Source organism: Balaenoptera musculus, chromosome 10, assembly GCF_009873245.2.
Source record: "Balaenoptera musculus isolate JJ_BM4_2016_0621 chromosome 10, mBalMus1.pri.v3, whole genome shotgun sequence".
Classification (NCBI taxonomy): Eukaryota; Metazoa; Chordata; class Mammalia; order Artiodactyla; family Balaenopteridae; genus Balaenoptera; species Balaenoptera musculus.
In genome coordinates this window covers 11,653,741-11,903,143 of record NC_045794.1, presented here as the reverse complement: position 1 = coordinate 11,903,143, position 249,403 = coordinate 11,653,741, and the positions used below count along the sequence as shown (strand labels likewise).

Sequence of the window (249,403 nt, the reverse complement as noted above, 5' to 3'; positions counted from 1 at the left end):
AGGTCGTGGCATGGAAGTTCTTGGTCATTCATTCATTCAGGAAACGTATTTGACCTTCTCCTTTTATTCCAGGGACCGGGCTTAATGTAGGCGGTAGAGACATACGGTCTCTGCCAAACCTTGAATCTTATAGGAGAGAGAGAAATGGAAAGAGGTAAGTGGGCGTGGGGACCAAGCAGCATCCTTGATACCAGGCAAACTTAGCAACTCTAAGGTCGACCAGAAAATTGTTTTTAATGCTCACAGGGCACTGATGAAAAACTTCTCAGTTGAAGGCTCCAGTGTTTGTATTCTATCATAGACTCTACATGGTTAAATATTTCTTGATCTTTAAACAGATGTGTGGCCTCGGCTTGTCCACTTAACAGTGTGGATGTGTAACACCAGTGATGGCAGTGACTAAGAATGGTACCGGTCAAATTCCTTCTCTGCTCTTTTCTAGCTGTAAATTAATTAATGTCTCCAAGCCTCTGTTTCATTAATAAATCATTAATCATAATATCCACCTCAAGGAGTTGTTAGAATGATTTTTTTTATGAAATTTGTCAAGAACCTAGCACAGTGGTTCATATAGTAGATTTTCAACATATAACCTCTACCTTCACTTTTTCCCCCCCTCTCTCTACTTGCTTAATTAGTCAGAACTAAAGCATTTCAAACACAGGACTTTCATGTGCAATAAGCATACTTAAGGTGATTTTTTTGAAGAATTGATTATAGAATTTTTCAAATGTACACAAAAGTAGAGAGAATAGCTTATGAATCCCCATCGAGTCATCATCAGTTTCAAGAATTACTAATATTTTCCCAATCTTGTTTCATCTATCTTCTACCAACTTTGTTTGTTTTACCAGATTGTTTTAAAAGAACTTCCAAATATCCTGTCTTTCACCTATATATACCTCAATACATCTTTTTTTAAATTTTTTTTTTATTGAAGTATAGTTGATAGAAAATGTTGTGTTTCAGGTATACAGCAAAGTGATTCAGTTTTATATATATATATATATATATATATATATATATATATATATATGTATATGTTTATATATATATATATATATATATATATATATATATATGAACATATACATATATTCTTTTCCAGATCTTTTGCATTATAGGTTATTACAAGATATTAAATATAGTTCCCTGTGCTATAGGTCCTTGTTGTTTATCTATTTTTATATATAGTAGTGTGTATCTGTTAATCCCAAACTCCTAACTTATCCCTCTCCCCCACTTAACCAGTTGACAAACAGTTTATGTAAAGGGCCAGACAGTAAATAGTTCACACTTGGCAGGCAACCCTCTCTCTGTTGCAACTACTCACCTCTGCTGTTGTAGCACGAAAGCCGCCATAGACAGTATGCAAGGCCACGGGCAGGATGTGTTCCAATAAAAGTTTATTTTTATTTGCAGCTATTGTTTGCTTACCCCTGCTCTAGCAGATAAGGATTTTTTAAAAATCATAACTAAAATACCATTATCATAGCAAATGAAATTAATGACAAGTCCTTAATATCAACTAACAACAGGTTCATTTTATTAAAAATCTCCCTAGCTGTTTCAAAAAAATATTTTACATTAGTTTTTTCACGTTGGGATCCATAAAGGTCCATATGTTTACACATGCCTGAAACATCACTCTAGTCTCTTTTAACCTATACCGTTTCACCCATACACACTTTTTTTCTATGACATTTATTTGTGGAAGAAATTGAGTCATTTTTCCTACATAGTTCCTCAATGAATTTAGCTGATTGACTGAATATTCATGGTTATGTTTAATTTGTTCTTATATTTTCCATATTTCCTGGAATTTGGTAGTTAGACCCAGAAGATAATTAGAGTCAGGTGTAATATTTGCCCAAGATAATTTATGTAGCCAGTCTCCCAAAGGAGAATTTAGATGTGGAGAATAATACACTGAGATTCAGCTCCAGTGATCAGTAATGAGACTAGATTATAATGCCACACTTGGCATTAGTTTTAATCACCCACTCCCACCTCAAACCCCCAGAATGACAGAAAATTACTTCTATAAAGATTTGGGAAATAGGAAAGAATATCCTCGGTGAACCAGAAATTATGAGGCAATTCTGAAAGACAGAAAACAGATGGGATCAGACTAAAAGAGAGAATAGTAGCCCAAAGCAATTGTAGAAGAGGACTGATGGAAAAGGTAGGAAGGGTTCTGGGGGAGCTCCAAGCTCAGAAGGAGCAGATAAAGGGGCAAGAGAAAATCTTAGCGTTAATCAACACTAGGGGGGAGGCTACCATTGCCAACGAGAGTACACAGACTTAGGGGGAATGGAGCCAGCTCAAACCCTGGCCTGGCTCTGCCTCTGACCAAGGCTGAGGCAGCCATTGCCAGCACGCACATTCCTGCCCACACTTGGGAGGAGGGGAACTAGCTCCAGGGTGGAGACCACCGAAACCAGCGGGAGCGAAACCAGCTGAGTAGTGTGGCAACAGCCCCCACTGGCCCTGACCCAGCCTCTAACCAAGTCACGCATACCAGGGATAAAGTGAAGCCAGCACAAAAGTGCAGCCCCAAACCCTCAGGCCCTGGCTATGATGCAAACCAAGGTACAGACTACCACCAATCTGGGAGAAACCCAACTCCCTCAGGGCTCCTGCTTCAGCCCCTTGGGTCCCAACTCTGCTCCCGACAGGGTGATAACAGCCATTGAGCATAGGAGAAGCTCCAGCTTGCACCTGGCTCTGGCTCTAGCTGCTCCAGCTCCAGCCCTACCTCCTACCAAGGTGGGGCTGCCAGCACACCTGCGGGAAGACATGCTCATTTCAGATCCAACTCTCCCACCAAAGCCACTGGGTACCAGAGACTGTACAGGATGCTCCATTCAAGGACACCACTTTAAGACCACAATAAGTAACTGTGTCACTAATTTCATGGGGACAGAGAAAGTTAAATTGAGAAGACAAAGGAATTTGTTTAAAATGAAAGAACAAGAAAGAAAATGAAGCAGAGATAAATAATTTACCAGATAAAGAGTTCAAAGCATTAGTAATAAGAACGCTAACTGAACTCGGGAAAAGAATAGATGAACACAGTGGAAATTTTGACAAGGAACTAGAAAATATAAAAAAGAACCAGTCATCACTGAAGAATACAATAACTAAAATGAAAAATATACTAGAAGGAATTAACGGCAGATTAGTTGATACAGAAGAACACATAAGTGACCTGGAAGATAGAATAATGGAAATCACCCAATCAGAATACAATAAGAAAACAAATTTAAAAAATGAGGATACATAAGGATAGCTTAAGGGACTTCTGGGACAACATCAATCATACTAACATTAGCATTATAGTGGTCCCAGAAGGAGAGGAGAGAGAGCAAGGGGTAGAAGGTGTATTTAATGAAATTGTGGCTGAAAACTCTCTGAACCTGAGGAAGGAAATAGATTTCCAGGTACAGGAAGCACAGAGAGTCATCAAGCAAGATGAATCCAAAGAGACCCGTAGGGCTTCCCTGGTGGCGCAGTGGTTGAGAATCTGCCTGCCAATGCAGGGGACACGGGTTCGAGCCCTGGTCTGGGAAGATCCCACATGCCGCGGAGCAACTAGGCCTGTGAGCCACAACTACTGAGCCTGAGCGTCTGGAGCCTGTGCTCCGCAACAAGAGAGGCCGCGATAGTGAGAGGCCCGCGCACCGCGATGAAGAGTGGCCCCTGCTCGCCGCAACTAGAGAAAGCCCTTGCACAGAAACAAAGACCCAACACAGCCAAAAATTAATTAATTAATTAATTTTAAAAAATATTTAAAAGTGTTAGAAGCATATTCACCAGTTACAAAAAACTCACAATTATATGAACTATTAAAAACAAAAACAAAAAACCAAAGAGACCCGTATAAGACATCTCATAATTAAAATGACGAAAGCTAAAGAGAATTTCAAAGGCAGCAAGAGAAAAACAAAGAGTCACATATAAGGTAACCCCCATAAGGCTAACCGTTGATTTTTCTGCAGAAACTTTGCAGGCCAGAAGGGAGTGGCATGACATACTTAAAGTTTTAAAAGGGGAAAACCTACAACTTAAGATACTATACCTTCAAGGTTATCATTCAGAATTGGAGCGATAAAGAACTTCTCAGAAAAGCAAAAACTAAAAGAGTTCATCAGTACTAACCCAACCTTAAAAGAAGTGTTAAAGGGTCTTCTTTAAGTGAAAAAAGAAAAGGCTACAACAAAAAATAAGAAATCATAGGAAAGGAAAAATTCCACTGGTAAAGGCAAATATATAGTAGAGGCTATAGTGGCTTAGGGGCTAGGATTCCAGGCTTTCACAGCCGTGGCCTGCATTCAATCCCTAGTTGGCAAACTGAGATGCCACAAGCCATGTGGCACAGCCAAGAAAAAAAAAATACCCTTAAAAAAAAAAAGACTAGGGCAGGAAAAATACAAAATAAACCTGGAGCACCTTGTGTTGACAGAAGGTAATGAAGTGCTCAAAAACAAACAAAAAAAAGTTGGGGGCATGTCAAAATAACACAGAAGCCAACCTGAAAGAACTCCCAAATGGTTAAAGCTGGAAGAAATTTAGCAATAAAATAAATAATGAAACTTAAAGGATAAAGTAGATATCCATGATTCCATACCAAAATAAATGTGATTAAATATACAAATAAATGATGGAGATGAGATAACACTTCCTTATAGGATAATCCAATTAAGAAGTGTAGAAAAATGCAGGAAAAAGAAAATGGCTATGAGAACACCAGAATAATAATTTTTACAGACAATATCCATCAATTAATGCTAAAATTAGTGGGTGACAGTTTAAGGACAAACAGGATGTTTGTATAGTTTCAAAGTATCTCCCCTCAAATGTTTATTATTATAAAGGGAAAGTAGTCATTTAAAGTGGAAAAGCCTCCGACACCACCTTAACCAGATAATTAAACCTAACTTCACCAGTACCAAGACATATTAACATCCTGTACCCCCTCATACAGTGTCTTGAGAGGGTCTCTTCACCTATGTGATATTTTTCCTTAATATGCATAACCTCAATCTCATCGTGTGAAAACATCAGACAAAATCAAATTGAGGGACATTCTACAAAACACTTGACCAGTTCTAGGAATAAAGTTGGAGGAAATAGTGAGACCCTATGAGAATTAGCTTAGGAGATTCTATCCTAGGTTGAAGGACTAGGAAATGAAAAATGTTTGAAGTTACAGAGATGATCAGTAGAGGTACTGATGGGGATGGAAAAAGATATTCCATGCAAATGGAAATCAAAAGAAAGCTGGAGTAGCAATACTCATATCAGAAAAAATAGACTTTAAAATAAAGACTGTCACAAGAGACAAGGAAGGACACTACATAATTATCAAGGGATCAATCCAAGAAGAAGATATAACAATTGTAAATATTTATGCACCCAACATAGGAGCACCTCAATACATAAGGCAGATGCTAACAGCCATAAAAAGGGAAATCGACAGTAACACAGTAATAGTGGGAGACTTTCACACTCCACTTACACCAATGGATAGATCATCCAGACAGAAAATTAATAAGGAAACACAAGCCTTAAATGACACATTAGACCAGATAGACTTAATTGATATTTATAGGATATTCCATCCAAAAGCATCAGAATACACTTTCTTCTGAAGTACACACAGAACATTCTCCAGGATAGATCACATCTTGGGTCACAAATCAAGCCTCGGTAAATTTAAGAAGATTGAAATTGCACCAAGCATCTTTTCCGACCACAATGCTATGAGATTAGAAATCAATTACAAGAAAAAAAACTGTATAAAACACAAACACATGGAGGCTAAACAATACGCTACTAAAGAACCAAGAGATCACTGAAGAAATCAAAGAGGAAATCAAAAAATACCTAGAAACAAATGACAACAAAAACACAATGACCCAAAACCTATGGGGTGCAGCAAAAGCAGTTCTAAGAGGGAAGTTTATAGCACTAGAGGCGCTGATACCATTGATAATGGAAGGAGGTGGAGAACAAGGTAGAGAGTATTGTAGGTGAGCCAACTCTTCGTTTATCCTAGCAGGAGGTCAGATAATGTCAGATTGATAAAACGAGAAACAATAGTATAGGCATATTGGCTTGATTGATGCTGGCACCTTCAGAAGACCTAAAAACAGAAATAGTAAAAAGGGACAACGTCAGAGACATTGTACTAGAGGAAGAGAAGTGTAGGTCAGGTGATTTGCTTCTCATTATAAACACTGATTATATTCGTATTCTTTAAACTATGTGCATTAATTGCTTAGATTATTTTTAAAAATAAATAACAGGGGGAGGGGCAATATAGGGGTAGGGAATTAAGAGGTACAAATTATTAGGTATAAAATAAGCTACAAGGATATATTGTACAACACAGGGAATATAGCAAATATTTTATAATAGCTATAAATGGAGTAGAACCTTTAAAAATGGTGAATCACTATATTGTATACCTATAACTTATATAATGTTATACATTGACTATAAAAATAAATTTTAAAAAATACAAAAATAAATAACAGATAGTATTCCATAAAAATTGGGACTACTATGTGTTTGAAAGACTCAGGATAAAATTTGTTTAAAATTTAGATGTTCCCCATGCATAGAAAATGAGATTTAATAAAACAAGGAAAAAATAATTCATGCAAATTTTTTTCAGAAACCTACCTATTGCACAAATGAAGTACATGTGTCTTTCTGAGAGCATCTTTTAAATGATCACATAGCCTTTGTTTTTGTAAATGAGAAAAAAACAACAACCGAAATGATGTGGGAAATTGCTCCTTTTGTGCTTGAGTCACATGAATTTTTATTCAGCCAGCAGATGGTAGACCAGATGTTGGATAATATGTTCTGAAAATGACCTTGTTTTATTAAGTGGTGATAAGTTAACCATTATAGAAATAGAAGACTTTCCAGCCTAGAATTCTCATGGAGACTTTGTATTTGCAGCAATAGCACATTGTTTTCATGTTTGCTAAAAATGCCATTATCTTCTTTTCTGTATTTTTATAGAATATAAAACTTTGTGTATGTGCTTACATATACACATATATCATACAATGCAATCCCAGTTAAAACACATCTTATCTAGCACCTTTAAATAATTGCAGTTTAATATTGTGTAGATTATTCCATCAAATTGTTTAATGTATTAACCTGACCGCAGTGTAAATAGAGCTCACAGCAGAGAAACCAGTGACACACTCCTGATTTATGTCCTAATATTTGGGCAGACTCATGACTCAGAACACATTTGTTACAAAAGACATGAGTTATCACTTCCAGTTCCATGTTTCTTTTGAAATAAATAATCAGATCTTGTGGTTTGTGATTAGGGCACATGTTTGGTAAGAGTGGGAATTGCACAAGAACCTTCTGCAGCTTCTAAAGAGATCCTAGATTACTCAGTCACTCATTCAGCTTAGAAACAAACATTCTATAGAGCAGTATTTCTCACTCTGTGATTCTGTGATCAAGGATCTTTTTTCATTTCAAATTGACCAGAGAATGATACTTTTATAAAACACAGAAGCACACGCTTAGATGTTATGGCAATGTCCATCTGCCACTGCAAACCAGGACCGGTCTGCAGAGCCCCTATTAGAGAGGACCATACATTCAGAAATGTAGATTTCAGCCTCAGCTTTGCCGCAAGCTAAACCAAGAGCTTCTGGGCCAGTTGCTTAACCCTCAGGGCTGCTGCAAAGACCAAAGGAGTTTTTATAGGTAAAAGTTTTGTAAAGAGAGGAGAACTATATTCATATTAGTTATTATTCTGAACCTCTCTGGACCTCAATTTCAATCTGACTCAAAGAGAATTGGAGGAGGTGATCTGTATAGTACTTTAAACTTTAATGATTCTGTGTATTGATGCATTTGTTTAAATAAAGCAAGAAGGGTGGACGGTGTGTGGATACAGTGTAGTGCCAAGAGGTTTCTAAGGAACTGGGCATAGAGCAGATAGTGCCTGGCCCGTTCTGTCTCCTCACCCTTGGCTCCCTGTGTTGACTGATAAGAAGACATCCGAACAAAGGCTGCTCTTGGACACTTACAGGCTCCACTTGGAAGAGAACTTTTGTGAATCCTGACCAGCAAGTTGGGCACCGGACTCAGCATTACCGTGGGAGCAAGAAGTCCTACATCCCACCACCCAGCCCCCTCCATGAGGCCTTTTTCTCCAGAGGAACAGTGTCCTGCCTTGATTCTGCCTTGTTGCTTGTAAACTTCTTCCCCAGTGAGAAGGCCCTGTTTCTCAGCTATAGGGAAAAGCGTCTACTCCAGCTAGTTTAAAAGTAAGGAGTTCATCAGTAGCTCCCCCAGTCTCTGGAAGAGCAGGAGAAGCGGACTTAGAGGCCACAAAACCAGGAGCCTGCAAAAATGAAACCTGGATCGTCACAACAGAGAACTGTTTCAGCGAAACACCACAGGACCCTGCTCCCCAGCACTGTTAAGAACTGTAATCCAGAAACCCACTACATTTGCCCCAAAGGACCAGATGCTTCTGCCATATGCATGCTGAAAATACCGTCTCCCCAAACACGGCCACCTCTCTCATTGCTCCAAGTTTTCCAAGATGATCTGCTCCATTTTCATATGGACATGCCGTATGCCACCACCAACCTGTCTCAACCAGTGAGAAGGAAGCCATGTAGTCCTTAAAAAAAAAAAAAAAAAAACCCAAAACTAAAACAAAGCAAAAAAAAACTCAAAGAAAAAAACCTATTCCATAGCATTACATATAGGAGGTAATCAATAATACAGGTTGATGATTTCACTGCTGATATTGATCATGACTTTGCTTATGCTGATTCCACTGCCTAGAAATCTCTCCCACATTCTTCACTTGTGCTTTGAGATTCCTCTCAGGTATCATTTCCTCTTGCAGGACTTCTATGACCGCCCCCATCCCCTCCATGCTCAGTGCCCATCCTCTGTGCCCCCCAAAGCGCCCTGTGCTTACCTCTGTCACAGCACTTATCACACTGTGAAGTGAACTGCTGACCTTCTAGGCCCCTTCAGACCATGAACTCCTCAAAGGCAGGGGCTATGGTTCATTCATCTATAGCCACAGAGCCTAGCACAGTGCCTGGAGTACAGTAGGCACTTCACATGTGCTTATTGAAATGCAACTGTGATTTAAATTGATTTGATTTCTTAACTATCCTTTGGCTGAAGGTCAATTGGGCCTGAGATTTGTCAGGAGCTCGCTAGGCTGGGAGAAAGATCTGAGCTGCTCATCGTCTGTGTAGCTGATTAAAGCAGCAAGCCAACAAAGAGAGCGAGGCCTCTAATCATTTACTGAGATGGTATAAGCAAGAGTCTGAAACCAGAGGAAACACCACCTCCCCCTGTTGCATTTCCCCCCACGGAACAGCACACCTGTTAAGGGTCAGGGGGACCAGCACGGATGGCATCACCTCACTGTTGAGGGAGCCTCCAACCAAAGGCTCTGGCTGTCTTCCTGACTCTGGGGTCAAGAGAGGGCAAGGGAGCAGGGCTAGGAGTGGAAAAGTACTGGGTCCTGGATCAAAATGGGGTAAAGTGTCTTCAAGTTTTCCTCTTCCTCCTCCTGATAAGGAGGTCTCCACAGAAACACCTGGAGGGATTCTCTAGCCAAGGCTTCAGATAAAGAGACCTAGGAATGAAGGCACGGGGCCAGGAATGCAAATGTACAAACAGTACGACTGGCCTGAGGGCCTGAGTCCTTGACTTCACCTCCCTCCAGAGATAGCAGTGCATGACCTGTGCACCAGGCCTGGTGTAGGGCGGGCAACGTTCCCTGTGAGGCCTGCTAGGGAGGGCCTATGGAACTGCCTATGGTCGGGCCTGAAAAAATTCACACGTAAGTTTTTAACTAGGACCCATCCTCCTCAGTATTAAAAAACCAAAACACAGAATCAATAACCTAGACTGTCACAGCTGCCTCCCAGGCTTTCCAGGGATGTGCACACAGTAGTATATCCCTCTAGGGACAAATTCCTGAGAGAGGAGTCCAGACCCCACAGCTCAGCTAAAGTGAAGAAGGAATGCCTGCTCCTGTAATTAGGAGAGGCCAACAAAACTGACCTAGAATTTATCTATACCTTGGAAAAACTGATGCAGTTCTTCTGTTAAAAAAGAGTAATTAAGGGCTTCCCTGGTGGTGCAGTGGTTGAGAGTCTGCCTGCTAATGCGGGGGACACGGGTTCGAGCCCTGGTCTGGGAGGATCCCACATGCCGCGGAGCGGCTGGGCCCGTGAGCCACAACTACTGAGCCTGCGCGTCTGGAGCCTGTGCCCCGCAACGGGAGGGGCCGCGATAGTGAAAGGCCCGCGCACCGCGATGAAGAGCGGTCCCCGCACCGCGATGAAGAGTGGCCCCCACTTGCCGCAACTGGAGAAAGCCCTCGCACGAACTGAGGACCCAGCACAGCCAAAAATAAATAAATAAATAAAAAAAATAAAAAAAAAAAAAAAAAAAAAAAAAAGAAAATAAGAAAAAAAAACCCAAAAGTTAATATGTGAGTTTTTTCTTCTCAACACCAACAGCCAATTCTCTGACACCAACTGGGTGACCAACAATTCAATTCTATTCTGACAGTAGCTACCAACTCAGCACCGACTCCACAGGTTAAGAGCTCGGTCTCACAAGACTGTCTCCACAGCAGGTGCCTGTCACAAGTCCCAGAGGGCCACCCTGAAGCTATAATCCAGAGGTTCCCATGACCCCCTCCTCAGGGTCCATAATTTGCTAGGACAACTCACAGAACTTGAGAAAACACTTTATGTTTACCAGTTTATTACTGTTAAAAAGAAACAGCAGGCCCCAAATGGAGTCATTTGTGCTGAGCCCATGTCACCAAAGTAAGACTTAATACCTAACCTTATATTCCCAACCCCTCAGGAAACTTCAACTAGTCGACCTGGAATTACCTAGTCAGCCCTAAGTGAGGTAATCCTCTTCCATTCCCTTTAGGAGGTGACCTTGCCTGAAGTAATGCATTCTTCGCTAATAATTTTCCCCCTTTCTGCCTTTAAGAATCTTTCCTTTTGTACAGCTTAGCAGAACGCCCTTCTATTTGCTAGATGGGATACTGCCTGAATCATTAATTATTTAATAAAGCCACTTTGATCCTTAAATTTACTTAATTGTATTTTTGTTATTTAATAGTTTGATGGCAGCAGCGGGACTGAGGGAGACTTTCGACAGCTTCAAAGACAAGGAGAAACACAGGAGTGGTACCCTGTGACCTGTTTGAGTTCACTGTCTTTCTCACCGTTTCCAAGGCCCATGGGTAAGTCCCTTCTTGGTTCTTAGCTCTGCCCTCTTCGCGCGGAGCTCCTAATCTAATTGGCTTTTTCCATAGTTACTTATTTGGTTGGAAACCCCAGCCCTTGGTTTTGTCCCCAGATCCCCAGTTCCACATCGGGAACTGAAGGTAATTATTGGCCAGAGTTGGGCTGGGTCTGACTTACAAACCGGACTAATCTGGATTCAGACTAGATCTGATTTAAATGGGACTGGGTTCAGTGTGAGGCCTTGAGTGAATAAAATTTTAAGTAAAGGCTATAGCTAATGGGAATCTCAGAAACAAACAAACAAACAAAAATCAAAAAATTGGTGAGCATGGGAAGAGCATTTAATAGAAGCTGTTAGAATATTCACCACCTAAACCAAAGACTCTGGTGTTAGGACAAGTTGGTCACAAAATGGGTTAGGTCAACACTAGGTCACCTGCCAACCTCAAGAAAATTTCTGTGCTGTGCGGTACCCTGCAAAACGCCACACAATCCCCAACCCAGCAGCACATCCCTTTTATGTATTATTTTGGCTCTGAAAGACCCAAAACTTTCTCTTAAAAAAAAAAAAAAGGGAATCCTTAAAACCCAAAGAGTTAAGCATGCTACCTTCCTACATAACTGCTTAAGAACTATGGTCCAAGAAGCTATAAATATCTACCAAAAATGGTCAAAATCTTGCTAAAGACAATCCAGAATGTTGTGTCCTGAGAACTTGCCTTGATAACCATCAGGTTGGGGGCCCCAAAATATGGCCAGACAGAAATGTGGGTTGCACCCCATCTGTGGCTAGATATGGCTGGGCAGAACACCATTTGGTAAGGGTCCTACCAAACTGCTGCCAGCCCTCAGGGAAATCACAGTGGCTACTATGAGGAATGTTCCAGTTGGATAATATCATTTAAGAAGTGCATTTAAACACAAGGGATACATATTTTAATTGGTATGAAGAAGCCTCCAAAATGTTTCAAAATTCCAAAATAGCCCATTAAAAGATTCATTGCAAAAGGCTAAAATGAAAAAAGTAAGGACATAAAAGGTACCTAAAACAAAAGACTATAGGACTGATGTAATTCCTATTGCTCCGCTCTATCCTTCTTTACTCGAGTACTTATTCTAGCAATCCTCTGTCTGAATTGCCTTTCTATGCTGGAAAGACTATTAAACACTTACCTTTCAAAGTGAGAGCTTGGCCTGACTTTCTGCCTCCCTGGGACATGCAGGCTGTTGGTTCTTTCTTTTGGCTATCTTTGGGAGTGACTCCAGATCTTGAGAAGGCAGTATCTTTTTCACCCTCTTTGAGGATGCCTTTAGGTCTATGAAGTTGTTTAATTTTGCTAGAAATATGTACTGTTTGTCCTGGCTGAAAACTGACAAGACAGTTAAAAGAATTTTTAAGTAGCTCTGTGGTCAAAAGTTGCTCAGAGATTGGAAGCTGATATTCAGATCCTGACAGGAATTTTTTTAAAGCCTTCTCCCCTAAAGAAATTAAAGATAATGCAGTTGGATGAGTAGATCAATCCATAATATCATTTAAGCCTCAACCCAATTTCTTATGGAATTGAGAGCAACTGTCACATCTTTACAAAACTAGGAAGACAGCTCTAGAGGCAATTCAAAAGTTCACTGTTTGTTCCTTTTTATCAATCCCCAAACCTCCCCTGTTTATCTTAAAAGGCTTGTAACTTACATTGTTTCCCTCTGTCTCTGAGATGTAAATGTTGAAGCACAAACTTCGGGATGTAATTCTTATCATAAGAAAAATGAAAGAGGGGAAGATCATTTGAAACTTAGGATCAAGGAAAAAAAAAAACAACCCAACAACTTAGATCCAACTTCTTCAATAACTAGTAAAATGAAAACTATTAGGTCTCTTTGTGTTTGGCTGTGTTTATGTGTTGTAGATGTGTGGCATTTACTACCTCTGGATGGTATTACTAAAATTAATAGTTTGTAAAAGAGCTCTATTTAATTGGCTTAAGTGCTTATATAAATTTAGTATTCATAAAAATTCTTATAAATATAATAGAGACTAACCCAAATGTTTTTCAGGTTCACATGATCTGGGAAAATATTCAGTATTAACGCTAGTTTAAGTTTGCTGGTTTAATTAAAGCAAGCATGTCTTTAGGGTTATCAATGTTAAATGTAAAACTTTTATTCTACCTGGGTTTACTAATCAAATAAGGTCCTATTATCTCTGTTACAAAATTTGTCTGCCAGAAAAATAACTTTGGATGATGGATGACTCTGTCTAATGTCCCATGAAGTTCTTCTGGGTAGCTTAACCTAAATGTTGAGAACAAGTAAATTAAATAGATAAGAGTTTCTAGGTAAACTTTCTAAGCCATTTTTCCAAATCTTTCTGATAACCTAAAACCTTAGAACTTTGCTAAGTTAAATTAAATGAGGGAAATTCATTGAATATTTAGATCATTTCTAAATAAAAGACTGAAATATAAATTACTGACCTAAGTTTATTCACTTTTTGTTTCCTTTTTTATAGAGGAATTAGACATATTTGGATCTATTAGTAAACATGTTTTGTGCCAAGCTGAGAAATTTACTATAAAAAAGCATATCTCCAGAAATTACAAAAAGTATAAATTTGCCAGGCCACAGAATGCTAATATAAAGAACAATTTACAATTGCTTACTTCTTAGCTTTCACTAAAAATTAAGGGCTTCTAAGGATTAAAAATAATTCTAATATATGTGATTGAAGCTACTAAAAATAATAAGGAAAACATTTCCATATACAAGAAAAGATATGTGTTTTTAATAAAATAGGTATAAGGAATGAAAATGCATTTTGTTAAAGGAAAAGAAAGTAATTTTGTCCTGGCTGGGAATAAGGGAAAAAATAGGACAAAAATGAATCCAAAATGTATGTATGCAAAAAGAAAATTTGGAAGTTTGTGGAAAAGGAATATTCAAAAAAGAATTTTAGGTGTAGTCAGGACAGTCTATGAATTAAAATAAATTTAATTAAGTAAATGAGCTTTCATATCAAAATTAAGCTGGTTCAAAATTATAATTTGGTTTTCTCTCTCCTTTTTACAAAGTTTTCTTGGACTTTTGGTCTGCTTTTGATAATAACAGATTGTAAAAGATTTTTCTTTATCTTTTAAGTTACGTACCCAGAAAACAAAGATTTTGTCTTTTATCAAAATAATTTCCTGTGCTTCATGTTATCTTTATCATCAGGTCTTTGATTACTTAAGTAAACCTATCTTCTCAATATTGAAAAGAGATAAATTTTACTCAGAAGTGTATAATTTTCTTTATTTGCCTCTGAAGTCTTTGTCCCTTTGGTTAAGTGGATAACTGAGTATAGTTTCACAGTGACCTATGGTCTTATATTTGACCAAGTGTTTTAAAACCTTTTTTGACATTTTTGACAAACTTTCCAAAATTCAAATTCTAAATAATGTCTTTTTGACCTTGAACTAATTTGGGTTTTTCCAACTTAGAAAAACCCAAGTTAGAACATCTGAAAAGATTCATTCTTTCTCCTTATAGAAAGAGAGATGTTACACTAATTAGACTTATCTGGCATATTAAATTACATGAGAAGCATTGTGAAATAAGTGATGATCAACCTTAGGTTATATTATGTGGGTGAATGTTACTAATATAAGTGTTCTAGACATTGTATAAAATTCCTAAAATTCAGATATGTCCTGCCATAATGTTATCTGTCATAAATCTAGTTATCTTGAAATGTTATGTGTCACAGAAATAACCAAATTTTCTTGTCAATTCCATTATAATGAACTTTCATCAGATCTTTAACAATGGGCATGTTAAGCCTCTTGTCATTTACAGGCAATTATTGTTTACTATAACAATTTTGCAAAAGTGTTCCTACAAAGGTGTTTGAGATTTAGAAAAATTCATAGAAAGTACTCTGACAGGTACTGTAGAATACAGGTTTCTGATCACTTTAAGATCATAAAACTGAACTGGGTAAAAATTTCCAGAATTAATAGAAAAACAATTCAAGCAGAGTAAGAATTAATAACATGGGGCTAATTGAAATGATGAAGATGATTATAATTTTTATGAATTTTGCTCGTTCTTTTATGTTTTGCTTTTCCAGATTTAAGGAAACCTTTCTCTCTTTTCTCTTAAAGCTATCAAGGATTTAGTAAGATATGCCTTTGGAAACAAAGATGAAACATTTACTTTTTCTTCCTACCTAATCCCTCTAGAATTTGGAAACTTGTTAAGTATTCTTTTCATGGCAAAAGAGTTAGTTATTTGCTAAGTTCAGTGAGAATCTGTTCTCCTTGTAACAGAACACAGTTGGAAATATTGACTATATCAACAAGGCTTTGACTGGAGTATCAAATTTGCAAGAGATATGCATAGACTCAGATATGACCAGACAGCTTTAAGGAACTGCTTGAACTTTGGATTGGCTACTTGACCAGGAGAGATTTTTTTAAGAGTTCAATCTATTATTCTTTATAAAAAGTCCTAGCAAGGCAGTCTTTAAAAAGCTTATATGATCAAGCACTAGTCTTGCTGCACTCATGTAAATAATCAGATGAGGTTTAATGCAAATAAATTAGTTTTATTTTGATTATCTTTGATTAAAAATGGGGGCAAGTGTAGGAAAAAAAAATTATTTTTGCGCCTTTTTAGGTATCAGATTTTAGTCTTTAATGGTTTTGTTATCTCCCTGTAAACTGGACTGGATCCTGAATTCTTCTAGTTTCCTCAAACATCTGGCTACAACTTTCCAAACTAATGTTTTCCAACTTTCTCCCACCCTTCTGATTTAGAATCACTAAGAACAGAGGCTACTCTTGAATCTCCTTAGAAGGGACTGTACCAGGTCCTCCTTACTACCCAGATGGCAGCCAGACTCAATCTCCAATCCCTCTCCTCTCCCCAGAGGTGGAGGGGCAAGTCTGAAAGTTCTAACCCTGTAATCCCCTGGTTGGTTTTTCTGGTGACCAGCCCTCATCCTGAAACTATCTAGGGGCCCCCAGCCTTGGATCATCTCATTAGCATACAAAAGATACTCTTACTGCCCAGGAAATTCTCAGGGTTTTAGGAGCTCTGTGCCAGGAACAGGGGACAAAGACCAAATAGTTTTTTTAAATTATATCACTGTCAGGCTTGCTGAGGGTGGACATCTTGGGAATAGAATTAGGAGCTAACTTGCAGCTCCCAGAAACTGCTATCTTAAATATGATGCTCAACAAATGGAAGATAGTAGTAGCAGTAGTACGTATGCTCATTATTTATGATTAATGTTGACTGGATACTGCATTGATTCCTAGGGTTGCTTGTAACAAAACCATAAACTTGGCGGCTTAAAACAACAGAAATTTATTCTCTCACAGTTCTAGATACTGGAGTCTGAAATTAAGGTGTCTGGGGGTTGTGCTTCCTCTGAAGTCTCTGAGGGAGACAGTTCCTCATCTCTTCTAGCTTCTGGTGGAGTAACCTCTGCCTCTGTTTTTACATGGCCTTCTCCTCTTCTCTCCAAGTCTACCCTCGTTGTCTCTTGTCTCTTAAAAGGACACTTGTCATTGAATTTAGGGCCCATCCACATAGTTCAGAATGATCTCCTCTCAAGATCTTTAATTTAATTACATCTGCAAAGATTCTTTTGCCAAATAAGATCACATTCACAGAACATGGACATATCTTGGGGGCCATGATTTGATCTACTATAGATACATCCTGCCCTACTCATATAATTTCAAAAGGTGGGCACAAGCCTTCCCCTTTTGCTTTACTCATTCTCAAGGCAGAGAAATTTAGACACAAGTCTGGATGAAAGCCAGTGTGGAACCAGAGCATCCCTGCAGGAGACATGAATGCAGATCCTTGTTCTTTTCTTCCTCCTCTTGACTCTCTTGCTCCAGACTTCTGTGACCAGGAAGGCCCAGGGGACAAGGGTAGAATCCATTGAAAAGTACCACAGTGCTGGCTGCTGGAGATAGATAGGAAATGATTAGGCTTTAGGTGAGAAGGGTAAAAGAAATTGAGATTCCTAAGTCCAGCGCCAATCATAAGAATGGCAGATCAGATAGAAATTTGAACGCCTCTCTGGCACTTTATCAACACTATCTCATGAAGCTTCATGGCAATACTGCATTTTGTAACTGAGACTCCAGGGACTTAAAGCAACAACTTGCCACTACTAATTGGTGGAGACAGGGCTTGAAACCAAGGCTGCCTGCCTGCAAAGTCTCTAAATCTGTCAAGCCCAGCAGGGAAATTGAATAGCATTCTGTGAAGAATGGTGATACTCAGCAAAAGTAGCCATCTATGGAGTTGTAAGGGGAAAACCTCCTAACCACAAAATATCTAGAACTGTGGGATAACCATTTCCCTTTTTCCAGAGATCTTACAAAATTAGAAAGGCCTTTTCCGGGACTTCCCTGGTGGCGCAGTGGTTAAGAATCCGCCTGCCAACGCAGGGGACACAGGTTCGATCCCTGCTCTGGGAAGATCCCACATGCCGCGGAGCAACTAAGCCTGTGCACCACAACTACTGAGCCTGCGCTCTAGAGCCCCCGAGCCGCAGCTACTGAGCCCGCATGCCTAGAGCCCCTGCTCCGCAACAAGAGAAGCCACTGCGCCGAAGAGTAGCCCCCACACACCGCAACTAGAGAAAGGAAAGACCCAATGCAGCCAAAAATAAATAAATAAATAAAGATCATTCACTTATTTAAAAAAAAAAAAGAAGAGCTTCCTCACTTTAAAAAAAAAAAGAAGAAAAGAAAGGCCTTTTCCCAACTCATCCATTTCTGTCTGCAACCCCAGCTTTCTTCAGTTTTCCTATGTTCGTTAAACATAGGTACTAGGGATATCCTTTAATTTAATCCACTACAACCTCTTAAGTAACCATTATCCTTGCTTTACAGACTCTGTAGCAATAAAGATGAGCAATTTGCCTAACATTACACAAGTACTGAAAGTACAGGCCAGTATTGGGACATAGGTTGCCCAGATACCAAAGCCAATGACGGAATTGAAACTTTGGGGTTATTATTCGCTCTCTCTTCTCAGTACTACTCATTTGGCACTTGTATTTATTCTTTAGTCATATTGGAGATATATATATGGTCATCATTGATTGGGCTAAAAGTTTCTTGCAGGCAGGACATTTGTCTTACACCTCCTTCACTCTTCTGTCACGAAGATACAGAAGTTTAGAGAGATAAGTTTCTTCTATATTTATCTGGGCTGGATATCTTCTTTCTGTTCTCCAGATCCAATCTGCCTAGTATGGCAGCATTGAGGATGAGAAGTAGTCAGATCCTGGGTGTATTCTGAAGGCAGATCCAGCAGGATTGGCTGACAGTTTAGAAGTGGAGATAAAAGAGTGAAGGTCAGTTGAAGGTCAATCAACTGAAGGTATTTGTCCTGAGGAACCGTAGGAAAGGAGTGGCCCTTTACTAAGCTGAGGAGGACTGAGGGAGGAGCAGTTTGAAGGAATCAGTAGAGGTGATAGCAGTGCTTGAGAGTGAAAAGAAGATGGGGTCAAATCACGGAGGGCCTTGAACTCTACATTCATGGCTTTGGCCTGGTTTTTGTAAAGTAATGGGCGATCAGAGAGGCGAATGACACAAAGGAAGGTAAGTCTACATCAAGGAAGATGCAATAAAATGGCAGAGAACAAAAAGCCTCTTTCATTTTCAGCATCTGTGAGCAGACTATTACCAGAGTCATGTACCTTGTATGAGAGCAAATGAGAATTTGAAAATCCAAAAAGAGAATCGACAGGATTTAGTGACTGATTAGAACTGGGGGATGAGGAAATGGGAAAAGTCAAATGGAACTCCAAGTTTTGGAGCCAATATGACTGGAAGGTATTACGTTCCTGGTGGAACACAGAAGTTCTGTTACCTCAGGAGACGTGACGTTGAGTATGGCTTTTGAGCTTTTGCAGGGTGGTGACCTTGTTTTTTTCACGCAAATACATCCCAAGCACGTGATAGGAAGCCAAAAATATTTGTTAGATACTTTTAAATGATTGAATAAACAAATTAGGAGATGATGGAACAGATTGGAACTTCATGCTAGAATGGAAATGATAACAAGACACTTACTGTAAACTTAGAAAGATATTTGCAAAGTATTAGTTGAGGTCTGTAGTGTAAACCCTGACAGATGTTTCTTTTTTTCTTCTTTGTACTGCAAGTGCCTGACTTACGCTTTGATTGCTGAGGCAACCATTTCAAAGGCAGATATCCCGAATAAACACATGGCCAGCCACATGACTAGATAAGAGCCAGACACCTCCCTGCACTGAAGCTACTTTGTCTTAGAGGTCTTGACTGATTTCAGTAGCTGACCATTGGAACCACTTGTTTTTTCTCTTCCCACACTTTAAATTCCTGCTCTTATGTTTTAAAGTGACTGATAAAGAGTGAGCCTGCAAAGCCCTGGGACCCCTACCCTAGACCCCAGTAAAAACAGGACGCCAGGCCCTCAGCTCTCTTTCTCTACCTGTGACCGCACTGTGCGGCCCCAGGTGTGCTGTGTAATTTCTAGGTCCTGTAAGCAGTGAGCCTTTATTTTTTTTTCAAAGTTTCCTGATGGCTATTGCTGAAGGGCGTCTTGAGATCATAATAAGAACCACAACAATAACATTGGTTATTGATAGGCTGAGACCAGCACACAACAAGGTCACTAAGATAGATGAAACCTCTGTGGAAAATCAAGGACGAGAACAGAAACTTGAGGTCCCCTGCCTATAGAGGCAGGAAGCAGAAGGTCCATGAAAATGAGTGAAAGAAAATAAGAGGTGGCCTCATAAACACCAAAAAAGGAGGATGTTTGAAAATAGAGACCTGTCACTTGAGCCAAACACTGCAGAGGGCAAATAGAATCCAGATTTGAATTTAAAAATCAATGGTATGGCAATTAGGAGTACACTTGTGAACTTCAAGAAGTTTCTGGAGAATGGGCGAAGGGCTCGCTATCAGATCGGAAAAGACTCCTGCCTGCCCTGAGACCTTGGTGTATCCTTAAAATCATCATTTCAATTTTAGCAAATAATTCCTCCTACAGAATGCATGCTGACAAAGAGAATTACAAAAGTTGTGCTGCAATGCTGGGTCTTTGGGACCGTCTGCTGACTTCCTCCCATTTGATCTAGACTTTGTGCCTCAGCGAAACCTCTAATGACTACATGTCATGGATATTTGGGACCTCTCTTTGATCGTTTAAACTATGATTACTGAATCCACAAATGGCAGAGGTCTTCTGTATATCAAAGGAAACCACTCTGGAGCCTCCTGATTAAGACCTAACAAGGGTTGGGTAAAGGCTTTTGCTACATGCCCAACAAATCTACTTAAGTCAGTGGTTCTTTGTCTTTAATTAGATTCCCAAGCCTTACTGTAGAAATTCTGATGTCATAGAGACCAGGACTCTGTATTTTTGATAAGGATCTCAGGTGCTTGTGATGCTGGTGGTTGTTAGAACTGGTATTTGTGATATAATCAGAACTTTCCTAATGTTTATTATTTTTTAGAAAATGATGCCCTGAGAGTTGTGTCTAAGTTTCTGTTTTCTTGCTACAATTTCAATCTTAGACTAGTGATCATTCTTTCCTATGTCCTGTAGAGTTCTCTTTTTTTTTTTTTATACAAGGAACTGGATTGTTTTAACTTGGCTCCAAAGCCAAGGAGAGGATTTTGAAGGAGGACACTGGGTTGCCCTGAGGACAAGGGAAAAATCCTAGGTATGAGCTCAAAGATGCACCTCTCAAGCATGCACACCATCAGCCCAGGGTCTAGCCCTTTCACCCAGCTCCCCTTGACTACCCAGTCGCCTGCCTCATAACCAGGATGAGGATCCTCTGGGCTAACCCCAGGTATGAGGGCCCAGAAGGGCCAGAGCGGGATTTACTCCACTGCCACACAGCCCTTTTCGACTTGGGTTCATCATCTAAACCACAGGATGCAGAAGATTATTTGAGTGACTATTTTCTTAATTCCCCCAAAGATGGTGCATGACTAACTCCATTCTAGACGCATAAGAGAGGTTAACTCATCACATACAAAGGGCGTCTTTGGCCCTTTAGGTCTAGATTTTCTCAAGGAATCCTGTTGAAAAAGTCTGGAAGATATCCGGGATACAACCATACTCACTCACCCTTGTTAGGCTTCTACACTCCTTAGAAGTGAGTCCTAAGAGAACACTTGCCCCGACCCTGGCTCCCGGTGGAAAACTTCAACAGTCACTTAATTGTCATACAACTTCTAATTGAAATCAAACTAACGTCTGTAAATTGGCCCTTATATTAAAATCCTTTTTTTTGTTTTTTGGCCATGCCACATGGCATGCGGGGTCTTAGTTCCCCCACCAGGGATAGCACCTGTGACCCCTGCCGTGGAAGCACGGAGTCTTAACCACTGCACCGCCAGGGAAGTCCCTAAGAGTCATTTTTAATTTGGCAAAGCAATATATACTAGGTTCCATTCCATACATAAATATAAATAATGTAGAAAATGAAATTGATGTGGCCTCCTTTAAATGCCTTAGTACACATTGGAAGCTCCACCCCACAACTTTGCTGAGAGAATCATGCATTATAAAAGGCCGCATCCCACAAGTTGTGAGAAGTAGCATTTTCAGTATCACGGAGTTCTAAGTATTGTCAAAGTTCCCTTATGATTTCTTCTGTCATCCATGAATTATTTAAATGTGTATTTTAAAATTTTTTAAATGTTTGAGGGAGGTTTTTGTTACCTTTGTGTTATTGATTCTGATTTAATTTTATTGTGATCTATTAATTCTTTGTAAGTTGTGGATACTTGCTTGATAGCCTAGAACATGCTCGATTTCCATAAATGACTCTAGTGTGCTCGAAAAATAACGTGTGCATTCTTTATGCAAGATAAATATTTTTGTTGCTGGCTCTGCCAACAGGAGGGGCATTTAAAACTCCTACCAAAACTAGTCGCTTCCTGTTTCTCAGTCCAAACCGAAAAGAAATTCCTTTCTGTGCAGCAGCGTGGCCCTTTCTACAAGCTTTTAAACACACCCCTTTCCACTACCCTTCTTAGTGTTCCCTATGGTCTTAACCTGTTCACATCCAACACCATCCAAGCTGCACAACTATTAGCTGTTCCAGTGAATGTGGGAGACATTCAGTCTTTTTTCTCTCATGCTACTTTTTTCTAACTTTCTATTTCTTTATTGCATGAGTAGCACATTTTTATTCCAGAAAATTTTGAAATCACAGATAAAGCAAAAAGAAAATAAAGAATACCCGTGTTTTCACATAGGTTTCTTTATAGAGGAAAACCACTCCTAATAGTTTATATACACATCCATACTTATGCATCTATGCATCCACACTTAATTATTTTCTGTAAATGGATAATATGCATAATACTCTGAATTTATGTTACTATGCTTTATCTAGCTCTCAAAGGTTCAGAGATATCCCACTTTCACAGCCAATGTGGCACTAATAATTTGGCAGGTATATGTTCCCTTGCTAATTTCTTTCCCCTGATGTCTCAACATGACCTCAGCTTATGATGCTGCCTCAGCAGGTGGTATTTGTGTCTATTCCAAAATGCATTCTGGTTAGATGCTTAACCGCCTAAGACCATACCCTGTTTTCCCGAGATCTCATCTTTCAAATAACCGCAATCATGAGAATTTTTAAATCTAAGAAATCACACAGATTGAGGTTTTGAAGAATCAGAACAGGAAATTGAGTCCATGTTCTGAAACGGGCAGCTGCCCACTCTAGCTAATTCTTTTTGTTCTGACTTCAGGATCTCAAGACAACTGTTTAACCTGCCTATATGGAGCATGTGTACCAGTCACGACAACATGGGTATTTCAGTTTGCACGAATTTCTTATTTCTTATTATAAATGAATGCATTGTAGCTTTTACTTTCATCTCCTCTTTTTATTTTATTTATTTTTTATTTTTTAATTTATTTTTGGCTGCGTTGCGTCTTCACTGCTGCGCACGGGCTTTCTCTAGTTGCGCCAAGTGGGGGCTACTCTTCATTGCGGTGCGCGGGCTTCTCATTGCAGTGGCTTCTCTTGTTGCGGACCCCGGGCTCTAGAGCGCAGGCTCAGTAGTTGTGGCGCACGGGCTTACTTGCTCCGTGGCGTGTGGGATCTTCCCGGACCAGGGATCGAACCGGAGTCCCCTGCATTGGCAGGAGGATTCCTAACCACTGTGCCACCAGGGAAGTCCCTCATCTCCTATTTTTAAATTGAAGCAGTCCTCAAGAGATTGATCATCTCTTATTAGCTGATAATCAACTTCCTGCACCATCAAAGCTGAGGACCATGTGACATCACTTAAGCATTTTAACATTGGTAGTAGCCTATCTGGGCTCCCAGCCAGGATGTTCCTTGAGATACATTGTGTCACTCTGTCTACAGCAATTCCTGCTAAGTTCCACTCCCAATGAAACAAAAGTTTTGCCTCATCCTTGTATTATCACTTAATACCTTATTCTTTACATATCATTTGAATGATAGGCCAATGAATTTCAAATAACTTTTTAGTAGCACAATTTTTTCAATTAAATAAAGCATGGAATTCTCATGCTTTTGAGTTAAACTGTGTGGACAGAGGAACTTCAAAACCTTTCCCCTGTCTGCCTCCTCTTTCTTTCTTCCTTTTTATTTTTATTTTTTACTTTGTTTATTTATTTATTTTTTTTATTGTGGTATAGTTGTTTTACAATGTTGTGTTAGTTTCTACTGCACAGCGAAGTGGAGTTCCCTGTGCTATACAGCAGGTTCTCATTAGTTATCTATTTTATACATATTAGTGTATATATGTTAGTCCCAATCTCCCAGTTCATCCCACCCACTCCCCTCTCCCCCCTCGGTGTCCATACGTTTGTTCTCTATATCTGTGTCTCTATTTCTGCCTTGCAAACCGGTTCATCTGTACCGTTTTTCTAGATTGCACAAATACGCACTAATATACAATACTTGTTTTTCTCTTTCTGACTTACTTCACTCTACATGCCAGTCTCTAGGTCCATCCACATCTCTACAAATGACCCAATTTTGTTCCTTTTTATGGCTGAGTAATATTCCATTGTATGTATGTACCACATCTTTATCCATTCGTCTGTCGATGGACATTTAGGTGTTTCTGTGACCTGGCTATTGTAAATAATGCTGCAGTGAACACTGGGGTGCATGTATCTTTTTGAAATATGGTTTTCTCTGGGTATATGCCCAGTAGTGGGATTGCTGGGTCACATGGTAATTCTACTTTTAGTTTTTTAAGGAACTTCCATACTGCTCTCAATAGTGGCTGAATCCATTTACATTCCCACTAACAGTGCAAGAGGGTTCCCTTTTCTCCACACCCTCTCCAGCACTTATTGTTTGTAGATTTTTTGATGATGGCCATTCTGAGTGGTGGGAGGTGATACCTCATTGTAGTTTTGATTTGCATTTCTCTAATAATTAGTGATGTTGAGCATCTTTTCACGTGCCTTGTGGCCATCTGTTTGTCTTCTTTGGAGGAAAGTCCATTTAGGTCTTCCACCCATTTTTGATTGGGTAGTTTGTTTTTTTGGTATTGAGCTGCATGAGTTGTTTGTATATTTTGGAGATTAATCCTTTGTCAGTTGCTTCATCTGCAAATATTTTCTCCCATTCTGAGGGTTGTCTTTTCATCTTGTTTATGGTATCCTTTGCTGTGCAAAAGCTTTTAAGTTTCACTAGGTCCCATTTGTTTTTGTTTTTATTTCCATTACTCTAGTAGGTGGGTCAAAAAAGATCTTGCTGTGATTTATGTCCAAGAGTGCTCTTCCTATGTTTTCCTCTAAGAGTTTTATAGTGTCTGGTCTTACATTTAGGTCTTTAATCCATTTTGAGTTCATTTTTTGTATGGTGTTAGGGAGTGTTCTAATTTCATTCTTTTACATGTAGCTGTCCAGTTTTCCCAGCACCACTTATTGAAGAGACTGTCTTTTCTACGTTGTATATCCTTGCCTCCTTGCCATGATTAGTCGACCCATAGGTGTGGGGTTTATCTCTGGGCTTTCTATCCTGTTCCATGATTATATTTCTGTTTTTGTGCCAGTACCATACTGTTTTGATTACTGTAGCTTTGTAGTATAGTCTGAAGTCCAGGAGCCTGATTCCTCCAGCTCCGTTTTTCTTTCTCAAGATTGCTTTGGCTATCCGGGGTCTTTTGTGATTCCATACAAATTGTGAAATTTTTTGTTCTAGTTCTGTGAAAAATGCCGTTGGTAGTTTGATAGGGATTGCATTGAATCTGTAGATTGCTTTGGGTAGTATAGTCATTTTCACGATGCTGATTCTTCCAATCCAAGAACCTGGTATATCTCTCCATCTGTTTGTATCATCTCTGATTTCTTTCACCAGTGTCTTATAGTTTTCTGCATACAGGTCTTTTGACTCCTTAGGTAGGTTTATTCCTAGGTATTTTATTCCTTTTGTTGCAATGGTGAATGGGATTGTTTCCTTAATTTCTCTTTCTGATCTTTCGTTGTTAATGTATAGGAATGCAAGAGATTTCTGTGCATTAATTTTGTATCCTGCAACTGTACCAAATTCATTGATGAGCTCTAGTAGTTTTCTGGTAGCATCTTTAGGATTCTCTATGTATAGTATCATGTCATCTGCAAACAGTGACAGTTTTACTTCTTCTTTTCCGATTTGTATTCCTTTTATTTCTCAAATAAACAATCTAACCTTATACCTAAAGGAACTAGAGAAAGAAAGACAAAGACAACCCAAAGTTAGTAGAAGGAAAGAAATCATAAAGATCAGAGCAGATATAAATGAAATAGAAACAAAGAAAACAATAGCAAAGATCAATAAAACTAAAAGCTGGATCTTTGAGAAGATAAACAAAATTGATAAACCGTTAGCCAGACTCATCAAGAAAAAGAGGGAGAAGACTCAAATTAATAAAATTAGAAATGCAAAAGGAGAAGTTACAACAGACACCGCAGAAATACAAAGCATCCTACAAGCAACTATATGCCAATAAAATGGACAACCTCGAAGAAATGGACAAATTCTTAGAAAGGTATAACCTTCCAAGACTGAAACAGGAAGAAATAGAAAATATGAACAGACCAATCACAAGTAATGCAATTGAAACTGTGATTAAAAATCTTCCAACAGGGCTTCCCTGGTGGCGCAGTGGTTGAGAATCTGCCTGCCAATGCAGGGGACACGGGTTCGAGCCCTGGTCTGGGAAGATCCCACATGCCACGGAGCAACTAAGCCCGTGAGCCACAACTACTGAGCCTGCGCGTCTGGAGCCTGTGCTCCGCAACGAGAGAGGCCGCGACAGTGAGAGGCCCGCGCACCGCGATGAAGAGTGGCCCCCGCTCACCGCAACTAGAGAAAGCCCTCGCACAGAAACGAAGACCCAACACAGCCAAAAATAAATAAATAAATAAAATAAAATAAAATAAAAATCAAATCTTCCAACAAACAAAAGTCCAGGACCAGATGGCTTCACAGGTGAATTCTATCAAACATTTAGAGAAGAGCTAACACCCATCCTTCTCAAACTCTTCCAAAAAATTGCAGAGGAAGGAACACTCCCAAACTCATCCTATGAGGCCACCATCACCCTGATACCAAAACCAGACAAAGATACCACAAAAAAAGAAAATTACAGACCAATATCACTGATGAATATAGATGCAAAAATCCTCAACAAAATAACTAGCAAACAGAATCCAACAACACATTAATAGGATCATACACCATGATCAAGTGGTATTTATCCCAGGGATGCAAGGATTCTTCAGTATATGCAAATCAATCAATGTGATACACCATATTAACAAATTGAAGAATAAAAACCACATGATCATCTCAATAGATGCAGAAAAAGCTTCTGACAAAATTCAACACCATTTATGATAAAAACTCTCCAGAAAGTGGGCATAGAGGGAATCTACCTCAACATAATAAAGGCCATATATGACAAACCCATAGCAACCATCATTCTCAATGGTGAAAAATGGGAAGCATTTCCTCTAAGATCAGGAACAGGACAAGGATGTCCACTCTCACCACTATTACTCAACATAGTTTTGGAAGTCCTAGCCACGGCAATTGGAGAAGAAAAAGAAATAAAAGGGAGCCTAGTCTTTCTTCTGCTCAGACCTACTCACTTTAAGAATCAGCTCTAGTTTCACCTCAACCAGGAAGATTTCTTTGATTAACCTCACCCCAAGCTATATACATCCTTCTTTGAAATTCCAAAAGTACCCCGTGTTTATCAGTCACTGAGTTTACCACACTGTATTATAATTATAGGTTTATGCCTTGACTGCTCTGAGACTGTGAGATCATTGAAAGCAGGGATTTTGTCTTATTCTTCTTTGTAATCCCTAAGGTCTAGCAAAGTTCCTGATATATATGTTTCTTTATGAATTAATAAATGAATATCTAAAGCACTAGTCAAACTTGAAGGTCAAAGACAGCTGTATTACTTTATGTTTATTTCCATATTGTATATGTATGCTTTCATATTTAGTTGCACAAACCTGCCCCTCTGATAACATAATTACACTTACAAAAATAATAACAGGTAACATTCATTGGGCATGCTACATGTCCAAGATAACATTTGCAGATCTAATATCCAGTAAAAGTCCTATATCTAAAATATATAAAGTGGGACTTCCCTGGCAGTCCAGTGGTTAAGACTGTGCACTTCCACTGCATGGGGCACGGGTTCGATCCCTTGTCAGGGAACTAAGATCTTGTATGTCATGTGGCACAGCCAAAAGAAAAAAAAAGAATAAGGGAGGTAAGAAGGGTAAGAAGGGAAGCAAAAATAAGTCATTCCCTAGGCCATCAGATCCTAGTGTCAACAAGAGTTGCTTGATGGAAAACATAATGGCTCAAAAGGCAGAGTGTCATTCTCTTAAGAGCTTCAGAATGTAAATACATATGTGAAGCTAGTGAAGCAATGTGGTTGAGAGGAAGAGCCAGGGACCAATCTTGGAGATCAAAGAGCAAGCGCATTGCTTTTACCTAGCTTATTGTTTATTTGGAGAGATTTAGTGGAGTCTCTTTCTTAAAGCCTGGGGCATTTAAAGTCATTACTCCAGTGGAATGATTGCATGACCGTCATCCACACTGTCATGTAATCCACCTAAGCTGGAATTCAATTCCATACAACCCAGGTACCCTACTGTTTTGGGCTACTCTGGGGGAAAACAAAATTCATTTATGACTTTCCCTTGATTTCAAGGTGTTTAAGGAAAGTACAGACACATAAAACACACATGAAACAGAGAATAAGGGCCAAAATTAGTGGTATAAATAAGAAGTGCAACAATAGTTCAGGGAAGGAAAAGGTCAACATGGATGAACGCAGCTTCAGAGTAGAGCTCATTCCTCCCTCTCTGAAACTCATAGAACTCCTACTTGCATGGCACTTAGTATTATTCTGTCTTGCATTGTAGTGATTTGTGTTCTTACCTAAATCCCACTACAAGATAGCGAGTTCTTAATCCAAGACAGTAGCCACAAACTTTCTAACCGGGACTCTTAACAGTATCTAGCATAAACTTACTTTTTACCAGGTGTTCCAAAATGCTTATTTGAAGGTGTCTGATTTGGGCCTAGAGCTGACCCTTAAATGATAGATTGTTTTGGAAAGGAAGAGAGGAAAGGGATAAGCTAGGAGAACAATCTCGTCAAAAATGGAAAGAGGGCTTCCCTGGTGGCGCAGTGGTTGAGAATCTGCCTGCTAATGCAGGGGACACGGGTTCGAGCCCTGGTCTGGGAAGATCCCACATGCTGCGGAGCAACTAGGCCCGTGAGCCACAACTGCTGAGCCTGCGCGTCTGGAGCCTGTGCTCTGCAACAAGAGAGGCCGCGATAATGAGAGGCCCGCGCACCGTGATGAACAGTGGCCCCCACTTGCCGCAACTAGAGAAAGCCCTCACACAGAAACGAAGACCCAACACAGCCATAAATAAATAAATAAATAAATAAAATTTAAAAAAAAAAATGGAAAGAAAGGGCAAGATATTTCAGATCCAGTGGTCAAGCAGGAGGGGGTTCACCCAGGAAAGATACAATGAGATAGAAAGGCATATAGAGTCATATTGCTAAGGCTGAGTTATGAAATTTCAGCTTTCTCATATGGGCTGGTCACTTTCAACAACACAGGCTAGGGGAAGTTCAAGTCTTCTGAGGTTTTTGAAATCCCAGCCCAGAGAAGATCAGGTTGATAGCAGGACATTAAGCAACCATGATTATTCTGAAAATGCTTCCTAGATGATTCATACACCCAACTTTTGCTTCTGGCAATTGAAAGGCTTTGAAGAAAAAGCATAACAACAACTACGAAAATTATATGAATGGAACTGTTAAAGCATTTATTCAAAGTGAAAAGGCTTGATCTGAAATATACTTTATGTTTCAAAGTGTACAATAGCCAATTTAAAACTCCTAATTCTAGTTAGAATCTAGTAAGAGGATTTGTTCAGTCAATACACCTTCAAATATTTTTTAATATAAAATGATATTTCCTATGGATATTGCAAAATTAAAATTTTAAATGAGAAAGTTGCCATATTCTTGTCATTGAATTTTGGGAAAATACTGACAGGTGGGGGGAAAAATCACCCCCAAGCCCACCATACAGAGACATCCATTATAATATGCTCACATAATTTTTTTTATACATCTTTATTGGAGTATAATTACTTCACAATGCTGTGTTAGTTTCTGTTGCACAACAAAGCGAATCAGCCATATGCATACACAGGTCCCCATATCCCCTCCCTCTTCTTTCCTTTGCTTAGCCAGCTTCGCTTCCCCAACCCCATTTAAAAATAATATCCATTTGGGTATATAACAATGTATATATAAATATGCATGCAGTAAAACAAACTTGGTTATGATACAATTGCCAATTGATTCCCTTCCTCCCCCCAGTCACCATTATTCATTTCATTAACCTTGCAAACGGGTGTCTGTGATACTAAACTATTTCATTTTGGGACTCTTTTCATAGCATCACTGTAGGGTTTCCATATATATCCACTTTATCTTAACAGTGTCAATGCCGTTTGGCTCCCCGTGCAATTTTTACTTAGTGGAAGCCATGCTTTCCTTCTCCACTCCATGGCCCATGCTGTCATCCAGCATCAGAACAAAGCTCTAATGGTCCCAAGTATCAAAATCTCCTTGAAATCTGTTTCTTCTGCTCTGCCTGAAACCCCTTTCTCTTTCAAAAGCTGAAACCAGGTTAACAAAGCAGGCAAATTATGGAAGAGACACCATGCTTTTCTCTCCATCCCCTCATCCTTCTCCCCACCTGCTCTGCTTTCCCCCAGGTGCCCACACACAAACCTACTTTTCCAGTGTCCTTCCTCAGTACAACCCGATTCAGGTAGATGGATACATGTGGACTCATGCATTCACCAGACACATCCAAACATGAATCCTACTTTAGCTCAGCCAAAGGACCCACACTACCTAAGCATAATTAAAAATATCGATCATTCCCTAGAAGAAGAACAATAAGAGGATGAGCTTCATGACTGCTGATAGATTGCCCCTGAGTCATTTGCTTTTCATAGCCAATTTTTAAAAACATGATGCACTATTCAAGAGGAGTTGTCAGGATGTAGAAAATCATTGCTCAATTTATTTGGCAATGAAAATGGCCATTATGGTTTTTATGCAACTTTGCTTCTGTTATGTAATTCTTGTTGACATACTGTATCAACCAAATTACTTGGTAGCAAGTGCTGAACAGGAAAGCACCTACAAGTTATCAACCACAGCAAGGACTCAATGTGGGTTGTACTGTGAAGAATGCAGCTTGAGAAATACACCTTGTGTCACTGGGCAAGAAGGGGAAGCAGAAAAAAACACAGTCTTGGCTAAAGGAATCACTGAAAGGCAAGCTGCTGCCTAGGTTGAAGAATCCACCTGAGAATACAGAACCCACTCAATTCCTAAATGGGGAGTGCTGAAGTTATTAAACTGACTGAAAGATTCTTCTCTAAATTTTTACATTATGGCTTCCCTATTCTTCTTAATTTTGACCTGTCATTCAGTCTGTTGGAGTATATCAAAGTAATTCTTTCAAAAATGATTCATAGAAGTTCTATTTTCTGAGTCCTTAAACATTTGTTACCTTAACACATGAACTAAAATTAACTCAGTATAAAATTTCATGGTCACAACCTTTTCTGTCAACAAAGTCTGCAGATGATTCTTCAACGGCCAAGTCAATCTGATTCTTACTATTTTGCAGGTAACATTTTCCATTTTCCCTTCACTGGAACGTTCACAGTTCCTTTTTTTTTCCCCCCTTATGTACCAATTCAGAGACTACTATTTTCTTAATAGTTGGTATGCAGTTACCCCTAGGGAGAGACTTACCTTTGTTGAGCAAAGGTTTTGATAAGCCTAAAACGTAAAGGTTTAACCTCCAGGACCAGGGCCCATAGACTGATGGGTTTAGGCTTGAGAGATGGGGTATATTTGACTGAACATGTCATGTGCCCATGAAGCTAGCCCCAGCCAAATGTGATCCTCATGATTTGATTTAGGTGAAACATTTTTGCCAAGACTACTACGTAGGTGATGTTGTGCACCTCCCATCACATCATATCAGGAAAAAACACTAAGGTTTGTTTATTCAGTTCAGGAAAGTTTTCTTGGTAGTGTTTTGATCAGTGCTTCTATTCTATTCAATATTTAATTTGATTTAATCTTCAGTAAGAATATCATTCTTAGGCTGGACTTTAAATTCTTTTGTATCTCTCACCTTGACATTCCTTTTCCTTTTTATCTTTTCCCTCTAATTTTTGGAGGGCCTCATCAATTTTTCCTTCAAATTACTGACTCAATTTTCAACAGTGTCAATTTCTGCTCTTTACTATTAGCCTCCAATGGAAATATCAATTCTACTATGAAATTTTTAGTTTTCTATCAGCCTTTTCTTATTCTGTCCATCTCCCCTTTCATCTCATGCATTTTCTTCTCAACCTGTTTTTCTTTATAAACTTTCTTCTCTTGGTAAAGAGAGGCTATTTTCTCACATCCTATAGAATATGCTAAATTTTCTTTCCTAAAATTCCTTTGGGTTCCTAAAATTGGTAGCTTTTTCAGGATGATGTTCCTTTCCCCTCAGTCTGCAATATTTTTCAAAGACTCCATGTTGTGCTGGTTCTTGTTTCTGATTTAAATTGAAATCTTTAAATTGAAAGAGCTAGCAGACAGTGTGTGTTTCTCAACAGAGACAGTATTCAAATTTCTCTTGGCAACACTCCTCAGAACTCCCTTCTCAAACTGCAGTTTTCTGAAAGATTGATATGCACAGTTTATAACAAAATTCCCTGTATCCAGGAGACGTTCATCTAATTTACTCAGCTAGACTGAATTAGGATCTTTTCCTAGTAGCATTATCTTGAGTTTTGACCCCGGGTTATATTTACATGTTAATTTGTAGCCACTTTCCAAGAATTAACTGCCTATGATTTGTGTTCTTACTGTTTTCATTTTAAAATTATCAATAGCAAATTCAACTCACCAAGTATTGATCAAGCACTTTTCATTTATTCATTGTTACACACCATTCAGGCTTAAATCCTTCCTCATAACCTGAAAGAAGATCAGGGACATTTAACACAGGAATATTTTGCATCCGTAGTCAAGGTTAAACACCACTAAGAAAGGGTTGTGTTTTGCTAATTGTTTTTATTTGGCATTTGTACTTCTGTCTGTAGAATGAGGAGAAAATGCTAAGATGTTAAGAGTGGGAGAAGAAAAGTAAATTGAGGAACTTGGTAGCAGCTACTCCAGGATATAGCCACTTAATTTAGAAAAGAGGTAGAAAAAGAGAAATTATGAAGAAAAAGAGCTGTCAGGCAAAAAAAGATTACATCCCTTAAACAATGCAGAAAATGTTCTTGGCGCCAAAAGTATTCAGGAGTGCCTTTCTCAGCCTCTTTGGAAGTAAAGATGGAGACCGAGATGCCTATCAGCAGGGTAAAAAGTGTATAGTTGTCATCTGTAGAAAAAATAATAATAATAATAAACTATGTAATTAGTATTCAACTTGTACAGAAACTTCTCTCCTAACCTCTGCTCCTGTTTCAGTCAGCCCATGCTTGATTCACATCTCACCCCTATACCCTTGTCCCAAAGCCAAGACATGCTAGTGGCCTTACAATCACTGACCAATGGCAGCCCCACTTTTCTGTACCCAATTTACAAGACACCTGCAGTCTGGAAATTATAATGGATTGCAGCTTTTATAAAGCACGAGCAAATGAGTCGCAGAGAGAATCGGCAGACAGTACAGAATTGTATTATAAGTCATCAAGGGACTTCCCTGGTGGCGCAGTTGTTAAGAATCCGCCTGCCAATGCAGGGGACATGGGTCTGATCCCTGGTCTGGGAAGATCCCACATGCCGCGGAGCAGCTAAGCCCGTGCACCACAACTACTGAACCTGCACTCTAGAGCCCGCGAGCCACAACTACTGAGCCCACGTGCTACAACTACTGAAGCCCACATGTCTAGATCCCGTGCTCCACAACAAGAGAAGTCACTGCAATGAGAAGCCCACGCACCGCAACGAAGAGTAGCTCCCGCTCACTGCAACTAGAGGGGCCTGCGTGCAGCAAAGAAGACCCAACGCAGCCAAAAATACATTAATTAATTTTTTTTAAAAAGTCATCAAAACAAGCTCCGCAGGCATCAGGCTTGAGCCCAGGATTTCTGAGGAATGTCCATTTTTTCTTTGGTTCTGCAGCAGTTTGAACTCAATATTCTGATCCCCATGTACCAAATGATCAGTTTAACTACGAAAACAACCTACACACAAAAAAATGGAGGAAAAGAATAAAAAAGAAATGGAAAATTAACTACAGAAGTAAATATACAGAAGAGAAGTTGAATAGTAGTCTAAAATATTACCCTACACATTTTTCTTCTGAGAAATTCATGTTTAACTTAGTAAATTTTGCACTACTAGGTTAATTCTAAGAGGCTAAGGCTTATTGCTCAAGGAAGAAGAAAACAAAAAGACCAAAGAGTAAAATTTGTGGTCTTGCGTAGACACAAACCATAATCTTCAAAGCCATTAAAATGTAAGGTTTGTGCACCTGAGAAAGAAAAATGTTTTGAAATATTCAAAAGCTTGGCTTGGACACTTAAAAGACACAGTTGAAATAAAATGCCATAAAGTATATTCAAGAACAATAAATTGGAATAAGGACATATAATAAGGTATTTAGTAGATAATAAATGTTTGTAAGGTAATAATTTATAAGGATGTATAATAACTCTTATCCAAGCAACTAAAAAGTTTGAAGAGTGGTTAAGAGAAATACACAGTAGTTTGATGCAAGGACCAGCACCATCCTTCCTCTAGGGGTTGAGTTGCCTATTTGATGGGTGGGGCAGGATGTGGGAGCATTTGGTAATAGAAACTCCAGACAGGTCTAGAGTTACCAGAGCAGAGGAGGTTATGTTTAAACTTTCCAGAATGTAGCTCATGAACTTGCAAGGAGTTATGTCTCCTACATGACATCTGAGTTGTAGACAAGCAATGACCGAAGGTGGCATCTGGGGAGGCTGACTGACACACACCAAGTCGGAGTATCTTTGACTCCCTACTCCACACACACCCCCACAGGGCTCAGAGGGGTCTGATAATGAGCCAGAGGACCCAGCAGAATCCAAGTCTGGTTGGAGAGGTTGCCAAGAGTACCAAAAACAGCTGGCTGACTTCCCAAAAAATGTGTGTTTTATTTCCGTACTGAGAGGTGACATCCCAGCTGGAGGCTGCATTTCCCAGCCTCTTTAGCATCTAGGTATGGCAATATGTCTAGTTATTGCCAGTGGGATGGGAGCAGCAGTGATTGAGAAGCAGGAGAACTTTCCCATATTCTTTCCCCTTCTCTGGCTGGAAGAAAACATTCCAAGACCCTGAGTGATTGTTCCTGCATACAGTTTGATAACCACAATGAATTCACAAGGGGTACCTAGGATATACTAAATATTCACAGGATATAATATTATCAGTAGGACCTACCACAGTGAACTAAAGGGGGCATTTGAGATATTATAAATCTTTGAGGAAAACATAGTACCATCTGGGACACCGAGTAAATTACTACTTCTCAATTGTTTGGCCCTAACTAATTAATAAAAGAAACTGTTAGATATTTCTTTGGGCCTGCAGCCCCACGAATGTATTATTGAGACTCTCAGGGCACTATGAACAAGGAAAGAATAGAACATCTGCCTTAGAGAATGGTGGAACCACAGGTGAAAGGACACTGGATTCTTACATTTCTACATGAAAGAAAGCCAGCAACTAAGCAACTCCCACATTGGTCTGCAATATGAGTCAGAAATACATTTTGGTTGCATTCATCCCTTGAACTTTGGGAGTTTATTTGTCATTACCTAACTAATACACAGAGCACATAGGAATCCAGACCTGAGGCCAAGAGCTTCAGATGTCAACAGTGGATTCCTGCCACTGTTGTACCACAAGGAGGACAGAACAGATGAACTTCATCTCACTGGAGGCCACCAAGCCAAGAAGATGACTCACAGAATAGATGCCTCCTATTCAATGCCCAGTCAATACATAAGCCCCTGAAATGACGATCAACCTCAGGAAAGGGGGAAAGAATAAGGAGGTGAAGTTTGCTTAGAATTTAGCCCAAATGAGACTGAGTAGCCTTAAGTTTGGTATTCTCAAATTCCTACCATCGATGGATAAGTGTCTGAATGCTAAGTTAATTATACCTTTTGGAAAAAAACCAAATTTACATGATGTACGTTTTATTCTAGAACTGTAAAATTTTGAATCCACCACATATATGTTACAGCAAGGGAAGAAACATAGACAGAGACCACTGTCTCTGTTTCTACAACTGGTCCCCCAGCTCTAGTTATCCGTGACTTCTCTTTTCCTGTTCCCTTTGCTTTGGGCCAGCATCCCAGCTGGATGGCGTCCTTTGCCCATCAGAGTGAGGAGCCTGAGTCACTGGTGGGGCGGCCTAGGCGAGGTGACAGCACTTTAGTTAAGCTTTTCAGGAGGACATGGTGGTACAAGGGACTCTCCTGAGCTCCTTCTGCTGCTCCCTCCTGCTGAGTAGCAGTGCTGCATTCATTCAATTGTCAGGCTCAGTCACTCTGACCAACACTGTAATCCTATTCTTGCCCGTTTCTTTCAGAGGAGCCCAATAAAGGCCAGGCAGAAATTTAAAATCCCAATTCAGTGAAACAGTTATTGTGTCTCTTGGTGGAAACATATCTCCTCCCTTGCTCACTGAAACTTCAAAACCAATAGGGTCCAGATTCATGAAAAGTTGGTAACAGGAAGTGGGTAATGAGTGGTAAGTAGCCCGAACCACACGTGTCTATCTACTACAGAAGTGATAAAAACATTGCACGGTCAACATCTTCTTTGGTCCCCCTCCCCTCAGCTTTGCTGAGTTTAGCTGCTCATCTCCCTCCTGGATATGTAAACTGACAATTTAAAGAAGGCAAGATTTATCATCCTCGAATTCAGTGATTCTCAACTGAGGGCAATTTTGCTCCCTAGGGGAACGTGTGGCAGTGTCTGAAGACGTTTCTGATAGTCCCAACTTAGAGGGAGGTTCCAGTGGATAAAGACCAGAGGATGCATAGGACCACACCCACAACAAAGAATTGCATGGTCCAAAATGTCACGGCACTGAGGCTGATAAACCCTGATCCACTTAATTTGTTTACATGTATAACTTGCTTCCCACACTAGAATGCAAGCTCTGTGAGGGCAGGGACTTTGTCCTGTTTACTGTTCTGTGCCTGGAACGTGGAAGTCAGCAAATATTTGATGACTAAATAATAGATGAATGAGTGTCTCTCGTAGTTCGCATCAGGCATTCTTACACATGATCGTATCCAACCACTTGCTTCTTGGATTGGAAGGGTTATAAGGTGAAGGAGGGTGGTGAAGGGTAGCATGACTGAAATATTTGGGGTGACACAACATCCTTTTTTAAATTTTTTTTATTATCTATTTTATACATATTGGTGTGTATACATGTCAATCCCAATCTCCCAATTCATCCCACCACCACCACCCCGCTTTCCCCCCTTGGTGTCTATACGTTTGTTCTCTACAACTGTGTCTCTATTTCTGCCTTGCAAACTGGTTCATCTGTACCATTTTTCTAGATTCCACATGTATGCGTTAAAATACAATATTTGTTTTTCTCTTTCTGACTTACTTTCTGACTTCCTTGAATGTCCTAATGTAGTTCTCTTCCCGACATGGCACAATCAAAATGTTCATAATTTTCCTTCACTTTTATTTTGTAACTTGAAGAAAAATGGACATTGCAATTTTTAGTGTCCTCAGTTCCTTCATTCATGTTTATTCATTACATGATATTATCATCCAAGTACTGTGATAGGTGTTGTCACCAAACAAAATTATGACTTAGGATTCGTGTTTAACATTTTGCACAGAGATTTGATGTAATTGTTCTGTACCTTTTCTAGCGATTACAAATGTGTTTCCCTTTCTAGGAAATGTGCCTCTTTCCCCCCCTTCCCATTAACACTTCAGTTAAGCTTGGAAGAAAGATGGAGAAGAAGGGGGTGTCTCGGCCCCCAGCTGGGTTCCCTCACCGACCCTTAAGCAGAGCTCTATTGCAGCAATAACGCCAGCTTCCAGTACCTGTTTATTTATACAGTTTTATCCCTGCTTGCCTGTCATAGACATGCTGTTAATGGTCTTTATATCACTGGTACCTGACACAAAAGGTGGGCTCAACAGATGCTTACTGAATAAATAAAATGCCTTTTGCCTACTTCATAATGTCACCTAGGACACCCTCTGCCAACTTCACAATGTTACCCAAGGCATAGTTTTGCCTACTTCACAATGTCACTTTCAACTGATCCTGCACAGAAATGGGGACTTCACAGGGGTTTTGGGGATATATCTGGTTTCAGACCCGTCTGAATCACTCGCCAGTGGTGGATCCAGCCAATGAAGAGAAAAGCAAACGATCCAAAGTCTTGAGCCGCAGCCAATGGATTTAGGTTAAACAGCCTGAGATGGAAGGGCACTAATCCTGGAGTTAGAAGAACCAGTGAAGACCTCTCCAGAATGGCGAAGAATCGGAGCTGCGTGTAGGCAGGGGTATGCATTTCTCCACGGCCCAGGGGGTCTCCTCCCAGCTGCTGCAGACGAGTGGCCGGCCCTAGAGGCTAGCGGTGTGGACATGAACTGATTTGTTCCAGCCCTGGGCCGCCAAACCTCCCGAGGAGTGAGGAGAAAGCAGCACGTAGCCTCGGCAGGTCCCAGAAGTGCAGGAGGGCAACTGTCCCAGCCCTGCCCACAGGGCGCTAGAGGGTCAGAAAGGACCCGCCCTTCCCCGACTGGGGCCCAACAGGGCGAAGGTTGTCCTCAAGGCCACGTGAGGCTTCCTCGCCTCTAAAAGCCCCAAACAGGCCGGGCTCATGAGAGAGGAAAGTTAAGGACGCCCCAAACTCTGCATCGCTGCGCCCCGCTACCGGCCGCAGAACCGCTCTGCCAACAGCCGCCTAGTCCAGCCGAGCGGAGATCGCGGCCGCCGAGCGATGTCCCGCCGCAGCCCGGACGGGAGCCTCGGGCTGCCCTCGCCGCCGGCCCCGCTGCTGCTGCTGCTGCTGCTGGCCGCCGTGGTGCCGCCGGGCCTGGCAGGTGAGCAGCGCGCCCCGCGGGCAGCCCGGGCGGGGGGCGCCGGGAGGGTCCCTGGACGCCCGCGCGCTCCCCGCTGGCCCGCGCCGCTCGGTGAGCTCCAGAGTCCGGTCAAGTTTACTTCCCGCGGGTGTGTCCGTCTGGCTTCTGGGTGGGCGCCAAGGAACGCGCTTCTGCCGGGGTTGCTCCAGCCCTGCTGGAGCTCGGGGATGGCCCCAGATGAGGGCATAGGGTGTGTGCTTCTGCGAACTTAAAAAGTGCTGGCCAGAATTCTTGGCAGACAAATCGGTTCGCTCCTGCACGACTCTTGGCTTTGCTGAGCCTTGGCTGGTCCTAAAAGCGTCAGCCAAAGGACATCTGAATATATTTATTCGCACCGTAGAGAGGTATGATCCCGGAATGCCACTTTCTTTTTTTTTTTTTTTTTTTTTTTTTTGCCTTAATTGACAAAGACTTTGGTTTAAAATGATGAGAAGTGCAGCCTGGTATTGTCAGCTTGCTATGTGCCAGGCAGTGTGCGGAAGGATTTGTGTTCTTTCATATAATGCTCACTACAATCCTAAGTAGGCTTATTATCCCCGTAATACAGATGAGAAAGTTTGAGACTGAGAGATTTCAGTAATTTGCATAAAGATACACAGCCAATGAAGGCAGAGCTGAAATGCAAAAGGCCATTTACTTGACTACTCCCCTCTTAGTAAAACAGGTTTTAAAAAGGTTTTATCCCTACAGGTATTGACACTGACCCTTTGCCTCAAAAAAAAAAAAAAAAGTTTGGGCTTTGTCACTTTCACTCCCAATGAATAAAACCAAGATTAAGTAAAAAAAAAAAAACCTGAAAGACTTGAAAAGTAATATTAAGAGAGGATTCGTTTCATTTTATTTCCTAATCCCTTTTCTGTGCTGACCTTGTGCAAGACTAGGGTGGGGTTCGGGAGAGCGACCCCTTCCTAAAAGCACCTGCTGGTTCTTGTTCCTCCACCTTCCATCAACAAGTGTGTGCAGTCACCAGATTTCAAGGCCTTTGCTTTCGCAACTTACCCACTTATCATTCTTAAATCTTTCCAGTCTTTGAAGCTGCCTGGGCTTCTGAGCTCAGAAGTGACCAATCCCAGGCTCCTGACCCGTGATTTGCCTGCACATTCTGGAGGTGGTGGAGCCCGTGACACCTTTTAGCCCATTGAGACTGCTCATTAGGACACACCTGGGACAGGCTAGGGAGCGCCCTGGAAATGGAAATGGCTTCTGTGTCTGGAGTGCTGGCGGAATCTTCTCTCCCTTTTCTGTTCTTCTTTTGGATTATTGGGATTGTTTTCAATGTTTCTGTAGATGTGAGGGGGCAGCCTGAGGAGTGAGGTGGAGACGTTGTTTTTCTGAAGATGGGGCACTGTTTATTCAAGAAAATATCAGCCTACAAGAAACAGCTTCTTAAACTGAGTTCCCCAAATAAGAAGCTGAAGCCACGCCAGGTGGAGGGAGTCAAGGCAAAGAGTGAGGGCACTTCTGCTGCAACTGATCCTGATGGCACTGTGCCCAGCAATCTAGAAAGATGTCGTATCATGGCATTGAGGAATGGCTGGTGATGCCCACACCAACTGTCTCAAAAGATGCGATCTCTGTTTCCTTTGTTCCACCCATATTAACCTGTTTTTCTAGTGCAGCTTTGGGGTCTTTTGTCTTACCCTCAACTGCTGGACTGCCAACAACTTTTGGGCAGAAAATGGGGCCTTTGCTACCCCTTGCTTTCCATGTTCTCTCTGAAATGCCCAGCTCAGTACTCAGCATTTAACGAGTGCCTAATAAACACTAAAGGGATTGTATTTTCAACCCCCTGGAATGAATTTTATATCTGCTAACATACACCTCTTTATCCAAAACCAACTTCTTTAATTTTTGAAAGTTACGTTGTAGTTTCATTATTCTAGAAATCGGCAAACAACTACCAATTCATCCTAGCCATATATTTCAAAATATTATAGACTTCAGACGTATAATTGCATTGCCTTTATCTTTCCAGACTTTCAAGCCCCACATGTGTTTTTAGGATGTCTTGTATAATTTTTCTTTCTTTTTTTTTTTTTTTTGCCGCATAGCTTGCAGCTCCTACCAGGGATTGAACTCGAGCCCTTGGCAGTGAAAGCTCGGAGTTCTAAACCATTGGACCACCAGGGAATTACCAGTTTTTCTAAGTTGTATGTATAGTGCAAGTCAGGTTGTCACCAGGGAAAGAGATAGGTTGGTTGCCAAGAGACTCGTAAGGTGGCATGTGCCTTGGTAAAACTGTTCCAGATCTGGCCCTGGGACTTGCAGGACTAGACTCCAGAATTCATTCTTTCCAGTTCTCCAGAGCTGAATCAGGATACAAGGAAGCTGATTTGTCCTGATAAACACACGTCTATTCATCAAAATACTAATTGTTGTTCATTTTTATTAGACTGGTTATTTGTGTAGCCTGCTCCAGGCACATCCTCACTGCAATCAAACTACACAGGATAAAAGAATATCAGGGATTCTTAGGCTGGGGGCCTGATTCATCTGCGTCTCACTAGGACTGGACACTTCAGTCAGCCCATGGGTCCTCCTTACCAGACACTGCTTGCCCAAAAACCTGGTCACCAACTCCTTTTCCACTCTCCCATGACTCACCAGTGCCACGTGAAACTAACAGATTGCCTCTCTAAAGAGGCTAATCCCTTTATGTGGCTGTCCCTTTATGAGGAGTTTACAGTCCTGGGAGTTGTTCAGTCTCCTTAACTGATGTAGCAGACCTATGGCTGAGGCCAATCTCAATTGATCCTTTGGCTCTGAGAACTTTCTTATTTCCAGATTCCCTGAGGAAGTTGCTCCATATGTTCACTCTTTCTGTGGCAGGTCTTCATTCTTGGAAGTCAAGTATTAGAGAGATATGATGGAATTCCAAGACAGAAGCCGTAGAGCCAGACTGCCTATGTTTGAATCCTGGCTCCAATACTTACTAACCACATGACCTTCGGTCAATTATCTAACCTCTCCATGCCTCAATTTCCTCATCTGTAAAATGGGTATTATAATAATATCTATATCATAAGTTTGTTGTGAGGAACAGTACCTGGCACATAGTAGGGGCTATGTAATTGACCAGCCATTGGAGTTACTGTTCTCTGAAAAGGCATCATGGATCTCTTGATAAGGCAAAAGGATTGCTGATGATAATACATGTTCTGTGAAGTAATAACTTGGTATAAAAACAGAATTTTTTCTTAATCATGGCCTAACATTTCAGGGAGTTGGGGTCCATACCAGCACATTAAGCAGCTGTTTCAGAAAACACTTTCCTGGGTTATAACTGTCTGAAATCATCTTGACTATTTTTGCCAAAGTGCAAATTTTATTAACCATGGCTGCCTTAGAATTTCCCATCACTTTTCTGTCTTTCTGAGACTCACTAAGTCTTCCTACAGCTCATCCCCATTGTCTTAGTGTTTTAGACCCAAAAGAAGACAGTGCTCTGTGTGAACTCAAACATTTTCTTGTGCTTTTTCTATACTAGCTTTTTTTTTTTAATGTGGTATCTTTTTTTTTGAACTTTTTATTTTATATTGGAGTATAGCCGATTAACAATGTTGTGATAGTTTCAGGTGCACAGCAAAGTGACTCAGCCATACACGTATCCACTCTCCCCCTAACTGCCCCCCCATCCAGGCTGCTACATAACATTGAGCAGAGTTCCCTGTGCTATATGGTAGGTCCTGGCTGGTTACTGGTTTTAAATATAGCTGTGTGTATATGTCAAAACCAAACACCCTTACTATCCCTTCCCTCCACCCTTACCCCCTGGTAACCATAACTTCATTCTCTAAGTTTATGAGTTTGTTTCTGTTCTGTAAATAAGTTCATTTGTATCATTTCTTTTTACATTCTGCATATAAGCAATATCATACAATATTTCTCTTTCTCTGTGTGACTTACTTCACTCAGTATGACAATCTCTAGGTCCATCCATGTTGCTGCAAATGGCATTATTTCATTCTTTTTAATGGGTGAGTAATATTCCACTGTATATATGTACCACATCTTCTTTATCCACTCCTCTGTTGATGGACATTTAGGTTGCTTCCATATCTTGGCTATTGTAAACAGTGCTGCAATGAACATTGGGGTGCATGTATACTTTCGAACCATGTTTTTCTGTGGATATATGCCCAAGAGTGGGATTGCAGGATCATATGGTAGCTCTATTTTTAGTTTTTTAAGAAACCTCCATACTGGTCTCCATAGCGGCTGTACCAATTTACATTCCCACCAACAGTGCAGGAGGGTTCCCTTCTCTCCACACCCTCTCCAGCATTTATTGTTCGTGGACTTTTTGATAATAGCCATTTTGACTGGTGTGAGGTAATATCTCACTGTAGTTTTGACTTGCATTTCTCTAAAAATTCACGATGTTGAACATCTTTTCATGTGCCTCTTGGCCATCTGTATGTCTTCTTTGGAGAAATGTCTATTTAGGTCTTCTGCCCATTTTTTGATTGGGTTGTTTGTTTTGATGATATTAAGCCACGTGAGCTGTTTGTATATTTTGGAGACTAATCCCTTGTCCGTCACATCATTTGCAAACATTTTCTCCCATTCTGTGGGTTGTCTTTTCATTGTGTTTATGGTTTTCTTTGCTGTGCAAAAGCTCTTGAATTTAATTAGGTCTCATTTGTTTATTCTTGTTTTTATTCCCATTACTCTGGGAGATGGATCGAAAAAGATATTGCTGCAATTTATGTCAGAGAGTGTTCTGCCTATGTTTTCCTCTAGAAGTTTTATAGTGTTTGGTCTCACATTTAGGTCTTTAATCCATTTTGAGCTTACTTTTTTGTATGGTGTTAAAGAATGATCTGATTTTATTTTTTTACATGTAGCTGTCCAGTTGTCCCAGCACCATTTGTTGAAGAGACTGTCTTTCCACCACTGTATAGTCTTGCCTCCTTTGTCATAGATTAATTGACCATAGATGCATAGGTTTATTTCTGGGCTTTCTATCCTGCTCCATTGATCTATATGTCTGTTTTTGTGCCAGTACCATATTGTTTTGATGACTGTAGCTTTGTAGTGTAGTCTGAAGTCAGGAAGCCTGATTCCTCCAGCTCCGTTTTTCTTTCTCAAGACTGTTTTGGCTATTCGGGGTCTTTTGAGTCTCCATACAAATTTTAAGATTTTTTGTTCTAGTTCTGTGAAAAATGCCATTGGTAATTTGATAGGGATTGCAATAAATCTGTAGATTGCCTTGGGTAGTATAGTCATCTGGACAATATTGATTCTTCCAATCCAAGAACACGGTATATCTTTCCATCTGTTGGTGTCGTCTTCAATTTCTTGCATCAGCATCTTATAGTTTTCAGAGTACAGGTCTTTAGCCTCCTTAGGTAGGTTTATTCCTAGGTATTTTATTCTTTTTGATGTGATGGTAAATGGGATTGTTTCTTGAATTTGTCTTTCATTGTTAGTGTATAGAAATGCAACAGATTTCTGTGTATTAATTTTGTAACCTACAGCTTTACCAAATTCATTGATGAGCTCTAGTAGTTTTCTGGTAGTGTCTTTAGGATTTTCTATGCATAGTATCATGTCATCTGCAAACAGTGACAGTTTAACGTCTTTTCCAATTTGGATTCCTTTTATTTCTTTTTCTTCTCTGATTGCTGCAGCTAGGACTTCCAAAACTATGTTGAATAAAAGTGGTGAGAGTGGACATCCTTGTCTTGTTCCCGGTCTTAGAGGAAATGCTTTCCGCTTTACACTGTTGAGTATGATGTTAGCTATGGGTTTGTCATATATGGCCTTATTATGTTGAGGTAGGTTCCCTCTATGCCCACTTTCTGGAGAGTTTTTATTGTAAATTGATATTGAATTTTTATCAAAAGCTTTTTCTGCATCTATTAAGATGATCATATGGTTTTTCTTCAATTTGTTAATGTGGTGTATCACACTGATTGATTTGCAGATATTGAAAAATCCTTGCATTCCCTGGGATAAATCTCACTTGATTGTGGTGTATGATCCTTTTAATGTATTGTGCATTCGAATTGCTAGTATTTTGTTGAGGATATTTGCGTCTATGTTCCCTTGATCATTATGTAGTGTCCTTCTTTGTCTCTTGTAATAGTCTTTATTTTAAAGTCTATTTTGTCTGATATGAGAATTGCTACTGCAGCTTTCTTTTGATTTCCATTTGCATGGAATATCTTTTTCCATCCACTCACTTTCAGTCTCTGTGTCCCTAGGTCTGAAGTGGATCTCTTGTAGACAGCATATATATGGGTCTTGTTTTTGTATCCATTCAGCCAGTCTGTGTCTTTTGGTTGGAGCATTTAATCCATTTACATTTAAGGTAATTATCCATATGTACGTTCCTATTACCATTTTCTTAATTGTTTTGGGTTTGTTATTGTAGGTCTTTTCCTTGTCTTGTTTTCCTGCCTAGAGAAGTTCCTTTAGCATTTGTTGTAAAGCTGGTTTGGTGGTGCTGAATTCTCTTAGCTTTTGCTTGTCTGTAAAGGTTTTAACTTCTCTGTTGAATCTGAATGAGATCCTTGCTGGGTAGAGTAATCTTGATTGTAGGTTTTTCCCTTTCATCACTTTAAATATGTCCTGCCACTTCCTTCTGGCTTGCAGAGTTTCTGCTGAAAGATCAGCTGTTAACCTTATGGGGTCTTGCTCTTGTGGGCAGGGATGTGCTCAGTAAAACTTTAGTCCACTTGTCTGTTGATGGATGTGGCTGTGTTCCTTCCCTCTTGGTTGTTTGGCCTGAGGCAACCCAGCACTGGAGCCTACAGGCTGTTTGCTGTGGCTAACGGCAGTCTCCGGGAGGGCTCATGCCAATGAGTATTTCCAAGAAGTGCTGTTGTCAGTGCCAGTGTCCTTGTCCCTGTGATGAGCCACAGCCATCCCACCCCCGCCCCCCCAGGAGACCCTCCAACACTAGCAGGTAGGTCTGGTTCAGTCTCCTATGGGGTCACTGCTCCTTTCTCCTGGGTGCTAATGCACACAGGACTTTATGTGTGCCCTCCAAGAGTGGAGTCTCTGTTTCCCCCAGTCCTGTGAAAGTCCTGCAATCAAATTCTGCTGGCCTTCAAAGTCAGATTCTCTGTATCCCCAGGTTGGGAAGCCTGACATGGGGCTAAGAACCTTCACTCCAGTGGGTGGACTTCTGTGGTATAATTGATCTACAGTTTGTGAGTCGCCCACCCAGTGGTTATGGGATTTGATTTTATCATGATTGCGCCCCTCCTACCATCTCATTGTGGCTTCTCCTTTGTCTCTGGATGTGGGTATCTTTTTTGGTTGGTTCCAGTGACTTCCTGTTGATGTTGTTCAGCAGTTAGTTGTGATTCCGGTGCTCTTGCAAGAAGGGGTGAGTGCATGTCCTTCTACTCCACCATCTTGAACCAATCCAAGCTCTATGCTAGTGTGCTTATAAGAATGTATACAAGATAAGTTCCAGAAACGGGAAGAGCCTCAACTAAAGTGATACATAGGGAAGAAAAGGAAATAGATAAAAGCCTGAGGACTTGGTAAATGGCCAGGAGGGATGACTTCCAGATCAAAGTGGTGGATGATTCTTGCCTTCATCAAGGTGAGAACTAAAGGAAAAGGCACTTATTTGAGGACTGGGAACAGGGTGACTTTAGTTTGGGACACATGGAGTTTGGAATATTTTGAGAAAATTTAGGGAGGTTCTCTCATAAAGACTAACATACAAATATTTTGACTGAACATTTATTATAGACTTTGACAGGGCAGAGACAAGCATAACACCACGTTTATTGATTAGACCTTAGCAAAAAAATTTGTTTTCAAATAGATAAGTTCCAGAAGAATTTCTGGGAGAAGTACTTATGAATCTTTATTATTAAATTTTGTTTCCTGGTCCTGAATCTGATAGCAAAGATCAAAAACTTTCTCTGGAAGAAAATTTAAAAGATCTTCCTTCAGTATTGAAATTGAGGTAGAACATTTTAAGTAACTATTTCATGGTGATTTACTTTCCATAATATATTAACTGTTTATCACGTGAACTTAATCTTGGGTCTTGCTTCTGACATGCAAAATAGAAACTTTAGTTTTCACACTTATTTAGACATTATTTTTACTTTTGTCACCTGTTATGTTTAGTTGGATTCCAAATTTCAAAGCATTAACTATTGAAATAGCAAAAAATGTAGTAGCAACAATAATGGAATGAATCTCAAGGGATTAATTTTGTTTAACATTTTAAGAGTTTTTTTTAAAATGCATTTGTTTCACCTTTTTTTTTTAATAGAGAAGATTCCAGTTGCTCCTACAACTTATATTTCACAATCTTTTGATAATTTGGCTTTAAGATGTGGCTAGAAAATGTATTAATAATGTTATTATGTAGGTTTTTTGTACTACTGTGAAACAGGAATTTACTTAATGTGGTTAAAAAATGAAACTAATAGAGGTAGTGAAATTATGAGGAAACTGGAGTCTAAAATTTGAAACTCTACGTCTGTATAGACAACAGATATGTTATCATCTTCTTGGGGAAAATTGTGAAAGTCTCTTGATTGAGAGAGACAGGCTTGCTCTGAAATTTGTCCTTCAGCTTTTCACATACAGCTACAATTCCAACGTAAGGTAGTGTCGAGTTACTCAAACCAGACCTAAGATATCAAAATTCTAATTTGCAATTAGAAATTAAGAATTAATATACTGTAGATGTGATGTGAATCTGTCTCCGGTGACCTTCCAGCCAGTGTGAAAGTTGGGCATTTAGGTGGCCATTTAATAAAGCATTGTGTTAAGCCCAAAGGAGCCAATACAGTGAGATTTAAGATGCTACCCCTCATTCTTAAGAAGTTTGTAATGAAATTTATTGGACCAAATACACACAAATACATATAACTAAAGAGTGATCTAGATGAGCGGTGAGCTGAGTGCCAAATCAGAATGGGGCAAAGTTGACTTTCTGTTGATAAGACTTTTGGCAAGAACTCTGATTTAAGCCAGCAATGAAGAACAGGTACATTTTTAGGAGATGAAGGAAAAGAGATCATTCCAGAGCCAAGCAAATCTCCAGCATTTTTATGTATTAGTATTTTGTTTCCTTGAAGCTCTTTTTTTTTTTAAACTAATCCCTTTCAACCTGCCTTGTGTATCAGGCACATTATTCATCCCACCTCACATCTTCTCACCTGCCTTTTATTCTAGTTTCTCGGATATAAGCTGAGGCACCTCACCTCAGCCAGACTGCAGGAGACCCTTGCTTTCTACCTCAGAGCTCCTCCGAAATCATAACTGTTTAGCACTGGAGCATGTGCAAACCTGAGAGTGAAGGATTTAACACTTCATTTAACACTCCCTTTGACCTATGTGGGATGGGAGCAGTTGGATAAATGCTCCCTCTTCCATCCCTGCGATGGGATCTTCAGAGGCTTATTCTGCACACCTCCTTGAACCATCTCAAAATGCACTCTCCTGCTTTCCCTCCCTCCCTGTTTCACTCTCCTGGCCCCCTACTCCTGTTCTCTGGGAGCACTTCCCCAAATAATTCTCCTTTCATCAACAATCCCAGGCTCTGATTTCTGGAGGGAGTGAGAGCTAAAATACCTACTTACAGTTTTGCTGCCTAGAGGTTGATTATTCATGAATCAGTTATTTTCTTAGTGACTCTGATGAAGAGACAAAGCAAATCTAAAAACCAGGTATCAATTTACTGAAAGCCCTTTCGAAGAAGGAAAGGTGCAAAGCCAAGGTACACAGAGGGATGCTGAATGACCATGCTCATGGAGCATAAAAGAGAAAAGCAATTCAAGGTTCACAGTCAGTAAATTATTAGCTAAAACCAATCTGGATAGATTAAGTTGCATTTTATTGTTTTTATATTTTTCTCTGACATATTCTGCCTCTGCTCTCTCATGTTTCTTTTTTTCTCTGACTGACTATATCAGGCAAAAATTGTATTGCTCAGGGTTGAAAACTACTTCCTCTTTCATAAATGAGGTGCTAGCAAACTTAGGTTCCAAATATGGGAAAGAATGATTTAGGCCACTTGTGATTATTTTACAAATTCTAAGACAGGGTTAGGAATTTTTTTTCAACTGAAAACAATTAACTCATAGAAAATATTAGAATAAACAGGTAAATAAAAGAAATTCTATTTGGGTGTTTGGGTTTTTAGAGAGAAATAGGAAAATGATGGGACCTCTTTTATCTTTATTTATAGAAGAAAAATACTCTGTTTTTAGAAAGTAATATTCCCATTCATTCAACAAATATTTATCAAGTGCATTGATTCTAAGGATGTTGATGTTAAAAATGTTTAAGTCTGGGACTTCCCTGATGGTGCAGTGGTTAAGAATCCTCCTGCCAATGCAGGGGACACAGGTTTGATCCCTGGTCCGGGAAGATCCCACATGCCACGGAGCAGCTAAGCCCATGAGCCACAACTACTGAGCCTGCACTCTAGAGCCTGTGCTCCACAACAAGAGAAGCCACCACAATAAGAAACCTATGCACCGCAGTGAAGAGTAGCTCCCGCTCGCCACAACTAGAGAAAGCCCGCGCAGAGCAATGAAGGCCCAACGCAGCCAAAAAAAAAAAGTTTAAATCTCATTTTCATTTTCATGACCCTAGAAAAAATATCAACCCATGGCCCTTGCCCCTTGGGCATCTGAACGTCCTCTAGGCTCCTTACCCAAGCTTGAAGACATAATGACTTGAGTTATTTTAGATTAACTTCTGTGAATGTTCAGATAAATTTCACTTTTGGGTCAAGAACACACACAATTAAACTAGATTCATCACAGAAACATTACTGTGCCAGCTACAGCACTCCCAGGATATAGGGTCATAAGCAGAAGTGGCCCCTGCCTTCACAGAGTTTGTATCGAGCTAGATTGAGATTAGAATTATGTGATATTTTTCTACCTTTTTGCTATTACCCTTTCCACACCATTCGCCTCACAACATGGAGATGTTTTTTTAAAAATAGAAAAGCATAAGGCTTAAATTATTCGAGGATTTAAGAAAATCAGAAAAAAGCGTGGAACTGGGCAACCAGGAAGAGTTGATACATGGAGAAAACATTGAGGAACGGAGGACATCAATTAGGGGTAGCAGGAGAAACTCAGATTTTGGCTTAATTCTCAAAGCATTTGCTAAATTGGTCAGTGTGTTAGCAGTAAATTTTTCTCATTGAATTCTCTTGAGGACTGGGTAGAAGTTTTTTTTTCCATGCATGGGGGCACATGAGTGTCAAAAAAGCACAGATTTACAGAAGTTTATTATTTGTGGTCAGGAAAGTAGGTAGTACCAGTAACAGTGAAACAGCCACCCTTTTTCATTTCCTACAAAGCTCACTGGAGGTGAGGGTGGGAGAGAAAGCATGAGAAAAGTTGGGGAGGGGCTGAGGCTGTGGCATTTGTGTCCCAAAATCAGTTTGGAAAACATACTTATTATATTTGGGAGGAGAAGAAAGGACATAACTATGGATGATGCCCACAATTGTCCAACTGTGGTCAATTGACTTAGTAACAATTAGACTCATTCATCACCAGGAGCCTGTTGGCAAGTATTCTGCGCCTGCCTATGTTTATCAATGCCATTACTTCCACTTTACCGTTTTTAAAGAAAGCCCACCAATATGGTCATGACTCAGTTCAGAATAAATTGACTTTCCCACTCAAGATCATTCTTTAAGGGTCATAATCAGCATTAGCTGATTAGCATAGCTTGACCAAGTCCCAGTGTATCACCCTCTTGGGCCAAGGTGCCACAATGCTCTAGTATTAAGTTTCTAATTTTAGTGCTCATTTCATAGACAATCTTTGCATCAAAAAAGATAAAATACTGAGTCAGTTTTGAATGTGGAAAATAGATAACCATATATAAATATTTAATCTGAGCTTTATAGTATCTTAACCACTAAAAACTTAGTGTGTCCAAAACTAAACTCATATTCCCTCCCAGACCTGTTTCCCATCTGCTCCCTCTCTCAGTGATGATACAACAACCATCCACTGAGTTACAGCCTAGAATCTGAGTCATTCTGGCCTCCTCCCACCTCTTTGATGACCTTAATATGTTTGTCTTTAACCTGAGCAGCTGTACAGTGGTTTCTTAGGCAGAGAAATAAATGCACTACATACCATTTCTTTTCTTCATTTCTTCTTTTTTCTTTTCTCTCTCTTCCTAAGTCTTCCTTCCTTTCATAGATGTTTATTGAGCACCTGTTGTGGGTCAGACACCATATCAAGTGCTGAGGAAACCATCTCTGGCCTCGAGTTCATAGGCTAGGAGCAGGGGCAGACATATAAATTACATTACAATGTGATAAAACTGGAAGAAGACCTGCTTTCAAAGTACGTGGAGCTTGTAGAGCAAGTCAGTCCCTACAAAGGGGGTGTTGCTTCCTGAGTCTTAAAAAGCAATTTTGAGATTGCTAGGTATTTAACAAGGGAGAAAATCTCAGACATAGGAAACAGCATATGCAAAGTCAGAGGTGCTGGACCAGCTCATGGCAGGTTGGAGAGCTGTGTGTGCAATGGTTTCGAGATCACAAAGTGCATGGAGTGGTGGATGAAACTAGATAGGCAGGCAGAAACCAGGTCATGAATGCCAAGAGGGTAAGTCAAAGAATTTTAATTCTAGGAAGTAGAAGCCATTGAAGATTTGGGGTAATTAAGTAAACAAATCAGTTTTGCATTTTAGAAAGGTCACTCTGGCAAAGTATGAAGAATGGATTATTATCAGTAGAAGTGAAGTATACCAAACTTATATATTCAGGAGAATGTGAAACTTATACCATTGATTGTTAAAGGGTTTTTAAAGCTTTTTATTACATTTGGTAACAAAATTCTAGGCTTAGTTGTAAAATCCTGGGTTAACTATCATTTGGAAATTTAAATATACATTACAGTAAACATTTAGAAAATGTTTTTCTAAAATGTTCCATCTAGGTCAATAAACTTGTCTGTAGAAGTCTTTTATAAGGATAAAAAAAAAAAAAAAAAAGAATGGATTAAAGGTCAGAGAGACCTGGAAAAAAAGCCTCTTCATAGTTCAGACTAGTTGTGTTACCAAAACTAGCATAGAAATGTAGAGCTAAAGAGGCACTTACTAGTGGTAGAGATATTTACGAGGTTTTTGTTTGTTTGTTTGTTTTTTAATTTATTTTATTTTATTTTTTATTTTTGGCTGTGTTGGGTCTTCGTTGCTGTGTGCAGGCTTTCTTTAGTTGCGGCAAGCAGGGGCTACTCTTCGTTGAGGTGCGCAGGCTTCTCATTGCGGTGGCTTCTCTTGTTGCAGAGCCCGGGCTATAGGCGAACAGGCTTCAGTAGTTGTGGCTCGCGGGCTCTAGAGCGCAAGCTCAGTAGTTGTGGCGCACAGGCTTAGCTGCTCCGCGGCATGTGGGATCTTCCCAGACCGGGGCTCGAACCCGTGTCCCCTGCATTGGCAGGTGGATTCTTAACCATTGCACCACCAGGGAAGCCCAGGAGGTTTTGATTAAACATGAGTTATGCAGGAGAGAGGAGACCTGGATGGACTTGGGTTTCAGGCTGAAAGATCACAGAGCTAGAAAGCAGAGGATGGAGGATGGATTGGGAGAGAATATGAATTTTGTTTTGGATATTTTTAATTTCTAGTGCTGATGGAATCATCCGGAAGGTGTTATCCGTTGTGCTCTTGGGTGTAAAGATAAAGAGGAACCCATGGGAGAAATAGGAAAAGGCAAGCAAAGGAGGAGGTGATTCAGGAGAGATTGTTGTTCCAGAGGCCATGGGAGGAAAGAGCTTTAAGAATAAGTGGGCACCAAGGTCAAATTCTTTCAGAAATTCACGTGGCATTAGGATTCAATGAACAAAATGTATTGTAAGAGGTTTCTATGTATCCTGAGAATAATTGGAACCATGCTTTTTGAAGTTTCTCTCCTCCTTGGAATCACAACTGCATATATTTTTGGCTACCAATTTATCCAAAAAGATGATTACTATTTCTCTTTTGGACTATATGGTGCCTTTTTAGCATCACACCTCCTCATCCAAAGCCTGTTTGCCTTTTGGAGCGCCGAAAAATGAAAAAATCTCTAGAAGCCCCCATTAAGTTGAACAGAACTGTTGCTCTTTGCATTGCTGTATATCAAGAAGATCCAGACTACTTATGGAAATGTTTGCAATCTGTGAAAAGGCTAACCTACCCTGGAATTAAAGTTGTCATGGTCATAGATGGAAACTCAGAAGATGACCTTTACATGATGGACATCTTCAGTGAAGTCATGGGCAGGGACAAATCAGCCACTTATATCTGGAAGAACAACTTCCACACGAAGGGTCCTGGTGAGACAGATGAGTCACATAAAGAAAGCTCACAACATGTCACCCAGTTGGTCTTATCCAACAAGAGTATTTGCATCATGCAAAAATGGGGTGGATAAGAGAAGTCATGTACACGGCTTTCAGAGCACTGGGACGAAGTGTGGATTATGTACAGGTTTGTGATTCAGACACCATGCTTGACCCTGCCTCAACAGTGGAGATGGTAAAAGTTTTAGAAGAAGATCCCATGGTTGGAGATGTCAGGGGAGATGTCCAGATTTTAAACAAGTATGATTCCTGGATCACCTTCCTCAGCAGTGTGAGATACTGGATGGCTTTTAACATAGAAAGGGCCTGTCAGTCTTATTTTGGATGTGTCCAGTGCATTAGTGGACCTCTGGGAATGTACAGAAACTCCTTACTGCATGAATTTGTGGAAGACTGGTACAATCAAAAATTTATGGGCAGGGGACTTCCCTGGTGGTCCAGTGGGTAGGACTCTGTGCTCCCAATGCAGGGGGCCCGGGTTCTGTCTCTGGTTGGGGAACTAGATCCCACATGCATGCTGCAACAAGGATCCCGCATGCCGCAACTAAAGACACGACGTGAGCCAAAAATAAATAATAAACAAATAAATAATTTAAAAAAAAATTTATGGGCAGCCATTGTAGTTTTGGAGATGACAGGCATCTAACAAACTGAGTGCTGAGCCTGGGCTATGCAACAAAATACACAGCTCGATCCAAATGCCTTACTGAAACACCTAAGGGATGTCTCAGATGGTTAAACCAGCAGACCGGTTGGAGCAAGTCCTACTTCCAAGAGTGACTGTACAATGCCATGTGGTTTCATAAACATCACTTGCGGATGACCTATGAAGCAGTCATCCCTGGGTTCTTCCCTTTCTTTCTCATTGCCACAGTAATCCAGCTCTTCTACAGGAGTGAAATTTGGAACATCCTCCATTTCTTGTTAACTGTCCAGTTAGCGGGTCTCATAAAATCATCTTCTGCCAGCTGCCTTAGAGGAAATATCATCATGGTCTTCATGTCCCTCTACTCAATGTTATACATGTCAAGTTCACTTCCCGCCAAGATGTTTGCAGTTGCAACAATAAGCAAAGCTGGGTGGGGCACATCTGGAAGGAAATCCATTGATAATTTCATAGGACTCATTCCAGTATCAGTTTGGTATACAATCCTCCTGGGTGGTGTGATTTTCACCATTTATAAGGAATCTAAAAAGCCATTCTCAGAATCCAAACAAGACAGCTTTAATTGTTGGAACATTGCTCTATGCAAGCTGTTGGGTCATGTTTTTGACACTGTACGTGATTCTCATCAAAAACTGTGGCAGGCGGAAGAAGGGACAACGGTATGACATGGTGCTTAATGTATGATCTTACATGTGATGTTTGCAGTTACAGATGCAGACACACACAGAACCTTAGTTCCTCTAGGGACTGTGCGGTATTGTGGCATCAGATAATGCCACCAAAGGAGACACATCACTGCTGCTGGGACTTGAACAAAGACATTTGTATGGGTTTATTTTAATTCTGCCCAAGTAAAATGATACATGAAGAAGAAGAGCTCACATTTAATCTGATACTCCTATGAAAATGGGAAGAATTCTTTGTTTATGCACTTCTTCCTCATTGTACATCCGCCTCACAGTGTTTTGCCCTATATACCTCACTAGTCATGCTTTATGTGGGTAACCATGGAAGAAGAGGATTTTGGAAACTCAAGGAAAAGTTCTTTCAACATATACAACCTAACTTATGGACTGTGTTGACAGCTAATTTTTTTTTAAGAAAGGGTTTTCTGTTCAACTCTACCAAATGAAATGCCAAAGGACATTTTACAGGCCGTTGTCTGTGCTGTATTTTTATATAATTGTACTGTGTTTTAAAATTTTGTATGCCAATTTTAAAACAAATTTTGTATATTTTATATTCTACTTCTCTGCCAAAATACACCTGTTCTTCCTTTTTTTTTTTAAATAAAATAGGTTCTGAAAAAATTCATACTTAAAAAATTTCTACCCAAAATGTGAAGCTTGGTTGACTGATGTTGTTCATGATAGAGAGAATAAAATGTTTCTCTCTCTCTCTCCCTTTAAAATTGAATAGTTTGTTTCTGTGAAAAACTATTTAAACTTTCAATATTTTAACTTTTTTTCATTTCTTTAGAAAAGGCCAATATACATGTCACACTTCGTGAGTAGAAATTCATACTTATGTGTACAAAAAAGAAGTCACTGAAAATCAAGGCCAAAGAGGTAGAAAAGTACAATTTTTTCATAAGACTGAAAAAAAAGAGGATGCTAGTTCTCAAAAGAAAACACTAGTAATCCAGCAGTGGACAAAATCTGAGTATTAAAGATAGTCTTTGGAGATTCTCACAGTGTTTTCCCAGGCTACGTAAAAAGGAAAGTGGGAAAAATTATCTGTACAATTTGGACAAATACAAAGCAGTTCATCATTTTGTTCTGTGACCTGTGTTCACTGGATCCTGTCTATATATTGAACATACTTTACCTACCTTTTTTTTTTCCAGCTTGTCAGTTCACTTTACATGTTAGTATGAGGTTTATATGGGTGAGTGGGATAAATTATAATAAGGCTAAGGCATACAGATTCAAAACTGGCAGAGTCAAGCTCCACATGTCCTCTTTAACTTTCTAGGGAAGATTTTTTCTGAATTATACAGATAATTGCTTCATCTCTTCTGTTCTGGCCTACATAAATGTGTTTACATAGTAGACATGATATCAAGGTTTAATAGTTATATCAAGAATTGGCACATAAAAAATTGATGGACCAGGTATCCTCAGCCTTGTTAATTTAGTTACTCTGGGGTCTCAGTTATCCAGTTTGACTTTTGACATGACCCATCTTGCCTTGTAGCTGGTGCTGTGTAGACCTGTGTTTAAAAACACAATTGAACACATGAAGAGTTGCATAAAAAGTATTGTGATGAAGCATAAATGTGGAGAAGTATTCAACCATGTGTTTCTTGCCTTTCTGCTTCCTTTTTATGCAGATACCTATATTCCATCCATCCTGCTTAAGAAAAAACTGCACATTCTACCTTCAGAGTACAAAAAGTTACATAATGTTCTACAACTTAGACTCTCACTGATTGGAATGCTTGGGAGAAACAAACAGACCACGCCATTAAATGAGTCTAAAACTTGAGTTTGCCTTTTTGACTATTTATGTTCTAACTTAAGCTTTGATAACATTCAAATGTCAAATTCTCTCATTCTCATAAAACATTGAATTAATTGCCTATATTTATTCTAGCAATTATTCAATGTATTTCCAGTATAGGATGTACAGTATAATTGAATTTTTTTGTAAATAAGATATTTTTGATAAGGAAAAAAAAAAGAATTAAACAGGAGAGATAGGATAGAAAGTGAGAGAATATGGATGCTTTGGCCCAACTATTGAGGGGGATGGAAAGGGTTGCAGACCAGGGATATGAACCCTATTCTTGGTTGAATGACAAGGTGGGTGAGAGCTCCAGCTCCTGCCTTGCCCAGAATCCCGTCTCTAAGGATGAAGCACTTAGATCCACCTCTTTGATGCTCCAACTACGCCCCTACCTTTGACCTGGTTCTTTGTGCTCTAGGCTCATCCCCCGTGGTCAAGGCTCTGGTTTTTTCCCACTTGTAACAAGGACAAACTATAGTGTGGCAGATTTCCCAATTCTGTTGTAATAGAACAGAACTCTTTAAAAGCAAATGTGCTGGAATTGTTGGTTACATAGAAAAAAAAAATGTTTTCAGCAATTCAGTTCAATGACATCCTATCATTATTCCTTTTTCTTTTTTTCCAGGGGTCTACTATGCAACTGCATACTGGATGCCTACTGAGAAGACAATACAAGTCAAAAGTGTCCTAGACAGGAATGGGGATGCCTATGGCTTTTACAATAACTCTGTGAAAACCACAGGCTGGGGCATCCTGGAGATCAGAGCGGGGTACGGTTCTCAATCCCTGAGCAATGAGATCGTCATGTTTGCAGCCGGCTTTTTGGAGGGTTACCTCACTGCCCCGTAAGTACCCAGTCGTGGTGGAGAACTGCCAGGCAACCTCTGTCCCTTTCTTTGCCCAACAGTGGTTTTTTCTTCCTGGCATTGTATGCTAGAATTGAAAAGTTGCCATGGTCTTTCTCATATGATAGAAAGATTATCAGAATTACATTTGAACCTGTAGTCATACCTGCCTAGAAGGAGCAAAGCCCCCAATTGTGACACATTTTTAAATCTTTCCCTCTCATGAAGCTCTTTTAAAAGACTGCTAAGCCATTTCATCTTACTAGTCATTTATTGTCGGGTAGAAAGCAAATGGAGGTGGAGTGGCTCTTTGAGGACCACAAACAGAGAAGATTAATTAAAAATAAAAATAAAATGTAAGAGCATTTATTTTCAACCGTCTTAGAACAATACTTTCAAGTGGGTGAAGATTTTAAATTGAAATTTTAATGTCTAACATGAATGTTCTTTCCAATTCTATTGTTATTTAATTCTTGTGTTCTTCCCTTGTCTTATGGAAATAACAAAAAGTGTACTTATAATAATGCAATCATGACTCATCCTTTTTAGAGAACAGATCTTTGAGGAAAGGAAAGTTGCAACTCATTTAAACAAGCCTCATTCTTCCTTTGATATAAAATGTCTTGAGGACGTGGCTTTCTTCTTTTATGCTCTGTGACCTAGATTGTTGAGTGCAGTTTAACCAAACCTTATTTTGCACTGTTACCATCTTAGTCATAGTAAATGCAGTGCTGATCTTAATCTGTTTCTGAGTACTGGCAATTATATCAAATGTTGAACGACTAATTACTGGACTCTGGCTGTCTTTTTTAAAATTTAAACTAAAAATTCCTGGTTTTGTTTTTATACCAAATTTTTGTTACCTTACCATACAAGTCCCCTTAATAGGGGACTCTCAATTTGGAGATGTAGAAAACTTTATAAACTAAATACGATTTAAAAAACATGTTTAAAACTGTATTCAACATGTAAAAATCTGAACTTTTTCTTTTCCCCTACAAATCTTTATTTCGGGATCCACTGGTTTCTGATTGCATTCTTTAAATTGAGTTGCAAGTTTGGAGAAATAGTTCAGATTGAAGTTGTGTGAACATAAATATATTCAATGAAGTCATGCGTAAGATACATATGAGTTATTAAGGGAAGCTATGTAACTTGAGTGGAGCATCTCTAATCTGTGTTAGAGATGCTAACATAGATTGAATGTTGAGAGCCTAAGCTTGTCTTCCTTGAACTTTGGCATCGCTACTAGAGAGCTCAGGGAGTTTGACCGAGGAGACTTCTGACAAAAGTGACCCTTCTGTTATTCTTATGTCTCAAGAAAACCTAAGTTTTTTTTTTTAAATTTTATTTATTTATTCATTTATGGCTGTGTTGGGTCTTCATTTCTGTGCGAGGGCTTTCTCCAGTTGTGGCAAGTGGGGGCCACTCTTCATCGCAGTGCGCGGGCCTCTCACTATCGCGGCCTCCCTTGTTGCGGAGCACAGGCTCCAGACGCGCAGGCTCAGTCATTGTGGCTCACGGGCCCAGCTACTCCGCGGCATGTGGGATCTTCCCAGACCAGGGCTCGAACCTGTGTCCGCTGCATTGGCAGGCAGATTCTTAACCACTGTGCCACCAGGGAAGCCCAAAACCTAAGTTTTAACATCTCACTTTGGGAAGTAGCTTTATCATTTCTGCCTTATTCATAATATAAAGTACTGACCTATCCTTGAGTTCCTTAATCCATGACCACAAGCTGTGTGGCTAAATAAATAAATAAATGCTACTATGTAAAAAAAAAAAAAAAGAAAGAAATACAACCAAAACCATCTTTAGAAGGGTATTTCCCAGAAGCTCCTTTTCAGAGGCTGTCATTCTGACTGCATTGCTGAAAAGTCCAATACGTAGGGGAATTTCTGAATCAGCATGCATTCAAAGGCTCTGCTCTGTGCTTCACTCAAAGCTCAGAATAGTGGGATGTGACCCGGCAAGCTTAAAACAGGCCCCTGGCAATGGGTTGGGGAAGAGGGAAGAGACAGAGGTGGTTACCAGTTTCCTGCCTTCCTCTTCTGATATGGTCTAGGAGGTGAAGGCTTACTACACATTCTGTTGCCCAAGAGTTTAATTTGGAGGAAGGAGAAATGCCAAAGGGAGTAAAGAATCAGGGCTCACAGAGACAAGAGCTCTGGCAGGGAGATAGGGCAGAGGGGAGGCTGGAAGAATTCACGTGATTGAGACTCTCAGACCCAAGGCGCCACCCAGGAAGGACTGTAGCAATAGGCACCCCGTGCACTGTCTCAACTGAGCAGAGAGGCAGTGGGGCTCCCTCCGAGCAAAGGTATCCAGCATTCTCTGAAGCAAGGCAGAAGAGCTTAAAATGTCAACCCTCTGGAAGTTGTGACTGTAGCCACAAACCAATGGCGGAGAAAGAATACAAGTCATAGGCTAGAGTTCTTTGTTTTCAGCTACACAGGGACAGTTGTATGAGAAGCAATAGCATCTTCATACACAGACATCGTTTTATCAATTTAAAACATATACTGCTGGGGACTGTTTTGCAAAGGACAATTCCACGTACCAAGACACAGCCTTGGAGCCAGGGCAGAGAAGGTGAGTTTGTGCCAGAGGCCAAAAGAAAGAACTGCCTTGTTTTCTCTCATCTTGCAGAGTTGCTCAGGCAGCTGCCAAGAGCAGTGGGAAGTATAGGGCTGCCACGTTTTTCCACATCACCACATTTAAAATGGAGTGGTGTGCCTTACATTCTCCCGCACCTCGGGGGGAGATGTGTGAAAGGACGAACATCGTGGGATGAACGACTGAGATAGGCAGATAAGGACGTTGGTTTGACAGCCTCAGAAAATATAATTTGCTTTTTTCAAACTATGAAATACTCGAGAGACCAAATCAAAACACAAAGAAATACGCTCAAATCCTCCATCACTGCCTTCGAAGCACGCAGCAATTTGTTGCTTCTTTGAGCTTTTACGACACTTTTACGACGCTGTCCCGGGCCCGCCCTCTGTCCTGTATTACGAAGCTCCTGGCCGTGTACGTGCGCGGCTCCTGCAGGGTTGTCTCACCGTGCGCGGCGGAGGCAGATCCACAGGGCCACAGCCTGGGGTAGGCGTTCACTATTTTCGGGAGCTTCTCTCGCTGGCTTGCTCTTCTTCACACTCTCTTCTCCCTCTTCTTCCACCGGCCCACCCCCGGCCCCTGAGGAGCCCCTCACTGCGTGATGCGCCACGCAGACGTGCGTTCCGGAGGGGCCCCTGAGGCTGGCTGTGGTGCCCCCTCAGCCTCCCGCACAGCCCCTTCCTAGCATCTCTTAGAGCTGTGATTCCTGAGAGCCAGATGCTGCCTCTTCCGTCTCCACCTATCAAAATCCTGCTCAACCTCCAAGACCCATCTCAGATGCTCTCTTCTTTTTGTTTTATGCTTTTTGTTTGAAATTACAATATTTTATATTGTGTGCCAATATGATGATACATCATATAGCTGTTAGAAATGACCTTTTTTTTTTTTTAGAGAGAGGACATGCGCATATACGGCAGGGTTTTTGTTTTGTTTGTTTGTTTTAAATTTATTTATCTATTTATTTACTTTTGGCTGTGTTGGGTCTTCGTTTCTGTGCGAGGGCTTTCTCTATTTGCGGCGAGCGGGGACCACTCTTCATCGCGGTGCGCGGGCCTCTCACTGTCGCAGCCTCTCCCGTTGCGGAGCACAGGCTCCAGACGCGCAGGCTCAGTAGTTGTGGCTCACGGGCCTAGCCGCTCCGTGGCATGTGGGATCCTCCCGGACCGGGGCACGAACCCGTGTCCCCTGCATTGGCAGGCAGATTCCTAACCACTGCGCCACCAGGGAAGCTCCCAGAAATGACCTTTTTTTTTATACATCTTTATTGGAGTATAATTGCTTTACGATGTTGTGTTAGTTTCTGCTGTACAACAAAGTGAATCAGTTATATGATGCTCTCTTCTTGATGAAGCTCTTTCTGATTCCATTTCCACTGGATCGGAGCCCCATCTCTCCTCTCCACCACCTGTTAGTGCCTTGAGGACAGGGTCCCCATCTTATTCATCTTTATATACCCCCAGGTGCCTGGCACAGCACTTCTGCCCCCCAGTGGTTACTTAACTACACGCTTATGAAGTTTAATTGAATCCTGTTGTTGTTCCAGTTTTGTGAGAGATGAATCGAAGTGTCAGCTATGTATTTCCATGTAATGCATTGTCTAGCAGCCTTGGCCGAATGGAATTTCTGCCTTCATTTTTTTTTAACTCTACTGGGTGGCTCCCTAAGAGTTGCAAATTAAGGGTCTCTGATGGCTCACGAATGATGTAAAAGCTGATAAACAGTCATTGATTTTTAATAAAATAAGTCAGGAAACCTTTCTGGAAAGAGTGGTGATGGAGGTGTGAGGACCTGGTCTGCCCTAGTTTTTAACAAAGTGGCTGATCTCTTGTGTTGCTGAGGCAGATGCAGAAATGACCTCCTCTGGAATTACCTAGCCAGTTTGGGTGCCACAATTCAATGCGACACGCCCTCGTTATACTACCTTGTGCCGGGCTCTGGGGATAGAGAGACAATGGGGAGTGAGTTCCTGAGTACTCTCTCCACTTGTTTTAAGGTAATGTGTTGACACAACAGTTGCTAAAACTATGATGAAAAGAGGTTCTAGCAAGATTATGGCACAAGTAGAGAGAATAGTCAAAGGTGTAACCTTTTTGGGCGTTTGTGTTACCATCAAGAGATACTTCAAGAATCTCCTCCGTACCCCCAACTTGCTCCTTCTGATATTAGAAACTGAATATGGCTCCAGGTCAAGGCTGTAGCCAAAGCAAAGATAAGTAAGACACAGTCACACCCTCAAAATTATCAGATGACTAGCACTTATATTTTTATATATATATATATATATATACACACACACACACACACATATATATATATAATTTAAAATATGCCAGGCATTGTTCAAAACATTTTATATATGTTAAATTATTTAATCCACAGCCATGCTGTGAGGTATATATTATTACTATCCCCATATTACTGATGAGAAAACTTGGGCACAGAGAAGTAAAGTAAGTAGCTGAAAGTCACAAAGCTAGTAAGCAGCAGCCAGAATTGGAAACCAGCTGTCCAGCTTCGGAGTCCGTGCACATGCACACACATACACACACACATGGATTAATCACAGCGGGAAATACTAAAGGAGCCTGATATGGCCTCAGACCCAGGAAGTAGGAAGTTGAAACAACTAGGAAAGAGTAGGAGAGATCACCTGACAAGCACTAAGTGATATGGTATTAACATAACGCAAAAAGATTCAGGGAAAAGTAGGTGTCCATGTGTCTTTGTGATTGTCACAAAGTGTGTGTGAGAGATGGAAAGATGGGCAAAGTCTCGGCCAACTTAGGAGGAAACTTACTGACTTGACACACCCCAGGAGCTGAAACGAAATCTCACACATCCTTGACATGGAGACTTGGCTCTGTTTGATGAGAATTCGGAAGCATGGAGAAGTTGGGAATCCTGCTTATGGTCGTAGAGCCTACAAGGAGTGGATCAAGCTTTGAGTTCAGAATTCAAAGCCTCTGCTCTTATCTGCTGTCCTGTGTTGCTCCAGCACACCAAAGTATAGGGCCCCAGGCTCAAAGATCAGAGAAGGGCCTCAGCCTTCTCAGGGGACTGTGAGTGGATTATGTTCCTCAGGACCCCTGGGTGGGGCAGGATCAGGTGAAGCCTCCACTTCTGATCTCAACGTGCAGGTTTCTCTTCCCCAGCTCTGAATATCAGAATCAAAAAATTTAGTCCCTGCCCCCCCAAAAAAAGAAAGAAAAAATTTTAATAATTCTAGCCTAGTTACCCTCCTGTATCTACCTCTGTCTTTACTGTTATAGGACCTTCTCAGCAGCCACCCCCACGTCAGGATGAATGGTCCTCTGTTTCAGGGTTTCTCAGCCTCAGCACTTCGGACATTTGGGATTGAATTATCCTTTGTTGTGCATTGTAGGAAGTTTAGCAGTATCCCTGGCCTCTACCCACTAGATGCCAGTTGCACCTTCCCTCCCCCTATTGTGACAACAAAATACGTCTCCAGACATTGCCAAATGCCCCTTGGAGGGAAAAATCACTCTGGTTGAGAAACACAGCCCTATATTGAAATAAGACTGAAAAATTGAGAGGATCTGGAACTCTGGGTGGAGCTGGGCAGGGTGCAGTGATGGAGACTTTAGGTAAGAAGTATGAATTTTTGTTTCTTTACCTGAGTGAGCATTGGTAGGTCAGTAGCCCACAAATTATTTTTTCCAAAAGCAGAGAACTTTATTTCCATTTAAATCATTTTAATTTTAAGAGCCCATTCCTCCTCATGGCAGGAAATGTTACCATAGTCATTTCAATAGGAACAACATATCATTGAAACTGAGTCAATTCAGAATGTTCCACTCCTCTTCCAAACACTTTTTTCCAGAATGGATTAGTGTCACTGAGGCATCTTGGAGGAAGGGGAGATGTTTAAGCAGTGATTGTCCTGTGTCCTTCTCTGGCACATTTACTGAAGTGGAACAGTCTCATTGAGTCTTTAGCTTTGGGTGTTTCCCCACCTGACATCTGATGAGGCTTCCATGGTCTCCCTGGTCTCCAGTTGCAAAATCAATGCCATCGAGGTTGCAGTAGTCACCTCAAGTATAAGTCCTCTGCCCCCAGGAGGTCCATCAACTCCCAATGTCCTCTTATTCCACCCTAGGCCAGACAAGAAAGCCTTTGGCTGCTCCCTGAAACTCATGGAGGGGTGCAGGGGTGCTGCATTTGGCTCATGAGCCCAGACAGTCCTGGCAGCCATCTCTACTTCCCCATGCAACCTCAGAGGGAAAACGGAAAGGCTTTTGCTTCCCTAAGCAACTAAATCAAGTCATCCAACTCACCTGGAGTTTCTGCATTCCATTCACCTGAAATATGAGGCCAGGGCAGAGGGTCCCTTCCCTGTCACCCACATACCTGTCTAGCTTTATTGCTGTTCTCTCCCTCAGTTTTAGAGATGATAGAAAAGGGACCAACTTGATAGAAGAATAGGCATGGCAGCATAAAAGATATATAAACAAAAGTTAAATATGATCATTCAATTTTTAAAAAATATTTACAGATAATTTGAAGGAAAAGCACTCATGAGGTTTGTTGAATTCAAGGACCATAAAATAAAACATTTCAAAGGATTTTAATGTTCTTTGCCTCACTGGCAATAAAATTCTATTCTCATCTTATCAGTTTCAGTTCTGGAAACCATTAGATAAAGATACCTAAAAGTTCCACAGTGCTGACCTCTAGGTCGATTAAAAAGCATCAAATAAAAACCACAACTCAGACTTTAGGTAAACTTCCAGTCCAGAGGGTGCAAGGGGCTCACAATTTGACCCACTTTGCTCCAAACTTAGAGCAAATAGTAGATAAGATGTATAGAAAGAGATCATCATGGTAATATAGCTGCCCCCCCCCCCCAAACAAGATGAAAGATCTCTTGAACCAGAAATGAAGCGGAAAAGCGATGGGGTGTGGCTCTGCTGGGCCCTTGGCATGCAGCAGGTAGAGGCAGCCACTGCTGCTGGTGGGCGAAGGCCTCGGTGATCTGAGGGAGCTGAGCCAAGGCTGGGAAGCAGAAGTAACCCTGCTGCTTTGGACTGTTTGGAAAAATAGGAGGCCACAGAATAACTTCTGCTGATGTGCACTCTGGTGTAGAGATGTATAAGAAACCGTGAGCTTGACGGGAGGCGGGGTGGGCAAAAGAACCAAATCATCCATGTGCTGGTTCCAGGACACATAAACGTGCAGCATTCCATAGGAAAGAAGTCCCCAAAGCCGCTATAAGACCTGGTTCTCAGGGAGTCCGATGGAAGTACCTAGAAGAAAATGAGAGGCAAGAAAGAGGGAGGGAGAAAGGAAGGGGGTGCGGGGGAAGAATTTAAGAATGTAAACAAACACATAACTTAAAATGCCTGAATACCAAGTTCAAAAAAGCACAAAGAAATTGAATGCTAAGAAAAAGTCAGCAAAATCAACAATAAAGTCATTAATACACTCCAGATTAATTTTGTAGATGGGTTTAACAAAGACTTTAAATATGCTTAAGGTACTCTAAGTTTTAAATGAAGGAAAACTTGGAAATTCCCTGGTGGTCCAGTGGTTAGGACTCTGCGCTTTCACTGCCGAGGGCGCAGGTTCAGTCCCTGGTTGGGGAACTAGGATCACTCAAGCTGCAGGTCACAACAACAACAACAAAATATATGTACACACACACACACACACACACACACACACACACACACATATATATGAAGGAAAACTTGAAAAATTTATGGAACAAAAAGGAAGAAATAAGACAGGTAGATATTTTAAAAGAACCTGCTTGAAATATCAAAATGAAAATATCATAAATTAAGGAAAACTTGAAAAATGTAGGGAACAAAAAGGAAGAAATAGGTAGATATTTTAAAAGAACCTGCTTGAAATATCATAAATGAAAATTATGGAAATTAATTTTTAAAAATATCAATAAGTGGGCAAACCCTGGACTAGACAAACTCAGAGAAATAATTTCTGAATCAGACATTAGTACTGAGGGATTTATACAGTACACTACCCAAAGAGAGAAAGGGGTAAAAATAATGAGAGAGCTGTTATTAAATAGAGAAGTTTGATTGAGAAACTCCAACATATGTCTATTAGGAGTCCCAGAAAAAGAAACTGGAGGGAATTGCAGATAAGCAATAGTTGACAGGGTAATAGTTGAGAATTGATTAAAATTGAGAAAGACATGAGTCCTTAGTTGGAAGACACAGCCTATTAAATTGCTACAACACAGAGGATGAAACTACAGAAAGTTGAGGATAAAGGGAATAATTTTAAAAGCTATCAGAAAGAAAAATATTGATTACAAAGGAATCTCAGCTTGACTGATAGCATACCTCTCATTAGCAACAATATACCCAGAAGATATGAGGATGATATTTTTAAAGTACTGAGGAAGAATAACTAACTAGAGTTTTAAAACCGTTTAAATTATCCAAGAGCAAGGGCAAAATAATGATATTTTTAGATACATAAGTTAAAATATTTTACCATGCACAGACTTCTATTAAACTATTATAGGACATACATTAACAAAAATAGCAAGAGGGAACATTTGGGATATAAGGAACAATAGTTAACACAAAAAACAAAGAAGTTAATAAAATTTGATTGTAAAAGTTAAACAATAAAAATTATTTTAATATTTTTTTAAATGAAAAGGTAAAACTAAATCTTCGAACAATAACATGATGGGTGATGTCAATGGGTAGGTAAAGCTTGCTAAAATATGTATGTTTGGAGGAGGAGAGTAATAGAAAATTCATTTAGATTTTATATAAGAATTCCCTGGCAGTCCGGTGGGTAGGATTCCATGCTTCCATTGCATGGGACACGGGTTGATCCCTGGTCGGGGAATTAAGATCCTGCATGCCACGTGGTACTGCCCCCCCCCAAAAAAAGTCATTTATATTTTATAATAAAATGCATAATAATCAATGTTTTCACAATTTTTAATGATGATCACTAATGGAATAGAAATGCAGCTGACCCTTGAACAATGCTGGGGTTAGAGACGCTGAGTCCTCACCCCCAACCCTGCACAGTCAAAAATCCTCATGTAGACTTACGGTCGGCCCTCCATATCCAAAGAGTATGTATTTGCTGAAAAAAATCCATGTATAAGTGGACCCTTGCTGTACAAACTCATGTTGTTCAAGAGTCAATTGTACATTTTATATAAAGCTTCTAAATTAGCAGAAGTAAAAAGAAGGTTAATGAAAATGTTATTTAAACAGGGAAACCATAAAAGAGGGACAAAAAAAGGGATGGTAAATGGAAAACAGAAGGGACTGCAGAAATAAATCCAAGTATATTAAAATCACAACAGATGTAAATGGATTATTTTCATCAATTCAAAAACGTTTAATTGAGGAGATGTTCAAGGATACAGACTTGCAACTAGTAGATAAGTCCTGGAGAGCCAATGCACAGCATTGTGATTATAGTCAACAATACTGTATTATAAACTTCAGAGTTTCTAAGAGATTAGATCTTAATTGTTCTCACCACCAAAAAGGAATTACAATTATGTGACATGGTAGAGGTGTTAGCTGATGCTATGGTGATAATCACATTGCAATATATAAATGTATCAAATCATTATACAATATTGTATGTCAGTTATAGCTCACCAAAAATGTTTACTGTATAGCGTATGAGGGACATTTAACTTTTTAAATAAGTTTTAAAGAATCTCAAATAGCCAATAATGCTGAGGGGAATGGAAATTAAAACAAAGAATCATTTCAGATACAACAGACTGTTGAAAATTTGAAAGTCTGACTGTGCCAAGTGTTGGCAAGGCTAAGGAGCAAGGAGAGATCTACCATGTAGTTGGGAAGAACGTAATTTGGTACAATCACTGTGGAGAACAGTTTGGCAGTATCTAGTAACTATAGAATATTCACCCCAGCAATTCTACTTTTATATGTATATGTATATATACACATACATACTAGAAAAACAAATGTGTAAAAAGAGACATTTACAACAATGTTTGAAGTTGCATTGTAATAGCGAAAAATTAAAAACCAGTTAAATGTCTATCATAGGACTGCATAAATGAATTTTTATATAGTCATAACATGGAATACCATCAACACATGAAAAGAATAAATTTAAGCTGCAGATGATAACAGATAATTCTTTTAAAATATCATGTGGAGAAAAATAAACAAGTTAGGGTGGTAGATAGTATGATCTTATTTGTATTTGTTCTGAAACATGATTAATAATAATATACATTATTTATGATTAAATATATATAGAGAGAGAGATGGTATAAAAATGTGCATGAGAACAATAAATCACTCATTCAAGACTGCAGTTGCCTCTGGGGAGAAGGGAGGACATTTAGTGTCAGCGGTTGAACTCTAGCTTATGTTTTATATCTTTTTTAAAAAATATGAAGCAAATATGGCAAAATATAATGATTTTATATAGTTGGGTAGTGGATACTTGGGTGTTTGTTATAGTCTATGCTTTTCTATATGCTGGGAGTATTTCCCAGTTTTATTTTTTTTTAACTTAATTAATTAATTAATTTGTTTTTGGCTGCGTTGGGTCTTCGTTGCTATGCGCAGGCTTTCTCTAGTTGCGGCAAGCGGGGGCTACTCTTTGCTGCGGTGCGCGGGCTTCTCATTGCGGTGGCTTCTCTTGTTGCAGAGCCCCAGCTCTAGAGCACAGTCTCAGTAGCTGTGGCGCACGGGCTTAGTTGCTCTGCGGCCTGTGGGATCTTCTTGGACCAGGGATCGAACCCGTGTTCCCTGCATTGGCAGGCGGATTCTTAACCATTGCACCACCAGCGAAGTCCCAATATTTCCCATTTTAAATTGTGCATTTGATTTATAAAAGAAGATAGGGAAGGTTTGCCATAGGGAACATCCCAGTTAGCCAAAATACTGGGTAATTTACTGTGATGGGAAAATCCAAGAAGAAAAATGGAAATGTAACAATTTTCATCTCTCCTTTCAGACATATGTATGACCACTTCACAAACCTCTACCCACAGCTGATTAAGAAACATTCCGTGGTGGATAAAGTACAGGAGTTTTTAACGTAAGTATAATAGCTTTCCTCTTCTCATTGCTGTTGAGGCTTCAGGGCTTGAATCTGTCATTTCAAACAGCAATTTCTCCTTCACCAATTTCTTTTCCATCTCTTAGGCAGGACTCTGGAGTAGTTCTTGTAGTTAAGCATAGCACCTTTTGGTAATGGCATGAAAACTGGTTGTGGACAAATGCCTTCTAGTTTGTGCTCTTTCAGAGGTCAGGTTAAATATCCCATTATCAATTGCTGACACAGCTAGAGGAAGACCTCACCAGTGCAAGACAGGCAGAGTCAAACCCCTAGATCCCTTCCACCTGGGGGCTCCTCTCCTTGCAGAAATCCCTCCTCCTCCCTCTGAAAGGTGCTTCCGTTTCATGGACCTGGTGACTCATCCTAGCTGGGGAGTTAGCTCATATCTAAAGTTATAATTCTTAACATCCTCTGAGAATATTTCCATTTTAGTAAAGTTTTCTGAAGACTAATAATTCTCAATATTCAGAAAATTTGTTTTATATTTGTGGGATGACAGACTATGAGACTAATTTGGGGATAAAGGAGCTCTTGGTTTGGCCCTCCAAATTATATGCTAAGCAACCCCTTCGTCAGGTGCTAAGGTCCTACAGAGCATCTGGGCTAGATCCCATGAAGCAGTGACACTGTATTTTTAAATTGATCTAGAGATAGCCTGAACACATCAGAAATAGCTTTTAGTATACAAATTTATATCAACTCATCCTGCATAAAGTGCAGACAACAAAAAGAGGAGAGAGAATGAAAGGACTATTAAAAAAAAAAAAAAAAGACTTTTTCCCAGGACAGAGGCATTGAGGCTGTTATTAGCGACAACTGGAATAGGGCAAACCATAAACTATGAAAATGATCTGAGAGAAATACAAACACATACACACCACCCGGTCCTTAAGAGCTTTTGTTTTTTCCTGTTGTTTATCACTTCTATCTACAAAGTAAAGTTAATCAACTTGTCCTTACCGATTTAGTGAAACATGATTTTGTATAAGATACATTTGAACAGTCTATCCTCGACTTTCTTAGGCCTCAGTATCACAGATAAGTAAATATTACACCTGTGTTTCTAGATAGTTCTAGATAGAGCATGGGGGAAGTTAGAATGGAAGAGTCATAGACCTTGGGAGAGATTAAAAATCATTTAGGATTTGCTCTGATATCCTTTCAAAGTGATTGGAATGTTATAAGATCCAGAATTTAAATTATACTAGCTAGCATAAGTATCTGAATATATAATCTCTAAATACCTGGGTTTAATTTAGCTTTGGATGAACAACCATGGAGACCTCTAGTACAAATCTAATTTGTCTTCCAGGAAGCAAGATCAGTGGGCCCGGGATAACATCAAAAATAACAAGGATGACCCATTTTGGAGACACACAGGCTATGTTATGGCACAAATGGACGGGCTGTATGTAGGGGCAACGAAGAGGGCTATAGTAGAAGGAACAAAGGTAAGATTTTTTAAAAGCTACTCAGGATTTATATGGTATGGCAAGAATATTGAAAATTATCTTTAAAATTATTGATACATTCCAATTAAGGAGAAGATCAAATTAGGACTAGGGAAAAAATTTCTTGCACAGTAGAACTGTCTTATCTATCTCATTGCTAGCACCTGACTCAGTGTCAGGTTAACTCACAAATAAACCAGCTTGTTTCTGTGTTCTTTCAGTCTCATTCATGCTATACTCAGGGGTAGGTTAAAGAGCCCCATATGAATGTACTGGCTATTTAATTAACCTAATAAAGCAAGTGTTTTAGACAATATGTTTGTTAAAGAAAAATGTCTAAGTTTTATAAAATGTACGAGTTCTATGCTTTCATCCTCCACAGCACGCACACACACACACAAACACATGCCCATGCAGCATAATTTTTTTGAAAGGTTTACTGAGTCATTGAGGATTGAAAGGTACCGTGTAATATACTTCCAAAAATTAGGAAGATTTTATTTCCTGGGGGTAATATATATACCATACACACACACACACACACACACACACACACACACACATACACACACACACTCACACTGGACAAAATATATAAAATGACAGTTTATAGAAAATAGATGCAAAAAATGCTCTTAATCATATGAACTTGGCCTTGCTAATAAAATTAGAAATGCAAATTAAAATCATACTGAGAAATACTTTCTCACTTATCAGTTTGGAAAAAATTCCAAACTGTGAGAGCGTACTGTGTTGGCAAGGCAATGGGGGGAAAGATGGGGGGGGGGAAGGTACTTCCCTAGAAGACTGGTGAGAATACAAAATGGTGTATCTGCTATGGACAGGGATTTTGGCACCCAGTACCAAAATCACACACTCATTTACCCTCTGACCCAGTAATCCCATTTCTAGGATTATCACAAAGGTTCACTGGCAACAATGCAAGCCTATTCATCACAGATAATTTATAATAGCGAAAAGACCAAAAACAGCCAAATACATGGAAGACTGGCTGCATAAATGATGTAGCTGTAAACAGGAATAAGGTGGATCTCCATGTACTATTATGGAATGACCTTCAGAATCTGTTATTAAGTGTGAAAATGGGAAGACCGGTGTATATCATGTGCTACCTTTTGCATAAGAAATTGAGATAGATGATAGATAGATAGATAGATAGATAGATAGATAGGTAGATAGATAGGTAATAAATAGATAGATAGATAATAGATAGATTTGCTCATTTTTTCAAGGAGAAACAACAGTGAAAGAATAAGCCAAAAACTAAAAAATAAATGATTACCTATAAAAGAAGGAAGAAAAGAGAGTGGAGGGAACAGAGATGAAAGCTACATTTCTCTGAATGTAACTTGCTTTTTACATTTGACTTTGGAACTATGTAAATGCTGTTCATACTTAAAAAAATTTTTTTAAAGCAAAGCAGTTCCTAAGATCTGAAAACAAATTGACACAAATATACCTAATGGTGTATCAAGTTTGTGGCATAACCATACGGACAGCAGTTATTTCAAGTGACCTTAAAACACAGTTACTGTTGTACATCCTCAGTGGAATAGATGCTACAGACAAGAAGAATCACCAAAACCAAAACCAAAACAAATGACCTTGAATTGTAATCTTACTTTAGTAAAAATATTGATATTGCTATTTTGAAATTTGATAGAGTTCACTTGATATAGTAAGATAAAGCAAATAAGTATGTTAGATAAGATTTTCAGCATAAGAAAAATCAATGAAGTAAAGATCCTGTGTTTTGGTTTTTGTTTTTAAGTTGAAATATAGGTAGCAAATCATTACTTTTAAAAAATACACGTTTCCCAGGAATTCCCTGGTGGTCCAGTGGTTAGGACTCAGCACTTTCACTGCTGTGCCTGGGTTCAATCCCTGGTTGGGGAACTAAGATCCTGCAAACCTCATGGCACGGCCAAAAAAAAAAAAAAAGTACACGTTTCCTTGCTTTGTCCCTTGAAAAAGCCTGGAAGTAATGACAATAGCCTAGACCCAGTATCATTCAGTCTTCACTAGGAGGATGCGACATAGGGTAGGCAACAATGTCTTAAGACACAAAAGCACTAACCATGAAGAAAAAGATTGACAAATTCAGCTAATTAAAATAAGAATTTCTTTTTATCAAAAGACAGTATAGAGAGTGAAAAGATAAGATGTAAACCAGGAGAAGATATTTGCAATACATTTAACTAACAAAGGATTTGTATCTAAAATACATAAAGAACATCGACAAATTGTTAAAAAGAAAATACTCAGTAGAAAAATGGGCAGTGGGCAAAAACATCGAGAGGAATTTCTTGGAAGAGGAAATACATATGGCCAATAAACAGGTGATGAAAGGCTCTATTTCAAGAAAATGCATAGTAAAACCACAGTGAGATCCTATTACACACCAGAACTGGGAAATCCCAAGCACTATTGGAGTAAGTAAACTATTACAGCCACTTTGGAAAAGGATTGGACATTACTTGAAACATTTGAGGATAACACAGTCTACAACCTGGCAGATCCACTCAGATGTTACATAGTTTCTCAAAAATGGGGCGCAAGTACGTAAAAGTTCACAGTACCATTGTTTTGCTGTGAACCGGAAACACCCCAGATATTTATCATACGTATATTGTGACACTATATATTCATGTAATGGGATACCATATAGGAATGAAAATGAATGAACTATTTCCACATGATCAACATTGATAAATGTCAAAAAATAATTTTGAGCAAAAGAATGAACACAGTATGATTCTATTTGTACATATTCAAAACCAGGAAAAGTTTTAAAAATAATTAAGGATTTATACATAGATGATAAAATAATAAAAGCAAGTAATGAACAACATGAAATTTAGTAGAGTGGTTACTACTGGTAGGGAAGGGAAGGGAAATGAGATTGGTGACTTCTAAGGCACAGCTAATATTCTATTTTTTAAACTGTGAGGTGGGTAATAGGAGTTTATTATTTTTCCTTAAACTGTGCATATACATCTTTATTCTTTCATATGTATGATATCATTCTTAATTTTTAAAATAAAGGCAAAATATTTAAAAGCAAATTACAAACTGAAAGATATATTGCAATTCATCTCGGAGACAATGAACTAATCTCTCTAATACTTAAAGAACTCTTAAAAGTAGGTAAACAAGTATAACCTAGTAGAAAAACAGATAAAGCACATTCACAGTTCACAAAAAATAAATCCAAAGATTTTTAAACATATGCTCAGCGGTGCTCATAATAGAAAAAATGCCAGTATAAACTACAATGAGATACTGTTTTTCACCTATCAAACTGGAAATAAACTAATTGTTTAGTATGTTGTTAGGCTGTACTAGTATAATTGAAATAAGCCCTATGAAGACAATTTGGAAACATCCATTAAAATCAAAATCATTTCTAGAGATCTATCCTACACACAGACTCACACACATACAAAATGATGTGTCCAAGTCTGACTATTGTTACATTATTTATATTAGCAAAAGACTAGAAACCACCTGAAAGTCTACCAATAAAATACTGGTTAAAAATATTATAATGCATCCATTCATTGAAATACTGTTTAGAAGCATGAGGAAGATTTTTATATCAAATATGGAAAGGTCCCCAAGATATGAAAAGATATTAAGAGAAAAAAATCAAGGTGAAGAGAAGTATATATAACACACTATCGTTTATGTTAAAAAATGTATTTGTAAGACATTTTTAAAAGTCTAGAGAGATACGCAAGAAACCAATAAAAGTGGTAAGCTGGAGACAGGGTGGGTCTTGAGTGAACAGAGGATAGGAGTGAAGAGAATTTCCACTATAGATCTTATAATTTAAAAAAATATTGAATAATGAATGGATTACTTATTCAAAAACAAAACAAAGAGAATGTTTATATAAATAAATAATCAGGTTTGGGTTTTTTTTCTTGCTTTTGCTTTTGTTAAAATTGTCATGTGTATTTGTCTTCTCACCACCTCTGCCCGAAAACCAATTTGTTTGTAGATGCCTAGCCCTGGGCGACTCTTGGTGGTTTGAATCTTGCTGGAGCAGTGCTCTCTAGTTAACACAGAGTTCATGTTCAAGCCTGATAATTGCTTCAGGTTTAATGCTGTCAAGTCTGTTAGTCCTGTGTTAAACATACGATCAAAATCAAAAGCACCTTAGTTGAATATTTTTGCTGTAAAGCAGTGCTTCTCAGCTGAGGATGACTTCTCACCAGAGGACATTTTGCAATGCCTAGAGACATTTTGGGTTGTCAAAATTGGGAGGGTGCTACTGATATCTAGTGGGTAGAGGCCAGGGATGCTGCTAAACTTCCTACAATGCCCAGCCCCCCTGCCCAACAAGAAAGACTTATTTGGCCCCAAATATCACTAGTGCCAAGACTGAAAAAACCTGCTGTAGAGGAATGCAAGCAAAGTGCTCTGTGTACTTTACTCTCATAGGACCCACTCCCAAAATCTGTGGCTAACAGGCTAAAACGTCTCACAAACTATAAAGTAATAAAAATCACTTTATAAACTACAATAAAATCTAGTGTATCTGTTACATTAGGGAACCTTCACAAAGGAATAATGTAATGGATACCTAACAAGAGGAGCCCTCACAATAGAAAATGACGTCTGATTGTCTGAAATCAATGTTAAGTGCAGTCTCTGTCTTTTCCCAGCCCATAACCCTGTTCCAGATTCAGTTCCTGAATGCTGTTGGAGATCTGCTGGACCTGATTCCCACACTTTCTCCCACAAAAAACTCCGGCCTGGAGGTTTTTAAGAGATGGGACATGGGACATTGCTCTGCTCTCATTAAGGTGAGACATGCGGCAGCCTTTCTGTTTGTCCTTCTTCTGGTCCATATGGACTTTTTCTATATGTCACCCAAGTATGGTAACATCTCACCACTCCCAGCTATAGTTATATATCAGCTCATGGGTTCCTCTGTCATAGCAGTTAAGAACTGGAAGGAACTGATGGAGGGAACTGGATGTACATGATGTTACCCGTTTCTTCCATCATTTTTCCCGTGCTCTATGTACCTGCCACTCCCACCATCCAGAATCTTCCATTTTGGAAGCTAGGACAGACTCTGTCTGTTTTGTGCACATTAAAGGTTAATTTTCCAGTAACAAAAACAGCAATAAACACCTTAATTGACATATCCCTCTACACTTCCTACATTTGTAGTCAGTTATCTGTATACTTCACTATGATTCTGGCTATAGGTTCTTCCTGGATTTGAGAACATCTTTTTTGCTCACTCAAGCTGGTACACGTATGCTGCCATGCTCAGGATATATAAACACTGGGACTTCAACATCATTGATAAAGACACCAGCAGTAGTCGCCTCTCTTTCAGCAGTTACCCAGGTAAATAAATTTAGAGAGAGACATCTGAGTACTTTGAGTACTATTTCAGGATAAAACCTTAGTGATTTAGAGTAACTGGAATGGAAGAAGAAAGGTTTAGTGATTAGCATACATTAATGAAAATTGGTTTTTAGAGTGCTATGAAATATAGCTCTAATACTTGAATTTAATAGAATGTCATAAACTATGTTAATAGGGTTGACAAAAGTTCACTTCAACAAATGCCAGTTGAGTATTTATTAAGCACGAGGCACTTGCCTAGGCTCTGCAGTGGAATCAAAGATGAGCGAGATAGATCCTGATCTCAGCATCTCCTTGAGAGCCTGTCTCCATTTCTCTTTTTTTATGATTTCTTTTTTTTTTTAATTGGAGTATAGTTGATTTATCCATTTCTCTTATTCTTTGCAATATCCACAGCAGTTTACCTAGTATGTGGCACCTAGTACTTAATAAATTTTTGCTGAATGGATGGGTGAATGAATGTACAAGCTTATAGATCTTACATAAACAAGATAAGTACTATACAGATAAGAACAATATTATTACTGGATACTGTATAGGCTACAAAAGAAGTGTAAGAAATGTTGTGAGTATTCAAAATAGGGACAGCTCACTTCTGATTGTTGGGAAAAAGGAAAAAGGTGAACATTTGAGATGAACCATGAACGATGACTAGAATTTGAGCAGGTAGAGATGGATGGGAAGGATGGTCTTTGTAGAGTTGGGATTGCAAACTCCTATACCTAAAGGAGACAGAAGATGATGCAAATGAATAAAGGGGGCTGGTATAAGAAAATAGAAATGGAAACAATTGTAGCAAACACATGGTCCATTGACAGGGAGCCAGTCGGCTCCCACTGACTATTGTCACCCAGCCATGTGGAGATCAGTATTTCCATATCCTCTAGCTTCTCAAGAGAGAAATATGGATTTGAAAAACAAAACCCACCATATGAACCCCAAAACGTGTGTCTGCTAGCTGTAATTGCCCTCAACTGCAGGTTTGCAACCTCTTCAGGAAACATCATGAGCAAAGGCAAGGGGTAAATTCTTACCAAACATCTAAGTGTCCGATGCAGATGTGATGTGGACACTTTTGACCTTTAATTACATATATGCAACTTACAGGGTGGTTATACCAACCACCTGTCATATCTAGCTTTGTAAGAGTATTTGTGTCAGAGTATTATTGTCCCTTCTGGCACTGTTGTTCTTGATAATTTTTTTTTTTTAATCTATTTATTTATTTATTTATTTTTGGCTGTGTTGGGTCTTCGTTTCTGTGCGAGGGCTCTCTCTAGTTGCGGCAAGCGGGGGCCACTCTTCATCGCGGTGCACAGGCCTCTCACTATCGCGGCCTCCCTTGTTGCGGAGCACAGGCTCCAGACGCGCAGGCTCAGTAGTTGTGGCTCACGGGCCCAGTTGCTCCGCGGCATGTGGGATCTTCCCAGACCAGGGCCCGAACCCGTGTCCCCTGCATTGGCAGGCGGATTCTCAACCACTGCACCACCAGGGAAGCCCTGTTCTTGATAATATTAACATCACCCTAGCGGGAATTCTCACCAGGGGAATAAAGTGATGTCTTTCTGTCCTTGTGACCTGATCCTTCCTTTGAGACCACTTTGATTTCATCTTTGTCATAGTTTGCTTAATTGTTTTAGTACTGAGGGGGACTGAGAACTCCCTTCTCCAAGTTAGACTGTGCTTTGATTCTTCTGTGTTCCTTTGGACTGAAATTTAAGGACAGCAAGATACTGAGACAGTCAAATATTCATACTCTTCCTCTTATTTGTGATAAAATGCAAAGTTCAGCTGTTACCTGAAATTTTTGCTTTGAAATCTCTGCAGAATGGTGTTCTTCCATAGTCTTAATAGTCTTGAATCCCAAAGGTAGTGATGGAGAAGGACATGGAGGGATTTCCTATGAAACTTTTGACCTTGCTCATATTTGCATATATAGCTTCCAGAATAGATAGATTTAGAAGTAGATATATAGATAATAGAGATTTGTAGAGCAATTAAACTGAGAGAAAACAAAAGAATTTTTTTTTTTTACTCCAAGATATTTTTACAGGAGCCAGTGGAGCAATGTCATTCATAATTTCTCTAACTGGACTGCTTTGTTTTCAACAGCCAACATGAAAAAACATGTAGAATTTTATTTATATTACAAAGAATTGTTTAGTTACGGGATCAGCCACACAGAATTCATCGCGTAGATATAAAACTAAGCTTTACCATAAACTTTAAGCCATATGTATGTGCTGTTGATCCCAGAAATAAGCTAGGTGACTTGTTGCTTTTCTTTGGTGCAGGAGTACCATGAGAGATTGAGTGGGTTAGGAGCGTGGTGTCAGTTTTGTATTCAAAGGGGCAGGACCTGGAGGCTCTTCCTGATACGGACAAGGATATTAAGAGTTATTGAGTCAGAACTGATAGATCAAGTCATGACATAATTTATTCATCTACAGTTTTCTATTAAAATGTGCTAAGCAGAGTATTTGTGATGAAAAAACAGGGCAAATGCAGCCCCTATTCTAACAAACTTTACATTCTGGTGAAAAATAGACACAAATACAAAAGCAATGATTAAAGTGTGATTTGTGTAATAATAGGGAAGCCTAGTTTGGGGATGATGAGATAGCTTTTAAGAGAAAGTAAAATTTAGGTTGAGACACAAAGGCAAGTGTAAATTCCCCAGGCCAATGGGGATAATGGGGTGATAGAATGTTCCATGTGGAACAAGCAGCACATGTAAAGGCCTATAGGCAAGAGAAAGTGTGGAGAAGGCCAGGGAGAGGGAATGAAGGGCAATGCAAGACCATTAAGATGACAAGTGGAAGTGACATTAATAGATCTACATTTTAGAATTACAAAATGTCTGGCCCACGAGAGGAGGACAAGAGAGGCTTCCAACAGAACATGTAGAAGCCTGAGGCAATAACCCAGGCAACTCAAACCACATAAAGTTTTGCAGATGGTCAGTCAATATACAGATGGAAGATTGATATTCCTCTTCAAGAAGAAAACAAGATGTCAAAAATGACCGCCGAATTCATATAGCAGTAATAGTGTTCCTGTTGTCCTTGCCAGAATCCTTGAGGGATAATTGCCTAATGAGAACTGTTGGAAGGGCACTCCCAAAACTGTACTCTAGCATAGGAGAATAGGAGGAACAATAGTAATCCTTCACAACACATTCATCAATATTGCAAAAGGATGTGCTGACCCCAGCTCACCCAGGCTTATCTAAGCCAATCTCATGCTCTGTGTTCACGGGAGTCCCAGCTGACTCCGTAAAAATACAGGTAGTTATTCAAGGAAATAAATTTATATAATAACCTCCATCTTAATCTAGAAAGGATTTAAGGTGGGGTCCAAGGTGGCAGAGTAGGAAGATTCTGAACTCACCTGCTCTCACAGACACACTAAATCTACAGCTACATTTGGATCATTTCCCTCTGAAAAAGATCTGAAAATGAAATGAACTGATCCCCACAACAGAGAATAAAAGGACCACACTGAGACAGGTAGGAGAGGTAGAGACATGGTCTTGCAAAAGACCCCACTTTATTGTGTGCAGCAACACGCAATAAGGAGGGATCTCATGAGACAGGTGCTTCTCCAGGAGGAGCAAGGGATTGGTGACCCCCACCAGGCACCCCGGCCCCTGGGATCTGCACCAGAATGATGAGCTCCCAAAACGTTTGGCTTAGAAACCCAACAGGGCTGATGTCCAAGGGTACCAAAGTGCTATAGGAAACTGAGATTCCCCTAGTAAAGGATTTGCACGTGGTCTTACTCACCCCAAGACCCAGCAAAATAGCAACAGTTTGGAAAGTGCCATATGTGAGGAAGATTCATTTGCCAACCTAAAGGCTGGAGAGGCAGGGGGCAACTGAAATGGTCCTGAAGGCAGAGGCGCCGGCGGAAACCATTGGTGCATTCTCCACCTAGCATGCCAGCGCAGGTGGGTGAGCTCGGATGCAGCACCCTCCCACTGCCTAGCTGAACAGGCAGGGGGGAGTGGTCGTTGCAGTGTCCTACTTCCTTGCTGAAGTCTGCACATGCAGTGGTTGCAACACTCCCCTGCCCCCTGGCTGGGGCTGAAGAGCTGCCTTTCTGCAGCCAGTGAGCGAGCCCCTCCCCCCCACTCTCCAGCTGCCCTGCTAAAGCCAGTGAGCACATTCAACCCACACAGGGGACACCTCTTGATCCCCCCGCCTTGCTGGCCAGGGGCCCTGGCATTCCTGAGCTCCACAGGACGGTAGCGATCAGAAAGACAGCTCTTGGCAGGCTACCACGCCCAGGGCACTGCACAGACAGCAAGCTGAAATAAAACCCAAGTATGCCTGTGAAAAAGACCTATTTACTTAGCCTGGTGCTTCAGCTTCAGACAGACTTCAGGTTTCCCATGCATCTAGAGGCCAAGGAGACATTGCCAGGGGACATAAGCTGGGAGTCACCATCCTTGTACATCCCCTTGGCCTCACTACAGCTCGGCAACACTTCCCAGGTAAAAAGCTTACACACTTGTCTGGAGCCCCAGTTTTTGCAACTGTCACTAGGCCCTAGGCTGCCAAAGGTCACGCTTACCCTTGGGCTTAAGCGTCTGCTTTCACCTGTGTTCTCACTGCAGTGCTGCTTCCTTTCTACCCAAGGGCAGCAGGGGAGGTGACAAGTGAGCTTTACTCTGTATGCTCCCCCACTGGCCCCTGTGGCAGTCACGGCACCCCCTGCAGCCTCTGCACCACGTGTTCAGCAGTGCTGTGGGGAGGGCTGGCCCTGGCCCCTAAAAGGGCTTTAAAAACCTTGCTTTCTAACACAGCCAGGCCTTTGTAACAGATCTCATGCCTCCAGTTGATGAGGTGACTTCCTACTCTCACGAGTCGTTAACAAGTACAAGTTGGATGGATATTCTGTGGAGCAGTTGAGACCGCTGTTCGGGCTCCTGCCTCAGGCTTCTCACCTCTCCTACCCACAGGCGGGAGTGTATCGAAGGTAGGGGTGTAGGCAGCGTGCATAGAGACCACGTTCTAGGAGAGCACTGATGATAGCATAGGAAGTCTGAGAGAGGACAGGCAAAAGTTGGAAATACGTTGATGTTTGTTTACTCTGTAAAATTCTGAATGTAATTGATGACCAGAAAAAGAATAATCATTCACATTTTTCTTAATACTGTGGGTAAGACTTGCCATTGTGGTCATGATTAACAAAGCACAGTAATGATTTCTGAGAGAGTCATTAGAATTCAGTATTCACAGGTGACATGATAAACGTTGCAGAGTCATTAAGTAAATGGCGTTAAGGAACTGCAGAGGCAAAAAAATCTATGTTGTTTCAGTGCAAACAGGTTACAAAGAGTCATGGCTTTGAGAGTAATAGTATTGCTGCTTTTTTCTCATGAAGGGAGATATAAAATTTTCCAGAAATAATGCATCGGATTATAAAGAATACAAAGAGGTGGTACCTGGACATTACAAAGCATCTTCGCATACACTGATTGGACGATACACAAATACATTAGTATGTTTCTCTACTCATTATTCTAAATCTTCATTAATAAATCACTATACCTCACATGGGCCCTTGAATTTTGTCATATATTTCTTAATCAAATTGTTTATATAGGCAGGGGCCCTGCAAAAATTACTTGCCTGAAGCTCTGGATACTCTAAGAAAGGTGGCCCTGTATTATTGAAGCAAAAAAAGAAGCTTTTGAATAGCCATGGTCTGTTTTACCTAAGAGGTGATAGGGCAAATGAAGGTAAAAGCCCTGGCTAGTCCTCCGCCAGGATACTGTATACAGACAACTCTTGATTTTGGCTATGCAGTCAGGAATCCCATAGGGAATGACGGCATTGAAAAGGTAGGCATTACCACTGCATGAACACTGCAGTGCAGAGATCTACTTATCATCAAAAAGAACACAAATAACAAATGTTGGCAAGGATGTTGAGAAAGGGAACCCTCGTACACTGTTGGTGGGAATGTAAATTGGTGCAGCCACTGTGGAAAACATTATGGAAGTTTCTCAGAAAACTAAAAATACAACTACCATATGACCCAGGAATTCCACTCCTGGGTATATATCCGAAAAAAACAATAACACTAACTTGAAAAGATACATGCACCCCAATGTTCATAGCAGCATTATTTACAATAGCCAAGACATGGAAGCACCCTAAGTGTCCATCAACAGATGAACGGATAAAGAAGATGTGGTATATATACACAATGGAATATTACTCAGCCATAATAAAGAATGAAATCTTGCCATTTGCAGCAACATGGATGGACTTGGAGGGTGTTATGCTAAGTGAATTATTTCACTTATGTCAGACAGAGAAAGACAAATACTATGTGATATCACTTATATGTGGAATCTAAAAAATACAACAAACTAGTGAATATAACAAAAAAGAAGCAGACTCACAGATATAGAGAACAAACTAGTGGTTACCAGTGGGGAGGTGGGGGGGGGGTTTATAGGGTAGGGGGAGTGGAAGGTACAAACTATTGGGTGTAAGATAGGCTACAAGGATGTATTGTACAACACGGGGAATATAGCCAATATTTCGTAATAACTGTAAGTGGAATGTGACCTTTAGAAATTGTATTAAAAAATAAAAATAAATAAAATTTGTTCATGTCAAGAAAAAGATCTACTGATTTCCATTGCATTGAAGGTTTAAGTCAATCAGAGGTAATCAACCTGTCAGTAATACTGAGTCTTCCAACCCACAAATATTGTTTCTCTATTTATTTAGGTCTTCTTTAATTTGAGCAATGTTTTGTAGTTTTTAGTATATGGGTCTTACATACCTTAAATTAATTTGAATCCTAAATGATTTTTGATGCTACTGTAATCAGAATCAATTTTTTATTCCTTTTTCCAATTGTTCATTGCTTGTATATATGCATTAGTTATCTATCGCTACATAACAAATCACCTCCAAAATTAGTGACTTGAAATGACAGTAACCATTTAGTATCTCATAGTCTCTATGGATAAGGAATTTAGATAGGGCCCAGTGAGGAGAGCTTGTCTCTACTTCACTATATCTGGGGCTTTAGCTGAAGACTCAGAGACTGAGGGGCTGAAATCTCTGGTAACTTAACTAAAGCTAAAGGATGTACTTCCAAGGTGACTCACTTCCATGGTCAATAAGATGGTGCTGGGAAATTGATTCCCCTCCATGGGCCTCTTCACAGGACTGCTCAAGTATCCTCAGGACAGGATTCCTGGTTTCCCCCAGACCAAGTGATCTGAAAGAGCACGGCAGAGACAGCAATACCTATTATGACCTAGTCTCAGAAGTCATATACTGTCACTTCCACCACGTTCTATTTATTAGAAGGAAGTTATTATGATCAGCCCACATTCAAGAAAAGGAAATTAGAATCTATCTTTTTTTTTTTTTTTTTATTTTTGGCTGCGTTGGGTCTTCGTTGCTGCACGCAGGCTTTCTCTGGTTGCAGAGAGCGGGGGCTACTCTTCATTGCGGTGTGCGGGCTTCTCATTGCAGTGGCTTCTCTTGTTGCGGAGCACGGGCTCTAGGCGCGCGGGCTTCAGTAGTTGTGGCACACGGGCTCAGTAATTGTGGCTCACGGGCTCTAGAGCGCAGGCTCAGTAGTTGTGGCACACGAGCTTAGTTGCTCCGTGGCATGTGGGATCTTCCCGGACCAGGGCTCGAACCGTGTCCCCTGCATTGGCAGGCGGATTCTTAACCACTGCGCCACCAGGGAAGTCCCTAGAATCTATCTTTTAAAGGGAAAATTGTCAAGGAATTTGTGGAAAGTTAAACACCACCACAATATAGAAATATTATTTTTTTGTATATTTACTTTTTCTCTTGAGAACTTTCTAAGTTCATGTGTCAATCTAATAGCTTTTTTGTGGATTTCTTGGGATTTTTCTAGATACATAATCAGGCCATCTTTGCATAAAGACAGTTTTACTTCTCCCTTACCTTGTATGTCTTTGTTTTCTTTCATGAATGTACTGGATAAGACCTCCAGGACACTGTAGACTAGAAGTGGCATGGAAATCTTTGCCTAGTTCCTGATCTTAAGGGGAAAAGTATTCAGTCATTCACCATTAAGTATGATGTTAATTGTAGGCTTTTTGGATACCCTTTATAAGGTTAAAGAAGATCCCATCTCTTCCTACTTTGCTTAATGTTTTTATCATGAATGAGTGCTGCATTTTGTGCAATTCTCAGCTTCTATCTATGATCATATGATATTCATCCTGTATTAATATGGTGAGTTCCACTGATTAATTTTCAGATATTAAATCAACTTGGCATTCCTGGGATAAACCCCACTTAATCATAATATATTATTCTTTTTTATTTTTTTTTTATTCAACATACTAATATTTTGTTAAGGATTTTTTCATCTAGTATTCATGAAACATATTGGACTGTGGTTTCCTTTTCTTTTAATGGTTTTGGTATTGGGGTAAGCTTGTTCTTATAAACTGAATTTGGAATTATTTTTTCCCTCTATGCTTTCTGAAAGAGTTTGTGTAGGACTGCAATTATTTTTTTCTTTAAATGTTTTAAAGAATTCATTGATTAAGCCATCTAGACATGGAATTTTATCTGTTGGAAAGTTTTAAACTATGAGTTCAATTTCTTTCATTAATATAGGTCTATTCAGGTTTTCTAATTCTTCTTGAGTCAGTTTTGAAAATTTGTGTCTTTCAAGGAATTTGTCCATTGACTCTAATTTATCATGTTTATTGATATAAAGTTATTTATAATATTTTTATTTACCTTTTAATGTCTGTAGGATCTGTAGCTAAGTACCTTTACTCATTCATGATATTATGTCTTTTTTCTTTGTCAGTCTAGCTAGAGGTGTATAAATTTTATTGATATTTTCCAATAACCAGATTTTATTTTCATTGATTTGTTTCCTATTGTCCATTTTTCCTCCTCATTGATTTTCATTCTTATCTTTATGATTTTCTTTTTTTCCTACTTACTTTGTGTTTAATCAGTGTAGTTTAATAGAGAGCCAAGGGGTTTGGCAGGGACTAGCTGAGATTTTAGAGCTAACTCTCTCGTGATTTTCTTGTTTCTAAGGTTTTCTCTAAATTTCCACTTGTTCTTCCAGCTCTGGATTTTGCCCTTTGATAGCTGGAGCAGTCTGAGCTGTATATGAGCTCGGAGGGGAGCACCCTCTGTCAAAGTTGCAGCAGACTTGTATATCTCACCAGTAAGAATTCGGTCTTACAAGGGTAAATCTCTCAATTCTTTCTGGTTTTATCCCAAGCTCTTTGGCATCTCTCACATTCTTGCATAGTTAGTGGTCAGCCAGGAAACTAGGCAGAACTTATGCTCAGATTTTGGATCTCTGCTTTTCTATACTTCTCTCTTGCTTTCAAAATTTCCTCCCTTGGGACTTTCCTGGTTGTCCAGTGGTTAAGACTCCCTGCTTCCACTGCAGGGGGCATGGGTTCGATCCCTGGTCCGGGAACTAGGATCCCGCATGCCACGTGACGCAGCCAAAAAAAAAAAAAAAAAAATTCCCCCTTAAATTCTCAGATATCTACAGCACTGAACTTTGAATACCATCTCAAGTCACTATGGCTGCAGTTTTCCACCACCAGAGCTGGCAGTGGGGGATTAAGGAATGCACTCAAGCAGTGAAGCCACATACTCATATTCTTTTCTTAAAATTTGTTTGTTTGTTTTGCCGCACTGTGCGGCATGCAGGATCTTAGTTCCCCCACCAGGGATTGAACCTGTGCCCCCTGCAGTGGAAGCGCAGAGTCTCAGCCACTGAACAACCAGGGCAGTCCCCATACTCATAGTGCTGCCATTGGAATACTCACCCTTGGTATGAGCATTTTTATTGTCTTTTAATGCGTTTTACCCAAATGTTTTCCATATTAACAAAAGTATCACAAGAGCTCCTCGTTGAAGCCTTCGCTAATTTTCAGGCTGAGTCAGCTACCCCTCCTTTCAGCTTCCTTGGTGCCTTGTGCACAGTTTCTTCAGAGCCCACGTTCTGTATTCATGTCTGCATCCTCAGGGCCAGCAGAGAGCCTTGCACATTGTAATCACTGAACAAATATTTATGCAAGGAAGGAGGAAAGGAGAAAAGGAAGGAAGGAGGAAAAGATAATGGGAAGAAAAAAGAAAGGAAACGGGCAGACAGGTTACAGATAACCCCTTCTGATGTGGACAAATGGAAACTGGAGAAAGAAAGAGGGGGAATGCAGTGAGCGGTGGAGGAGGGGCTGCCTAAGAGGTCATCGTCTATCAATATATCACAAGCTCCTTGTTTTCTCTTCATCCTGCCCTCCCTTTTACACCCTTGATTTGAAAAGAAGAGTCCGAGATGTTCGTGAATTGGTATCAAGGCATCTCAGATGCAAACCTGTATGTTCAGCACAGGGCTTGGACCCTGAAGCTGATCCTTTGGAGCCGCCCTGGTGATGAATGACATGAACAGCACCCAACTAGTTTTGTGGGAATTAGGCAGCACCCAAGTTTTAAGTAAGTTACCTTAAAATCGTTTGTGCTTAACTTGTTATTGAAATAAAAAGAAAAGAAGTAATGTTTGTTTAGCTCCTATTTATGTGCCTGGCATTATAACTGACACTCTGTGTATGCATAAGACACATTTGGTGTGTATTATGTCACTTAATTTTCATAAAAACCTAGCAAGGAGGGTATTGTATCAGCATCTTTCAAATAAAGAAACAGGTTCAGAGAAGTTAAATAGCCAGCTCAAAACCACACTGCTCAGAAGTTGGGCACTGGGGTTCAAACACAACATATCTGACTATAAAATACCCATTTTTTGTTTTCAGAAATGGTTCTGTTTGTATCTAAGTTAAATGGTTAAAACTAAAAGAGCCATGAACTCAAAGGGCCTCCTGGGATGCCAGGTGGGTGGAGCTTTTGTGTGGGAACAAAAGCTGGAACCTATTCAAAGTGTTTTAATTGAGGATTACCGTAAGTAACGATGATCCCTATGAGGCTGAGGCTTCCTGCTTAATTATCTGTAAGTGGAGCTCTCTGGAACACACTTAGTGTGTTTCACCAAGCATGCATGTGTTCCTACTTTGCATTACACCTGGGCATCCCATCACCTCCCACACACATGTACATACCCCTTAAAATTTCCTGTGGAGCTTGCTAAAAATGCAGATTCTAAAGTGCCATGCATAAGAATTCTTACTTAGTTGATCTGGGCTGGTGCACTTGTAACAAGCACCTTAGGTGATTCTAACATATTGGGTCCAAGCCCATCCTTTCAGACTCTGGCAGCCTTTCTGGTCTGGGTAGCCATGACTTTGCTCAGCCTTCTCCTGTTTGAAGTTCAAATACTTGAAAGTAGGTGCACAGGAAGATAAAAGAATGGTGTCAAGGCCCCAAGAAAATGTAGTCAAGTCTCCTTCATAATCCATAATGTTATTACTTTCATGTGTTATTAAATTGCCTCTGTAGTTGTAAACCTTTTTAATGTAATAGTATAATTATTTTTATTAATTTCATGTTACCTCTTTTATCTTAGATCCTTTGATCATAAGGCTGAAATATATACAAACGATCTGTGATTTAACACATGCCAAGATTCATATCTTCTGCCTTTAAAAAGTAGAACCAAAGGAGGAGAAGAAATAAAAGTAGAACTAGGGCACCCATTCCAAAGGACCATAGATAGATTTTGTAGCACTTCATTTCTGCTTTCCTAAGTATCAATACCTTTGTTTTGTATTCCTCTTTGGCACCATCCCAGGATACTGATGACTTCTGCCAGGCCACAGCTGTCTTGAACATCTTTCCCCACCTAGCTAAGGAAGCTTCCTCCCTTCTATCTTTCCAGAAATCCCACCTTATTTTACACACTTTTCTTTTTCTTTTTATTTATTTTTATTTTTGCTGTGTTGGGTCTTCGTTTCTGTGCGAGGGCTTTCTCTAGTTGCGGCGAGCGGGGGCCACTCTTCATCGCAGTGCGCGGGCCTCTCACCGTCGTGGCCTCTCTTGTTGCGGAGCACAGGCTCCAGATGCACAGGCTCAGCAGCTGTGGCTCACGGGCCCAGTTGCCCCGCGGCATGTGGGATCCTCCCAGACCAGGACTCGAACCCATGTCCCCTGCATTGGCAGGCAGATTCTCAACCACTGTGCCACCAGGGAAGCCCTCCACACTTTTCTTGACTGACTGGTCATAAGGTGATTTTCCCCAACTCCACCCTGTCTAAACATGCAACCCCCCATGATTCACTCTCTTCCCAATTGCTTCAAATGTATTTGCTCTATTGTGTATAAGTGTTGTCACTGTTTGCAATGACTACCTATCTGTTTCCCTCACATTTGTCAGGCGTATGTTGTAGTGGAAAAGACATGTGTTGAGGTTCAGTCCTAAATTTATTCCTGACAATGCTGTTTATTAGCTTTAAATAGCTAAATATGTTTTAAATTAGCTCATCTAAGTGCTCTTTTTGTGAAGATCAAATGATGGTATCCATCCTTCTAAAGCAAGGTTTCTGGTGTGTCGTAGGTACACAGTAAATGTTAGTGACCACCATCTTCTCTTTCTTCCTTGGATTTAACAGTTATTTATTGAGCACCTACTATGTGTCAAATCCTTTTCTTGGCGCTGGAGTGAACAAGACAGAAAAAGTTCCTGCCCTGGTGGAACTTACATGCTATGGGATAGATGGAAAAGGAAACAGTAAACAAGCAAATAATATAACCTAAAATAAATAATTTATTATTGAAGAAAATCAATTTTATGTGGATAATAACAGAATATTGGTTAAATGTAAGCCACCTCTTCATAATTACTTTCTGTAATCTTTAAGAGATTATTATTATTATCTTAGAATTAGAATTATACTAATTCTTTTATTCGGACCACTGCAGGATATTCAAACTCCAGAGTATGGCTTCATGTACTTGAATATCTAATAGTATGAATCCTTCATTGGTCACCTTCCTATTGCAGGATTAAGCAGAAATGTGCTAAAAAAAAAAATACACACTTGATAGAAGAATAATTACTGGAAAGTGAAGGGGAAATTGATTGGTTCCAGTTAGGATCTTGGCAGGAAGAGAAGTAAATGAATGCCATTCTGGAAGGTAGGAAGACTGAGTCCATTGCAGAGTAGACAGAATAAACGGCTGGAGGATTTCATGTCCTGGGACAACAAGGAGAGCACAGGCTGCCTTTTCTTAGGCAGGAAGCGGAAGACTTTCCCGCTGTAGACAGTAACCTTACACAGGAGTGCTGGTGGAGACTCAGAGGGGGGCAGGGTGGGCAGAGAGGGCAGTCTGGGCATATGCCTTCTGAAGAAGCTCCTGAGGGAATTCTGATACAGTCTCTGGGCTGAGACCCATTGCACAGCGCTTGAGATACAGTAAGCGTTTAATAAAAATGTAGTGACTATCAGACTGGCTTAGAGAAATCAGACAGCCCAGCATAGCTGGGTGCTTTCCACAGGTCTGAGAAGTGATACTGTTCCTCTTCAGCTGTGGGAAAAAGCGGAGCAGAAAGGCTGAGTATGGTGCCAAGATGTTATTTTGTTTTTTCTCCTTAAAAAAAAAAAGAAAGAAAAGAGTTCCCAAAGTGTCACATCCATCTGTGTTAAAATCAAATGGCAGGGCTTCCCTGGTGGCGCAGTGGTTAAGAATCTGCCTGCCAATGCAGGAGACATGGGTTCGAGCCCTGGTCCGGGAAGATCCCACATGCCGCGGAGCAACTAAGCCCGTGTGCCACAACTACTGAGCCTGCGCTCTAGAGCCCACGAGCCACAACTACTGAAGCCTGCATGCCACAACTACTGAGCCCGCGCACCTAGAGCCCGTGCTCCGCAACAAGAGAAGCCGCCGCAGTGAGAAGACTGTGCACTGCAACGAAGAGTAGCCCCCTGTCTCTGCAACTGGAGGAAGCCCGCGGGCAACACTGAGGACCCAGCGCAGCCAGAAATAAATAAATAAATAAATTTTTTAAAAAAGAGAGAAAAGAATCAAAGTAAAATAAAATTAAAATTTTTAAAAAATCAAATGGCAGTAAGACGTTTCAAAACAAAATATGTGGTATAATTGGATTACTATTATTATATTAGCTACTGCTGAACCTCCAAATTTTGTGCTGGAAGCATGTGATTATTATTGCTTTTGAGTCCACACGTCAGCTAAATGGTTCTTTCTGGTGTCTCCGCTGGGCACACCGTGCATCTGAGGTTGGCTGGGGTTGGGTGGGCAGCTCTGCTGACCTTGGATGAACTCTCTAGCACGTTGGGGGACTGGCCAGCTAGAGGCTGGCCCTCCTGCACGTGGTCTCCCATCCCAGAGACTAAATTAGACTGGGCGACTTTACACGGCTGTAACAGGGTGACAAGAGGTGAGAAGAAGTATGCAAGGTCTCCTGAGGCCTAGACTCAGAACTGGCGCATTTTGTTAGCCGAAGCAAGTTCCGGATCCAGCTCAGATTTAAGAGGTGGGGAAACAGACAATGCCTCTTTCTGGGAGATGTTGCAAAGTCCCATTGCTGAGTATGGATAGAGGGAGGGGTGAGGAAATGCAGCACAGCTAGTTTTACAATCATGACCCACACTCCTGACCCTGAGTTGTATGTCATTTATGTCCTTTGTCAACACTGAATCTACTCTTTTGGAAGGAAGGAATGTGTGTGGTCTTCAGAGGTTTGGAGCAGCTAATGCATGTGATATGCAAATAAGCACATTTTAAATTTTTTATTTTATTTTTTAATGGTATATAACATTATATAAGTTTTTTGTGTACCTAAATATTATATTTCGACTTCTGTATACACTACAGCGTGCTCATTCCCAAAGGTTTAGCTTCCATTCATCACCATGCAGTTGACCCCCTTTATCCATTTTGCCATCCCCCTGCCACCCTTCCCCTCTGGTAACTGCTACTCTGTTCACTGTATCTATGTGTTTGTTTTTGTTTGGTTTGTTCATTTATTTTTCTATTCCACATATGAGTGAAATCGTATGATATTTGTCTTTCTCCATCTGACTTACTTCACTTAGCATAATACATTCAAGGTCCATCCATGCTGTCACAAAGGGCAAGATTTCATCTTTTTATGGCTTAGTAGTATTCCATCATACACACACACACACACCCCACATCTTCTTTATCCATTCATGTGTCTATGGGCACTTAAGTTGTTTCCATATGTTAGCTATTTGCAAAGAATGCTGCAATGAGCATAGGGCCGCATATATCTTTTTCCAGTTAGTGTTTTCATATTCTTTCAATAAATACCCAGAAGTGGAATAGCTGGGTCATACGTTAGTTCTATTCTTAATTTTTTGAGGAACTTCCATATTGTTTTCCACTGTGGCTGCACCACTTTACCTTCCCACCAACAGTGTATGAGGGTTCCCTTTTCTCCACATTCCCTCCATCACTTGTTTTTTCTACCTTTTTGATGATAGCCATTCTAACAGGCATGAGGTGATATCTCATTGTGATTTTGATTTGCATTTCCCTAATAAGAGTGATGTTGAACTTCTTTGTATGTGCCTGTTGGCCATCTGTATGTCTTCTTTGGAAAAATGTCTTTTTAGCTTCTCTGCCCATTTTAAAATTGGGTTGTTTGTTTTTCTGTTGTTAAGTTGTATGAGTTCTTTATATATTTTGGACATTAACCTGTCGTTGGATATATGATTTGCAAATATCTTCCCTCATTTGGTAGGTTGTCTTTTCAATTTGTTAATGGTTTCTTTTTTTTTTTTTTTTTACTTATTTTCAGCTGTGTTGGGTCTTCGTTGCTGTGTGAGGGCTTTCTCTAGTTGCGGCAAGTGGGGGCCACTCTTCATCGCGGTGCGCGGGCCTCTCACTGTCGCGGCCTCTCCCGTTGCGGAGCACAGGCTCCAGACGCGCAGGCTCAGTAGTTGTGGCTCACGGGCTTAGTTGCTCCGCGGCATGTGGGATCTTCCCAGACCAGGGCTCGAACCCGTGTCCCCTGCATTGGCAGGCAGATTCTTAACCACTGCGCCACCAGGGAAGCCCCCTGTTAATGGTTTCTTTTGCTGTGAAGAAGCTTTTTAGTTTGATGAGGTCCCATGTGTTTATTTTTGCTTTTGTTCCCCTTTCCTGAGGAGACATATTCAGAAAGATATTGCTAAAACCAATATCAAAGAGCATCTTGCCTATGTTTTCTTCTAGGAGTTTTATGGTTTCAGATCTTACATTCAAGTCTTTAATCCATTGTGAGTTGATTTTTGTGTATAATGTAAGATAGTGGTCTAGTTTCATTCTTTTGCATGTGGCTGTCCAGTTTTCCCAACACCATTTGTTAAACAGAGTATACTTTCTCCATTGTATGTTCTTTGTTCCTTTGTCATAAATTGATTGTCCATGTATATGTGAGTTTATTTCTGGGCTCTCAATTCTCTTCCATTGATCTCTGTGTTTGTTTTTCTGCCAATATCATGCTGTTTTGATTACTATAGCTGTGTAATGTCATTTGAAATCAAGGAGTGTGACACCTCCAGTTTTGTTCTTTTTTCTCAGGATTGTTTTGGCTATCTGGGGTCTATTGTAGTTCCATATAAATTTTAGGATTTTTGTTCCATTTCTGTGAAAAATGTCATTGGAATTTTGATAAGGAGTGTACTGAATCCATAGATTGCTTTAAATAATATGGACATTTTAACAATGTTAATTCTTTCAGTCAATGGGCACAGAATATCTTTCCATTTGTGTCATCTTCAATTTATTTCAACAATGTCTTATAGTTTGCAGTATACAGGTCTTTCATCTCCATGCTTGAATTTATTCTTAGGGATTTTATTCTTTTTGATGCAATTATAAACGGAATTGATTTCTTAATTTCTCTTTCTGCACAACAGATTTTTGTATACTGATTTAGTACCCTGAAACTTGACTGTATTCATTTATTATTTCTAATAGTTTTTAGGTGATGTCTTTAGGGTTTTCTATACGTAGTATCATGTCATCTGCAAACAGTGACAGTTTTACTTCTTCCTTTCCATTTTGGATGCCTTTTATTTCTTTTTCTTGCTCAATTGATCTGGCTAGGACTTCCAATATTATGTTGAATAAGAGTGGCAAGAGTGGATGCAGAAAAAGCTTTTGACAAAATTCAACATCCATTATGATAAAAACCCTCCAGAAGGTGGGCATAGAGGGAACATACCTCAACATAATAAGGGCCATATATGACAAACCCACAGCTAACATCATATTCAATGGTGAAAAGCTGAAAGCATGTCCTCTAAGATCAGGAACAAGACAAGGATGCCCACTCTCACCCCTTTTATCAGTGGTTTTTGTTTTTTTTTAGTACTATGTTTTTTTCTAGTACTTTTATGTAGATGTCAGAATGGCATCATCAAAAAGAACACAAATGACAAATGTTGGTGAGGATGTGGAGAAAGGGAACCCTTGTATATTGTTGGTGGGAATGTAATTGGTGCAGCCACTGTGGAAAACAGTATGGAGGTTTTTTAAAAACTTAAAAATAGAACTACTATATGACCCAGCAATTCCATTCCTGGGTATATATCAAAAAAAACAAAAACACTAACTTGAAAATATACATGCCCTCCAATGTTCATAGCAGCATTATTTATAATTGTCAAGATACAGAAGCAACCTAAGTGTCCATAAACAGATAAATGGATAAAGAAGAAGATGTGGGACATATATATATATATATCACACACATACACACACACATGCACACATATATGATGGAATGTTACTCAGCCATAAAAAAGAAATATTGCCATTTACAGTATTACTAGAATCTTCCCTCTTGATACTGATTTTGCTTCATCCCATAGATTTTGGTAAGCCATATTTCCAGTTTCATTTGTCTCTAATTTTTTTTCATTTCTCCTTTGATATCTTTGTTGACCCAATAATTGTTCAGTAGCATGTTGCCTAGTTGCCACATATTTGTGATATTTCTGGCTTTCTTCTTGTAGTTGATCTCTAGTTTCACACCATTTTGATTGGAAAAGATGCTTGATATGATTTTAATCTTCCTAAATTTATTGAGACTTGTTCTGTGTCCCAACATATGGTCTATCCCTGAGGATGGATGTTCCATGTGCACTTGAGAATAATGTGTATTTGGCTGCATTTGGATAGAATGTTTTATATATGTCTATCAAATCAATCTGGTCTAAGGTTCATTTAAGACTGCTGTTTCCTTGTTGACTTTCTGTCTGGATGATCTAATACACTGATGTTAAGTGGGGTATTAAAATCACCTACTATTATTTTGTTGTCTCCCTTTAGGTATGTTAATAATTGCTTTATATATTTCGGTGCTCCTATGTTAGGTCAATATATATTAATAATTGTTATGTCTTCTTGACGAATTGTCCTCTTTACCATTACTTAATGTCCATCTTTGTCTCTTGCTACCATTTTTGCCTTGAAGTCTATTTTTTCCCATGTGAGAATGGCTACACCCACTTTCTTTTGGCTGTCACTTGCTTGGAGTATCGACTTCCATTCCTTCACTTTGAGCCTATGTTTCTCTTTAAAGCTGAGATGAGTCTCCTGGAGGCAGCATATAGTTGGGTCTTATTTTCTAATCCATCCAGTTATTCTGTGTCTTTTGATTGGTAAATTCAATCTATTCACATTTAAGGTGATCGTTGATAGATGAGGACTTAGAACTGCCATTTTATCTTTTATTTTCTGGTCGCTCTGTATCTCCATTGTTCCTTTTTTTTTTTTTAACATCTTTATTGGAGTATAATTGCTTTACAATGGTGTGTTAGTTTCTGCTGTATAACAAAGTGAATCAGCTATACATATACATATATCCCCATATCTCCTCCCTCTTGCGTCTCCCTCCCTCCCACCCTCCCTATCCCACCCCTCTAGGTGGTCACAAAGCACCGAGCTGATCTCCCTGTGCTATGCGGCTGCTTCCCTCCATTGTTCCTTTTTCCTTGTGTTTCTGTCTGCCATTTTAGTGTGGTGGTTTTCTATGATGTTTTTCCCAATTTCCTCTTGTTTTTATGTTTCCTCTCTCTGCTCTAGATTTATGTTTTGTGGTTACCATGAGATTTGTATGAAACCTATCATGGATAAAATTGTTCTTTTTCTGCTGATAGTATCTTATCTTCATTTGCCTACATGGGTTTCCTCCTTTTCCTCTTCCCTTTTTACGTTTTTGTTGTCTTAAATTATTCCTTTTTGTGTTGTTCGTTACTAAATTAAAGTAGCTAGAGTTATTTTTACTGCTTTTTCCCCTTTAATCTTTATGCTGTAATTAAGTTTTTAACAACCTATTCTGATATAGAATAAGTTGCAATTTTTTTATTCTGTTTGTCCATTTACCATTTTACTCAAAGTTTTGTGTACAGTACTTTTGCCTTCTCATTTCAGGTAGAAGAGCTTCTTTCAACGTTTCTTTTAAGGCACATCTAATGTTGATGAGCTCAGTCAGCTTTTGTTCGTCTGGGAACGTCTTTATTTCTCCTTCATATGTGAAGGATAACTTTGCTGGATAGAGTATTCTTGGGTGATGGTTTTTATCTTTCAGAATTTCGAGTATGTCATTCCACTCTCTCCTGGCCTGCAGAGTTTCTGCTGAGAAGTCTGCTGATAGACTGATGGGGATTCCTTTGTAGGTTACCATCCTTTTTTCCCTGGCTGCCTTTAGAATATTCTTTTTTTGTCATCGACTTTTGACAGTTTTAATACACTGTGTCTTGAAGAAGGTCTTTTTTGTATTGAGGTAATTAGAAGTTCTCTTGGCTTTGTGGACTTCTCCATCCAGTTCCCTCCCCAGGTTTGGGAAGTCCTCAGCTATTATTTCTTTAAATAAACCCTCTGCGCTCTTCACTCTCCCTTCTCCTTCTGGGATACCCATTACCCTAATGATGCCCTTCCTAAAAGAGTCAGATAGTTCTATAGGGTTTCTTTACTTTTTAGATCTTAATTCACTCTCCTCTTCTCCCTGTATCATTTCTAGATTTCCATCTTTAAGCTCACTAATTCTCTCTTCCATGTGGTCTGCTCTATTTCCAGTGCTTTCTAATGCATTCTTCATCTCATTTATTGAGTTCTTCAGCCCCAGAATTCCTGTTTGGTGCTTTTTTCGAATTTCAATCTCTTTGGTAAAGTATTCCTTCTGTTCATTAATTTCATTCCTGAGCTCATTGAACTGCCTTTCAAAGTTTTCTTGTAGCTGGTTGAGTATCTTCATGACAGCTATTTTGAATTCTCTATCAGATCACAACATTCCATGACTTTAAATTTGGTTTCTGGAGGACTGTCATTTTCTTTTTGTGGTACTGTGTTACCATGGTTCTTCATGGGGCTTGATGAGTGCTCCTCTGCCAGTGCATTTGAAGTGGTGAACATGTCTCTTCTTTAGGTAAAGCTTTTTTTCTCACTTGATTGTAGCTATTCAATAGGTTAGTAATTAGATGCCTTTCTTTTGTTTCCCAGTAGGTGGCGCTATAGCACAAGTTTTTGGTTTCTCCTACCCGCGCTGCCTGGTTATTTTTGAGAGCTGGCACTTTCCACCCTCCACTGTCTGTGTCAGAGGTGTCACCTGGTGCCCCCCCCCCCCCCCCCCGCGTCACTATTTCTGTCTCCAGGGTTGTTGGTTCCTTGCTGCTGCCGGTGTTGCTGACAATGCCACCTGGGGCACGGAGATGGCAGGCACTGTCTTCACCGTCCCTCTGGTTCCGCCTGCTTTATGTGTTCCCGGCCACGCACCCTTAGATGACAGATGTGTGGAACCCTCCAGCATGCTGCTGTGTCGGGCCGAGGAACCTTTGTTGAGTTATGGATGTCTTACTGGTCGTAGATGGAAGGGGAGAGACAAAGGGAGTGTCTCACACCCCCCCATGATGTTGATGTCACTCTTCCAAATGGGCACATTTTAAACACACTTGATAGGATAATAAGGGGAAACTTTTCTGTGTTGTACTAAGCAATAGATCTAAATGGAATCAGAGGAAAGTGGTCATTGTTAATGTTTACGATTCAAGTGGTTACGTATTTTTTAAGTCCTGAAAGATGCTTTATGAACTGTAAGGGTTCTCTTATTTCTTAATTAAATTTAGCAAGAAGCTTACTATGAAATGTTATTTGCTGGCTGGCTTTCATACCGAAGTGTTTCACTTTACCCTGATCTAAAATAGTGTGTCTTCCAAAGCTGCTAGTGACAGATAAGAGCAAGAACACAGCTTTACGTAGTCAAGGAACATTTGTTTCTCTTATAGTGCACTGTTTCAGGACTCTGTCCCCTCTCTGGGCCTTTTCCTTTTTTTAATTTTAAACTCTAAACTATAGAATTAAACTCCTTGACTGAAGTTTTCTGTAAGACAGTTTATCTTCTTTGTTCCAGAACTCTGGGTGGCCTCCATTTTTTTTGTCTTCAACAAACAGTCTTGCTCTTGAATGAAAGACTACTCCTTTCATGTTAGTATTAGTCACGCACACATATTAAAGAATGCCTGTCCTCTTGTTTCCATAGAAGCTGCTACAATAAGGAGTGAATTAGCAAGTTTATCACGCCAGAAATACAGAGTTCTATCCTATATAGGGAGATTTTCTACCAGAGTTTGCTCAAGGCTGCCAAGTATGGTTGTACAGTTCAAACACTGCAGAACAACCTCAGCCCAAGAGCTGAATGAACAGTCATTGAGGGACTTCCCTGGTGGTGCAGTGGTTAAGAATCCGCCTGCCAATGCAGGGGACATGGGTTTGAGCCCTGGCCCAGAAAGATCCCACATGCCGCGGAGCAACGAAGCCTGTGAGCCACAACTACTGAGCCTGCGCTCTAGGGCCCGCGAGCCACAAGTACTGAAGCCCTGGCGCCTACAGCCCTTGCTCCACAACAAGAGAAGCCACCGCAATGAGAAGCTCGCGCACCACAACGAAGAGTAGCCCCCGCTCGCCGCAACTAGAGAAAGCCCGTGCACAGCAACAAAGACCCAACACAGCCAAAAATAAAAACAAACAAATAAATAAATAAATTTATTTTAAAAAAAAGACTTGTGGCTCTGCTGATTTTCCAACATCTGTAAAACACATTGACCCAGAGTGTCAAAACCATGTTCACTTTTATAAATGTAGATACTTTTTCTACTTAAAAAAATTATGTAGACTCATTACATAAAATTTGGAAAATACAGAAAAGGAGAAAGAAAGAAGGCATCCATATTCTTACTATCCAACAATGAATCCTGCTAATATCTCCCCCTAATTAAAAGTTCTCCTGCAAAATCCTAGCAAGTGAGGATCTACTCTGTTCGTCATTTTGGAAACTTGGAATAGTCCCGATTTAATGTATTCTTGCCATCCCAAATCATAAAATCAGAAATTTTCAATGGCAAATCCAGGGATGGAGGTCCACTGGCACCTTTAGAAACGGCAGTTGAGTAACTGCCACAGAGGGGAACCAAAGCTGGGAGAGGATAATAATGGACACTGCAAAATGCATTGTGTACACAAAGCTCTGTGCTAACACTGATGCCTCAATATTTTGCATATGTGTTATGCTGATTTGTATATTCGTGTTTCCTGTAGGGTTTTTGGAGTCTCTGGACGACTTTTACCTTCTCAGCAGTGGTTTGGTATTGCTGCAGACTACAAACAGCGTGTATAATAAAACCCTACTGCAGCACGTGGTACCCCAGTCTCTCCTGGCCTGGCAAAGAGTCCGGGTGGCCAATATGATGGCAAATGGAGGCAGGCAGTGGGCAGAGGTCTTTTCAAAATACAACTCTGGTAAGTGGCCCTGCAGAATAACTTTTAGGCATGCACGTACGTTTAGATCTGGAGTTAACCGGTAAAGCCATACCCATGCCCTGTCTTCATGTCTCCCAATATTTCAGGCACGTATAACAATCAGTACATGGTCCTGGACCTGAAGAAGGTAAATCTGAACTACAGCCTTGATAAAGGCACTCTGTACATTGTGGAGCAAATTCCTACGTATGTAGAATATTCTGAACAAACCGATGTTCTGCGGACAGGTATTTTCTTCTTGCTAGAGGTCTGGAAGTCTGATGTGTGTGTGTGTGTGTGTGTGTGTGTGTGTGTGTGATGGATAATATGTGGTGTGTGAATGTATGTTGGGGGGAGTATATGCTGGGGAAGGAAGGAGGGGAATGCCATTGCTAGTCACACAGGGAAAGAATGACCAGGTTCAGCACAACATGTAAAACCTGCACCTCAGACTCTTACGTGACAGCATAATCTACTCTTATGCGTAGACTGGGACAAAGCCAGGCATTCACAATCTTATGACTACTTATGGTTCCAATATTACCTTCTCTCCTGGGTTCCCAAGTAAAACTTTTAGTTCAGCAGCTATTTATGGGAGTGCTACTCCGGCCCAGGGACTGGAAAAGCATGGATGTAGAATCCCCAACACACAGTCTGATAGGGAAGCAAGGCACCCAAAGAAGCTATTCGAACCCAGAAAGCAAAGAGCAGTGATAAGCTCTGGTGTAGCAAACCTGGTGGTGGAACTAAAGAAGGCACCGTGTCAGTGGGAGGGATGAGAGAAGGCGGTTCTGGAGGGCAAGGTCACAGCCCAGACTTTGGAAGTACTGGTTTCGGAGTCACATTGCCTTGATTTGACTATCTGTTCCTCAAAATCTTATCCACTCTCTCCAAGCCTCGCTTTCTTCATCTGTAAAAACCTGACAGTAATGGTACAGGTCCCTAGTCACTTATTTGTAATTACAAAATCTCAAAACTCTAAAACTAGAAGTTCTTTGTTCCTTTGTCTTTTGTCCTAGCTCGCTTGTGGTAGCAAAATATGACCTGATCTGAACTCACTCGGTAGCAAAAACTAACTTGAACTATTTATAGTCTCTATTTATTTCCTCTCCTCTGGAGAGAATTTATACATCAGGCTACAGAGTTATCAATGTCTTTGATTATGAGGGGCTCCCCACAGAGACTGCAACATCGTCTGTAATTTACACACCATTGCTGTTCTAAAACCTGGAAAACCCTGAATTCTGAAACACATCTGGCCCCCAAGAGTTTTGCGATGTGGGAGTGTGGACCTTTGCAATTTCACAGGGTTGTCATGATAACTAACTGAGATAATTTTTGTCAATTCTTGAGCACGTTGCCGACACGTAGCAAGTCCTGACACCTTGCGTTGAACGTAGTGCTCAGCGCACATAAGAAGTCCTCACTGAACGTTTGGTAATAAATGAAAGAGAAGATGATGTCTGCGTGGAGGTTTACAGGCTAGAAAGGAGCTCAGCAATTTGACAAGGGGACAAGGTCAAACAAATAGAGGCATGGTGACCGCGGTGTGAAGGAGAAACTATTAGCCCAAGACAGCTAGAGAGAAGGCTGTGACACGGAAGATAGGTAGTCAGGGGAAAATACAGCCTTTGGATCCTGCTGAGCAGTCAGTTTAGCCTTTATAGAAAGTCCAGAGATAAACCCACACACCTATGGTCACCTAATCTACGACAAAGGAGGCAAGAATATAAAATGGAGAAAAGACACTCTCTTCGATAAGTGGTGCTGGGAAAACTGGACAGCTACATGTAAAAGAATGAAATTAGAACACTTCCTAACACCATACACAAAAATAAACTCAAAATGGATTAAAGACCTAAATGTAAGCCCAGACACTATGAAACTCTTAGAGGGAAACATAGGCAGAACACTCTGACATAAATCGCAGCAAGATCTTTTTCGGGCCGTCTCCTAGAGAAATGGAAATAAAAACAAAAATAAACAAATGGGATCTAATTAAACTTAAAAGCTTTTGCAAAGCAAAGGAAACCATAAGCAAAACAAGAAAACAACCCTCAGAATGGGAGAAAATATTTGCGAACAAAGCAACTGACAAGGGATTAATTTCCAAAATATACAAACAGCTCATGCAGCTCAATATCAAAAAAACAAATAACCCAATCAAAAAATGGGCAGAAGACCTAAATAGACATTTCTCCAAAGAAGACATACAGATGGCCAAAAAAAGCACATGAAAAGATGCTCAACATCACTAATTATTAGAGAAATGCAAATCAAAGCTACAATGGGGTATCACCTCACACCAGTCAGAATTTCCAACATCAAAAAATCTACAAACAATAAATGCTGGAGAGGGTGTGGAGAAAAGGAAATCCTCCTACACTGTTGGTGGGAATGTAAATTGGTACAGCTACTATGGAGAACAGTGTGGAGGTTCCTTAAAAAACTAAAAATTAGACTTTATCCTTTAGAAAACTGGAGTCTTTGAAAAGGGAGAACAGACAGGTCAGAGAGAAGACAGGAGGAGAATTAGGAAACTGTTGAAATAGATCAGCTGAGAGACGAGTAGGAACAGAACCAAGATAAGGTATGGGTCCTGGGGATCAGGGCTGGTCCTTCATTTCCCAGGTCCTCGAATCCATTTTGTAACGACACCCAGAGGGAACCGCCTCACTCCAGGGTGGCTCCTGCCAGCTAAATGCATATAATGTGCATAAAACAGAATTAACTAAGGTGGAAACTTCAATTGCCAAGAAGATCAGATGCTACCAAGTAGCGGACCTACCTCCTCTTGTTGGAAAATCCACCTGAGAAGTCACATCATTAGGTGGTTACTTGGGTAGCATGGCAGTTCAAAACTGAGAACCTAGCTGTCTGACTTGGTCCTAAGAGCCTGATAATAATAGGAAGCCGCTGATTATATGATGGTAGATTCAGGTTCTTTGCAATCCCATTCCTAGATCCCATGAAGAGGTCTACCCTGGGACTAAAACAAGTTGATGCTGATCTGTCTGTAGTTTTTTTTTTTTTCCCCCCAGAGGCAAGAAGAACACAGAGTTAAATTCATTGAGTGTCTACTATATACTTGACATACCTTTTACTTATATTCTTTTGTTTGACCTTCATAACATATTTCCAGATAAGTAGTATTGTTACCATCTTACTGTAAGGGAAGAAAGGCTCAGAAAGAAACATGTGATTTTTCCTAAATAATTAAGCGATATCACATAGCCATTAAAAAAAAAAAAAAAAGTCCCGCAAACCTCCTAGTATTTGGAAGCAGCTGTGATATGTCGATAGAAGCCCTGGGTGTTTTTAGTCAGAAGGAAGGCATTCGACCTCTCTGAACCTCTGTTTCTTCCTTTAGAAGGAGGGATGTAATATTTATACATCAGCAGGTGGTTGTGATATTATACAAGATACTCTATTTTAAATCCTTTTTTAATCATGAAGCTTTATGAAAATGTGAAGTATAAAGCAGCCATTTTTATTATTCATTTGAGCTATTCACATAGAGAACTATAATTATAAAAGTTAATATTCATCTAGTGCTTACCAAGTACCAGACCCTGTTGTAAGCTACTCCATCTGTTTGAACTCATTTAATGCTCACAATGATCCTTATAAGGTAAGTACTGTCATTGTTCACATTTTATAGATGAAGACACTGAGGCACAGAGAGGTTAAAAAATTCGTGTAAGGTCACATACCTAATAACGGCAGGACCAGGCTTAAGATCCAGGCAGTCTAGCTCCCAAGTTGTATAACCTAGGTATACTGCAATAATAAATGTGACTTTTAGCCTGCGCTTTCAATGTTGTCTTTATCTCACTTCTTCCTGATGCTGGCTCTGTGCCCCAGAATCAGCAACGTTGAATGTCTTGTCATTTGTTTTCTCTTAATAACTTCACCCCCGAGTAGGGGATCCTATAAAACAGTAAGAAGGGAAAAAGGCAGACAAGGGCTAAGAGAATATGGGAGTGGGAATTAATCCCTGAATGGTGAAGGTTGACTGACTGTCCCATAGGCAACACCCTAGGCCACTGTAATCTGAGCTGTTCCTGAAATGTTGATTTTACTAAAGGTGTGTCACATGTTTGATGCCTAGTGACCTTGGCACACCGTGAAGCTTTGAATGAAGCTGAGCCTTTATGAATGTTTGGCGTCAGAGGAGTTAAATGCCTACTGGAACCTTAAAGACCATCTCCATTCCCCTCACATTATGAACTCTTCCTTTCCCTCCTCCTGCTAAAAAAAGGGGTTGGGGGAATGAGGTTAACTGCCTACGGTCTAGTTATTCAACCCTGAGCCTAGAATTCAGATTCTCTTCTGCTTAATAGATTGCTTTAAGAATTTGGGGTGAAAAACCAAAGAATCCTGATGCTCTTCTTCCCCTAATGGAATAATCTAGAGGTATACCGAGTCTGTAAATTTCACAGGATCTGTTTGATTGCCAGGGTTCACAGTCATTATTTTCTATGTAGTATCATTTTGTAATTACACAGCTGTGGCAATTTTCAAAAGAAAGTACCACGAATAACATTTCTTTTGTTCCCTCTCTCTTCTGTCTTCCTCCCCGTCCATCCCACCCTCCCCTCCCTTCCATTCCAAATTAGGATACTGGCCCTCCTACAACATTCCTTTCCATGAAAAAATCTACAACTGGAGCGGCTATCCAGTGTTGGTTAAGAAGCTGGGTTTGGACTACTCTTACGATCTGGCTTCACGAGCCAAAATCTTCCGGCGCGACCAAGGGAAAGTGACCGACATGGAATCCATGAAATATATCATGCGATACAACAGTACGTGGCACGTTTCTCAAGACTCATTCTTCAAAACTCCTTTTCTTCCCCATGGATAAAGAATCCATGTAATTTTATCATCTCTGTACTAGAAGGAATTATAAGAAGTCATTGAATTATTTAGTATTCAACTGATAATCTGCATATTATATACTCAACAAATAGAATTTTGTCCTCTTTTATAAAAATGATAGGGAAGAGGATTCTACATATTTTTTTAACTGAAAAAGTTATATGTAAAACACAGAAGAAAGAACCCATGTAGGGTACTTTTTTTTACCCTACCGTCCCAAACACAGATTTCCTTCCAAGGAGAAAAGCAGCTACTAAAACAACAATTATTCATAAACACTTTATTTTTGATGAACAGTATCGAGTCAGATTTGTATTTATTTTGTTAAAAAAAAAAATGTATGTACATTTGTCCTCTGTTATCTCTCTTCCATCCATTCTTCACTGTGCAAGGTTCTTGAGACCAGGCTGAGCCTGGAGCAGGGGACTTGCGGTTGCCTCTTCCCAGTACACGGCGGAGGTGACTTCTGTATATGGGAGCAGGCTGGGCCGAGGAGGTCTCTGGGCCACACTCTCTGACCGTCTAGGCTTTCACAGGTCCAGTTTACTGTGGATAAGTGGATCTCGGAATGGTCAGTGCTCACTCTTTTCCCCATCACTTGTTTCCTAGATTACAAGAACGATACTTACAGTAAGGGTGATCCCTGCAATACCATCTGCTGCCGTGAGGACCTGAACTCACTTAATCCAAGTCCTGGAGGTTGCTATGACACCAAGGTAACACGCTATTGGTTGTTTTGTTTCGTTTTTTTAACTTTTTGTTTTATACTGGAGTATAGCCAATTAACAATGTTGCGATAGTTTCAGGTGCACGGCCGAGTGACTCAGCCATACATAACATGTATCGATTCTCCCCCCAAACTCCGCTCCCATCCAGTCGCTATTGGTTTTTGAATTTAATTTCCACCAGTACCTAGGCCTTTTCAAAGGCAAAGCTGCAGAGGTTTTTGTGGCATAAAACACAATGATGTCTCTGAACACAAACTCAGTTCAGGAATCAGCTTTTTCAGAGAGTCTGGTGGTAGGTGCTACTGCCTCACTTCCAGTTCCTGCTCTGCCGCTCAGCTGTAAATCACATCGTCTGTTATGCTTCTGTGTCCTCGTCTGAAAAATGGAAATAAGCGTACTTGCCTCAAGGGTTGTTGTGAAGAATCAACATTTACTATCTATAAGATGTTCACAGCAGTACTCAGTGGGTTATTTGTAAATGTGCACAATCATGCCGCTGCTGCTGATGGTGCTGGGGAGGTTTTGTCTTACCAGGACCCGCCCAAAGCCCAGAGAACATACTGAGAGCAGCGTGATTTCACGTTACACAGGAACTGAATGTAGCTGAAGGAACAAGTAATGGACCAGATGCTCAAGCAATGAAGAGTTTTCACTATGCTAGAATTCTTAAGTGCTGTAATGTGTCTCACAATATAGGTAATAAAAAGTTTGCAGTGGGGCTGAAGCCCACTCACATAGGCTTGTGAGAACCAGTTGTTAAAATAGTTGACACCATGTTGATAGCTTGAAGTGGTGGAATATTTACATCATGGAAATCAGCAAACACTACAGATTGGGGTCTTTTTCCCTCAGAGAGCTAGTTAGTTAAAAATTTACCAGCACACTACTGGATTTGGGGTGTCCAAGGTTGTGAGTTAGCCATCTAGTTGGTGGAAGGAATCATTGTACCACATCCTTTTGCACTTTTGGCTTGGGCATGTGTCTTTTCATTTGCATCTCCAGTGCTAAATTCTGGAAGAAATCTCTTACAAGCGGAGTTAACTGTTCTATCTGAAGCTCTCTAATAACTGTAAGAATGCCAACCCCCCCATACATTATTTTTTCTATCAGCTTAATGTCTAAACAGAAGATGCTTTAGAATAGTTTGAGCCAAGCTTTAGCCTTAATGACTCTCAAAATGCTGTGTAAGAAAAATTTAGTGGATGTAGCGAGCCTGGCACACATGAAGCCCCAGTGAATGCTTTTGTATTTATTTCTTTTTAATGGTATTTGCAGACATTCAGTAAAGTGTGTGAAAAGTGTTATGTCCATTCCAGAACACACAAAGAGAATTACTTGAACTGGGGAGAACCCAAGCCAAGCTGCCATCTGCCAAATTCTACTTTTTTTCAGGAGACAAGAGCCTGCCAATTTTTCATCAAAAAAGTCTCTGTTGAAGCATATACTTTAAAAATATCATTTCTCTTGAGCCATTTTGAATATGAGGAAAATCAGAAGTTATGAGACATTTCCTGCTTTCCCCTCTAAGCTTAAGATCTGCTGCTACCCAATGTTCAAGTGTTTTTAAGACACGGACCTCACTTTTTATCGAGTTCCTTCTACTTCAGTACTCGTTAGTGCCCTGATTAATAACAACTTTTACTGAGGAATTAATCTATTCTAGGCACTGCTTCAAGTATTTGCTCTCATTAATCCTTATGACAACTCTTCTATGAAGCAGGGTTATTAGTTTACTTTTACAAATGAGAAAATGGAGTCAAAATACATTTTGGAGCTAGAATTCCAAACATGAGTAACCTGATTCCAGATCTCACACTTTTGGCGGTTAATTTAACACACTTCTACTAGTCAGTGCACATTTGAATGCCAAATGGAAACAGAAGAGCATTATTGTGGAAGCTTGCAAGATTTTATTTTAAGGGGAGCTAATACTGTGACTTTGGACAAACAGCAGGAACAACAGCTACAGCAGGGACGTAGTCTAGCTTTTCCCCAGTGGTTTCCTAAAAGGTCCCCCTCTTCTCTCTTTGCAGGTGGCAGACATCTACCTGGCATCCAAGTACACAGCCTATGCCATCAGTGGGCCCACAGTACAAGGCGGCCTCCCTGTTTTTCACTGGAGCCGTTTCAACAAAACTCTCCATGAGGGCATGCCAGAGGCCTACAACTTTGATTTTATTACCATGAAACCAATTTTGTAACTTGACATAAAAAGGAGGGAGATGAGACACCAAGGGCACTATTTTAACTATGTTTTCCCATTCAGAATTAGTCTTAATAAAATATATTCAATCCAGGCTATCACTTTCATTTTTCACTGCCAATTTTGTCATTTTTAAAACAGGCATTTACTATGGGGTGGAGCGCTGTAGAAGAAAACGTTACATATGATAAATGACAGTACCGTTTCAGCACACAAGCTTATACACAACAAAGTATGGTAGAAACTGCTCCCTTGCTCACGAAAATCCATTCTCTGCTCTTAAGCCTGGCCCCACAGACCACACCTCCCAGGCGCCCTCGGGCAGCTGTGCCACGTGGCAGAGTTCTCGCGAGTGGACTCTTCCCAGGCCTGGCTCCTAACAGCCTGTACTCCTCGTGCTCTGTCCCCTTCTCCCAGCTGGATGTGCTTAACGACAAAGCCCTAGGGGGTGGTGGGACCTCCAACAGGAATACTCCAATAGTGTTCTTTTTCTGGTCATTAAGAAGCAACAGCTGAGTCTTTTTCTGGTGCAGGATAGGCACATAATATAGCAAATTTTAATGTTGTCTCCCATTAGTTAAAAGCAGCGTATCTAATCTGGGAGCAACTCTGCATAACAAACTTTTCTTTCAAAGCTGGAGAACTGTATGTGGTTTGAGTACCGTGGTACTGTCAAGTTAAACGAACCATACTGAACAGTGTAACAGTGACCCTTAACAAGGTGAAAGACTCCCAAAAGAAAAAAAAAAAACCACAAGGGCTGAGAATAATCAGAATGAATCAGAGTACACAGGATGTTAAAAACCCAGTAGTTTATTTCAAAGTATAAATTTCAGGCTTGCTGAACAAAATCCCACTACAGTTAACACTTACACAGACAACACTCTACTGTACATTGAAAAAAAAAACCCCACAAAAACCTTCAAAACCTAATAAAAATAGGGCAACTTGCTATAGCCCAGTTTCTATTAGACATTAGGAAGGTCTTACATTGTCTTATTATTTACACTTTCAACTGCAATAAAGAAAAATCAGGATGCAAGTTTACTACAAAGGAATTATTTTTATATTTAACTTTGAAATGGTTGATAAAACACTAAAGCCAGGATTTCCCAAAAGGTGTTTGATTGCCCAGTTACCTTATTTACAAACAAAATTTTTTTAAAAGATGGCAATTAAGTATAAATGATGGGTATTAACTGACTCTACAAATTAAAAAAAATGAAAAACTTACTTAGCACGATAAAATAATTTGACCAGAAGACAAAGCATGTGTTTGTATCATCCTATTCCTCCCCACTGGCTGGCTCAAGGGGGATAAGTTTCAGGAATTGGATAAACCTGCCGCACTAACAAAACACCTTATAGGAATTGTTCTAATCTTTTTTTTTTTTTTTTTGTCCCAAAATTTTAGAAAAGGGGAGGAGGCATCATTTGCCCAGTAAATAGTAAGGCAGGCAGAATCATACATTGGTTTTAGATAAGAGTTATTTTCAATAATCTAAGACTGGGACATGGTTTTTCTGGAAATTAAAACAGGCCAATGATAAAGCTAAAGTAATGAATAAATCATAGGATACTGAAATAGCCCAAGAAGGAAAGTCCCAGAGAACACTTGGAAGTGTTTGCCGTAACCTACTGTGCTAAGATCACAGTGTATAGAAGTGAGAGAGGAGGATACCAGAGGCATTATTTTGTTAATCTTGTACAGTACTGGAAAATTCGCAGAACAAGACAAAAATGTATGTAGTATTAACACCTTGCTGCATAAATGATCATTTTGAAAACGTAAGCAAAAGAGCAAACAAAAAAAACCTACATTAACACTTAATCCAATAGCGCAAAAGAACAGTATGGTGTGGCCCGCTAAGGAGTTCTGCTGACAGATGGTCCTAAGATTCCAGGCTCCTTGCTTTAGGTCATTTTTTTCAATTAAACCTTTCATTTACTATCTGGCAATGGGGGTCAGGAGAGTGGGGAACACCTCTCTGTGAGGCAAATGGTATCCCAATAAATACTTCTCAAGGAAGAAAGCGCTACTCTTCACTTCTCTCATAAACTTCTACTGTGTTAAACAGCACACAGTTTTCTGCATATTTTAAAAAGTGAGTCCAGAGAAATAGAAGGATATAGTTACCTCATAAAGTTACCTGTTAACAACAGATGTCTTTGTATGTAATTTATAAATTTACTGGCAAGAACGTAATTTTAAAATGTGAGGCTTACACTTAAAACAGGGTGAAGATTACTCTGACAAAGTGCAAAGTAGAGAGTAACAAACATCACAATTACCTTTAAATGTCATATAAACATCCTATATTTCAGGTTGAAGTATCAGAAGTTTCCAGGATTTCCAATAAGGCAATACTTACACAAGTATTGTCAGGCTAAAAAGGTAGCAAACTTGCATTCCCAAAATGGGATTATCAAGCTTGTTTATAACACTCTGTGAAAAGATATTGTGAAATAAAAAAAGGTACCATGGAGTGTGAACTGCTATTAAAAAAATCTGTAACCAGTAGCTATTTCTAGTTGAGTCCTCCATTCTCTGTCCCCAAAGAAGCAAACCAAACAAAAAGAAAGCACTCCTCAACATTAAAACCTGCCCCAAATAAAAGCCTAGAGTTCTAGCCTAGCACCCATCAGTAACTCCAATATAGCTGTTGCCTATAAATCCCATGGCAGGCTAACTGAAGGAGACCATCTTGTAATATCTTTTCCCTCAAATAATCACAATTTCTCTTTGTACCTTCCCTCCACCACCTGTAATAAACAGTTTTATTTTACTGTAGAAAATCTATTTTTAGGGTTACTATTTAAGTATTTTTTTTCTCTGACAGAAATGACACAATATAGGCTAAAATAACATTTTCCTTCTACTGGGCTTTCTTCACCTGATTATATAATGCTATGAAAACTTTAAAAAAAAAAAAAAGGATTAGTGAATATAAATAAACGTTCACCAAGGGAACCTTTCTAGGCTAGGTAAGCAAATTATTATCAAGTGACCACAAAACCGGTCAATAAAGAACAGTTTTGAACGTGGGCTTTCTATTCTGTAGACAGGAATGATCTTGAACACATAACACTGCAACCATTGCAGGTAAAAACATATATACATGCAGATATAAGATAGGTGCTCACACACATCTAGAAGATCATCAATTTCTCCCTTTAAAATTTTTCATTGGCATGACATTGGCAACTTCTTTACCATCATCATTAGTCCTAGAATGAGTAACGTCTACATAGTTGGTTGGCAAATACGATTAGTGGAAACTTTAATTCTCAATGTGGTCTCATTTTCTGAAAGCAAAAGGAAGATTTTGGATTTACTTTTGGCAAATTACAATCTGTAGGCTTTCTTCAGCATCAATCAAACTTCACACCCAACATGACAGTACACTGACTGGTAAAAGTCTCTGAAGAGTTTCTTTACAACAAGAATGCTTCCTTATTACAAGCCATCGAAGTTGCAAACAAAGCAGCATTAATATTGAAGCCATAGCTCCCACTTATAATTCCAGGAAAAATTAATGACTAACTTATTTAAGAAGGTAGGAGTATGAATTCAAATATGATATGGGAAGATGAGTTGAAAATTTGTTTCACAAACTCCACAAATTCCTTTCCAAGTATGGCCAACCACACTCTCACCCCCACCAAATTACACCAGCTCTCCTGTCTTAAGCTATCAACACTCAAACACGTACCTGATACCACGTATAGCTGGCATTCATAATGAAAATCCATGACCTAAGCTGAACTTGATTAAAACTTTGAAAAAGAACAGAGATGCACAGAAGTTATATCTAATTGTTACATTAAATGACTCCAAAGGATATACTCTAAAATCCTATCCAAAGCTGACATACGATAAATCAAGACAAAACTTAGCACCATCAAAACAAAGTTAAAAGATTAAGACAGGAAGAATGATAGGAGAATAAAGAAGAAATGGAGCTTTCCCTTTGATAGTTTACTCACTGTATTTTGTGAATTTTACTATTTACTTCCTTTGAAAGAATACTATGCTTTGGGTGATAAGGTAAACTAGAATTGCTTTCATCATCTCTAAAACCTTGTGCAACATAGATACCAAAATATATTTGAAGGAAAATTTTCTTACACAACGTGGTCCAAAAATAAAAAGTATTTATATTCTTGGAAGAAAAGAGCAAGTCAAATTTTTGGAGTGAAATGTAGTGATGTCACTGATGAGACTATTTATAAAAGGCTTGGTCTAAAATTTACTTGAGGGAGATGTGCTACGTTTGGGGGAGATAAAGGAGAAATGAGGGTGAAAGGCTGTCAGGGAAGAGTAAATAATAATGGACAAATGGCCCTGTTTACTTTTGTCGTTAATCTTTAAGGCACAAAATAAATGGAAAAACCAGATTAGAAAAGAGAGGGCCCATTGCAGATCTTTTTCATCTAACTGACAACCCAGAAGAGACAAAAGAAAAGATGAACAGATCCTTTCCTGTGTTCAAATTAACCTATTTTATACTATTTAACCAATTTGCTTTTTATTTTTTCTTTGGGTTCCATTTAGATTCAGTTTAAATCATTTATCCATGAACCTACAGATCTCTGAGAAGCAGAATCATGCCAGATACATACCTCAAATCCTTTGATCTACTTACTTCACACTGGAAGAGAGGTAAATTTGAGAATGAAAATGGGAGATTCCACTGCAATAAACATATAAATACAGAAAAGCACAAACACCCACACATATACCCCAGCCTCAAAACTAAAGCAAGGTGCACATTTACATTTCAAAACCCTGAAGCTTGAATTGTTCAGGAAAAGATTCTGCTTTATGGGCTGAGTTTATTCTGATTATAAACCAATGTAGTGTATATACACATCTGTCCAAGAAGTCTTGCACAGTGTGGATTTTACAATGGGTATCATGCACAAGATTAAAGCGAGACCCAAAAGTGGAACTTTTGAAAGAGGAAGAGATAAAGGCTCCAAGGTTTAACTGCTCTGGGAAGAAGAGATCACATCCGTTGACTGAGGATCACAGAAAGGTCCAAAACGTCCATAAATATCCTTGGCTCGTACTGCAAAGTAGTATTTGCTGCCAGATACAAACTGGGTGAGAGTGCATGCCATGGGCAAGGGAAGTGCCTTTACTTCTCCAATCTTCTTCCACTGTGAGGGCACAGTGGCACTGGGTTCCTCATGGTAAGCATACAGATGGTAGCTGTCAACGGCGGCACAGCTTCTATCCACCTCAAGGACACTCCAGGACAGCACAATGCCGTTTTGACTCTGCACCCGGGCTAACTTCAAGTGTGGCTTCTGAGGCGGCGATGTGCTGGCAGCCTCCGGGGGCAGGCGCTGCGGCTGCGGGGCTTCTGGTAAGGGCGCCGGGTGCACAGGGCGTGAGGGGGGCTCCTAGAGGAAGAAGAGGCACGCCGGTTTATAATGGCCACAAAGAGGGCCGCTGCTGAGGGCAGAGCACAGCATCCTAGAGACCATTTAGATAGAGGGGCTTCACCTTACACCAAGGACCCTAGGAGACACCAGACCCCATGCCATTTCTGGCAAGTTCTAGTTGATGATTTGTAACCAGTCACACCCCGCACGATGAGAGCTAAGGTTCCTCCCACTCTACGTTCGAGGTCTAAAATACTGTTTTCCTTGGGAAACAAAAGCCCTTGCTGATGGAACATCATCTTGATAAAAACTGAAATAAGCATCTACTTCTAACAAAATAATTTATGATTTGATGATCTACACTACAGATACTTATTTTAATATAACATTTTTAAGTAACATGTGTGGCAGTCTATCATGTAAAATTGAGTATCAACTCTACTTTCATTTTCAAACTGTTTTTCCATATAAAGACAGCAGCGTATTCTTATAAGTAAGCACATTTAACACTGAATGTATATTCTGTTCTTGGTCAGTTCTTGGTCAGCACGAAAAAGGTGACATTTATATTGGACTGTGAAAGACAGAATTTAGAAATGTAGAAATAGTCATGGACCTTTCTGCCAGTAGGTAAAAGCATGAGCAAGGGCATGAGGATAGGCAAGTGAGGGGATTTATGGGCAAAAACAAGTATTAACTTTTATCTAGATATTGGGTATGTGAAGAACACATTTGGAAAGGTAAGTTAAGGCCAGATGACGAAAATGTATGAGGTATGACCTTGGGCTGGTTACTCAACCACTCTGTACATTAGCTGCCATACCTATAATAAAGGTATTAAATAAAAACTGAAGTTAGAACATGAAAAGATACTTTTTTAAATATCCTTTTTAATACTCAAAAGTGCTCTTTTTAATTTAACCATGCGTTTAAAATGGTCTATTTCACTCTGCATGCCCCAGATGTGGGCTCTTTTTATACACTGTCCACCACCACAAGCAAACTCAATAATCCTCAACCATCATTCCCTACAAACATTTGCTCACAATGCTAAGGTCTATTTTCTTCAATAAACTTCTGCTGGAGACACAGAAGACCTGTCATTTCCTTTTGACATAACCAGTTTAAAGAAAAAAGTGCCAACTGCAATGCTACTTGACGGCTGTGCAGGTGAGAACTTTGTGAAACCAGGCGTCCGCGCTTACGGCGTGCACTTGCGGCGGCCGGTGATGCACCGTGAGGTGAGGTCCTGCTGACCCCAGGGTTAATCCATTGTTTACAACGTATGCAGTTGCTTGAGGCACTCGAACTGTAACACCTATAAAAGAAAATTCAGTGACAAGATTAGAATTCTATTCCAAATTTGGTAGAACACTGAATTAAACATTTAAAGTCAGTAAAGTGATGTTTTTAAAATTCAAAAGGGAAAATATTTCTCTTCTTCCTATAAGGCTACACTCAGCTAAAGTATTATTTGAGCGCGAGGATAAAGAAATTCTCACATATGCGAGCTACCAAAATAAAATCCACCTCTGTGAACTTTTCCTCAAGTAGCCACTGGAGGATATATGCTACCCACGTGAGAGAGAAAATCAAGAAAGAGGAAAACAGGAGACACAGTGAACAGGAGATCCAGCACAGGAGAGAAGTAAATGCAGTCCCTACCAAAAGGACTATAACGAAAAATCCTAGAACACTGCAACACTGGAGGTAGACACGTGCAAGGCACACAGGTCAGAAAGGAGCAGTGTGACTCTCAAGACAGAAGACGGGAAGCTATCTTCACAAAGATCTCTGCTGCCTCCAGGACCGGCAAGTTAGCCTTGCCTTGTGTGAATGAGGTTCCTCTTTCTTTCCATGCCCTGCTGATCAGCTGAGGATACTCATTTCATCCAACAGAAAACTCTTCTGGCGTACATCAGGGCAACAAAAGCAGAAGATTTAGAAGCCACCCATGCCTCAACCACATTCCTGCCATATATTCAGTACTGCCATGTACCCTGACTGGGGTGAGCCCAGTTTCCCAGAATTCATTCATGACACTGTTGACTGATTTCCCCAGAGAAAGCTCTTGTAAACTTGAGAAAGCTGAAGCCAGAATGTGAACCAGAGACTCTGCTTAGTTTATTTTCTCCTAGAAGCCATCACCTAATAATGGCATTACTGAAGTTTCTTTAAACAGCTGGATTTGCCCTTGCTATTAAATTTTGCAAAACTAAATATTTTTAGTGATACCTATATAGATTGCAAAACCATACAGAAAAACAGAAAGTAAGTAAGGATGATGGTTACCTCTGATGGAAAGGGAGAGGGATGCAATTAAGGGCGGGCATATAGTAGACTTCTGGATACTGATAAAGCTCTATTTCTTAGGCTGGTGGGGAGTTCATACATGGTTCATTTTGCCATTTTTCTTTAAACTTTAAATACATCTTTTACAGAAACTTGTTTGTATGATATATTTTACTACTAAAAAAAATATATATATATATATTTTCCATTTATATACACATACATATACATATGGAAATTACAAGTTACCTTGAACATTTTCCCATCTTTTATTTCTCAGCCACTTCCCACACCTTTAAGACTCTCTCATTGGAGGCTATCCTTTACCATTATCTCCATCTGGGCTAAGTCACAATTGATCATTCCCACTTTAACTAGGCAAGGTGTCTCTTAATAGAGTATAGACCAACATCAAATAGGGTACTGTGATAGTACAGGCCATAAATAATTAAATTGAAGACAACACCCAGAACACATATCATATAATATACAAGTCCAATTTTTCTGGTTAACTCTCCTAAGGGAAGAAAAATGAATTAATAATAGTTTTAATATGATATTCAGCACTTTTTGCTAAATCTAATGTCAATATAAGCTACTCCAACTAAGTGCTAAAGAACTACATGTAACTTGGAGCCATATACAGGCAAAGAGTCTCTTACTATTTTGGGGATTGACCTGCCGAACAGCAGGAGCCTGCATAACAGTTCCTCGCAGGGGAGCCTGAGCTGGTGGTGCGGGGAGAGTTGTATAAACCACTTGATGGTTTGCAGGAGCTCTTGGTACAGGGAGCCTCGTGGTCACCTGAGTTACTGGACGATGCGTTACATTCACGGTGGTTGGAGCTAATGAAAAGCAGAAAAATGTATTAAAAATGCAGTAAATTCTATGCTAAGTAAACAGTATTAAATGATAATTAACTTTATATAAAATCTGATTTACTATAATAAAGAGAAATAGAGACAAGAGTCTCCTTTTGTAATCGTGAAAGGTAAGAATGATAGGGCCAATGAAAATTAATATTATTACAATCCAAGCTTCAGAAGAAAAGAGTACCTCAACCAGGTCCAATGCCCTTCCTACTCTAGTTTAACTAGATAAATAAGCAAGTGAAGATGAAGAAAGGGTTTAGACCTTGAGAGTATGATCTTATAGGAGTGATTTAAAAGAGTAAATTTTCCCTTCCTCAGTGTTAAATTATTCTTAGCAGAGTGGAACTTTTGGCCCTCCAGGCCTTCTACCGATGGGTATAAATCCAAGAGAGTAACTCCGTGTTCCCACAGTTCCAAAAAACTGGCTATTATAATTGACATTTTCTTCAGATGAGCCAAACCATCTCTTACTCAAAACAATAAAACACCCATTAAAATACAGGCTTCTTCCTAATTAGGCATTCCTCCTAATTTATGTTCCAGAGAGCATTAATGCCTTGAGTAATATTAACACATATTTATCAAAATATGAGTCCTAAATGTTCACTGACAGCATGGAAGTACAGTAATGATTTCAGGAGTTAACAGTTTCTTGTTAATAACTCTCTGAATTAGAATTACATTTTACAAATGACCACATATTAACTATATAATAAAAATCAATAATAAATATACTTTCATATGGAAAAATGTGCTCTATAATAAAATAAATATGGAGGTAAACACTGGATATAATAAAGATAAAGAGACTGCTTGGTCTTTACATATCCTAACTTTCAACGTGAGTCTTTCGAAAGAGGAAAAAAGTAAAGTATACAAGGAGGAATACTTATCTCTTCATCTCCTTATTCTCCATTTTACTATCTATATTGTTCATGAGTTTGCATAATGACATTTCCTTCTAAATTATCTAAATTAGGTGACTGTCATTTTAATTTATTTCACTGGATCAAATTCCATGTGAGCTCAATGTATACCTTAATGAGAAGAGTGCTTATATAAGCATTCTGCAGATAAATCTCTTAAGCAATAGGCTATTTTCTGAAGAAGACAACCTGTCTTGATTGGCTTCCAAACAGATTAGGAGATACAGGCTACATCTTGAAAATGTCTGATTTATAGCTTCTTGAGAGGTAGCAGGTAAAATATTAGTGGTTATCTTCTGACAGTAGTGTTAGGCCAGTTAACACTATTTCAGAGGTGGAGAGAAGGGGTTAGATTCTCGATATATTTTATAGTCAGAGCAGGGAAGATTTGCTGAGTACGGGTGTCAGAGGGAAAGAAGAGAGTCAAGGATGAGGCAGGTCTCTTAAAAAAAAAAAAAACTATTTCTAGTTAAGAATCATGTAAAAATTCTTGTTTGATCAGTCAATTATAACTTCTTGGTTATAATCAGAAAGAATCATTACACTCATCCCTTCCAGAGAAACTATATTCATTTCTGCTGTTTACAGTGGCAGATGACAAAGACATATATAATTGAACTCTTCTTTATAACTATTCTGTATCAGTGCTGCTACTTAAGACTGTCCACGAAATTAAGTCATACTGCATTCAAAAACATACACTGCCTTCAAAATAACAATGAGGACTATTCTTAATTTTCTGTCTAATCTTTTTTTAAAATAGTTTATAGTTTTTATAACTTATTACTAACATAATTAGGGTTAAAATCCAGTTCATCTCAAGGGAATGAGAAGACAAGCCACAGACTGGGACAAAATATCTGCAAAAGACATATTTGATAAAGGACTATTATCCAAAACATACAGAGAACTCCTAAAACTCAACAATAAGAAAATGAACCACCCGATTAAAAAGTGGACAAAGAATCTGAACAGACACCTCACTAAAGAAGATAACAGATGGCAAACAAGCACACGAAAAGATACTCAATATAACATGTCATTGGGGAGATGCAAATCAAATACCAATGAGATTCCACTACACCTATTAGAATGGTGAAAATCTAAAACACTGACAATACCAAATGCTGGATGTGGAGCAAGAGTTCCTCACACTCATTGCTGGCAGAAACGCAAAATGGTACAGCCACTCTGGAAGACACTTTGGCAGTGTCTCTCAAAACCAAACACATTCTTCCCGTACGATCCAGCAATCACGCTCATTGGTATTTACCTAAATGAGCTAATTTTCTGTCTAATCTTTCCACTCAATTTCATAGTCATATTTCACTGCAGGCAAAACTAAAGTTTCAGCTCAGTGATTCAGCACATTTACCTGTAGGTAGTAAGTGTATGGTTGTCTGAGATGGTCCACTTGTTGGCACCCCAGATGGCTGAAGAGGCGGTGCTGGCTGGATGGGTTGCAATGGTCGAGATATAGGCTGAGAAGAGCTCATGGTTGACACAGGAGTGTGATTTATCTTTTTAGGGTCTGTTAATTAAAAGTGAGACAATATGATTATTGATAGAAAAAAATTAGAAATACAAGTTCATCCTTGCCATTCAGTCACATTTACCCCTAAGAGAACAATTACTTTGTATTTTAATTAAGTGCACTTTTGCCAATTTGAAAACCAAGTCAGGATCTTAAACAATTCACTGTTGGCTCTATCACAGATTCTAATTCACATTTAAAGAAAACACAGTTTAACTTTTTTTTTTTTTAAATGCAAGAATCCTACTTCTAACTCAATACAACAAATTTAAGGCTTTAGCAACTGCTACTTTAATACTTGAGTGTTGATGAAGAACAATGCACTTTAGATGGGAGAATTTAAGTAACACTCAGTGGTGGGGCAATGGAGAGAGGCTCCAAGAGGCAGAGGTGATAGAAAGGGAGCTGGCAAGAGCATTGATAACAAACTTTGCTTACTTTACTTTTTTATCTAGAACCAGCCCTACCTGTGTCTTCTCAAAAATAATCTGTATTTATTTTTGTGCTCTAGGAAACTCTTTCCATTAAGATTTCTCTATTAAAAAAAATAGTAAAAGCAATACAGAAAATCTGAAACTTTTAAACAATAATCAGATGGGCATGAATTCAACCCTGACAAATGATGGGGAAAACCTTCCAATTTTACATCAGTTTTATACAAAAAAAAAAATTGACTTTAATGTCACATAATGAATTGTATAGCTACTTAATTTTGTTTTCCTAAAACCAACTTAACTATCTTATTCCCTAAAATGTAATTTTAAAAAATCTTTAGTTTTTAAAAAAATTTAATGTTTTTAAGGTAAAATAATTAGCACCTGATCCTATTAGATTTTCCACATGCATTATATAATTACCACCACAAAGTTTTACAAATATGTTTGTGAACAAAGTTATTCTCAAATAAGTTTGAGAAATACTTTATAGCTTGAATCATTCTTGGAGATTTACACTGTAAATTAGCATAGCAAAGGCTCGGAGAAATCTGTATTAAGGAAAAAATCCATATAATTTTAACACAGCATTTTCCAAGCATATTTAACCATGAACTTTTATTCACAGAACACCTTTAACACTGTGGAAGAATAACTGGGAATATTGGTTAATATCTAACCAATATAATTTCTAAATATTATAACTCAGAATAATATTAAGAATTCTGGGTGTGCATGGTTTTTAACATTACTTTCATTTAACATCTACATTAAAACACACACACACACACACGGAAAAAACATTTAACTTAAAGTCAAAAGACCTGGGTTTAATTTGCACTCTGAATCTATACTCAACTCTAAAATGAGCAATATAGGGTTATTGTAAGGATCAAGTGAAATAACAGATATAAAAGGAGAGGTGTTCCACAAGTCAAATATTCTCCTAGTTGCTGTTTTCCTTTATGCCTTGTTCATATACATTCAAGATTTGATTTCTATTTTTTAATTCTAATCTTAAAAACCCTCTTTCTAAAAAGGACACAAATAATGGGGTAGAGATCTGTGTTCACTGAATATAATGGATTAAGAGAGAAAAATGGTATCAAAGCATTTCTTAGTATGATTACTTATATTTAAGTACCTTGTGAAGCTCCACTCTCTTCATCATCCATTGTCAGATCAATGACCCCACCTGAATCGTTGCCTGTGGCTTTTCCACTCTGAAAAACAAAACATCCGCATTTTGCAAAGGAAACTCTGGCAGACATAATGAAAATAAAATAATACTGAGGGGAAACAAGGATAATGCATAGCCTGGTTCAATTTGGACACCTAAATGGCTTTACCTGAAGAAAGACTGTTTGTCAGATAAATGACCCAAGGATACTCATGAGCTAAATATCTGCCACATAAAAAATAACTCTGAAATCTTTTCACAATAAATTCTTTTTTTTTAAAATTACACTGTCAATTGCATAGAGCTATTAAAGTGATGATCAAGTGTTTTAAGTGATTAAATGTAAACAATTCATTTTCTTTTTTTTTTTTTTACTTTTTCTTTTTTTTTGATGTGGACCATTTTTAAAGTTTTTGCTGAGTCTGTTACAATATTGCCTCTGTTTAATGCCTCGGTTTTTGGCCCCGAGGCATGTGGGATCCCATCTCCCTGACGAGGGATTGAACCCACACCCCCCGCATTGGAAGGCAAAGTCTCAACCACTGGACTGTCAGGGAAGTCCCATACAATCCATTTTCTAACATTTAAATGTTGACCAATCCTACACTAAATTATCAACGTTAATTCACAAAAACACCAAAGGCAACTTTAAAGCCAGAATTAGGTTACATAAAATAATATATTTTTTTCCCTGAAAAATGCTGTCATATGATAGGATATGATGTGCTGTAATCAACTGCCATCTAATTTGACTGAAGTCCACCCACTGTCCAAAATCATTAGAAATGTAATTTTAAAAAATTTTAACTATAAAATAGCAACAAAAAAGGAAAGCAGTACAAAACAGACCTAAAGAGCCAAGATCTTCAAGTCAAAAAGACTGAGTGCATCTTTTAGTTCCAACACATACAAGCTATGTGAATTTATGTTAAAAGGACATTTCCTCAATTTCCAAAATTTGGATATGAAGTCTATTATAAGGATTAATCCAAATATGCATACAAAGAGCTTAACACCAGGCATGATACATGGTAACTGCTTAATAAATGCTAATCATAATTATTTTATGATATATTATATCAACTCCAAATGATTAAGGCTTTCATCTACAAAACTCCAATTTTGCAAAATTAAAGAAAATAATTCTTTGATGTTAGATATTCAGGCCAAATCCAAACACAATGATGTAATTCTAAATCCAAACACAATGATGTAAATCTAAATCTAAATTCTAAATCTAAATTCTAAATCTAAACACTTATAAACCTTTCTTTGATAATGACTTCAGAGAAAATGACTTGTTTACAAACATCACAAATCTGAAAAATTCAAAATGAAAAGTTCTTAACAAACCCTTGAAGAATGTAACAGAATCCACTTGCTACAACAGATCTAAAGGTCCATTTTTCAAAATAAGGTCCACTTTTTTTTTTTTTTTTTTTTTTTTTAATTTTTATTTATTTATTTATTTTTGGCTGTGTTGGGTCTTCGTTTCCGTGCGAGGGCTTTCTCTAGTTGCGGCAAGCGGGGGCCACTCTTCATCGCGGTGCGCGGGCCTCTCACTATCGCGGCCTCTCTTGTTGCGGAGCACAGGCTCCAGACGCGCAGGCTCAGTAATTGTGGCTCACGGGCCTAGTTGCTCCGCGGCATGTGGGATCTTCCCAGACCAGGGCTCGAACCCGCGTCCCCTGCATTGGCAGGCAGATTCTCAACCACTGTGCCACCAGGGAAGCCCAAAATAAGGTCCACTTTTAAAATTAAGCTTTAAATTCATAAAAAATTACTAGACAAACACGCAAACACCAGTAAAGTAGAACCCAACTAAAAACAAAAGATGGTCAATAAAAATAACTCCAAGTGGAGCCAGGTGTTGAATTCAGCAGACTTCAAAGCATCTGTTAAAAATATGCTCAAAGAATTACTAGAACAAATAATCCTAAAATTTATATGGAATCACAAAAAACCCAGAATTGCCAAAGCAATTCTGAGGGAAAAAAACAAAGCTGGAGGCCTAACACTCCCAACTTCAGACAATAAACAAAGCTACAGTAATCAAAACAGCATAGTATTGGCATAAAAACAGACATATGGATCAATGGATCAGAATAGAGAGCCCACAAATAAACCCACACACCTACGATCAATTAATCTTTGACAAAGGAAGCAAGAATGATACAATGGAGAAAAGACAGTCTCTTCAGTAAGTGACGTTGGGAAAGCTGGACGGCCACATGTAAATCAATGAAGATAGAACACTCCCTCACACCATACACAAAAGTAAACTAAAAATAGCTTAAAGACTTAAATATAAGACATGACACCATAAAACTCCTAGACAAGAACATGGGCAAAACATTCTCTGACATAAATCATAGCAATGTTTTCTTAGGTCAGTCTCCCAAGGCAACAGAAATAAAAGCAAAAATAACCAAATAGGATCTAAAGAAACTCATAAGCTTTTGCACAGCAAAGGAAACCATAAACAAAACGAAAAGACAACCTTCGGACTGGGAGAAAATATCTGCAAACGATATGACTGACAAGGGCTTAATTTCCAAATTATACAAACAGCTTATACAACTCAATAAACTAAAAAACCAACAACCCAATCAAATGATGGGTAGAAGACTTAAATAGACATATCTCCAAAGAAGACATACAGATGGCCAATAGGCACATGAAAAGATGCTCAACATCGTTAATTACCAGAGAAATGCAAATCAAAACTACAATGAGGTATCACCTCAAACTGGTAAGAATGGCCATCATTGAAATGTCTACAAACAGTAAATGCTGGAGAGGGTATGGAGAAAAGGGAACTCTCCTGCACTGTTGGTGGGAATGTAAATTGGTGCAACTGCTATGGAGAAAAATAAAGAGGCTCCTTAAAAAACTGAAAACAGAGTTGCCACATGATCCGGCCATCCCGTTCCTGGGCATAGATCTGGAGAAAACTCTAATTCAAAAAGATACATGCACCCCAATGTTCACAGCAGCACTATTTACAATAGCCAAGACACGGAAGCAACCTAAATGCCCACTGACAGATAACTGGATAAAGAAGATGTGGGAGATTTATATATATATATATATATATATACACACATACACACACACTCATATATACATATACATACATACATATAATGGAATACTACTCAGCCATAAAGAAGAGTGAAATATTGCCATTTGCAGCAACTTGGATGGACCTAGAGATTATCATACTAAGGGAAGTAAGTCAGACAGAAAGACAAATATATGATATCACTTACATGTGGAATCTAAAATATGATACAAATTGACTTATTTAAGAAACAGAAAGAGACTCACAGACATAGAAAACAAACTTATGCTTACCAAAGGGGAAAAGGGGGGGAGGGATAAATTAGGAGTTTGGGATTAGCAGATACAAACTACTATATATAAAACAGATAAACAACAAGGTCCTACTGTATAGCACAGGGAACTATATTCAGTATCTTGCAATAACCTATAATAAAAAAGAATATATACATATGTCTAACTGAATCACTTTGCTATACACCAGAATCTAACACAACATTGTAAATCAACTATACTTCCATTTTTAAAAAATGAAAAAAATATATGTCAAAGAATTAAAGGAAAATACGATATTAACAACTGTGCAAATAAGAAATCTCAAAAGTAGAAAATGAAAAATACAGGAAGAAACAGAAAAATTAAGATAGAATATTAAAAAATCAACACAAAATAAAAGTAGGAAAAAAGTACTCAGAAACAAAAAAATAGATGACATATTTTTTAAATTACAGAACAGCAGACCTAAATTCAACCATATCAATGACTATACTATCTAAATGGAATGAAATTTCCTATCAAAATTAGGGATTGTCAGATGAAATAATATATCAAGAAATCATGAAATAACTAGTTTTCTTCTCCTAGATACTCACTTTAAATACAAATACACAAACACTAAAAAAAGCAAGCATAAAAAAACTGTTGTAATCACATTAATGTTAGACAACATATAAAGAGGTAAACCTTATAACGATAAAAGAGTCAATTTGTCTATTTCTTTTATTGTTTTTCACTCATGTTTTGATGCTCTATTATAAGGTGCATATTTTTCTATAATGTATAATCTATAATAGGAAGAGAAGATCTATAATCAATGATCTAATCTACATTATATTTTTATTTACCATAACCTGACTGATAAAATTCATCTATAATCACATACTACAGGTAGTTTCCTGGTTACATTTTCTTCTTGAGAAATAAAACTGAATTATTTCTATAACTATTAACAGCAATTATAAGACAGTCATGATAGCTGGCACTATTCCCGTCAGGCTCTGTGCTAAGTGTTTTATCAGTACATTCATTAACAAATTTAATCTTTACAATAATCCTGAGGTTGAGACCAGCATTAGCCATATTTTATAAGTAAGAAATCAAGGTGTTAGATAACTTATTCAAGGCTTACACATTATTAAGTGACAGGAGCCACTGTCTGACTCTAGAGCTTATTATTTCTATGCCACTAGGTGCAAATTTATATATCTTCACATTTTTTCTGCCATCAATTCTGAGAAAACGTATGTAATCAGAGACATTACATGCCTATATCTGCATTTACACATATTACAGAATTACTCAAGTTGAAACTATTAAAAAAATCTTAGTTCTGTCAAATAAGTTTTAATACTAAGAATCTATTTTATTAAAAAGTTACTTAATCATGTGTCCTTCCCCCAAATGAGACCACTCTCATTAAGTGAACACTAAGAAAATTTCAAGAAAGCAAAGATACTGGCTTTGTAGGTTTTTTGGGTTTTTTTGTTTTTTTTTAACTGAAACAAATAACAAGAACATATTTGAAATGCAATAACTAGAACATATTTGAAAGGCTAGAGTAGGGCACTTCAAAAATTACAAAGGAAGTTATTAATACAGAAGACCTGGTTGTTCACTCCACACACATCTCTCCAAGGGGACCTGGGAGCTACAGTCAGGCTTGGTTGGCTACCAGGAACGTGACCCTTAGAAAGTTTACATTAATAAATGATAATTTTCTTATGTACACCTTAAACAGTGTCATACTGGCTTATCAGGATTGATCTGCACAAACATCAAGTCTGACGATGCACACCTGGTTTCATTGTTGGAGTCCTGAGTTTTGACTGCCATGGCTGGTTACAAAGAAAGACGCAGCTGTATAGTCAGCTCAGACCCTGATACTCAGTCAGGCTTCCTGGGCAAAGACTATTGGCTCATGTCCCTGCACTTAATAACCACAGAGACAGCACATCCTGTGCAGGCTGGATAGGAGAGAATATGGAAGCCTCAGCCTGACTGCACTTAATCCCATTTGATGCATATTTTTTTCCTGCTGTTTTTTGCTCTCTACCTTTTGCTGTGATAAACCATAACCATGAGTATAACCTGTCACAGGTCTTATGAGTCCTTATAGCAAATCAACAAAATTGAGGCTGATCTTGAGTCCCTCAAAAAAGTAATATAAAACTACAGATGCGGCAGAAAAAGATTTCTACACTGTTTTACAACATACGATGATACTTCGAATAAATAATTTTTTTCACCATATGAAATATATTAGTAATGTACTGTATGAAATGAGATCTATGAATAAAATATGTAGTAATAACTCATTATATGGAATGTGATAATAAATACTTATTTGGAGGACATTAGAGAAATCTTCATTCAAGGACTACAAAGAGAATATTTTACACATTTAATTATTTTCAAATTAGCTATGTCTGAACAACAGTCATTTCCATACAAGCCATCCAGATTCCTTCTAATTTATAATAGCCTTAAAGTGTTCAGAAGTACAGCTAAGTAAGATTTGGCAGAGAAAAAAGACATTGGCAGAGTATACTTAGAAAGTTAACACTCTAAAGAATCACAAGCTACCTGTTTCATACCAGATTCTATTTGCTACTAAGTAACATACAGCGGAAAAACCTAACAATAATTTCTTAATATATCTTCAAAAAAACAATAGTGTTACCTTAATCAAGGTATTCAGCACAACAACAAAAATTTTATTTGTAACCCAAAAGAGCCAGTAAAGCATCAATTTATAACTGGTAGCACATATATATTTCCAAAATGGTTCCTTATTATATAATAAAACTTGCATATTATATTTATTATTTAAATCACTGGTACTCATTCAAAGCTGAAAATCTTGCTTTTTTTGACCAGGCATGACTTTGGCAGGTTAGCTCCCTAGTCATGCTACTTGTATGTGTTTTTCATACAATGGTATTGAATTACTCTTCCTGTAAGCCAAATAAAATAACCACTGAGAACTTAATATTTGGTTGCACTGTCTCTTTGCTACCTGATGCAGTCACTTACTATTTCAGGCGTCTTTTGGATCGACTGGTACAAGTTGGTTCATCAAAATGTAAGTTATACAATACAATGTAAAGTAAAACATTTTAGATTCTAAAACCTGTAAAGTGGGGAGTAATACATGATGTTTTAGAATTTCTAGAACATAGTAAGCAGCTGGGTGTGACTGGATTTTATATTATTTTGTTTTGTTGTTTTTCTTTAATTTAAAAAGGATATTTTTAAGTAAAGAATTTTAAAAGTATAGCAAACTTTTATATCAATTTTAATTTCACCTAGATGTTTACAATATTACATACACTTTATTTCAGCAATCCAGTATAACTTTTTGCAATGATGAAAATGTTCTATATCTTTGTTTTCCAATATGGTAGTTACTAGCTATATTTGGCTATTGAGCCTTGAAATGGGGCTACTGTGATATAGGAAGTACATTTTTTATTTAAGGCTAAATTAAATTAAAATTTAATTTAAATGGCCAACATGTGATTAGTGGCTACCACATTAGACAGTACAACTTTAGAAGAATCATCATTTTTAACAAGATAAAAACAGCCATTACAATGTCCATTTTTGTGTCTTGAAACATTACCTAGTGTGTCCAGACAAACAAGAAAAAAAATTACTGAGGGAAATAAAGTTGTTTGTAATTTCTTTGTTTAGTTTTAGGTTTACTTTATAAAGTAAGGCTAGACTTCCTATAAATGTTACATAAAAGTCACTGAAGGGGCTTCCCTGGTGGCGCAGCGGTTAAGAATCTGCCTGCCAATGCAGGGAACACGGGTTCGAGCCCTGGTCTGGGAAGATCCCACATGCCACGGAGCAACTAAGCCCGTGAGCCACAACTACTGAGCCTGCGCGTCTGGAGCCTGTGCTCCACAACAAGAGAGGCCGCGACAGTGAGAGGCCCGCGCACCGCGATGAAGAGTGGCCCCCGCTTGCCGCAACTAGAGAAAGCCCTCGCACAGAAACGAAGACCCAACACAGCCGAAAATTTAAAAAAAAAAAAAAAAAAGTCACTGAATATATCAACATTTCCTATACCATGTGTCTTCCAGAAAGTACTCCATATACTTTTAATTAAAAACATAGCTACTACAAGACATCCTCAGAAGCAATCAAAACTTTGATCTTTAATATCATATAAAAAGACTGCTAAAATTTTTAAGAAATAAAATATTTCTAATAGCTTTCTATAAAGCATGGTGTACACCTATCTTTGGTTAAAAATCCATCATTTTAAAGGAAAACAGCCAAAATTAAAGATCATTATGCCCTTGTTTTAAAATTCATGTAATTTATTCATGCCTGACTTCTTCAAGATTTTTTATTTTTCTAGGAAAAATATATGCATTTCTTGATATGATTAAGAGGAAGGGAAGAAAATAAAGTTAGACTATCAACAACCTAATGACTTCCCTATAAATCTATTACACCTAAAGCAATATAGTAAAAGAAGTATGATGAACATTGTTAATTTAATACAGGAAAAAAGTAGTTACTCCATTCCTGAGTGATTTAAATTTAACATGAAAAAGTACCAGGACTGGCAAAGTGCTAATAAGCTATCAGAAAGATCAAGATTTTCTTTCCATAAAAGCTATCTCTGATCAGCTTTGAAGAAACTAAAATGATGTCTCTGTGTGTGTTGGCAATGGCAGGACAGAGGATGGGGGGGGGAGGTAAACCAGTGAGACCTTCTTAAATAAGATGGGCCAGGAAGAAATTACGCATGGAGACTTAAAACTTCACAATATATGAAGAAAAACAACTAGACTGTCGATTATATATAATCCAAGCAGTTAGTTAATTTAATAAACATATTATTTCTAAGAGAATTACTAAGCAAAAAAACTCAATTCCTGTCAAACAACACAGAGACGCTGTTTGAAAATTTTTGGACAGTTGTAAAAAACAGAATAATTTTCATTTTACCAAAGAATACTGATAGAAATTCATTCTCTTATGGACTGTAATTACAATTTTACTTTGAAACAGTAGGAAAAATCTTACCTGTGATGTGCTATCAGCTGCTTTCTTATTAACAGAAGCATCTATTGTTTTGTTTGTCTGGTTTTCTGAGGAGTCAAAAAACAAAACAAAGCAAAACTCAGAGCTATTCTTAAAGGCACCTACAAAATGTGAAAGGATGGGTTGCTTTACATACAACAATTCATGTTAATTTTCTCCAATTTTTTTTTGTCGTCAACATGTTACATATGTAAATAGATCCTCTCAAAGACCACCACTACAAAGTCTTTCAGAAGGACAAATTCATAATAGAGATCAAAACACTTCACATACTCATTAACCAGAAATTTTAACTCTAACCTAAGGAATATTGCAGGGAAACAATTTAAGACGTGTGTAACTTAAATGCTGTAACATGAATGGTTAAATAAAATATAATCCTTCCATACTATATACCTTTGGAGAAAAAAAATTTAATAACAAAATTTAATAGCAAAATGTATTAAATTAAATGTATTAAATTAATAGCAAAAATGTAAATTCACTAGAGAAACAGTTACAAACAGTGATTCTGATGAAATATACATGGATAATCTCAGTAGGTCAATCACAGATGATTTTTCTTTATTCAGTTTTCAATTAACTTGTGTTGAGTTTGTGGTATATGTATGTGTGTGCATGCAGGTATGTACACACACATGCACACACATACATATGAAAGTTGTATGTATAGAACTACAACTATATAGTTGTAAAAAAGATAGCTGAATGAAAAAACAGCACAGAAAAGAAACCACGTAGGTTTTTCTGCCTCAATTTCTAAAGAGAAGGTATTAAATTTTATCAAATGTCTTGAGCATCTACTGAGGTGATTCATCAGTTTTTTCTCTTTGGTAATGTGGTCAATTATATTAATAGGAATTTTCTAATGTTGAAACATCCCATCCTTGCTTTTTGTCAGAAAAAACGTTGGTCAAAATATGGCACTCCTTTCATCTGTAAATCTTCATAACACACATATAAAGTAAACCATTTATATTAAAAAAACAAAACCAGAAACAGGAGACAGAACCATGTATTTCTACATATAAATCTGTATGTCAAAAAAATCAGGATAAATATCTACCTATTAAAAAAGAGGGTTTTCTAGGCTAGGCAAGTAAAAGGAGGCCCTTACAATTTCTCCCTACCCTATCTGAATTATCTTAGTTCCTTTCGTAGGAAGAATATAGTATATATATATATATATATATATATATATATATATATATATAAAACTCTAACATAAGGAATATCGCAGGGAAATAATTTAAGATGTGTATAACTTAAAAAAGATATATACATATCTTTAATACCTTAAAATTACTTCATTTACAATGAATCAGCTTCTGTTCTGGACTGTGAAGTTCTTGAAATACTACTTAATAAAAAACTACTTCCAGGGTACTGATCCTACATGGTTGAGTATTAAATTACACTTATGACATTACCAAAACATCAGCAATTTACTACCAATTTTTTTAATACATATATACAATGTCAGAATACATTCATTTGGATTTAAAACACATTTTCATTTTCAAATGAAAATAAAAGGTAAATTCAGAAGCAAAGTAGGTGAGGGACCTTCATTTTTATTTTCTGTTGAAATATCCTCATACAATTATCTTCAAGATTCAGAGAAGATTTAGATTGCTTAATAAAATGTTTTACTTCTTTACACACACACAAACACACACACACAAATACTAATAACTATGAGAGTTTTGTTATCCAGAGTGAGTCTTTGACCTAACTGTCTCAGGACAAAGAGTTAATTATTCACAGAGCTATAATAATATTCCTTATTCTAGATTTTCAGTTAACTTCCCCTACCCCTTTATTACAGATTGTTTTCTTGATTCTTAATCATTTTATAGTCTCACTGTATCTTTTGTTTTCTTTTACCATAATATCTACTTTAGATAAATTCTGAAAGTTAAAAGTTACAAATCAATCTATCAAGCAATAAAATTGGCAGGGTGTAAGGTCAAAAATTGTACCTCAAATTCTTTCTGTCATATGGGAAACATCTCTATCTCTTTATTTTGAAAAGATATTGTCACTTTTTACCAACACTGCATTTTTACCAGAATAATAAAAAGGTTTTACAGGAGTGCCAATTAGTAGTATACCCCGGTAGGTGCTGGATAATGGTATGAAAAAGAATGCAATGCAAGACCTTTAAATCATTTTTACCACACCATGTCTCATCCAAATCACTCCAAGAGCCTCCTAACTGGTCTCCCTGTTTTTCCCCCTCTAAACCATTCCCCTCACTGCAGCCAGTGTTCATGGATGTCACACTCCTTCCTCTCTGTAAAAATCCTTTAAAACCCTATTTCCCACCATCTTTCCATTCACTCCATTCTCATACCGTCCCAGATCTCCCATATCCTCTCACAGAAACCTTCATATCTTTACACTCATCACATTGATAATTAATTATTTATTTAATATCCAAGTTCCATATTTGATTATAAGCTTGTTTAGAATAGGGACTATTTTGTACATTTCTGTGTATCTGCAGGATTTTAGAACAATACAGGCATTCGATATTTTATGAATGAATGACATAAGCTATAATTTGGTCTCTAAATTTCCAAGTAGTCCTTAGGACAATTTTTACTTTACATTTTACAAAAAATATTGACTTACTCTACGGAATATATGTATATAAAATACATACAAATGCATGCTGTCTAGTTATACAGTATATGTTCTCAGTAAGTAAATAAAACCTACATAAGCATAGGATTTAAAACTAATTACTTTATCGCATTAGGGATGTATTGAAGTTTGGCTTCAACCTTCATATTTAGCCAAAATTTGCTATTTGGCTTCAGCTTAGGCTTTGGCAAGCCTCAATAGCTAAATGCCTACTTTAATGCCATTTATGGCACCCCTAAAATTATGCATGATCAAAGAACATATCTTCTCATAGGATCTCATTCTAATTAACATTATGAACAACATAAAAACAAAGCTTATCATTAACATTTTTGGTTAATATCTAATAATTTACTTTCAAAAGTAGGTAAGCATTCTAAATAGAACTCAAAATGAAGATCTCCTTAATATAATTTATGTATTAAAGTACATATAAATGTGTTAAATATATGTTAAAATATAAAATTTTACGTATAAGTATAAATGTATATTATCACAAAAGTAGACTGATGTTCTAATTAATAATAATGGGGAAAACTATTAATTTTATATACAAAAATAATCAAGGACAGTCAAGTAATTAAATAAATACAAAACAGACTAACACTCATTACAACTAATAAAGCGCACTAAGCTAGATAACTTTGGGAAAAACATACCTTTTGTGTCAACAGATGTTCATACAATGTTAACAGGATAATGAAATTGAATTACAATTCTGATATTGTAGAAGTATTTAGGGTACTTGCATTCATAACATTAAACAAAATAATCTTTCAAGTTATTTATTTCTTTTCAGGCCTCGGTCTTTCAGGGAAAGTTCTATATTTAAGAATATATCTTATCTTGTGACCATGAATTAAAAACAATGTCAACTAGGCTCAAAATTTCATAAAGAAGAAAAACTCCAGAATCACATAAAAGAATGTCCATGATAATCATCTTCCACCTGACATATTAAAAAACAGTAATGACTGGAAGAAAAATAAATTAGAGAAATATGAAGTAACCCCAAAATCTTGCTCATCACTGACCTCAATTAAAAGTAAGCATCTTTAGCATATAAGGATGTGATAGCAGATAATGCTAAAAAAATATGGTCACTGTACCATGCAAATATTTAATTTTAAATACTAATAATAATTCTATTTGAAATTTCAGATTTACCCTTATATCCCAGATGTTAATTGTATGAAGATGATATTCAGCTTCAGTCCAATATTAATTTTTATCTGCCATTCATTTACTCTCTCAATAACTCTATGAAACACCATCACTATTTTATGAGAAAATATACTCAGAGGACAAGTACACTAGTGAAGACTACATGAGAAATTTAAAAAAACAAGGCTTGTATATCTCACTTGTAAGAGTAATTTTGTACTTTATAATCTGTTTTCTTATATTCATGGTCCACTTACTACAACAGTAAGACAGATACTATTAGGAATTTCATTACATACATGATGCCTAGGCTTCTCTCCTGTCTTTCCAAAAGCAGTGGGGATAAATGTGAAATCAGAAATGACAGAATAAGCAAGTTCAAGAATGCATACAAATGTATTGCTTTTTAAGAACAAGGAAGACATATAGAGTTTTACAGATTTTAAACAGGAACAATCAAGTTCTCATTTTTGCAATACTTCAAGTATATATACATATGCAAACTTAATCATGTAATATGTCATACGGGAAAATATATAAAAGAGAAACAAAAAGCAAACATTCTGTAGTAAATTAAAGAGGGAAAGACCTACTTTTAAACCACTCAAATTTGCAAGATATGAGTGATGAATGCACTGGAGGATTTGGAGGATTTTTTCCAAATGGGTAGGGAAGATATGTGGTTTTTATTTTCTTCTTATTAGCATATATTATGTCAATTAGATACTTTAAAATATACTTGCTCTATTCAGATATATCTGAAAAATGTATTAGAAAAGTAATTCATAATGCTTGCTACAAAGCCTAAATTAAAAATTCGCACAGATTAGGAAAACCAGTAAAAGATAAATTACAAATGCTAACTTCTCACTCAAAATAAACTCTCTCTCAAATCCCACTGTAACAACATCATTTCTCTTAGGTAACAAAAAACTTACTAAAAATAATCTCTGTGAAAATTCTATTTACTCTGTTCTTCCAATAATGCTAGTCACTTACACACACACACACATGTGTTCAATTACCTATAGACTATTAACATGCTTGCATTTCTATTATTAAACCTCCATATTGACTTACCAATTCTTGTGGTGGTAGTGCTGCTCTGTTCTGCAGGAGATGAAGTACTAAAGGCAGAAATTGGAATTTTCATCTGTATAGGGCCTCGATTATTTGATGCACTATAGAGTCCTGATGGGCCTACTGTGGGTAAAGAAGTCCTTGTCGCTTGCACGATAGAGTGCGCTGTTGGAACAGCCTGTACAGCAAGTGTTGTTCCTAGTGGTGCAGCACTGGCAGGAGAATTCCTTTGAATACTAGGACTGGGCACAGAAGGAACGTTGTTTGGTTTAGTGGGGTTTGGCAAGGATGGCAAAGATACTGGATTTTTGGTAAGACCACTCATTGTAGGTGGGCTTTGTACAGAAATGAATTCAACGTTGCCAGATGGTTGATTGGTCACTAAAGTCCCTGGATGGCTCTGCAGGAGCTGAGGTTGGGAGGATACGGCAACAGGTACATGCAAAATCACTGGTAAAGACTGTAAAGAGATTGTAGGTTGGGGATTTCCACTAGGCACCTGAGTAGAAGCAACTACTGTAGCTGTGTTGGGTGCAGGAAGAACTGACGTTGCTGTCAGAGAACCCGAAGTCACTGGAGGCTGCAATTTAGGTTGACTACTGACAACTGTTGGAGGAGTGACAAGATTGGTTGAAGATACTATAAAAAGAAAAAAGAAGTCTCAGTTTAAATAGCTATCTTTATCAGCTAAGATAATATAATACAAATTTGATGTATTGCAGTATATACAGTAAAGTCTCTCATAATTAAATTTTTAATTCAAGATTTAAATCCTTGAATTCTTAGATTATCTGTAGAAGCATTTTTGCATCTGTATTTGGTACATTATGAAAACAGCACATGTTTTATGATTAAGGCAGAGGAGTGCTATCTCTGTATAAAAAGAGTCTCTGAAAATTATTATACTTACTTCAGAGTAACTAGCTGGAAAAACAACTAAAAAACATTGAAAACTAGGTAAAATTGTATAGACAATTTTGAAAGTACATTAAAAATATTATAAATGCCTTAGAACACTGGCAATACATAAACTCAAATAGAAAATCTAGAAAGAGTACCATTAATGAATAACAGGTAAACCTGGTGATGGTATTTTGTCATTTGGACAATGTGAAACCTCTATCTGTGGATCAAAAATTTTACTGGATTCCCTGGGGAGGAACTGGTGAGGAGAGGCTGTCTCTATTAACACTCTATTGACATTATGTGATATGGAAAATAGCACGGTGAAGATGGGAAATGAATTAAGGAGCAGATAACAAAGAGCAGAGAAAATCAAAATGCTTGTCACTGTAGTTTTACAGTCATTTTAGTTCAACCATTTGTGTTTATTCTCACTTGAACAGGTTTAAAATCAATGACCAAGTTTCTTCTCAATGATTTGTAGTCTTTCCAAAATCATAGGCACGCTAGAGCAGCAATTCTCAAGGTGCAGTCCAGGGAGACACCTGGGGATTACTGAGACCCTTCCAGGAAGTTTGAAATGTCCAAACTATTTCCATAACAATAATAAAACATTATTTGACTTTTTCACTGTGCAGATATTTACAATGATGGAGCAAAAGCAATGGTGAGTAAAACTTTTGATGTCTCAGTATAAAAATCAAGGTAGTGGTACCAAACTAACCAAACTATCACTGCATTCTTTAATACCACATGTGCACAGTAAAAACCAAACAAAATCAGTTTCATTTAAGAATGTTCATTATGAAGTAGTAAAAACTACTAATTCTATTAAATCTCAATTCTTGAGTATAGTCCGTCTTAATATTTTATGTGAAGAAATGGGAAGTACACATAAAGCATTACTGCTGCATGCCAAATAAGGATGTCCGGCTCAAGGAAAAGTGCTTGTAAGACTGGCTGAGTTGTAAGCTGAGCTAACAGGCTTTTTTAATGGAAAACCACTTTTACTTGAAAGAATTACAAGCATACTGTGGTTATTCACACTTGGGTACCTGGCAAATATTTTCTTGAAAATAAACCAAATACGGCAGTCACTTCAAAGAAAACGACCAACAGTATTTATTGGCAATAATAAAATTTGAGTTTTAAAAAACAAAAATTAGAACTTTGGAAAATACGTCTACCTGCCACTGAGGGCAGGACAGCTTCCCAAATCTTTAAAGACTTGTCTGAGAAGAACTGACAGTTAAATAAATAAATATGATTTAAAAAAAATATTTATTAATGAAGTGTGTCAACATTTGGAAGACTTAGAAAACTCAGTGAATATTTTCCAAATGATCAATGATATTAGTAAAAGATCCATCCAAGTACAAGACAGACAAATGAATTTTAATGAAAAATTTAGAAAAGTTTATTGGTGTGGTTTCTGATTCCACTTTGCAACTAACCTTTAAGAAACTACTACTTGCTGTATCAAAGAAGAATATCCACAATTCACTAAAAGGGCTAGGCCTTTTCCAACTACATATTTGTATGAGGCTGAATTTTGTTCACATATTTCAACTATAACAACAAATTGCAACAGATTGAATGCAGATGCAGATATGAGAATCCAGGTATCTTCAGCCATCTTAATGTTTTAAGTGAGGTATAAAAGAGATTTAGAAAAATTTAACACAATAACACTCTTTTTCCTAATTTTTTTAAAGCTTGGAAAAGAGCTACTTTTCATCAAAACATGTTACTTATGGTTCATAATATAGGTTTGTAATCATTTTAAAGTGAATAAATAAACATTTAAAAATTTTATGTTTTAATTTTCACCATAGTAAATATCAATTAATACACCCACATGAACAAAGCTCTTTGGATTCTTAATAATTTTTAAGATTATAAGGGGATGTGAAGACCCAAAAGTTTGAGAACCACTACAGTAGAGATCTGAATTTCTGTATTTTCATGCATATCTGCGATCCTGATTTTTAAATAAACTTTGTGCTTAGCACTCAGTTTCACATAACTGTGCTCAGTTTCTTAGTCCATTTCAACCTCAAAAGAACGTAAGAAAAAAGAACCAAAACCTTCAATTCCTAAGAAAATGTATTTCAGTGTTAAGAATATTACCTGTATTCACAGGGGTTTGAAAGGATGGCGGTGTGCTCTCGCTTATATTTCTTTTGGACTCCAACATCTGTCTCACTGTGTTTGCATTTCTATGAAATATATATACACACAAATGGTCACTTGATACGCCATTCTAGGGGATATCTATTTATGTATAGAGAAAGTAGTGGCCCCTTGGAAAAAAGGGTGGCTAGACTTAGATATTAAAGCATTAAACTGAGAGTGAATGCAGTGAAGCAAAGCTGGCACAAAGACTTTGGAATGTTGGGGTCTACAGCATTAGGGGAGAGTCTTCCTTCTATATTCTATGTCCTCAATACTTTAACCTGAGAACCAAATGTAGGTCCGAATATCTGCACACATTAGATTTTATCACCCCTGACGAAAGCATTTCTCAATTAATTAAGATAATACTATTTAACACAAGTGGTTAAAGAAAGCCTTATAATAAATTAGCAAAATCAATATTCATAGGTGAACAATTACAACAAAGCAAAAAGGAAGCAAATATACTTAATCCAGTATACCAAACACTTATCTTTACATAAATACACAGAATCACATTCCAAGATTTTTCTGCAAAGAAAATCAGAACTTTGTTCTCTTAATTAAAAACTTGATAAATAGACTGTTTACAATTCTCACCTGTAGGGCACACTGTTATTGCTGCCGACATCAACTATGGACTTTCCTGGTGATACAGGTGGGTTTGGTGGATTCTGGGGGAGAAAAATACCAAGGTAAAATAAAACCCAATTCACAAGAGATCTTTAAAAATAAGACCTTTAAATGCCTTGTCAATATGTTATCTGTTATTTCTATAATATAGTGGAAAATCTTACTGAGAAAAAAATTTAAATCTTGGCATTGCCACTTGTTAAGCCCCTTACACAAATTACTTAGTCTACTGACACAACTGCTTATCATATGAAAAGTGAATAGAATAATTCTTAAACCTCAGTTTTTGATATGAGTAAATAAAATAGAGAATATGAAAGTAGCTTATATGCTCTAACGGTTCAGTAAACATTAATATGAATCTAAAGAATAATTAGACACTCATTCAATAAATATCTAGTGAATGCCTACTATATATCAGGCAGATCAGGCACGATTACAAGCAGAAACTCAACAAACAAGGTAAGTATTTATTTTTCCCCAGAAGTAACTGATTGCCAATTAAGTGGTATCCTAGGTCACAAATCAAAATTATTTTTACAATTTTTGTTTAAAAAATAAATACTTGCCACTACGTGACTTACAATTTCATTTAAAGATGTCCCAATTCTAAACTTCAGAACAAACTAATTTAACCCTTTTCTGCTCCCCAAAACAGGGAATATAGAAAGAGAGTTCTAATATTTATATGCTAATTACCATTATTTGGGCCTCCATCATTAATGACACTATCATCATTTATTTCTTAAATTGAGAAAAATAAATAACTCTACTCAAGAGTTAATTAAGTATAATAATAATACATATAATATTAAACAAAAGGTGGTAAGTGCTTAGGATCACATCAAGCAGATGCCACTAATCACTCTTCTCAACAACAAATATATCTTGCTGCTTTTTATAGGATAAAAGGATGATTTTAACCAAACAGTATAGTGTTGTACTAGTTACCTGTGTAGAGGAGACAAAAGATAAAAAGAATTAAGATAAACTGTTCTAACCTGGCTGTGGACGCAAAAACATTTGAAATAAATAGAAAAGCAAATGAAAGTAACACTGTAGTATCACTCGAAAAAGTTTAAAATTTTTAGGGGAAAGAAATGCATCTTCTAACAAGTCTTTGAGTAATTAGTACACTCAAAATAGTTAAAATGAAGGTAAACAACATTTCAGGGAAAACAAAAAAACAAAAAAGGAGCAGTATAAGCATAATAAATAAATATAACAGGGCTTAGAGTCATCAGATGGAGGACCTTAAACACTACAGTGTGGTGACATCAGCAAGATGGCAGAATTGGAAATCCTATACCTTCCTTCCCTCATGAAGACAATGATTTAGCAATATAAGAACCAAATTTCACTTGTAAGAAGTCCAGAAACCTGTTGAGAGATTATAGAACCCCAAGTGAAAGCAAGCCCCAAAAGAGATATATGGTAGTGGGTAGGAAAGTCTGCTGCTCTTACCCACCATACCCCATCCCCCTCCTCTCACAGTGTGGTGCAATCAAGAAAAAATTCCCAACAACTGTCCTCTCCTTTGGGAAGGAAAGAGAAGAGTGGAATTTGCATGCAATATTCTGGCTTTTTGGGGTACTGATAAGGCACTGGCTTCAGTCTCACCTGACTTGGATAAAGCAGCACAAGTTGGATGTCTGGGGACTAGATGAGAACAAAGGTGAACCCCTTGGCTTGGTACCAAACCAGAAAAATTGCAGTAACACAGACAGACAACAGGGGTAACTCCAATATCATGGCTTGCTAAAGCAGCAGCAAGACTGCAATATGGAAAGTAGATACCAGGTGAGGGATGGGAAGTTCCCAAGTAGAAATAGATAAACCTCTTCAGATGGGAGATACATGCACAAGCTCCAAGAAAATGCATCTTTAAAAATAGGTTTGCGAGGACACCGGAGTATCTACCCAGACTGACTGGTAAAGGGCTTCATCTGTATAAAGATATTCCAAAAAGATGGGGAGGGTATTTTTTCAAATGCCCTAATTTCAACAAAAGAGAACCAGACATACAAAAAAAACAGGGAAATATGGATCAATCAAAGAAATAAAATTCCAGAAACTGAAGAAACAGATCTATGAACTACCCAACAAAGAATTCAAAATGACTAACATTAAGATGCTCAATGAGATAAAAAAGAACAGACAGAAAATGAAATGAAATCAGGAAAACAATGCAAGAAGAAAAAGAAACTTTATAATAGAACCAATAGAAATTCTGAAGCTGAAGAATACAATAACTGAATTGAAACCTTTACCAGAGGGGATCAAAACCAGACTGTATCAAGTAGAAGAAAGAATCAGCAAACCTGAAGACAAGTCACTTGAAATTACTGAGTTAGAGCACCAAATAGAAAAAAGAATGAAAAAAGTAAAGACAGACTAAGGGATTTATTAGACACCATCAAATGGACCAATATACAAATTTGGGAGACCAAGAATGAGAAGAAAGAAAGTGGGCAGAAAGCCTACTTAAATAATGGCCAGAAACTTCCCAAATTTGAGGGAAAAAACTGACAAATTCAAGAAGGTGAAAAGCTTCCAACTGAAATTAACTCAGAGACCTACACTAAGAAACATTATAGTCAAGCTGTCAAAAGTCACAAAGATTTTAAAAGTAGAAAGAGAAAAACGACCCATCACATTTAAGGCAGCTCCCATAAGATTATCAACGGTTTTCTCAGCAGAAACCTAGCAGGCCACAAGGGAGTGGAATGACATATTCAAAGCGCTGAAAGAAAAAAACTGCCAAGCAAGAATACCATAACCAGCAAAACTATCATTCAAAAATGAAGGCAAAATTAAGATTTTCCCAGTAAATAAAAAGCTGATGGCATTCATCACCACTAAATCCACCATACAAGAAACGCTAAAAGGAGTCCTTCAAGTAGAAATGAAAGGACACTAGACAGCAACTTAAAAGCAAATGAAAATATGAAATTCTCTGGTAAGAGTAAATACACAAACAAATGCAGAATCCTGCATTACTGTAAAGTTGGTGCAAAAATCACATAATTCTGGTACAGAATTTAAGTATAAAATATAATTGTAAGTCTATGTTAAAGTATACACAATACAAAAAGATATAATGTATGATATCAATAACATAAAGTGGTGGGAGGAAAGATGTGACTGAAGTTGTTACTAGTTTAAAATAGGTGTAAACTTAAGATATTTTATGTAATCCCCATGGTAATGACGAGAAAATACCTATAGAAGATACACAAAAAAAATGAGAAATGAATTAAAGCACTGACACTACTAATTAAAAAAATAAACAAAACACACAGGAAGTAAACAAAAAATGAAGACAAACAAAACAGCTCCAAGACAAACAGAAAATATACAACAAAATGGCAATAATAAGTTTGTCCCTACAATAATTACTTTAAATCCAAATGGATTAAATTCTCCATAGAAAGACATACTCTGGCTTAATGGATTCAATAAAACAACAACAACAAAACAAAAACAAAAAAAACCAAGGTCCTGCTATATGCTGTCAACAAGAGGCACACTTTAGGTCTAAAGACACAAACAGGCAGAAAGTAAAAGTAAGGAAAAAGATATTCCATTCAAATGATAAGCAAAACAAAGTAGAGGTGACCATACGTATTTAAGACAAAATGAATTTGAAATCAAAAACTATTACAAGAGACAAAGAAGAACACTATATAATGAAAAGTCAACTGACAAGATATAACATTTATAAATATATATGGACATATCATCTATGCCCCCAAATATAGGATGTAAAAATTGGTTTTTTTTTAACAGAAAACCAGAAACACCATAATAGTAGGAGTCTTCAGTACATCATCTTATATAATGGATAGATGTTCCAGACAGAAAATCAGTAAGGAATCCCTAGAAATGAACAAGACTAAAGATCAAACAGACAAATGTAGAAATTTTCACCCAACACACAGTTTTCTCAAGCACACACAGAACTTTCTCTAGTATAGATCATATATTAGGTCACAAAACGAGCCCGAACACATTTAAAACGATGAAAACTATACCAAATATCTTTGTGAATCACAATGGAATAAAACTTGAAATCAACATCATAAGGAAAATGGAAGAAAGTCACAAATATGTGGAAAACTTTTAAAAATCCAGTGAGTAAAATAAGAAATCACAACGGATACTAGAGGATATCTGAGATATACGTAAACAAAAACACAACATACTAAATTTATGGGAAAATTGATGCAGCAAAAGTAGTACTAAGAGAAAAGTTTGTGGTGGTAAATGCTTACCAAAAAAAAAAACAAACCTCAAATCAATGGCCTAACTTTACACCTCAAGGAACTAGAAAAGAAAAAAACAAGCTAAACTCCAAGTTATAAGAAGGAAGGAAACAATAAAGATTACAGCAGAAATAAATGACATAGAGAATACAAAATCAATAGAAAAAAAATTTTTAATTGGTAAAACCTTATCTAGATTACCTAAGAAAAAAGAAAGAAGGCATAAATAAACAAAATCATATATGAAACAGGAGGCATTATAACTGATGTCATGGAAAGAGAAGGATCATAAGACACTACTGTGGCAACAAATTGGATAATCTAGAAGAAATGGATAAATTCCTAGAAATATGCAACCTACTAAGACTGAATCAAGAAGAAATTAACTTGAACAGACCTAAACAAGTACAGAGATTGAATCAGTAATCAAAAACATCCTAACAACCAAAAAAGTCAAGTACCAGATGGCTTCACTGGAGAATTTACCAGACATTTAAAGAAAATCAACAACAGCCCTTCTCAACTCTTCCAAAAAACTGAAGTGGAGGGAACACTCCCAAACTCAATTTATGAAGCCCGCATCGTCCAGATACCAAAGCCAAAGACACCAAAATAAAAGAAAATTACAGGCTAATATCCCTGATAAACATATATACAAAAATTCTCAACAAAATGCTAGCATATAAAATTCATCAGCACATTAAAAAGAATTATACAACATGGCCAAGTAGGATTTATCCCTGGAATACAAGGATAGCTCAACATATGAAAAACAATCAATGTAATACTCCACATTAAAAGAATACAGGGGAAAAAACCCACATGATCGTCTCAATTGTTGCAGAAAAAGCATTTGACAAAAGTCAACACCTTCTCATGATAAAAACACTCGACAAGTTAGGAAACTACCCAATATTAAAAAGACCATGTGTCAAAAGCCCATAGCTAATATCAAACTCAATGGTGAATAACTGAAAGCTTTCCCTCTAAGATAAGGAAAAAGGTAAGTTTGCCTGCTCTCACCAATTTCTTCAACATGGCACTGGAAGGGCCTCACAAGAGCAATTAAGCAAGAAAAATAAATAAAAGGCAGCCAAATCGAAAGGAGTAAAAGTATCACTGTTCACAGACGACATCTTATATTTAGATAACCCTAAAGAGGCCACACACACATGAAAAAAGTCTGAACTAATAAATGAATTCAGCAGTGCTACAGGATAGAAAATCAACACGAAAAATCACTTACATGTGGAATCTAAAAAATAAGACAAACTAGTGAATATAACAAAAAAGAAACAGACTCATAGATATAGAGAACAAACTAGTGGATACCAGTGAGGACAGGAAAGGGGAGAGGGGCAAGATAGGGATAGGAGATTAAAAGGCACAAACTATTATGTATAAAATAAATAAGCTACAAGGATATATTGTACAGCTCAGGGAATATAGCCAATATTTCATAACAACTATAAAGGGAGTATAACTTTTAAAAATTGTGAATCACTATGTTGTACACCTGAGATTTACATAATATTGTAAATCAACTATACCTCAACAACAAAAAAGAAATCCGATGTACGTCTATATACAAACAATGAGCAATCTGAGAAAGGAATTAAGACAATAATCCCATTACAATATCACTAGAAAGAATAAAATATTTAGGAGCAAACTTAACCAAGACAGTAAAAGACCTTTACACTGAAACCTACAAAACCTTGCTGAAAGAAATAAAAGACACAAATAAGTGGAAAGACATATTCATGGGGATTGAAAGACTTAATATTGTTAAAATGTCCATCCTATCCAAAGCGGTCAAAAGTTTCAATGCAATCCCAACCAAAATCCCTGTCATTTTTTGCAGAAGTAGGAAAAAGCATTCTAAAATTCATATGGAATCTCAAGAAACCCTGAATTGCCAAAACAATCTGAAAAAAGAACAACGCTGAAGGCTTCATACCTCCTGATTTTAAAAGCTACAGTAATCAAAACAGTTTGGTGCTGGAATATAGACAGACACATAGACCTGTGAAACAGAATAGAGATCCCAGAAATAAACTCTTATGTATACACTCAAATGATGTTCTACAAGGGTGCCAAGGCTACACAATGGGGAAATGACAGTCTTTTAACAAATGGTGTGAAAACTGGATATGCAAATGCAAAAGAATGAAGTTAGACCATTAAACCATACACAAGAATTTATTCCAAATGGATTAAACACCTAAATGTAAAACCTAAAACTATGAAATTCCTAAGAGAAAGCATAGGGGGAAGCTTCATGACAGTGGATTTGGCAACGATTTCTTGGATCAAAGCAAAGGCAACAAAAGCATAAAAAGACAAAGGAGATTACATCCAACAAAATTTTCTGCACATGAAAGGAAACAATCAACAGAGTGAAAAGGAAACCTATGGAATGGGAGAAAATAACTACTGCAAATCATGTATCTGGTAAGGCGTTAATATCCAGAACATATAAAGAACTCCTACAACTTAACAACTAAAACACAAGTAACCAGATTTTAAAATGGCCAAAGGCCCTGAATAAACGTATCTCCAAAGAAAATATGCAAAATGACCAACAAGCATATGAAAAGATGCTCAGCATCACTCATAAGGGAAATGCAAATCAAAACCACATTGAGATACAGCCTCACATTCATTAGAGTGGTCACTATCACAGAACAGAAAAAAACAAGTGTTGGCAAGAATATACAGAAATTGGAACCCTTGTGTCCTGCTGATGGGAATGTAAAATGGTGTGGCTGCTAAAGAAAAGTCTGGAGGCTCCTCAAAAAAATAATCACAGAATTACCATATGACCCAGCAATTTCACTTCTGGGTATATATATCCAAGACTTTGATCTCAAAGAGGTCAAAGAGGTCACACCAATGTTCATTGCAGCATTATTCATAAGAGCCAGGAGTTGAAAGCAGCCCAAATATCCATCAATAAATAAATGGATAAAGAAAATGTGGTATATACATACAATGGAGTATTATTCAGCCTTAAAAAAAGGAAATCCTGTCACATGCTGTAACACAGATGAACCATGAGGACATAATGTTTTGTGAAATAAGATAATCACAAAACAACAAATACTGTATGACTGCACTTATGAGATACCTAGAGTAGTCAAAATCATGGAAACAAAGTAGAACAATAGTTTCCAGGGGTTAAAGGGGAGGGGAAATGGGAGTTGTTCTATGGGTACAGTTTCAGTTTTGCAAGATGAAAAATTTCTAGAGATCTGTTACACAACAATGTTAAACACAGGTATCACTACTGAGTTGTAGAGTTAAAAATGGTAAATTTTATGTTAACTATTTCTATCATAATTAAAGTAAAAAGAATTTAAGATATTTTTTAATAAAAAAATTGAAATGTAGGATTTAGATTCAATCTAAAATTTGTTTGAGAATCAATTATAAGTCATTGATTTTCATAGATAAAGGATGAGAAATATCTTGATATTTATTTTACAGTAAAAAACTAGAAAGGATGAAAGTTAAAGGTATCAGTCATAGAGCAGTAAAATAGATTAGATTATACGTGTGGTCTTAATAGCAAACTGCCTATGAGGATTTTCTATTCTTTCAGAAATTAACAGGAAATGTTTTAAGACAAACCTGAATAGTGGGGTTCACTATTAACTGGTTAATATCAGAGGACCAAGGAACAAATCTAAATAGAAGAAAAGCATCTGAAGTGTCATTGTTTGTTTATTTTCGTAAGGGGGATAAAGTTCTAAACATTCTTTCTATATGTCTTATTTTTAAAACATAGCAAGACACAGATGTAAAAGTACAGTGGATACCATAATTAAAGAGAATTAAACATGAAAGAACAAATCTTTGAAATTTCTAGAAATCTCTCTCACAAGAAGAAAACATTAACAAGAATGAGTTAGAAAGATGTCCAAGTTTTGAAATTTAAAATTGGCCTTATTCACAAACTAAAGAAGGAAGGAACAAAATTTGAAAAACTGAATACTACACCTTAACATTTCCTTCAAGTGCCACATATACTAACTGTCCAAATTAATCTTTTCCAATCTTTAGGAATTACACAGTATTTGTCCTTGTTTCCATACCAGTTGTAGCCCTTCAAGACAAACTTTTCAGGGATTGTAATATTTTCATTTTTATTCCTTAAGGTCTCTGCCTATCTTCTTTAACTAAACAAACAAGAATTGGTAAGTAGTTTTGAGAACAAATTTGATATGCACAAACACTGGAAAAGTACACGGTGGGCAGCACTGCTTAGTTCAGACACAGGATGAAAGGAAAAAATGGAAATTCATATTGCACAAAACAATGGAAAAATTTCAAACCTCTATATTTCATTGATGCATAGCAAATAAAGGTTAAACAAAGATTTATACCAATTTTCTAATATAAGAAATAAAGCAGCTTAGTTTTTATACTGTGACAAAAAAACAAAGCTGAGAAAGTGGAGTTTAAAATCAGAGAATTAATTACATCATCGAAGAGGACCATAATTTAAAAATCTTTGGCTGTGGCCGAATGAGGGTTTGATGAGACTAACCTGTGTAAACAAAGATAAAAACTATCAGTTGTTCAAGAAAAGACAGAAATCAGAGCTTAAAAAGTTTAGTTAAAAGAATACAGAGATGCAGAACAGATTAGTAGTTGCCAGGGTACAGGGAGTGAGGGTAGGGTTAAGGCAAGGTTGAAACTGTAAAAGAATAGCATGAGGGAGTCCCTTTATGGTGAGGGAACAGTTCTGTATCTTGACGGTGGTGGCAGGTTATATAAATCTATACATGAGATCAAACTGCACAGAAATACACATACACACACAATTAATTCATGTAAAAACTGGTGGAAACTGGTAAGGTCTACAAAACTATTTAGTAGAATTGTACCAATTTCTTGGTTTTGATATTGTACTACAATTACAGAAGATTTCACCATTGCGGGAAGCTGAGTGAAGGGTTCATAGGAGTCTACGCATTATTGTTACAACTTCGTGTGTATTTATCATTATTTCAAAATAGATTTTGTTTTAAAAAGTCAAGTAAAGAAGATATGAAAATGATTCAAGACAGAAAAATCCTACAGTGATAATGACTACTACTGAAATAATTACTATTGGCAATTACTATGTCCCAGGCAATGGAGCTATCAAGACACAAAGAAATGTAACTTGCTCAAATGATAAAAAAAAAAAAAAAAAAAAAAAAGAGGAGGAAAAGAAAGAAATTCAACTAAAAACAATACTGCAATATACAAGTGCTATACTAAAAATACATATTAATTAGCTTCCCTGGTGGCGCAGTGGTTGAGAGTCCGCCTGCCAGTGCGGGGGACACGGGTTCGAGCCCTGGTCTGGGAAGATTCCACATGCCGCGGAGCAACTAAGCCCGTGTGCCACAACTACTGAGCCTGCGCATCTGGAGCCTGTGCTCCGCAAGGGGAGAGGCCGCGACAGTGAGAGGCCCGCGCACCGTGACGAAGGGTGGCCCCCACTCGCCACAACTGGAGAAAGCCCTCGCACAGAAACGAAGACCCAACACAGCCAAAAATAAATAATAAATAAATAAATAAATAAATTTATTAAAAAATAAATAAATAAATAAAATAAAATAAAAATACATATTACTGAATAACTAAGGAAACAACAAAAGCAAAAGTGTGACTACAGACTACAGTTTGTGTGCTATGCTATGACGCTTGGACTAAACTACATGGGGGAGAAAAGGAAGAGGAGAACCAGGCTACTTGAGGCAGTGTAATACTAAAACATTTTGGAGGAAATAATAGTCTAGACTAGGACACTGGCAAGTACAGGCATACCTTGTTTTATTGCACTTCGCAGATACTGCATTTTTTACAAATTGAAGGTTTGTGGCAACGTGCGTCAAGCAAGTCTATAGGTACCATTTTTCCAACAGTATTTCCTCACTTTGCATCTCTATGTCACATTTTTTGGTAATTCTTGCAATATTTCAATATTTTATATTATTATTATATTGTTATGGTGATCTGTGATCAGTGATCTTTGATGTTACTGTCATTGTTTTTTGTTTTGTATTTCTTAATTAAGGTATGTACATTGTTTTTTTAGACACAATGCCATTGCTCACTTAATAGACTATAGTGTAGCGTAAACATAACTTTTACTTTTTTTTTAACAAAAAAATTTTTTACAAATTTGTGACCCGCTTTATTGCAATAATCGCTTTACTGCAGTGATCTGGAACTGAACCTGCAATATCTCCAAGGCATGCCTGTATGTAAAAAGAGAAACATGGTAAGGCAAATCCCCAAAACACAATTTTAAAGATGGATAGAAAATACAATTTCAAGAATGCTTTATATAAATAGATTAATATGTACTGATGTATGAAAACAGTGAGGATTAGAAATGGTTAATAATTAGTTCTAGAGCAGCAGCTCTGGAAACATGCAGGAAGTGCACAGTATGAAAGCAAATTTCAGACCTGTAATAAAGAAAGAGTTTCCTCCTAAATCAGCACTTCTTAATATTACCACTTAAGGCTAAATATTAATTATGCAAGAATAGAAATTCTTACTTCTTGTCTTTTCTTAAGATCTTCTTTGGCTGCTCCAAAGCGTTTGGTTAACCTGGCTATCTTGGCCTAAAAAGAGCAAAAACGAGACGGAAATCAAATGGCATTATAGTATTAAAAAGGAACCCATGCATACATAACAAGAAACCCACAGGTAATAGGATCCTCAGAAGACAGCTAACAGCAAAGAAAATAAGGCAAGTTGACTGTAAAGCATATATCTGAAAAATACAGAAAATCATAACAAAAACGTAAACACTCTTAATTTTATAAGATTGGCTTTTTCCCTCCTTGAACTGTGGATGTTTGCTCACAAACCAGTGTATTTCTGAACATGTGTGCTTGCGTTTGTTATTTTTTAACACAGTTGTAACCACACTTAATTTTCTCACTGAGAAGTGTACAGTAAGCATATCTATAAATCCCTTACTGATAGTACATATGAGTATATGTATAATATATTGAATCATTAGTTATACAGTCTCTCCTACTGGATGTGTTCAATTGTTTCTTAACTAACTGCTGCAGTCAAATAACATGCAATTAATAATTTTGTTCTTTCAGATTACTTACTTAAGCTACATTCACAGAGGTGGAATTCCTGAGACAGAGTATATTTTTAAGGCTCCTATCTAAATGCTTTTCAGACAGGCTTTGTTAATTTACACTTTCAATAGCAATGTATATAAATGTTCACATGATATTACTCTTTGAAGTATTTAATTTCACATTGTGTTAACCTTTAATAAACTGACAAAAATGTTACCTTCTTAGTGTTAACATTTAATAAACTGACAAAAAAGTTACCTTCTTAGTGTTAACATTTGTCAGTGAGATTATTTTATTAATCATTTGTACTGCTTATTAAACACTGCCTGATCACATATTTTGCCCACATACATATTCATAAAAATTTAATACCAGAGGCAGAAAGGAAAAAAATAGAAAAATTACCCCATCACCACATGAATATTTTCTTTTTATTTATTTCCTTTAAGTCTTTTACTAAGGCATTGCTATGATACTCAATTGTTTTTCTTGTTGCTGCTGCTGTCATTTTATGATAAATATATTTTTAAGAATTTTAAACTTCTGAGTGCGTTCATGAGGCCTGCCTAAGGAAGTGCTCTTCCAGATAATTTCAATTAGCCAATACAATCATATCATAAAAAGAAAATATTATTTACTTTTAAAACCTTCTTTCCCAATATAGTCACTTCTACAAGAGACCCCAAAACTTAAAAGTATTCAAGTCCACCGATATGGGCTAGGCAATCAATTACCTATGACTCCCAGGGTGAAGATTTTCCTCAGGACTGAATTATTTATGCATATTATTAACCCCAAGGACATGTACAGCACAATTTTTAGAATTCTTAATATGGATTTACCTTCCTGTAACTAAAATATTTCAAGTAATTTTTTCAAGAAAGGTATATGAGAAAGTGTTTTCTGTACTCCAACTTATACAAGAATGTCTTTCATTTTTTCTTTTGGCAGGCTATCTGGTAGGTATTCTATAAATTGCAAAATATGTATAGTATTATTATTTGCCCTTAAAAATGAAAGCAAATTTAAAACATTATTTTGTATATGTTATATATGGGGAAAGGTCTAGAAGAATAAACACCGAAGCTAACGGTGGTTACCTCTAGAGGCTATGACTGGCAGACAGTGTAAAGAGAGCTTCAATTTCATGTCATATACATCTATAGTATTCAAATATTTCTTAAAAAATTTTTTTATCACTTCAAAATTTAAACTACTGGCAGAGGAAAAAAATAACAAAATTTAGACACAGACATGTTTTCTTCTGCCATTTAATATTATAAAAAAGAAATCAAAGAGCAGACTTTTTGTGTTGTTTTAATCTAGGGAAACTACAATTTTTTAATTATAATTCAAAATATCTATCATAATATGTCTAAGATTGGGTCTCTTTTTCTGGCAAGTATTCTGTGAGATCTTTTAAAAACTCTATAAACAAGTCATTTTTTTAGTGAAGGAAGGTAATATTCTATTACTATATCTTTGATTACTACTACTATTTCATTTGCTCTTGGTTTCTTAGGCACATCTATCATTTCTTGTATAACGGCACAATGGTACCTGTTTAAATAAAAGTTGCATAAATTGTTGGGATTCAGACACACTGGGGCCTTGTTTAGCAAACTATGCAAACCAAGAATTTCTTTGTTATGTACCAAGGAATATCTCAGGAAATAATTCTGTGTGGAAAAAAAAAAGTAATCGTACATCGTTTGCCTAATAACAAATATTAGCACTCAAAAAAGCTAGTGAATAAACAGACACATGGTATTCATTATTGAACACTGTCTCTTAGATTAGGCAGCCACAGATTTACTCGTTGAGGGAGGCGAGTGGGAGGAGAGACTGAAAGAAAAAACTGAAAAAGCTATTTTCAGTTAAAACTACTTAAAATGGCATTTTATAAATCATAACCAATGGAACATTGGATTCCAGAGTGTGTTGACAGCTTTTCCATAAATAATCCAGTTGAAATTTTGAGTATCCTGAATTTGCATAGTGATTTGAGAGGAATCAAGTCTTCCTATCCAGGAACATGGTATATCACTGTTGACTCATGTTTTCTTTTTCTGTCCATTTTCTTCATAATGGTCTTGAAATTTTGTTTTTCGGTTTATTCTTAAGTATTTTCTTATTTTTAAATGTCTACCATATGTGAAACCTTTTTCTCATTACAATTTCCCACTGGTTGTTGCTGATGTACAGCAAGGCTACTAGAATATGTTTTCCTTTTATCAGTTAGTTGCTAAGCATTACAGTTTATCATTTACCATTATTACTCCTCATTCCTTTTTCCTGTTTTTATTTTATTGCCCTGTCACCAAAGTTCTAAATAGTAGCACAGATAAGGCATCCTTGTCCTATTAACTCTAATGGAAATATTTCCAAAGATCCACTATTAAATATGATATTTATAACAGGTTTCTGATAATCTTTATGAGATTTAAGGTACTTCCCTTCTATTTTTTCCAACAGCTGCTCAGTTTTAGCAAATCCTCCTTGTTTGGTATCTACTGAGATGATCACACAATTTACATCCTTCTTCTGTTAGTACAGTGAAATATAATGGTTAATACTGAACCAGCCTTACATTCATGAGAGAAACCAATGCTGGAAAATAAAACTGGCCTATATTTGTTCTTTTCTTATGCCACAGAATTCCACAGTTGGGTGTGCTTCATGAAATGAGGCCTCATCTTTTCCTATACTCTGGAAGTGTTTATATGAGAAGTGAATTACCTGTTCCTCAAATGTTTGTCAGAATTTTCTGGCAAGGTTTTTGGGGCCTAATGATTTCTTCAGAAACAGATCTTTCACTACAAGTGACTACAATTTTAACAGAGTTTCTCATAATTTTCAGCTTTCTACTTTCTTCTTAGATAAAATGGACTTCATAGGTATAAGGTCATATATAATAATGTTCTCTTACTTAAAGAATCTTCTCTAGATCTTTATTTCTTGCCTTTTTGAATCTTTATACAGTTTATTTGATCAAAAATGTATCTACTTTTAAGGCTTTTCAATAAGCTTTTGTCTTTATTGCTCAATCTTCAAAAAGGGTCAGCTTTTTTGTTATTTCTATTCACTCCTTCCTCCTTCTCTGGGTTTTAGTTTGTTATTGCTATTTTTCCCTAGCAAAGGAGATGCACATATAATGCTTTTTTATTTTTGTTTGTTAGTAATAAATTAAAGTTATAAATTTCCCTTTGAATACTGCATCAGCTTTAACTTACAAGTTTTAATATGTAATGTATTATTATAGTTCTGACCTAAAGAGTTGAGAATGGGACTTCCCTGGTGGTGCAGTGGTTGAGAATCTGCCTGCCAATGCAGGGGACACAGGTTCGAGCCCTGGTCCGGGAAGATCCCACATGCCGCAGAGCAACTAAGCCAGTGCGCCACAACTACTGAGCCTGTGCTCTAGAGCCCGTGAGCCACAACCACTGAGCCCACGTGCCACAACTACTGAAGCCCGCGTGCCTAGAGCCCGTGCTCCACAACAAGAGAAGCCACCGCGTGAGAAGCTCACGCACCGCAACGAAGAGTAGCCCCCGCTCGCCACAACTAGAGAAAGCCCGCACACAGCAACAAAGACCCAACGCAGTTATAAATTAATTAATTAATTAATTAATTTTTTAAAAAAAAGAGTTGAGAATGTCCATTTTAAAATTCCTCTTTGTAATCATCTGGAAGTATGTTTTGGGGGAAGGTGCCATCTGGGAGAGGAGAAAAGCTAAATATCTGTCAATAATTTCTAATTTTATTGCGACGGTGGTTAGCATTTTAAGACGTTCTTAGAAATCACTACATGTCTAATGTGACAATGAATTAAAGATATATAAACCTAAAAATTATATATTTTCCTACTTAAAAAATAATAAAATTCATGGAAATAACTGTTTGGATTTACCTTACAATTTGACATCTCTGAAAAACTGAAAATACATAAAACTTTTTCAAGATTCAGAAAACAACAATCCCTAAACTAACACAGAAAATAATTATATAATGAATTCTCCATATATTCCAATGTTGACAATTTTTTCAGCTCTTATAAAATATGTTTAGTACACAGAAAATAAGCTAATAATTACAAATAGGCTTTATGGACAAAAGTCATAACACACAGCGAACTATTATTTAAAACTTAAAAATGACTTTAATCGAGAACTAGCCCATTGAAAAACTACATAAGAATGACAACTAATTTGAAAATCCATAAAAATCTAACTTCCTTTATCTATAGAGAAATTTATACATTAAAAATTATAGCAGAATAGAGACCTTCATGAGCGTTCCTTCTAGAGGTAAAGTCCACATTACTCAATTCTATCCTCTTACCACAGTTTTTAATGTATGGTAAATTTTTATACTTATGGCAAAGGATCACAAGTCCTTTAAAAGTCTATTTTTTTGTAACTGCAGTGTTAAAAAAAAGAAGAAGCCACTAATACTAAAATTAATAATATTAAATTATGTATTCCTTAAAGCAAAATACCTACTAAGCCACTGGTGATTAATTATTTGCTTTCAATTGTGTTTTGACTTTGAATATTATAAAACTCATACTGGATTCTGCCAAAGGAAGTCAGGTATAATAAACGAATATATATGCATATCAGGAAGATGTACTCATCTACTGCTATGATATGAGATACAGAAGTACTATATACACACTGCAATATTTTCAAATAGTTTATTGTCAGCTCTACCTAAAAAACAGTAAATTATTTAACAAAATACATAATTATTTGCTGAAGCATATGATAAAGTAGGCTTTAAGTTGAAGAACTTGAAAACAATAATTATAAAATACTGAAAGAGTTAAGTGACATCACCAAAAATGCCTGAGTGAGGAACTTCAGGGTTGTCTCTTCCCAAAAGCAATTAATTAGCTTGCAAGCATTGTTAGAATCAACTTTTGGAATCTACTCAAAAACTTACAATAGCTAAGGGAAGACTTAGGGAATAATAAAGCTGCACTTTGCAGTATGACAGCAGTGGGGTCTTTTAAAATTGTCCTTTATGATTCCCCACACCCAGATCAGCAGCAGCTATAAGGATGACAGCTGGGATACCTGGAGTAAGTTATGAGTGCCACAGGAAGCAATATGCACCTTATTTTCTCTAGTAACTCCCTCAAGAACCAGCACAAAGGCTGGCCTTTGATTCACCCAAGTCTGAGTAATTCCCAAGGCTGGGGCAGCATTCCAGACAGATTTTCCCAAAAAGATTTAAAGGTGCTGGTATTGGCACAGCAGCTTGAGGCACAGAACAATTTGGACAAAGAATATAAAGAAAAGCCTGGGATAGAAAAGAGCAGAAAAAAGACACACAGCAAAAGGGGGCTTTAAAAGCTCTCACCCATGTCAGGAAATTGAGAAGAATATCTGAATGTCCAGGGCAGAATGCATGCTCAGAAATGGGCTGAAAAGACCCTAAGCTTTCACTTCTGACTGGCTTTCAGAGTCTGTGCAAGCAGGAAGGGAAGGATAAGGCAATTCTGATAAAGCAGGTTGTAAATGGCCTAGATTAAGTGTGGAAGGAGTGTCCCAACACAGCCAATCTGCAAAGACTTGGGAGAGTAATTTTTTTCCTTCTTTAGGCTCCAGGCATTTAAGGTAACTGTCAAAACACAAGCTGACCACTAAGCTAATAAAACATAGACTTTAGTGGTCACACACAATAATGAATACATACTTTCCAAAAATAGTTGAGAAAACTCACTAAGCAAGCAAACAACAAACCACAACAAGCAGCAACAACAAACCCTGGACAGGAGGGGAAAACCTGATTTTCTGAACTGCCACATTACAATATTCAAAATATCCCGTTTTCAACAATAACAACAAAAAAAATTAGGTGGTATACAAAGAAATAAGTATGGTTTATTCACAGAAAAAAAAGAATTAACAGAAATATAGCTCAGGCATAGGACTTACTAGACAAAGACTTTAAACAGATGGTTTTAAATCTATTCAAAGAGCTAAAGGACACAACAGAAAAAGAACTTTAAAAAAAAAAAGGAAAATAATGTCTCACCAAATAGAGAATATCAATAAGGAGACAGACATTATATAAAGAAAACAAATATAAATTCTGGAGCTGAAAGTACAATAACTGAAATTAAGAAATTCACCAGAGAGGTTCAACAGATTTGAGCAGGACAGGGCTGTAAAGGAACAGTTTTGTATACTATTGAAGATAAGTAGGTATTAATTCAAGATGTTAAGTGTAATCCCCAGAGTAATCACTAAGGAAAAAGCTAAAAAATTTACAGAAAGAGAAAGACAAAGAGAATCAAAATGGTTCACTAGAAAAAAATCAATCACAGACGAAGGCAGTAATGTAGGAATTAAGGGAAAAAAAGGTGGAAGACAAATAAAATGGCAGGAGTAAGTCTTTCCTTATCAGTAACTAATTTAAATGTAAACAGACAAAAACTCTCCAATTAAAAGGCAGAGACTGGCAAAGTGGGTAATAAATCATGACCCAACTCTATGCTGTCTACAAGATTTCATCAAAATTTGAAACTTTTGTGCATTAAAGGACATTATCAAAAAAGGAAAGTGAAAAGAAAACTTACAGAGTGGGTAAGAATATCAATAGCTATAAATCGTGTATTTCTAAGTGTTCAGTATCCAAAATATGTAAAGAACTCTTACAGCTCAACAACAGAAAGACAAAACAAACAAAACAAAAAGAACTTGAATAACTATTTCTCTAAAGAAGACATGCACATGTTCGACAAACACAGGAAAAGATGTTCAACATCATTAGCCATTAGGAAAATGCAAACCAAAACCACAATAAAATACCACTTCACACCCATTAGGATGTTATAATAATAATTTTAAAAATACACAGACAGTAACAAGTGTTGACAAGGATGTGGAGAAATGGAACCCTCACATTGCTGGTGGGGAGTAAAATATAAAATGGAGTAGCTGATCTGGGAAACAGTTGAATGCTCTTCAATAAATTAAACAAAGAATTACCATATGACCCACAATTCCATTCCTAGGTAGATGCCCAAAAGATTTCAAAACAGGTATTCAAACAAATACTTGTATATGAATGTTCATAGCAGCATTATTTACAATATCCAAAAGTTGGAAACAACCCAAATGCCCATCAAATGTTCATCAGCCAAAGAATACATAAACAAAATGTGTGTGTGTGTGTGTGTGTGTATACACACAAGTTAACATCTTGAATTAATTCCTACTTATTTTCAATAGTACAGAAATATAAATATTACTTAGCTATGAAAAGGAATGTAGTATTGATACATGCTACAACATAGATGAACCTTAAAAACATTATGCTAAGAAAAACAGGCCAGATACCAAAAGTCACATATTGTATAATTCTGTTCATATGAAATATGCAGCACAGGTAACTCAGTAGAGACAGAGAGCAGATTCATGCTTCCCGAGGGCTAGGGGGAGGGGGAAATGAGAAGTGACTGTTTAATGGGTACAAGGTTTTTTCTTCTGGATTGATGAAAATGTTTTGGAACCAGATAGAGATGATGATCATACAACAGTGTGTATGTACTAAATGCCACTGAAGTGTAAACTTTAAAATGACTGTTATCTGAATTTTACTTCCATAAACAAAGAAAGAGATGGGAACTAAATTGGGCCGAGTAAAATTTAAATAAATGGCATGGTAAGGGCAGATCATAAATGAATGGGAGAAGCAATATGAAGTCAGAGGCCTGAAATAAAAATACTATGAACATTAATACTCTGTAGGACAGTGAAGCAACTGGTGGGTATTAGGAAAAGTGGATCAAAATCTAGGAGATCCGAATTACAAATCGAAGAATGAATACAGGTTTAAACTGGTACACAGTTGAGCAAACTGGACTATACAGAAGAGAATGAACAAGCAGTATTTTAGAAAGATGAGTACAATGCTTGAGAAGGACCAGCAAAGACTTAAAAAGCAGTACCAAAGTGGTCATGTAAAAGGTTGTTACTATAATCAAGAAATTGGGTAATGATGGCCTTGCAGATAGAAGAAGCAAAAGACAGACTTTTATACGAAACAAAAAAAGTTGTAATTTGGCAACCCACTGTGCATATGTGAAGTGATACAGAGGAATCAGTTTCCAAGAACTAAAAAATTGTGAATAACAGGAACAACGGGAAGATATTCCTTGAAGATTTTTCTAAGAATTCAAGAATTGTGAGTAAGAGGAACAATGTGAAGGGGGACATATTTGTGGAGAAGATGATTGGTTTGATGTTGGAAAGATTCAGATTCTGAGGCTACAAAGAAATATCCAAGTGCAAAGGTTTATTAAATGTTAGATGCACACTTGCACCTTAAGTAAGACTATAAGAGTCAAAATCTCAGGTTCTAGAAACACAAAACCATAGATGCAGCCATGGGAGTGATAACAAACAACGAATGAAATTACTTTCTTAAATCTTCAGATATTTTCAGGTTCTCATTCAAAATTCTTAACAGTACTAGTAAAATAAAGTTTAATGATGAGACAATGCTATCACTATTTAAGGACCTGCTAAAGGTAAGAAACAGGACTAGTGTTGTCCTAAATGACACATTACGAAATTATTAATAATAAAGTCTTTGTAGTAAAGTCTCACTGTAAACAAAACTAACTATGAAACCAAAAAAATAACTTGTAGGCTGCCAAATATAATACCTAAATTCTAGTCACATTTGGTTGCAATTTGCTTTTAACTGTGAAGAAGCGACTTTATTTTCATGGACCACTTCTCCCTCACTTGTAAAACAGGCTCTATAAGTGGTTTGCAAGTCAGCATCTGAGACTATGCTTATATAGAATGAATGTACTGATAAAATTTTCCAGTTTCTTAGTCTTGGAATAAAATGAATTACTGCAGCATGCTACCGTGTGCTCATTTCAACTGATTAGAAGCTCTAGCAGTACATGTTAACATACAGATGTATTTAATAAAAAATTAAAAGTAGTAATTATTAATAAATATAGATTAACAAGCTAATATCTTTAAAAAATACGATTCATGGGAGAAGTAGATTAATATAAAAAGAATCACAGCAAATATTATTTAGTACTCATGACATTTTAGATGATGCCAGCCTTTCTTCACTGAATAAAGAAATATTTAAGATGCACTAAGTTAGATTATTTCTGAAGCTCTGCTATGGGTTGAACTATGTATCTCAAAAGTATATGAAAGTCTGAACCCCAAGTATCTCAGAACATGACCTTATTTGGAAAGAGGGTCATCACAGAGGTAATTACAGCTGACTCTTGAACAACACAGATTTGAACTGTGTGGATCCAATTATACATGGATTTTTTTTCAATCAATATAGTACCTATATTTTCACTTTACAGATCTTTAAATTAAGTGTGGGGAAAAGTTTGTGTTCAATTAGAGATCACCAGATGTGAAATCAAAAGAACTAGGGCTTGAGTTCCGATTCTATCTGAAGTGTTTCAGCTACTGCCTTGGGTGAGTCATTTATCAATTCCTTCATTTTTTGAAGCAGATACCAGTGTACAGATTTTCAACTGCAGCGGGTGGGGACAGCACCTCTAACCTTCACGTTGTTCAAGAGTCAAGTGTAGTTAAGATGAGGTCACACTGGAATAGGGTGGGTCCTAATCCAATATGACTAGTATCCTTGGAAAAAGGGAAAATTTGGAAACAGACAAACATACAGATACAGCACCATGTGAAGATGAAGCCAGAAATCAGGGTGATACTTCTATAAGACAAGGAATGCCAAAGACTGCCAGTAAACCATTTATAGCTAGAGTAGACATAAGGAACAGATTCTTCCTCACAGCCCTTAGAACCAATCCTGACGACAGCTTAATCTTGGACTTTCAGCCTCCAAAACTATGAGACAATACGTTTCTGTTGTTTAAGCCATCCGGTTTATGGTACTTCTTGTTAATTAATGGTAGCCCTAGCAAACTAATAGAGGCTCCTTTTATTTCTAATACTTAAAAGTTAAATATACTTTATTGTCAACTTCAAAAACATATCCCAGAAAGTAAGTTATAAAAATGATGACACACGGATATGCAATTCAAGTCAGTGTACAAACCTGTAGTTCAGTTAAAACTGTTTTATGCCTCTTGTTACACTCAATCTTTTCCACTCGTGTTTTCAATTCTGCCAACGTCTTATCAAATACACCACACTGTAGCGCACACAATTTTTCTTCCAGCAACCACTGTACAACCTAAAAAAATACATATTCCTTTGTTATAGCAAAAAAAGAATTTCAAGCAAGCAGCAAACGGTAAATATTCTGAAGTACTAATAAGATAGTACTAAAATATTAATTAAAAAAACATACTGGCATCCGTAACACAATGCTATCTGCTGAAATCCTCCACTTCTACATATATAATATCTACTATAACACAATAAAATGTACTAAAAATAGAAAATTTCCAGAGGGTGAAATTTTTAAAACAATTTGAAATTGAAGTTTTAATATTTTCTTCCCACACCCTCTACTGTGATTTAAAAGAAACCAGCTGAAGGTAAGGAGCAGGTTTTAAATTTTCTAATCTGTTACAGATGATATTTTTGTGAGACACTAAGAATGTCACTGCACTATGAAATTCCTATAAAACATTTCTAAATGCCTACTCACAATTTCCATATTTATCTCATTATGGACCCATAACAAACAGGACACACAGTGCAGCCGACGGACCATCCCCAAATTACACTGCTCTAGAGGAGTAAACCCTCAGTATATACAGAAGTATATTTCAAAATGCTTTCTCATAGCTATCTTCATATTTCTAATAGCTCTATAAGAAAGACTAAACAAGCATTATTATTACCATACGGTTAAAAGAAAAAAGACACTGGGAGAAAAAAAAGCCACTTTTGTACTGCCTCTCTGTTCCTTTCTCTAACGGGGATATTTATACTTTATCTGAGTAGAAGAATACTGGCCTAGATTATTTATAATTTCACCATTAAATCTATAAGACCTTGAAAAATTTTCACCTGAGTCTTCTATTCTTCTCTTAAAAAGGCATTTGTCATCAGTATTTGTGAACACATCTTGAAAAATATATTAAATACTTTATATTTTCATTATTTCTATCTCTAGTCTAACACATATAGGGGGAAGTTTCCAAAGTCTGTACTTTAAATATTCCCTTTCCCTAGTCATTGGAAAGCCTTGTCCATACCATTTTTAATACTAAGCCTAAGGTACATAACAAAGATTTTAGAACGTAGGGACTTACCGCCATGAAACCAGCTTATGATAAAAATTATAAAAACTAAAATGTTAACATATAAGACTCTAATGTTTCCACTAGAATAAAGTTCAATATAGAAGAAAAAATGAAAGCTGAAAACTGGTATTCAGTTTTGTTACTAAAGCAAATAAGAAAAGAAGCCATAATTTCTCTCCCATTTTGAAAATTACTACCATATCTAAAAAAACAAAACAACAACAAAAAAAACTATTTAGCTTCAAAAGAGTCGTAAGGAATTTTAGAATTAAATTATTAAGGGTAATAAGCTTAACCAATTTCTTCAAGTTCTTTCTATGAAAAAGCTGAATATTTCAGTAAAATACAGAGTAATGTCAAAAATCTAGAAGAATAAAGATGGTGGTGTTTTTTGTTTAATATGCTGTTAACTTATAATCTCTAACACCTTTTGTAGTTTCTGGTTTATATCTCCTTTGGCTGTAATCTTTACTTGAAACTCTGCCTCATATTCTTCTTCCATATATCGACGGCGTTTGGACTGTACATTGTCCATGTCTTCTGACTTAGAACGTTTTCTTCTAAAAAATTCACCTGAGAAGAAAAAGCATAATGACCAGTCAGGTGTTTTTATTATAGATAGACCTTAATGCCTCTTCTCCATCCTCAGGAAAATATTATTTCTAGCTATCAAAATAGCACTCTCAATAAATTATTTTATGAATTGTTCTTGTGATCAGAAAAGTAAATAGATAGCTTTTATCTTAAACTTGAAATGATTTTCAATATGCTAAATAAGAACCTCCAAATGCTAAATAAGTAAACGTACAAACAACATGAACAAAGAACATTTTTTCCTTGAAATCTTCGTATTAAGATGGAAGCCCAACTAACAACATGGGATGAGAAGAAATCATCGCAAATTCATTCCTTTCACTAAATTCTCTAGTGTATATGAATTCTCTGACAAAATACAGTATTCATTCACAAGTCACAGATTTCTCAGTATTTATTCTCACATCACATGCTTCTACTAACTGTGCATAGTTTTAATTATTTAATTCTTCATCCTCAGTAAATTTTCTTCCTCAGTAAGTTTAGGAAAAATTCTTCCTTAATCACCAGCCTTAGGAAAATAGTATTAGTTATTCTTAACATATCCTAATAAATTTCAAATATATAAAAATAATAAAATTAATGTCATTATAAAGGTAAATTTGGTAAAGAATAGACATTCAAAGACCTTCACTTAGAAAATTTCTGTTTCAAATATTGGTAACACTCATGAGATCATAACATATTTTATCTGGTTTCTTTTTCAATATAGAAACAGGAAAATATTAAAATATTAAAATCTCCACACTATCTATGAGCTTATTATTAAAATCCAATTCTATTCTACGATTTCCCTTGTATCATAACTTACGTAGTCACAGAGAGATTAAGTCAAGATGGCAGAGTAGAAGGAGGTAACGCTCATCCCTCCTTACAAGAACACTGGACTCACAACTAACTGCAGAGCAACCATCGACAAAGAAACACTTGAACCTACCAAAAAAAGATACCCTACATCCAAAGACAAAGGGGAAGCCATGGCGAGACGTTAGGAGGGGCACAATCGTGATAGAATCAAGTCCCATACCCACCGGGTGGGCAACCCACACACTGGAGAACAACCATACCACAGTTCTCCCACTGGAGTGAAAGTTCTGAGCCCCATGTCAAGCTTCCCAGCCTGGGGGTCTGGCAACGGGAAGAGGAGGCCCCAGAGGGTCTGGCTTTGAGGGCCAGCGGGATTTAATTGCAGGACCTCCACAGGACTGGGGGAACCAGAAACTCCACTCTTGGAGGGCACACAGAGGGTCTTGTGCACATCAGGACCCAAGAGAAAAGAGCAGTGATCCCATAGGAGACTGGGCCAGACCTGCCTGCTAGCACTGGAGGGTCTCCTGCAGAGGTGGGGAGCAGCAGTGGCTCACTGCAGGGACAAAGACACTGGCAACAGCAGTTTTGGGAAGCACTCATTGGCATGAGCCCTCCCAGAGGCACCATTAGCCCCACCAAACTGCCTGTAGGCTCCAGTGCTGGGTCATCTCAGGCCAATCAACCAACAGGAAAGGAACACAGCCCCACCCATCAGCAGACAAGCAGATTAAAGTTTTACTGAACTCTGTCCACCAGAGAGACACAACCCAGCCCTACCCACCACCAGTCCCTCCCATCAGGAAGCTTGCACAAGCCTCTTAGATAGCCTCACCCACCAGAGGGCAGACAGCAGAAGCAAGAAGAACTACAATCCTGCAGCCTGTGGAATGAAAACCACAATCACAGAAAGGTATACGAAATGAAATGGCAGAGGATTATGTCCCAGATGAAGGAAAAAGATAAAACCCCAGAAAAACAACTAACTGAAGTGGAGATAGGCAACCTTCTGGAAAAAGAATTCAGAATAGTGATAGTGAAGATGATCAAGGACTTCAGGAAGAGAATGGAGGCAAGGATCGAGAAGATGCAAGAAATGTTTAACAAAGACCTATAAGAACTAAAGAAGAAACAAACAGAGATAAACAATACAATAACTGAAATGAAAAATACACTAGAAGGAATCAACAGCAGAATAACTGAGGCAGAAGAACAGACACGTAACCTGGAAGACAGAATGGTGGAAATCACTGCCATGGAACAGAATAAAGAAAAAAGAATAAAGAGATATGAAGACAATCTAAGAGACCTCTAGGACAACATTAAACGCACCAACATTCTCATTATAGGGATTCCAGGAGAAGAAGAGAGACAGAAAGGACCTGAGAAAATGTTTGAAGAGATTATAATTGAAAACTTCCCCTAACATGGTAAACAGTCACCCAAGTCCAAGAAGCACATAGAGTCCAAGGCAGGATAAACCCAAAGAGGAACACACCAAGACACACAGTAATCGAATTGGAAAAAAATTAAAGACAAAGGAAAAATATTAAAAGTAACAAGGGAAAAACAACAAATAACATACAAGGGAACTCCCATAAGGTTATCAGCTGATTTCTCAGCAAACTCTGCAGGCCAGAAGTGAGTGGCACGATATATTTAAAGTGATGAAAGGGAAGAATCTACAATCAAGAACACTCTACCCAGCAAGGCTCTCATTCAGATTTGACAGAGAAATCAAAAGCTTTACAGAAAAGCAAAAGCTAAGAGAACTCCTCTAGGTGGGAAAGAGACCAGCAACATAAATCAACCTTCTACATATATAGACTGCTATATCAAAACCTCATGGGAACAGCAAACCTAAAAACTACAATAGGTACGCACTCAAAAAAGAAAAAGCAACCCAGACACAACACAAAGGATGGTCATCAAACCACAAGAGAACAAAAGAGGAAGGGAATAAAAAAGACCTACAAAAAGAAACCCAAAACAATTAAGAAAATGGTAATAGGAACACACATATTGAGAATTACCTTAAATGTAAATGGATTAAATGATCCAACCAAAAGACACAGACTGGCTGAACGGATACAAAAACAAGACCTGTATATATGCTGTCTACAAGAGACCCACTTCAGACCTAGGGACACATACAGACTGAAAGTAAGAGGATGGAAGAAGGCATTCCATGCAAATGGAAATCAAAAGAAAGCTGGAGTAGCAATACTCATTTCAGGCAAAACAAACTTTAAAACAAAGACTGTTATAAGAGACAAAGAAGGACACTACATAATGATCAAGGGATCAATCTAAGAAGACATACCAATTGTACATATATATGCACCCAACATAGGAGCACCTCAATATATAAGGCAAATACTAACAGCCATAAAGGGAGAAATCAACAGTAGCACAATAATACTGGGGAACTTTAACACCTCAGTTTCATCAATGGACAGATCATCCGGGCAGAAAATCAATAAGGAAACACAGGCCTTACATGACACATTAGACCAGATGGACTTAACTGATATTTATAGAGCTTTCCATCCAAAAGCAGCAGAATACACATTCTTCTCAAGTGCACACAGGGAACATTCTCCAGGATTGACCACACGCTGGGCCACAAAGGGAGCCTCGGTAAATTTAAGAAAATTGAAATCACATCAAGCATCTTTTTTGATGACAATGCTATGAGATTAGAAACAAACTACAAGAAAAAAACTGTAAAAAACACAAACGTGTGGAGGTTAAACAATATGCTACTAAACAACCACTGGATCACTGAAGAAATCAGAGAGTAAATCAAGAAGTACCTAGAGACAAATGAAAATGAAAGCACAACGACCCAAAACCTGTGGAATATGACAAAGGCATTTCTAAGAGGGAAGTTTAAAGAAATACAATCTTACCTCAGGAAACAAGAGAAATCTCAAATAAACAACCTAACCCTACACCTTGCTTTGTAAGAACAAACAAAACCTAAAGTTAGTAGAAGAAAAGAAATCATAATGATCAGAGCAGAAATAAATGAAATAGAGACAAGCAAAGATAAATGAAACTAAAAGCTGGTTCTTTGACAAGATAAACAATATTGATAAACCTTTAGCCAGACTCATTAAGAAAAAAAGAGAGATCACTCAAATTAATAAAATTAGAAATGAAAAAGGAGAAGTTACAACTGACACCACAGGAATACAAAGGATCATAAGAGACTACTACAAGCAACTGTATGCCAATAAAATGGACAACCTGGAAGAAATGGACAAATTCTTAGAAAGGTACAGTCTCCCAAGACTGAACCAGGAAGAAACAGAAAATATGAACAGGCCAATCACAAGCACTGAAACTGAAACTGTGATTTAAAAACTCCCAACAAACAAAAGTCCAGGAACTGATGGCTTCACAGTTGAATTCTATCAAACATTTAGAGAAGAGCTAACTGCTATCCTTCTGAAAATGTTCCAAAAAAATTGCAGAGGAAAGAGAACTCCCAAACTCATTCTATGAGGCCACCATCACCCTGATACCAAAACCAGACAAAGATACCACAAGAAAAGAAAATTACAGGTCAATATCACTGATGAATATAGATGCAAAAATCCTAAACCAAATACTAGCAATCAGAACCCAACAATACATTAAAAGGACCATACATCACGATCAAGTGGGGTTTATCCAAGGATGCAAGGATTTTTCAATATTTGCAAATCAATCAGTGTGATACACCACATCAACAAACTGAAGAATAAAAACCATATGATCATCTCAGTAGACGCAGAAAAAGCTTTTGACAAAATTCAACACCCATTTATGATAAAAACTCTCCAGAAAGTGGGCATAGAGGGAATAAACCTCAACATAATAAAGGCCATATACGACAAACCTACAGCTAACATCTTACCCAACAGTGAAAAGCTAAAAGTATTTCCTCTAAGATCAGGAACAAGACAAGGATGTCCACTCTCACCACTTTTATTCAACATAGTTTTGGAAGTCCTAGCCACAGCAATCAGAGAAGAAGAAGAAATAAAAGGAATCCAAATTGGAAAAGAAGAAGTTAAACTGCCACTGTTTGCAGATGACACTATACATAGAAAATCCCAAAGATGCCACCAGAAAACTATTAGAACTCATCAATGAATTTGGTAAAGTTGCAGGTTACAGAATTGATACACAGAAATATGTTGCATTTCTATACACTAACAACAAAAGATCAGAAAGAGAAATTCAAGAAACAATCCCACTTACCATCACATCAAAAAGAATAAAATATCTAGGAATAAACCTATCAAAGGAGACAAAAGACCTGTACTCCAAAAACTGTAAGACGCTGATGAAAGAAATCGAAGACGACACAAACAGATGGGAAGATATACCATGTTCTTGGATTGGAAGAGTCAATATTGTCAAAACGAGTATAGTACCCAAGGCAATCTAGAGATTCAGTGCAATCCCTATCAAATTACCAATGACATTTTTCACAGAACTAGAACAAAAAAATCTTAAAATTTGTATGGAGACCCAAAAGACCCCAATAGCCAAAGCAATCTTGAGAAAGAAAAACAGAGCTGGAGGAATCAGGCTCCCTGACTTCAGACTACACTACAAAGCTATAGTCATCAAAACAGTATGGTACTGGCACAAAAATAGAAATAGAGATCAATGGAACAGGATAGAAAGCCCAGAAATAAACCCACACACCTATGGTCAATTAATCTATAACAAAGGAGGTAAGACTATACAACAGAGGAAAGACAGTCTCTTCAAGTGCTGGGAAAACTGGACAGCTGCATGTAAAAAAATGAAATCAGAACATTCTTTAACACCATACACAAAAATAAGCTCAAAATGGATTAAAGACCTAAATGTGAGACCAGACACTATAAAACTCCTAGAGGAGAACATAGGCAGAACGCTCTGACATAAATCATAGCAATATCTTTTTCAATCTGTCTCCCAGAGTAATGGAAATAAAACCAAAAATAAACAAATGGGACCTAATTAAACTCAAAAGCTTTTGCACAGCAAAGGAAACCATAAACACAATGAAAAGACAACCCACAGAAGGGGAGAAAATATTTGCAAATGATGTGACTGACATCAAGGGATTAGTCTCCAAAATATACAAACAGCTCATGTGGCTTAATGTCATCAAAACAAACAACCCAATCAAAAAATGGGCAGAAGACCTAAATAGACATTTCTCCAAAGAAGACATACAGATGGCCAAGAAGCACATGAAAAGATGTTCAACATTGCTAATTATTAGAGAAATGTAAATCAAAACTACAATGAGACATCACCTCACACCAGTCAAAATGGCTATCACCAAAAAAATCCACAAACAACAAATGCTGGAGAGGGTGTGGAGAGAAGGGAACTCTGTTACACTGTTGGTGGGAATGTAAACTGGTACAGCCACTATGGAGAACAGTATGAAGGTGCCTTAGAAAACGAAAAATAGGGCTACCATATGATCCTGCAATCCCACTCCTGGGCATATATCTGGAGAAAAACATAGTCCAAAAGGATACATGTACCCCAATGTTCACTGCAGCACTGTTTACAATAGCCAAGATATGGAAGGAACCTAAATTTCCATCGACAGAGGATAATTAAGCTGTGCTACATATATACAATGGAATATTACTCAGCCATTAAAAAGAATGAAATAATGCCGTTTGCAGCAACATGGGTGGACCTAGAGATGGTCATACTGAGTGAAGTAAGTCACACAGAGAAAGAGAAATATCATACGATATCTCTTATATGCATAATCTAAAAAGAAATGACACAAATGAACTTATTTACAAAACAGAAACAGACTCACATTCTTAGAGAATGAACTTATTGTTACTGGGGGGTGGGGGAAGCGTGGAGGAAAGGGATAGTTAGGGAGTATGGGATTGACATGTACACACTGCTATAATTAAAATGGATAGCCAACAGGGACCTAGTGTATAACACAGGGAACTCTGCTCAATATTATGTAACAATCTAAATGGGAAAAAAAATTTGAAAAAGAATTGATACGTGTATATGTATAACTGAATCACTTTGCTGTACACCTGAAACTACCATGACATTGTTAATAAATACTCCAATATAAAATAAAAAGTTAAAAAAAAAGAAGATGTAAAAAATTTAGAACTGTGTCTGGTACATAGGTAAGTGTTATCAACACAGTTGCTTTTATTATTATTAAGTAGTAGTATTATTGAAAGTTTAAAAAAATAATAACTTACATAGTCACAGATGGAGAGCAGTATGACAGGGAGAGTTACAGAACCCAACCTAATGACATTCAGTAACATCGTTTCCCCTTCTCATACAGCTTAAGAACTTTAAGTAGATTGAGACACATACTTCCATTTGCCTATATCATCCCAGACAAAATTCCTATGGTCCAATGCTCTAAAAGCAAATCTAAAACAATTTCTCTCAAGACATTCAGATAGCACCTTACTAAATAGTAAGCTTAAATCTTTCTATGGAGCAATGGAAAGAATAAATAAATAAAACAATAAAGTACATGAAATAATTAATACTTTCAAAGATCCTTGGGTTAGCCATCAACGAAACGATTTAACTGTGGCTTACTTAAACTGAAAAATTTTACAAGCATCTCATGGACAGAAAAGTATTTTCCACAGCCTTAAAAGCAGAAACAATTTTTAAAACTATTTCAGGTTTGTTTGTACATGCTTACTTTTCTCAGAAGGTCTTTCATCTTCATGTATTACTTGCTCTTCTTCCTCAGGTTTGCTGTCCTTTTCATTATTTTCTACTTCTTCTGTAACAAAAATAGAAAAGGAAATTTTCTTCCATCAGAATTTGTAACAGTTCATTATAATTTATACTTTTGGTGTAATTATCCAGTTGATAATATTTTAGGAAATCAGAGCCTCAAAATGTAAAATGTTGGGAATAAAAAGGGAGCATGAACTGGTGGAAATAAGTGGACAAGTCTAGTTTTAAATGTTTCTGCAAGTTCATAATAAACTCTTAACATGGAAAAAAATTAAATAATATAGATTTTAAAACAAAGAATCTTAGTAATTTACTGTCATCAATAGATTAATAAAATGTGAAAACAACTACTATAAAGCATTCAGACTCCTTTACATTCAATTATTAAAACTAAAACAGTGGTTGTGGCAATTACAAAAAAAATTATAAATTGCTGGCGAACTCAGAACACCTAATATTTTGACCAGACAGGTTGAATCATTAGGTTATTTTAACGGTTACGGATAGGGAAAAGCTATCCTAAAGATAATAAAAGTTTTACTTAAAAGTAATAGCTACTTTGATACCAGTGCCAACAACTAACTTAGCTCGGTGCTTGACATATATTAGTTCATATCCCCAAAAAAATCCTACACTATAAACAGTATTTTTGCCATCATATATATAGATGAGGAAAGTAACGTTCAGAAAGGTTAAGTAATTTTCACAAAAAGCACATAAAATCTAACAACTAAAGAGTGCTACCAAAAAATATTGCTAAAAATAGCCATACAATTGCATTGTTACAACAAATAAAATTCCAGAGGCACCAGAAATGGCCTTTGGTCAATCAATCTATAGCTCCTCAACTAACTTAATCATTTAGGGGAGAAGAACAAGTCACTAACATGTTTGGGTTTCTATTTTTCCCCCTTACATCCTTGCAAGTGGCTCCCCTGCAGCTTCAATAAAGCATGCCGTATTTCATCATACTCTACAACCACAATTAAATAAACAGTCATGGGTATATAGAACTATATAAAGATTTTGATATGGCATCTCTGCTCCAAACACCAGGGTTTTAATTTCAACAGCCCTGATGGTAGAAGTCAAGGTTAAAAAAACTTAAAAGAATTTTTAGGTGAAATTGGCAGAGACTAGGATCATTGATGAACCTATTACAATGTTTTTCACACTAAGATAAACAATAAAGCTGTAAAACGTGAACACAGTAATACAAAAGAAGGACATTTACACAGTACATATAAAGATTACTGAGACTATTTTTAAACTTTAACATAAATGAATATTAAAAAATTAACTTTCCAATTACCACCCTATGCTCATTAAGAAATTTTTTTAAGATCTCATCCCTCAACCCCAGTTCAATGAAATGAAAGTTTGTTTTGCTCCCCTGTAGACTGCACACTCATTACATAGCATTTTTTCCTATATATACTTTTCCAAGTTTTCCTGCCTTTAATACTGAGGATGGTGACTCCTATAGTTTCCTAGTTTCCAGAAACACAGAGTAATTGGGTTGCTTAAGATGAAGGTTTACTTAGTCTTTATTTAGCAAACCATCCTTCCACCCAGAGAACAAAATTAGCCCTGGCTCCAATTAGGGTTACTTCAAGCCAGATCAGAAAACAGCAAAGCAAACTGGCCTGGTTTGGTCTGCCTCTTTTATGCATGTTAGCTCCCTCTCCTCCCACAGATATGGCAAGCTTAGCTCGCAATTCCTTCATTTTATTCAAACAACTCCTCTTATCATCAAATTCCCATTTTCCAGGTATGTTTAGAAGATATGACTGGATTCTCAATACTTAAAACACTCATTAGGAGTTTGAAACAGACAAACAGAATTAAAATTTAGGCTCGAGTTTTATATAATAAAGAAGTTGGGATTTAAAAAAATGGTACTAACAGAGTCTACAGAAGGGAGTAAGGCCCTATATTTCTTTAATTTTTTTTGTTGTTGTTCACAAAGCCTGTAGAGAATCTAAGTGAACCTCCATCAACTCAGAGTAATAATCAGAGGCTCATGTACACAGTGTTATGTATAATTTCAAGTAGTTTCTGGGACTCCTAAAACTCATCCAAATACTTGGGTTAAGACTGTCTTTTTTAGAATCTGTCTTCATTCACAGTTTCTGCTATAATTCCTCCCATCTTGAGTATAGCCTCATATATTGGCATACATTCACAAACAGTTCTATCTGTGGTATTCTTTCCTTTCAACCAGCTTAGACAGTAAGCTCCTTAAGAGCATGTACCAAACCTTGTAATTTTGGTAACCCTTAGAACTTTGGGGAAGAGCTGAGACAAAGTAGATATTTAATATATTTCTAATGACTGTTATCTTTAATAAAATTCATTAAATGAAGGTGGAAAAACTGTATTGTAGAGGTTCAGAAGACAGAATTTACATTAGGGGTTAGTTTCCCATTTTCAGAATTACATAGAACTTTATTCCAAGAAAATACGGACGAAACCGTTGCCCTGGATCAGGGGTTGGCAAACATTTTCTGTAAATGGTCAAAACGAAGTATTTTTGATCTTGTGGGCTCTATGGTCGTTGACACAACTACTCGATTCTGTCCTTATGGTGGGAATTGATGATAAACAATATGTAATATGTAAACAAATAGATGTGGCTATGTTCCAACAAACCTTTATTGACCAAAAACCAGTTAAGGCCTATAGGTCACAGTTTGCCAATCCCCTGTCTTAGATTAATGGCTCTCTGAGAATACTTAAAACAAAAAACTCCTACAGACTAACTGAAGACAATATATCCATCAGAAAAAATGGGCAAAGAAGAGGAACAAGCAATTTATAGATAAGGAATACAAATGTAAGATTCTCAGTCTCACAAGAGGAATCAGAAAAATGTGGCATCACTGGCAATGTGACTTTTCCAGAAAATTTTTTAAAGCTTTATTTAACTAATACAAATCTCTAAATAGTATCTTCCACAGTAAGTTTTTGTACTCCCTTTTAAAGCAAAATTGGGGGGTAAGTTACATTTTATTATCTCCAATTCTTCTCCTCCCCTTCTCTCTGAAACTCAATTATCAACTAGGCTTTCAACTGCACTGCCCCCTGTCAAGGTCATAAATGATCTCCGGGTCATTAAATATTTCTCTTCCATCTTAACTGAACAAACAGCTGCATTTGATACACAAATAGAGTTACTCCTTCCTCCTCAAAACATTCTTTACTTGACTTCTTGACAAAATCTCCTAATTTTCTTTCTAGCTGAAGTTTTTTCTTGGTCTCCTTTGCTGGTTCTTCCTCATATCTTCAACCTCTAAATACGGGACTGCCAAAGACCTCAGTTCTCGGATCTCCTCTCACTGAGTTATACTCACTCTGAGGTGATTTCACCTCATCACTCAACTTTGACTAATGTCTATAATGGTATCTACCCCTAATTTTTTCTAGACAGTCCAAGCCTCTGCTCTAAAATCCAGACATATATCTAACTCAGGCAACAATCGTCATTTGAAACTGATCTTCCTCCCACACTCCCCTTTCCAAAACTTGCTTCATCTTTGATCTCCCTCAACTCTGAAAAGAAAAATCTGCAACTTCTACAACAATGTACAGGAATACAAGATTCCATAAAGAAAATCCAAGTATGTAAGACACAGTTGAATATAAATGGGCTGAGATAATAAAGAATTTTAGCTGAACACATTAAATAGTGAAAACAAAATATCAATAAATTTTAATTATCTAAACCATGGCAATTCTACCACTATTAACCTAAAGCAAAATTAGACAGAAACCTTAAATTCTATTCCCATGCAATTATCCTCATTAGCATTTATGTTCATCTAATTTAACTTAAGGATCCAATGAAAAGGGAAAAACAACCAGATATTTTTAAAATCTGAAATAATATTTGGAAGGAAAGTATGTCAGAGCTTAGGGTAAAATCTTATTTACTCTGAAACATTTTTCTCCTCAAAAATATTAAGAAAAAACAATGTTTAAAAAATTTTAAAAGCCAAGTAGAAAAGAGCTCTCCCTCTCATTTCTACATAAGAAACAAAATGAGAAGGGCCAAAGGGAAGAAAATAGAGAATGCAGTAGCCTGAAAGCTAAGGAGAATCTCAAGAGGGAGAAATTGTTATTAACAGGTCATCTAAATATGAGAGAATAAAGACAAATAAAGGATGCCCCTGGATTTAACAACATGAGCATCAATGTCACTCCACTGAGAACAATTAGGGAAGAGGCTGGGAACGTGGAAATCACAATTCAATTAAGTTAAAGAGTAAACAGGAGGAGATGAAACTGTGCTAGCTTTGTTAACATAACTTGAAGAATGGCACTGAAAGAGAGGAAACTTGGAACAGTAGTAGAGGAGAGTATATGGTATGGAGAATACATGGAAGGTATAACTAATACGTGTACCTCCTCTGGTGTTGTTTGAATGTTCCCAAAGAGAAACCTTTATTTTCCTAGACTTCTTAAACAGACTATGATTTTAAACACTTAATGAGTATCAGGTATTATACAGTATTAAGCAACAATATGACAGTGTCCTCAGGCCTACTAAGGAATATCTGCAATAGTTTTTTAGGTCTTTCATCTATCTTTGTAAACCTGAAATAGCTTTTCTATTTGTTTTCAGATATCTTTCATTATTTTTTGCTGCTGCTCATATCCATCATAACTGCTATATTTAAAACAAATTTGCTAAAGTGTCTGAAATAATAGAGGTTTATGTTTTCCTACTAGTACAGCACATAAATGTTAGTACTCAGAGGGAAAAGCCAGACTTATAATCCTGTGTTCTGAAAACATTAAAAATTAGTTAAGAATAAAGAATCTGAAGAAAGTAATACCTCAGCAGATGAACAACAGCAAATATGACATGTAACAGATTCTACTACCATATAAACAGAACAGAGAACAGTTTAAGAACCAATGAAGAAACCATACTTCAACTTACAATACATAAAATCTCCTTTGGGTCAGGGGACAGAAAATGAAAGTTCAGTTACCAGCTAAGAAATTAAATCTATCACTAAACCTACTCTAACAGCATACAATCAAATAAAAGTCTAAAAGTAACCAAAAATAAACCGAACTCTGAATTTTCAAAGTATACAATAGGGATGGCTTAATATTCATCTTTCTGCATTTAACAGCACTGGGTGGGAGGGATGGTCTCCAATCTCCAAGATTCTGACATAAAGGTAAAATGTATAAACTCATTAAATAATTAAGCTTCAATTTGCTATGACTTTCTTATACACACTACCAAAAGATTTTTTTAAGGACTTACCCCAATATTACTCTCTATAGTCTTACTGAAAAATCAGTGAAGTTCTCCTTAAACATTGTTATTTATTACCTTTCCAAAATGTAAATTTCATCGTGTCATTCTTCTCTGCTTGAAATCATTCAATGGTTCCCCGGTGTTAGTATGTTTTAGCATTGTAAGCAAGGTCCTCCGTAACACTCTTCTCTTATATTACCAATTAATTAATTCTACAAACATTTACTGAGCACTAACTGTGACCCAAGCATTATTTTGGCCTGATTATGATGGCTCAAAGCAGGGGTGATAGCAGTGAAGATGGTATGAAGAGACTACATTCTAGATCTATTCTGAAAGTAGCACCAACAGGATTTCCTGACAGATTGGATATGGACTGTGAACGAAAAAAATAAGAATGGCTCCAAGATTTCTGGCCTGAGCAAGTAGTATGGAGCTGCAATTAAAAGGGATTATCTTCATTAAAACCCTATGTTACACAGAGAGTGAAAGGAAAGTGCTTCCCTGAATACATCTATATTCTCATAAAGTTACTCTCCTCTAAACTCCCAGCATACCAATTTAACATTACTACTGTATTCACAACCATGTATTTAATGGCTTGCAATTTAATTCTTGTCAGAATCCTCAGGGCAAGTAATAAACTTTATCTTTAAATCCCCAAGCCAAGAAGAGCTTGGCCTTTCTATATATACAGGTTTAATAAATGAATGAATGCTCCTTGGAAATGAAGTCATTTTTTAATAAGAAAAAGTTTCTATCTCCAAAAGTGGGTCTGATATATTGGGCGGGGGGGGGGGGGCAGGGAATCCTCTGTGTCTTCTAGGCTTTTTTTCTTTGAACAAACTAAAAACCAGATGTTGTGTTTCTTATTACAAGGTCATTCCACTCACAGGGCTCTAAGGCTAAGAGAATGTGACACGATGGGAACATAAAGGTATTCACATCAGTCTGAAAGTAACTGAGAAAGTTTCACATAGGAATGATGTTTGAGTTTGACCATGAAAGCAAAGTAGGATTTTTCTCATTCGCTCTTTTTTCTCTAGTAATAATAAAAGAGATGGAAAAGACAGGCATTGACCAAATCATGAAATTTATATAGCTTTTATATAAGGAGTTTGAAATTACCCTAAAAGTATTGGGTTGGCCAAAAAGTTTGTTCAGTTCTAAGTAAAAATAAAGGACACATTTTTCATTTTCACCAATAATTTTATTGAACAGTGTATTCACTAACCAAACTAACTTTTTGGCCAACCCAATAATAGTGATCTAATGAAAGAGAGGAACACAATCAAAGAAAAGAGATTTAAGTTATTGAGAGATCATTCAGAAAATGAGGGGAATACGTTAGGTAGAATCAAGAAGGCTTAGGAAGCAAATGGATAAAGTCTTTATCAAACATATAATTAGACCTCTAGGTTTTTGGCTTCCAGCAATGGTGGTGCCATTCCTTGGACAAAGAATATTAAAAGAATCAGATTTCAACTGGAAAATTAATTGTAAAATGGAATTTATTACACTTGAAGCAAATAAACTAGTAGGCTTTTAGATTCAAAGTTATTTGGTTGCTAAGCGATAGCATGAACAATTGCTAGGATTTTGATCAATTATGTACTGGAAATTGTTATATCATGGTGTTATACTGGTCCATCTTATCTCTATTCCCAGTCTATAAGTCCCTTACGGGCAAGTGCAAAATTTTCTACTTATTTTATCTCCCTTCTCAGCACTTCACACAATGCTGCTCTCAGAGTGGTTCTCTGTAATTCTAAATTCTGTGAAGTTAAGAACCTATGAAGTTAAGAGATCATTCTAGTCACCATCATTCTCAACTTTCTCTGTAACTAAAAGAAATTTAAACTTTAAGAGAATGTTTTACTAAGCAGTTTATCAAAGCTAATCAAAATCTTTAGAATTTAAATAATATGCTAACCTGGAGAGCATGTCTCATTTTGTGATACAACTTCAGACTCATCCTTTTCACCCGAAATATCCTCTTCATCAGAGAGGACCAAAAAGGCTTCTTTTGGCAAACTCTCACTACTTTCTTGTTTAGATGGTGAACCAAAAGAACCTTCCATCTTTTCTTCCAAATCTGGATTTGTCTCATCAATTGGAAGGAGAGAAGCTTTAGAAAAGCAAGTAAGTTCATCTTCAGCAGGTGCAAGCTTTTCCAAAATAGGAATGATTTCATCTGTCTCCATAGAATCTGTATTTTCTAAGACATTCTCATTTTTGTCATCTTTTATAACATTTTCACTAATGGTTTCTGCAAGGTCTGCAGAATTTTCTTCTTCAGTCTTTTCACTTTGGTCAATCTCAATACTGCTAGATATAGCTTCCTCTCCAAGAGCAGATTCTGTGATAGCATCTTCTTCTACCTTCTTTTCAGGAGACACCTCTGAACAAATAATTGTATCATCTGTTTCTAGAGCTTCTGCATCAACATCAACATTACTATCAGCTTTATTTTTCTCATCAAATGGGAAAATTTGATCTAACTTTTCATCATCTCCATTTTTTTCAAGAAAATCATCACCTTTATTGCTACTAGGCTCTGTACTATCAGTTTCAGGAACTGGTTCACAAACTGGTACAGAACTTGGTTCAACAGTGGGATCAAAGACTGACTCAGAAGTTGGTTCATCAGAAGTTGATTCATCAGAGGCTGGATCACCAGAGGCCGAATCACCAGAAGCTGGATCACCAGAAGGCAGATCACCAGAGCCTGGATCATCAGAGGCTAGTGATTCAAAAGCATGATCACCAGAGGCTGGATCATCAGATGCTGAATCACTGGAGACCAGTTCAGTGGAGACCGATTCACCAGGGACCGGTTCACCAGGGACTGGTTCCTTGGAGACCAGTTCATCAGAGACTGGCTCACTGGAGACCGGTTCACTGGAGACCATTTCACTGGAGACCAGTTCATCAGAGGCAAGATCACCAGAGACAGGATCAACAGAAGCAGGATCACCAGAGGTGGGATCACCAGAGGTTACTGCTTCAGAGGCCAAGTCTCCAGAGGCAGAATCTCCAGATACCAGACCTCTAGCAGCTAGCGCACCAGAGGCTGTATCACCAGAAGATGGTTCAGCAGTCAGTTTAGAGGCTAGTTCATGAGTTATATTATTAGGAGACAAAGGTTCACACTTTAAATCATCATCCTGCTTGTTTTTTACATTAACATTTAAGGTAGAGGGTGTTTCTTTCCATTCTGATTTACTTTTTTCCGGGTCAAAACAAAGCTCTTCAATGCCATTCACCTCTTCCTTGTCATTAATATAATCCATATTTTCCAAAGGTGAGGTTGGGTCCAAGTCTCCATTTTCATGGTTGCCATTTAATAGCTTGACATCAGTTTTCAACAGTTCTTCTTTGACCTTGTACACTGCTTCAAGTTGTTGACGATCACTCACTCGCATTGTTTTTCGAGCCTTAAAGACTTTTTTCTGAGGTTCTTCTATACTATCCATTTTGAATCTTTAAAAAGAGAAAGAGAAAGATAGAGTTTAACAATTGAAACCGAAGCCACCTAATTACAGACTTACTGCAAACTGATCTTCTAAGCAAGCAGACCTTTATGTAATTTTGAAATAATTACATATAGAAAGCATAATGATCTTTGCTGTGTGTTAATTTTCATATTTATTGAATTTATATAATATAAAATTGATAATAGATACAGTTCACAGGAGATCAATTACTAGGCAGTATTAGGAAAAAAGTGACTAATTTCTAGTTTTCATTCTCAGTAAGCTAATGGATTCACAGTGTCTGGAGGAGATAGCATTAAAAAAAATACATGAAATAAAAAAGTAGCTGTCAAAGGAAATATAAAAGTATTAAGAGAATGAAAGCAGTAGGGGAATGGGAGAGAGGTATAGAGATAAGGGGAAAAAAAGAAGGGAGAATTAAGGAACATAAGGAAAGATTACATTTGCAACCATGAATATCTAAATTAACAACTGTAAACACATTAATAAGAGGTTACTATCAAGACAGTGAAAAGACACAACAGAAGGAAATACAGTCAACCCTTGAACAACAGAGGTTTGAACTTCATGGGTCCTCTTAAACTTGGAATTTTTTCAATAAATACGTACTACAGTACTACCTGAACCACAGTTGGTTTAATCTGTGGATGCGAAGGGACAACTATAAAGTTATACGAGGATTTTCAACTGTGCGGATGGTCGGCCCCCCCTTAACCCCCACACTTTTCAAGGGTCAACTGTATTTATTATATATTTGCAAGTAATGTATCTGATAAGAGACTTGCATCTGGAAAATACAGAATATAAAATATTGTTGCAGTTGAAAAATAACAACAAAAAAACCAATTTAAAAATGGGCAAAGGACTTGAACAGACATTTCTCTAAAAGATACACCAATAGCCAATAAGCAAGAAACATGAAAAGATGCTCAACATCATTTAGTCACCAGAGAAATGCAAATCAAAACAAAATGAGATAACAGCTCACACACACCAGGATGGCTATATCAAAGAAAATAATGAATGTTGGCAAGAATGTGGGCAAATTGAAACTCTCCTGCAATGGCAATGGGATTGTAATATGGTGCAACTGCTTTGGGAAAACAGTCTGGCAGTTCCTCAACATGCTAAACATTAATCATTAATTTTTAATCTTTCCCTTTTTTTGTAAGTGTATCCATATAAAGCTATAAATTTCCCTCTAAGCACTGTTTTAGCTGCATCTTACATTTTAATGTGTCATATTTTTCATTGTTGTTCTATTAAAATATTTTCTAATTTCCACTGTGATTTCTTCTTTAATCTGTGAGTTATTTAAAAGTATGTTTCTTTAAAAGGTAATACACTATGACCATGTGAAGCTCATTAAAAAAATACAAGGTCAATTTCATATTAAAAAATCAAGCAATGTAGATTTACGAGTGAGTCACGAAGCATTATAGCTTTATTTTAGGCCCAACCAAGATGTCCACTTGATAAAAATACATTGCAGCCCTAAGCCCTAATTCCTCAAATTGTGACCTTATTTGAATAGGGTCTTTGCAGAGATAATCAAGTTAAAATAAGGTCTTTAGGGTGGGCCCTAATTCTGTATGATCAGTGGCCATATAAAAAGGGGAAAATCTGGACACAGACACACACACACACAAACACACACACACACACAAACACACACACACACACACACACACACACGGGAGAACGCTGCATGAAAAATACAGCTGGGAGAGAGTGTGGAACAGACCCTTCCTTAGCTTCCTCAGTGGGGGCATGGCCCTGTCAACACCTTGATTTCAGACTTCTAACTTCCAGAAATGTAAGACAATACATTTCTGTTATTTAAGAAAAAAAATTTTTTTAAAGCAGTGTGATTTACCACATAAACAGAATAGAGGATGAAAATAAACAACAGATCATCTCAACAGACACAGAACATTCATTCATTTGACAAAATTCAACACTGACTCATAATTAAACTCTCAGAAATCTAACAGAAGGAAACAACTCAAATCTAATAAAGATTATCTACAAAGAAAACTGCAGATATCATACTTAATGGTAAAATAAGATCAGAACTAAGATAAGGATATTCTCTATCATTGTTTCTGTGCTAACATCTGGTCAGTGCAGTAAGGCAAACAAAAGATTTGGTCCTAGAGAAAGACAATGTTGCCAGTCTATAGTGGAATAAAACAAACGTCCTTAAAGGACTAAGATATACGGAATCAAGAATATTAATTTTACATTGGATATTCACTTAACATCACCATTACCAGTAGGAATGATGTTAGGATATAGTTGCTTTGGTTGGAGAAGGGAAAAAAGCAGCCTCTGAAGTCTGGGAACTTACCTAAGGCTCAAAGCTCAGTGTTGTTATAAACTGATTTGATGCTTATAGCTAAATCATGTTGGACATAAAACGACCTCACCATTCAAATTAGACAAGGTCACTGTGCAACCCAGCATCCCGTAAAATACTAAACATCTCCCTCTCTGACTAAATAAGTGATAGCTACACTTTTTTATCAATTGCAGCTTTATCCTCGCTGTAGTTTGTCCTCCCTATAGATAACAGTTACTGAGATACACAAGCATAGAATTGCCCCTGCTTTCTGACAGCACCTAATACAGAGTAAGGCTCTACTGCCTCAAACCACCCCCACCCCCACCAAAACCCAACTATACTATAACTGAATCCTTTACCAGGTTTTTTTCTAACATCCTCCTACTGATATGCCTCGCTGTTTCCCCATGGTGAACATTCTCTCTCACTGCAACAAATAATAAACCCAACTTGTTCAATTACAGGTGTGTTCCCGGTGTTCCACTGTTCCTCTAGCTGAAAGGCATAAAACTATGGCCCAGCCTATTTGCTGGAGGCCAATAAAGCCTGAGAACCAACCATTTTGTCACAGTACTTCTAGACTGTGGTATAAAATCTGCATTCATTCTCTCACTTTAAGCCATTTACTTATAATTCTTGGTCTTTCTAGGTTTTTAATTTAAATTATGGAGCTGAGTGAAACTATTTACAGAAATTACCTTAAAATTGAGAAGAAACGTCAATGCAAAATTATCATAGGCACTATTTTAAGGGTTATTAACTGCAGCTAAAATTTAAACTTCAAAATTTTTCCCACCTACCATCCATTCGAAACTCACACTAACTGAAAAATTTTCTGCAAAGATACAATGCAAATTTTGTAGTCACTTTTCCTTGCTGACTCCAAACATACAAAAGGATTAAATTTACAGTACAAGGCGTATGGTTACCCTTTAAATATTTTCAAACACTGAACTGCAATTCTTTTGGACTTTGACCTCATAACAGCCACATTTCTCAACTACTATGCATAAGTGGCAGTTATTGCCAGTTGCATTAAAAGCAAACATTCCTCTTTTCTAAAAAAAAGTATATTTTCATAATTTTTAGTAATCCCATTAAGAACATGAACTCTGCAAACAGAAACATGGATTTGAATTCTAGCTCTCCGATATACTATGTGACAGAGGGCAAGTTACCTAGCATTTCAATGTTTAGTTTCAGCCACCTTAAAAAGGGAATATCAGTACCTGACCCAGAGGTTGTAATAATGATTAAATGAGATTCTATACATTAAGCACCTAGAAGGTAGTAAGCACTCAATAAATGTTATTATCATAATTGTCCATGTATATTCAGAATGGTTTTAGGCATAAACTAGAGAATCTGAAACAAATTTCTCTTAAATACTTCTGGGATTTTGTATATGAATTAGAAAATGCAACATGCAAACATCACATTCAATGTTAATTGCCACCACCAAGTAACATTTAATAAAAATAAATGTTATCAAAGCAAGCTGGTTTTATCAACAAAACTGCCATTCAATTCTACACTAAAGGACTACCTATACAAAGAATTACAGAATAACTACCATCTATACCCACAAGGGTGCACACTACAGCCATTTACAAGATTTTTTATGGGTTCTAAGTATAATGAATAACAGACAAAGCAATAAGGAAGTAGCATGAACAACCAGTTCAAACTAGTTCAGCCATATCTATGCAAACCAATCAACAGTTAAGTTTTTAAAAATCTATTTTGCATGAGCAATGTATATTTAAGAAAGACACACATTAGAGAAGGGTGTGTTTACCTGAAAACAAGCCTCCATGACTGTATTACCGGGACAAAACATTTCTAAAGATCATTTTAAATACTATCATCTGGAACTGAGACGCCATTCACAAAACTATTTGACAAAAGAAATACTACTTTTTTAGGTGGCAACACTAGAATCATGAAGCTCTCACAAGACTGTAATTTATTTTCACAGGAAAAAGCATTTATATTTTACAGCAGAAAATGTCTGCCATATCTAGCAGTGAATGTGTAAAACGTGATGAACTACTTTCTCCTGAAAACATTTTTTCATGAGGAAGACAGTAAGAAAAAAGTGTTTTTGGGTCCTTACTCTATATATTCAGATTCAAGAACTCTAGGGAAATACTATCACTATAAAAAAAAAAAAATCTTTTTCTACAGCATTAACAAGGATTTCACCTTTACTAAAGGAATTTATATTTAAATAACCAAGAAGGGTGTGTTACCTGCAAATAAGTCTCTATGGCTTGGAATTTTTTTTTGAAATTTGTGTAAATTATTTTTAAGTAAAGCCCAATGAGCCTCTTCTTAAGTGAAACCATTATTTTCTTCTCTGCTTCATCCCCCTCCACCCACTCCTTTACACTCTTCTTTCTAGCAAAGAGATTAAGCTATAAAACAACAAAGGGAAGTATTACCAAAAGCTGCAATGTCTTAGCCTACAATCTGCCTGCTCAAAAAGCTCAAGAATTTAAGTGGCTATTCAAGAGCTGGTCACAAGCTCAGCCAATCAGTAGCCAGCATTCTGATTCCTGCCCAGCAACAGGAGACAGACAATAAGGTCAGAAAAACATAGTTAAAACCTGGATTCACAACACTTCAGTGAGGTTCTTTGTCTGATAAAAGTAATCTAGAACATAATTGCATAAAATTCTAAGTCCATAAATATACATTAAATATACCATATAAATAAATTAAAATAAGATAAAAGGTATAAATCTTATTTATTTTCATTTAAAGAATGTTTCCAGAAATATAAATCCATTCCCTACCTGGGGAATGAGTCAAACATGGACAATGCATAACAAGAACATACTTTTCTACACAATGGGTTAGAATCTGCAAAATTCAAATGTAAATTTCTTTTTAAAATTCCATAGTCCTTAATGTTTATAAAACATTTATACTAAAAATCCAGCAAAACCTTAAATCCAAACAACTAACAAGATTATTTTCATACCCACCTACCTCTATTGTTACAGATTTCCAATTCCAAAAATTAATTGTGTTCTGGATCCAAAGGTTTACTATGGATAGCATTATAAAGTGTTTTGTTGTCTACTGCACTTATTTAGTTTGATTCATCTAATGAAATTAAAATGTGATTCTTGATAACCTGTATTAAGTGTTGTAAGTACAATTACTACATTCTTTTCTCCTTAACTGCCCTTGGCAGCAGGTTACAAAAAGGTTATGAGCTCTTCCCTTTTGAAGAAATAAAGCAAATGTGTGTATTACATAGTAAATACTCATGTAAATTGAAGGGAAATTTTTCCTATATTACATCATTCTACAGTCCTTTAAATGTAAAATTATAAAATAAAAATAGGAAATCTGTCATCAGAATTTTTTTTTCTCAAATTTACTACCTATAAAATTTTCTTAGTAATAAACAAGTTTTTTAAATAAACCTCATTTTTTTCTCCTTCAATTACAGAAAAACCCTGTAATTTTTCAAACACACCCAAGAGGGAGCTTGCTGCAGCCATACTCTCAGTTTATATAATCTCCCCACAGGAAAAATAAATCAGCAGCTGCTTGAATGCTTCAGTCCTGTGAGAGAACTGAAATTCACTGTCTGATTGGCTCAAAGCCGTAGTTGCCTAAACCAATCAGACATCAGCAACACGTACCTTGCCCGGCAACAAGGGAAGCAGATGAGGGCAAGTGCTCTACCAAGAATCCAAACGGTGTGAAATTAAAGGTGAATGATGAAATTGACACATATTCGTAATATACCCCCAGATTCTTTGCTTCAATAACAGGTCTATGGTCGGGTTTTTCAGAGTAAATAAACAAGGATCTATACTACTGCTTTCCAAGAACTGCCTTAACAAAACAATAGTTAAGTACCAGGACTGTTGGGTCAAAACGCGCACACACACATAAAACACTATGTTAATTCAAAGTATGGATACTTGATGAAGTATATTTAAAAATAAAACTTCAGCAAAAATTTGCAAAATGTTAAGCAAAGCTATTTAAGTGGACTTGACACTTCTTTGACACAGTTACTCCAATTAAATTCATGCTGTTAACTGACATTAGTATAACATTATTCTGAATAATGGGATGCTGAAAATAATTTTTATTCAGATCTGAGTTTCTGTTAAATGGCTTAAATAAATATTAGTCAATAGGCTTGACTAATAATGGCTTACTCCTAAATAATCACTTTATGCTGAGGATTCCTAGCCTCTAGAGGCTCTGCTACTGAGTTCTTTAAGAATCCCATTGTCAGTTGAGAACTGTGTGATTTTACTTTGCACTCCTAAATTTTACTTGAGAATTCTGCAATAGTCCTGGAAATAAAACCATAAAGAATAATCAGTGTGTTCCACAGTAAATGTTAATAATCTGCGTACTGTTTACTGCCCATTAATGAAGACTGGTGAAACTGCTAGTGCAGTGATTCATCCTCTTGATACTTATCTGCTCAAATTTAGTATACAGACTTGCTAAATTTTTCTCTTAAATACTGGATATCTTGTCATCTGTCAATAACTATTTTTCTAAAACTGTAGTAAAACAAAATCACTACTTCTGTTAAAATTCCCGCAAAGATTTTCATCTTGTTTCCAAACTTCTCTCTCCCAGCCACTCACAAAGCACTGGCAATATTTACTTGAGGATCCAGAGTCCCTTATAGTTCACAATTCTTCATTTCTACTATGCTATGGTTCTTCTCTCACGTGCATAAAAACACTGTCAATGGCTATTCCTACCACACTTTAAAAAACGTTATTAATTGGTGAAATCTGTTCCTTACCTAATACTCACAAATTCAGTAAAGTATTGAATGTTCATAATATTTGACACAACAAATAACCCCTTCTGCCTGTCATCAAGCTAATGATATAAAAATATGTAATGGAATATCCCCTAGGAAACAGGGAGTTTGCTTTACCAACAATTCCTTGGACAAAGCAGGAGCAAATCAATACTGGTTATGCACATTAAACCAGAATGGTCACTACAGTCTAACTTCTTGTATTCACTGATATTGATCTTTTGAGAAATTCTAAGGTAGTCTACATGAAAAAATGCAAGATACCTTAAAATCACTTCTCCAAGTGCATTCTGGGGATCATTCTGTTATACAGGCAAAGTCAAATTAATTGACCTGATCCAACAAATGCAATTTTAGAACACACTTACCAAATTACACCCCCTTAGATAATTAGCCAGTTATCCATCAGAGCCCTACCCACTAGCTTATCCCACTCACCAAATTCCACCAGCAATGAGTAAAGTTACAGAAGGCCATGTATTTTATTTCCTCAGGAATTTAAGAACCACTTGTCCAAAATTTTTCACACTTTACCTGGGTGAATTAAAACACTCAGAATGATTTAGGACAAGTTGAAAGATGTAAATCCTTCAAATGCCAGGAAACAGCTCTTACTTTTCTTATTGACCCAACCTAAGGAGAAAGAACGGAGAGCTTACTTTCTGTGTCAGTCAGCTTTCACTAGGTGATAATGCAGTATGAAAAAAAAATTTTTATTGGCTAATAACTAAGATTCTTCTTCATTCTAAGTCATAGGCTGAAGGAGCAGCAACTGTTCCCCCACCCCCTGCAATTCCAGGTCTTGTGGCAGAGAAAAAATCCACAATGACAGAACCATACAGTACACAATGGTTTTAAAGCTTTTTCTTAGACATAGTACACACTACTTTCACTCACATTCCATTGGCTAAAGCCAAGTTAGACATTAAGAGGGTAGAGAAGAAAAAAGCTCTCATGGGGAAAGATTTCATGTCACATGGCAAGAGGCAGGGATATATAATCTTACCAGAACAAGAATAACAGTGAACTATATAATCTACCACACCTCAAAAATACATAATTATAAAATCTTAGCACAACAAAGATTTCTAAACTAACAAAACTGAATCTACTCCATGTTCCAGCATTACCATAACAGTTGTCATAGGATAAATCACCGAAACTCTCTAGATTTCACGTCGCTCAACTGTAAAACTGAGGTTAGACCAGATGGTTGCTAAGTTTGATTCTAGCTCAAATTTTGTATTATTTTACTAATGTCTAGCTATACTGATGCTCTTTTATAATTAATTTCTCATTATGAAATACAGTGAACATGCAAGATATAAAGTCTGATATAATGAATGTATGTGTACCCATTATCCAGATAAATTAAAAACAAAGCCCTCTGTATAACACTACCAGATAGCATGCTCCTCCTTCCCCATCCCCAACTCCTTAACACAAAGATAAGCATAATCTTGAATTTGATGTTTATTATTCCCAGGCATACCTTATACTTTTTCTATATTATAAATTCCCCTTTTCATTAATGAAACAACACACCTTAAAGGGATAAAAGGAACTGACATTTATCAAGGGGTAATTATATGTCAGGCCCTAAACCAAGGCATATTCTTTTCCCATTTATTTAAGTGACAGGTTATACAAATTCAACTTTACATCTGAATTAATACATCAATAACCATGCTGCTATCATTCATTCCATTACACAGATAATAATTAACTTAGTAAGGTCAACAGATACCCAATTTCAGCATGGAGTTGTCTTCATTGCATATGAACCTTTCTTATGCATTTCATCCTTTAAATTTTGCAACCAGGGAGTGTTCTAGCATTCAAAATGCTAAGCGATAAACTATACTGTATTTACCACAATTTTCTTCTCTATCTCTTTGAAAATGGAAGAGTCATTTAATATAATTGCTAAGGCCCATCCACACAGTAAATGAGTTCTGACAGTACACACTCAATTTCACCACCCTGCAGACAGGTTCATATATTAGCTCCAACAGTATTACCAAGAGCTTCTTAAACATTCAAGTATCTTTTTAAAAGTAACTTTTCATTAAGTCATCCAAGCAAATAACAACAGAACTCACTCAACAAACCAGAGAGGGTTTCCTCAATCTGATACAGAGCATCTAAGAAAAACCCACAGCTAACATCATACTTGATAGTGAAAGACAGAAAGCTTTCACCCTAAGATCAAAAACAAGACAAAATGTCTGCTCTTAGCACTTCTATTTGGCACTGACTAGAGGTTCTAGCCAGGACAATTAGGCAAGAAAACGAAATAAAGGTCATGCACCTTGAAAACAAAAAAGTGAAACTACCTCAACTTGCAGATGATAAAATCCTGTACATAGAAAATCCTAAGGAATCCACTAAAAATTGTATCAGAACCAGTAAATGAGTCTAGATAGAAGGTTGCAAGACATAAGATCAAGATATTAAAAAAACTGTTGTATTTGTATACACTTGCAATGAACAATTTAAGAATGAAATTAAGAAAACAATTCCATTTACAATAGCATCAAAAATAATAAATTTAATAAAAAGTACAAAACTTAATACTCTAAAAAACTACAAAACATTGAAGAAATTAAAGAAGACCTAAATAAACAGAAAGATACCTTAACCTCTTGAATCAAAAGTCTTAATATTAACATGTCACTACTCTCGAAACTGATCTACTGATTCAAGGCAAAGCCTTGGCTAGGGTTGAGGGTTGGGGTAGAAATGAGGAATGGCTGCTAAAGCGTACAGGATTTCTTTATAATGTAATAAAAATGTTCTAAAATTAATCGTGGTGATGGTGGCACAACTGTGTGAATATTTCAAAAACCACTGAGTTATATACTTTAAACGGGTGAATTGTATGGTATGTGAACTACATCTCAATAAACCTGTTATTTTTTTTAAAATAGCAAAACTAGAGTTGAGTATTTTTTCATTTATTTTTAACCTATGACTTTCACTGAGTCACACTTTCAAGATGGACAAAACAACTATACCAAAAGAACTGAGTACCGGTTCCTACTTTAGGGAATTTACATTTCTAGGCCAACAAGTATATGTGTAATTATACTAGTGATAAAAGGCAATATACAGAAAATAACAGCAATCCTGTTCTCCATGTGTTCATCTTAGATAAGCCAATTACTTTTTTTCCCTTTCCTAAACGGGACATAATTCTAGGATACGTTTATCTCACAGGATGGTAATAATGGGCATGAGATACTCATATAAAAGAACAAAACAAATTGTATCAACAAAAACAGTACTGAGCATGGTGCAAATGAACGCTCCAGGTACATATACGAATAAAGTCTTCTACACACGGAAAAGGCAATTAACCATCTTTACCAAAAGGACTAGGAAGTCTTAAGTGAAGCAGGACCATTCCCTTTTATTATAAACTGGCACTATAACCAAAAGGCCTTACACGTAATTAATGATAATATTTATAAATGAGGTATACTTACTGAACTTTCTGGAGTTACATAAAGCTTTGTCACATTTTATCAATACTGTCTTTATTCAATATGAACTGTCTTGCCACTGTATTTACCAGTACTTTACATGTATCTTTCTAGAAATAATTATTAGGGGAGGTAATGGGGGGATGGGTGAAACAGGTGAAAGGGATCAAGAGGTACAAACTACAAGTTACAAAATAAATAAGTCACAGGGAAGTAATGTCACAGCACAGAGAATATAGTCAATAATATTGTAATCACTTTGGTGTGCAACATATAATAATATCGAATCATATGTTTTACACCTGAAATATATAAAATTGTAAGTCAACTATACTTCAATATTTTTAAAAAAGAAATAATTAGTATAAATTGACTGAAATACCTATGTTTAATGGAACACTTTCGCACAACTCATCATGTATTTAGCATAAGATTAATACATTTTAAGTGTCCAAGCTACGTTGTCAGAAAACATCTTAAAATATGCTGGTATCATTATGACGTACTTCAGAGGTCATTTAACAAAAGAACAAAAAATAAAGTAAGTAGCCTGGAATAGTATTTATGAGCTATACAGTGTCTGGCATATAGTATACACTTACTTAGTAAATACTGACTAAAAGAATAATAGGCTATATACATACAATTAAAATCAAAAATAATTCTTAAGCGAAAAAACTAAATTATTCTTTATAAAGCAAAGGTAGTAATCTAGAATATTTCTGACAGAATTGCAAACTAACATGCTGGCATGTTCAAATACAGCAGGTTTACATACAGAGGTCAATCTTCCTTTGAGGAGTCAGAATGCTTACTTACTAACAAAAAGTAACATATGCCTACTTATACAAAATGCTGCCTCTGACAGGATGCAATACATAGCACCATTAAAATTAATCTAATCTGACATGAGAGACATTTTTCAAGGCTCATAAAACTTGTTTAGATAGTTGATTTTACATTTCAAAAACTAAAATACCGTTTTGAAAGAAATCTACTTCTGCTTATTACTACATAATGATGAAAATCCTCTAAAATAATAAACATACCCCAAAGGAAAACCCCTGCAGCCATCTTATCAGTTCTCTCACTGCAACAGAAACTGAAATACAATTTGCATAGTCACTGTGGTTGGCTAAAGAGAGCAGGTTCATGTAACCAATCAGAAAGCTAGAAACTGGGCAATCATAAGGGGAGAAATTTTTAATCTGCCCGGCAACAGCCTAAAAATAGAAACAATATGCTAGTATGAATCCCAGAATAGATGTGACTATAAGAGCAAAACCACAAGCAAAAACACTTTACTTTCTTGGGGAAAAAAGATGTACCTTGCATTTCATCATCTAGAATATTAAACTTGCAACTTTTTCTTACTAAGTGGCAATTAAAGAAAAATGAATGCTAAGCTAAATTAATGGGCCACTTTCAAGTTACATGCCATTATCCATATTATTTTACTTATATACATATGTGTGTGCATGTACATATATATTTAAGTGTTCTTTTTTCAGGAGAAAAATTAAGCACTTTAATCATAGTTCTTACCTCTCTAAACCTCTAAAAATCTCTCAAAATCTGAACACCACTGCATTTTTTTCTAACACTTTTCCCCTGCAATCATTTGAGAATCTTACTTAAGGGTAAAAGACTATTTACTGTGTATTAAAAATACAAAGATTAAATAATCTATCAAAGCAGATCTCTAAATAGGGTGGGGATTATGCCTTATTTATTTCTGACACAAACTTGTTCCAACATACAGTAGTGTCTTCCACATGGTAGACATTCAATAATCGTTTCCTCAATCAAAGTAAAACAATTCCTGTCAGTGAGGAAAACAAACCATCTTATTGTATATGTCAAGTAAAAGTTAAACCTGTACAGAAATATATAATCTGTAAAATACTGCTATCTTTGGTTTTTCAATTTTGTCTAATGTGGGATAATATTAAAGTTGACAACACGTGACTTTTCTTATTCTGTCACCCAAATAAAAGAATGTTTTTCATCATTCTAACTTTCCAACCTAATTATGCTTAGTATGCATGTTTCCTTGTACATAACAAATTTACTTTAGAGAAATTTTAATTCCTAAAGATGGCAAACAATGTGCAGTCTAATGTAATAACTATGAAGATTACGGGCTACTGAGGAATGACCAAATTTAAAAATAAATAAATAAAAAGAAAGTAAAGAGAAAAGGAAAAGGAAAAAGAAAGGAAAAAAAACTTTTTAATTTCAAAAATTTAAATTATAGCTGCTGAAATGAAAGGCTGGTTAGACAATCAAACCATAGTAAAACAAATGCTATTTATCAAATTTCATGTTCTGTATACTTCTTAAATCAAACCCTCCATCAGTATGTTTTAGTGATGTGGTAAATTAACTTTAAAATGTTCTCTTTGGTCAAAAAATGAATTCATATATTTGATACTAGGAAAGTCTTAAAAAGTTCATTATGAAAATTACGTGTAAAGGACTTATTTTAATAAAGCTTAGAAACAATGTCTCTAAAACATATAAGAACGCAGAACAATTTTAAGTAACAAAAAGAGCTCCTGTGAAGGATGAAGAAACATCAAATGAGCAATCTATTGAGTAGTATAACCTTTTAATCTAGACATTTAAGGATAGCTAGATTTTAAAATTAAGTTTAACCATGCCTTTAAAAACATAAATACTATTATTTTAAACATTGGTCTGAATGAAAAGTAACTTAGCTTATTGTCTTCACTTTTCTTAACGTTGTATTCACATGTGACTTGGATATACAGATCTAACTACAACTGTATTCACATCTTTAAGATAACGTAAATATTATATGTACACAGATCTTGTTTACTTATCTGAACAAATAAACTATGATCCTCATCACAAAGGAAAGTAGTATGAATTAACCTATGAGTTACAATTAGTGGGGGAGAATATAGCAAATGGGTCAAAATTTGATAACAAGGCACAAGAAGTGGGAAAAAGTATTTTATAATTCCAGATATGTAAGTCAAATATCACTTTAGATATACATCTCAGCACTTCATATTTTCTTAGGTATTATTTAAAGCAGTTATAATACTTTTTAGTTTTACTTACACTAGCCAGTTTCATTTCAAGAGAACAGAAAAAGCGTGAGGTTTGCAGAATATTATTCAAAGTAAACATTTTATCACACACCAATCGGAATTTTGGGGGGACTGAATAATCAATGGCACCCTAGTGTTAAAAATTAGTACAGCAACTAAAATGCCCTGGACAAGTTTAGATACGTTCCAGAAACATCACCCTCCATTCTCTTCCCCATCTGTAGACCCTCCCCTCCAACAACCCACAGGAATTTAAAATGTCAGCTGAGAACCAGATGTTCTGTGGCCCTAGCCTACGGGTACAGAAGTCTAACTTTAGTAACAAATATAACTAAACTAAAAGAAGAAACCTAATCTTCTTTCATATCCCAGAGGAAACTCAAATTCTTCTTTGTACCTATAATTTTTCTCTTCTGTAGCAAAGCAATATTGCTAGTATGTTATCCCTTTGCAGCTCTAACTAAAATTCTATTTACCACAACTTTTTGAGCTGATCTTATCTGCAAATCTGTATCTTTCTTCAGTTAGAATTTACGGGAAAAAAAGTTATGCTTTTGGTAACAAGATCTCTCCTGGGCATACAACTCAGAATGGACCAGCACCCCTCCAGGGAGCAAAAAAAGAAAAATTACATTCCCAGTCTGAAATCTTTCTGGCAAACAATGAATGAGAATATAATCTACTTGCTCCAGGCAAATGTTCCTAAAAAGCTGAGTTAATACAGGTTGGGCTATCAGAAGCTAGTATCAAATGTTTGTGATGTATTTTAAGAAAATACAGAGTTCCTATACCCAAAACCAAGGATTATCACTTTGTTTCCTCTTTCAGAACCTAAAAAAATCTGCAGATCTGACCAAAAAACACTATACTTTGGAAACTCTCTTAGCCTCTCTCCTCTTAACCATCAGACCAAATGAGCTGACGTTTTCCACCCATTCTATGAACATACAATTGATAACCACAAGCATACTGAGATCTCATGTTCTTCTACTCTCATCTAAATCTGTTCATATTAATTGTGCTTGTTACTGAATTCAGTTGTATGTTTCTAATTTAAATTACAGAATACAATTAAACTTCGTATAAACTGATGAAACATGAGTGCAAAAAAAAAAAAAGAGCTGTTAGATCTGTATCAGTAAGAGAATAATGCAGAAAAAACACAGATTGGAGAGATTTGGGTTAGGCAAATCATTTAAAATCTTTAGGTCTAAAGTTTTCCATCTGGAATAAATGGAAAACAAATTAGAAGACCTGAGAGAATACTTATATTTTGATTCTTAAATAAAATTTTAATAAATTCCACTCTAAAATCCACTGCTCTACTGAGAAATGGCAAAGATAGCTTGGTGTATTCATGCATTTATCAAATGCCTACATGGTCACTATTATAGGACAATTTTTAATACACTAAAGAAACAATGTGATTAAAAGTATAAAAATATAGCCAAAATTTAAGTGTTACAACATGTAGATTTTAACATAAATGTGGGAAAAAAATATAGGCAGTAATACTATGTGTGGTAATCTTTCCACGTGAATGACCATGAAACTTAGAAGTACTCTATTTTCCATTAACTGCCATCTCTCCAATATAGACTATTTAATCCTAATAATCAAAAAAAGGCTTTCAGATGTGTGATTACAAATAAGACCTCTACAGAGCCCTTACTTTCTTCCTGATAGGGTTAGTACACCCAAGTTTTATGAGCCAGATTTCTAAAAACTGACTCTGCATAAAGAATAACTCAAATTTAAATGGGAAGGAAAAAGAGTATGCCTTTCTTACCAATCTCAATTTCAATTGCACTTCTGCTCATAACCCTATTTATAATTCAGTTAGTTACATCCACAAGACTTCACAAGTAGTTGCTAAGAAACAGCAACATGCTGAGTTTCAGGGCTATTGGAAATCTGGCTGTCTGCCACATTAAAATATTTAACTGAGCCTAGAGCCTCCAGAATTTAAAAAAGAAGAAAGGAAAGAAAGGGAAAAGAAAGGGGGTGGGGGATAAAAAAAAGCCCAAAGAAATACAATGATAAATGCAATACGCCACCAAGCTCTTTTCAAGGGTTCACAAATTCAGAATCAAAGACCTTATTTTGGTATTTCCAAATATTTGTTATATTTCTCTAGGAAATTTTTTATCATCTTTTAAATGTTGGAATAAAGACTCTGAAGCTATTCTACTGGAGAACAGAAGACATGTGATTAGCCACGTCACTGTTAATGGCATAACAACTGACTCAATAATATACTGTGCAAAGAATAGCCCCAGTCTGTAGGAAAATGAATGAGACTTCCTATGCTAGATCTTGAAGGCCCAGAGACAAAAAACTATACATTCTCATCGAAGTACTCTATCCCTGTAGGCCTGGTTAAATACTAAATGAAGAGAAATTTTCTACCCCAAACTGCACTGTTTTTCCATTTTAAACACCTCTAATAATTAAAAAATTAAGCATATTCAGAAATGTATTAACAACCTAAAAATTAACTGTCATTTTTCAACAGAACCTGAAAAGGCATTGAATATGTTTCAAGACTCATTTACTGACAAAAATGAAAATTAAGAACATAAAGATTGCTCCTTCAGCTGATAGTGGCTACTTCAAACCAACAGGAAACTTCACATTTAGTAGTAAAACACCATAGGCATTTCCACTAAAGGCAAAAACAAAAGTGTAATACTATATTCACACATTTATTGTTCTAGAAATCCTGACCAAAGCAGTAAGAGCTCAAACAAAAAAGATACAAAGAAGAAAACATTTAATTCAGAATAGCAAGAAAAAAAGGTATCTAGAAACATTAATATATAAGAAAAAGATTCACGAAGCCGTGAAAATATGTGAAATATTAGAACTACGTTGGGTATATGACTCAATGTAGAAAAATCTCAAAGGCACAGAAAAGTACTACAGGCAACCACACGTTTTGAGAAATACATGAAAGATAAAAAACATGGCGGGGTTGCACCCCGGACCTTCCCAGCCGGCCCTTCCTTCCCTCCTCCACTCGCCCGGTCTTCTGTGAGTGCTGATCTGCTGATCTTCAGATCTTCCGAGCACGCCGGGCGCGGCACTCAGTCGGGGTGCCTCGCACGTGCCGGCGGGCGGCAGGGGGCCAGCTCCGGGCTGCGCCACCGAATAGGCGGGGCTCGTGGCCCGGGGTTGGGAGGCGCCACCGAATAGGCGGGGCTCGTGGCCCGGCGTTGGGAGGCGGGCCTACTGCGCAGCCGCAGTGGCAGAGGAGCCGCTCCCATTTAAAAAAAAAAAAGCATAGTGATACGGAATTAGTTCCCAGAATAAAAAAGAACATCTATTAGTGAATAAAAAGGACAAAAAAATTCAAAAGAAAAGTAAAAAAAGAATCAAACAAGTAACTCATTAAAAAAAGTTAGAAAAAATGTTCAACTTCAAAATAATCAGGGAAAGACAAAACAAAGAGAAAATACATTTTTTTTTTTTTACATCAGATTGGCAACTACTTATTGTTAGCAATGAGTAGCATCATACACAGCTGGTAGAAGACTTCACTGTCATAACTATTTTCAGGGGCAAATAAGCAGGAACTGTGCATCACTTTGACACACCAAAGGCACTTTGAGATATGTATATTAAATACACTAATAATATGTTTTAAAAAGGTAATGTATCAGGATACCTACTGCTGCACTGTACTAGCAAACAATCAAATTTAACATCCATCACTAATAGTTAAAAAAAAAAATACTTCAGCATCCACAGTAAAGAATAAAGAACACTAAGAAAAGTAAAGAATGTGGTAGATCTCTTTTAAAGGCATGAATATTAAGTGTACAAGCAGCTACAGAATTCACAGTACTTAACAGTACAAACACTGAAGCCAGACATACCTCTTTGAATACTGGTGTGATCATGTCCTTGTTAAGTTACCTGTCCAAGATATTTATTCTCTCCTTGCCTCAGCATCCTCATCTATGAAATTGAGACTATTATAATGCCTGTCCTCATAAAAATGTTATGGGGATTAAATGAGAACGTAAGTAGAAAGTTCTCAGACATATAAGTAGTCAGTAAGTGTTTCCAGTTTTTATGCAATTATGTTTTAAATGCAAAATAATATATTTCTAAACATTTATATATCTTAATATATAATCTCTGAAATATCTCAAGTGATATTTCAAAGTCTGGAAGGATAAATGCCAAACTAGTTACAGCAGTTCACTTAGGGAGAAGACAGTAGAATATATAGACTTTCACTTAGACTTGCTATATCAGTTTCAATTTTAAAATGAAAATACATTCATGTGATTTTTATCTTAGCAGTTAAGCTCATTCCACTTCCCCCAATCTCTTTCATGCTAATGCTAAACCAGGGCAGCAGTGACATTTATGAATGTGGAAAGGGTAGTGACCCACACAAACACTAAGCTCCAGAAGAGACAGGGAAGGAAGGCTACCATTCAAAACACAAATTCCCAGCATATGCCATGAGCAGCAAGTACCACCTCCTTCACAATCACTTGGGTCAGCATCTACCCAACATAAAATAGGAAAACTCAAACACAAAAATGAGTACAATCAATTAAAAATTCGGGGTGGGGGGGCAGGTAGGGATTATACAAAGGAAAAACAGAAAGATAGGAGGCATAGGGGATACACCCAGAAGCAACAACTTTCACCAAAGAGGAGTTATAGAGAAAAAAAGGAGAGAAGTAAGAAGACAATTCACAGACACCCCCCCCAAAAAAGTTTTCCATAGAAAAGGCCTACTAATTACCAAAACAGACTAAATTAAAATAAGAAAAAAAAAGTCTTTAACACTTAGACATACTGTGTTAAGATTTCAGAAAACCAATATGAGTAAATACTAATATCTTAGAGAGAGTTTTTTAAAAAATCATTTTTAACTAAAAAGGAATAAGAATTAAACTGACATCAGACTTGTCATCAGCAATACTGAATGCTAAAATAAACAACAATATCCTCAAAGTTCAGGGGAAAAGTTATTTTTAGCCTAGAATCCTATTGCCAGAAAATCAACAAGGATAGAAAAACTAAAGGTATTACTTCTGAGCAAAGACTGAGGAAACAGATTATTGCTAACATAATTATATAAAGATATACTACAGACATAAGACAGCAAAAGGCCCTAGGAAGGAACTCGGATAAGGGAAACAGCAGTGCTCCATAAAACAAGTACAACTCGTGGGCAGAGACTGAAATAACTGAGGACCCGCCACCTTTAAAACAAATATTCTGGAATCAAAATCCAAGATAATTACAAAATGGGAGTTAATGGACTTAGAGATTGTGGAATATGGCACAAAAATAAAAAAAACGATCATCTAAAAATAACTTAGGTTTCAAGCTGGGTAAAATATAAATATCATCAAATACGTGCTATAAAAAAGAGGCATACCTTAAAATAGCATAAAAGGTTGAGAACTAAGAGGTGAAAAATGATACATGAGGCAAATGCTAACCAAAAATACAAAAAAAAAAGTTAAGTATACATATAAAGCCTATATATATGTAACATATTAAAAAAAAAAATTCAAATTGAAAATCAAGTAATGGGACAAAAAAGATATTTCTAATTAATAAACGGTACAATCCACTAGAAACATTATCTTTGATGTATCTAAATAATATCGCTTCAAATCACATAAAGAAAAAACACGCTTTTAAAAATTCAGGAAAAGACTAATAAACCCACAAAGACACACCTTTTTCTAAAATCTACAGATAAAAACAAAAGTAATATAAAAAAATGCATTTCTCAATTAACACGCTAGAAAAATAGAAAAATAAATAGAATTGTATATCCAAAAAACCCAGTATACGAATTTTTTATGAACAAAACCAACATACATTAATATTGACTGTGCATGTGGTGACAAGGAAATCATAAATTCCAAGACCACCCCCCAAAAAAAATTCCCACAAGGCCACATTCTCTGGCCATAACATAATACATTTAGATAAACAATAATGAAATGAGAGGGAAAGTTATCTCCTTATAAATTAAAAAAAAAAAAAACGAAGAAAAACAAAACAACTTTGGATTAAGGAAGAAATCGGTGGTAAAAATAATAAAAATGACAAAGTATTAACAAAATACAACCCAGGGAATTCAACTAAAATGATACTCTGGAGAAAACCTTAAATGCATGTATTAATAAAAAAGCACAAACTCAAAAATGCTAGTAAAAGTTATAAACCCAAAGCAAGTAATTACAATAAAAATGGAAAATTATCATGGGAAACTCAATAAAACAGCAAGCAATCAATGAAACCAAAAGCCAGTTCTTTGAAAAGACTACTAAAAGGGGGAAAATATAGCAAGGAGAATCTAAAGAAAGCATAATAAACAATACTAGAAATCATGAAGGAAATATAACTACAAATATAAGGTAATACTCTTGGTTCAAATATTTAAGTATATTAAATGTTATCAATGGAATACATGAAAAAGACTGAGGGATTTTAACTTACCGCAAACGCAGTAAAATTCAACAGTGGGAGGTGGCTGCCAAAAATGTCAATGCAAAGTTAAACTGCTGAACAGAAGTACACAGTCAGAGGAAAGGGACATTTTTTAGTAATACATTTACTTATGAGCATCACAGATAAAGAGAGACTTTTAGGAACAGCAGGATAAACAAGAGGATGACCAGGCTAAAGAAGGACCTAGAACAATGTAGTGTATGAGGAAACGTTGGAAAACAGAGGATATTTAGCCTAGAAAACACAAGGGAATTTTAATGGCTTTCTTTAAATAGTGCAGATCTGTCATGTAAAAAAGATAGATACACAGAGAAAGAGACAGACACAAGGTAGAGGGCAGGAACAAAACAATGAAAGGCCGATTTTGTCTCAAAATCTGCAAATGTTAATTTTTTTCAGATGTCCAACAAAAGAAGGAACTGCCTTAGGAAATTAGAGCCTCTGTCTTCTGTCATTAGAAAGGGTGATGCAGAAACTAGATAATTACCTGTCAGAAATACCAAACAGTAGACTCCCATGCAAAGTGTGATGTTAGAACTACTAGATCACTTAGGTCCATTTCACTTTGAAGATTTCATAAGTCTACACTGCTTGCTAAATAACTTTTGTTGCCTAAGAGGAACACAAAAACTAAAAATTCAAATTTTATCCCCCAGATTTTTGGATCACGCACACTCAACCTCAGCAGTCTCAAAGATTACACATCTTTATGCTCATGGCCTTTATTTTTTTGTCTTACCTGCTTCCTTTTAGGTTTATTTCTCTATAGACAGAATACTCCTCTGTCCTACTTTCCATCATCTTTCTCTTCCATAATCCCCAACTCTAATACCAATCAATAAATTCCTCTGTTTTTTGGTCTAACAACTCCTTGCCTCTTTACCTATATATATAAACCAGTCAGTCAATTCCCACCGTCTTCCCAGCCCAATATTCTCCCAAACAATGGCTCAAGAAAAGTCTGAAAATATTTCCCAACCATGCTCTCCACACCAGGAGAACACATCCAACCTCATTCTTCCATCCAACCTCAAGCACATTAATCAAAATTGATATATTTCTACTATCAGCATTTCTCCAATCCTAGTGAATTTGTTTACTTAGAGGAAACACACCCACAAACATAAATTTTTATACTTCAACAGAACATACATTAAAACAATCATTTTAAAAATCCCTAGCAATACTGTCAAAAGGCAACAGGAAATAGTTCATGCCTCTGAAACATGAGTGTGCCTTCTATCACAGCTGGCCTCTAGTTTTTTTTAAGTACTCAACTACACAGTAGTAACAAATGACGAGCTACCTTTCAGAATCTAGAGAACTGAAGTCCCACCTAAAACTAACACTTTCAGTTTGCAGAAAGAACCTGCTATTTAACTCCCAGAGAAGAAGGCAAAGGCAGAGAACTGCCTAATCTAATTCATTTCCTCCACTTCTCTAAACTAGCCTCTCTAAACTACCACTAGAGTGGTAGCCTCTAAACTACCACTCTTCATTTCATCCAACCTCCTCACCTCCCCACTCTCATCCCCCTAAAATTATTATTAGATCAATCAGTAATATATTTTATCATTGGCCATACTCGTATCAGTATGCATTTCTTTATAAACATAAATCTTCATATCTTTACAGTAATGATTATATATTCTTTATTTTATATAGTTCTTTACGTTTATTTCAATGAGATTTTTTTGTATGCAATTCTTCAGACATACAAAAAGAGAATAATATAACAAATGCCTGTGTACCTTTCACCTACCTTAAGAAATAAAATATTAGATTCACTGGAATTTCTAATTAATACACTCATGTTAGTTTTAAATTCTTAAATTCACTTTGTAAAATGGTGATACATTTAAGTATGTGGAAATGGAAACGAGGATGGTAGGGAAAACTTGACCATGTTATATATATTTATATATATATATATATATATATATATATATATATATACACACATTATCTAATGTATGCCAATGAGCCCCTTGTAAAAACATAAGCATTCTGATTTTGATGAAGTCAAAGGGGTACATTTAAACTAAAACTTTATAGTTTAGTAAGGTTACAAAATGTCATCGCTCCATATGTACCAGTTGGTGTCACTACAACGGAGAACACAGTAACAGGACTATAATGAAGAGAGACCTAAAACTGATTTCTATGTAATATGAATATATTGTATGCATGAGTAATATTCACATATGACACCCACTGTTAATTTCAATTCGAACCTGAGGAAAATTAGAGAAGGCGAAAATAATATTTTTTTAAAAATCAATTCCAAATATGACATTCAGAATCTCCTGAAAATTAACATTAAACAATCTAGTAATCCTGGTATTACTAAAACTAAAACAAAGAAAAACTTCCCAAAGGTGAGAGACAGATGTTAAGGCCTGAGGAGGGAGGGGAGGCAGAAGGGTTATCACAGAAAAAGGACCTGAATCTCTTACCTGTGGGCAGCTTGATACTGTGAAAAAGACTTCCTCTTCTGTTAACCACTGCTACTCAGTTCATCTGTATAAGCATTAAAAGCTAATGCAGATTTCTAGATCAGCCTTTTTGAGCCTGAATTCCTCGTTTGGTAAATATTCATTAAAAATAATAATAATAATAGGACTACAGTAGATTGGCTACATATTAAAATTCCTTTCAAACAGTGGTTCACATCTGTTGTGTAGTTTGTGCAGCAAACATCCCATCAGCCACAAAAGCCAGAAAACATCAGACAGCGTGTCAATGAAGCTCACAGAACACTCAACATACATCTTCCAAAGGACTGTTGCAAGTGAAGATGCCTAGAATCAGAATTCTTTTGTATCGCTTTCTATGCCGCCAACTATTAGGTCTGCAGCAACTGTGTGCAGTTAGGTACCTCCCACATATTACCCAATAGTATCAATAGGCATGAATCTATAAAAGCGGAATAGAAACTTAAAAGGCTTATAGCTTCTTACTATTCCACATATTCACTGGCAATTGTGCAGGTCTCAGTATTCCTATTCTAATGCATCAACTCTGTTCTTTCAGTCCAAGAGGCTGCATTCTTATACATTCCAAACAGAAAATCCATGACACATATTATTTGCTGCCCTAGTACAGCCAGACTGCAGTTACAGCTAGCTGGCGCCAGAAAGAACAATTTACATAAAGCAGTCCTCATTTCATGACCAAACTAAAGAAGAATAGTGCTGAGTAAACCCTCCCCCATTCGTTCCCCAACAGGCACTGACTGGTTCTAGAATATATCTAGTTATCTATTTACTAATATGATTAAAATCCAGGTAATAAGAAAAAATCAACTTGTAGTTCTTATATAACTGAAATCCCACCCCCACCCCACCAAAAATATTTTTAACCCCCAGAGATATTCAAAAGCCTTAGTTTATTTGTGGCATGGGCCAATATAATTACATAAATCCAATGACTGCTATTTTTAACAATCATTAAAAATATAAACTATAATTCATATTAGCTAAAAGCTGTCCTCATTCTACTCTACAGCTGCCTTTCAAATTTAACTAATCACTTAAATAGTAAATGATCATTAAATAGATGTGCTCTTAGAACCAAATTGCTTTATGTTTCACCAAATATAACAAGACAATACATCTTCAGGTATCACTGCTATGATGCTTAAATAATTCAACATATTTACCACTAGTTAATACTACTAAAGCATGCACTGAATATCAAAACTCAGGCATGTTATATTACAAATATCTACACAAGAACATATTCTGTGTGGCATATTCTTTTTTGAACCTAAATCATTTGTGTATTGTTTGAATTGGCCAGATCTGACTGGGCAAGAGTTGAATCATTATCTATGAAAGTCCTCTGTTTAAAATTTTTTTTATAGTTACTTTATGACCTACTAATAAATAGTTCTATACCTCCATTTCTATTTTTCCACTACTTTATTGAGTTTAAATATATTAAATTTCATTTTCAAATAATAAATGCGAAACTAGTTTAGTGCCACATCTAAAATGGTAATAAAATGAAAAGTATTTAATACGCTAACTAGGGTTTATCCAAAATATGTTCCTTATTTTTAATCTTATTTTCAGCTCTCTTAAAACATAGGTCTTAAATTATCCCTATTACACAATAAGGATAATAAGGCTCTAAATAGGGGAATGATAAAGTTACATATCAACAGGAATTGGTAGACTTCTAATATGTGGATAATCCTAAATGTCACCCACATTATCTTTGATAAGCAGTAGTAGATTTCCTCAAACAACTATACTCTCTTCTTAGGATCTGTGCCCCACCAGTGGTAGATGAAGGGACAGGGACAAATGCATAATAAGATGGTGTAACTTCATATAGTAGACCCTGTATAAGCAACACTTTGTGGAAGGAAAGGTCTTATACCAAAAGAACAATTGATCATAAAATCTCAGAGTTGGAAATCATCTAAGTATTGCATTCCTTCCATTTTTAATTTTGCTTCCTCCTTCTCTCTTTCTACTTTATACACACAACTATTTGAATAAAAGTACCTAAAATCCTTTAGTCCATCAGAAAATATAATGTTAATAACAAGTATTTTAGATACTGTTTTTGAAAGCCAAATAAGTTAAACAATCCCCTCACAATGAATTAATCATAAGAAGCTCAAATTCTCTACAGCCTGCTTAAGTGCCAACAATGGAAGCTACCAATCTAGCTCAGTGTTTCTCAGACTAACAATGGTAAAGACCCAATGTTTTATTTCCAATCCATTACATACCAATATTCTTGTAAAATACAATGAAAATGAATTATTTGGAAAAAAAGGCATATAAATTAAGCCTTTTTCTTATTTGATCTAACTGATATAAAATTATTTTATTAGATTGATGTAAAATTTCTAGACACTTTTTTTTTCTTCTAGACACTCTTAATTTCAGTTATCTAATGGAGAACCAGGAACAGATGAACTGATCAGAACTGACCTTGAACTGATCCACAGAACACATTCTGAGTAGGGCTCACCTAGGCACTACTTATCCCATCCTAACCGCCCCCCCCCCCCCCCCCCCCCCCCCGCATTCTCAATCTCTCAGCATTGTAAGCATCTCATATTTACTTCTCTCTTCCTTTTTTCCCTGCCCCAATGTAAACTCCTTGAGGGCAAGGGATCTTGTGTGCCTGCCATCAAAACAGTGCCTGGGGGCTTCCCTGGTGGCGCAGTGGTTGAGAGTCTGCCTGTCAATGCAGGGGACACGGGTTCGAGCCCTGGTCTGGGAAGATCCCACATGCCACGGAGCAACTAAGCCCGTGAGCCACAACTACTGAGCCTGCGCGTCTGGAGCCTGTGCTCCGCAACAAGAGAGGCCGCGATAGTGAGAGGCCCGCGCACCGCGATGAAGAGTGGCCCCCGCTTGCCGCAACTAGAGAAAGCCCTCGCACAGAAACGAAGACCCAACACAGCCAAAAATAAATAAATAAATAAATAAAATTTAAAAAAAAAAAAAAAAAACAGTGCCTGGCAAATAACAGGGGCATAATAAATATTTGTTAAATTTGTTGAATCAATTGATCAATTCACAGTCCATTTTTGTTTTCACTCTATCATGCTGCCCTAGCACAAATAAGAATTCTTGTTTTGTCCCCTTTAGGTTCTTTGAAGTCTTCAATTCGAGATTTAAACACCTTGCTCTCGGGCATTTTTACTGTATTATCAGCCAGGTCCCTAACAATCCCCTCTCCCTAAAGATCCTTTTCTAAAGTATCCAGTACCCCAGATTTCCCCCCAATTTCATAATGATTGAAAAAAGAAACACAGAGAAAAAAAAAATCTGTGCTGGAGGAAACCTTGTGAGGAAAAAATAACCAATCTTACTCACACTTAATTTGTATCACACATACACTAGGTACTTTGTTATGCCCATTTAAATCCCAGTATCAACTCTGTATGGTACTTTATCCCCATTTTAAAGATAAGAAAACTAAAGTTCTGAAAATAAGCAACTAGCCTCATCCCATAAAAAATAACGCATAAGACCTATTGAGCACTTACTATAAATAGCCATTATACTTTGAGCACTATTATACACTTTTCATATAAACTTCTAACTAGTGAGTGGAAGAACATGAATTCACCTTGACTCCAAAGTTCGTGTTCTTCCCTGTAGTCCAACCACCTCCCTTGTTTAATGGTCACAGAATGGCATTAAGAGCTTAAATAATTTATCCAAACTATACAACTACTCACTAGCAGCACCAAAACTATCATTTCCTGACTTCTATACTAACACTTTCCACTTTGCATGCCATGATACTTGTATGTCAGCAAAAGAAAACACCAGTCAGATGACTCCACTGGGCAGCAGTGCCTGGTTTACTTCAGCAGGGAAGGTAGAAGCCCTCAGGCAGATGCAGAAGCAACTCCTTTCTCTGGTGTTAAACTCCCTCCTTCATTAAGCTCAAAGACTCATTGAGTCAATAAGCACTATTTTCATCATTTCCATATTCACACATTAATGTCCAATAACAGACTGTTACAAATTACCAATGAGAACACTTAGTGAAAGTTCTAACCTGAGCAATTTATTAAAAATCCCTTCTTTGAATAAACTTTAAGCTTTCTCCCAAATCACTTTCTCTTTCGGGAGTGTAAGAAGTGGAAAACAGGGGAGCCCATGAGTGTTTCCTGTGCAAGTTAACTGGTTTTTCAACTTTCGCTAAAGCTTTCTCTCTAATTTGAAAGCCATTTTCCAAAAATGAGTAAATTTCTTTCAGCACTTCCCTAGAGTTACCTATGTCATGGTATTACATGAATGCTAAGAAGCTGGCTTTTACTCTGGAAAATGTGGAATTCAAATTTAAATCAGATCATTATTATACACCGCCAACGTTTCACGGATCATCAAGGTAGTCTTCACATAGTTGAGATGGTCAATGTTTTGTAAACAGAAGTGAAATTTTAACGAAAATGACAGCCTCTGAAATTATCTAGCCTAGTGCAGTTAAGAAAACTTTCTTTTAGGAACTTACTCACTTTCAGTGCTAAAATTTCTTAGCTCAATCAATTTAGGCAAAAATCTTTAATAAAGTTCATTTCATTTACCTGTTCAGGAAACTGCACATCTTGAATATAATTTAACATTTTTTTATTCAATATCATCATTAAGAACATTAAGTCAATAAATAGTGATGTCTTTAATAGTGATAACATGTAAAGAAAAGAGAATTTATTATCACATTAAAAGACCTCAAGGAACTTGTATGTTTCTAGTTTGTATTTTTTTAATCGCTTCACTTTCAACCAATTGTCAGTTTTTCCTGATGTCACTGGATCTCCTTCAATCAGCCAACAATGGTACTCTAATATAAAAATCAGGACAAGAAAAACGTTAGCAATGTGCCGTATCTTCTAAAGAGTAAGCTGACTTTACGTATGCTATCTCTCCTACCAAGTGAAGTAGGTTAGATTTTACTTATGTTTACTTTCTTCTGGATGAGAAGCTGTATTTTAGATATTAAAGGTTGCCAACAATCTGTCAAGTAAGTAGGATAGGGATTTAAAAGGAACAGCTCTCAGGGGCCCAGAAGGTAATGTGAATCAATGAAGAGGACCAGCTGTGTGGAGTAGGCCCTATCTGAAGGATACAGTAGCTACTCAACTGTAGGTTATTTTTCTCAAGCAAAAATACATTTCTAGCACTGCCCAATATTCTATTTTCTGAAAGATGAGACATGCAGATTTTTGTGTAAAATCTGACAACTTTAAATGTTAACTAGAGAAATACGACAGTGGTTCAAGGACAAAAGAGGTCTGCTGGCTGCCAGTTTGTGGCCACTGAAAGAGAACTCTACTGTAAAGATTCTCATTTGTACTGAAACATATAAAACTCTAGGCCCTGAATTCACATCATCTCTGTAGAGAAGTTATTTTCTCACTGCATATTTGGACTACTCCGCCAGACTAGAACTGAAACATTTCTCCTACTCTGATTCTGTAATGACAACATTCTATATTGGCTTTACTTAATAAACACATCTGCCACTACCCACATACAGCAAAGGATGGCTAATTTATTTAACAGAGTAGAACCCAGGAGTGCAAACATGAATATATCAATTACCAAGTGGATGCTTGGTAATTACTTCTTGCTTCTGAGCATGAGTTCTGCTTTTTGCTACTTCTTGCTTCTGAGCATGAGTTCTATGAGAAATTTCCCATTCTTTCTAAACATACCACATTCCCTGATCCAATCACATTTGATAAAGTATATGACATCTGAGAAGCAAAGAAACTGAAGAGCATTCAAATACTACTGGAAAATTAGCATGCCAGATATTTGTAGAGTATTTCCTGGTACTATTCAGAAACATTATATAAACTAATCTTCAACACATCCTTGCCAAACAGATAGGATTTTTTTCCTCCATTTTGTACATTAGGAAATGAGAGTCAGAAAATGGAATGAGTTGGCCAATATAAGAAAAGGGTAGCAAAAATAGAATTCAAATTTTGGTTTGAACTCTTGGTCAGTGTTCTTTCCACTACCTCAACATTTCTCTTAAAGGTTTATGCTAGTGAAATGGCTTGTGAAAAAGGGTAAACAAATGGGGAGGACAAGAAGTGACAAAATAATAACATAACACCTCAATTACCCAGCACCCAGATTTATTATGCCCTCAATTATTCAGCGTAATAGCTAACCTGGAATTCAGCATAGAAAATTTGAAAACTGTCACCAACCCCAAAAGTAATAATCCCAGTGAGGTCTAGTTTATGTTTATAGTTGCAAAAATGCAACATGGCACTGAAAGAATTAGCAATAACATCCTGAGTAACCACAGAGTGTTGGTATTACCCCATGTATAAGTAATAATCAGTGGATTCATCTTGTGGAGGGGAGGGTGGATGTAAATATTACAGTCCACAATAGAAGGCAAGAAGAATGGATCATTAAAATTTCCCTGAGGTCCTACTCTGAAGGTTAACATAAATTGATCAATAATTTCAACCTGGCCAGTTTCTCTCCAGCAATAAAGAATATCAAACCAAGTAGCTGGTTTACATGGTATGCAATTTTTGAAATCCAGTGAGCTGTTCATACTATGAGAGGCAAAAAAAATAAGAGTGATTAGAGTCACAGCACATTCACTTTCCTATGTCATACTCACTCTAGGGCACAACCTTACTGAAGTGAAATGCACAATGGATAGAACCTCTCACATATATTGGATTTGTCACGCATATTGGATTTGTTGTTCTTTTTCCCTTTCAGGAGCAAGCTCCTATATACATTTACATAAAGAAATGTTCAGATTATGAGAATCCATTATATCACACAAAATAGTCCTAACAATGTTACAAAGCAATAAGTTAATGGAAGTAAAATAAGCATACTACAGCTGTTGATAAAACTGAGCTAATTATTCCAAAAACATTTTAGGTCACTGAACAAATAAATACTGATTAAGTTAGGAAAAACAATAATGTTCCTAAAAAATTTTTAAAATAAGAACAAGTAAAAACACAATTTCGGGGCAAGGCAGCAATTTTAAACTGTTAAATCATGTAAATATAGAACTTATATACTACCTTCATGAAAATTTGTAAGTCAAAAAAGAACATGAAGAATATATGTTCTAGAATACTTCTCAAACTGAATTCCATAGTCCCTTAGCGCCTGGATGTCTACAATTAAGTGACCTAGATCCTGACACTAATAATAAGATCATAATTGTCATACATGATCTGGTTTCAAACCTTTATTTTCATTGTAACAGCCTAACTGTTCTCATTTTATTAAGAAAATTAATAAGTAAATGTTATAAATTTACATTATAAAATAATTACACAATAATAAAATACCACACATATATCCCTTTAATATACTGGGGTCCTTCATAAGAATTTAAGGTGCAAAAAGTTGCTGTCTTTTAAAAGTTTCTGTATTTAGAAAGATCAAAACTTACTGTTCTATGTCATATTAGTCAGGGATATATTCATAATACTCTACTGACAAAGCTAGAGGAATGCACAATACCATTTAGAAAAAATTTTATTAAGTACTGCAATTCAAACATCAGTGCTTTAATTACAACTAACTGTTGTGCTATCTGCAATAATACATGAATAAAAATTTCATTCTCCTACTTTCTGGGTCACTATGGACTTACAATATCTCAATAAACGTTTCTATTGATACTTCAGAAAAATGTTAAGAAAGCTTTTTGAAAATTTTGAAACTAAATTTACAAAATTATTGAGTCATTACTTTTAAATATATCACAGATTTTAACTAAGATAAGGTGGACATCAACAGTTAATATCACTTAACTAAAAAACTGAGATTTACTTCAGCCCTGTTGTATAAGCATACATTAGATACAAAGAAAAAGGGTATCCAGACCTAGAAGATGTGAACTCTTTCTAAATTCAAAATCTGAATCTGAATGCCAATTTAAGCAAAAAATAATTAGGATGAAAAGTTAGCCCCATCAAAAATGTGAAAGAATTGGATGGCTGGGAGGAGGCAGCATAATGAGAAAGAATTGAAACCCATAGTAAAAAAAAAAAAAAATCTACCAGTGTTAAAAATTTGTTTATTTTTGTAACTGTGATTTACATCCAGAGAATTAACATTCTTCCCAAAAAGCTACCAAACAATACCTCCAAAACACACACACACACCACACACAAACCCAGAAAAGTCATCACAATCTTCATGCAAAACGCGGCTTACTTATGGCTTCTTTTTAAAAAATCTACTGAGATAATATATTGCTTTTAATTTCTACAAATAAATATCAAGCAAACTAAAATATCCAACATAAAAGGAACATTGAGTTAATCAGGGCCAGAAAAGCACTACTGTGGTGATCAATTGTTCTGGCAATGTCAGAACATAAGACGGTGAGAAATTACAGGAATTTAACCTTTGACCTCACCATCCTATGTACTGTTTCCATAACAGAGGCTTCAATGTTCTATCAGCAAACATTTCAACTTCTTAGCAAGCAAGCTCTAAGTTCGCCTTCCTATATAAACTTAGTAAAATTCAAATGTTTTTTAATTAAAATGTTCAGAGATAAAGAGTAATTGGTTCTTACCTCTGGTCCTGATGCATGTGACAAATCTCCTCAGTGGCACAGTGGCTGCCTAAGCAGCTACAAAGACTAGGTTAGCAGCCATTTTGAGACAGCTGCACTGTCTCAGTTGCACTAAAGTGTAATTAAGATGGCTGCAGTGTGCACTCAAGAACTCACAGTGGAAACTCAGCTATGTATCAAACAAAGCCCCTCCCACTTTGTCAGCCTGCAGGAAACTGAACACTGACAACAGCTAATGCATATACTGCAACAAACAATGCAGCTACTCAGAACACAGCAAACAGAGAAGGCAGCAAGCCAGTTTTGTAACATAATGCCTGTGAATCCCGACTTGCAATACAGAGTTTGGGCACATCCTGATCCCAGACAGCTTGAAGTCCATGCCACATATTAGCAGTTACAGAGATGGAGCCAAATCACACACAGCAAACATCAGGGAATTTGCTTGAAAGAAAGCCTCCATTTCAGTCCAGAAAAAAAAAAAAGTCAAACTATGCTCAAGGTCCTTTTTTTTTTTTTTTTTTTTTTTACTCTTTTATAGTACTTTTTACATGAAAAGAGTGCCAATTTTTATAATTTCTAGAAAGTTAAGTTGTTTAAATCCTGATAATCAATTTCCATTTATAGAAGGCTAATTAAAGGTTTTTCCCACAGAATCTAAGCCCCAAAGTGCTCAAATCTAGCCGAATGGTTAAAGCTTGCAATCAAATTATTGAATCTTGACAATAATTTTAAATAACTGCTGGGGAGGACTAGAGACATTAGAGCTACAGTGCCAACAAAGCTTATTTTGAGTAATCTGCCATAAAGATAAAAACAATTTCTTCTCTTCTGTAGTCCAGATGGTCACAAAGACATCTCCAGGTGAGTGGTTGGTCCCAGGGCAAATTAAATTTCATGCCGTGGCTCAGACCTCCCAACATTCTGACATGGGTGAAAAGCAAATAAAATAAAGAATGTAGACACCTCCGGGGGAAAAAACAAATAGGAAGAACAAAAGGGTAAAATTCAGTCTGAAAGTGGGTGTATTAAGAAGACAAATTTGTTTTAACAGTAACCAACCATCAAGAGAAGGACAAAAGCACAGAAAGAACCTGTTTGCTTGATAGCTCACATCAGCTAGGAAATCCATCTTTTCCTTTTGTCTTACTTGGTTTACCATGCTAAAATTTAGCTGCCTTGTGCTATTTTGTCTCTATCCACCACTAGATGTAGGTATTTATTAAAACACGTTAAGGGTGTAAGGGGGTGGTAGGGGTATAGCAAAAAGGAGATTGGCCCCATACATTGATGATTGTTCAAGCTGAGTGATGGGCACATGGAGCTCATTATTTCATTCTATTTCTGTATATATTTGAAATTTTTCCATAATAAAAGTTAAAAAAAATACTCAGCTTTTAAAAAGTCCTTATTTATTCTCCCTGAGGTAAACCAGATAACGTAAACTGCTTTAAGTACTGCATGAGGGAAAAAAAAGTTTATAGTTGATCTAAGCCACATTAATTCTTCAAAAATATAATGGATTCTCTGAGGGTGGCTCAAATCTATTTGTTAAAAGCAAGAGGTAAACTGGGAAAGATTCGAACAGGATAACATTACTGGAGCACTAGAATGTGGCTAAGGTTAACGGAGAGACAAACAACCAAAACATTTAGAGCTGCCTGATGAAGAGCAGCTGATATTCAAGAAGCAGATTCTTTCGGAAGCCTGTTCCCCAAAGGTTTAAATTATGTAATATACCTTCAAACGTGCGGTGCTCCCCACACCCGTCTCAGCCTCCCCTGTCTCGCCAGACACCTTCCAATGTAAATACTAAATACTTTTTTTCTCAGTCTAAGCTTTCCCGGGCAAGCTAAGATGCTGGCTATTGGCTATAAGATCTACCTTTTCACCCAATTTAGACTTCAAAATAAGAGACATAATCTAAGTTCCCTCCTTATACCAATCCTCCTTCAGCCACTACAATCATTTTACTACTAATTTACTATATCCTCTCTATTATCCCAAGGCACGTAAGTCAAATCAATATAATGATTGCCTATTTCATGCAAGGGGCTTTAGAAGACAAAGGAGTAGGGAAGTCCATTAATATAAATCAAGCCTTCATATAAGTTTTTATATACATTGTTTAAACTAATTCTCACATTAACCCTACAAGATAGGTTTTATCTCCAACTCGTGATTGAGAAAACATGCTCAGAGATTAAATAACTTCACGAAAGTGCTAATAGCTAAAATACATCCTAGACTACACTCAGCCCAAGCCTACTGGAGCTTTGTCTGTCCCTTCCCACACAGGTTCTGTTTCTGTGCATCACGGAAACAACTTAGGAAAGAATAACGGTTAGGCTGTTATTCAGGTAAGTGGTGTCACTGCCAATGTTTCATTCACTCTTTATCCCAAAGAGACTATCCCGGTTCACCCGATAAACGCTATTCATGATTCAACCTAAATTATCTTATCACTGACAATCCCTTCCTTGCTCTCCTTTCCCCTTACTATGCCCAACCCCCAAACCAGGTGTAATTGCTCTCTCAAGGTCTTTTATATATACCATCATTATACCTAGCATATTTCATTATTTATCTTTATTTATGAGTTCTTAAAGGACAGAAACAACTTAATTCATTTTCCACTCACTTTCATAATGTGAAATAGTATTTATTTGCTCAATAGATGGTGAGTTGAAAGTAATTCCTTGTGTTCTCATTTCTACCACAAAAATCTCTGAAAATTCTACATCCTTAGGAAGCTTCATTTTCAGGATCTCAACTCTTACTTTCTAGGAAGAAGAAGAAGTCAGCTAAGTTTTTAGTCTTGACCTAAACAGCTCTGCACTTCAAAACCCAAGGTGGAAAAAATACCTTTTGCAGGGCATTTTTCAGTTTTTAAAGTGTTTTTAGAGGCACTACATAGGAGCTAATGTGTGTTAGACTAAAGTCTGAAAAAAGTCTATAAAAATTATAGAAATAAATATATTATTTACTTTAAAAAGTTTTTAACATTACTAAGAAAGAGTACAGCTTGTTTATATAATGTCATAGATTACAAGAAATTTGTTTTTGGAAGGGTTAGTCAATAAACCCAATCATTGCTTATTTGTGAAAGCAAACACATTTAGAAGGCATTTCTAATGTAAGGTAAACATCTCCATGATTACTCAATGTTTTACCTCTTCCTAAATAAAACTAGGTCTTTTCATATAATTTTTTCATTTCACTCTTACAATGACCATGTAAAATAATAGTGCTATAATCTCAAATTTTTCATAACCAGAGAATGTAATCATTTGTCAGGGGTCACGGAAGTAGTAATGAAAAAGAACTATAGGAGAATTAACTTTAGTCAACTACTACACTTTTTATATATCATATATCACACTATTAGAAAACTCTGGGGCTTCCCTGGTGGCGCAGTGGTTAAGAATCCGCCTGCCAATGCAGGGGACATAGTTTCGAGCCCTGGTCCGGGAAGATCCCACATGCCACAGAGCAACTAAGGCCGTGCACCACAACTACTGAGCCTGCGCTCTAGAGCCCGCGAGCTACAACTACTGAAGTCTGCGTGCCCTAGAGCCCACGCTCCGCAAGGAGAGAAACCACCACAGTGAGAAGCCCGTGCACAACAAAGAGCAGCCCCCACTCGGCGCAACTTGAGAAAGCCTGCACTCAGCAACAAAGACCCAACACAGCCAAAAGTAAATAAATAAATAAATTTATTTATTTTTGAAAAAAAAAACTTCGCACATGCAGAATACTGAAAATTCCACGGAACCTAAATAAATGGTTTCAGTGTATTAAGTAGAAAGTAAATACACTTTTCATTAATTTAGTTAATACACTTTAGTTACACAAGTTACTATCAACATTATATATATATTAAAAGAGAAAAGGAACATTAGAAGGTTACTAAGATGATAAACTGAAAACACCTAACTTCACTCCCTCAAATCCCACTAAAACTACAGTGGAGGTATTTTTTGAAGGCATAAATCCTCAAGAACAAAGAGAAAAGTAAAATGGACAATAGCTACATGATTTTGGGAGCTGGAAAATAAGCAGAACCACTGGTAACTAAGTCAGCAGTTCCCAAAACACTATATTCTAAGCTGCATTGGGGATAAATTAAGAACCAAGTTGATTTACATGGCAGAAACATCAAAAGACATAGAGACTAGAAGAACGAAACACTTTGGAAATTGGGGTGAAGGGAGCAAATAGTAGGATGGTATGACTAAAAAAGAGAATATTGGTGAAAGCTGTTTGTGAAGCAGTAAGATACCCTAGATGTCCCTCATCACATTCCACTGAATGCCTGCTCTCCCCAATCCTAGCAGAGGTCTGAAAACAATATCGACAGTTAAAAATGAGAGTAGCATACCAAAAAGAGGGACTGAGTGCTCACTGAAGAGAACCCAATCCTCTTCCTCCATTAATCTCCCAGAATGCTGGCATTCCGATCCTTACTCTCTATGTATGAAAATGTAAGACTACTCTCTGAGGGTAGTTAACAAGCACAAGACACAAGGCCTTAAGGTCTTGGGAGCTCTCCAAAAACAGCCCACCCAGATCAGCCTCTATAATGAAGTCCAAAACTGACAAATTTAGATATGCTAATCAACTTTTTACTCTTCCACAACATATTACATACAGTCAGGCAAGGAAGAGAAAGGCAACTAAGAAAAGTCTAACATGGAAGACAGAGATTAAAAAAAAAACAATAAAACACAAAGCAACAGACTACACAGGGAGAAAACTTCAAAAATAAATTAATATCTATATATATCAAAAGATGCTGCATTCATTTGTCAAGAATAGAATACTACAGGCAAGGATTACAAAACAGAAATTAAGAATATGATAGAAAAAAAATGAAAAACTCAATGAAAGGACCTGATGATAAGAAATCTACCTGAGCAAAAAGACAAAGCTGTAAACAAGAGAGAGAAGAAAATTTGAGTATCCATCCAAAAATTCACATTGGAATGATAGAATGGCAGAAAATATCACCAATGAAATCATTTAAGAAAAATTCCAGGATTGAAAGGCAACAGCCACTAAACTGAAAGGGCCTGATGAATTCCAGCAAACAATAATAAATAGATCCATATCAAGGAATTAAAGTGAAATTTCAGAACACCTGGAAACTAATAACAGATTCTACATGCTTCCATTGAGGGAAAAAATCAAAAATAAGAACAGCTTCAGATTTCTCAGTAGTAACAGAAGCAAAAAGATAATGGACCAGTGCCTTTAAAATTCTAAAGAAAAATGATTTCCAACCTAGCCTTGTATACCTAGCCAAACTATCAATCAAGCATTAAAAATATAAAATGACAATTTTCAGACACACATAAGTCTCAAAGAACATATCTCCTATATATTCTTTCTCAAAAAAGCTACTAGAGAATGTGGTCCACTCCCCCTAATGACAGAATAAGTCAATAAAAAGACATAGCACATGGTAAACAAAGGTCCTACACAGAAGAGGGGTGAGAGAAATCCCCACAATGGTGAATAAAATTCTAAGGATGAAAGCAGTATACCAGATGTAGAAAGTAAGTAGGCTAGCCTGGTAAAATGAAAATCAAGAAACAAAAATGAGTCACGATCCTTGCTGCCACTGTACCTGAGGGGGAAAAAAAGTGTCTTCTAAATAAACATTAAAAAATCCTTAGTAAAGGACTGTACCAAATCATCTCAACTATTACTATTACATGGATGAGATTCATGGATACAGGCATCCTGGTATAAAATTACCTTCATGGATGGACCTCTGTCATAACTGTATCAAGAGAATGAGTCATGAGTTCCATAATTCCGTTAGTTCAGGGCAGACAACTTTGTGTAAGTAGACTACTTAACTCTAGATCAGGAGAATAAGAATTACTTAGGACTAAATGAAATGATTTAATTGTGGTTAACATTTTATTTTTAATGGTCATATGAGAAAAATACTTTCTTCTTAATCTACCTTTAATCCTCAATTTAAGATATATTTTGTATAAATAGTAATTTAAATAGTATCTTGATCCAATACCCTCAGAATTCTGGGGGGGGCAGAATATCCTATGAAAGACCTTAATACAGGTTTTAAGTTAATAAACTATGAGAATATTTTAAGAACAATTCTATAGAAAAATACTGAATATATTGATTGGCCTTGTTTAAAAACTACTTAGAAGAATGATTAAATCTTGTATAAAGTATCATAACTGAGTCTCTCTACTTTTTATGAACCCACTTACATAGTTTCAATGAGAATCTGTTTTCCTTCCTTTCAGAATAAAATGGATAAATCAAATTTGTAACCATGACCACAGAAAAATGCAACGTTTAAAAACAAATCTCTTTTAATTAGCTATGACAGGGAACAAGGACTGCATCTCAAACGTAGAAATGATGCCTTCTAGGTCTTCACAGGAAATCAATATAGTATCTCTTTCACAACTTATGGATTCCCAGCTTTAAGAGGAATAAAGAATATCACTTCTTGACAGACAAGGAACACTGACAAATGTGGGACTCTCAGAGAACCATGATACCCTACAGTTTTAAGTAATGCAGGCAAAATCTCATTGAGATAAATTAAATGGCTCTTGGTTCCTAATCTTGTAATCAAGCAAATAAATAAGTAAATTATTATGCTTTATAAAACTCGACAGAACTTAACTCTTAACTCATATCAAATGGACATAGTTTTGTTAAGCAAAGGGAAGCCTTTCTATACTTATCAATATGTCATTAGTTCAATAAACTAGTCAAACAAAACATCGAAATAAAGAATCAGAAAATTATTAAACAAACTTATATGATCAAATCTGTACCTTAAGGGGCAGAAACTTGGCCACGGGAAGGGTTATGGAAGAAAACTGACACTTTGTTTTGCCTCAATTTTAAGTGAGCATGCCCAGCAAGTTCCATAGCTGAAGGGTAAATAAGGGGTGAGGGATCACCCTGCACCCTAAAATTACAAAAAGAAAACAGGATAATTCTATGTGGATCTAGCTCCCAAAATAAATGACTTCATCTCTAACTTTGGCAATAATGACAGTCTGAAGAATTATGACAAACCTTGAAGATAAATAACTAATGTGAGAAAATGGCTGCTTTTTCACCATGATGAGGCTCACAGATTTAGTAATCTTTGAGGGGTTTTTATTCTTTAAATACTCTGGTGGTGTTTTTTGTTTTTGTTTTTGTTTTAATTTAATGAATAAGTCCTAAAGCTGGACCCTCTCACAAACCTTTGCAAATAAACTACATTTCTAAATGCATATTTTTCCTACTAGTAAGGGGCATGATCAAACCTACTTTTCTAAGTTGCTTTTTAAATGTATATAAGTTCTAGCTCCAGTAAGGAAGAATACTGTCATTTTCCATATATCTCCTTGTACTGCAGGGCTCCCTAAAGCTTCACATAGCTGCCTCTTAGTAAATATTCATGTCTTACTAATAGATTCATCAATTGGTTGAAGCCAGAGATGAAAAGTGTGTCAGGAACAAATGCTAACATTTTATATAATTAATCTCATTTAATCTCTCAAAATAAGCCTACCAGGTAGGTAGTATCACCATTTTATATGTAAGAAATACTGCTGGGAAATACAAATTGGCCAGGTTCCAATACAAAATTACTATACTTTCCACTTCATGATATTACTAACTGGTTTTAGGAAAATTCTTTGTCTTTTCTTTTGTTCTTTCTTTTTCTTCTGTCAATTTGCTTGCATATTTTTAATCTGCCAACTATTATATCACTTAAAATATGTTTGATGGAGAATTACACAACACAAAATAATTATGTCATTCCATCTTTTCATCAAACCCTTATTAATTTCATACATATGTCCTTCAGAATTATATTTTAGAAACTTCTTATTAATAGGTAAGCAATGGTGTTCTTTAAATTTTTTCGATTTCTTAATGAATGGGATTGAAGAATTTTTTCCAAAAGTTATTTTACTATTTATAATTTTCCAGATGCAAAGTGCCTGTCAAATCTTTTGACAATTTACCCAGTGGATGCTTGGCTAAGTAAACTTCATGGTTAATTATTTAAAAACAACAACAACTAAAAGTTCTGACGTGTAGATTATCATGCATTAAATGAAAGGAGCTAGAACATCTTACTCTTTTTTTTTTTTTTTGCACCTAAAACAAAGGGGTTCTATTCTTTCAATAAGCAAATATTTACTGAATATTAAGGTAGGTATTGTGGAATGCAATTTTATACTTTTATTAGCAGTCTTATTATACCTAATTAGAAAGGGTTTGTCTTTAAAATGCAACATTTGCCAGATACATCAGTAAGATAAAATTCCTAACTGCAGGAAGCTTATAAAGTACTACACAAATAACTATAAACATAAAAGTTGAAAGGAATAAATGCCTTTAAAAGAGATACAAAGTAAAAAGAGAAATTAGAGAACTTCCAGCTGAGGATAACAATATCCTTTATTAGGTACATTATGCAGGCAGCATGGCATCAATGATTTTTTATTTACAAAAATCAAGGATTTATATCAGAATATGTTCTCCTAAACATAATACTTTCTTTCCCACTTCTGAGATTTTGATTACCCTCTTTATTCCCTTTACTAAGAATATCCTTCTAATTCTTCTTTTAAAATACAACTCTTCTGGGACTTCCCTGGTGGGCCAGTGGTAAGACTCTATGCTCCCAATGCCGGGGGTCCAGGTACGATCCCTGGTCAGGGAACTAGATCCCGCATGCCACAACTAAAGATCCCACATGCCGCAACTGAGACCCGGTGCAGCCAAATAAATAAATAAATATTTTTTAAAAAAATTTTTTTAAATACAACTCTTCTAAGGTTTCCTTGATCTCCCTCCAACAGAGTCCCACTTTCTGTGCCTTACACAGATATCTACTGTGTTACACTTATCTACAGAGAGCTGTTTGTTAATTACTTACTTATTACTTACTTATCAGATAAGTTTTACTTGTAAGCAAAGAATTTATGACCACAGTTATTTTTTACCTGTGTATATTACAAGGCCCTGAAAAAATCACATTTTCCATCTTGAGAAATCATAAACTCAACTTTGAAACTAAAAGAAGCAGTTCAAACAACTGTCAGAGTTTACCTACAGTCCTTCATCCTTTTAAAGTTAACTGGCAAGATTCAAAGATAGTACACTGAATTCTTGCAAAACTAATCATGATTTAATGTTTTCAAAAGCAAGCATAAAGAGGAAAAACTCTACCTAATAAGGTAAATATTTATAGTAACTACAATCTGTCAGGAATCATGACTACAAAGCTCTCAAAATTCCATTTCAAAGGAAGATATATAGAGTTACAACTGGATCTAATTCTTAAAACAGAAAACCAGTTTTCAATATCAAATTATGAAATAATTAGAGACCACTTCTCCAGCTGCCTTTAGTAGCAGAAAAGGCTAACTGTTCTCTAATACCCATTTCTCTCCTTCTTTTATAAAATTTTCTAATTTTAGCTGAACACATGGTTGTGCAGCCAGATACTACATTTCCCAGCCTACCTTTCCCAGCTAAGTATGTTCCAGTGATTAAATTCTCACCCATAACACATGAATCTAAATGATAGTACTACTTCCAGATGAGGCTCTCAAAACAATGAGTGTGCACTCCCACTGTTCTTTCTCCCTTGCCCCTGGCTGGTGAAAGCAGCCATGTTCAACCTAGAAACCATGTTCAACATATGGAAACCATACATTAAGCCAAAGCCACTTACAAACCTGAAGAGTTTTCCTCTGTATTATTACAGAAGAGAAATAAACATCATCCTTAATAGTAACAGAGTGTCTCAGAGCAGTTTAGCCTTTACTGTAATCCAATCAGCTCCTGACATTGACTACCTAAAAGGAAATAAAAGAAGTTCAAAAACAGTCTCTTTTCCATACTCTTCCCCATTTCTTCCTTTTCTTGAGACATTTAATCTAATAATGGTAACAGGGCAGGTACACTCCTAAGCTGGAAAGTCTTAGCTGAAAATGAGCTGAAGCAGTCAAGTCATTCATTATTGTTTCACCAATCTCTTTTTCTTTTGCTCCTGGTCCTCAAAACAACAGAAACTCTTCCTACCTTCTAAGTTTACCTTTCCACAAAATGGAAGACATCATCTTGGACAATTACTGGCTCAAGGAGAGATCCTTTTACAGCCCTGTCAGTTCTGAGAACCACTATGCCAACATACAATTCAAGTTCCTTATTAGAATGTAAAAGCGGCATACACATAATTCCTGGGTACCTACCAAGACAGTAGTTCCCAAAGCAGCACAGGGCTACACAAAAAACAAAGAAAGGGAGAAAGGGTTATACGGTTTGACATAATAACACTACTACCTCACATCATCATCAATAAAAAGGGGTCTCTCTCCCAAACTAAAGGGAATATATCTAGTTATCCCTAGTTATCAGAACTATAACTGATAATTCTGTTATTTTGTATAACACAAAATAACACAAAATTCTTAATAATATTCTAAACAATGAAAAATTGCAGACATGAATAAGTGAATATTTCTGATGGTACAGTTAATATTTCTGATGGTAAAGGTCATCTTCATTTCCCAGACATTCATGTTTACATAGGTCCAATTATAAAGACTCTCAGGAAGATAATATCAACTGTACCCTTAGGCCTGCCACATTTTTTGGAAGGTGACCAAGGAGATGCCCGGGTCATTCTCTTAAAGACTCAAAAACCCAAAGATCAACATTCAAAACTGAAAACGTTCACACTGTATAAAGAAACACTAGCGCCCTGGTTTTCTCACTTTGCAGCACTTAAAAAACTGGAAATGCTGCCCAGCAATCATAGTGTCTCCAATACAAGATGGATTCCACCATACAACTTGAAGCATATATAAACAGCTTAATTTTATGGAATTCACTTCTCTGTTTTGAAAAAAGTAAAATAACAGAAAAAAAACACTGATTTCCTCTGCAGATTGCATGACAATCTAAGAACACTAAGAAGTAATTTTTAGCCTTGGACTCTCTAAAGAACATAACAAGATCAAATGGGCAAGGATTTAAAAAAAAAGAAGCTCCACTAATGGATAGGTAGTTTCTAGATACTCTAGGAAACTAACAAGGACAATGCTCCCCAGAGCTACTTGATATTTTTGTAATCTACTGTTAAAATATCACCTTATTTTTATTTATAATGCCCTACAGCTGTTAGGAACTCAAAAGCAAGAACTTTCTTTACTCTCAAACTTCTTTCTACATGTGACTCCTTTGAAAAACTCGGTATGACAATGTATGAATTTTCCATATACCTCAAAACTTAAAAACAAAAAGTATAATAGAAATCTTTCTAAACCAAATCATACACCTCTTTGTCTTCTTGAACAAATTTAGCATAATTAAATATTCTTATAATTCAGAATCATAATAAGATCATCTATTACCATAATGAACGTGCTATAAACACTAATTTGTCTTTAAGAATAACAATTCCCAAATTAAATAATCTCAAAACTAAGTTTTTAAATTCTTGTTCTAACACTTGACATCTGACCGCTCTTCACTATCAAGATGCCAGCCATCTCTTCTTGCCCCTATCCATATGCATTTTTCTAGTAGCATTTCTCCTGTCCCTAACTATCTATTATAGTCTGAAAACACAAATCACAATACATCAGAACTATGAAAAGTTCTCAGGTAAGGGCAAAGGTCATACACAAAAAAATAAAAATACGCAAACTTCTATAAGTGGATTTGCTTGAAAAATATCCAAAAACAAAATTTTTTCATTAGAAAATGCTGAAGACAAGCCAATAATATCTTAACACAATTTCTACCTATTTCCTAGATTTATTTTTATAAAGCCAATAATATTTTACCGTTTGATTTCTATCTTTAACTTCCTTGATTTCTTCTTTACATGCAACCACCAATTTTTCAAGTTTAACTATATTCAACAAAAATATTTTTACAATAATCTGACATTCTTTCCTGTACCTAATATAAAAATAATTCTTAAAAAGAAGGATTACAAATGAAATACACTATCAATCAAGATTATACTTTTCTCTTCAATCAGCACAAAGAATAGATTTAATAGAGAATGAACATATACTAATACTTAGGGAAACATCCTTATGAGAGAAATATTTAATGTTACCAAAGAGACTAAAAAGAAAATTTTTTACCTTAATTATATATTATTTATTAGGCTCCATACTGGCCAAAAAATGAATCAGATAACTTTTCAAAATCTCTGTTTAAAAAAAAAAAAAGGTTGGGCTTCCCTTGTGGCACAGTGGTTAAGAATCCACCTGCCAGAAGACCTAAATAGACATTTCTCCAAAGAAGATATACAGATTGCCAACAAACACATGAAAGAATGCTCAACATCACTAATCATTAGAGAAATGCAAATCAAAACTACAATGAGGTATCACCTCACACCAGTCAGAATGGCCATCATCAAAAAATCTACAAACAATAAACTCTGGAGAGGGTGTGGAGAAAAGGGGACCCTCTTGCACTGTTGGTGGGAATGTAAATTGATACAGCCACTATGGAGAACAGTAATGGAGGTTCCTTAAAAAACTAAAAATAGAACTACCATACGACCCAGCAATCCCACTACTGGGCATATACCCTGAGAAAACCATAATTCAAAAAGAGTCATGTACCACAATATTCAGCAGCTCTATTTACAACTGTCAGGACATGGAAGCAACCTAAGTGCCCATTGACAGATGCATGGATAAAGAAAATGTGGCACAGATATACAATGGAATATTACTCAGCCATAAAAATAAATGCAATTGAGTTATTTTTAGTGAGGTGGATGGACCTAGAGACTGTCATACAGAGTGAAGTAAGTCAGAACGAGAAAAACAAATACCGTATGCTAACACATGTATATGAAGTCTAAAAACAAAAATGGTTCTGAAGAACCTAGGGGCAGGACAGGAATAAAGACGCAGACATAGAGAATGGACTTGAGGACACAGGGAGGGGGAAGGGTAAGCTGGGACGAAGTGAGAGAGTGGCATGGACTTATGTATACTACCGGGTGTAAAATAGATAGCTAGTGGGAAGCAGCCGCATAGCACAGGGAGATCAGCTCGGTGCCTTGTGACCACCTAGAGGGGTGGGATAGAGAGGGTGGGAGGAAGACGCAAGAGGGAGGAGATATGGGGATATATGTTTATGTGTAGCTGATTCACTTTGTTATAAAGCAGAAACCAACACACCATTGTAAAGCAATTATACTCCAATAAAGATGTTAAAAAAAAAGAATCCACCTGCCAATGCAGGGGACATGGGTTCGAGCCCTGGTCCGGGAAGATCCCACATTCCACGGAGCAACTAAGCCCATGCACCACAACTACTGAGCCTGCACTCTAGAGCCAGCGAGCCACAACTACTGAGCCTGCACGCTACAGCTACTGAAGCCCGTGCGCCTAGAGCCCATGCTCCGCAACAAGAGAAACCACCACAGTGAGAAGCCTGCGCACCACAATGAAGAGTAGCCCGCGCTCGCCGCAACTAGAGAAAGCCCACACACAACAATGAAGACCCAACACAGCCAAAAATAAATTAAATAAATAAATTTGGAAGAAAAAAAAAAGGTCTATGTTAAACACAGAAGAAAACTTCTATTTTCAAATACTGTAGAACACTTTATCTTGGTAACCTATTTTTCTCATCTCTAACTTCATACTTGCACTATTTTCATGATGCTATATCCTAAAGCAGATTAAAACTGGAAATGTTGTCCTATATCCTCTACCATGTCATTCCTATTAACATTATACCATTATAGGAAACCAGTAAAATAACACCTTAATAAAAAGTAACAGTAGCACAATTTTTCTCAGAGTTCCTAAAAACAATACATTTTTGTGGGATCTACAGGAAATGCATCATATTCATGAATTTAAAAAAAAAAACTAACAGTATAAATATGTAAACTTACCCTAATTTAGGTTTTATGCAATTCTAAACAAAACTTCAAATAGTTGGCTTTTTTTAAACTTTGCCAAATGTATGTACAAAAGGAGGGAAAATTAGCTTAGAAAATTGTGAAAAGGAATGATATCTACTGCCCCTTCATATATTTATATAGTCTATAGCACTACAGCAAATAAGACAATGTAGTACTGCTATAGAAAAACAAGGCCCAGTTCCAGGGTTGTTAACCTGCTTTTAGATTTTACATTACATATTGCTGTGAGAAGCTGATAAAACTGTAACTCTTTCCCCAGGAAAAAAAAAAGCACGTATGTACACTCACACAAAATTGCGTATATCATGGAATCCACGGAAGTTAAGTATCTATAGAACCCCCAAAGGCCAATGGACTTCAAGTTAAATATCCCTAGTAAATGAAGCAGAATTGATAGCTCAAACTTAGTAAGTTATGATCAAAAGAAGAAATGTATCATCAACATAAAATTCTAAGAAAATTAGCAAAAGATGGAAACGAGCAACCCATCTTTACGCAATGTCAAAATAAACTCCATATAGGCTAAAAGGTATTTTTTAAAGTAATTAAAACATCTAGAAAAAATAAACAGAACAGACGAACATTTAGTTCATCTTACAATATTTTTTATGCAGAGAACTCCTGGAAGAAATAACACATGAAAAAGCAGTGCATTTGACTTCATAAAAATGTAACAATTCTGGGCTTCCCTGGTGGTGCAGTGGTTGAGAATCTGCCTGCCCAATGCAGGGGACACGGGTTCGAGCCCTGGTCTGGGAAGACCCCACATGCCGCGGAGCAACTGGGCCCGTGAGCCACAGCTACTGAGCCTGTGCGTCTGGAGCCTGTGCTCCACAACAAGAGAGGCCGTGATAGTGAGAGGCCCGTGCACCGCGATGAAGAGTGGCCCCCGCTCGCCGCAACTAGAGAAAGCCCTCGCACAGAAACGAAGACCCAACACAGCCAAAAATAAATAAATAAATTTTTTTTAAAATGTAACAATTCTAAATATGTAAAACCATAGCAATTTTTAAAAAAATCTTAACGAAAAAAAAAAAAATCTTAACAAAAAAAAACTTCAAGAAATATGAAAAGCAAAGGGCTAATATCCATAAATAACTTACACATAAGGAAGACATTAACATTTACCACAGAAAAAGATACACAAAATAACCTCAAAAAGCAAAGTCACAAAAAATGAGAAAGTTGCATATATATTAAATATTTAAAAGTTCAATTTCACTAGTTATCAGAAAAAATGCTAACCACCAAATTGATGGTGGTATAGGAAATGCTTTTCAATAAAACTAAGTTTTTATCAGTTTTGTAAATTACTTTAAAAGCCCTTTGTAACAGTAATTTCAAAAAAATATTATGAGATGTAGATCATGACTCATGTACAAGGATGTTCACTGCAGCTTTATTTACAATACAGAAATGGGCAACAAAATGTTCAATACGGAAAGAAAGATTTAGTAAGTCACAGTACATTCTTATTAAAGACACCAATATTACGTAGCCATTTAAAAATATATTTCAAGAACATTTGATAATTTGGGATATTTTCACAAAATAACTATTATGTAATCATTAAAAAAAAAATTTCAAAAGAATAATGAAATTGATAAATATCCACAATATAATACTAAGTTAAAAGGGCAGGAATGAAATTATGATCCAAATGATAAACTAATTGATCAATCAATAAATGGAAAGTCACAAAAATCACAAAAAAATAGTGTTTATTTCTAATTAATTTTCAATACTTTCCAAATGTGCTATAATGAAAAAGATTTTAAATGACTCCCAGTAACTTGGTATTCATTCGGTAACCTATTCTTAATATTAACTGAAATTCCAAAACATGCTTGGTATTGATAGAGTACCAATGAACAAACAGTAGATGTTCAGACAATTCATTAAACTTAGTTTTAAATTTATAGAACTATACTTGCCTTTCTAACAAATGTAACAGCAAAACTGTCCTACCAATACATATTTACATAGTACATTATGTTCTTCAGTGTTTCAAGTGCCTCTTATGATCTTTCACATTAACCTAAGAGGCAATCATTTGTATATGCAAATGAAAACATAAGCTTAAATATATAAACCAAAATATTTCACTTTTTTGGAAGTGCAGAATGAACCATGCCCTATGATCAAAGTTCTTTTCTTAACCTAACACATACACACAGACATAGACATAGATACAGAAAATACAATGTATTTCCAACTCTAAAACACCTGAAATAATGTCTGGAGGGTGGAGGCGGTGTGCTGGGTAATTACTCTGGAAGCATAAAAGGGAAAAGATTACACAACTGCCCTCTAAATATATTTCTCTGTAGAAGACTTCGGAGGTTCGAAAATTATATCAACAAATTTTCTGTTGAGAAAAAAAGAATTATTCCCATCACTGCATTCTATCTCCTTTGTGATGTCATTTTTTAAAACTCCACCAACCAGAAGTACTCCCTTCAATTACATCTATTTAATACTTAACCGTTCTTGTAGGCAATAAAGTCCTTAAACCAACCAAGATTATAAAGCAACAGCCACTTCTTCATTTGACAAGTGACTGACTTAAACTCAGAGTTACATAACCAACCAAGAAAACAATTGTTGTATATACAAACCACAGATGAAATTTATGACAACCATTTACAAGTTTTCAGCCCAGTAAGAAATAATTTACACAATGGTAGAATTGTATCAAATCGTATAAAACTCCCAGAGGTTTATATCAGATTTAAATATAGTGACACTACCATTTTAAAGTAAAATAATCAGTAACACACTTATAACTACTTTAAGAAACTAAAACCAGGAACACACAATTTTTAAAAGTCTAACACAATTGTATCTTACACACATGTATATATGGCAGTTTGGTTTTTTTTAATCAACTGATTTATCAATGATTCACAATTTCCTCATAAAGGCCTCAGTGTAGTTGGGAGTTCTTTGTAGAATTCTTTATCAGAAAAATTTACCAAGTTTAAGTACTATATTTTATATATCATTACAAACAAAATGCTAAGGAAATGATTAATTTTAAAAGTCAAGGTACCAAAAATAATCTAACTGAAGCAGTAATGGACAAGTGATCAGAGACAGAAAAAATGCAGAACTCAAATGCAAGCAAGATCAGAGGCACACACTGATTAAATTAAAACTTCACCGACTGAGGATCAAATATTTTTTTAAAAATAAATACCCAAGGAGATTGAGATTTCTTTTTCAACATTATATAGATTCTTCCAATGCCCTCTCCCTCTCATTTTTCCAAAACTCAAATTGTTTCTATTTTGAAAACATTCCATAACAGAACTGGTAAAGATAGGGTTAAAAATGTATTTGCAAATATGCAGTTCAAATAATTGCACTTCCCGTGAGAACACCACTAGGTGCTGATCTTCCGCCCCCTAAATATAAACTTGAATCCAGCAATACCCTTAAAGTGAAATAAAAATCGAGAACCACAAGGGGACAATCATTTTTACACAAAATTAAGTCCACAGCTTCTCAGAGTATCGGAGAAATACAAGAAGGAAGTTTGAGGTCGGTACAGGAATACAACATAAGAGAAATGTTTTCCTTTTAAAATATAGGAATTCGAGCGTAACAAAACGAAACCCCTCAAGAATGAGGAAAATTAAATCTAGAACCCGAATGGCGTCCAACAAGAACATTAGATCTTGAAAATGAATATTGCGCTTGCGCAGCCACCGCCCCGCCAGCTGCACAACTGCAGCTAGAGCCCGACCCCGCAAGATCACGTGCTCCCATGCAGCGCCCGCCCGCAGCTCCGCAACCGCGCAGGCGCAAACACAGCTCCCGCAGCCGCCATAATGCGGTCTTGACTCTTCAGAAATACAATAATAATGTAACAAAATGTGGTTATAATAGCCCCTGGGACTCACATATACCTTTCGAGGTGGGAGATGAGGGAGGGGGAACCAAGTTCCTTCCTACAGAGCCGTCCCGCGCAGCCGTCCCCACCGCTGCAGCCTCAGTCTCGCACGCTTCAGTCGCCGCGCCGCCGCCGCCGCTGCCGCCGCCTCCGCAGATTCAAAAACAAACCCGCTTCTCCCTTGCACGCGCCGGGGCCGTTATGCAAATTATCGTAGGCGGGGCTCGGCGGTCGTAATATTGGTCACGCCCACCATGCTTTTAGCCAATGGGCTCACGGATTGGCCGTTCCCCATGCAAATCTTCTGGTTTTTTATTTGAATGAGAAAAATTGGCCCCGCCTCCTGCCGTGGAAAAGAGAAGGAAGTCTGAGGTGGTGGCGCTGCGCCTTTCAGTTGCAGTGAGGTGTGTTTTTTGAGTGGAGCCTTGCTCAACCAGTGAGTAGCGCTTTGTGAGCGCCCTCTATGAGCCTCAGGAAGGAAGGGAGGGAGGGAGGAAGGAAGGAAGGAAATAGGTAGGTGAAAGTTAAAGAGCTGAGGGAAAGATTTTCGAAAAAGGCTGGAGTATGTTAGGTTGTTTATCGTTTATATTAAAAAGTCAGAAAATATACTTCAAACTGTGTAAGTCACGAGGGAGTGGCGCAAACACATCTTTTCTTTCAGTCCTGTGCCAGAGCAAGCGCTTCCAGTCATACCCTTCCACCTGTTGTATCCCTGTTATTCAGTTTTATTTTGGGAGCCAACCCTTCATGAAGGCCACAGAGTGTAATGAAAAAGGTGCCTCTGTATTTGTTGGGATATCTGGGCTCACGTCCAAGTACTCCTGCTTACGTGCCTGTTCCTTGAAATAAGTGCGTTACTCAGTTTTCTCTTCTCTAAAATGGTGATAATGGCTATAATTCAAATCAGTTGAGAGGGCTAAATGAAAGGATAAATATAAGTGTGTTTGGCAAAGCAAAAGCAGCCTAGCAAATATATGGTGAGGTTTGTTTGTCGTTTTTTAACATCAATTCTCCCTTAAATTAATCTATTCGTTCAATATTTATTTAGCAATGCTGGTGTTCCAGACCTATATTAGGTGCCTGTCCTCAAGAAATCTCTACTACAGTGAAGGAGACAGAAAAGTAAACAGGAAATTTTTGTAAGTAATAAGAAATTAGTGCAGGGTGGTTAATACTTATTTCTATAATTTGGGGCTTTCAACTTAGTTGAAATACTGCGTGGCTTTTAGGAGGGTCACCTAATCTAGACTTGGAGAATCAGTAATGCCTTCCTAGAAGAAGTAATCTCTAACATGAGAACTGATTTAATAGATTTCTTGCCTAAAAGCTGGACTTCATTGTGAAAGCAATGAGGAATCACTTAAAAGGTTTTAAGTTAGGAAATAACACAATTAGATTTGCATTGCTTAATTGCTAAGCTTTGTAAAATCCTTAGCACAGAACATAGTACATGGGTGCTCAGTAAATTACAAATAGAAGCTCAGTTATAACAAATTATGTATTGTAATTTATTTAGTACGTAGTGCTCAATTATAAAATAGATGCTCAGCAAATTATGAATAATATCAATATTTAAAGTTCCATTCTATAATAAGAGAAATGGGATAGGAATAACAGAGTTCATTAGGTTTCTCTTTGTCTTCTATAAGCAAATAGAAAGGAATCATTTTTATAATAGTTCACTCTCAATTGTCTTGGCTAATGGCAAAGGGAAAGTAATTGAACATGAACTCACCAATTGATCACTTTTCTTTCTTGCTCATATTCTAGACTTGCCTCCCTAAAACTCCAGTTAGACAGTTTTATTGTGTTTGAATCTCCTCAAATATCCTCAACCACATGTTTACAGTCTCTTTAGCTGTCTACCTGCTGGTTAATCTAACCAATCATTCATTGTTTCATTCAACAAGTACAGCCTTTATTATTTATTCACACACTGTTCTAAGCATTGGGGATGCCCAGAGGAAATGACACTGCCTCTGGTAGGGAAAGAGTCATATATACAGATACACATTATGAGATCATTACTATCATGGAGGTATATACTAAGTAGAAAAGAAATGTAAAACAAAAGAACCTAAAACTTCCTCATGGAATATAGGAAAATTTCACAGAACAGGTGATGCTTGATCTGACTTATAATGTAGAACTTAAAGTGTCTGTCAGAATAGGTACAAAAGAAGGAGAATTCAAATTAGGTAAAACAGAAATGCAAAGACACTGAAAAAGGATAAAGGCATGGCTTCAATTTATAGGTGGGATGATATTCAGAATGTTTATCAATCCTTGTGGTACCAGGCACTGGTCCATTAGAATACAAGAAGGTTTGAAGACACCCTACTTTGTCAAATGTTAATCCTCTAGTTGGAGGATTGTGGAGAGGTCCAGGGGTTCTTCAGCTGGGCACCAAGACAGACTGGCTGGTAGGAGGGGTATTCAGGGTAGGGCAGCTACTTACCAATCATTACTGAAGGATTTCCATATTTTACCCACCATTGTGGGCTTATTTATATATACAGGCTGAATAGACTTCTAGAAAAAAAGTGCTGGCATAAAGCAATATCACAGAAAAAAAATCCAAAAACAAAAAGCAAAAAACCCTAAAATAATAAACATTTTTAAATGAATTTCAGTTGTAGCAATTGAGCAGCAATTGAGCAAGGAAAACTGAACTTTTGAAAAACAGTAAACTTGAAAAAGGAACAACTGAAGAGGAAAACTGAAGTTTCTACGTACTGTAATATGAGACAGTCTAATTTAGTGATTACAAAAATGGGCTCTGAAGATTTACTACCTGAATTAAAATTTTTTCTCTAATTCTTACTTACTGCCTGTTCTAAACTTCTCTAACCAAATGGTTCCAGAAATATCAAATGGACATGAAAAAAATAGCCCTTATGTGGTAAGGTTTTTACAAAGATTAAATTCTGGTAAAACACTTCGAGGAATACTGGGTATATAGTAATACTTTGATAAGTGTTAGCTAATAGTAATCATAGTAGTAATAGTAGTAGTAGTACTAGTAGTACTTGTCAGAGTAGTAATGGTACAGGCATAGATCAGCTTGAGCAGTTTCTATCTGTACATCCTATACTACCATTAAGAAAGAATATGAATTAACCATAACCTGATAATTCTTATTATTATCCTCCATTTCTCAGAGAAGTTTACTGAGGTGTTAAGTAGGCAAACCTGGGAAAACTTAAGAAATAACTTCTTGGAATAAGAAGTGTGATAAATAGAATTCTAAGATATCTCCACCCCTTTGCATTCACACCCTGTATAACCCTCTCTCCTTGACTGTGGACAGAACCCATGACTTACTTCTAACCAATAGAATATGGCAAAGATGAATGAATTTTTCAGATGTAGTTAAGGTCTCATAAAAATTGATTATGAATAACTAAAAGAGAGATTATCTTGGATGGGCCTGAGTTAATCTGGAAAAAGCCCTTTAAAAAGGAACTGGGCCTTCCCTGAGGAGAGAGGTTCTCTTTAATGGTTTGATGAAGTAAGCAGCCATGTTGAAGAAGCCCACATGGAAAGTTACTACAAGTGGCCTATAGAATCTTTGGATAGCCTCTAGAACCTGAGGGTGGGCATTAGCCAACAGTGAGCAAAAAAGCCAAGACTCTCAATCATATAGCCATAAGGAAATGAATTCTACCAACAAACCAAATGAACTTGGAAGTAGATTCTTTACCAGTCAAGCTCTCAGATGAAAATTCAGCCCAAATAACACCTTGATTATAGCCTTATGAGACTCTGAGCAGAGGATCCATCTAAGTCAGACTCAAACTCCTGACCCACACAAACTGAGATAATAAATGCCATTATTTTAAGTTACTGAATTTGTGGTAATTTGTTACTTGGCAATAGAAAACTAATACAGGAAGTCATCAAAGAAGGGAAGGGATACCTTAAAATCTTCGAAGGTAAATAGGTGACCTAAATGGATAAAATGGGTCCTAAGTAAAAGACATTGCCTGGCATTCATAAAAAGGCTAGAACTAGTACTGTAATTATAGCTGGGCAAGAGGGACCTGTGTTTGGGTCCTCATATTTTAGAAGGCCCCTACATATAATAAACATACACACACACATTTAAAAGAACACATGAATGCCTTTGTCGCTCAGAATATGACAATCAGCAGTACCACATGGGGAACTGTGATCTTAAATATCTGCTCTCCTAATACTTTTCAAGGCCTCACAGGAATGATTCTCCATATTTCTTGCTCTATGTCCTCAAAAACAAAAGGAAACTATCAGAATGTTGTGAAGGTTAGTGAGTAGAGACACACACACAGCTTTAGAGTATGCAAATATTTGAGCAGCAAGAGAGGTAAGAAAAAACTTTAACTTCTCAGATGCTTCTCTGCTATTAGTGCAGACTTAATAGATTTTTGCACAGTGAATTCACTTGCCAATAGTGTCAAACCTCCATTTTCTTGCTTTTTTGAATGTTCTAGTTTGTGGTTCTGTAGATACTCAGAATTTATTGCAGTATTCCTAGCATTTGGGGGAAAAAATTTAATATTAAATAATCCATGTTATTCTTATATTTGTATACCATACATGTAGATGTTGATGGAACATAAATGAAACATGATATTCAGTTTTTAAATTAGCAACTAAATTACACTGAGTTCTAGGATTATAAGTAATTCTATTTTCATAAAAATACTTCATTCCTGAGCAATGAGTCAAAAAAGAAATCAAAGAGAAATAAAAAAATACATTGAGACAAATGAAAAAGGAAACACAACATACCAAAACTTATGGAATGCAACAAAAGGATTTTCTAAGAGGGAAATTCATAGTTATAAATGCCTACATCAAGAAACAAGAAACTAAACAAGACCAAGAGACAACCCTCAGAATGGGAGAAAATATTTGCAAATGAAGCAACTGACAAAGGATTAATCTCCAAGATTTACAAGCAGCTCATGCAGCTCAATAACAAAAAAACGAACAACCCAATCCAAAAATGGGCAGAAGACCTAAATAGACATTTCTCCAAAGAAGATATACAGATTGCCAACAGACACATGAAAGAATGCTCAACATCATTAATCATTAGAGAAATGCAAATCAAAACTACAATGAGATATCATCTCACACCGGTCAGAATGGCCATCATCAAAAAATCTACAAACAATAAATGCTGGAGAGGGTGTGGAGGAAAGGGAACACTCTTGCACTGTTGGTGGGAATGTAAATTGATACAGCCACTATGGAGAACAGTATGGAGGTTCCTTAAAAAACTACAAATAGAACTACCATACGACCCAGCAATCCCACTACTGGGCATATACCCTGAGAAAACCATAGTTCAAAAAGAGTCATGTACCAAAATGTTCACTGCAGCTCTATTTACAGTAGCCAGGACATGGAGGCAACCTAAGTGTCCATCATCGGATGAATGGATAAAGAAGATGTGGCACATATATACAATGGAATATTACTCAGCCATAAAAAGAATTGAAATGGAGGTATTTGTAATGAGGTGGATGGAGTTAGAGTTTGTCATACAGAGTGAAGTAAGTCAGAAAGAGAAAAACAAATACAGTATGCTAACACATATATATGGACTCTAAGGGAAAAAAAAAAGGCCATGAAGAACCTAGTGGCAAGACGGGAATAAAGACACAGACCTACTAGAGAATGGACTTGAGGACATGGGGAGTGGGAGGGGTGAGATGTGACAGGGTGAGAGAGTGTCATGGACATATATACACTACCAAATGTAAAATAGATAGCTAGTGGGAAGCAGCCACATAGCACAGGGAGATCAGCTCGGTGCTTTGTGACCACCTAGAGGGGTGGGATGGGGAGGGTGGGAGGGAGGGAGATGCAAGAGGGAAGAGATATGGGAACAGATGTATATGTACAACTGATTCACTTTGTTATAAAGCAGAAACTAACACACCATTGTAAAGCAATTATACTTCAATAAAGATGTTTAAAATAAATAAATAAATAAATAAAAAGAAACAAGAAAAATTTCATACAACCTAACTTTATACCACAAGGAACTAGAAAAACAAGAACAAATGAAGCCCAAAGTTTGTAGAAGGGAGGGAATAACAGAGATCAGAGCAAAAATAATTAAAATAAAGGCTAAAAAAAAATTTAAAAGATCACTGAAACTAAGAGGTGGTTTTTTGAAAAGATAAAAAAATTGACAAACCTTTAGCTAGACTCACCAAGAGAAAAGACTCAAATAAGTAAAATCAGAAATGAAAGAGAAGAAATTATAACTGATACCCTAGAAATACAAAGGCTCACAAGACACTACTGTGAATAATTATACACCAATAAATTGGACAACCTAGAAGAAATGGATAAATTCCTAGAAACATACAACCTACCAAGACTGAAGCATGAAGAAATAGAAAATCTGAACACACCAATTAACTAGTAAGGAGGTTGAATTAGTAATCAAAAATTTTCCAACAACAAAAGTCCAGGACCAGATAGTTTCACTGGTGAATTCTACCAAACATTTAAAAGCAAGCTAATTCCAATTCTCTTCAAAATCTTCCAAAAAAATAGAAGAGGAAGGAACACTTTCAAATTCATTTTAGGAGGACAGCATTACCCTGATATCAAAACCAGAAAAGGATGCCACCAGCAAAGAAAATAACAGACTAATATCCCTGATGAACATAGATGCAAAATATTCAACAAAATATTAACAAACTGAATTCGATTAGCAAACAATACATTAAAAGAATCATAGACTATGATAAAGTAGAACTTATTTCAGGTATGCAAAGATGGTTCAACATCTGCAAATCAATCAATGTGATACACCACATTAAAAAAATTAAGGATAAAAATCATATGGTCAGCTCAACAGATGCAGAAAAAATGTTTGACAAAATTCAACATCTATTTATGGTAAAAACTGTCAACAAAGTGGGTTTAGAGGGAACATACCTCAACATAATAAAGGCCATATACGACAAGCCCACAATTACTATCAATCACCCTCAAGGGTAAAAAGCTAAAAGCTTTTCCTCTAAGATCAAGAACAATACAAGAATGCCCACTCTGGCCACTTTTATTAACACAGTATTGGAAGCCCTAACCAGAGCAATTAGACAAGAAAAAGAAAGAAAAGTCATACAGATCAGAAAGAAAACAGTAAAACTGTCATTATGACAGTTTTATTATGTAGATGACATGATATGATGTACAGAAAACCCTAAAGAGTCACAAAGAATCACACACACACTCACACGCCTGAATAGCCAAAGCAACCTTGAGAAAGAACAAATCTGGAAGCATCATGGTCCCTGATTTCAAACTATATTACAAAGCTATAGTAATCAAAATAGTATGGTACTGGCATAAAAACAGACATATAGGTCAGTGGAACAGAATAGAGATCCCAGAAATAAATCCATAAATATAGAGTAAATTAATTTACAACAAAGGAGCCAGGAATATACAATGGGGAAAGGAAAGTCTCTTCAATAAATGGTGTTGCGAAATCTGGATAGCCACATGCAAAGGAATGAAGCTGGACCACTGTCTTACACCATATATAAAAATTAACTCAGATTAAAAACTTAAGTGTAAGAACTGAAACAATAAAACTCCTAGAAAAAAACATAGGTGTTATACTCATTGACATTAGTTTCAGTGATGATTTTTTTGGACCTGACACCAAAAGCAAAGGCAACAAAAGCAAAAATAAATAAGTGGGAGTATATCAAACTAAAAAGCTTCTGCACAGCAAAGGAAACCATCATCCAAATGAAAAGGCAACCTACAGAATGGGAGAAAATATTTGCAATTTCATAATTGATAATGAGCTAATATTCAAAATATATAAAGAACTCATACACTCGAAAGCCAAAAAAAAAAAAAATCCAATTGAAAAATGGGCACAATATCTAAATAGACATTTTTCCACGAAGACATACAAATGGCCAACGGTACATGAAAAGGTGATCAAATCACTAGTCATCAGGGAAATGCAAATCAAGACCACAATGAGATATCACCTCACTCTTATTAGAATGACTATTACCAAAACGACAAGAGATATCAAGTATTGATGAGGTTGTGGAGAAAAAGGGAACGCTTGTGCACTGTTGCTGGGAATGTAAGTTGGTGCAGCCACCATGAAAAACAGTATGGAGATTTCTCAAAAAATTAAAAATAGAACTACCATATGATCCAGCAATTACCCTTTTAGGTATTTATCCAAAGGAAATTCAAATACTAACTCAAGAAGATATATGCACCCCCATGTTCCTTATAGCATTATTTACAATAACCAAGACATGGAAGCAACCCTAAGTGCCCATCAATGGCTGAATGAATAAAGAAGATGTGGTATATATAGAGAGAATGAAATATTATTCAGCCATAAAAAAAAGAATGAAATTCTGCCATTTGCAACAACATGGATGGATCCTGAGAGCATTTGGCTAAGTGAAATAAGTCAGAGAAAGACAAATACCATATGATCTCGCTTACATGTGGAATCTAAAAAACAACAAAAAAGCAAAGTAGAAACTAAACTCATAGATACAGAAAACAGACAGGTAATTGCCAAAGGTATGGGGTAAGGAGGTGAGTGAAAGGGGTCAAAAGGTACAAACTTCCAGTTATAAATAAGTCATGTGTATGTAGTGTATGGCTTTGTGACTGTGGTTTAAAACACTGTATTATGTATTTGAAAGTTGATAATAGAGAAATCTTAAAAGTTCTCACCATAAGAAGAAATTTGTAACTATGTGTGGTGATGGATGTTAACTAGACTTATTGTGGTGTTAATTTTGCAAGATATACAAATATTGAATTATGTTGTATATCTGAAACTAATAAAATATTATATGTCAATTATTTCTCAATGTTTTTAAATTAAAACTTTTTTGCATCAAAGGACAATATCAAGAGAATAGGAAGACAACCCACCTAATGGGACAAAATCTTTGAAAATCTGAATGAAAATCTAGAATTTATAAAGAATTCCTATAACTCACAACAATGACAACAACCATACCCAATTCAAAAATGGTCAAGGGACTTGAATAGACACATCTCCAAAAAAGATATACAAATAGCCAATAAGCACATGAAAAGATGCTCAACACCATTAGTCATTAGGAAAATGCAAATTAAAATCACAATGACATACCACATTATAGCAATTAGGAGGGCTATCACCAAAAACAAACAAATAATAATAACAAGGGTTGACAAGAATGTGAAGAAATTGGAACTCTCATGCATTGCTGGTGGGAATGCAAAACGGTATATCCTCTGTGGAAAACAGGTTGACATTTCCTCAAAAAGTTAAACGTAGAATTACCATAGGATCCAGCAATTCCATTCCTGGGATATAAACCCAAAAGAGTGGATAGAGGGAATCAAAGAGATGTTTGTACACCCATGTTCATAGTAACATTTGTCACAATAGATGAATGGTGGGGGAAAAAAAAGTGTCCATCAACAGGTTAACAGATAAACAAGACATGGTATATACATACAGTGGAATAGTATTCACCCATAAAAAGGAAGGAAACTCTGCTACATGCTACAACATAGGTAAGCCTTGAAAACTTTGTGCTAAGTCAAATAAGCCAGACACAAAAGGACAAATACTGTATAATTCCACCTATATGAAGTACCTAAACTTGACAAATTCATGGAGATAGAAAGTAGAATAAAGGGTTACCAGGGACTTGGGGAAGTGAGGAATGGAGAGTTACTATTTAATGAGTTCAGAGTTTCTCTTTGGGGATGATGACAAATGTTCTGGAAATTGATAGTGGTGATGGTTGCACAAAATTGTGGATGTATTTAGTGCCACTGAATTGTATACTTAAAAATGGTTAAAATTGTAAATTTTACGTTATGTATATTTTCCCATGATAAAAAAAAAAAGAACAGAGAACAAAACACAATCTTGGATATTATAAATATCATCACCAAATTTTTAAAAATTAAAGTATTTTTGGAATAAGTTGTCAAGTTCAAGAAAGACAAACAGTGGAAAATAGGAGAAAAAGAATTCTTTAAAAAAGGATTGCTCCAGAAGGTCCAGCATCTAACTAATAGTTCAAAAAAGAGAGAAAAGATCCAACAGAGGGGAGGAAATTTTCAAGATATATAAAGAAAGAATTTCCCAGAACTAAAGGATACAAGAGTCCTAATTCATAGTGATCATTGCAATTCAGTACAAAACATAAAACATGTACCTAGGCCCTTCACTTTGAAATGTCAAGATCTTGGGAAGAGAGGAAAGATCGTAAAAGCTTATGTCAGGGTGGGTGTAGGGGGATAATAGGCCACATATTAAAATAAATAAAAGTGATATTAGTCTTCTTCTGTATTGGAAGCCAGAGAAAATTTTGAAGTATTATCTTAAAATTTCTGAGTGAAACTGCTTCTCAACATTTAATTTTATAACTAAGCTATCAATCAAATATGAAGCTAGGATAGAGACATTTTCAGACATGCAAAATGTCAAAACTTTACCTCTCATATGCAATTACACAGGAATCTTAATCAAGGATGCCATCTACCAAAAAGAGGACATTAACCAAAAAGAAGTGAGTAGGTTCCAGGAAAGAGATCCCAATATAGTAGAGAGACAAAGAAAATTCAGAGGATGAATTAAAAAGGAAAAGAAGTCATGATTGGAGCAGGACAGGAGACTGCTTGAGAGAGGTCTCGAGAGAGAAATACTGGAAATATTAGATAATCTGATACATTGAACCATGTGAAAAATTATCATTAGAGGATGTTTAAAGGTGGAGTAAGATAAACCTCGATAAAAAACTGCTCACCAAACAAATGAAAAGCAGGGCAATTACTATTCATAAGAAAAATTAACTTAGACAAGGATATATAATCATAGGGTACTATTTGGTTCAACAACAAATAATATTTACCTGGTCTTAATAATGTAAATACTGGATGTTCAATTCATAATGCTTTAGCTATATTGAGAGAATAAAGGGAAGGGTAGTTTGGAGGAATGGGGTATAAGTGAGGTTAATCCTAATCTACCATACCAGTAGGTTATAAGTCAATGGGTGAACAAAGAGATAGTGATATATGAATGTCACTTAGAAACATGTGGCCAAACAACAGAAGAACAGAGCATCAAAATTGTAAGTGGTTGTTTTTGGAGAAAGGGTTAGAGTAGGGAGAGGAGGAATAGTAGAGTGCTTTTTTTACTATAAGACTTTTAGCACTATTTGATTTTTTAAACTATAGACCTGTATTTGTTTGGTAAAAATAAAAATGAATATTTTAATAAATAACTTCAGCAAATAAAAGGATAAGTATGGTAATAGGATAAAAAGAATAAAACTATTAAATGTTCAGCTATCAACAAATATAGAGCTTCTACAATCACTAGTAAAATGACAGCACTGCAGTAAATTATGTATGCAGCAGTGACCCTTTGGTGGGAAGAATTTCTTAAAGCAGAATCTTTCTAGTTCTTTTGTTTTATACATGCTAAGCAATATTCTTGCTTAATTATATTGAGCTGAAGAATATAGAATAATTATCAAAGCATCTTGTCCCTAATTTTCATATCCCAGGTCTCATTCAATCTGTACTGATAAAATCACTTTTAGAAAATTAATTCTGGAAATCAATCTCTCTAATCCCCCTTTGTAGAATTATAGTGTTTTCAGTCACAGTATAAATTTAAAAATGACAGTACTGCTTTTGTATGGAAGGAACACTGTGATAAATGAAAGAAGCTGCTTATGGTCTGTGAAGAACAAAGATAACTGGGGTTCCAGCTGCCCTAGACCCAAGCTGACTGTACTGATAGCTGAGAGGATCAGTGTTCTATACACCTGTAACCCACACATGGCACATCAATGCACCTTAGCACATCATTGTACCTATGTACATCAGTTAGGAAGCTCTAGACTACAAGACACAAATTAATATTTTTTTCTAAGAAGAGGAAGACCTGTATTTAAAGTTTGTTGGAGAAGAAAGGAAACTAGAGGGGGAAAAAGAAGGTTTTGGGGGATGTTAAAGAGGGTAATACATATATATTCAGCAAGGAAGTATTTTTAGTTTATTTATTTTTTTAATTTTTATTTTATTTTTGTCTGCGTTGGGTCTTTGTTGCTGTGCACGGGCTTTCTCTAGCTGTGGGCAGCAGGGGCTACTCTTTGTTGCAGTGCACGGGCTTCTCATTGCCATGGCTTCTCTTGTTGCAGAGCATGGGCTCTAGGCGCACGGGCTTCAGTAGTTGTGGCACGCAGTCTCAGTAGTTGTGGCGCACGGGCTTAGTTGCTCCATGGCATGTGGGATCTTCCCGGACCAGGGCTCGAACCCGTGTACCCTGCATTGGCAGGCGGATCCTTAACCACTGCACCACGAGGGAAGCCCAAGGAAGTATTTTTAGAAAGGGGAAGCAATGAAGAAAATAATATACTATATGCTGGGCCATATATTGGGTGCTTTTAAAAATTATAACAAATTATACATAATAGATATTATCCTAATTTAAAAGAAAAAACATTTAGTTTCCAAGGTAAAATAACCTAAGCATTAATGTGGTCATTTGAATCTGTATGACTGTAAGTGTGAATTAGAGATATTCAGCACAAAGCCAGCCAGTCCATATCCCTTCTAATGAAAGTTCCTGAAGTTCACAATAGTTGTTTTTGTCTGTCCACAGACATTTCTCCTCCTTCTGGTAAGAGAAGTACATCATTCTGGGTTCAGTGAAGGGAGAAGAATCACTAATAAGTGTTAGAATAGGATAACGATTGGTCACATGCTTGCAAGGGATAATGGCTGATCACATGGTTGTAAGTGGTATTTATAACTGAATTCTTCTACTACTCATTACATGTTGCTATTCCCCTCAAATGGTTCTATTTCCTTACCTGTGATGATCCAAACTTTTGTTTCTGAAGGGTTTGTTCCGTTAATGGTCCTGATTTTACTAGTTTGTTGTAGTGTTCCCATTAATTTTATCACAGGATATGGGTGTACTAAGAGACACCCCCAGAGTATCTCCTGTGTTCCAGACATACTTCTCTTTATGTCCATTATGTAGCAACAATCTAATTTCCCCTTAATAGTATTAATTACTGGTATTAATTAATACCAGTACAGTATCATTCACTGGCATGAGTTGCCCAAAAACCAGGTAATTTCTAGTTTAATAAAATCAATGTATTCGCCGGTGAAACAGTCTTCACTTGGGAACCAATACCCCCAGATCAGCAGAGCCTAAAGTTGTGGGATAGGAAGCAAAGAATTCACTAGTGGAACATTAAGTGTAATTGCAAAAGGAGGCACTCGCATATCCAGCCCTTGGTTTTGAGACTCATGAATCTTACTTTTGTCACTGAATCAGAGTATATGTCACAAACTGGAGAACATTATCTCAGCCCCACAAAGTGTTGCCACCCAGCTGACATCATAACTAAGCCTTCAAAAGGCCATTCTTGGCTTCCAGATTTAGCTCAGAAAGCTGAAAAGAGTGTCACCCTTACAGCAAAATAAATTAGCTGTGCAAATTAATGATTTTGCTGAACCCGTTTGAGAACTGCAGCTATAGGGCAAACAACTAACCTGAAAGCTGGAGAGAGACAGAGAAAAACAAGGTCTGAGCACTTTTTTACCTTGGCAGATGCTTCCAGATGCCATTTAAGCCAGTAAGAAGATGCAGCTAGCAATTTTTTACCAAATTGCTGAAGACCAGGTATGGGCTAAAATGAGTGTGAGGCTCCTGAGGGACACAGACATGCAGGGCATTGCACACTCTTTCAGGCTTTTCCTCCAGGAATCCAACCAGGCTCCCATGAGGAAGAGTGGGGGAATCCTGAGAAAGATTGCTTCACAGTGCCGGCTGGGAGAGGGGAACACAGCCACTGCTGAAACCTGTCTCTCCTACCTCCTCTGTGGAACAAAAACCTTTATTTGAAGTGGAAAAAGCAACAAAAACTAACTGTAGGACAAAAAGAATGCTCTACCCCTATAGGAGGAGCAGGAAGACATGCTAGGCCTAGTATATATCTGCAAGAGACACAGAACACTTATGAAATCCATACCCCAAGACCCAAGTTTACAGTGCCTGCTTAAAGCTATTACTTAATCTCCACATTATATCCCCGACCCTTCCCCACCACCTCATGCTAAAATGATTTGACTTTAAAAATAATAGTACATTATGGCTGGGAGAGCTAAAAAAACCACAGTAATGGAGGTGAAGAATGCCGTAAATGAGCTTATCAGTAGACTCAACATAGGTAAGCAAAGAACCAATAAACTTGAAGATAGGTCAACAGAAATTACCCAAAGTAAAATGCAAAAAGAAAAACAAGAATGAATGAACAAACAGAACAGAATATCCAAGAGATGTGAGATAGTATCAAATGGTGTGATACATACATAATTATAATCCCAGAAGGAGAAGAAAGAACAAGGCAGAATATTTGACTAAATAATGGGCAAAATTTTTCCAAAATTAATGACAGACAATAAGTCATACATCCAAAAACCTCAGAGAACCAAGTAGGATAAATACCAAAACCCCACAACTTAGACATATCATGTTGAAATAGCTGCAAACCAGACAAACAAAAATCTTGAAGGCATCCAGAGAAAAAGATACATTACTTACAGAGGGGCAAGGCTTAGAATTATAACATATGTCTCATCAAAAACTATGCAAGCAAGAAGACAATAAAGTGACATCTTTCAAGTGCTGAAAGAAAAAAAAAATCAACCCATAATTCTATACCTGGCAAAAGTATCCTTAAAAATGAAGAAGAAATAAAAATGTTCTCAGACAAATCAGAACTGAGGGAATTCATTGTCAATAGAACTACTCTAAAAGAAATGTTAAAGAAGTTCTCAGGGAGAAAGAATATTAGATAGGTGAGAAACATGGATCAACGTAAAGCAATAAAGAGTATCAGAAATCAATAAATGGGGGGACTTCCCTGGCGGTCTGGTGGTTAAGACTTCGCCTTCTAATGCAGGGGGTGCGGGTTCAATCCCTGGTCAGGGAGCTAAGATCCCACATGCCTCTCGGCCAAAAAACCAAAACGTAAAACAGAAGCTATATTGTAACAAATTCAGTAAAGACTTTAAAAATGGTCCACATCAGAAATCAGTAAATGAAGGTAAAAGAAAATATTTTCAATTACTCTAAAAGACAACTTAGTCTTTAAAGCAAAAGGCCATTCTACCATTCTATTAGGACAGTTGTTTCAGGTGATGGGGACATGGTAACACTAGCAAATTCTATGAGATGAGCATATCACCATACTTCATTTGCTGTAAAATGAGTTCCTTGGTTGGAAATGCTATTCTTTGGAATATTATGATGAAGGCATTCTGTAAATCCACAGGTTGTAGTGATTTTGGCAGCAGTACTGTAGGCAGGGAAGGTAAATATGCTTCCAAATTATATTAGTCTGAAATAGTCTATTTCAATGAGAACAGTGTGTACCCTTTGAATGATGGAATTAATCTAATGTAATCATCCTCCTACCAAGGTTGGCTTATCCTCCAGGAATGGTTCTAAAGCAGGAGGGTCATTGTTGATCTCTACTGTTGTAGCTTGGGCTCACTGCAATGGTTTTGGTCAGTGGAAATTCATGTTGCTAAGTCTATGCATAACCTCCATCCCTGACCACATGACCACTTTGTGCAAAAGCCCATTTAACAAGGACAGGGATGTCTGAGGAAAAATGATGCCTGACACCTGCAGAATGGGTCATCTTTTCTACCTTATTATAAATATCCTCTTTTGTTGAGGTTGCCCTTTGGTGATATTCACATGGGGCGCAAATATCTCCATACCCTGTGCTCATTTGGAGAGGTCCATTCATATACCTCTACCCCAGACGCTGTGTCATCAGTCTTCCAATTCTGTATTGTCCCTGACCATTCAGCCAAATGTCAGCAAATGCCCACGAATGTAGATCCATACTTCTGGCCAACTCTTTGGTCCAGATACAGTAGACAGCTAAATGTACCACTTGAAGTCCTGCCCAATGAGTTTTTTCCTTCACCAGTATTCTTCAGGTCCACCCCAGGGTGTGGCTGTGGGACTGCAGCCATCCAATTTCAGGTGGTGCCAGCATATAATTCAGAACCATCTTTAAACCAGGCCCAAATTTTTCTTAGTTATAGGAATTTTCAATGCATTCACAGGTGCAAGAGAGAGAAGAGGCAATGTAGCAGGAGATGGAACCAGACTCATAAAACTTACTACTTTCTGTAGGAGTTTCTCAAGACCAATCTAGATTGATGATAGAGTGCTGCTGTGCATACTCAATTTTATGGTTTTATGTGTCATACAATACTCAGTTCATGATGGGCAGCTGAGGTCACATGGTAACTTAGTGGCTTGTGGTCAAGCTATCAGTCTGTATTAGGGCCAATAGCAGGACAGAGCTATTTCTCAAAGGACAGTAGTCATCTGCAGAAGATGGCATAGCTCTGTTTCAAAATCCTATAGGAGCCTGCCAAAGGCTTCATACAGTATCCCTATCAATACCAAAGAAAGCACAAGCACAATCATATCTGCTGAGTTATATGGCCCAAATGACAGAGCAGATTGTGCAGAAGCCTCAATCTGATGCTGAAATTCTTCCAGGATCCACACCAAACCAGCAGCCTTTTGGGTTATCCAGTAAGTGGATCAGAGTATGTTGTCTCTAAAATCCAAAGAGGCCCAATAGGCATCCTGTCCCTTTCTTACTGGTAGGAAGAATCAGATGAAACAACTTGTACTTTATCTTGGAAGGGGTACCTTCCAAGTCCATACCCTGGATCACTGGACCCTATAAAGCAACCAATTCAGGAAAGGTCATTACTGGTTCTTCAGACAAGAGGAGACTAATTTCCAGAGACAGAATACAAAAGGCTATTTCTGATACAAAAGATGCTTGACAAAATTTGGGTTCTTAGCCTAAATGGAGTCTCCTCTATGTTCCCACCCCAATTCTCTCACTCCTTCGAATCAATGTTCTAACATTAATATAAGAGACCATTTGATGTTATAATTTTAATTTGCATTGTAACCTAGACATCCACATGACTAGACTTTGGGCTTGGTCAGAAACCTTGACACTCTGCAGCTAAAAGAAATAAAGGTTTATTTTAGGGCAGTCATAGAAGCCATCTTGTTCCTTACCTGGATCTAAAACTGGGAATTTAAAGTTCTGAACTCATCATTTTCTTTCTTCAAGTTCTACAGTGCATCTGGAAGCAATCAACCAACACTACTGTTTTTCCCCTAAGATAATCTATGGTATCAACTATTTGTATAGGCAGTTGATTTCTCATGACCGTGTGTTATAATTTAAGTAACTATTTTGCCACTTCATGCAATAGGCTACCATTTTCTTACTGGCAACAGGGTCATTAATCCCAAATTTAGGTAGATCAGAGAATCAATTCTAAAGTCCCATCATCATGTTTCTGTTCCCCTGGAACAATTTTCAGTACCAATAACAATATCAGCTGGGTTTAGTAAGAGAAGCAGAGATCTTAATAAGTCTTATGGAATAAGAGATTTACTATAGGATTTAAACCTTCTACACCTGTAGTAGGAGCTGGGGAAGTAACAGTCAGAGAAGGCTAGTTGAAGGAACAGAGAAGGAGTCACCAACTAACTAATCAGAAAAGTAAAGCATATATAGCTGCCTAAGTGGGACTGCAAAGGGAAAGCTATTGCCTCTGCGTAGTTAGTTATTGCCTCTGTGTTTAAACCAAGTGTCTGTTGCTCATCAACAGGTTTGGCAGATAGGAAGACAAGCTGGAGGTGAAGTGAAGGAGAGTGAGGACCATCTGGAACTTGTCAAGGTCAATATATGACCTCTTTGTCTGTTCATCACCACATTTGACTAAGATGACCTTCACAGAGCAATGGCCAGTGCTTCACTTCAGCTTGGTATGGGCTTAAGAGGGTATATATGCCATGGGTGGGTATTTGGTGGGTGGGTGAAAAATGGAGACACAATATGCTATATTTCAAAAAACAAAAATCAAATTGACATCAGACTTCTCTGTTATATTAAATACCAAATACTTAATTGAGCAATATCGTAAGAGTTTTGGGAGGGAAAGGATGGGCCATTAGAATTTATGTTTAAATTGTCTTTCATGTAGAAAAGTAACAAATTTTATTCTTTGATACGCAAAGGTACAGAAAATATATGACCTATCTACCCTTTTAGAAAAGCTACTGACAGTTATAAACCTATTTATCCAAGAGAGTCACCAAAATTAATACCTCCAGAATTAGAAGGTTTGGGTATTAGTTACAAAGATTTGTTTAAAAGAACTATTTATAGGCACAGCACACAACTCCCAACAAAAATTCTGAGAATAATAATTTAAGAAGCCACAATGAATTGACTTTACCATCCTAATGATCTTGCAAGAATGCAAAAGTGTGGATGCCTCCTTCTCAAAGAAAATTCAACAAAATTTAAAAGCAAGCAGTCTCATTATAAATATTATTTTCCTTTAGGACTTGACAAAAAAAAAATATTTCTTAAGTAACCTCACCTCAAAGTATATACTTACTTTTAGAATTTCAATTAAATAATGAAACAATTATAAACTATCTAGACCCAGGATAATTTCTATAAGAAAATATATCAAAATAATGATGTAGCTTTATTGAAGTGATGGCATTTTGATTGAGTTTTGTCTTTCTATTTGGAATTATTTTCCAAATTGTCTTTCATAAGCAATAGTAGGGCTTCACTGGTGGTGCAGTGGTTGAGAATCTGCCTGCCAATGCAGGGACACGGGTTCAAGCCCTGGTCTGGGAAGATCCCACATGCCGTGGAGCCACTGGGCCTGTGAGCCACAACTACTGAGCCTGCGCGTCTGGAGCCTGTGCTCTGCAACAAGAGAGGCCGCGATAGTGAGAGGCCCACGCACCACGATGAAGAGTGGCCCCCGCTTGCCACAACTAGAGAAAGCCCTCACACAGAAACGAAGACCCAACACAGCCATAAATAAATAAATTTTAAAAAAGAAAAACTAGTGAAAGTAAATTCAGCATTGTTGTTTGCTGGTGTAGCCATTAAAAGTAAAGGTAATTTCATAAAAAAAAAAAAGCAATAATAAATCTGTTAATTGCAGGAGTTATGCTTCCAGGTAAGATGTAGCCAGTCTCACAATGCCTAGTCTAAAAGTCCAGCCAGAGGAATGGGTATGTTATACACACAGGAGACAACTCCAGATTTCACCCTCAAGATGTTTGAAACCTGAGGTGAACTCAAACAAAATAAACTTGTAATCTAAACCCAACAGAGCATAATCCTGATTGGATCAAAGTAATGTTTCTCAGTCTAGCTTCCTGACAGTGGAAAAGACACGCACTCTCTAGGACAAAATAATATTTCAGTTCCCATAAATTTTTAGATATATAATGTTCAGCATACAATAAAAAAAAGAGGGGCTTCCCTGGTGGTGCAGTGGTTGAGAATCTGCCTGCCGGTGCAGGACACACGGGTTCGAGCCCTGGTCTGGGAAGATCCCACATGCCACGGAGCGGCTAGGCCCGTGAGCCACAATTACTGAGCCTGCGCGTCTGGAGCCTGTGCTCCGCAATGGGAGAGGCCACGACAGTGAGATGCCCGCGCACCGCGATGAAGAGTGGCCCCTGCTCGCCGCAACTGGAGAAAGCCCTCGCACAGAAACGAGGACCCAACGCAGCCAAAAATAAATAAATAAATTTATTAAAAAAAAAAAAAAGAAATGAGACATGCAAATATGAAGGAAAATGTGACTTATCAACAGGGAAAACATAGCCATTAAAAGCAGAACCATAGGGCTTCCCTGGTGGCACAGTGGTTGAGAAGCTGCCTGCCAATGCAGGTGACACGGGTTCGAGCCCTGGTCTGGGAAGATCCCACATTCCGCGGAGCAACTGGGCCCGTGAGCCACAACTACTGAGCCTGCGCGTGTGGAGCCTGTGCTCCGCAACAAGAGAGGCCGCGATAGTGAGAGGCCTGCGCATCGCGATGAAGAGTGGCCCCCGCTTGCTGCAACTAGAGAAAGCCCTCGCACAGAAACGAAGACCCAACACAGCCAAAAAATAAATAATAAATAAGTAATAAATAAATTAAAGAAATCAGTATAAAAAAAAAAAAAAACTGGAAACTTTAAAAAAAAAAAAAAAGCAGAACCATAGATTACCCAGATGTTGGAATTGGCAAACAAGAACTTTTAAATTACTATTAGGAATGTGTTAAGGAAAACAGGGGGAAAGACATATAAAACAGTTAAAATATAGAGAACTTAATAAAAATAAATCTCTAAAAAACAAGCAAGTATATATTCTAGAACTGAAAGATACAATAATTGAAATTAAGAATTCATTGTGGGCTTCCCTGGTGGCGCGGTGGTTGGGAGTCTGCCTGCCAGTGCAGGGGAGACGGGTTCGGGCCCTGGTCTGGGAGGATCCCACATGCCGCGGAGCAACTGGGCCCGTGAGCCACAACTACTGAGCCTGCGCATCTGGAGCCTGTGCTCCGCAACAAGAGAGGCCGCGATAGTGAGAGGCCCGCGCACCGCGATGAAGAGTGGCCCCCGCTTGCCGCAACTAGAGAAAGCCCTCGCACAGAAATGAAGACCCAACATAGTAATCAATCAATAAATCTTTAAAAAAAAAATAAAATAAAAAGCCTGTGCCTTTAAAAAAACCATATTAAGATGGTTTTTAAAAAAAAAAAAAAAAAAGAATTCATTGTATAGGCTTAACAGCATACTGGATGTAGGATAAAGGATCAGTGGACTTGAAGAAAATCAATATATATTATCCAAACTAAAACACAGGGAAAAGAAGAAGAAAAAAGAGATGAGAGAGTAGGAAGAAGTAAAGGAGAAGAGAACAATTGGAAGAATTTTGGAAAATTCTCTGCTGTTATCTCTTCAAATATTTCTTCAGACACAGACTTCTCCTTTCCTTCTGAAACACCATTTAGATTCATATTAGACTTTTTCATTGTGCTAACATTTCTCTTATGCTCTTTTCTGTATTTTTCATTCTTTTTTTCTTTCTGTGCTTTAGAAAATTTTTCTGTTTTCAGTTTACTAATGATCTCTTTTGTGCTAATCTACTGTAGGACACTTCCATTAAGTTGTTAAGTTCAGTTACCACTGAGGTGAGATTTTAGTTTAGAATTAGAAATTCCATTTGATTCCCTTATATAGATTCCAGTTTTCTGATTAAATTCTCCATTCTTTCATCAGTTTTGTCCATCTCTACCGTGATTTTCTTGAGCACATTAAAGTTCTTGTCTGCTGTTTTCAATATCTGGATCAGCTGTGGATCTATTTCTGTCCTCTATTTTGTCTTCACTTATCTATTTTATGTTCTTGTCTGTTGACATACCTAGTAATTTTTGACTGGATGCTAGATATCATGTATAGAAGTTGTAAAATCTCCAGATGATATTGCTTCCTTCAGAGAAGATTTACCCTCCCTTTTTCTTTGAAGACAATAGGTGCTCCTTTAATCAAGGGGCCATCATTTGGGTAAGGATTTTTGTCTGCCCTTGTTTTTCCCCTATGCTTATGGTATACTTCTCCAGGGCTTTCAACGAAATGCCTGATGTGTTAACCTGAGCCCTTCCCCAGAAAGTTCTAAATTCTAATCTTTACCTCCTTAGTACCTTGAGATTGCAAAACTCTCCACTCTAATTTCTGGAAGCACTCTACTTTGTTTCTTAGCTTAAGAATTGTACAACTTAAGAATTTAGCAAACGACAAGGGGAAACTCTCTGCACGTCAACCTCAATTCTCCATTCCTCTCTTCTTACTAGCATCTTAGCTCCTCATGCCTTCAGTTGTGTTTCTCTAGCAAAAACTGTGACAAAGCTCTGTTAATTTCTCTGTTCTCCAGTATTGGCTCTCTGGGTAAATCCTGGAATATCAATCTCTTGCTTTGTGTCCAGAAATAGAAACTTCCTCAGTGCAAAAGCACCAATAGACATCATCAGTCTATAATAGGATACTCTATCATGTCCCTCAGATGTTTCACTTTAACTGAAGAACAATAGAAAGCTATTTAAGCAGAAGAGGGAGAAGATCAGATTTACATTTTAATATTAATATTATACAACCTCTAATGAAATAATAAATTCAGGGAATAATCATCAATGGCTACTAAATTCATAGGCTCAGTTGTTCTCCAACTTTTTCTCAGGGATGCCTCACACTTTTAAAAATTATTGGACACCACAAAGAGGTTTTCTTTTTGAAAGTTATATATCTCAATATTAATTACACTAGAAATTAAAACTGAGAAAAATTTAAAACACAGGAATGTCATGTAGTGTCTGAAAAACTCTGCTGTACACTTGTGAGAATATAATGAGGAAAAGCAAATAATATCTATTACTATTTTGAAATATTTTTGACCTTGCAGACTCCCTGGAAGAATTTCAGAGATCCCCAGAGATTATGGACTACAATTTGAAAACTATGGCATTAGCTGAAATATTGTTAGGAAACTTGATGATGAATGGATTAGGCTAACAATACCTGAACTCAAAGCCAATCTTGTCCACACAAAAAGGACATTATTTGACTCATGATGCAATACAATATGAAGTATACAGCATCATCTCTGACACATGCTTGCCAAAGAATATTGAACCTTAATCTAATAAAATTTCTAGATTTAAGACGTTTACAGGAAATACAAGGAATAGAAGAACATGTTTGCAATTAGCAAAATCTATAAAATGGGAAATTCTACATGACAAATAAACCAGCTTTTTAAGCAAACAAATGGCAAAAGGAGGAAAAGGGAGGCAGGGATTATCGATTTTTTTTTTTTTAAACTGGAAGTTTGTACTTTTTGACTCCCTTCACCTATTTAGCCCACCCTCTCCACCCCCCTGTCTCTGGCACCCAGCAATCTGTTCCTGTATCTATACGTTTCATTTTCTTTCTGTTTTTTAGCTTCCACATATAGGAGAGATCATATGGTATTTGTCTTTCTCTGTCTGACTTATTTCACTTAGCATAACGCCCTTGAGGTCCATTCATGTTGTCATAAATAGCTAGATTTCATTCTTTGTTATGGCCGAATAATTTTCTGTTGTTTGTACATACCAAATTTTCTTTATCGTTCATCTGTGGATGGACACTTAGGTTGTTTGCATATCTTGGCTATTGTAAATAATTCTACAGTGAACATGGGGGTGCATATATCTTTTCGAGTGTTTTTGTTTTCTTCAGATAAATACCCAGAAGTGGAATTGCTGGATCATATGGTAGTTCTATTTTTAATTTTTTGAGGAATCTCCATATTGTTTTCCATATTGGCTGTACCAACTCACATTCCCAGCAACAGTGCATAAGGATTCCCTTTTCTCCACATCCTCACCAACACTTATGATTTTTTGTCTTTTTGATAATAGCCATTCTAGCAGGTATGAGGCTATAACTCATTGTAGTTTTGATTTGCATTTCTCTGATAATTAGTGATGTTGAACTCTGCCTATCTTTGAAGAGTTCCATTTTGCCAGACTCATGTGAATATACCTTCCCACTATATGAAAACAGTCTTGTTAATGTCAATTAGTGTTGAAATATAACATCATCACCATATATAAACAGGAAATGCCCCAGTAGGACCAGGATACAGTCTCATGGGGCCTGCAATCTACAGATGGTCAGAAATGCAAATTTCTAACCAGAGATAAAGAGATTTCTGAACAAAAGTTAATTATCCCTTATTATCATGATATAATCACATATGGTAGGAAGAGAAATTTTAACAAAATTACATGTGTTAAGCTAGACTGAATCTGGTGTACCGGTACCCAGTGGGCCCCTGATAACATTTCATATAGAGAGGTGCGAAAGAGCGTTAGAACTCTGTCAAAAGTTAAAATTTGTGACTTCACCACGTTTGTAGTTTTAGTCACCTTATCTGTTTCTTTACTGCCACAAAGCCCTTAGTATATTCCATTTACTGAGGGTTTCGAGTGTGCCTAGTACTGTGCCAGGTATTTTAAATATTTTGTGTCATGCAGTCTTTACAACCGTGATAGGTAGACATAACCTTCATAGTGGAGGAAATTAGGGATCAGAGAGATTAAGTGACAACCACAGAGCTAGTAAGTGGTAGGGACAAGATTTAAATACTTGACTCAGTATACCATAATCTTTTCAATACAACTGAGATCTCCAATTATGAAGTACATAGGAACTAGTAGAAAGCTGATTAAAAAAAGAGAGAGAAAAAAATCTCAACCCCACCCCCCCCAGACTAGTAAATCCAAATCTGTCTGCTAACTGGTAATCTTCGCCACATTTCAAACTCCTTAGTCAAAATTACAGAGGAAGCTAGGGTGTTTGTCTTAGATGTTTACAATCACATGTTTAACAGGTAATCTCATAGGTTATAAACTAGCTTCCCTCCAATCATGTACCTACCCTGATCTAATCATTAATCGTGGAATGCAATTCAAGGTGGCTTCCCTGAGTAGGGCTTGAGTTAAAAGAGGACAGTAGGTGTGGTAGCTAGTATGACTTTATGTCCAGTATATTTCACTTTTTGGGTGTAATGCATGAAACGTCTCCTTATGATCTATCATGTGAAAAA

At 37.1% G+C, this 249,403-nt stretch overlaps 2 protein-coding genes and 1 pseudogene across 4 annotated transcripts; 2 read left to right on the top strand and 1 right to left on the bottom strand.

Annotated features, from left to right (window-relative positions):
- Positions 1 to 37,479: 37,479 nt before the first annotated feature.
- PLBD1 (phospholipase B domain containing 1) lies at positions 37,480 to 106,565 on the top strand. The gene is made up of 11 exons (XM_036867004.1): positions 37,480 to 39,012; positions 57,164 to 57,383; positions 68,967 to 69,050; positions 70,384 to 70,522; positions 75,214 to 75,354; positions 75,766 to 75,910; positions 98,449 to 98,649; positions 98,757 to 98,897; positions 103,269 to 103,454; positions 104,137 to 104,243; positions 106,289 to 106,565. Exons 1-11 carry the CDS (start codon positions 38,910 to 38,912, stop codon positions 106,454 to 106,456), a joined length of 1,635 nt encoding a protein of 544 aa, XP_036722899.1. The 5' UTR covers positions 37,480 to 38,909; the 3' UTR covers positions 106,457 to 106,565.
- Positions 52,866 to 54,714, top strand: LOC118902546 (annotated as a pseudogene).
- A 1,301-nt stretch (positions 106,566 to 107,866) lies between the features above and the next one.
- On the bottom strand, positions 107,867 to 224,974 carry LOC118901982 (activating transcription factor 7 interacting protein). 3 transcript variants are annotated; one of them, XM_036865822.1, is made up of 15 exons: positions 224,810 to 224,974; positions 174,070 to 175,619; positions 166,821 to 166,904; positions 159,135 to 159,280; positions 157,549 to 157,686; positions 146,923 to 146,988; positions 136,062 to 136,135; positions 135,417 to 135,505; positions 132,384 to 133,022; positions 127,473 to 127,537; positions 119,052 to 119,130; positions 117,315 to 117,470; positions 114,804 to 114,986; positions 113,055 to 113,167; positions 107,867 to 111,867 (listed from the first exon to the last, which is right to left on the bottom strand). In XM_036865822.1, exons 2-15 carry the CDS (start codon positions 175,610 to 175,612, stop codon positions 111,445 to 111,447), a joined length of 3,798 nt encoding a protein of 1,265 aa, XP_036721717.1. In that variant the 5' UTR covers positions 175,613 to 175,619; positions 224,810 to 224,974; the 3' UTR covers positions 107,867 to 111,444. The 3 variants fall into 3 exon arrangements, with proteins under 3 accessions (XP_036721717.1, XP_036721716.1, XP_036721718.1); XM_036865821.1 differs by lacking the exon at positions 224,810 to 224,974 and adding an exon at positions 206,921 to 207,047; XM_036865823.1 differs by lacking the exon at positions 224,810 to 224,974 and adding an exon at positions 187,328 to 187,365.
- Between the last annotated feature and the right edge of the window lie 24,429 nt (positions 224,975 to 249,403).

Bases quoted from the DNA above. Each gene is read 5' to 3' on its own strand.
- PLBD1 (XM_036867004.1), top strand. From the start codon at position 38,910: ATGTCCCGCCGCAGCCCGGACGGGAGCCTCGGGCTGCCCTCGCCGCCG. The intron at 57,384-68,966 runs GTAAGTACCCAG...CTCTCCTTTCAG, and splicing joins GAGGGTTACCTCACTGCCCC to ACATATGTATGACCACTTCA. The intron at 70,523-75,213 runs GTAAGATTTTTT...GTCTTTTCCCAG, and splicing joins CTATAGTAGAAGGAACAAAG to CCCATAACCCTGTTCCAGAT.
- LOC118901982 (XM_036865821.1), bottom strand. The intron at 166,905-174,069 runs GTTAGCATATTA...TTTTTGTTACAG, and splicing joins AAATGAGACATGCTCTCCAG to AAGAAGTAGAAAATAATGAA. The intron at 113,168-114,803 runs GTAAGAGACTCT...TTTCTTTTATAG, and splicing joins GCAGGTCAATCCCCAAAATA to GTGTTACAGTTCGAGTGCCT.